A 236461-nucleotide genomic window follows, 5' to 3' on the forward strand; every position below is an offset into this window, starting at 1 on the left:
TTTAATGCCTCAGGTTCATATCTGTTTGTCGGAATTCAGTGTTTCACCAGTGCCTGAGGGAATGTTTGAATTTAATAAATAAAGCAGGGTTTTCTAAATTGGTGACCAAGAGAAGCACATAACCAGTAAAATATTGGGTCATGCTTGCAGCATGAGTGAAAAGCATGAACAAATTCTTCAGAGGATAAAGGTTCAATCTCTGTCAAAGTTACCAAACTAAAGCTGAGAGAGCAGGATGATGAACTCTTACAAGCTCCAAAGGCTGTTGTTGTAGCAGAGTTTGGCCTCTGACCTCTGTGTGCGGCTTGAGCAAGTGAAAATACAGTTCCCTCTCAAAGATCAATAAGTCATTACATCATTGTTCCAGCAGCGTTCAATCAGGATAGGTAGGGTGTCATTGACCAGTGTGAATGACACCGGCAATAAATTATTGATTCAATGTCATTCATTATCCATTTAGTGCATTAAATAAGTATCAGATAGAAGTGGCTGTTATTTGGTTATCTAGGTCATATTATCCTCTTATCCTATTAAGGTTGCTATTATTGCATGCTTTACCTACATTCTGTTCAGCCAGTAAGTAACCTATATTAGGGAATGAATCATAATGAATGTCAAGCAGAAATGGGTGAAGTTAACAAAAAAAGCTGTTTGCATTATGACGTTCTAATTGTTGTTGTATAAATTCTGTCACTTTGTACACAATACAACAGCTTGACATGTATTCACAGGCAGGAAGGAGCAAAACAATATCAAAACAAAAGCAATTAGGAGACGAGAATAGAGATAGGTTGGAAACCAGGGGGAACAAATAAAAGCAGTGGATGAGAACCTGAGTCAGGCTCTATTAAAGACAATAAAATCACATGTGTAAGCAGACGCTATTTGGAACGGGACTATTTATTCTAAAAATAAAACCTGTACACTGGAGCAGTATTTAGGTACATCTGTTCTCCAAGTGTCTACAAGCGCAGTGTCCCTCCGTGAGTGTGATGTGTATCAGTCGATGGATGACTTTCTTACTTTATGTCTCACCTCTGCCCTCTGGGACTCCTGTCAGGAGATTAACAGAAGGTTGTTGTTTTTTCTTTAATTTCCTTTTAAGTTGCAGAAATATCCTGTACGTCAAGATCACTTCAAACAGGCTCATTTTACATTCAGTTCTCTTTTGTTCTCACTGACTCCTTTTCTTGTTTTTTTTTTTTTATGTTGACTTTTCTTTCAGGTCGTATTTGACTTTGTCTCACTTTGCCTCTCAGTCTCCTCTATCACTGCGCCAACATCTCCCTTTTTGTCTAAATTTATCTCTCTGTTTCCCCCTTCATCCCCAAGCATGGGCACTTTTTGCATCACGCTCTTACTCCCTCTGGCTCGTCTGAGAAAAGGCTCTAACAGTGCAACTTTCCCCGTAGTGAAGCTCGGCGGAGCTATAAAGCAGCCCCGAGGTCTAGTTGGCAGCCAGATGGTTGCAGCCGAGCTTTCATTCTGCTAATGGGTAGGGGGCAGAGCAGTTAATGAAAATCAGACCCTTGAAATGAAATGACCAATGTCCCAAGGTAATGAGGCACACATCAGCAGCAAGCTTTTACAAGCATTAAGGTAATCTTAGATGGCAGGATTATGTAAAAACATCTTATGATGACTGTTCATTAGATATTTAAGGACAAAGTGATTATTACATGGCATGTTCAGCTAACAAACACACTCCTACTGTCTACTGTACTGTGGAATTTAGATTGACTGGCTCGGCTAAGTGCTTCATCCCAGCAAGAGTGTGTGCCAAATGCTATCAATGAGTCTCTACCCACACAGCATTACAGCCTACAAATTATAGCCCATATTACAGTCACAGACAGTAACAATATCACAGTCACAGGACTCACAAATGCATTCAGGGCTAATCATCCTGCATAACATTCACAGCACAGAACCGTGACCCCTTTCAGCCAGGAATCGCAATTAGAGTACTGTCCCGAAATCTGTTCACTGTTCACTTTTATTTACTGCTATTTGACTTGCATTATGCTATGCAAATCTGAATTCAGCTGTTAGACGGGAGAAAACTGTGAAATTTGCCGTTCAAAACAGACGGGTAATGTTAGGGTTTGTTCTATAAAAAGGAAAGATAAATAAGATAGCGGCTGCATCATTCTGTTGCTCATTTCACGGTAAAAACAGTTTGATAAAGCTGTGGAATGGCTCTGGTTGACCATTTCTTTTTGCTGAAAAGACTGCTACAGAGTTTTTGAAAGTTTCTTTGTCATTACCACTCACATGCCAGCAATAATTATTCAGCAAACCATTCACAGACGCTTGATAATAAAGAGGAGAAAAGCAGGTGGTATTGTGTGTTTTGTAAGGGGCATACAACTATAACAGTATTGACTTTCTCCAGGAGAAACACGATTTTCTCCCTTGATTACTCTCCCATGAATGTTGCATTTTTCAAAACAGCTTTCAATACCAAAACGCCAGAAAAATGGAATCTATGACAATAGTAGAAATGATAATTTCTACAAACATATGCTTAAAATAACCTTTTTTTTTTCTCGATGCTGATTTTCTTTAGGCTCAACAGAGAATATACTGAAGTCCATATCAGTGCTGTCACTAGATTAGTCTTTTCATGTAACCTGGCTCTATTCTGCAGAAAAATGCAGGGATTTTGTTGTCAGAGGAATATAAAAGACAAAGCCTCCAACCTGTCCTCTTTACTGTTTTTAATATTTTTCATCTATGAAATATTAATATTGTGTGAGCCTTTTGTTTATTTTAGTTTTAGCTTGATAGTTTTAATTGGTTTTTGTTATTAGTTTGATTAACATGTTATCTGCAAATAATATTTGGTTCTTTTTTTTTTTAATATTCCAATTTATTTAAACTCACCCTCACTGTGTGTAAACAGACAGAGGAGGATAAACAGGCTGGGATTCTGATGCGTATAATCCACATCCCTCATGAGGAGAGGAGAGGCTAATATAAGACCAAAACATGCTTGACTCATTTTGTTCAGTCTTATGCTTCCTACCTCCATGGGAGCTAACATTTCAAGGTTGAAAAATTTTTCTTTATGGCGTTTGCATATTTAATAAGCAACACTGGCAAAATGATGGAATGATGATGATGCCCAGTGATGTTTTAAAGCATGTTCCTCAGATTTGTGGGCATACAATGCTGTGTCAGAGAAACTAAAGTGGGAATGATTCTGTTTGACATGAAAGAAGAAATGCACTGAGATTCTCTTTTAATCGCTTTTAATTTCATTGTATGTATAATGACAATAAAGGCATTCTATTCTATTCTTTTCTATTCTAGATTCAACAACACTCTGAATGACATCTGCATTATCAAAATAACCAATCAGATAATTCAATCTAAATAAATATTCAATGCATGACATAAAAATATGATCAAATTTTGCAGTGAGTTTTGCCATAATGTAACTGATGCACACTATGGTTTCATTCTCATTTTTACCTTGTGTAGTAACTGATGGTGATGATAATGGAACATGCTACGTAAATAGCATGTTCCACAAGCACAGTAAATAACACTGCAATTTAAACCTTTCAAGGTTGAAAAATTTTTCTTTATGGCATTTGCATATTTAATAAGCAACACTGGCAAAATGATGGTACGATAATAATGCCCAGTGATGTTTTAAAGCGTGTTCCTCAGATTTGTAGCCATACAATGCTGTGTCAGAAAAGCTAAAGTGGGAATGATTCTGTTTGACATGAAAGAAGAAATGCACTGAGATTCTCTTTTAATCGCTTTTAATTTCATTGTACATACTGTATGTATAATGATAAATCAAGTTTAAGTATTTATCTGCTGCAACTTAAGGTGTGGACATGGACTAAGGATGTAAATAGGAGAAGCAGAAATAAGCCTCCGGCTTCAGCTTCTTCCTTTTTCAGTTACAAAATGTGTTAATTTTATGTTTGTTTGTTTTTTTTTAATATGTAGGTGTTTTGTTTTGTTGTGTTTTTTTTAATATGTATGTGTTTTGTATTTTGTATTTAACTGAAATAAACATTCATTCATTCATTCATTCATTCATTCACAATAAAGGCATTCTATTCTATTCTTTTCTATTCTAGATTCAACAATAATGCTGAATGACATCTGCATTATCAAAATAACCAATCAGATAATTCAATCTAAATAAATATTCAATGCATGACATAAAAATATGATCAAATTTTGCAGTGAGTTTTGCCATAATGTAACTGATGCACACTATGGCTTCATTCTTATCTTTACCTTGTGTAGTAACTGATGGTGATGATAATGGAACATGCTACGTAAATAGCATGTTCCACAAGCGCAGTAAATAACACTGCAATTTAAAGAGTCATGAATATGCTGCATATGCTTGTCCTTATTGCTATGTGACCCAATTTCCTAATAAATATCAAGTTTCTTCTTGACTTGCCAATTCCTGTGTAGAATAAATAGTGCAGTGTGTAGCATTGTATATTCTCCTTCCCCCACCCCCTTTGTTGTGTACTTCCTCCTGGTGGAACCCAGCTAATTGCACATTCCTCATTACCATGTATTGGAAAAGAGCTCCCTCTGAGCAAGTCAGCTATGCAGCAGACAGTCTTTCAAAGCCTCCCCTACACATCCATTTTAAGCAGAAGTAAGGGAAGGGAGATCTATCATGCTCCACCTGACCTTTGACCTCAAATTATGAATTGCGCAGGGATCGGTACAAGTACTCGGTACAACAGTTTGGAGGGGGGAAAAAAATTTGTCTCTTCTGCTCGTTTTCTTCTTCCCACTGTAAACTGTGTGTGAGCCGAGTCCCAACAGTGGGAATAGAGTGGATGTGACCCCAAAGACTGAGCAGCATCTGTTAACCCCCTGATCATTGCTTCTATCTGACGCCTAGGCTGGTGTGGCGTCTGCCCAGTCATGCGGGGCCCTGCCAATAGATTCAGCAGACTATGGTAATGAGCCCGAAAGGATTCCCAAGCTTTCTGCTGTCACTTTGATGACTCCAAAATTAACGCTGCACTAGAAATCCTCAACACCTGCTGTAATAACATTCAAGATAGAAGGAATATGTCTTCGGTAATACCGGTACAAGAAAATTAATGTAACACCTCTTGTCAAATGTAATTAGAACCATAGTGGCACAGATATGGTGCAGTGAATGTTTTGAAAGGGTGAAGCAGGAAATAATTTCTACAGTGAGACACTCAATTTTGCCTGCATAACAACATTTTGCAGAGGCATATGCTTAGATGTAGTTTTGTATCCACTGGTAAAACGAAGTGCTGCAGTAGAGGGATTTGTATCCAACCAACAGTGTTTGGAAAGTTAGTTTGGAAATGTAATATGCTGCAGGCTTTTACTGTTAAACTGAATGAAAATGATGGATGGCTTCATCAAAGTAATATAACTGACATTTTGATTACTTTTCTAACAGTTGTGCAATAAACCTGGAAACTAAAACCTTTAATTTATACTAGGCAGTGTTAACCTGATAACAGTGCTCAATACCGACATAAACATTTATCACAAGTGCAGTAACGTTAGAATCCTTTTCTGTTTTCAGAGGGAAAATGATCCAGCAGTGATAGCTTTTCTTGTCCAACAACATGGTCACCACCAATATTTTCACCACTAACATTTTCTTCCTGCATATGTGTGCTTCTATGAAACTGGGTTTATTTTGGTTCTTGGCTCTTTGCCAGCTTTTTAGACCCAATAATAAAAGAGAAATTTAGACATATATCCCCCCAGGATGTACCTAATGATGACCTCAGATAAATGCAAAAAAAAGTTATACTCTTCCTCTAAGCCATCCCAAAATTAATGAATTTTTATTAAAATATTGGGGCAAAAAATAGGACTAAATTTGGGAAAGGAAAAACTACCTAGGTGTCAGTGCGGCTTGAAATTGTCTTATATACTGCTATAAATAAAGACACTGTGTTAAACTGGATGATCCTTGTGGTTTTTCAAATCAAGACATGCAGGTTTTTCATGAATCAGCAGTCCCATTCCAGGTTTCATGTGTCACCCATTGTGTCCACTCACATTACATACAGAACCTGCCCATTTAAACATGAATAAATCGTGAGTGATTTTGCAACAGTGGTCATTTTTGCGAAACACTCTCTCTTGCATAATTAGTTCGATTCCCAAAATGTACCTGTGAGAGAATAAAAAGATATTCGAAAAAATAGTAGGGCATTATTTTTGCATCCTTTTTAAGGTGTTACATGCGGATTTTTGTATAAAAACAATATAACATGTATTTTCTTTAATTCTTTATTTCTTTTTTTATTCTAATTTTTATTATTATTATTATTTATTTATTTTATTTTCTATTTTTTTTTATTTACCGTTTTTGTGCTATTTTTATTTCTATCATCAAGTATGTTACGTAGGACCAGGGGTGGGAGGGTAAGGGGGTGGTAGGAATGGGACATGCTTAATGCCTATGAAATTGAATATTCAAATTTTCAATGTAACTTAAATCTGCACCAAAAATGATAAATAAATATGTAAAAAAAAAAAAAAAAAAAAAAAGTTTTTGTCGGAAAAATAGTTTTTCTTTTATCTCAGTATATATATATATATTTTTTTTTTAAAATAGACCCAAACTATTTCCAAACTTGCTTCATAACATTAGTCTACATCTGGTTTTAATTTTTAGCCCCCATGGGTTTGCCTCACTTCACAAAAATCTTACTGTACTGTATCTGAAGGGGTCAGTGTGTATGAAACAGTGGAAAAATGTGGGGAAAAAATGATTACTATCAGAGATTAAATACTGTGTTAAAAAGCTATGATGATTAGTAAGATGAGTACATATTAACAGAGAATCCTGTCAGTAGTGACTAACAATATTGAATAAATTGCTGCTTATTGAACCTTCAGAGCCGGTGTTTCATTTATAATACATGAAAAACTGACACCTTACAGGAGGTTAAGTTACTCTATAAGCTTTTGACTGAAAAGACTGAAGTCAGATGCAGCTAACCTCTTTTCAGTCATCAGTAACTGAAATAAAATTATTAAATATAATAGAAAAATAAATCACACATGCAAGATTTAGTTGGCTCACCATTAGTTTTGATTACAAAGCAGCATTTATGCCACACAGTGCTTATGTAATATCAGAATAAATATCACAACATCTATTTTCATCCAAAGCTGTATTCAGTTTTGGCTAAAATCTTGCAATGATGATGCATCCAGTACCTTCCAAATGTTCTCAATAAGGTTCAGATCTGGACTCATTCGTGACTAATCCATGTGTGAAAATGATGACTAATGCTCCTGAACCACTTTTTAACAACTTAAGCCTGATTAATCCTGGCGTTGTCATTGGCATCGACACATAATGTTACTGAACCTAGACCTGACCAACTGAGTCAACCCCAGATCATAACACTGACCCCACAGGCTTGTACTGTAGGTACTAGGCATGATGGGTAATTACTTAATCTGCCTCTACTCTCACCCTGATGTATTTATCACTCTAGAACAGGGTCAACTTGGACTCATCAGACCACATGACCTTTGTCCATTGAAACACAGTCCAATCTTTATGCTCTCTATCAAACTGATGGATGTTGAAGAAATGAGAAGCTACTCACTGCATCAGTTAAAGGGTTGAAGAAGGTGGAGACTTTTTTCTTTTTGTAATAATAATAATAATAATAATAATAATAATAATAATAATAATAATAATAATAATAATAATAATAATAAATGTTATTTGTAAAGTGCTTTTCATAGAACTCAAAGACACTTTACATACAGCAGATAAAACAGAAACCAAACACATTAAAAACAGATGTTACTCTGTGATGTACAGTAAAAAAAAAATCAGACCATCAAAAGTCTCTTTTCATGCTCTTTCAGGCTCTTTTCATGGGTCGTTCCACGTTGGTGGAACGCTCTACCAAGTGCTACAAGAACAGAAGAATCTTCAAGAAGCTCCTGAAGACCCAGCTCTTCTGAGAGCACCTCCTATCCTAGCACTTTCAAACATTCCATTTTAAATATTCTAATAAGGTTTTTCCCAGGATTATCTCTGGACCCGCTGCGGTGGTCCTGCCACTTACATGCCCTCATCATCACCACTCACTTATCCTCAACTGCCTCCATGTGTCTCCCCCTACTCCCCCAGTCTCTTTCTCTATCGCTCTCTCTTTTTCTCTTTCTTTACTCTCTCTCTTTAACCCCAACTGGTCAAGGCAGACGGCTATCCTCCAGGAGTCTGGGTCTGCTCGAGGTTTCTGCTGTTAAAGGGAAGTTTTCCTCGCCACTGTCACCAGTCACAAGTGTTTGCTCCTGGAGGATTCTGTTGGGTTTCTGTAAATTGGCTTAAAGTCTGGTTTTGACCAACTCTATATATAAAGTGTCATGAGATAACTTTTTTGTGATCTGGCGCTATATAAATAAAATTTGATTGATTGAGTGATTTGATTGGTTTTCCCCTGTAAGTCGCTTTGGAAAAAAGCGTCTGCCAAATGCATAAACATAAACATAAAAGTCATCAAAAACAGTGGTTATGCAATAAGTACTAACTCCTGTGTGCATCATTTGACTAAAACAGACAGAAAAGAAAACATAGAATGCCTAAAAGCACTGTTTTTGTCAGTACAATGCCATAGCTACTGATGTAAGAACTGAAGTGATTTTGGTTATTATCAAGAAAACATGGAAAATGGATAGATAACAGTTCTTAAAATAAACTCTTATGAGCCATTTTTGTTGTTGTTATCATTATATTTGTCCAAACAAATGTACCTTTAGTTGTACCAGGCATTAAAATGGGCATGAAATTGAGGAAAACCAAAGATTGTCTAATTTTTTTTTTTTCTGTGACTGTAAGTATATGACTGCAGTGTTCTTATTTTAAACATGTTTTTTAGGCATGCTAGCTAACTATTGTAATCATACTGTATGCTCATGAAATCCTAAAGGTGACCATTTGACTATAATATATTTGCCAGGGCATTGTGCATTATAATATATTGATCATTAAACTTATTACATGACAAACTATTTAAACTTTTAATCCCAATACTAACATTTAACAAAACTGTATAAATAGTAGCCCAGATTTTTTTTTTTTTTTTTTTAGCTTAAAAAAAAAAAAAAATGTTGCATAAATACCTCTCAGCATATTGTAATTTATATCTTTTGAGAGGATAGTCAACTTCTGGATAGATATCAGTTCTTAAATTAAACTCTTATGAGCTCATTTTGTCATTGCTATCATTATATTTGTCCAAACAAATGTACCTTTAGTTGTACCAGGCATTAAAATGAACAAGAAATTGAAGAAAACAAGGGGTGGTCCAATCATTTTTTTCTCCTCCTTTGTATTTCTCCTCAGTAATTGTGACTAATTCCAGTCTCGGTACACCATTATATCTAGTGACTTACCAACACTGGCTACTAAACAACCAACATTACATTCATTCTGCAAACCACTCATTAAAATGTAACAAACAAGCAAATTCACTGCCAGCATACAAGATGTTATAACAGGAACACACATGATCACTCTTACACAGGATGTGGATTAGCATTTTTCTCACACTGACACACACACATAAAGCTTTCATGGTGTCTGTGACATGTTGTCCCTTATTTTTACATCCACATCTCTGTTCGCCTGTTCTCCTCTACCCCCCACCCCCACCCCTTATTGTGCACCCCTCCTTCCCCTTGACCTTCTCTTTTCATTAGTCAGAGTGTGTCTCATGCCTCTGAGCATGCTGATAGTGCACTGCTCCAAGGCTGCATTTATCAAGATGATAAAGCACTCTCAGACAACAGCCAAGTATCTCAAGGCTAGTGGCCGCGGTACCTGACAAGTGACAACAGTCACACAAACAGTTCCACCTCCATCCTACTGATCTCCCCTTCCTGCTAGCGTCGGCCATATACCGTGTGTGCTCGGTCACAGGTTGTTGCCTTGAGTCACATGAGCCCCTAATCAGAAGTTAAGTGCAGATGATGGTGAGCGATAGATACTTTTTTTTTTTTTTTTTTTTTTCCCCCCTTCCGCATGTACACTGCTGAGAGCACACAGATGTCCACAGTCTGGCTGCAGCGACATCCTGTTAAACCATGCAGGCTCTGACTCACAAAATGTAACTCTTACCACTTTGGCTTCAGCTTTCATCTTTGCCTACTGCTCTCCTCGCTTTCCTCAATTCAATGGCTGTTTTCCACTCACAGCTATAAAGGTGCTGTCTGCCCTTAGAGAACACAGACTTCTGCAGGCAATCACTGTTCAGCTCTCACACTCAAACTGACAGCTGAGATGAAGAGGAAGTCATGTTATTTTCTTCAAAAGATATTAGTAATCACTCAAATGGGAAGCAGTCGGCAAGTACAATAATTGTTTAGGCTTCCTTTTGCGCCCTGCATTTAAATTGTATTTGAATGTCATTGTTGCATTCAAGAATGTACAACCCGAATTAAAAGGCGTATTGTTTAAGGGAAGTCATTAAAAAGCCTCACAAGGCAATTTCACTTTTTGAGTTTGATTTCTTTTGTTCCTTCCAGCAAAATTGTGCCGTTCCACTAGACTTTTTCTCTCCCTTGTTCTGTCTTTCTCGCTCTTATACACATCATTGAAATGACAGAGAGGCATTCTGACTGAACCCTGCCAATGTATAAAGTCAATTCATATATGCGTTTCTGCTTATCAGCATTTCTGTTCTATGGATTCCTTTTTTTTTTTTTTTTGCATCTTGTCCTAATATCAACACAATCATCTGTGACACAAGAACCCAGCTGTGACATTGTATCTGTAGCATAATATTTAATCATCTGTAAATTTCTTTGAGGGACGATATGTACACATTCCTGACTCTTAGCCAGGAATACTTGTAACTGTGTATTTTATTGTGCAGTAAGTGGATGTAGCAATTACATTTCCTTATGTAACAACATTAACCCATAAAGACCCAAACATCCACCGTTGACCTAAACCACCCACTGATCTAACGTGATTAATACCTGCTGATCCACTAATCATAACAACACATGTGACGAATTCATGCATACATACATTTAGAGGCTCTGTAGTTACCATGGAAACACTGTCATCTTCTACAACACTGATTCATCAGTAAAACCCATGAAGTTCAAATAATGACAGTGAATGGAAATGCTTGTTTTATGTTCAGTTAATGATAGATTTTACTGAAAAAGTCACATTTTCTTCAGTTTTCTCTGTTTCTGATAAAAATAACCCTCAATTTTAATTTGCTTTTATGAACATCTACATGATCAGTGAATTAAATATAGGAAGATATCTGATTTTGACTGAAAAAATGCAAAATACAGCATATAATATTGCAAACTAGAAGCACTCAGAGAGCGCAGACCTCCGCCAAGGCAGATCAGTGCCCCGGATTTGGATGAAAATTTCAGGAAATGTTGATACTGGCACAAGGAACAAATGATTAAATTTTGGTGGTGATCGGGGGTGGGGGGGCCACTGATCTGCCTTGGCGGAGGTCTGCGCTCTACGAGTGCTTTTCTAGAGAAGACAGCGCAGACCTCCGCCAAGGCAGATCAGTGGCCCCCCACCCCCACCCCCCACCAAAATTTAATCATTTGTTCCTTGTGCCAATATCGACATTTCCTGAAATTTTCATCCAAAACCGTCCATAATTTTTTGAGTTATCTTCCACACAGACAGACAAACAGACAAACCAACGCCGACAAAAACATAACCTCCTTGGCGGCGGTAAAAATGGTGATAAATCACTTAAGAAAGTTTAAATACAGAGAAAAATTGATATGGGAACTGACTCAAAAGTAACACTGGGTCCTTATGTGTTAAGTGAAGCATGGATTAACAAATGATTGGAAAAATAAAGTTAAAGTGAGTTGCCTTAATAATTCTGCATTAGTAAGAGTGAGGATCTCTGCCTTCTGTATATCATGTTGTTGTAAAAACACAATGGTGCATGCTGTTGAGGGGTGATGATGGCCACAGAGGTGACAGAGGACCTCTGAAATACCAAACGTCAAAAAGATGGATGATCACTCTATTACAGGTTTTCACCTCGTGCTGTTGCCTGGTTAACAAATATCTAAAACTCTCTGTGAAGGAGCTGGAAGCATAATTTGGAACATTGTTTGTGATTAATTTTCAATAAATGAAATTTTATTTTAAAACACACATTCACAGGTTAAATTAGCACCTTGCTTAATGAATGTCTGTTCAGTTAATTAAGCATACTGAATATCTTGTTCTTTAAAGTGTTTTTTTTTATATTTTATCACACCTACCTACAAACTCTATGTGTCATCTTCTAAACTATGCTGTTCAAGTTTTCTTCATTTTTATTTTCTCCTCTCATTTCCATGTCTTTTTGCTTGCATCATTAACCCATAAAGACCTAGTGCAACTTTTGTGTCAGTTCCCAAATGATTTTTTTCTCTCTATTAAATTATTCTTAAGTGATTTATCACCATTTATTATAAAATTATCCTATGTATTTGGCATTTTTTCAGTCAAAATCAGGTATTTTCCATCATATAATTGACTAATCATGTAGATGTTCATAAAAGCTCAGATTAAAATTGAGGGTTATTACATCAAAAACAGAGAAAACTGAAGAAAAAGGGCCTTTTTCAGTAAAATATATCATTAACTAAACATAAACCAAGTGCGTCCATCCAGTGTCATTGATCCAACACCACAGGTTTTACTAGTGAATGAATGTTGTAGAAGATTGTAGAAGATGTTTCTATGTTCACTACGGAGCCTCTGAACGTCCAAATGGGTCATATCTGATGACCATGAAAAGATGAAAAACTGTATTTTACACCAATTATTAACATGTATTGATAAGATTAGTTGATCAACAGGTATTAAACAGTTTAGATACATAGATAGTTTTAGTCAAAGGTGGATGTTTGGGTCTTTATGGGTTAAAAGGGCTTTATTTCTACTTTTAAAATATAAAAAAATACCTAATCTGACCTTAAATTATCATTAGTGTTTGGAATAAAAAGCTCTGAAGTTCTGCCTAAGATGCAAATGTATTGGATGGTAGAGATATGACAAATCTATATAAATCTATAAATCTATATCTACCAATGCTCTGGGAGACTTGTGACCACTCTACAGGTTTCCCACATGACCTTTGACCAAAATGTCAGAAAGTGACAAAATGGAATGAGAGCTGCTAAAAGAAAGACTTCTAGAGTCAAAGGAAGTAGCAAAGTGATAAAAGCTAGAGGCACTGTTGTTATTTTCACCCCTGGACACAGCTCCAAATGAAAAGAATGAAAAAGAAAGAGTTTGATGCTGAAATCACAGTGTTTCGTCTGCAGGGATGAGTTTGTTTATGAGGCTTATGAAGATAAAAAGTTATTATGAGACATTATTCTTTTGCTGTTTGTTAACCCATGGTTCAAACTAAACTGTGACAGTTCTCACAATCGATTGGACAATGGATCTTCAGTCCATCTATTGACAAGATAAACTGTACAGAAAAAAAGAGGTAAGCTGTGGTTTTACTGTTTGTTTTCTGTCTAAAACCAGAGCTATAAGCAAACAGAGCTATAATGAAAACTACCAGCTGATTCAACACGTGAAGACTATAAAGACATGGTGTTATTTTGACCGACTGTTAAAATAACCGGCTAGTTTTTGTTTGAAGAAGAAAACCTGATCATACCTTAATACATATGTGTGCAAACAATGACCTTTATACTTTATTCAGTACACTAGAAAAGCACTGGGAGAGCGCAGAACTCCACCAAGGCAGATCAGTCGTCGACCCCCCCCCATCACCACCAAAATATAATCATTTGTTCCTTTTGCCAGTATCAACATTTCCTGAAAATTTCATCAAAATCCTTCCATAACTTTTTGAGTTATCTTGTTAACAGTCAGACAAACACACAAACAAACAAACAAACCCCGATGAAGACATAACCTCCTTGGCGGAAGTAATAACACAGTCTGTGGATACGTATTGTTGACTTGTTGGTGGTTTTTGTAGTCCTGAGTGTGTTCTGGTGCATAATTCCTCCTTCTGTTGAGTCTGGAATATTAAAACTACATAAAACCCCTTTAATAATGAACACAGTTCTTGGTTTATCAATATCTGTGAATATATGTCTCTCTACATGTAATGCGTAAACAAATCCTAGCGCGTTGACCAGTGAGGATCCATGGGTTCTAGATGTGGTAGTTTGTATACTGTCATGTATTTGTGCATGCTGTACCACATTTGTCCAGCAGTCGCCGCCAAAGCGTTCTGGGCATAGCAACATGATTGTAAAGCTATTGTATTCCAAAATTATTAATATCTCCCAAAATATTGGTCTGATCAACTTGCCGTTGTCGCTACAGTCTTCCATGACCAAAAATGCATAAGTATGCAAAACTGCAGCAATAAGCACTTTGCAGATTTTGTGTGATTCCTGAGACACACACTCACACACACACACACACACACACAAACATAAGCCACTTGGCTTTTATAATATACATATGAAGGTACAATTGCATTTTTTCCTACTTTCTTTTCTGCCAGTTGAGCAAAAGTATTTCTTTTCAATGTTTTTATGTGTCTAGAAACCTGACAATAGTATTTTATCTATTTTTTTCTTCTAATTTCTTTACCATATAATTTTTCCTACTTACATACTTCTTTCATATACACACAGTTACTCTGATCCAGTCAGGCTCTGTCATGGCCTTTTTATACAGGGTTACAAAATGCTTAAAATCCTATGTATTATTGTCATTATTTTCAGTATATTCAAGTTTATCTTTAAGCTTATGACTTTAGCATCATTTGTCTCATGTTGACATTTCAGCTGAAAGATGCTCCATGTTGCTCATTGTGTTTGTGCACTTGTCTCTGTCAGCTGTATTCATTAGTTTCATGCTTCACTATTTCCTTTAATGCTCTTCACAGTGAGAGCATGTGAGTTTTTAATGGCTTCTATGTATTAGGCTCAATATACAGTAACAATCAACCAAAGAATGATCTGGTTTCCTTTTTTATGTGTTTGTTCTCTTCTTGTCTTCTTTTTAATCAAAACAGTTAATCCTGCTTAGTTGGACTCATTGAGTTTCTTCATTCTTTCTGCTGTACATATAATCATGATCTGATGGTGGTAAAATGCAACAACACAACAGAACAAGAGAAAGAAACTCTTCTTTTTCAATGCTTGAAAATAAGAGCCTCCTACACAGTACAACAACCCATTTGTGTGGTGTGTATTATTATAAAGTCAAAGGAAGGGAATATATTATCTTGGCAGGAATGTTGATAAAATTATTTGAATGTGTCACAGGTTTATACTTTCCATCCACATAACACATTTTATTTGATGTTTGGTCTGGGAGATACAACATCACCATGATTTTTCAGTCCCCTTGTCAATTTTGTTGACATTTGCATAAATTACAACAGATTGTGTAAACCGTTTTAAGAATAATCTTGGATATTAAATACAGTACAGGAGACCTTTGAAACCTAGGGTATGACATTTCCAAGGATTGATTTAATTTAAGTTCTGGCTCATTGATTTCCTCTGAGGTCGGTGTCTCATCTGTGGGGATGACATTACACCAATCATTTCAAAATGATTATTGTCCTCAAACAATGACAGCCATGTGTCATATTCATATGAGGCACACACAGGTCTTGATTTGAGCTGACAATCCTCCTTTAACAGCTGCTATCTGTGTGCCCCTGAGCAAGCTGCTTTCACACCAGCTCCACAGGCAAAGTAGTAGAAAGCGTGATTGTTGTAAGAAGCTCCCAGGTGTGAATGTGTATGAATCTCTGTATCTTTTTTTTTTTTTTTTTAAGAAAACAGCAGAGCTCAGTAAATCATCGCTGGAAAAATAACCTTTTAAAAAAGAAAAGAAACTATTGTGTTGTGAGTCGTGCCTGTTTCTGACTGATGGTGCCTGGCTGAGGCTGTGACCTGGTGCACGTTGGCTTTGACCTCACTGAATGGTCTCAGCTGTGGACTGATGATTAACACTGTTGAGCACTGGCCATGAAGAGACACTTATAAGCTGCTCCTCTCCTGCTAGACTTCACTCCTGCTTCTGCAAGTTTTGGACATTATTTAGCTGCGATTCTGCTGATGTTTGGTGAGATGTTTTCATAAAAATTTCAATATGTGCCCTACCTGCAGTAAGAGAGTTATATTTCATTTCTAAAAGTTATATATATACATAATAAGTTTTTAGCTTTTCATAGTTTTAAAATGACTTGCTGATACTGTCAGCCTCTGGATGCCATATTTCCAAAATCTTTCAATTCAGACTGTGCACAAATACAATGAAATAAAGAACTAGAAAGCCCTCCTGAGGGTGTAAACCTCCGCCGAGGCAGCTCAGTTCCCCATATCATACAGAATGATTATGCAAATGTGTTCAAATTTATGTAAATTCGCCCAAGAGTTTATATTGCATTCTGCAAGACAGTGGTCCAAACATGCATAAGTTCAAATATGATTTAAAAAAAAAAAAAGTGCAGATGCTGTGAAAACAAACATACCACAGACATAACATCATGATTACATAACTTCTTATTTGACAAGACTTCATTCACAGACTTAACTACACACTTTTAAAGCTGTGATACCATTCATTGTCTCCAGGTCCATTCCCATTCATTACCATGTATTCAATCTGCCAGTCCATAAAACACATCCACTTGTCATTCTACCATTTCCAATATTATAATATAGGGCAGTAAAAGTAGATGAAGTTTAGAAGTAAATTCACAAGTCTTAAATTAAATTTGGTGTTGGCTAATTTTAGGCAAATGTCAGCTCCCACTCTACTAAACTGGATCTTTATGGATTCCCCTCATACAGAATATAGTCTCTGTTAGGTGTTTCAGGTCTGTTTTGTTTACCAGCACTTTATCTGTCCAGTGTAGGAAAAGGTAAATAAAGTAATGATGTATGTCAGCACACAGCTGAGAATGAACAGAAGCTATGCACTGGTATACACAGACCTGGAGCTTAAACAATATGTCAGACACTTGTGATCTACTACAAGTAAAACACAATCCAGGGAAAACTGCATTTATTGCTGAATTTGAGTTAAATAAATCCAATGAACTGTTGCCTCACTAAAGTTATAGCAAATGAGTATAGTGACACCTCTGCTGTTGACTTTTTGGATCTGGAATTGAGTTTATACATCAGACATCAGACTTAATAAGTAACTGACTATTGGGTAAAGTATTCTACTCTAATGTCACAGTATACTAGATAAAGCTGAGCAAAGTTTGAGACATTTTATAACAGTAGCCAATCATTAACATTTATGAGCTTTGTAATAAAACTTCCCTAAAAGTCTAATCATACTGTATATAAATTATGTATACTGTAGTTTGTGAAATCTTTTGTATTTGGTCATCTAAATAAGACACATTATTAGATAAAAAATTATGTGCTCCTAATATGTTGGCTCAGCATATGCTATATGTAGTACTTCTACTTTGAAGAATTAAAAAAAAAAAAAAACTAATATTAGACTGTTTACAACTTTTAGAGTCAAGGAAAGTGATAAAGTGAAAACAGTTGAAAGCGCTGTTGTTTTTACCAATGGACACAGCTATAAATGAAAAGAATGGAGTTTGAAACTGAAATTGCAGAGGTTTTTTTCTACACTGATGAGTTTGATTGATAATTTTTGCAAAGTGCAAAATTTGTGTTTCTATTTTCACACATATTTTGGTTATATAATGTAAATACTGTCGAATGAGCATATTCTAATTTGGTACAGGCCTATTTTGTTCATTGTTCTGGCTGTAAGTCTAAGGACAGGAGTGAATAATTATTATGTTAAGTTTTTTGATGATGAGAATGGGGGTGGGATCAAATAAGTTTTTCTTCTTCCTACTCCTTTTTCGAGTGTAAATGAATGATTTTGGAATTTTGAGCTTGCATGTAGTGTGTAAATGCTCGGAATAAACAAATAAATTAATGAATAAATCGACGAATGAAAGTAGGCTGTTTGTTCAGACCAAACTGTGACAGTTCTGACCTTGTTTAGGTGATTCCAAACAGATCTGTAGTGCAGCTATTCACACAAACTGTTTGGAAAACAGATGTAATTTGTAGTTTTACTGTCACTGTTTTCTGTCTAAAGAGCTAAACTAACAGAGATATAATATACACTATCAGCTGATACAGCACATGGAGATTATAAGACACAGTGTTACTTTATCACTGTGAAAAAAAACAGGTATGAGATTTTGTTTGAAGTGGTCATATTTTGCTAAACCCACTTTTATTAGTCTTTGGTTCATTTATTTGTGTATTTAGACCCTAATAGTTCATAAAGCTTGAATTTGAACCCTCCAGGTGCTGCAAAGCTATCTTTATATTCATTTTGGCAAAAATCGAGTGGATTTCTACAACCTGTTTTAATTCCTGTTTAATTTGTTACGTCTATAACTAGTTACTTTATGACATTTGCACATATAAGGTCAAGACTTCTGACGAACAATTCTCCAAGTATGACATAATTGTTTATCAGCAGCAGCGGTTGTAGTAAAAACTGAAAATATGTCCAAACTTTGAGCCGATTACCTAAAATGTTCAGTTGTTGGTTGAACAGGACAGAGCAGCAGAGCCAACAACATGGAGGGGGCGGGGCATGAAGTGGCTCATGTGCATTTAAAGGGCCAGCACTTAAAACAACCTTTCTGGTGTCATTACTCAGAAATAGGGTTGAACATGGACCTGTGGAGTTGAATTAATGAAGAATTCAGACCCAAGCATAGCATTTACAGTTTATGTAGACCGCAGATACATGTTTTAAAATGCACAGTTCCATTTTTTAAAAAATAGCAAAATACCACTCCTTGAAGAAGAAAACTTGATGATACCATGATACAGATGTGTGTAAACAACAAGGTTTATGCTTTATTTAGTGAAGGATACAGTCTGTGGATACATAGCACTGATTTGTTGGTGTTAGTAGTCCTAAGTGTGGTCTGATACATGACTTCCCTCTGATGTTGAGAGTTTGGAATATCAGTATTACATATAACCCCTTTAATTTCAGGGGTATTTATTGCATGCGAGTTTTGTTTAGATTTTCACCTAATCATTGAGAAAAGTCTGAAAAATTACAAACACAGATGAAGCCTCATGCAATTCGCCTCAAACCAAATGGCTTTTTTTTTTTTCTTACAGTCAGTGGGACAGAGACATTTGCAGCTCAAGGCTTAACTCTGGGTGGTTATGCATGGGTACAGCCAGGAGCTGAGAGGTGAGTGGGATGCAGCAAAAGGCAGGAGGAAAGAAGTGACCTGGAGGCGAGAGCAGAGGGGATGATAATAAGGAATCCATGTGACTGACTCAGAGTGATGGACTTACCTCGCTATGAATATTTCAGACAGCAGTGAGGTGTGTTATTACAGCTCAGTGGGAGCACTCACAATGTGGTGCAACACACATGTGCTATCACATGATAGGAGCCCAGTATAAGCGCACACATATAAACAATAGAATTTAGCCCAGTGCTGAGGAGGAACACTTTCCAAAATTGTTCACTCATGTTGAATAGCTAAATATTTTCTTAAACAAACAGACAATAGCATCCTCCACCGACACGTTCCCTTCAATCAATATACCAACTAATCAATAAGCAAGATCAGGTTTACACACTAAGAGAAACCTGGCTCTAGGAGTAAGTAGAATGCCAGAAATCCATGTGCAGCATTTTACTTGAGATGGACCAGTCCCACATGTCAAGAAGACGATTAAATAAATATTCTGTTTACATGGACTGGCTGCCCAGGGGTTTGCAAACTAGTACAGCAAAGTAGCTTCACTCAGCTAGCTAACAATCCACAGCCTCTGGCCATTCTGATATATTCCCTCCATTATTTCACCAGTGTTGCTTCTCAAGCTACCATCCCTTTTTACAAAATAGTGCCTTGAGATGAGACTGCCATAGCCTACTGTGATAGAGGAGTGTTTGCTTAGTACCTCTAAAACAGTCAAGAAATCCACTTAAAATATGGTACATCCAGGATAGTGGGAGTGAGGTCTTATAACATAGATTTTTTTTCACATTACCACATAAATTCTGCCCAGCACATAGACATGAAGGGCAGTTATGGGCACTGTCAGTAACACATTTATAATAAAAAAATAAATAAAAAAAAATAAAATAAAATAAAAAAGCACTGACTTTTAGAATAGAATAGAATCTTTATTGTCATTATGCGAGGCACAACGAAATTTCGTCCAGCAGCTCTTGGCATTAAGGCACACATATTTACACATATAATATAAAAGGCACATCTAAGATATATATATATATATATATATATATATATATATATATATATATATATATATATATATATATATAAAAATAGAATAAAATAAAATGACACAAGTTTTTTACAAACCTTGATAACCTCAACAACAGAAGGGATAATGTTACAATTCATATCAGTTTATTCAAAGAAAATAAAGATGAAATGGCTGTAAGCAGTCAGTTAAAACCACCGCAATACACTCCCTAACTTAATTAAGGTTCTACTGAAAACACCTTTGCTTTCACACTAAGCAGGAAAAAAAATATATCCTCCCTGATGGTGACTTTCACTCCTTCGAACATGGACACCTGAGACAACAGCTAAGCCTTGAGCACGGAACAGCCAGTCTCATGAATTATACATTAGTCTTTAGTTAATCATCTGAAAGGACACATATTAACCTGTGCACAACCTATAGAGCCCCATTAATATTCAGCAGACAGCATTTTTGAATACGACCAAAAATAAAACACTGTGAGTTGCACATGGGTGTTAATGGTAATTAATGTATGTGGTCCTGCACACACACATTTATCTGTCTATTAGGACTAATAGTTAAGGTTATAGTTATGTTTTAAATGTGTAATATTATCAAACTTTAGTAATCAGTAATCATTCATTTATTTATTTTCTGAAACGATTAGTCCTGTGGAGGGTTGCACGGATGCTGAAGCCCACCCCAGCTGTGAACTATTTAAGGCAGTCACACCCTGGATGTGGCTGAAATATACAGGAAAAAAAGAAGAGAACATGCCCTGATCAGTCATCATTTTCATTTAACAACAAAATTATGTTTTAAGCATTGACAGGGAATTATTAGTTATGCAGTAGGCATTAATGCCTGACGTTTTTCAGCACAAACTGTCAACATTTTTTCTAAAGACTGAATAAAAGCCTGTAATTTTTTAATTAAGAATGTCATTACTGCCACTAATATTTACAAAAATAAAAGGCATAATAGATGATGATGTGTGTGTGTTTTCACCACCCATTCAGTTTATTCACAACTCAAGTCAGAAGTCAATCAGTGTTTAAAATATAAAGAAGAATTGTGAAATGGCATGCCGTAGAAAGCAAAAAAAAAAAAAAAATGTTTTTGTTTTTTTCAAATGATGTTTGATTATGTATCAGACAAGACGTTCAAGTCACTATTAGTTATATTGTCTGTCAATTATTATTTTGTTATTTACTGTCATTGCTGTTTAAAAATTCAGAGGTAGTTGGTGTGTGTGTGTTGTGGTTTTGAGGGTTTATGCTCAGGGGAGACCCACACAATGTTACCAATTCATGTCAGAAAAGATGTATAATGTGTTAAAAAAAAAAATTCATTAGATATGTATTCAAAAAATGCATTACAGTCAAATAAAACAAATAATTTACACATATGATATATGTGAGTTAAGATACATTTTCAAGCCAAGGAAATCACAATTTGTTGTAAAAATGTTGAAATATCTGACTTTGAGAATATAAAAAGAGAATTAAATTGAATAGAATTACAGATTTTTCTGGATTTGAGCATAGTTGGAAATCGACAAAAAGACAAACCAACCAAATTTATGACACAGGCCTTGTTTGTGGGATACGTGAGTGTGGAAATGTTAAGTATTTGAACTTTTAGGCATTTTCTTTGGACAAACATATTCTGTTGGACTTGATACAGCAGAAGGTTCAATGCTATTTGTTGAGGGATGAATGATGCAGAGGGTGAGCCAAGGATTGAAATTACATACCTGTTATTGTTGGTATAGTTCCTCTACTAAAACATCTGGACTGTTTCCCCATTGTATCATGTAAATCATCCTGATGGTCACCACAAATCAGTTAAAATGTTTTGAATATATGTATATTTATATATTTACCAAGTATCATTAATCACTGCATTTCAGGAAAAGAAAAGTCACAAATCATGCAGCACAAGTCAAAAAGTTGGTGAATCTCATCTGTTCGGTAGTCGTACAGTTCTGTGGCTGATTCAGTCCATGTGTGAAATTAACATGATGAGCTTTCTCTCACGCTGGCAGGAGGCGAACTCTTTGGTTTGAAACAGGGGAGCGAACCTCAGAGGAAGCTGGCGTTTTTGTTAGTATGAATAGCACCTGTAAAATAGCCAAGCAGGTGTACAATCAACCTGTGTGGAGTGTTCTCGCAGAGCAAATTTTTACACCTGCCAGAATGTAATTTTGGAGGAGCAGCAGGATTCCTTCCACTTTATACACAAATCACACAGCTTTGTGTGGGAAGGTGTAGGTACATAGTGTGAGTGTGTGCACCTGAATACATGTTTGTGTGTTTGATATAAACAAAACAAACATGAATATGATTTATATGAGCAATAACATGAAAATCCAATTTTTGAAGCGTAGTAATAGACAGATCTAGATGATGTTATTCATAAAACAAGCATCACGTTAAAGCTGCAAGAGTCTAAATCAAGAGGATTTTTCCACTTAGTCCAAATCAAAACATAACATCCATACTAATGTTATTTAAAAAACCGATATCTGTCTACATTTTAAAATATTTCAGTCACAAAATTGCATTTTATCCACAGCTGCAAGTGCAATTATTTAAAATTCAATCTGCTTTTATTATCATTCTGTATTATAATGTCTTTAAATATTGTTATTTATTCATAAATGTTTGCTTGATATTTATTGTTGTTTTTTTTTGTTTTTTTTTGTTTTTTTACCTTGCAGAGCTGCACTCCCGAATTTCATTGTATATTCATGTGCAATGACAATAAAAGGCTATTATAACACAAAAACAGATTTTTAAAACCCTTTTCCAAAGGGACAGGAAAAATGGAGCGATTGGAAGATGATGGCATCACAACGTGTTTTGTTCATGCTGTTGCTTTGCATAATGAACATGCACCGGAAATAACAAATATGGGTACATAAATCATCGTATGACCTGCTCCAGAATGAGGTTGGCACAGATTGTCATTATAACCAAATCTAAAGTAAATAACAGGCTTCGACAACCCAAACCAACATATAAAGTAAATTAAGCTTATAATGTAACATGAAGATGCTGCTCAGTTTCATGATAGATTAAATCCTCTGGATCTGCAACGTCTAGTATTATCCATGGTGTTTGCAGTTTAAAGTTCAACAGAAATAATGGTTTGTCATTTTTGAGATATATTGTAAGACAATGCATGTAGACAGAGGAAAAAGGAAAAAAATGGAGGAATAAAATATAGAAAAATATCCATGTTTGTGTGGATAGGACATAAATATGTTGTTTCATGCTGTTACGGAAGAGTAAAGCCATTTTTCCAAGCTTCCATTATGCTAGGTTGCTTCTGAGGGAATCTAAAGTAACATAAAGTTCACTTTTATTACCTCCATAGGAAAATTCAACCTCTGCATTTCATCTACCCTAGTATACACAAGGGGTAGTGGGCTGACACTGAAGGCACCGACTCCAGATCTATGCCTGTGCCTCGGTCAAGGGCACTGACAGCCGAATTAACCTAGAATACACATTTGTGATCGCAAGGAAACCAGAGGACCCAAAGGAAAGCTGCACAGTATGAGGAGAATATACAAAAATCCAAACAGAAAGACCTTGGTTCACCTGGGAGACGAGCTGGGAATCTGATCAGCGATTGGTATCTACAGCTGTCAATCAACACCCCATTTAGTACCCAGTATGTATCTGAAAACACCTGTGATTAACAAAAAGTGGACCACAACAGTCTAGATATTCTTCAGCCAGATAACACAGGCAAAGAAAAATGCACAGTTCACCTCTCGAACCACTTTAATTATAATTTACTGAAAGATAATTGTGTATTTTTGCTCAGTAATGTTAAAAAACTATTAAACACTACAGTTAATTTAGTAATGACTTGATGTTTCATACACATCTGCCTCACAATGGTCAAATTAACCCATAATAACTAAACATCCACTGTCAACCAAAACCATCTACTGATCTAAACTGTTTAATACATGTTAATCCACTAATCCTATCAATACATGTAAATAATTGGTGTAAAATGTGATTTGTCATCTTTTCATGGTCATCAGATATGACCCATTTGGATGTTCAGAGGCTCTGTAGTTACCGTGGAAACACCATCATCTTCTACAACATTGATTCACCATTAAAACCCCTGGAGTTGGATCAATGACAGTGGATGGAGACGCTTGTTTTATATTCAGTTATTTATATATTTGGCGAAAAAATCCCCTTTTCTTCAGTTTTTGATACAACTCTCAACTTTAATCTGAGCTTTGATGAAAATCTGCATGATCAGTGAATTAAATATAGGAAAATACCTGATTTTGACTGAAAAAACGCCAAGTAAAGAGGATTATATTATAATAAATGGTAATAAATCACTTAAGAAAGGTTAAATATAGAGAAAAAATCATTTGGAAACTGCCACTAAAGTAGCGCTGGGTCTTAATGGGTTAATAAACAGAGATGAATGCACATACAATATATGTCTTTTAATACTAAATGGAATGATGCTCTGTCATTGCTGATGTTGTCCAGATTGCACCACCTCAGCTTTAAAAGGAGCATGTGCATGTCCTTCTGTTTTTGCCAAGGGAGCTGCAGTGGACATACATGAATAACCTGGAAGAGCTGAGAGCAGGACGTTATCCTCCAGCAGTCCCACCAGCTCTGGGCAAAGTTAGAAGAAAGACTAACGCCACCCAAATGTACTTGAGCACTGGAGCAAAAGCAGTTCCTCTATCATTAGATCCACAGCTCCAAATTTAACTCTTTCATTTTCAGTTCACTTTTCTTTTTTTTTTGCCTCTTCATTGCTCCTCCACAGTCATATAATAAATAACAGTTGGTGCCAGGCATAACAATGCATGCATTGTTGCTTATTTTGGCATGGATCCAGCTGATGTCATCATGTCGATGTGCGTGGTGATGTCAGCGTATCAATTGCCTCTATATATGTGGCAAGTTTGAAGTAAATTGAAAAAAAAAAAGATGTTTTTATAGACATTTGAAAAAATGGGAGAAGAAAAAAGATTTTAGAAATTCATGAAAAGAATGTAACTTTAACCACTTTTCCCAAAATGTAAGAAATCGATTTTGGGTCACTGGCAATTATAAAATCAATTTGGTATGAATTCAACTCATAGTTTTGCTGCTGCAGACATGTGAAATTTTGCCCATTCTAAGCAAATGGATTTTTTTTTTTTTTTAACTTTACAAAAATTTAAACTTCGACCTACTTTTCCCAAATTGTAATGACATCTATTCTGGGTCACTGGTAATTTATAAACCCAATTTGGTATGAATTCAACTTGTAGTTTTGCTGCTACAGACATTTGAAATTTTACCCATTAAAAGTCAATGGGAAAAAAAACAAAAGATTTTAAAAATTAATTTTAAAAAATGTGAACTTTGACCTACTTTTCCCAAAATGTAATCAGATCTATTCTAAGTCACTGGCAATCTATAAACCAAATTTGGTATGAATTGATCTCATAGTTTTGCTGCTAGAGTGTTACCAAACAAAGAAAAAAACAAACAAACTGACCCATAAACAATAGCCCCTACCTCTGATTTGGGGGGCAGGATAAAAATTCTATATTCTGGACTAATTCACCCATTCTATTTAATGCAGTGACGATTAGGTACGGTTTAAAATTCAATATGAAAACAGAATGACACTATGACTAATAAATGTGGGAGGTGCTTTTTTTGCATTTTTCAATCTGTTATTTCAAGAGATATGAAGAGGTTAAAGGAAATGGTCAGTGCTGGAAACACTTGGAGCATTTGAGGTGAATAGTTTATTTTGGAAAAAAAAAAAAAAAAAAAAAAGGGGGAAAAAAAACATTGCAGTCACAAAGTTGCAGATCCCCAGGGGGAGTTGAATGACCTGCCAAATCTAATTTCTCAGTTTGTGTATTTACCAGAGTTGCTATAGCGGGGAAAATATATTGTGTCAGCGCCTGGCAGTTCTCTCTGTTATGGAAGTTCACTGACCCATTATTTAGTGGTATGGTGTGGTGAACACTGTTGTTCATGACAGCAAAAGTAAGAATCATAACATGACTTGATGCCACACAGAGAAATCACCCCCCCCCCCCAGATCATAGGCCAACTGATCAAAGATGCAATCAGCGAGTACTTTATACAAAACAGTATAAAACATGAGTGAATGTTTTTGATGTTTAATATCATTTAAAAAAAACATGCCCTGAGCCAGATACATATTTTAATATTTGAACTTAATTTTCATTGTATTAATTTAAGTAGAAGATCATTCAGAAAGTGCTGACCTCTGCTAACACCAACATGGTTCCCCTTCTTTTTCTTCCACAACATTATTAAAGCACAAACCAAAAAATATGAATTTTTATCAAAATTACCATGGTAACAAAGCTGACCTTTGTTGACTTTTGTTCCTATGGTAACAAAGGTCTGTTACCGTGGTAACAAAGGTCTTGCATCACTTGGTGCCAGTTGATGTTTATGTCAATTATGTATTTATTTATGTATATTGCCCCTGCTATGTGTAAGCAGACACATTAATATCCAGCATGTTTTTTTTTCTTTATTGTACCTTCTTATTCTTGATCTTCTGTATAATTTTCAGCCTGTAACTGCTTGAACAGGTTTGAGAACACACATATAAATCACACATCAGAATGTATGAAAAATTCAGAAAAGGTGTGGTGCAACTTTTTTTTAGCATTTTGAGTGTCCTTGGTAAAAAAAAAACAAACAAAAGAAATGTGGACGATTTCCCATTCATTTCCAGTGGGAATACATTACAAAACTGATCAAACCCCTCCTTTGTAAGGCCACAGTGTTGCTTTAATGTAGAAAGATGTATGAAATTTTAAACAGGTCGTGAGTATTATTGTTTTTTCTTAGCACATATTTCAATATCAATTTAAATATTCATGAAATTGTAGTTTATAGAAGAAGGTGGGTGGCTTAGTGAAATTACCGTTAGTGGTTGGATAAAAGCACCATTTTTGGCACAATGTTTCGACAGATAGATAGATTTATAGATAGATCCGAATTAATTTTTCTGTATTTTAAAGCTTTTCTTAAGAGATTTATCACAATTTATTATGACATTATCCTCTAAATTTTGTGTTCGTCCACTGAACCTCAGGGTATTTTCCTATATTTAATTTTGTAATCACATACATGTTCATAAAAGCTCGGATTAAAATTGAGGGTTATTGTATTAAAAACAGAGAAAACTGAAGAATGACTTTCAGGAAAATATATCATTAACTGAACAGAAACCAAGTGTGTTTATCAAACTCCATGGGTTTTACTGGTGAATTAATGTTTTAGAAGATGACAGTGTTTCCACATTCACTACGGAGTGTCTGAACGTGCAAATGAGTCATATCTGATCACCATAAAAGGATGACAAACTGCATTTTACACCAATTATTTACATGTATCGATAGGATCAGAAATTATTAAATCATTTTAGATCAGTAGATGGTTTTGGTCACCGATGGATGGGTGGGTAGGTAGGTAGATAGATAGATAGATAGATAGATAGATAGATAGATAGATAGATAGATAGATAGATAGATAGATAGATAGATAGATAGATAGATAGATAGATAGATAGATAGATAGATAGATAGATAGATAGATAGATAGATAGATAGATAGATAGATAGATAGATAGATAGATAGATAGATAGATCAGGCATGATATGTATATCACAGTTAACATTTGATATATTTATTACCAACTGCACAACATAAAATCAGATTCAGCTCATTTGATAGCTTAAAAAATTACATATTGTCATTAGCGTTACTCTTGAGACTCCTGAAAAGCACTATGTGTTCTTAGATGCTGACCACATGAAGCTGTCTTTTGTGAGAATTTTTGAAATCTCTCGTGGGTTCCTAGGCTAAAATCTTTTGTTACAGTCTGAAGAAGGCTCATGCACAATATGATGCTTTTATCCACCTGGTAATTTGAATAATAGCGTTAAGCCACCTGACTGTGGGAGCCCACTCACTCTGACAGTTCTTTACACATTAAGTGCATGTACAGTGGTCTTGTTGGTGCATGTATGTGTGTTTGGGTGTGTACAAAATAACAACAGAGTGACAAAATGGAATTTCCCCAATGAGGGAATAATAAAGGCATTTCTTCTTCTTTCATAACAGTCAGACTATTTCTGTGATGATCTTTAACATCTTATCTCTGGAGTGACACGTTAGGATGAAGTTGTGCACTGGATCATTTGGTGCAAAAGATAGACTGAGATGTAAAAGTCTGACAAATCACGCATGTACATTCAGGTCTCTTTTCTTTCAATCAAAACTTGCGTTAAAAATATCTTAACTCACCTAACATGTCACTTATCTCCAAGTTCAAATCTGAGAAATCAGCGCTGCTGCAAAACAAGACAAAGACTGGCAACATTAGGGGAATGAACTGGAATTGGAACAAATCAGCAGTAAACAGCTAACACTTTCAACATTTCTGCTGATATTTTCTAGTTTAGCTATTACTATTCTAAATCATAAGTTCGAGCAAAACAATTCTTTCTGGCTCCGACACTTTTTTGTGGATCTGCTTCCAAATATAAAGGGTTTACTCTCAGTTAATCCCCTACCTGTTCACTCTGTTTCATGAAAATTGGTGCGATGTTAGGTGCATAATCTTGCTGAGTGGGGGTAATAATCTCCAGAGTGCATGAAAACTGCCTAAAACAAAGCAAATGTAAATAAGTGTATCCTGTGTATCCTCTGCTGTGCCCTAGTGCAAGGCTGGAGCCAGAGCCAAAAGCGAATCTGATTTCCGTCCCTGTGACAATGAAGCCCATCACTCACCATCTGCCATGTAGTAGCATGGATCATATTTACACCCAGACAGCAGATCCGGGCTCCAGGGACATGTGAGGACGCACAGGAAGGGGAGGTCACTTGACCAAACACAAGCCATACAGGACTGTGGGAATAAAAGCGGCCATACATCATGCCAGAGGCCATCCATCACCCAGACCGCTCGATTTGAGGCAGCCGCTGTGATTTGCTGCAGCTACTGGCCCTTGAGGGACAAGCTGACAGACCATCCTACATATACAGGGCTGTGCTGTGTAACTCTCACAGACTTCACAATTTATCCACAGGTCAAAAGCATCAGAAGGTAAAGTGTCAGCACACTAATTAATTTGAACAATGAGTTTAATCAGAAAGTCAGGAATTGGTGCTTAAATATTCTTGGCTATAAACACTACCTAACCTTGAAATTTTTTCATTAAGTAAATGTCACAGACTAACACAAAAGTCTCTTTTTCTTTTCTTTTTTCCTCTAGATGGAGAGGTATCCTGGCAATGAATGGTATGTAGCTGAAAGAAAATGTCTCAATAGCGACTGTAGCGACAGTCTGTTGGTGATTTATGCCGCCTTAGTCCTGCATATCAAGCCATCGCTTTTTATGGTGCAATCAAGAATCTGCCAGTGGTTACAGAAGTGTAGCCTAGTTCTTTTACAACTGGAGTATTTTTGGATGAATGGAACTGAAACCGTGAGTGAAAGTGAATGTGATAGGAGATTTCACAAGTCAAAATAGCTTTTTTTTCTGAAACGACGACATTAATGTTGCTAGTGTATTTTAAGCACCAATAAATTGCAGTTAGATTTATAATAATATCTGCTCTTTGTATTCACAGCCACAGTCATTTTATTAGTGGAACTTTTTATGTGGATTTTTTGTTAAGCCAGAAACTCTGAAAGCTTTTTCTCTGTTTGCTCTCCTTCAACCATCTATACCATGTTGTAAAGCAGGCTGCAGACTTTGTACAAAACCTAACTAGACGGCAAACAAGAAAAATGCTGCCAACTGTGTCTGAGAATGTCTCATTCCTCAATGCATTCAATACATTCATGTGACACAATTAACTGGGTAATTTCTTGAGGATGCATCCAACACAGAATTTTGAAAGTTTATCTATGTAAGAAACAGATCTGCATGATTATTTTGGTTTTAGTTAGTTGTTAGTTAATAGACCAGGGTTTATTTTTTGTTGATAAAAAGTCAGCATACATGCTAACAACAAACAAATGATGGACGAAAGAAAATGATCAATTATATTTTTGCTTTTGTGCTCTTTTTTAATAAACAACGCAACTTAACTCTAAAAGATCTAAAAGCCATCAATGACCACAAGCTAATCTATAATGTTTAATAATTTTTCAACCATTTATGCTGTCAACACAAATAAATAATTCAGGGAAAAGGCAGTTTTTCAGCTTTTTATCATCAGATATGACCCATTTGGACATTCAGAGGCTCCTTAGTGAACATGGAAACATCATAATCAATTAATGATATATTTTGAAAAAAAAAAAGTCACTTTTTTATATAATAATAGCCTTTGAATTTACTCTAAACTTTTATTAACATCTACATGTTCAGTAAATTAAACCTTAGAAAATACTTGCTTTTCATAATATTATAATAAGCCATGATATATCCCATCAGAAAGGCTAAATATAGAGAAAATGATTTTGGAAGTTGCCGTAAAGATAGTTTTAGATGTTTAAGGGTTTAAAAAATGAATTGTATCCTTTTTATCTAGATTTTTTTTTTTTTATTTCTTTCTAAGAGAGAAATGTGGTCACTGTAAAGTTAAATGTGGTGCAAATAAATTGTAAATGTGTTAAATGATGAATATTGCTTGTCATCACCATGTAGAGCTGAAAGCTGATTTTCACAGACCGGCACTTCAAACAACTGATTAGCTGTATTGATGGGATGGAATAAAGTTGCCAAATCACATTCATACACTGCACTATGACCTTCTCCACTTATTCATCTGTACATGAGGTACTTTTCTGATTATGGAACACAAAGAAACATTAACTGCTGACTTTGTGGAGCTTCAGATGAAATGTACTGTACATTGTATTTCTTACATTTCTCATATTACCTGGAAACGTTCCATATACCTTCACTTTAACTCTGAGTTACAGAAATAGCAGTAAAAATGATGGTATATGTGTTAATTCTTCAGCATCTAATTCTAAAGTAGAACTGTCTGAAAAGTCAGCACAGACTCACAGACTGGACTATGACCCATTGTATACACAGTGCCTGCAAATTATCTGTAACTTTTGGAAATGTATTAGTCATATCCTTCATATTGTTGGGAAACCAGACCTATTCATCTTTATATGGTACAAAATTATTACGCAGAGAAAGGGAGAGAGTAGTATAGAAGATAATATACCTCTCACTGTAATCCTGTATTGCTTTGGTGGAAAAACAGCAGATAGTAGGAGACAGCATCTCTAAACTATATGTCTCTGTGTATTTGGCCCTGCAGGTAGGAGTGAAATAAATGCATGTGCCCTTGTACTGTATGAGGTCTGTTGCAGGTGGACAGGTGGTGTAGATTAATTTGTGCCACTGAAATGGGAAGCTTCCATACACATACAGAAGAGTACGGCTTGAGCAGCGTTCTGGAAAAGAAAAGCTCACAGAGAAAACATAAAGGTGCATCTAACTGCATATGCCCTTTAGTGAGCACTGCAAAGGGTGAAGGTTATCCAGTATTACGCAGTAATGGAGGCAGCTGAACTTCTGAACTCATCTGGTTTTTGTATTTGCAAATGTCTTGGCAAGAAAATAGGCCAGTGTTTTTCAACCTCTGGGTCGAGACACTACGTGGGGTCGCCTGGAATTCAAATGGGGTCGCCTGAAATTTCTAGTAATTGATAAAAATACAAAATAAAAAACTTACTGATAAAAAATATATGGTGAGTTGAGAGAGACAATCCCAATCCATAAATGTCATGACAAACTATGAAGCTGAAACTGAAGCACTGTGGTACTGTTTATCGTTCAAATGTTCATATACATGATATAGAGTAAATGTCATCTAAAATCAATGTTTATTTGCAACATAGAATAGCAAACTATTACATGATCAAAAACAATAATTAGAGGAAAAAAATGTCTCCATTTTGAATGTCCAGGTCAGTGGTTTTCAACCTTGGGGTCGAGACACTACGTGGGGTCGCCTGGAATTCAAATGGGGTCACCTGAAATTTCTAGTAATTGATAAAAAAAAAAAAATACAAAAATGCAAAAAATTGTACTAATAAAAAAATATGCTGAGTTGACAGAGACAATCACAATCCATAAAAGTCATGACAAACTGAAGCTGAAACTGAAGCACTGTGGTACTGTTTATCTTTCAAATGTTCATTGTGGTCGGTTTCAGATGCTGCAGCTCTTTCATAATTCATAGTTTGAGTTATTGTTTGTTCAGTATTAATTGTCAGCCTTGTAAATCCAAGCTGGACTGACTGTACATATCCTGACCAAGGAAAATAAAATTCTCACTTTGTGCAGTAATCTACACCTGGCTTTTCTGCCTCCGTCCATAATAATATACATTATATAGACTAAATGTCATCTAAAATTAATGCTTCTTTGCAACATAGTATAGCAAACTATTACATGATCAAAAATAAATTAATTTTAGCAAAAAAAAAGTCTCTGTTTTGAAAGTCTGGGGTCGCCAGAAATGTGTGATTATAAAATGGGGTTACGAGCCAAAAAAGGTTGGGAACCACTGAAATAGGCTTTCTGTTTTTATAGCGTCATCTGCTGAAGTCCTTTGTCTATTAGTCTACTTTTTGCTTGGACATAAAGTTTCTTGACAACACTGTAGACTTTGTGATCAGGTAAAAAAGATACTCACACATTATCCCCTGCATTCTCACCTTCATTTTGTATTAACCCATAAAGACCTAGTGCTACCTTTGCGTCAATTCCCAAATGAATTTTTCTTTCTATTTATTCTTTCTTAACCCATAAAGACCCAAACATCCACTATCTACCAAAATCATCTACTGATATAAACTATATAATCCCTGTTGATCCACTAATACTTATAAATAATTGGAGTAAAATACAGTTTGTCATCTTTTCATGGTCATCAGATATGACCCATTTGGACATTCAGAGGCTCTGTAGTGAACATGGAAACACCGTCATCTTCTACAACATTGATTCGCCAGTAAAACCCATGGAGTTGGATCAATGACAGTGGACGGACACACTGGGTTTATGTTCCGTTAATATGTTTTGTTGAAAAAGTCGCTTTTTATTCAGTTTTCTCAGTTTTTTTTTTATTGATATTTTGATAGACAGTACAACATATGCCATCATCACAAAATAGAAGACATAAACATCATCCACTGTCTGGTTTTCATATATGCACTTAAGATAAACACTAACAAACACCAGCAAACAAACTAAAATAAATTTTAAAAAAAATAAATAAATAACATAATAAATAACCTTCGCATTAACTCTGAGCTTTAATTAACACCTAAATTACATATAGGAAATGAAATATAGGAAAATATATGATTTACAGTAAAAAAAATTAAAAAAAAAATAAAAAAAAGCAAAGTAAAGAGGATAATATTATAATAAATGGTGATAAATCATTTAAGAAATGTTAAATATAGAGAAAAAAACATTTGGGAACTGCCACTAAAGTAGCACTGGGTCTTAATGGGTTAATAAATGCTGATGAATGCATATACAATATATAAGTCTTTTAATACTAAATGGGCTGATGCTTTAATGAACATCTACATGATTAGCAAATTAAATGTTGGAAACAACCTGATTTTCACCGAAAAAACCCCCCACAAAATACAGAAGATTATATTACAATAAATGGTGATAAACCTAGGGAAGTGTAATCACTTAAGGACAGTTAAATATACAGAAAAAATTGTTTGGGAACTGCCACAAATGTCACACTGGGTCCTTATGGGTTAAGGGATTTATCACCAGTTACTATAATATTATCCTCTGTATTTTGCATTTTTTTACTGTAAATCATGTATTTTCCTATGTTTAATTTCCTATATATAATGTAGATGTTCATTAAAACTCAGAGTTAATCCAAAGGTTATTACATCAAAAACAGAGAAAACTGAATAAAAAGTGACTTTTTCAACAAAACATATCATTAACTGAACATAAAACAAGTGTGTCCATCCACTGTCATTGATCCAACTTCATGGGTTTTACTGGTGAACCAATGTTGTAGAAGATGACAGTGTTTCCACGGTAACTACAGAGCATCTGAACGTCCAAACAGGTCATATCTGATGACCATGAAAAAATGACAAACTGTATTTTGCACCAATTATTTACATGGACTGATAGGATTAGTGGATCGACAGGTAATAAACATTTTAGTTCAGTAGATTCTCTTGGTCGCTAGTGGAGGTTTGGGTCTTTATGGGGTAAAAGCATTAAAGTTTATACAATAAAACTTTTGTCAGTATAGGCTTATTATACCCTGTTAGCTTAGATTCCCTGCGACAGAGTAGTTAAGTTTATTCTACAGTATTCCTGATCACCAAAACATACTTGATGACAGAATCACCTCAATAGTGATCAAAGCTAATGAGACTAATGTGTTGTATTTTAGCCACATACCAAACAAAGAAATTTTCTGAAACTAAATGAGGTATCATTCATAAACTTTAGTCTTGTGGCTCTTCTGTTATAAGCTTTGAAACTTGGTGTATGGTAAATAGGTGAAAATTAAAACAAATTAGAAGGGAAGGAACAGGTTAAACATTCTCACAGAGTACATAATTTATCCTGTAGTGTCAGTAATTTTTTTTTTTTTTTTCCTTGTCGAATGTGTGTATACAAAGAGATTCCTGTAAAGTCAATGCCCAGAACAAAAGAATTATTAATAACCTTCAAAGACCCAAATAACCACCATGGACCAAAAGCATCAAGTGATCTAAAATGTTATATAACGTTTCACCAATTAATCCTATCAAACACATTAAAATAATTAAAGTAAAATGCAGTTTCTCAACTTTTCAGCAGCATCAGATATGAGCCATTTGTTTAGAGGCTCCATAATGTGGAAACATGTCATCTGTAAAACAAGTGAAACCTGTATATTTTAGCAGTTGGACTTTTTACATTTAGTGTTGTTGAAAAAATTCCCTTTTGCTTCATTATTTCCTGTTTTGATATAATAAACTTTGCCTGTCTTACTGATTTACTGTCAACTTTTATGAATCAGAATCAGCTTTATTAGCCAAGTATGTGAACACATACAAGGAATTTGGCTTCGTTTTTTCTTTGCATACGTTTCAACATGAACCCAATCACACTTGAACATAGACCTAATATAGACAAACATTCGACTAGAGACGGGGACAACAATGGGATAAGATTTACAGTGGATGAATATCTGCATGGTCAGTAAATTAAATACAGGAAAACCTGATTTTTACGTAAAAATCCAGATGTTAATATGACAGCAAATGGTCATAAATCACTTGTCAGATGTAGAAGAAAAAAACATTTGGAAGTCAAAAATATCTAACTACAACTTTACGACACAAATGTTTCAAGGCCTTTAAGGGTTAAACTGAAAGTAGACAGGACCGATACAATTACAAATCAACTTTATTTATCCCCAAGAGGAAATTCAACAACATGCAAATGGAGAACACCATCAATTTAAAATAATTGGTTGTGGTAATGTGATACGTATACACAAATTACAACCAGCACCATTCACTGCTCTCATATTTTGATACAGGCATGCTCGCCCACACTTTGAGGCTGAGAGATTGTAAATGTCAGTGGGTTGTCACTCAGACTCAGTCCCAGATGAGCAGTGAGATGGAGCTGGCTAAAAGGGAGGACTGAATGACAGGACACACATTAGTATCCTGTCTGACTGAGTCAGTGTCTAACCATCAATCTCTGAATATGGTTGAGGCGCTACATTTAAAACGAGGAATTTTAAGAGATCTTTTCATAGCTTAATTATCAATTCATTTCATTCCTCAGCTATTCAATTCAGCACTGCTGGATGTTGATTGGTTCTCCTCCTTGAATTGCTTTATTGCTTTTGCTTCAGCTTAAAATTGCTTCCCTTAATTTTAGTGGGGTTAAGTTGGAAAAGAAATGATTTAGGAACCAAATGTGAATGAAAAGGCCTTTCTTTCCAATCGTTGCAGAAATAAAAACTTATACCATTTGCAAAATGTCATTACACATGTTTTGAAATAGGATTCATATGAAAACAAGCATGCAAAAATAATCAGTGGTTGATGTTAAAAGCATATTCTCACCTAATGCACTCGATTATTTCTGTGACTTTCTTAGCATTTCTGTGGATGTTTATTTCTTTTGAATGTGACAGTTCCACCAATATTACAACCTTTTGCATGACTGAATTAGTTGTTCACTGAATTAAAACATACATTTTTTTTTTAGCAATCTTCAACACTCTCACATTTCTGTAAAGTGTATATGGTAAAAGACAGGAGTCCAGTCCTGTAAAGCTGTGCACAGTTGTTTTCTCTCTGTAGATGCCAAAACTCAATGACACAGTATCAGGCCGGAGCCAAATTACCACAAGGCTTTTGTATTAGTTAAAATAAATCCTGCTTTGTAGAAGAATGCATTCCTCTGGACATTGATGTAATGCAATATCCTGGGGTTTGAATTAAGTGACTCCAAACACACCAATGACTTCCATCTGCTCAGTTAGTTATGCTAATAAATTCTGCAATTAGATGCATAGTTAATTTCTGCCATCTATCACTTTATAGCTGTGGCACTGGTGAGTTTAGCGGTAAAGGCCACCAAGCTGTCAGATACTGGCACCAAGTCCAGAACATTTCATCTCTCAGCACAATGACATGACCAGTGGCAGAGCTGGAATTTTTATTAAGTGTGTGGTTAAGTCAACGTGATGTATGTTTTCACACTTCAGCAGTCAAAAAGATGATTTAGTTTGAGTTCTCAATAGAAAAATCCGCTACTGTACGCATGACATCGCCAAAAAAATGTCTAACACAATTTGGTGCATGTAGCTTGAGGTACATTTTGGACAGATTCCTGTTCAGAATTTGGGTGACCGTGAAGTGGAACTGGGCGGCTTCCAGGAGACAACATGACGTCCTGGATCTGGAGATTCAAGGATCATTAGAAATGCATATCCAAAAGATGCATCTAGCTTCAAAGAATAGAGAAGACAGAATTATTTATGATTCCCTAGGTCATTACATAAAGCCCCTTGCAGAAACAAACCCTTATGAGCTTGTTTCTTTGCTTTGTGCTTTGACATTCTTCCCCCTATATGTTCCTATACACATATAGGCATGTGGTGTTTCTAGTCTGAGGGCAGGAGTGTCCCCTTTCATTTAACAGCTTTGTGAGAATTGTGTTGATCAGTGTAAGAAGGAAGTGCAGCTATAGCAGCTGCCTCCTCCACCAGTCTCTGTCACTAATCCCCACCCATGTCAACCTTCCCATCTGTCTGAGCTCAGAAGCCATTAATTGACACGGACAGTATACTCGCTCTTTTAGAATATATGCATACTTTTGACAGCAAAGAACAAGTACCGCATAGAAAAAGTTATATGTCACAATGCAAAACACTGTTATTTCTCTCTCTGACAACTCTTCTCCATCGCCAAAGAGATAAAAATATAGTAGGAGAGTGGGAGTTTAATTTTTTTTTTTTTTTTAATCTACGCAGGTTTATAAATCTATTACTTAGAGCTGGATTTAAAATGAAACTTTTTTCTAGATAAGTTTTGTGTTTTGTTTGTGTTCGTGATTTTATTGCATTCTCATCTGCACTCCTCATTGAGATCAGATGTCCGTAAGTAGAAGCCAATTATAATATACAGTTGCAACATTATCTTTCCCATTTTAATGTCAGTGTTCGCAAAAGTACTTTTTTTTTTCTCTTAAGTTGACTTTGTGTTTTAGTCAGTGCCTGATTTTACTTTGTCTACTTCTGGTTTGCGTTATTCTTGATTGTATGCTTTTGTTATTATTATTATCTTAAGCTTTATAATGAGACACCTTAGATGTTGTACTTCCTGCTGAAATGTACTCTCACATTGGTGTGAATCATCTTAATGAATACGCAGGAGACAATCTTTTAGTGAAACCCAAGAATGACTCAGATCAGCTGAGTCCGACTATACAGGGTGTCCCATAAGTCTCCATATAGAGGAGACATAATACATTCCATACATATATGGTTCTAACATGTATTTCTTTATATTTCAGATAACCCAAAGAATGCTTCAGCAGTGGAGGACACGCATTGAAATGTGTTCCCGACAAAATGGCAGTCATATAGAGCATATTATACAAAAAAAAAATGGTTTATGTCAAGGAATGTTTATTTTTCCTATGTATGGAGACTTATGGGACACCCTGTATTTAAATTCTAAAGGGCATCATCCATACACAACTTGCAACTATTAAAACCTAATAACAACACATACTCATGTAGAGTGACTCGTAACTTGTGACAAGTGACACTTACAACATAGATCGAATCGGTGAGTGATTCAGAATGATCCGTGTCCTTAAAATGATCCGAATTTCCCATCACTAAAATGTACCTATGTCAATGGGAACAGTCCAGTTTTACTTCAACCACACTGCCACCATACAAAGCTATTAAGCATTTCATTTATTTATGGCTCCAGGGATGTGGACCTTCCATTTTCTTTCTGCTAATGTTCATCAGAGTGACTAATCTGTGATACGAGTGACTGCCCAGTGTTATTTGTAGGTCAGAGATCAGAGGATAATGATGATGTAGAACCAAAGGTTATAGATGTAAGTCAATATATCTCACACTGCTATGTGTTATTTTCAGACACAGATTGTTGTACAGATGCAAGCACATTGTGCATTGCGTGTTTGCCTAAAAGTGCCAGACTACCTCCAGATGTAGTCAGGCAGACTCCAAAATCCAATCACAGCACATTTACATCTTGCATTAGCCTGCATTTTTCCTGATGTGGAAAAAGGTCATTTTAATACTAGGTGTAAATAGGCTGCGAGAGATAAAATAAATCTAAATATTTGGCATAATAATGGGTACTGCCACATAAAAATAGCACATTCATGTACTTCTCACTTATAACTGCGCCCATTTCACCATAATTATTAGATGCTGATCATTTGTCTACTTTTGAGATGGCAACAAAATGTTATTCCTAAACATAATTGAGACAGCTTTGATCAAAAGCAATATGTAATTTCAATCGCTCTAAGTTACATTCAGCAGTTTGGTTTTGTCCATGTGCATTAATGGAAGCCTGAGGCAGGGAGAGCACTAGATCAACACTCCCCCAAAGTGAACAGAGTAGAATGGGTTGTCAGAGACGACAACAATTAGTGACATCAGAGACATAAAGTCAAACGCAGCATGAAATAGTAGACTTGGGATGGACATTGGTGGAAAAGCAGAAAATGGGACATCAGCCAGGGCGGTGGGCTACTATTAGCCAAGCTAGGCAGTATAAACATGGCATTATTATAACCTTTATGGCTAATTTACGCACTGGAACCATTAGGTGAAGAGAAAGGTGTAAAAAATTATTTTACAACAGAGAAAGCGACAAAAGATGTAATAAAAAGTGATTGAATTTGGAGTTTGGTTGCACAGTGACAGTTTGAGTGAGACTGGCAAATGAACTGGACACATTGTTGGCTCTTTCCACCATTTCTTCCATGTAGTGGACTGCTGTAAAGAACATCCTGAGACTTAATTTTCCCCTCACCCACGCAAATAGACATACAGTGAGAGCGTCAGGGGCATCAACTCTCCTTTGGCAGGGATACTAAGCACTGAACAGAACTGAACACAGCAGGAGGTTTTAGCCACCTGCATACTGTGGAGTGGAGATAGAGAGACAAATCCAGCACTGAAACTATTGATAGACGCTAAAACATTTCCTTTTTCCCACTCCAGGGATTTCAGCAATTTGTTTTTAAGGTTTACGCCATGCTTACTGTAGCTAGGAGGACTGACATGAAACAAAATAAATCAAAGATTTCCTATTGCTATGGCTGCTAAAACTTATTCACTTTAGAAAGAGAAAAATGCTTTTATTGTTCCCAAGGCCCTGCACAGACCTATGCAAAATGTAAACAATGTTTGAGCTTACCTTTGAGCCTTGTTACAAGGGCCCACTACTGTGCAGTGTTCATTAGAGTGGAAATGATATGTGCAAACAAAGAGAGGCACCCAAGCAGCACACTGTGTTGTGTCTTTTCATCTCAGAATTGCAAATGAACGCAGCCTCCTCACCTGGTCCCTGCAGGCAGTGTCCCAGTGCCTCCAATCAGTGCTTTATTGACAGCAGACATCTAGCAGAAAACTGGGGAAGCTAATAGTTGAGGATGATGCCTGATAAACACATACTTCCCTCTAACTGCATCACCACATGTTTCACTGCCTAGCAGGCTGGCCTCCAACCAAGGTCAAAACGTAGAGATGCCTGGCAAATAGAGCTGCTTATGCTGGGACTGGCACATGGTTATATTTAGGAATCAGTGCAAACTCATTTTGGCTGTTTTCCATCTCCTTAGTCATTTTAAAAAGTGCATCGTTGTCCATACTGCCACTGAGGTCTGACAGGATGAGATAGTAGTTGAATATGTCAAGAATATACACAACTTTAGACAACTTACTAAAAATATGTAAATAATATGAGAAGAAAACAGACAAATCAACTGACTTTTGACTCAAAGGGGTCATATTTTGCAAAACCCATTTTTGCTAGTCTTTGGTTCATTTATTTGTGTATTTGGGGACTGTAATCGTTCAAAAAGTTTGAATTTGAAGCTTCCAGGTGCTGCAAAGCTATCTTTATATTCATTTTGGTAAAAAATGAGTTTCTACAACCTGTTTTAATTCCTTCTTAATTTGTTACATCTATAACTAGTTACACATATAAGGTCAAGACTGCCGACGAACATTTCTCAGAGTACGACATAATTGTTTGTCAACAGCCGCGGTTGTAGTCCATACTGAAAATATGTCCAAACTTCAAGTCGATTACCTAAAATGTTCAGTTGTTGGTTGTATTAACAAAAACAAATGGCTGAATGGGATAGAGCAGCACAGCCAACAACCTGGAGGGGGTGGAGTGTGAAGTAGCTCATTTGCATTTAAAGGGCCAGCGCTCATAATGACCTTTCTGGTGTCACTACTCAGAAATAGGGTTGAAGATGGACCTGTGGAGTTGAATTAATGAAGAATTCAGACCCAAGCATAGCATTTACAGTTTATGTAGACCACAGGGAAATGTTTTAACATACATAATTCCATTTTAAAAAGCAAAATATCACTCCTTTAAGGAATTAACAAACTGTAATGGCACTAGTGACTGGCTAACTAGAGGGATACAATTAGTGTGGATGGCAGAAAAGCAACAGAAACTTCCAATGCAGCAAATGTCTGCGGCCAAACCATTTTGTTTAAATAACAGGGAGGGTGGCACCGTAAACACAGACTTGCTTGGCTTTGTCAAGCTAATGACTTCCTGCTCCAGTGGTTTGTGAAACAGTGTTAGAGCCAAAATAAGTAAAATTGGGAGCAGAATTTAATCTGTCAGTCAATGGAAAGCCTTTAAGCAGAAACATGCAGCCACCCAGAGGATGCTCGCAAGTGAAGTGAAATTACAGAAAAAGCTCCCTGGCACCGAGTGAGGCACAAGAGCAGGTTGTGTATAGGAATGAGGATTACAGATTGGATGGATAAATAGGGGATTCTTTAAAGCAAAACACACTGAATGTCAACCAAGGTGGTAATATAAAACTATCAATGCCTTTGAATCTAGGTAAGCTTCACCTATGTAGAATGGAGATTGATGTGGCAGGAAGATCGTGCTTTCTCTCATTTTTTGATCTCCCTGAATTTGCCCCGAGCTTGGTTTGAACTGTGTAGACGTGCTGCAGTCATACTAACAACCCAAGTGTGGCAAGGTAGTGAGAAACATTCAGGCTGCTTTTCCAACTGCTCAGAATTAATCATTTCTATGAACTGTTTGTTTCCCCTGCAGTCTCGTAGGAAAACCGGATGGGTATGAGAAGCTCCGGGATAAATGAGCTGAAATTAATCAAACACATCAATGACTTGTTTTGCTCAAACTGTCCTGCCTCTTTTCTAACCTGATTTTCTCCAACTGTTTTGTGATAGCAATTCAAAACAAAACCGTTTCCAAATTATACATCAGCAAGGTATATGTAATTACAGCATAGAAAAAACACTGATCTGTAAACAAACAGCTGAATTTATTTTCTATTTTCTGAAAACAAAACAAAAAATCTCAACAAATGGTGATCTGATCAATAATGAAAATAGACAAACTTTTCCAAAAAAAAAGAAGAAAAAAAAGAAAATGAATGAATTGTACAAAGTTTTGATGCATAATGTGTAAAGCCAGCACCTCCAACTTACAAAAAATGACATCAAACTTAAAACATTTTACCCACTTAACAAGTCTCTATTCTGAAGCTCTGACATCAAAGTTTCCTGTGTTCTACATTAATATGCTCAAGCTAAAAAAAAGAAAAGAAAAGCAGGGAAAATAAGATATGAAATGCAGATTAGCCTCTTCTGAGAAGATATGCAAATAGCAAGCCAGACATTTTAAGCTTTTCTTTGCACATGAGCAAACTCACTAGCTCACACATATCCTTTCTTATTAACATCTACCTAGACATTATTTAAATAGAGTTTAAAATTCATAAGGTCACAATCATCTAAAGATATTATTATCATTCTGTAAGGCCAAATACTGCAACTTTCATATCTCTAGACCACAGCACAACAAAATGTAGTCTTTCCCAGTCTGAAACAACACGAAGGAAATTAATAACAGCAGAATGGCTTAAATGTAAGGGTATTTTTGGTTAAATTCTGCAAGATTTATATATCTTGCAATATATATAGAGAGCACAGTACAGTCAGAGGTGGTAATTCTGTTGAACTGAGGTAAGATATAAATCTTGTAGAACTCTCTCAGATACTAAAATATGCACACAAGCTTGTAATACAGTATTTGAGTGCCTGCTCATAGTACAACTGTAGCCTTTTATTTTTACCAAATTTACCCACATACAAAATAAAATAGTCTTCAACTTTTACTATTTGGCACCTTGAACTGTAAAGACTACAAAAATGACTTCAAAGGTTATCGTTCAAATCACTATCGCCAAAAAAACCCTTATTTAAAGACAATCTGCGTAACTCACTCATAACAAACCCCTAAAGGTTAGAATAACTAATTACGTTATGTCCTTGCATCTCTTAAGAAGGGGCACATATGCCAACTGAACAAGCAGTGAATACATTCTCCTTTAGTTCAAGTGGATAAAAGTATGGCCTTACCACTAAATAGTCACAGCAAAAGAATTCCCAGCATGCAGTTCACCTACAGTTACAAAGAGTGTCACATAAAGCTTTTATCTCCATACAGTGCTTTTCATTGCAGTATCTTATAATATCTTACTTTGCTAGCTTAATGGCTTGGATGTCAGATATATGTGTACTATATATACATGTTTTGATTTGTTTTGGGGTTGTTTTTTTTCAGATCTTGCCTTAATCCTTCTCACAGCTCGTCTTTATTATCTACCATCTTGGTTCTTATGACAGAAATCAATTTTCAAAAATAATTTTTCTCTTATTATCAGCAATTAACACAATCTGCCAATTTGTCTGAAAAAATGTTGACTATCTCTCCATATATACAGTCTAGAATCTCAACCAGGAACACATGTATATGTACATTTAAAGCAAGGTAATTAATTGAAGATGGGTTAATTCCTCCCACTGCTTTAGTCCACATTAACAGGACAGAGATAAGAGCAGTCTTAATAGTTGGTCAGACCTTCTTGGAGAAGTACAGCCAAAGCAGGCTTATCTAAATCCTCTTGGCAGAGCTATCTGAATAGTCAGACTACAGTTCAGAAGAGAGCTTAAAGTTGCCTGAAAAGCAGCTTTTTAAATAAAGTAGCGACAGAAAGTTCTTCTGATAGTGCTTAACTTGGATGTCTTGAATTCATTTACTTTTGTATACACTTAGTTTCAATATTTAGTGTTTAAAAAAAGCAAGAAAAGAATGCATATCAGCCATGAGAGTCACATCACAGCAGTAAAAAGTAAAGCGAACACAAAAATGTCCAAACTAAATCTCCAGTGTTGACTTTGCTTCCTCCCTGTCCTTGCCTCTGGATGCAGCCGGCTTCTCTCTATTGCTGAGAAACAGTGTTAAAGTTTGGAGAAGAGAATTATGTCGCTCCTTTGTGTTTTGTGTCCACAGAGCATGAGGTGACTGGAGTCTGGGTTACGACATGTTCTCCATCGCTCTGCCTCAGGGACTGCTTACTGGAGTCTTTTTCCACCTCATCCTCTTCATCAGATCTGCCAAGACTCCGGTTCATCTGACACACCGGAGGACTATGGGGATTAGCAAAAAGACACACCATTAGATCATTACTTGGCTGTTTACAGTAGAAGCAAAACTCAAAAGTTTAGACAGAAAAACAGGTGCTATTAAAACAAGAGAAACCACAAGTGATTTAGACTGTATACACTGTTCTCCGACAGTAAACATCACAGTTCAGAGTTGTCTTATACCAAGTGCAAACACCATGCAGGGACAAATATTTACTTTCCATGCATGTACAAATACAGTCACAGAAAAAATTATTAGACCATCTAGAGTCATCAAAAACAATGGTTATCCAGTCAAGCACTAAGTCCTGTGTGTATCATGTGACTAAAACAGACAGAAAAAAAACAAGGAATAAAAGCACTGTTTTTGGCAGTACATTGCCATAGCTACTGATGTAAAAACTTAACTGATTTTGGTTATTATTAAGAAAATATGGAAAATGGCTGGATATCAGCTCTGAAATTAAACTCTTATGAGCTATTTTTGTTGCTATCATTATATTTGTCCAAAAAAATGTACCTTTAGTTGTACCAGGCATTAAAATGAACACGAAAATGAAGAAAACAAGGGTGATCTAATAATTTTTTCCATGACTATATAGCTCATTTTTACATATAATACCTGCAATAATACATGTGTAAATAAATAGTGTGATTCTGCATTACTGAGCTCACTAATTCATCAGAAAATTAGTCACTTTTCTCTATATGTGTAACACTTATTAAAAGTCATCTAAAACCACAGCTTTACAGAGGCTGACCATGAGGATAATTTAATTTAAAACTTGAATAACAACTTAATTCATTGTAGAGATGCCGTTAAATTGCCAAGAGCACTGCTTGTTAATACACAGAGGACAGGAAGCAAGAATTAATGAATACATGTCCAACCTACACAGTACCACATAGTACATGCTGTCCACTGATAGGAGCTGCTCTGCCACGATTTGCATAACTTACGTATTCTGAGGTGTTAGACGCCTTGTGACATCTTGTTGGGGGACTGTGATAGCTCTAATTTGGTGTCAAAACTTGTGTGAGTGTTAAACATAGCACACAATTCAAGCTGATGTTTGGTAGTATGAACTGATGATGTACGATCAGATGCATTTAGTGCAAGTTAAATAAGTTCTGTCCTCTTTCTGCTCAGTTAGTATGCAGTTATAAAAAATGAAACAATAATTTGATCCTTGGTGTTTCAGCAGAATATCTTGTAAAGGTTCTGATCTGATGCATGGTGAAAATAGCAGCCAGCATAACATAACACACCGCAAGCAGCAAAACATATGAGAAAAGCATATAAAAAATATGCCTTTCAGTGTAGGAATTGTAATTGTGTACTAGAAAGTAGTGCTCCTAGAAAATGTTATAACGTGGTAGTATTATTGAACTCTTTTATGAAACAACCTTAGCATAAAAGTCCATGAACTAGAATTATCCCACTTGACACTTTTCAGTTATTTATGTGAGAGTTAATAAAAAAAAAAAAAAAATGGAGAAAACATGTTCAAGGACATGTACTTTCTCCCAAAAAAGGCTCACACTGTATTGCATTTTTTAAAGTAGCAAAGAAAGCAGAGATGACAGCGAAATTGCTTTTTAAAAAAATAGGCTTTTGAAACCCAGAGTTAAATTTAGTCTGTAATTATGATGCACACTCTACACTACAAATACTATCAAAATAGAAGTTGCATAACAATTTGATTTAATTTTCAGCATCTGTTTGTGCTAAAGAATGACGGCAGATCGACATTTTCTCAAACAAACAGCTTGCACTCACAGAGATGCAATTCATCTTTATGAAATCAAAACTCACAAAGTGATCCTACTTTTAAACAGTATATTTGAAGGGGAGTATTACCAGCACTGAATGTTTTTAGGGTTAGAAGTGCAATAAATACATGTAAAAGCTGACAGAACAAGGCTAATGTGATTGTTGTGCTTGCAGCGACACATGATCACATGACATGACACATTAGTGTAGCAAAACATCAACTGTTATAAATATACTTAACACAATTAAAAACACACGGTCCAAACATGTGGTGTAATTTCCAGAAAATAATTTGCTCAGATGCCTATTTAGTCTATGTTGTTCACGAGATGAGTAACACAGTTAACAGCTGTATTTTTTTTCATTTCCAACGAGCACGACTTCGGCATTTGGACTAATCCCTTAATATCGGACCTTGAGTCGGATCTCTTGTACAGAGTCACGCTTGACTGGTAACTTTAGGTGTGGTCAATGGCCTATATAAAGGCAGCAAAGAAAATGCAGAAATGTTTTTGCTACCTCAAAATGCCACGACTTACGATACAACAAAGAGAACGTGCCATTGGCATGTTACGAGCAGGTCTGAGCCGTGGTGAAGTCGCTCGCCGTCTGTGCTGTCATCGCAGTACAATCAGTCATCTGAGTGTCAGAGAACATGAGACAGGCACTGTTGCCGACCAACCGCACCCAGGCCAGCCAATAGTAACGATGGAAGCACACGTTTTTGGAAGCCAGAGATGGACACATCCGATATTGAATGATGACACTATCAATTTCTGAGTACCTGTATTCAGTGACTGAAAAAACATGTTAAGTTGATCACAATTTGTCCACAATTCATTCTCTAATGACCAATGCTTCCCTCTTTAATATGAAGGTAACCCCAGACCAATTAATTTAATATATCTCCAAATATACATATTCTGACCCGTACGTTTTTAATGGCGCTAAGTATACATCAAAAGTGATCTTAAATCTAAATACAAAACAGACGAACATTGGTTACATCAAAGATTATGGCACACAGTTTTGATTTATCTAATATTACTTTTGAAAATAAAACTTCTAATAACTAGAAAACCACTCGGACAGCGCAGACCTCCGCCAAGGCAGATCAGTGCCCCCCCCCCATCCCACCCCCCCCATCACCACCAAAATTTAATCATTTGGAACAAATGATTAAATTTGGAACAAATGATTAAATTTCAGGAAATGTTGATACTGGCACAAGGAACTTGTGCCAGTATCAACAATTCCTGACATTTTCATCCAAATCCGTCCATAACTTTTTGAGTTATCTTGCACACAGACAGACAAACAGACAAACCAACGGCGGCAAAAACATAACCTCCTTGGTGGAGGTAATAATACCAGCCAATATTAGAGTATCAGAGGATTAGACCCATCCATTGATGCACTACAAACTGAGTTAGTATACTGAAGGATTCACTCATGCCAGATTTCTGCGTTATTATCACACCAAGCATCACCTCGTTCTGTTGGTATCAATCACTGTCAGCCCTGTAGAGGTACTTCATCACCAAGTTATCCATCTTCTTCTGCTTCTTTTTGGTATCCTTCTTGCTTGATGGCGGCCTGTCCTCATCACATGCTTGTGCCGGGGCCCTTTTAACACTGCTGGAGCTGCGGTATGAAATGGTCGAGTCAGAAGAAGATGACTCAGAAGAAGATGAAGATGAAGAGGAGTCCTCTGATTCACTCTGCTTCTTCTTTGATTTTTTCTTGGACTTCTTGGCCTTCTTCCCTTTGGAGCTCTTTCTGCTGTGACGATCATCTGAAGAGGATTCATCCGATAGAGACACTTTACTTTTTTTATCCTTACGACTGCGGGAGCTGCTGGTACTCAAGGTGCTGGAGGGTCGATTCCTGTAATCCAATGCAGAACTTGAACCAGAACGAAGCAAACTGGATGTGCTGCAGCCGAGGCCTTCATCTTCCCCCTTTTTTCTACTGTCCTCTGCTCCAAGGCCTTTCTTCTCATCCTCTTCTTCATCGCTGGACTCATCAAGTTTGCTGCGCTTGAACTTAATGGGTTTGAAGCTTAGCACCTCGTTGATAGCAGCCTCTAAGTCAGGGTCCAGGTAGTTGCGATGTGCCACGGTCTTAATATCTGATGAATCTGGCAGAGCGCTGTCAGTGGAGGATGGCTGAGCTGGATTGGAAAAACTGCGACTGAACGAGCGAGGACTGAATGATGAAGTTCCTGCTTCACTAAAAGCCATACTGCGGCCGTCATCGTCATCGTCGTCATCATCGTGCAGGCCAAATTCACTGAGGCCACAGCTCCGAGCAAGGGACAAACGTGAGCTACTTCGTTTGTCATCTTTCCAAGAACTGCTGCGATGGAGTGATCGAGGACTGGAGCGGCTTACGCTGCTGATAGTCGACTTATTGTCATCGTCCATGTCCAACATGCTCCTTCGGGTGGAAATCCTGCTGGGGGCCACTGAGGATACCATGGAGTCCTTATCAAATTCGGGGCTGCTTCGGGAAGTCCAGCGGGATTCAAAGCCCTTCCTGGCTCTGCTGGTTGCCTCAGAGTAAGCCATGGAGATGACAGAGCCTTTGTCATCCATGTCATCTTGTGTCTGACTCCTCTTCCAGTCCTCCTGCAGTTCTCCAGATTTAGACTTGGCCTTGCGAATGGAGGCGTGGTCCGGTGTGTCAACCTGCTCTTTGAGAGTGCTAAAAAGGGAGCTCTCATCGCCCGTGCCCCCTATGGAGTCTTTCAGGTTAGAACGTTTCCTGTAGCTCAGGGAACTCATGACAGACACTGATCTGTTCTGCTCTACCTCTTTCCCCTCTTTGCTTCCTTCATTCATCTTCTCTTTACCTTCTTTCACCTCCTTGGTATCTGCATTTGCTGCATATCTAAGGAGTTGAATAAGTGACACTCGAGATGACCAAAAGGAAAAAAATTTACAAAATGAAAATGAAACAAAAGTATTATTTCATGTGGTCTGACCTTTCACACTCTTCATTTTAAATAAACATCACCATGGTTTGGTATCATAGGAAGTTAAGGCTAGCATCAGTAATAAACAAACAAAAATAAAGATATAAAAAGTTAACAACAACCCAACCAGTCAGTGCCAAGTGTAGAGAGGCTAAGCACACATAGATGATGACAGAAGGATGTAGATATGAGGTTATAAAGTCTGCTCCCAAATCGGTAGTGTGAAAGTAAAATTAACTGGACCATATTAATCTTGGTTCAGATTTTCATGTGATAAAACCTCCTAAATGTCTGGAAAAATGATATATAATATATAGTATTTCAATCCAGAGAGACTGTGACTTTGGTAACTTCACATTTATCCCTGATGTTGGACAGTGAATTTGTCATATTCATTTTGCCCTTGGGACCAGAGAATATATATAAATTAACTCTGGGGACTGCAGTTATGTACAGTATACAGAAAGTGAGGTAATCAGCCAAGAAGAAGATCTATGTTACTGAGGCAGAGTCACCATTTAGCAGGCATGCCAACTAGCCACGGGCCACTTCAATAAATTTGACAGCAGCCGCTTCCTATTCTGCCTCCTGTCATTAGACAGATTACTGCTAGAGAGAGATGACACCTCATCACATGAAATACCCATCCTCCTGTTGCAAAGTGCCCCAGGTAATCCTGCGCCTTTTTAGACCTGGAAATGTGGGTAGTTTTATCACTGCGATACCAAAGGGAGATATAGTGGTTATCCGTCATGATGCAAAGGGATGACAGAACTAACCTGGTGCTCTTCAGACTTCCCTCCTCTGACAGGGCCTTGGTGGAGCCTTTGTTCTTCGACAGCCAAGACTTAACACCATCCACCCGGTCCTCCACCTCAGAATCTGTTTCTGTCTCATCCCCACTGTGAAGAAAAGACTTTATAAGAGGCAGTTCACACCATAGTCAAAATATTCACCTTAACCAGTCAGTTTTCTGTCAGTGCAAAAAGGTGGAGGATAAGAAGTTTTTTGACACTGTTCAAATATATTAGAAGACTCAATCTTTGTGAAAACATTGATAATTCAGTGTCAAGTTATGAGGATTTGACGAACTCACAGGATTAAAACTGACTTGTAATGTGAAAACTTTGACTGGCAGGTTCTGACATTTGAGAAGTTTTGTGTTAGTTTATACATTCAAAATACATTCATCACAACTGAAAAAAGGGTGAGTTTATGCAATCCAGGCAGATTATGGGTATTTAGTTTTGATAATCAGAGATATAAAGAAATTCAACAGAATGTTAAATAGATGTAGATGACTGAAGCAAAAGGAAATCGAGGCAGAATATAGATGAGGCTCTAGGAGGCATAATTAACTTGTTTGGCTGGTTTTGGGCTGCTAGCATCTGTGTGGCATGTCACCTGCTCATGGTGATTGTTATTGGAGTGGAGCCATGAGACAGCCTTGTGGCCTTACGCTTGACATGACAATCAATATACAGGGACCTGTGGATCCAAGTGAAAAGCACAGTAGATCCCACCTGGATAAGGTCAATCCTCTTTCATTTGTCTCAAATCCATGGTGAACGTTTCTGAATTATGCATCCCATTGTGTGGGGAGGTTAATGTGACAGGAAATGGCGAGGAGGTGGAATGTACAATGAAATAACCTTAACATCAATTCTGCCTTAATAGTCAGAATGTGTGAAATGCATTATGTAAAAGTCCCATCTTTTTTTTGAGCACACACTGCTTCCAGGGCTGATGTTAACTACACTATATCCCTTTGTGTACTTAATGTGTGAAAATAAATGTTCACATGACAGTTTCAAAACTGCACAAGGATGCATATGTTAGGATGACCTAAAATACATCTGACATGTGTGTGCCTTCAGAGAAAATGACATCACCCATGATATATTTTTGGTTTTACAATGACACATCATAACTTATATTAAAAACACTATAGAAGGGTGAACGGTATAAAGGAGAAAACATTCTACTTGATTAATAGCAACTACGTAAGTATGTGTGAGTTGTCTTGTATCAATTACGATTATTTATGGTCGTACCTACCCTAGCTTTCAAACTGTCATGTTTCATCAATCTCATATACATACTCTGTTTATTATTTCATTCAAGATTTACCTCCATCCTGTGTATTAGACAGCTGACTGCCATTAAAAAATGAGCAACAGTGAAGGATGTAACAGATAGTCGCTCGTAGGACAAGCTTATCTATCTGATTCTTGAAACATGTTACAAAATGCTTACGAGGAACAAATACAATATTCAAAGTGGTCTGAGATGACAGACAGACTGCTGTGCTCCATCATTTGTCCACATACTAGACATCTATCTATGTAGGTCTCCTAGAGAACAACATGCCATTTACTTTGTCACCAGGCACCGTGTAATGCTTTTGAGAACATAGTGTCCTATCTTTTCCTCCTCTTTTTTTGGTGGTTTGTTTAAAAGGTTTTTTGTGATTCTGTGTGAATTCATGACTATGTGTGCAGTGTTATAGCACAAAGCATGACAAGCTGATGATTCTGGGACTGAGTGTTATTGAGGCTTTCAGGCTTACTAAGAGTACTAGTATGCTTAATTTTACTATTATCAACCTTTATATGGAAGGTGCCCATGATCCCAAAGAGACTTAAAAGCTTGGCAACAGTGTCTACCAAAAAAAATGCTCATTTCAGAGTTTTGAGAGGTGCTTCATGAGGCAGCAAACTATCATTCTGAGCCCAAGTCCAGCTATTATATTCCACCCCTTTATTTTCTGTCACCTCTCCTACACCTCATGCTAAATACAGTGGAAAAAGTCCCTCCCAAAAACAGATAATAGCTTGATTAATACTAGCAAGTCGATTACTCAGGCTGCTCATTTGTCAGCTCTGTAATGCAGTAACTTTTTAACATGATCTATTACACAACAAAATACTAAAACCAGCCCACAGCTAAATTATCTCTCGCCATCCCCACTTGCTAACACACATGAACAAAATAAAAGGTGGCTTGCAATTGAGTGCTTTGCAAATGGTGTCACAAACGATTTGTCCTTGGCCCCACACTACTAGCTAACCAGTCCTGAGGCTCGTAGATACAAACAAGCCCCAAGAATTTAGAACTGAACATTAATCGCTTCTGACAACTGGCCTGCACTGGTTGTAAATCTCTGTCACAAATACTTAAGCTCAGCATCAAATCTCGTATGGCTTGGTTCTATCAGTTTAGCACTTAGGTTCCAACACTGTATTTTTATGAAATTTTCTACACAAGGGTTAATTACATATCAACAAATGAGTGCAAAGGGCATTATTTTCATGCACACTTAACTGTGTTTGAGGAGAAATTCACTTCACACTGAAGGATAATTGTCACTTAGTGTCAAGCACGCAAGACCCAATGATGGAAGCTTTTCAACAGTATACATCGAATAGGCAAAGACCTACATAACACCTCACCTCTACACTTAACTGTAACCTTTTGCAGTCTGCTAGAAGCTTGAAAATCCATAACATATCTACCACTACAATCGTGGTATTGTTATTGAAGCTACTACACTTATTTTGAATGATACTGTAAATCATGTAGAAAAACCACTTCATAATAACAAGAAAAAACACCTCTTCCAGTATTGTTCAACCATGCTACTGATCCAGTGATGTTTAAGGATGGGAAATGTGATTAAATATACATGGTAAATTGTTCCACTCAAGAAAAATAGGAACTAAGACAAAGTGAGGCATCGATATACATGAGTTGTCTGATGAAAAATGGATAATAAAAACAAAAGTCATGAAGAATGTGATGCCATGTCACTTTGAAGAAGCAATCAGAGGTTAGGGCAGGAAATTGCAGAGGCTTCAAACTGAGGAAACCATTTCTTTAATGCGCTCTGATGAAGGTTTAAATTAAACAAGCCCCGAAATTGTTTTCTCTCAATAAAACTGAGAGGAAATAGGGTTTTGTCTGCAAGTTGCAAGCTGCCTTTTGTTAGAACATTACAACCAGTGATGAAACATTTTTCCAAGCAAGGCAAGGTGAACACTGGTTTGATAAAAGTCATGTATTTCACAGCAACATGAAATGGGATTAGTAGAGAATGCATGTGTAAGTCAAACCAGTATTGTTTTGTTTGTTGATTCAACAGTCAGTAATCACAAGAATCACTCATAAAATTATACACAAGGTTTTCCAGAGCATAGGTAAGTTTGACCACACTACGAACAGATCAGCAACAACACCTCAGCTGTATAAACTGCAAGGAAGGCTCTTTGCAATTTGCTGAATTTTTTACTTCACTGAGGAGTGGGTTTGTTCCATATGCTTTGGAAAGACATGAGTGGAATAGAATTCAGGCGAAAAGAAAAGCAAGTTCAGTGCACAGCTCCAAAACATGCAAGATGAGGGGAGTCTGAAGAGGGTGCAAATGATGTGGTTGATAATGCTCATGGAGACAATGATGCAGGTTTACAGGAAGTCTGTTACAACATTGCTGTTTTTTCAGTATTTTCCATAGCAGTAGCATCAGTTTAAAGGGGAGTGTCATTTATATTTCTTGTCTATTTACTGTTCGAGTTTATGTCTCGCCTAACATCCTACAAAGGATGCAATATGCAATCAGACTTTTTAGATGACTTCTTGTTACTCGAAAGGTAGAAAAACAAGTCTGAAATCTCCAACAAGGCCAACTGTGAACAGACACGTCAGACTCTTGGCACAAAATATGAGAAAATAAAACATCAGGTGCATTCTTAAAGCATAACTTATCACAGATGCATGGCACAGGCATAGTTTTTCCATTCTGTTTAAAATTACTTCTCCACACAGTTCTATTGTGAACAAGACAAACTGAAAGGATAAGGAATCCTGCATCACTCTCTCATGCAGTTGAAATGGGTGAGAAAACAGGTTGAAAATAACCGTAAATGACAAAAACAAAGGAAGCATTTTCCGTTCTCACGTTTTGTTCTTTCTTTTCTGATATTTTGTCACCATGTCTTGCAAACTGCCAGAGGAGTGGAAGACACCCAAAAGGGCACAAGGAAGAAACAGAAACAGAAAAGGGTAAGATACGCAAACAACAATACATAGGAGGACAAAATCAATAACAGTAAATAGTGTTATAGTTGGGTAAGAGTGACTCTGTAAAGTAACTTATTGGCCTCTTTCTCAAACAGAGGCAGAATGTCTAATGTTTTTTTAGAGGTCTGTATTAGTGCAGTGTTTACTTGAGTGGGCTCATGACTAGCATAACCCTCAACCTCTCTGCAAAGAGGGGAGGAATAACCAAACAGGGAACCCAGCAGAGACAAAAGACAGCAAAGAAAACCAAATTAAACAATGTCAGAAATACATGGAGAACTTGGGTGTGTAAAGGATGTTAGAGAGGCATTGATGTAGGAATATGTGGGAGAAAAAGTACCAAAAAAAAAAGGACAAGTTCTGATTGACAGCCTTTGAAAAATCTGCAGTTTTCTTTTTTTTTTTTAGTAAGTTGTTTCTGCTGCTTTACTCCAGGATTCTAGCTACAGCACAGTATTTTCTCACATAACAAATATATAAGATCCAAACAGAGCCTCCATAAAGCCCATTGTGTTGGCTGGAAATTACTACAAAAGGGGTCATGATTTTATTGCTGTCTGTCTGTCAGCACTGTAGCATCCATAGCTTTGGTTAAATTCTTCAGATTTGTCTGTTTTTTTTGTGTATGTGAAATGCTGGTGACAGTGACTACAAATGACCAAGCTTTTTTATTATTCTAGGTAAAAGATCATGAGAAGGGGGGAAAAAAAAATCCACAAAATGCATATTATTTACAATAGAGTGCTGATGTCATACAAAAATTGGACTTTGCAAGTTGAAGGTCAAGGTAATTTCAGGCCTATATTGTGGTGAATTTACAGGAGCTGCATCAATGGAGGTTGGTGGTCTCTGAGTACTTTCAAGTGTTGGAGGTGCACTCTACCTGTTTACTAGGTCATCATTGTCATCACTCTCCATCTCGTCCTCGATGGCAGCCTGTAGATCACCTATCCTCTTGAAGGCCAACTTGAGGTCCACTTGCAGGCTCTGATTTGCAGCCTCTAAGCTCTCTATGTCCATTTCCTGTGAATGCATTACAGCATAGAAAGTTTGACAGTAAGTGAATCCTGTCTGCTTCAAAGTATTACCAGACACAGATCATTTCCTGTCCTACCAGCTCGTGTTTCTTGCGGCTCGCCTCAGCCTCCTTCTTGGACAGCTCTGCCATCTCTTCTTTCATATCTCTAATCTGCCTCTGTATCCGTTTGTTCTGCTCTTTCTCTCTGTTCTCTGCACCAATACGCTGGTTCCTCTCCTCTGTCATCTTTTCAAGGTTCTCCTTCAGACGACCCACCAGACTCTGAGGAGGAATTAAGGTGAAAAAACATAACATTTATACAATCAGAATGGTTCTATTGGGATTTAAGATTCATGACATGTTTAGTTAAGGAACAAAATGATGTTTTTTCTTGGTGAAATATACAGTGTGTTATACTGTGTTTGTGTGTTATAGTGTGTTACACTGCCTTTAACAAGTGGACAGAGGCCACTGTAACTTATTACCCCACCCCCCGAACGGAAGGCAAGGGGTATTGTTTTTGTTTTGATTTATTTATTTGTTTGTTAATAATCTTGCAGCAAAACTATTGATTGAATTCATACCAGATTAATTATATTTATTATATTACTCATAGATTGCAAGTGACCAAGAATAGGTCTGTAGGATCTTATTTTTCCCCATTTACTCATAATGGGCGAAATTTCACATGCTTGTAGCAACAAAACTACTGGTTGAATTCATACCAAATTAGGTTTATACATTGACAGTGACCAAGAATAGATCTGATTACATTTTGGGAAAAGTAGGTCAAAGTTTAAATTTTATATGAATTTTTAAAATCTTTTTTTTTTGCCATTTACTTACAATGGGTGAAATTTCACATGTCTGTAGCAGCAAAACTCTTGGTTCAATTCATACCAAATTGGGTGTATAGATTGCCAGTGACCGAGTATAGATTTCATTACATTTTGGAAAAAGTAGGTCAAAGTTTCAATTTTATATGAATTTTTTAAATCTTTTTTTTTTTTCCCCATTTACTTATAATGGGTGAATTCCACATGTCTATAACAGCAAAACTATTGATTGAATTCATACTAGAATAATTATATTTATTATGTTAATTATAGATTGCCAGTGACCAAGAATAGGTCTGATTAAATTTTGGGATAAGTAGGTCAAAGTTTGCATTCTTTATGAATTTTTAAATCTTATTTTTCCCCATTTACGCATAATGGGCGAAATTTCACATGCTTGTAGCAACAAAACTACTAGTTGAATTCATACCAAATTAGGTTTATACATTGACAGTGACCGAGAATAGATCTGATTACATTTTGGGAAAAGTAGGTCAAAGTTTAAATTTTATATGAATTTTTAAAATCTTTTTTTTTTGCCATTTACTTACAATGGGTGAAATTTCACATGTCTGTAGCAGCAAAACTCTTGGTTCAATTCATACCAAATTGGGTGTATAGATTGCCAGTGACCGAGTATAGATTTCATTACATTTTGGAAAAAGTAGGTCAAAGTTTCAATTTTATATGAATTTTTTAAATCTTTTTTTTTTTTCCCCATTTACTTATAATGGGTGAATTCCACATGTCTATAACAGCAAAGCTATTGATTGAATTCATACTAGAATAATTATATTTATTATGTTAATTATAGATTGCCAGTGACCAAGAATAGGTCTGATTAAATTTTGGGATAAGTAGGTCAAAGTTTGCATTCTTTATGAATTTTTAAATCTTATTTTTCCCCATTTACGCATAATGGGCGAAATTTCACATGCTTGTAGCAACAAAACTACTAGTTGAATTCATACCAAATTAGGTTTATACATTGACAGTGACCGAGAATAGATCTGATTACATTTTGGGAAAAGTAGGTCAAAGTTTAAATTTTATATGAATTTTTAAAATCTTTTTTTTTTTTTTTGCCATTTACTTACAATGGGTGAAATTTCACAAGTCTGTAGCAGCAAAACCCTTGGTTCAATTCATACCAAATTGGGTGTATAGATTGCCAGTGACCGAGTATAGATTTCATTACATTTTGGAAAAAGTAGGTCAAAGTTTCAATCTTATATGAATTTTTTTTAATCTTTTTTTTTTCCCATTTACTTATAATGGGTGAATTTCAAATGTCTGTAGCAGTAAAACTATTGATTGAATTCATACCAAATTGGATTTATAGAATGCCAGTGACCCAGTATAGATCTCATTACATTTTGGGAAACGTAGGTCAAAGTTCAAAGTTTTTATGAATTTTTAAGATCTTTTTTCTACTCCCATTTACTTACAGTAACATCAATTTTGTTTCAATTTACTTCAGACTTGGCACATATATAGAGGAAATTGATATGATGACATCAGCACACACATAGACATGATGACATCAGCTGCACTGATACCAAAATAAGCTACAATACGTGCGAGAGGCGGGGTTTGTTGTGCCTGACACCATTTGTTTTTTTTAATTGAGCTGTTGATCTGGATAAAAATAGGTTTGATTAGAAAACAGAATATCTTTTAAACCCTTCCATTAGCTCCAAAATCATATTAATGAAAGAAGAATTTTAAGATTGACCAGAAGAACATTTAACATTACCACCCTTCAACCCCTGATAGGTCTGTGGTGAGCGTTTTGAATGTATGATTTATTTCAGATATTCCTAAAAATTCAACAGTTTGGTCAATAAGAAAACATTCAAAAGGTGCTGATAGAATGGCGGTTTCCATAGACATCTGAGCATGCTCAGTGCAGTGAGTGAGACCGACTCACAATAAATATAGGCGTTTAGGCTTTTTTTTTTTTTTTAACACCATTTCCTTTATCGTTTTTTTTGTTTTTACTGTTCTTTGCACTGTTGTGGTGTGTTTTTACCGAGTTTTGTCTGTGTAACTGTTTTTTTGGAGTTCAGCCAGGTGTCAGAAAGCAGCTGAACTGATTTATAAAAGAAAAGTGCCACAAAACGAAAACTACTGGGCCAAAATTCAAATACTTGTTCAGTGTGTTCCAGTTCATAGTTCATGTTCAACATCCTAAATGTCTTATGTAGTAAAAACCCGTAAAACTTCAATTCCTCTGTTTGTCTTTATCTGTTATTCCACCCTGTTTTGTCCCTAAAACACACAGTAAAGCAAAACCACTGAAGAAAAGGAACACAAACACATACTTACAGCAGTTTTTATGACACTGAAACAGATGCAAATTCACAGCAGCACATTTATCTGGATTAATGTCTCAGGGGTTAAAGGGTTAATACATCTTCTGCAGTAGCTGGACTCTTTAGTTCTGATTCAGGATGTTAATAAAAGATGTAACAAAAACTGATGTGAATATTAACGATTATGGGAGCTGTTGTTTTCACCACCTCCTTTGATAAAAATGTGATATGACTCAAGCTGAAATCCTACTTATAAATGTAATACAAATAACATATTCAAACTTTATTTGTATTACACTGTGGGACATAGGCTCTTATTATGTCATTTCACTTAAGAATTTGACTTAACAGTAAACAGAATACGACTCTATTGACAGGCAACAAATTATGGATTTCCCTGAATTAGAACATCAAAAATATATGACACAGGCCCGGTCGTTTTTTTTACACCATCAAAATGCTGAAATGTTACATATTGTAGCTTTAATGGCTTTCTTAACTATTCCCTTGAAGACACTTTGTAAGGGAATCTCACACCTTTGCTTCATATCTCCTTCATAGATAGAAAATTGAATGTCAAATTTTACATTTATAGGTTCACAAAGCATGTCTTTTACTTTTAACAAGACACGGGAGATTATCTCACCTCCAGGCGTTTGATCTGTGTCTTCTCATACTCCAGCTTGGTCTCCAGTTCACGGATCTTGGCCTCCTGACGGCTCACAAGAGACTTTTCCACCATGGATTGCTCCTGAAACTCTAGCTGACTCTGCAGTGAATGAATCTATAGGAAAGAAGCACAAACACATACATATAAACAAGGTACATTTTGGTAAAAAAAAAAAAACAAAACAAAACAAAACAGAGGGGGATGTTTTTTTGTTCTGTTTTTAATCATGAAAAAACAAGCAATCAACTGGCCTAATTCTTTTTTAAGATAATGGTAGGCCCTATTACATGTCGAACAGCTGAACATTCATCTTTAATGCAAACTAAAAAATATATGAAACATTTAATTTTCTGCCACGATCACACCTGCGATGTGGGAGATGGCCTAATAAAGTTTCAGGACCATGGATAAGGGCCGATCACACAAACACGGTATAGGATTTATGGCAAATGGGGAACTCAGTCAGACTGTAAAACATAAAACCTAATCGATTAAGATTTCAAATCATGCCAAAATAATTCAGCTAATTAATAATAATAATAGATTAGATTTATATAGCGGTTTTCTATGAACCCATACTCAAAGCACGTACAGTGGATCCATTATTCATTCACTCTCACATTCACACTCTGGTGGTGATAAACTACATATGTATCCACCGCTGCCCTGGGGCAGACTGATGGAAGCGTGGCTGCCAATTCGTGCCTTCGGCCCCTCCGACCACCACCGAACATTTAAACGCATTCATACACCAGTTTGTGAGTAGCAGCACTGGAGGCAAGGAGAGTGAAGTGTCTTGACTAGGACAGAGCAGGATTTGAACCGTCAACCCTTCAGACCGTCAACTGTCAACCTGAATTCCAAGGAGTGACCGTCAACCGTCAACCCTTGGACTTCAAAACGTTGACCTTTGGATGACCTGCTCTACCTCCTGAGCCACCTTGGCCGCCCCCAATAAGACTACGTAAACAGTTTGCTCTGATGTCAGACTTCATGTGTTGAATATGTACATCGGCGCCTGCAGACGTCTGTCCGTACAGCCTGCTGTGCTAAGTTAGTGACAGCAATGTAGGCGATACATGTAAGAAAACTCAGTCACAACCTGCCTGTTATTACCTAATAATACTAATAATCATGGATTAGATTTTTATATAGCGCTTTTCTATGAACGTATACTCAAAGCGCGTACAGAGGGTCCATTATTCATTCGCTCTCACATTCTCCCTCCCGTGGTGGTAAACTACATTTGTATCCACCGCTGCCCTGGGGCAGACTGACGGAAGCATGGCTGCCAATCCGCACCTACGGCCCCTCCGACTACCACCAAACATTCACACACATTCATACACCCATGTGAGTAGCAACACTGGAGGCATGGAGGATGAAGTGTTTTACCCAAGGACACAACAGTGTAACGGCAGAGGTAATATTTTCATCAGGGTTTGTCTGTTTGTCTGTCTGTCTGTCTGTTAGCAAGATAACTCAGAAAGTTATGGATGGATTTTCATGACATTTTCTGGAAATGTTGATACTGGCACAAGAAACCAATGATTAAATTTTGGTGGTGATCAGGGACAAGGACGGGGGAATTTTTTGTTTGTTCGTCTCTCTGTTTGCAACATAACTCAAAAAGTTATGGATGGATTTGGATGAAATTTTCAGGAAATTTCAGGAAATGTTGATACTGGTACAAGGAACAAATGATTACATTTTGGTGGTGATGGGGGGGGGGGGCTGATCTGCCTTGGCGGAGGTCTGTGCTCTCCAAGTGCTTTTCTACCTTTTTAATCATTGACAGTGTTGTGTCCTGTCGCCCCCCCGCCCCCCACGGATGAAATTCATTCAGCTGAAGTTGGGATGTAAAAACCAGAGTGGGGGGGTGGGGGATCCCCCCCATCCCCCCCAACAAATTGCACCCTGCATATAAATACAACATTACTCCCCGAGGAGCAGCTTTTGCTCAAAACTCCTTTTTTGACCACTGCTTTTCTATTTCCTGTTCAGCAACGACTATGAAAATACTTTGTGCTGATAGTATTTATATCTACCAAAACCAAATAAGGTTGGACTTTTTCATCCTATTTTGCTAACATTTAATCCCACTTGCCACATGTAAATATTGTGCTTGCAGTCTAAATAATGAGCTCTAGATAAGCTCCCAATCTTTCACAAATGGTCAAAAGAAGAGCTTATGGATCAGGCTAACAGAGTCACAGTCATTTCACAGGCTTTGGGAAAGAGCCCAGTTTCATGCCAGACACGTTTGTTCCATCGGAATCATTTTTTCATGACTGATAAAAGGAAGGACGATAAGTTGCAATAAAACTGGCCCAAAAGGCAGCATGGCGTCTAATGAAGGACTTTGCATTTGTGACAAGGAGGATTTGGAGTTCTTCTTTGATATTACTAGGGAAACAAGACTTTCCTCCTCCTGGGGATGAGATAACTACTTCAAGGTCAGATGCTTTAGATGTCTATCACCGATTTCTCTGGCAGGTTTTAACAAATGTATTACTACCTCTATGTCTCTAGAGTAGCCAGGATATTTTAAAGGGTAGGCGTTGCAGAAGCTGAGTGCATCAAAGCGGTTTATCTTGATGTCGTAAACAAAAAAAAATTGCAGTTAAGGACTGAAAAGAGCTGGGTTCTTTAGTGAAATTACATTTGGAATACATTCAGTTACAAGTGGTTTTATTTATTATGTCTATTATACATTCGGCCTGAGAGGGAGACTAGATTTGATTTAAAAAGCACAGATGACATTCATTAATGAACAAATGCATCAATCAAAAGCAAAGCATGAACACATCCACACATGACATGTTAGAGGTTATCCTCTAGACAAAACATAAAAGCAATATTGCAAGCACCGACTAAATCAGGTGCATTAACCTTTAACCGCATGAATCCACATCGATGCCGAGTTTCACCCTTTTATCTAATAAAGCACAGTAACAGCAGCTAAACCTAATAGAAACCCACAACAGAAATGTAAAAGGACACATTAGTTTTTCATGAGACAAACTGAGAGCCAAGGAATTACACTGTGATAAACATCAATATTTATGTGATATATAAGATGAGATGAGCTGCGGATATATTTTTATGCCATATATTTATAGAAAAAGCCATGCACCACACTGAACTGATAACACTCATTTCGTTCACATTTTCTTCTGGTGAAACAATATCTATCACTTCCAGGTGCAGCTTTTCAGTGTTTTTTTTTTTCTTTTTGTGTGTTTTTATAAAGGAAAAATTAGAAATACAGGGTGGGGAAGCAAAATTTACAATATTTTGAGGCAGGGATTGAAAGACAGTGTATGACCAATTGGTTTATTGAAAGTCATGAGAATTTAAATCTTCAAATCATATTTTACTGCATTTCTAACGGTCTTGTTGTCTACCTCAAGTTCAATTGCCATTTTTCTCATGGATTTGGTTGGATCCTTTAGGATTTTGGATTTGAGAGCTTTAGTAAAAGCTTTGGTACGTTTTTTGTTGCTTCCTCCACTTCCAGACTTTCTCGTAATAGTTTTGCTCATAGTCATTCTCTTCTTTACATTATAAACAGTCTTTATGGACACTCCAACTATTTTTGAAATCTCCTTTGGTGTGACGAGTGCATTCAGCAAATCACACACTCTTTGACATTTGCTTTCCTGATTACTCATATGGCCAAAAGTTTCTGAAAAGGTATGGATAATAGTGTTAGGTATGATTATGACATGAATATATGTTTGGTTTCAAAACAATTGACGTAGTGCCTGCTGAGAAAAAACAACTAAATGTTCATTGTAAATTTTGCTTCCCCACCCTGTATACGAACTAAACACATAAAAATTCAAGCACATAAATGGCCCCTTTCCTTCTGGATTTTGCAGGAGGGTCCAATCAAGTAACACATGGACAAATTTTGTGTTCAACAGTCTCTGTCATGTAAGCAGAGTAACTTATATGCATAGTAGGTATTTTGTAAGCACTTTAACATTATGTGTAACAAAATTTGGGGTGATAGCATTTGTAGGTGAAAAATGTTAAATTACTGCTCGGTAATACGAGGTCTTGAAATGGACATCAATTTTTTAAGCTTTACGCAAACATTCAAAACATATTGACAGAAATTGATATCGAGTAAGACAAAACCTTTTAAATATTATGTTTAACTATGCTGAAAATACATTTTGGAGTAAAATATTGAAAAGTGTCTGTTTTATTGACATGAGAATGTGGTAACAGGGGGACAGGTTACCATAGTAACACGAGGACGATTCTTTACCATTGCATGCATCACCCAAAATGTTGACTTACTTTTTAAAACAATGAGCCAGATATAATCACAATGTTTTATTAAATGTAATTAATACTAACACAGTGTTATTTACAACTTGTGCTGCTCCATACTGATACAGGTAAAGTGCAAATAAAGAGTAATTTCTTGGTAGCAGCTTAATAGTCTTTTTAAATATGACCAGTGTATGAATTTACAAACTTCATCATTCAGAATTTTTATTTCTCAAAGTAATAGACAGTCTTTTCATGCGTTTTTGTTTTTTATTTAATGGAGCCTAGCAGAAGGTTTGGAACTTCTCCTGTACTGTGTAAGTTGTATTTTAAAAAGGATAACAGTTCCATAAAATAGAGATCTTTAGCTAAAAAATGAGTCCACTTGATATATGATGCATGCAAATTTACTTTTTCATGTTAATGTTCACTTTCACTTGATCAGATCCAGAAATAGATACAGAAATCCTGCTAAAAACTGACAATGTAACATTTGTCTATATGCTTTTATAATCTATGTTGAGCCATTGAAGCCCAACCAGTCTGTGTTGTACTCATATCCAACTGTCAACTGCTCATTTACCAGACAAAGTTTTGATATCTTGGACAAAAAAATGAATAAAGAAAGTCTTAAGCCTTGCACTGACAAAGAAAATCACAAATCAGAAACAGTAAAGCTTCTCATTTTGACAAAAAGCATGACACAACCAGCATGAGTGGTTTAATTTTATTAAACTAGCTAAACAAAGGAAAGTAACGCTGGGTGAATTTGCGACGCTTTCTTTAAATATAGTTAAAGAGAAAGAAAAGTGGAAAAAATCACTTGTACACTAAATTTCTACTGATTCTTACTATTTAAATGCAAATTGCAGGCACTTTTGAGAAAAAGAAATGAAGCACTTTTTTCATCGCAATAATCAGAGAAGCCCTGTGAAAAGCTGAGCTCTAATCAGAAGGACGTGTGGAGGCAGCAGCCCTGCTCCTGGCAGGCGGCTATAGTGCTGTTGAATGCTTCCTTGTACCTTTTCTTGGATCTCCTGCTTCTCCTTTGTGGCCTCTTCCAGCTGGGCCTGCAGGTCACTGATCTGGCTCAAGTCTCTGGCAGACTAGCACACAGAAACCAGGAAAGTCAATACTCAAAGTGTTGGGGTTAGCATATGCATGTGAGAGACCCTAAGTGTTTTTATTATCTCTAAAAACAGATTACTATAGACGGTTAATTAAAAATTACATGGCCATGTCAAATCTTATGTCATGTGATTGCCATTTTGGAGCAGGCTATACTACAGAGTATATGAGATGAATACCACAACGACAAGGCTACCCTACCTGCACATGCAGAAAAGAACATATCAACACATGTTTATAACCACGTCCAAATACACACAAGGAATTTTACTATTTCTTTGGACGATGCAACTGCTCATTTTTATTCACCATTCCTCCTTTATGACTACTGGCAAAAGTAAAGCGTCAACAGCAGCAAGTCTGAGGACTGATGAGAACCACTCATTCTAACACATCGATTTAAAGGCTTTCAAACTGCTCGCTGTTTGTGTTGGGCACATTGTGTTACCTGGGCGACTGCAGCCTTGTGCTTCTTCATCAGCTCATTCATGTCCTCCTGATCCTCCTCCATACGAGACTGCAGGTCATTCTTTTCTCTCTGCAAGCGACTAACCTGCTCCTCCAACTGCAGGACGAAGTGAAAAGGAAACAGATTTTAGTGCAGAATGACAGGATTTATTCATGAGCTATTGAATATGATAAATGGTCATTAGCTGGCCAGGCCCTGGCAGTCCTGGAATCTCATCTAATGGCAATGAAACATAATCTGGACGGGGCTTCTGGCTCGAGGATGAGACCAATTGGAGATAATCAATTGGCTCATTTAGGCATGGAAAAAGTGCAGCCAGTGCAGCATACTGGTGATGTCCTATTTAGAGTTCATCCTGTGTGTTCAGGAGGAAGACTCAGGCCCTCAATATGCATTCTCTAATCTGAGACATTTGAAGACCTTCCCTTGCCATAAATGCAGCAATTAACAAGCCGAGCACAGGCACACAGCACTCTGTGTGTCATCCCCAGAGACACAAACATCCTCAGTCTACGAGTCTGAAATACAGGCGGTACTCTCATGAGACAACCATTAATGAGCAGATGGAAGCAAAAAAACATTCTACAAAGCTTATTTATCCATTAGAGCAAAATGTTGAAATCAGACATATGCCAAAGGGCATTGATTATTTTAATATCCCACCATGGCTTGATGTTGGATGCATATTAATTTTAAAGCTCTGCTGCATTAGGGAGACTGAAAATTTGATAGACACAAGCCATTAATTAAACATTGTTTGTTCTTTGTCGTTTGGATTAATGTGACCATTAAAAGAAGGGCATAGAAACATTCAGTGCAAACAATTTCTCTTTTATCAAAAAATATGTTTGTGCATTGTGTGTTGAAAAGGGTAGTCATATTACAGGTTTAGAGATGTGCACTTATGTGAATATATGCACAATTAAGGCACATACGAAGCACAATAAAGCAGAAATGGACACTTAATGAATTATAGTTGCATTAAAAACACAGCTAACAGACTACAAGCTCACCGATATCTTGGTTTTTGCTATGTCTTCCATTTGGATGTGCAAGTCTTCAATTTCAATCTCCATGCTCTTTCGAACCTTTACTGCTGCTGCACAAGTGAACTCTGACTCCTCCAACTGTAAGAAGCAGGCAACAGGAATAAGTCCAAGAAAGAGTGAGTGTAGTATATGTCCAAATAATGGAAGGCAAACAACAACAATCTATACAAGTGAAGATTTATCAACTTCTGTAACCTCTCGTCTTGACCAGCATGCCACATATTCAATAGAGTAACGTACTTGATTTTTGAGCTGGGCGATCTCTCTCTTGCTGGGAGCATTACTCTTTAAGTGGTCTAGCATTATCTGTGCATCAGCCAGCAGGACTTTAGTTCTCTTCAGGTCCTTCTTCAGCCTCTTCTCAGTCTCCACATCCCTCTGGCAAACCTAAATGACAAAACACTCCTATCTAGACTGTATTGTTACACATTCTCTATATTTCTATGCTCCTTGAAAAACCATAGCACCTCTCGGGACTCCATAGCAGTTTCTTTCCAATCAAAAGAAGAGGCACACTCAATCACACACACTTAACTGCACTGACAGAGACCAGAGGCAAACAGATAGAAGTACCTGGTCTTGGGCGGTGAGCAGTTTGGACTCCAGCTCTCGTCTCTCACGCAACACTTTCTGCTTGTCTTCATACTCCTCCTCCAGCTGCACTTCCATCTGTTTCAGCTGCAGGTACATGACAGGATGCCCAGGCGAATGATTACACATCAACAAAGTCACATAACAAAAAAAAAAAAAAAAAAAAAAAGAAAAAAATCGATCCTTTTTGACATGGCAGCTATCACAGGTCACATACAAATCCACTACAGCAGGTTGAGCTACTATTTAAAAACTTTAACATAGACATGAATGCAAATGCTTTATTCAGCGTCACTTTAAAAGAAGGTTATTGTCAGTGTTGCCTTGCTGATAAATTGTTAGTTCAACATAAAGAGTCAGCACACACTGCCCAGGGTCAGAGACAGAGTGAGCAGGGCCTACTTTCTTGCCGCAGGAACGTCTGATCTCATCTACTTCTTCATCCTTGCTCTCAATTTCTTTCGAGTGGGTCTGCCGCTGCCTCTCCATCTCCATCTCAAGACGCAGCTTTGCCTTGGTACAAAAAAGACACACGTACAGTGAGGCAAAACACATGTGCTAAACACAAGCTCTGAACAATACAAGCAAAGAAAACAAGCAAGAGCAAGCATTACTGGCTCTGCTTTAAATGGTAGTTTTGAAAGCTAATAAACTAAGATCTCTTACTGACTTTATTAGGACAGAATTTCAATTTTCAGTCCCCTTCCATCCAAAAACAAATCTCTTTCAGTGATTACTCACTGTAATCTTGGACTTTCACTGTGCAGACTTTGACGCTGAGGGTTTTTCACACTCATTTGAATCTGACTTTAACCTACTAACAGCAGTTGTGAAATATTTTCAAATCAACTCTGCTTTAGTGTGATGGGGAGTAGAAGATGTCAGTTGAACACGTTTTAACTATTTAACTATGCAGAGCTGGTCTTTAAAGATGACCATATGTAAAAATAAATAAATAAACAAACAAAACTTTCATTGAAATTTTGTAATTGTCTAAATCTCCACAACCAAAGCTCTTCTTGTACCTGCTCCAGCATCTGAATGCTTCCAGCCTGTTCATCCAGCTCCTCCTCCTGGTCTTTCACCTTGGCTTCCAATTCACGGAGTTGTTTCTTGACCTTGGCCAGTGAGGCTTCATCCTTGGACTCCTGGGAGGAGATATCTTGTAGCTCTGCCTCCAGCTGCTGCACCTTCGCATTTGCTGCACACAACTCCATGTCCTTGTCCTGCAGATACAAGAGACAAAGTAAAGCACACATCTGGACCAGCCTAGTTATGTCATACAGAAGGCAGAAACACCAGACACTCTGTCCCCAGAGAGGACATCAAAGTACATCTGGGGTTTGTACTGTAAAGTAGCTTACCTGCAGCTGCTGGCGGAGGTTAAACATCTCACCAGTCATTATATCTTTTTCTCGGGCCAATTTCTCTCTCAGGCCCCTCTCTCTTTGCACTTCAGCCTGAGTCTGGTTCTGCTCCACGTCAAATCTGAAATAAAGACCCAAACATGTATACAGATTAGGTACTTACTCATACTAAATAATTCTACATTTACAGAGGCTAACCAGTTAACAGCAAATTACAAATCTTTCCTTTTCGACCTCCATTAGGTTTATTGTTTTATAATCGTACATACATCTGGTTATGAACATGACGTGCTGCACCCTTTTAATCCCCCTCGGCAAATATAGTGTAAGATTCTGTTGAAAGTTACTGCCCTATAATTTAGATTAGATTGTCTTTGTGTAAAACTTATTACATACATATTTATATTTGAAAGTACTCAGATATTATAACTGCACAAGGCCATTTGACTTTGAAAAAGTAGGTCAAGGTCACCTATTTTCAATAGGCTTCTGCTCTATGCCAAGATGCATCCACAGTATAAATTTGGTGCAGATATGTTAATAAGTTCTTCAGATAATGCGATTATGTCATTGAATGGACAGACAGACGGACGGAGGGGCAGACGGACAGGCAGGCAGATGGGCAGATGGACAGACAACAAAACAATTACAATACCCCTCAGCCAAGGGGTAAAAAATTGTCTCAGCATCCAAATACAACCATATGTTCAAAAAAATGTGCAAACAACAATAAAACCAAAGATTTGAGGAAAAATGGAAATATCACAGAAACTGTATGGGATCATCTGGACTGAGAAAAAGCATAAGAGACAGCTCAAGTGTAAAGCTGAACTTATGAGGCTGTGAAATAATTCACTAGACACATTACTTATTTGACATTCTACCCAAGATGTAATAAGTGTAAGAACAGCATGTGATGCTGTCTTTTTACCTATAGAAGCTATGCTCCAATTTTGTGTATTTTTAACACTGTGCATATATTTCCTGCTATTTCTTGTTGTTTCTTGTGAGAAATAAATATGAATATTATCAGTTCTGCAAAAACAACAAAGCAATAGGTGGCATTTGCACAGTAATATATTTACACAAATATTTTACAATATGTGTCTGTTTAATGTTAAATACAAAGACATTTGAATTCAGAGGATCAAGCAGAAAAAGCAATATCTAACATTAAGTAGTTTGGCATCAACTGGCTTTTTCATGTCACAGGATAGTATAGAATATTGTGCTGTATGTGCTATTTCTATAACTAATCCACAGCCCCATTACGTGGTCAATTTTGAGTTTAGGAGAAGCTACAAGGCTATCCTCACCACACAGTCTGATTGTTAGCCTCAGCTCTTATCCCCTTTCATTAGCCATCAATTTACAATTGGGTTGTAATAATGTGCAAAATGTTTTCTTCAGTTGTCTAGGGCAGAAACACTTATGGTTGGTGAACTTAACAGCTAAGTGTTTCATGCTGTCAGCTCGTTGTAATTCCCTGTTTTTCTCTCTGGAGCGCAGCTGAAAATAATTTCACCCACAGAGCATCTTCAATTAGCCACAGGGGAGAGATCACATTCTGCCACAGCGATAGCTTCTCAAGTGCTTAAAGTCTGAGTCATTTTCTCAGCTAATGCAATTCCACAGATTACAGAACATCTCAGTCACTATTCAAATTAAAGAAAACTTTAGTGTTCTGCTGGGTGGGTCGGAGTGTCTGCACTTAGCCGTCCAAGGAGAATGGAGCAATATGTTCTGTTTAATGTGTGTGTGTGTAGACATTAGTTTCTATATCTATGAGGTCCCAACAACAGGAGTGAGTCATTGTGTGGGGTCTTACTACTGTGTGCTGAGCAAAATGCTGAACCCCATAAAACAGTCATTACATTTTAGGATGAAGACTTGGGTTAAGGTTAGTTTAAGTCTCAAGGAAGCAAATCTAAGTGTGTGCTGTGGGTTTTTATTGCATTATGGATACATACATCAGTTTCCACAGTCATTTGCACACACAGACAGAATTCCCTAATAGTGACTAAATGCAGGTTCCTATAGCGTCAATTATTACATTTGAGTGTTGAGGTACCCACATAGTGTGTCTTTCTGAGAGGAAGCATGTTCAATTGTTCCCAATTAAGACAAAAAAAAAAGCTTTTTCAGAACGCAGCTGTTCTAGTTGAGAATTTCTGAACTTTTCGGAAATCTGATGATTGTTGCAACTAGCAACAAATCAGATGGTAACACACAAACTCCTAGTAACAATGAAAATGGAGGGGATGTTTGTTCTGGACACTGTTTGTCTATCCGGAACTGAGAAATTTGTCCAAAAAAAAAAAAAACAGAAAAGCTCATTTGACAGAGTATATCAGCCAAACACAGAATGCTGCTGTATGATTGTTGTGCTTTTATCACCCAGTGTGTTGTAAACTACTCCATCATGCAGTGGTGATCAGAATGGTGATATGTTGTCATAGAAACAAAACCCTTGTGTATCCCAGAGCTTCCCAGAGGCTTGACAGGAAAGACAACCTACACGGACCTCAGTCTCAGTTGTTTCAAGGTTGGCATGGGTTTAAAGTTAGATGTAAGGATAGCAATATGTGATAGTACTGAAGGCATCAAGGACATGGAGGCAAACGAATGTCATGTCATAGAAGCTTAGCATCGAAGGACAGACAGACGGGTAGATAGACACATTATATGCCACATTTATGCAATATGTTCGGTCGACATAAGCCCTTACATTGCAATTTTATGCAATGCAGGGGCCTGTTTTATGCATACAAAGATAGACTGAAGTAGTAAGAAGTGAAAGAACTGACTTCCTCTGTTTCTTCTCCAGATCATGGTTGCGGCTATGGAGGCCCTCCAAGTGAAGTTTAGTGTCCTGAAGCTCTGCCGTCATTTTCTGGCACTTCTTCTTTATCTGCTGCATAGAGCGCTGCATATCCTCAGTGTCTGTCTGCATCTCTGTCAACTGAAAGATGTACAAACACATGTAAACAATTCATGTTTTTTTATCACAACTCAATGCATATTAACCCATAAAGACCCAGTGCTACCTGTACGACCATTCCCAAATGATTTTTTTCTCTCTAATTTACCTTTCTTAAATGATTTATCACCATTTATTATAATATTATCCTCTGCGTTTTGCATTTTTGTCCGTCAAAATCATGTATTTTCCCATATTTTATTCACTGATTGTGTAAATGTTCATAAAAACTCAGATCAAAGTTGAGGGTTATTATATCAGAAACAGAAAAAACTGAATAAAATGTGACTTTTTCAGGAAAGATATGAATAACTGAATATAAACCAAGTGTCTCCATCCACTGTCATTGATCTAACTCCATGGGTTTTACTGGTGAATCAATGCTGTAGAAGATGACAGTATTTCCACGTTCACTACGGAGCCTGAACATCCAAACAGGTCATATCTGATGACCATGAAAAGATAATAAACTGTATTTACACCAGTTATTTTCATGTATTGATAGGATTAGTGGATCAACAGATATTAAACAGTTTACATATGTAGATGATCTTGTTCAGTGGTGGATGTTTGGGTCTTTAAGGGTTAATATTATCACATTTATTTAAACAGAGCATAAATATCTGGTGACTGTACATTGACATGAATTTTTTTAATGATTTAATATCAACAAAAATGTGTCTTGCCCTTCTCTCAAGTTGTCTTTTGCTCTGCTGTTCTGTCTCCAGCTTGTCATCAAACTCCTGCTGGAGTTTCTTTTTGGTGAACTCCATTTCACGAATGGCTCGGTTGTATTTTATCCGCCACTCACCTCCTGGAGAGAAGACATACAGTTCAGAAAATGTCTGTGTGACATTTGGGTGTCTACTTCCTTTAATGCAGGTCTAGCCAGATATTCAGAAAAAGAGGCTCAAAAGCTCAGAAATGATGGATGCTGTGGATTATGTAGTGCACTGTACGAGCCGTGATGGTTATCACATTCAAAGACTGAAATCAAATAATCTTCCAGGAAATAAAACTTCTTTCATCAAATCCTGACCTTAGAAGGTCAAAGAAATTCGACAGCGAACTACAAAGCAGCCTTTGCTCTTCAACTATAATCTTGGATAAACCTGTAGTGCGAATTCAGAGCACACCACAATAGTAGTTAGAGAAGGACATGTCTAAGTGGCACTTTCCACAGTTCTTAGCCGACCCTAATTCTGGAGCTGTCAGAGGCTATCAGAACTATAACAGCGGCCAGGCAGACATTCAGGTTCAGGTTCATTTCCAAGCCTTATCATTTTAGAGGCTGTCCATTTCTCCTTCACATACCAACACCAGCTCCTCCATCAGTGCTGCTCATTAGCATATATATAGCATAATGACAACTTGCAGGGCCACCGGCTCTGATCCCAACGATTATTTTCTCATTCATCTAAGAATTCTGATATACTCTGTAATGGCTTGTCTGCTGAGGCCTCAGCAGGGGCTCTCTTTCTCAGCAGGTAGAGACCATTTGGCAAGAGGCATGGGTTGTATGCCTGGGAGTGAACATGTTAATCCCCTAGCAGTAAATCCCAAACTTGGAATATATACTTAACAGTATTATGCAAGATGTGACCAAGTCTTACTGTCATGTCTCCTGCTGAAACAGTCAAACAAAGCCTCTTATTCCTGCAGCTGCAATTAGTATAAAAGAGATTTTTCAAACTGTGCACATAATGCTGGCGTATGAGTAGTTCAGTAAATTATGCTTCTGACCTAAGCTGACATGCCCATTAGGCAGGCTTAGACAAGCTTGTGCCAGGGTCACAAGGTACAATTAATTGGGGAATGCCAAACAAATTTAATTAGTTTAAAACACTAATGGCTCAAGACTGTGGTTCTGAAGAAAGAGAAGTAAAGTTAAATTCTCTAAATATGCCACAGAATTCAACCACTTTTTTTTTTGTGAGTGCCTCTGGATAAACATTTCTACTTGAACTAACCAGCATCATCATCATCGATCTCCCCGTTGAGATCTGATGTTTTCATGAGTCGAGCTTCCATCACCTCCATCTCCTGTGATTCTAATTGTTTCTTCATGACCTCATACTTAGTCTGAAAATTCACAAGGCAGGTTAAAACACACACAACATTTCCATCAGCACTGGAAATTTTGGATGATGATGAGTCATTCTATCTTTATTTAGTGCGTTTATTTGCCTGTAGATCCTTCATGTCCTTTTCCAAGCGCAATCTCTCTGAAGTCTCCGTCTCCAGCATTTGGGACGCCGACTCACTGGTGCTTCTCTCATCAGCAAGTTCTGCCAAAAGGTCTGCAATCTACAAAGAAACACAAAAAGAAAGGGTTATTACAGTTAATGAAAAAAAAGACCATTTCAAAGGCGCAAAATATTAAATTAAAACAACAATGCACTATACAAGACAACTTAAAACCAAATATAATTGAGGGTAAAATCAGCTTTGCTTTAATTTAATCTTCTCCCAGTGTTAATGGTTCATGATGGGAGAAATGAAAAAATTAAAAATGAAATTAGCAAAATCAAAATGAAAATATTTCACTACAAGAAAAAAGTTCTTCTCCGTATATAATAATTACAATAATTGCCTCTAGGATGTAGCGGAGTAGAAGAATAAAACACTTTTTAAATCACTTTCAGTCAATTAATTTCTTGTTTCAATGCTTTGACGAGTTTGTGGACATTGTGGCAGTTCCATCCTTGGCTCTCATGCACTTTTTTTCCATCCTGTACTTTTCAGATTCTATAAATAAAGGCTTCACTCATAATGCTTAACAAACTAAAACTGACACTAACATTAAATCGCTAACACTAAATCAAATCAGTTCATCAAAATAAAAATAAAGCATCTTATGCAAATCAAATCATTAAAAAACTAGAAGCACTCGGAGAGCGCAGACCTCCGCCAAGGCTGATCAGTGGCCCCCCTGTGGGCCCCCCCACCCCCGATCACCACCAAAATTTAATCATTTCTTCCTTATCCCATTTCCAACAAACCCTGAGAATTTCATCCAAATCTGTCCATAACTTTTTGAGTTATGTTGCACACTAACGATCAGTGCCCCCCCCCCCCGTGGGGCCCCCCACCCCCGATCACCACCAAAATTTAATAATTTCTTCCTTATTCCATTTCCAACAAACCCTGAAAATTTCATCCAAATCTGTCCATAACTTTTTGAGTTATGTTGCACACTAACGGACAGACAAACAAACAAACAAACAAACAAACAGACAGACAGACAAACAAACAAACCCTGGCAAAAACATAACCTCCTTGGCGGAGGTAATAAACTGAAATCAAAAACCAAACTGAGACAGAGTGAAAATGTCTAATTATAATACCTCTGATACATACACAGACACAAATACATTTTAACAGAGAACTACAAAATATGTTGTGCTGTTCTCAAATGCTGTCTACCCAGCATGCACTGCCACAGGCAAAGGGACCCACCCTGCTCTCCAATCGATCCGTGTTCAGTCTCAGCTCATTTCGCTCCTTTTCCACCTTCTCAAGCTTCAGTTTCTGCTGCTGTATCTCCTCCTACAGCACAGAATTTAGTTATATAAGTTACATTCTACAACTGCAAAATGTTAAGTATTACTGGCAATTCTAAAACATGGAGTATAATACTGCACTGGCAGAAAGTGACAGGATGCTGTCAAGCTGAGAGGAACCTATTATTTGGGATGTAACAGACAGAAAGGTTTCCTCACATCTTTGGTTTTCATCTGCTCCTCAGTGAGCTGGACCTTAATGAGAGGCTGAACGGTGGTGAAAAGCTTCCACCATGGCCAGTCCTTCACTCCACGATTCTTTGTGATGTTTTTCTGAATGCAACGGATTGCCAGATCCTGTATCTGCAGACACACATATAAAGAGTAGCGCATAACATAAGCACAAGAGATACACAGATTGAGTTCATGGAAGTGTAAAATTAAAGAAATGTTGTGCTACTTTATCTGTCAACTGGTATGCTAACACAAACATCTGCTTCATCAAGATGTGAAACAACAGAGATAATATAGCTTTAGTGTAGAAAATGCTCAGTATACTGTGGTTTAGGCAATGAATGTAAACAGAAAATAAGACTAAATTCAGAAAGGAAGAAGTGGATTGCAATGAAAAAGCATCAGAGGCCTGCAGTGTCCAGCATCCTGAGGAACCATGCCAGCCATAATTACTAACTGGAATACATGTTGTAGAGTGCTCATGTAATGCTAACATATCATCCTCAATACTGGTGAACAATGTTTGGAAAGAACCACATCCCTCAGTTATGTGTTATACGGTAATGCCTGTCTCTGGGCTAGCAGCGAACCCAGGACTTGCCAGCCTCCTCTGGAGAGTTTCTGCAGAATGTGTTCCAAGGCTGGAAGCTAATTTTTGATTAATTAAATCAAACATGTTGGCAGCTAATTCCAAGTATTACATGATTTCCATGCTGCTTATGCATGAGGCTCTCTAGCAGCAGCAGATTATGGGCAAACCCAATTAGAGCAACACAATTCTCAGCATCAGGTACATTTCACCCTGAAGCTACTCTCTATGACCAATTAGGATTTGTCACACAGTGAAAGCTTTAACACGGAGAAAGATACAGCAAATCTCTGACAGACAATTTAAACAGGTCTTACTTGTCATATTTAATATTAAATGAATAGAAAACAAACAAAAGAATATACTACATGAGCACCGTGGATAAATGTTTTGGTATTCACATTAACAGGGTGTGACAACTGTAAAGCAGGCTAAAATGAAAAACAATTCTGAGCCAAGATGAAGACAAAAAAAATGCTCTAGATACAACATTCAATATACTACACAGGCTTTAGAGGTACAGATGTGTTTACAGAACACTTTCACGACACTTACGCATGCATGTGTTTACGCATTGAAGCCCTTTGAATACTGATGTACATAACTGTGTATAAAAATACCAGACAAAACTCACCACTCAGTGCCACTTCTAACACAAAGAGAAAAATAAAAGCCCAAAATGTCCATTAGAGATCAGTACAATTATGCTATTTAATGGCTTGACACATTTGCACTTTAAGGAAATCTGGTCCCTTTCAAAATACAAGTTTTGCTTTGACTTCAATGTCATCATTTGTTTCACACCAATTCCCTTGAAAGTATAAACGGAAAAATGTATCTTGTATCTGTAATGTGGTAAGAATGCATGTATTAAATGAATGAATAGTGCACCAAGTAAAGGAGGTATATCTTAACATTCAGTGAGCAATGTCACAACAGATTGGAAATGTTCAAATGAATAGGTATCACTAGGCCGAAGCAAAGCTCACGGTTGTAGCTTTATGCTGATTCCAATGCAAATAGATAAAGAAAAAAAACATTTGTAGGGTACCTGAAGGACAAAACTTCCAACACAGTAAGTGCCTGCTGAGGCAAAATAACAGACCTTAAAAAATGTCAGTGTGTCCCCTTGAGGAGATGGGGGGAAAGAAAGGAAAAAAACAAGAAAAATTGTGGTTTTGTCATTTAATGTCACATGGGCTTGGCACAGCTTCACAAGGTTAACATGCCAGGGAATATCAATCAACGGAACTTGCGACTTTCTGTCACATCCATATACATCAACCAGCAAGTGTCTGAGAGGCTTCAGCTGAAGCTATCCAGTGTACCAGAGGCAAATATCCAACTACCTGCTAAGACTGGATACTTCAAACAGAGCAAGAGGCTTTGGAGCTAATCAATTTTCACATCGAAATAACAGGATAACAGCAAGGGCACAAGTGCATGATATTATATGATGATTATTCTAAGACTGGAAAGCAACACTCTGTAAATCCTCTACAGAGAGAGCAGAGGAGATAAAACTCACTCAATAATCTACAGCAGCCTGCCCTGCTTCTGTTTCATTACTCTGGTGACGACTAATTTAATCAGAAATAATAAAAACAGAATGAGATTCAGAGGGGAAGATTGCTTTCAATGAATACCTGAAGGACAGAGATTCTATATCTTATAACAGCTGACTAATTATGAGGACCATAGTTGGCATTGCAGCAGAAAAATAAGAGCAAAGAAGACTGAAACAAATGTCAAGTAAGTGAAGGGCGAGTCAGTTTTGGCACCGCTCCTCAGTGATCATTTTTCTAAAGCGCACTTTGTGATATCTCAATCTCACACTTCACAGCAGACACTGACCTTTGACGCTTATATAAGTACATGTACCTATCTTTTTAATTTCAAAGTGCAGCAGGTTTTAAATAAAATCAAAAGGTATTGGTAAAGAATGGAGCTAGCCACTGCATGACTGAACCCTTTCAGAGCAGTGAAATGATAGATGTAGAGACGCAGCTCAGCGCAAATGGCATTTTCTTACTAATATCTTATCAAGAATCTATCTTGTTCTGTGATATTATCATGGGCTATTTGAAAAAAAAAATAGTGCTGACATATATGAATGCCTTATTTGTCTTTTCTTAGGATGGATTTCTTAGCCCAGACACCTCTATTAGCACATCAGGAAAGCTGTTCAAGCAAGGAGTTTATTAAACATTTCTGAGAGAAAGTATGACTTATCTTTATGTTTAAACAAGAAAAATAAGTGGAGTGATATTTAGAGCAATAAAATACAAGAAAAATAAAAATAAAGTTTTTTTTATTATAGAGACATCTGCAGGAGAAAGAGGGCAAAGGGGAAAAGCATCTTGGCTAATGGATTTTGTAATTGCACAGTTGCTTAGCAATTCTTGAATGGTTCCTCACTGCTGGATTTTGAGCATATTATGAAGCACCAGGGTCTTCGTCCGCTTCATCGAGTGAATAATAACCCTTAAACATAATAAAGAAAAGACTTTCCATCTCAAATTCACATTTCCTGCCTGTTAGTGGCATTATTTACAAGGGAACAAGATATCTGCTCATGGGCAATGCGTCATATTGGATGTTGACTCTGATTCTGCTGGTTCATCACAATCCAGCTGAAGCAGCACGTTCACTTAAATAGTAATCACAAGGAGGAGAAGGACTGCAGGGCTCCATACATCACAAGAGGACGTGTGTGAGGTCCAGAGCGATGGACCCATCACACGCTGAGAGAAAAATGGAAGATGGGCGTTGCAGATGGGTGTGAGTCAGCAGCACACTTGATAAGGCTACATTCAAGGGAGTCAGTCTGATAAAACACCATATAAAATGATATGTTCCTATCAAATATCACAGTGGAGACACTGATTTGATGATTGATCATGGTAGAGGTGGGAGGAATATGGGCTATAGCCTAGAATATAGAATATTTGTAATTAGTTTGAGATTTACCGCAGAGCTGATTAGATCTGCCCAACAGCCGAGCAAACAAGCACTAAAATTAGCTCAGAACAAAAAACTCTCAACTCCTGGTGGACTCCTAGGCAACAAAGCCACTGGAGCTCACATTCTTTACAAACTTTATTAAAAAATGGACCCTTAGACTTTATTTGTTCTCATTTTCTGACTATCCAATACATTTTTACATGAGAATTGTGTGTCTGTAAAACCAAACCTCAGTTTTTTATTCATATGATAATTGCATCCATAAACACATCTTTGTTGACATATGTTTTTTGCAGGTTATACTAACTGTGTGATGTCTGCCTACCTTTCTCTTTTTGAAGGCTTGGCGTGCCAGGTATCCTCTAGAGGCAGCTTGGAACAGGATTAAATTACGCTTGGTCTGCTCACCTCTCTGTTCCTCCAGCTTAGCCAAGGTGCCAGCTCTGAAGAACAACTACAACAAAACAGAAATAAAAAATAAAAAAAAACAATATGTGAGAGCTCTTCAACTTCAGCAAAGGAAACCATCTGTCACAGTTTATGTAATAGTTATTTTAACCAGGGAGTGACTGAGTTTAAAGATCTCATATCATGAAAATTATCTTTATTGTGTTTTGAGGTTGATATAAATTCAGTGGTGTAAAATAAAAGCTGTGAAAAAATAAACATTCACAGTATTCTACTAAAAACAAAAGCAGCCAATCGGGAAATCAGTATCTTGTAATCTAGTAAGGAAGAACCAATCATATTTAAGATTAAATTTGTCAGCCCCACCCCTTTTCAGTCACTAATATCAGGGCAGTGAATATGTTGGTAAAACTAGCTCTGAAATTAATCCTGCATCAATGCATCAAAAATAATGCACATATTTCCAAAGAAGAGCCTTAATTACAGACCAGATTTTACTGTTGAGACTGATTTTATTGGATTGGATGTGCACAGCTCATTCATAACTGCCCTGATAATTATGTTACAGTTAGTATAACTATGTAACAGTTAGCATGGTATGTGCACGTTTATGTCCTGTTAGCTTTGTCCAAGTTATAACGGAAGGATAGTTTTGTTAACAGTCATTTTGGAGAGTAAAGATGTAGTCATTTGGCCACTGTTGGTATTTTATTTACCACTCATGTTTAGCCATTAGCTGCGGTGTACTAACGCCAAATAGCTAGCTAGTACAGAGCTGGATGAGGAGTATAAACTGTGAATGTAGCTATACATGTATAAAGGTTAACTTGCTTTGTTATCCCTGTTTGGACATTTGGCCTTTGCATTGTACCCATCCAAATGCATACATACAGCACATAGCATTAGCACATAGCACACTCATTAGGAGCAGGGAGCTGCCATTGAAGGAGCTCAGGGACCAACTCCAGGGATGAATCCCAATTCACCCCTTGGCCCTCCCCCTCCCCCTCCCCCCTCCCCCTCCCCCTCCCCCTCCCCCTCCCCCTCCCCCTCTGTTTTGCGCGTACAGGTGAAGGGATAGTGTTGTCCCAATTCTCCATTTGATGGAGGGGAAGAGCTAAGGCGGAGGGCTGTATAGCCCTCGAAACAGAGATATTTCAGGACCACACTACAAACTGAGGGGTAGCAGAAATCTCCCATAATTCTGTTCGAATCCTCGGCAAAATGGAGGTAAAGACAGCCAAAAGGTGCAGCAGTGTGATGAAAGAAACATACGACTGTATGCATTTTCTTCGTAAACAACTTAATCGTTTTAATGCCTTGACCGTTTAATGCTGTTTTAATGTATTTTAGATCACATTTCTACGGTTTATAGTTGATAGCTGTGAAAAGATGCCCAAAGCCCATGGAACAGAGATGGTTACAGCTGCTGACGGCATGGTAAATACTTTCAGAAACAAAGTTGTCGCATCTGTTAATAGCGGCATCGATGACCGCTGATGACATAACAGGTCATGAAGGGTTGTCCCATTTCATAGAATATTTCAACCCTTACCCCTTGCAGCTCCGTTTCAAGGGGTAGTGCCAAGTGCAAGGGCCAAGGGGTAAGGGTAAGGGCTAAAGGACGAATTGGGATTGGGCCCAGATCTTCATCACAAGCACTGACAGGATAATTACTCTATCTTTAGCCTCATAGCATAGTTGCCTATTTTTTTTTTTTTTTTTTTTTTTTAGGTCATAGCCAATGATGAAAAATGAAGCAGCAGCGTTAGGAGAGCAATGTTATGCAGATATCACAATTTTGACAAAAATATGCCTTAGGCAATTATGCTATGAGGCTAATGCTTAACATGCATCTGTCTTTAATTATGACTATATTCCTGTTTTTAACGTATGTTATTGTATGTGTCTACATTAGCTTTATGTCAAAAACTGATCACAGCCGCCTTATAAGCTGATCTGTGTTTAGCCAATCCGAATATGGGCAGTGGCATTTGCCACACAATGTGATATGAGCTATTTGTGGCAGAGTTACAGATAGGACCTCAGAAAAGTGAGGAAAATTAAATCACACTCTTTTTGTTTACACCATTACAGAAGTCTAATCGTTTAGGTATAGGTGTTAAGATATGGGACCTTTAATGTTCCTGATTAGGCTGAAAAACAACAGCAAACGAAAAACAGAAAAGTACATAAGTGCACTGATGCAGTAAATCAATAAGAAACGGTGTAATCCATGAGTCTTATCTAAGTGAGAAAGCTCTGATTAAGTTATTATCTTAGACAATCAGCCATGTCTGTTCCTAATCTGGGCCAAAGGTAAAACAGGGGTAAACAGCCAATAGAAAGCAGATCACATCACAACCTGCCTATACCTCAGAGGGATTAGGTACTGTGATGCATTCAAGATATGAAGGCTACAGGCCATTAAAATGGATGGATGATGATGGAAAAACTGTCAAGGTCTTTTTATACAAGCCCCACTGCTTTAGAAGGTATTGAATCCATATGTTAAATGCAAATAGGGCTGGGTGACAACAATATACATTTTATATCATTAATTATCAAGGTAAGTCGGTATGTCAAGGTATGTCATATCATTATTAGTCCATTGTAATTATGGTTTTAAATTGTTCTTTATTATCAGAACATGACATATGGATGCCAGACAGTGGAACATTTCACAAATCTGAGGCAGTACGAGCCAGTCAGTCGGTGCCTTGTTTTACTTTTTCTTCTTTATTGCGGGTTAAGCAGACTGACACTATACTGGCATACTGCCACTCTCTACTGGCCAACAACATGTGCATTCAAGTTGCACATCAGGCTTCCAGGATGTATCTAATCACTGAAATTATATGGCACAGTTGTTATAGAACACCATAGCATTCTATCACTATCATTAAAGCTCACCCACTAAAGCAGGTTTAATAACAACTAGGCAGTGATGTATTTGACTAATCCATTACATAGTTTAGAATTTATTTACGGGGATGTGGGCAGAAGGTCTATGTTTTTCATCATCATCATCATCATCTTCAGGTGGACTGAGCTCACTCTCAAAAATCCACAGCCTCGCTTTTTTTTAGATATGCATCTTAAATGTACCTAATGGCTGATTTCACCCTGTTAAGAGCTTTGATTCCACTGCTTTAAGGTTATTTAAGGCTGCTATAATTGGCATGCAACTGAGACAGGTTGCTAAGACGCCACTGGAATGCTTTGTGAATGGCCAACCGTGCTTTTCTACTTTGAGCTGATTTCACACTCCAAAGTGTGTCACCGTATGAAACTGCCTTTTAAATCAGTCTGATTTTATGTGCTTGAAAAGGATCCTGGTCGCTGCTCATATCTGGATGTGAAAGGTACAGTGCTTTGTACATTATTGTTTTCCTTTGATTTGCTTTCTGGCTGATGGCCATTTTCCAACTGGGATAGAATTAGACCTTAGTGTGCCAAACAGGGTTTACTGTGATTACTTTACAACAGTTGTGGTGAAAAACAAAGAGGGCCATCACTTGCAAGAATTTGCTCTGATGACCTGAAAAGAAAAGGGGGAATTGCAGCCACATAGCAGAGTAGAGACATGGTTTCAGGTAGCCACAGGCTAAAAGACTGAAAGAATGGGCAGGGCTTGGCAAACCTCCAAAGAGGGAAGACAAACAAACCTCAAAGAAAGACAGGTGTTATCAAAGACATACTCCCTCAAACAGCAAGTGTCCTTCAAAAAAAACACACACACACACACACCTAAGCATGCATGTCCTGCAGCTTTTTAAGTCAACATTTGACAGCAGTGAAGCTGAAGGGTAACACAGCAGAAATTATTTTAAAGTATTTATTCAATTATTTTGAAGATGTTTATTCAAGGCGTTACTCACCCTACTCAGACCCATGTGGTAGCTGCTCTTCTCCAAATCCAAAGACTCCAGTAGCTCCTCCACAGCCTGGACAGAGACACACATGTAAACACACACACACTTAATTTTTCAACTGCAGGATCCGGTGGGAACTTCTACTGACACCGAAACAGTTCAGTAGACCACAGTTCCCCCAAGTTGCCATGCTGAACTAATAGTACAATACAGCTTTCCTTCTTCCCTTACATCAATTCCCATCTGTATTTTGTTGTGAAATTCAATAAGCTCGAAAAAGTATGGCTTGCCACAACTTCCCAACACCATAAACCAATTATTGTCCACCAGAATTGCCACCCACTCCTGCCTTATCCTCCCTGACCCCTTTAACACAGTCCTATGCTGAAGAATAACACAAGTCAGTGTGGAGACTTTCCCTGTGCATCTGACAGCCTGTGTGTATTATAGGTCTGCTCCTGTTTCTGCCTTCCTTCTCCACTGGAGCCTCCAGCCTGAAAGACCACATCTAGATTACACCAGGAGTGGTTTGCCACAAATACTGAGGGGCTTTTGTTTGCCAGTGTTTCCACAGAAACTCAGCCCCAATACATGGACACAAGGGAAAAGAGCTTTTCTCTCTCTTAACCCAATTCTTTCACTCTCTCTCATTCTTCTCTTTCTAAAAACAAAGTTTTGTGTTTTTTTTCTAGTGCACAATAACAAATAGCTGCTCTCTTAGTGGATAAATGCATCAAAGCACAATAAACTGTTACTGAAGGTGGAAGAAAAATCACACTTTCTTCAGTGTTTAAAATTCAGGTTTTCATTTTGTTACAACTTAAAAAACCCAAAGAGCTAAGTGTTTAATTTAAGGAAATCCTTGGAAAGTACTCTGAAGGAAAAAAAATGCTACAAAGATGATGAGCCTGTCTACTTTAATGGTGTTTTGTACTTTTGAGCACTCTCTAACCCAAAGGACTGATCTAGCTTTTCGACAGCCATGAAAGGTTAAGTTGATTAGGTCATTACAATAGCTCTGATGAATGAAGGTTTATTTCTGTCAGTCGGCTGCTGACAAATCAGGGGCAGATGTAATGAAGCTGCCTCTTCACAACATCAATCTTCACTGCGCCTGGATACTAGTGGAAGTTTACATTTTGCTCCCTCTCTCACTGATTGACTTACTCTCTTTTCATCCTTCACAATGTAATTCCTCCCCAGCTTTTTGGTGAGATGCGGCGCCAGCACATCAAAGCGCCGTCGAAACTCAGAAAATACCATGTGATCGGGGTAACCTGTAATCATCAATATGGAAAAAGGAACATGTGTATAGTGTGATGGACATTTGCAAGAGTTCCTGGTGAAATAATTACAGATATTTCAGCAGATTTTTTTTCACTCATAGACAAGGAGGTTTGGTATATCTACAACATGTCCGGTCTTTGATTATCTGATTTAAGAGGCTATCTCACCTTGCCTATAGATTCGGAGTGCATCCAGTAGCTTGGAGCCACGGAGCTGAGCACGGAGCAAGGCTACATCTAGCTGCATTAAGCTGGTATCACTATTCTCCCCCTGAGTCTCACATTCCCCTCCTTTGAACAAGGATCCACTTAGAGCCTTCAGGGCATCAGCCTTGGGCAATATGCAGTGAACAAAGTGAATCCTGGACCTCCGCACCATGTCGAGGAGAGCATCCTGGAATGGAAAGAGCTACATTAGGGAGTCTGAAGGTAGGCAACGGACATACCACCAATGACAAATCCTCAACTGACAGATCTATATGCAATTTATGCTTTATTATGTTGGCCCTTGTCAAAACTTCTTACTACACATGAGATTCTGAATACAATATTGGCTACTGGCCAGCGATCATGCTTATTTTAGATCATTAAATAAAAATAACCTTTTCCTGACTGTTCCTTCCCGACCTTATTCTCAACTCTATACAGTAGAGTATTCTTAGCTTTTATGAATAGTATTGATAACAGTATTTTATATTTTATGACTTTCGACTGCAGTTTTGCTATTTTATTCACCTTTTCTGGGTAGAAATGAAACAAATCTATAGTGTTATTCTCAGGACCCAAAAATGGAGGTCAATCTCATCTCCTGCTGCAACCCCATTAACCCTTTATCAGGCAAGTGATTATTTTTGGCAATTTCTGCATACATTACATGACAGTGACAGCAAAGTTACAGTGAGGGCAGTGAGTCAGCAATCTCAGGTCCAATGGGGTCTACAGGGTCTGTAAGATCCACCTCTGCATGAACCGTGAGTGTACCTGCTTTGTTAGGTACCATGAAGTAATGGTACTAATGTAAGGAATGATGTTCAAAGGGATAATGTGGATGTGGACAGGTGTCTGGATCTGCACTGATGTTGTTTTAATGTTCTAAAAGTGATGTTCTAATGTTTCTTTCACATACACGTGTGTTTCTTGTATTTTTTTTTATATATATACACTTCTTGGATTTTTTTTTTTTTTTTTTTTGCTACTTATGGGCAAGGAACAAAATATGGTAACTTCATTGACTTGATTTTCTACCTAAAATGAAATTTTTTTAACAAATTTCACAAAAGTAATAAAGTGCTGCTATGTCCTCCAATAACATACTAAGGTTAAAATTTAGAATTTCAGAGCATTTCTATCAGTGCCCTCTGGGTGAGGTCAAGGGCGCCACAGATGGACAGCCCACTACTTTTTGACTCATAACTTTTGAACCAGACAAGTTTAAGACAAATATTACACATAACTGGAAAGGTCTATATACCATCTTAAGCATACTCAAAGGACAAAATTTAGATTCAAATATTCTTAAATGAAAAATATCAAAAACTATTGTGTCATGGATGGACAAAAAATTTACATCTATTTTTTCGAGAATTACAAAGATCTCAAAAGTGAAGTTTCTATGACATTTTCATCCTAAAATGTATTCAGTGTATACCTTAAACCCTGTATTTTACAACCTAATAATTGGTTAGAGGAAAAAAATATTATATCATACCTAAATAGGAAGAGTTTTGAAAAATGGCTGTTATTAAACATTTGTATTCCAATTATCAATATCATATACATTTTTATAATATTTACAACATACAAATAATATTAACATTATATTCCAATGTATTTTGTATAGATATGCATTTATTAATTTTAAACATTGTGTGTTTAGAATATGACATAAATAATATAATAGTCAAATATCAATGTATATGGAATAAATTTAGTTTATTTATGAGAGTTTATAAAATGAAGCCAGAATGACAGCAGAAAACTTTGTCACTTTCCAGACATTCATACTCATAAAACTCCTATTTTTTTTTTTTTCCACAAATTTTTTCTCATTTCAAAATACATTTTCCTGAAAATATAATTATTACTTATCCAAAAATATAAGTTTGGTATAGATTATTGTATAATTAAATTTTTTTGACCAGATGTTAACCTTCCCTTGACTTCACCCCTATACAGGGTTAAAATGATCCTACCTTTTTTATGTAAAACAATTACATGTAAATGTAGAATAAGTCACCTAAAATAGGTGAATAACCTCTAACTTTCAAATACTGTTGCAGAAATTAGGTCAAAATTGTGTCAAGAAATGTGAGTGATGTCCCTCACCACTTGAAGTTTTATCTGGATGCAAAGTGATTTTTTCTTGATAGCAGCCACCCCTGTGGTGAAAGTCTTCCTCATGCTAGTGGCCCTTCTCAGAGACAGCTGGGACACACCCTCAAGGCCGGCGATGGACCCGGACAGAACTGTGGCTCCACCTGCACGGCTCATGAACAATGAGCTGATGACCTTCCTGCAAGAGATTCAACACCTCAGCCTGTTTTCAAACCATAAGTATTATTTCAAGTAATAGTTCAAGCAAAGATAGACTGACTTTTGTGAGTCCTGCAAGAGGCTGGCTGCATTGGTGGAGGCTGGATTCTGCTTGGCATAGTTCAGCCACCCGCGGGCATCATACTCCACCCAGTCAGTGCCATGACTGTGTCCCAGCAGGAAATGATTATCCTTTTCACTCTTCAGGAGGAAAGTGTGACCTGATGTAAATGTAGGTTTTGTGAGAATCTCTGTCTCCTTCAGAAGGTTACAAAGTCTATGTGAAGAGTTTATGAAAGGCATCTGATTCATCAACTTTAATCAGAGAGTAACATTTACAGACATAATCTGTTCCGAACTTGTCTTTCATGCAACCCTTTAGCCTGTTTGAATACATGGCAATGTACTATGATAAATAATGCACCCCTCTAACTGGAGCTTGGACCAGATCAAAGAGACATGAGTGAAATGCATGTGAGATAAGCTGAAATGTGACCCATATGTAAATTGAAGCTTTTGAAGGACTAAAATGAAATGTCTCTCCTTTTTTTATAGTGTTTTTAAAGTCTCTTGTGTTCAATTTGAGAGACTTTATAGACCGTAAATTGTGTAACCCTGCAAACCTTATGAAGCAGCTGCTACGTATATAGATGGGATTTCTATAACTCATCCATAGCGCTGGTCAATCTGTCAGATAGCGTTTAATGTATGATCTGCTCCACACAGGGCCCATTCTCTATGACACATCACTGCGCACTACTGTAAGATAATACATGACACAAAGAGTGATCAGGGGCTTCACTCGCCTTTACTCTCGCCCTCAGCAGGTCCATAGTAGCTAAAGAGACGTCCCAGTAGTGTTTCTACAGATCCCCCGGGCTGCACCGCCTCCTCCTCCATCAACCACAGCAGACCTCGAGCCTCATCAGTTCTCACGGGACGTACCTGTCAAATACAAATATATACACAAGCACACATAGGTCCTTAGTGCCGCCCTAACATGGTCACATCATCCTTTTTACCACCAGAACAACTGCACATGAGCAGAAATAAATATAGAACTGGGGATTTAGGCTCCATCTTGTCTTATGGATCTTACTTTCTAAGAATCTACCAACCTTGATCCCTGACGTACTAAATTTTAAAGGTATTTCATTAAAGTTATAGTAGGTAAAAATCAGAAGAGTAAACCTGAAAATACACATCCTCCTGCAGCTTCCTCCTCTTTATCTGAAGCATAGACTGTATATACCATTTCAAGTCATTGAGGGAATTTGAAGCCAAAATTCTGACATCCTTCCTAAGAAGACCTGTAATTGACCCTTTAGTATGGCCCCACCCCCACCCCAAAATCAGTGACTGACCAATCCTACATTTGCACCTGTAACGAGGCTTCAGGCCTGTCAAGCTTTCAGAATACATAAAAACCAAAGCATTGAGTGAATGGAGCTCGTATATAAAAACAGTTTTACGTTTAGTTACTTTATGTGTACCAATGATTAATGTCTGCAATTTATCAACTAGAAACATCACACCACCATTTTTATCACCAGTTAAAGTCATAATTTAATAGAATCTTGGCTATAAGTGATCATAAGGACACACTGATGTAATATACAGTGTTTATACTATCCATGATGGAACATATAAATCAGACATATTTTAGGTTTAGAGGGTGTCATCATTTTTCTTTTCTGAAGATAAAAGCCATTCACAGCAAAACGTGACCATACAGACTAACCATAATAAAAATCAGGAGGTTCATAACTGTCCATAAACACAAAAAACTTGACTAAAACTAATATGTAATGTGTAATTTATTTCAAGGATGTCTGGGAATTTGAGAAAGATTCTATAGTTCTACGGTTTTGTGGTGGCCAAAATTATTAGAACACTTGGCATATTTAAAAGGTTTAATTTTTTTATTGGCTATTAAAAAACACATAAAACTAATTAAATATCTATAAAGTCATCATTATGGTCTATAAACCATGGAACAGAGCCATCATAAGTAGATTTAGGTCATTGTCCTACAAAAAACAAGATAAAACAGAACCATGTTCCTTCACAGAAGAAGCCAAAGTCCTTGTGCGATCACTGTCAGGTGTGATCATGGTTAAATTAATAATGATGTAGGAGTCTTAGGACACAGCTGTGTGATTCTATTGAATGTGCAAGGCCTATCCTGCACATTAATGAAAAAATAAAGTTAAAAGTGGATAAAAACAGCAGAGACTGACTTCATCTGATGTTTGGTGTGCTTAGAGCAACCATCTGCATGTTTCATGAACATTATGAAATTAAATCCTGTTTTGGAGGCAAAAAAAGGTCAACATTTTCAGATCTGTCAGATCTGCTAATAAATTTGGCCACCACTGTAAATAAATAATCATTCAGATATACATCAGGTATTCTCAAGGAAATAATATTTTCTGAAATATCACAAATATGTAGACATAAAGGACTTAGACTATGTACTTCAGAACTACTTTCATAATCTGGCATCATTCATTCTTTCATTCATTTTCTGAACCCGCTTTATCCTCACTAGGGTCACGGGGGTCGCTTGGAGCCTATCCCAGCTACATAGGGGCGAAGGCGGGGTACACCCTGGACAAGTCGCCAGTTCATCGCAGGGCTGAACATATAGAGACAAACAATCACTCTCACATTCACACCTATGGGCAATTTAGATTAACCAATTAACCTATTAGTGCATGTCTTTGGATGGTGGGAGGAAGCCAGAGTACCCGGAGAGAACCCACGCAGACACGGGGAGAACATGCAAACTCCACACAGAAAGCTCCCACCCCCCGTCGACTGGTGTTGGAATCGAACCCAGGACCGTCTTGCTGTGAGGCACGAGTGCTAACCACTGCACCACCGTGTCGCCCAATCTGGCATCAATGAATAACAATAAAAATTCCTTCCGATGAGACACTAGCTAATGTTAGTTGTCTTAGCATACAGTTATATGATAAACATGTCTGAAATTAGCCGTACTAGTGTTTCCATCACATGGTGTACAGTAATTATTCAGCATCACATGATTCATAGCCAAAGCTTGATAAGCGCAGCAAGAGCAACTGAGGGGGCGGGACTTAACAAAGGGTCAATTGGCTAAAGTATCACATCACAGGCTGGGGTTGGTGCACAATCAAATGTCTTCCCAGTCCACATGAATTACAATAAACTAAAAGGTTATTATGAATTTCTTTTTGCCTGATCGCATCAAAAAACATCTTGCCTACTGGAGCTTTAAATGTTTTGTTTCTCTGTGTGTATTTATTTTGCCCTGCACTCTGAGTTCACATCAGCGGTTGCAGGATTAATAGCATCATATAATTTAGCATTTTCTTATAATTGAAATGGAAACAGAAATGAGTTCATGAATACAGAGAGTAGCTGGGGAGAAGGGATTAAAAAGTAATACAATTAGTAGAGCAATTAGTATAAACACAGAGAAGAAAGTAAAACCCTCTCGTGACATACACATAAAATAATATAATGTAGAAAAACACTGTGTATAGAATACACACAGGTATATATGTTGTTGTTATATTGTTCATTGTGTATCATGTATATGTTTTATATTGTTTGGTGAGATTCCTAATCTCAATGGGACTTCTGGTAAAGTAAAGGTAAAACAAAACAAAACAAAAAAAAAAATCTGATTTCTTTAGGTTGCACCATAGCTGCCACAGTGCATGTTGATTTTAGTGCAGAGTTTTAGCACAAAAAGACTCTCAAAGTGACACTCTTTGCATCTTTGGATTATACATTTGTACTATTGTTTTGCAAATCAAAGGAGGCTCCAGAGATCGGTTAATGTGTTTAGTGTTTATATCCACCCTAGGTGCAGAACCAAACCTACATAACCAAAAAGTGCTTCAGTATCTATCAGGACATGACACTGGAGACATCCTTATCAGCAGTACACACTACACTGACTGCAGCATATCAGTTTGGAGGAGACATATGACAACTACGAAGCCTGCAATGAATTGAGTATTAAGGTTGTTTGTGATAACGGACATCCAAGCTACAACTGGGAAAAATATCTGTTAGTAAAAAGAAATCTTTGATCAAAACGTCTTTTCATTCCTAGCAGCAGGGTTGACTTTAGAAATGACTTTGACGACTCTGTGTTTATTTTTCCGCTTTGGTTTTTAGTGTGATGCGCTACAGTTCACTGCTTTGGATGACATCCCCATTAAAGAGGGGACCCTTTAAAAAGTAAAGCACTCAAACCAAACACATTGGAATTATACCACAGTGATCTATGACTCTTTAAACTCTGCCATTTCTGTTTCCATGGTGCAGATCACAGGCTGCAAAGGCCAAACATTGATTTTCTTTCTTGAAGTCAATTCTCTAACCTTTCTTTTCCTGCCCAGACCCTCTCTTTCTCATCTCTGCCAAACAACACCTTTCAATATTTAAAAACTCACATAAAGAAAACTTTTGATGCTAAAAGACTGCATTCATTGTTGAATAAAGAGTACCCAGAGATTACCAAGTGGAAATAAATCATGAAAGAAATGCAAGTCCCCCTAGGTTTTCTGGGAGGCAAGTTATTATAGCAATGCATTTATGCATGAAAATATCAAAGAAAAATAAGTGACTGGCTGCAAACGTAGAGAGCAGTAAATATTAGTGAAGAAATTAAGACAACAGACACATTAAACTTGTTTTCCTTACCAGTGCTTGGCTTGAAGCTTGATCTACCACTGCTACAGACAAAGAGGTGCTGGGCTCTGTGTCGTCTAAAACAAGCTCAATGTTCTCCTGCAGGAAGACAGACAGGTGGATTGACAGACTCTGAAATGACTTCTAAAAGCACTGTTGTTTTTCTGACACTGAGAACAAAAGAAAAGGAAAAAACTTCAGATTATATTTTGGATCATCTGAAAGTCTATAAAGAGCACCAACACATCAGTAAAATGGATGTGAGGCACTCCCATAGTAGCAAATTAAAGACTGATTAATACAGTTTCAGGACTGACATCAATACCAATTATTATTTACTAAGGAAACCAGTATTTTAAAAACTATATAATGTATATTGGCAGTAAAATGTAAAATTATTTCACTCAAACCTCCCACATATAACATTTGGATTAAGAAAGTGAGGGAAATCTATTAGATGGAGCAAATTACTTATGTACTTAGAATTCAGGGAGAGCTATTCACAAAGAGACGGAGTCCCATGATTAACATTTTACTGTAATAAGTTTTTTTGTTTCTTTATAATGTCATTCATGTTTCATCAGTATCTATTGCAGATATCCATATTTTTTAGATGTCATATAGGGATGTTTGATTAGATATGTTTATGTATGTAAAATACTTTGTATATTTGTATAAGCAAAACTAAATAAAAAATCAAGTTTAAAAAAAAAAATTCTTGAAACACCTTTAAGCTAGGATGTAAGACAGTACAGTCAGTATTTCAACTTCAAACTGTATTATTGGCTTTTGTGTTAAACTAGAGAGACTATAAATTATATCTATTAATGACACCATGGATGTTTTTTCTCATCTCAGTGCAACTAGATTGTGTTGTAGGCACTATGTTATACTTTACCAACATATTGGAGCTAAGAAATAAATCAAGTGAATTCAATTAGAAGATTTTGCTTTCTGAAATTTTGGAGGCTTTTCTTGCTTAAGAAAAAAAAATCATAAAGCTACCATTTGCTTCTTGTAATATATTAGTAGTGATTGTGTTTCTCCAGTTGAATATGATGTATAGATTTGCCTTCAGTTCTTCAGTTCATGTAACCAGAAAACAATTGACTAAAATAAAAAATAAATAAAAACATGATAAAAAAATAAAATAAAATGTTTCTATCAACTCTACAGGACATCTGTTTATTAGCTGTCTAACATCCACTATTTTGTAAAAACCATCATGATTAGTTGATGTGTTTGTGAGTTCCTGATAATAATGAATACAGAGGGATTAAATTTTGGTTGCCCTAGAACAAAGTTCAATCCCAAAAGTCCCCCCAAAAAAGGTGAAATTATTTAAAAATGTTGAACATACATTGTAGGCAGTTTTGTTAAAAAAAAAAAAAAAAAAAAAAAAAAAACAAGAAGAAAAATCAATGTACCTCAAGATTATGTGCACACATTCAAGTGAATTATCTTGGCCCATCGTCTTCCAGAATGCAGAATAAAAGCAAAATTGCATTATTTATGTTGTCTCATTGAAACTAATGGTGTGGGAATTTAGCTGCCTATGCTGGAGATTTTCATTCTTTAGGTGCTTTCTAGTTAAATTAGTTTGTCTCATCTCATATTACACAAAAATGAACAATACTGTCAATCATAAAAACGATGAATATCAGATCTGATTATTGTTCAGGCCGATATTTGGTCGACTCCAAATTAATGGTCTGATAAAAATGGTAATGATAATAATGATGAATAAGAATTGAGTGATTCTAATGTGCAGCAGGATAATAACCTTTTAGGGGAAAAACTGTTTAATACATTCAACCAAAGGAGTATAGTTCCGATTTTGATGTACTTTTACAGTTTCCAGTATTAGCTGTAGGAGAACTAAAATGTACATTTCTTTTTCAACAGTAATAACACTTGACATTTGTTAAGACTGCTTTCCCTATTAGAAAGTGGACAAACTAGAAGATTTCATTACTGTGGCAGACAATAACATTTCTGGGATGAAGTGGAATTGAATATACTAAATTACCTTCACCAGAGCAAAACAGGCATACAGCAGCTCACAGTGACAAAGTGCAGACTGCAGTAGAAATGTGGAAAATGTTGGCAGTGCTAATAGTGTGGCCATGACAGATGCCAGTGTTCAAGTACAGTGTGTATGTGAAGTAGCCTAAATGATTTCTGTGTTCTGCTCAAGAGCGTGAACATCTAGAGAAAATACAAAACTATCCACACAGCTGCAGCTCTCAACAGCATTTAATTCAAAAATACGTCTGTTGTGCGTGTCATAGTTTAACCTGCATGCCGCTGCCATTATTGATATTGTGCGCACTTCTAAATTAGTCTGACCCAGTTTCCAATGACAGCTTCACAGTTTCTTATATTTCTGAGATGTTTTCACTGACAAGAGGAAAATTACACTCTGCAGATTTATGCAATTTTTTTCTATGCAATGATTCCCTCAGTGCCAGGCAGAGGCTGTGGGTGGAAATGTGGGCGGGAAATCCCAGGATCCTTGTTCGTAGCATTAAAAGTAATATGATCAAGATTTTTGGTTAACTTTAGTGTTTTATAAGCTGAGTTTTCAAAGGGAAGGATATTTAGATTAAGGATAATACATGGCAGGTAGTGGTAGTGATCAGTTCTGAAAAGAGCTGAAGAGATTTCTAATGTATCTTAATAAGGATGGAAGTAGATCTAATATTTTCCTTAAATAGCGCATCTTAAATTCTTCAAGACAGATATGTTGGGTTATTATCACTAAGCAGTGCTTGACAGGTTTCAAGGGAGGACAGAGGAAGAATGGTTCCTTCATAAGGGAGTAACATCAGTGCTATTCAGCTGGGTGTGTCTCCCAAAGGCAATTGTGAGCAACTTTACTTTGATCTCAGCAGAAGAGGTGAAGACTGGCATCACTAATGAGGTGGTCCAACACATGAACCACTTCAACTCGTCACAGGTTGTGACAGGTGGGAGGGATAGTGCACCTGATGTGTTAACACATACAATATTGAAGTTGATATATCTGACAGAAAGCAGGACGCAAAGGGAGTGAGAGAAAGAAATAGAAGGATGAAAGAAAACAATGAGGCAACGTGAAAAGAACTTTCAGTGCACGTTCAGCGTACCTCCTTGTATCGCTCTAACTCTTGCACAAAGGTACGCTGATAGAACAGGGTCTGCAGACGTTCTTGAGTGTAGTTGTGACATAGGTCCTCAAATGTGGCACCGCATTCACGCTTCGCCAGCCTGGGGTTTTGGAAGCCTGGTGTGTCCACAACGAGCAGAGAGCACAGGGAGTGTTGGCTGGATTTTAAGGCTCTGCAGCACACAGAACACACACACACACACAGAAATATTAGAAATGCTATACTGCAATATATTTATTGATTATATACAGTGCATAACTCATAGCTCCAACCTTAGTGCTCCATACTACATGCCAACCTTTGCCCTCTTTAAAACTATCTTTCCCTCTTTCTGGAACTGAATAGGTTAAAGGTTAAAGGAGTGATATTTTGCTTTTTTTTATACAGAATTATGCATTTTAAAACATTTCTCTGTGGTCTACATAAACTGTAAATGCTATTCTCGGGTCTCAACTCTTCATTAATTCAACTCCACAGGTCCATCTTCAACCCTATTTCTGAGTAATGACACCAGAAAGGTTGTTTTGAGCGCTGGCCCTTTAAATGCAAATGAGTCACTTCACGCCCCACCCCCTCCAGGTTGTTGGCCGTGTTGCTCTGTCCCGTACAGTCACTTGTGTTCGTTAATACAACCAACAACTGAACATTTTAGGTAATCAGCTCAAAGTTTGGACATATTTTCAGTATGGACTACAACCGCTGCTGCTGACAAACAATTATGTCATACTCGGAGAAATGTTCGTCAGATGTCTTGACCTTATATGTGCAAATGTTATGACGTAACAAGTTATAGACAAAACAAATTAAGAAGGAATTAAAAAAAGGTTGTAGAAATCAACTTGATTTTTGCCAAAATGAATATAAAGATAGCTTTGCAGCACCTGGAGGTTTCAAATTCAAACTTTTTGAACTATTAGGGTTCAAATACACAAATAAATGTACCAAAGACTAATAAAAACGGGTTTAGTAAAATATGACCCCTTTAAGTGCCAAATGTAAAGTCTCTTACACTGTCATGGCTAAAAAAATGAACATTTTGACTGCCTAAATATATATGGTTATGTTTTATTTAAATAAGCAGCATTAAATAATGTCATATTTTCTAATGGTTTAAACAAAAAGTATTGAATGTGAATAGAATGAATCTTTATTATTACTGATACAAGAACAATGAAAATGAGTTTAGCAGCTGTTCTGTTTAGCATCATGTGAGCAGTAAATAGATCTTAGTAATGTGATGGAGTGGATATACAAACCGGTTTATCATTGAAATGAGGATGGTGAAGAGTTCAGAGTAAAGTCCTGATGCCATGGCCTCTAAACACTCCATGGCTGTAACCTTTGAACCTGGAATGGGAACACACACACACACACACCAAATCAGAAATAGTTCACAGTAAAAATGTCCATCAGCAAATGGCATCAGTTGCATTACAAGAGGAAAATTCTTAATTTGAGAAGTACAAACAAGCCTGCAGTTATGGTAATTAGAGTCTACATTGCATCATGGCATCATATTTGAGCCAATTTTGCCTGAAGGCTTTAAAAAAAAAAACATCCAAAAAGAGCCTAAAATTGTCTCCATAAAACAGTGTCATTTAGGACTCAGGTGTTTCAGGTCAGATCAAACAGCACATACTCACGTCTATGCCTTACGGCCATAGCCACCTGTTAAGCCCTCCTAATTCATCACACGATCACACAAGGTAACAGCTTTATAGTCATGTGTGCATAATCATCTAAGACTGTACGTGTCACGCAGGAGGATAGATACAGGAAAGGTCAATCAGAGGTCAATGCTGTCCATCCCTGCTGCGATAAGACTTTTAACTGTCTCCTTTTCGTCCTTCAAACTGTGCGTTGCAGTCGGGATGAAAGTCAGAGTACACGCACATGTGAAAAATCAATGTGAGGCAATTATGATTACAAGGACAATGAATGAAGAGTGGATCCAAAATTGCTTGTCCTTACATAGCGTGTGTACTTATCTGTCAATAGCCATTGTAAAGCTGTGGTATTCATTACTAAGATAAGCTTTACTTTCTACAGAGCATGCAATTTCCCTCAGGTGATGAGCGGAGGGTTATGTATGTGCATGTGTGTGTGGAAACAGAGCGAGAGTGACAAAGAGAAAGAGTGGAAGGGGTGGGGGTGCCTGTGAGGCGTGAGGAGGGGAGAGTGTGCCGCTGTACCTGCATCTGCCGTGCCATTTTCGTCAGCAGTCTGGCGGATGGCGCTGGCTCTGGGCAGGGTGCCCTTGGCCTGGTGCTTGAAGATGGAAGAGGAGAGCTCCTCCAGGGTGCAGCCCAGCAGGTAGGCAGCCTTCTGGGCCCACTCATGACGTGCAAATTGTTTCCTGCCAGCTGAGACACGTGCATGAAAACCTCCATTAGCTCTTCTGCCAACTACCCTAGGCACATGGCTAGTCTGGTAGCTTTGTGACAACCCCATCTCTGACAGGGTAAGATTATGTCTCTGGTCAAGCCGACACTGACACAGCTGGAAACAACATGCACTAAGAGCATGCTAAAAATGTCTGAGGATTCAATCTGTACATACAGTAGATATATATATATATATATATAATGTACAAAATCAGAAAAGGGCATTTGCGATAGTTTGCACATCTAAAAGCTACCATGTCAAATAAAAAAAATTTAATATTTGAAGAGATAATTTCCCCTTTAATCAGCTGAATGATGAAAGAAATACTTATCATTCAGGGACACAATTAATGTACTTTCATTAAGGCCTCTGTTTATTATGTTTCTATTTGATGCTAGCAGCTGAAAAGCTGATAGAAACATGCAGATATGAGACCGCTAACTTCACTTTTAATCCACCATGGAGTGGTATCTTTTAAGACTGAACAGAGAGAAAGTGCAGCTTTTCACACAGAGTAGTGGGCTCTCACTGTTTCATCAGCTCTCCAAAAGCCTTTCATATTTGTATTTTGATAAGAAAGAATATTGTAACGACCACCAAATACTACAATTTGCTTTGATAGATATGCCACACTACAATTTCATTTAAATACCAGTAAAAGGCATCACAGAGGAAAATGGGTTGGCCAGTATTAATATTTTTTTTAATTAAACTGAAATACATGGCTATGAAAGATACATTTTAAAAACTGCATATGAATGTAATGCATTCTTTCTCTTAGCACATATGGAACATAAGTGCTAAGAGAAAGAAATAAGTTTATCATGAACTGTGGCTCCTTTCATTGGTTCTTGTATGACAGAGATCATTGCTGCCCTCTTGTGTTACACCACAAAGCTGCAGTGTTGTATCAAAGTGTAACCCAATATCAGTATTTTTAAAAATAAATTCAATATTCTCTCAGAAATGGAGATCAAATTTAATTACTACTACTGTGCAATCTCTTGGTCATAACTTTAATCCCATCATGCATTTTTAATTTATTTCACTAGCACCCGTTTGGTATTAACAGGAGGATTGCAGTCTATCAATACAAGACACAAGTCACCCAGCAATTTCAAGATCAGCACAAAGTTGTTTAGTGTCTTTATTCCCCACAGCAGATGCCATACGGATTTCAACTTAGTGCTGATTTTTTAAAACTTTTCTTATATAATGTTTCACAACCATAAAAAAAAGACTGGCAGGCAGGTGGAGAGGATGACAGAAAATAATTTGGCAGGCAATTCTGCATGACTGGCAAGAGTGTGTACAGGGTATGCAGAGTGAATACAAACACATAACACAGAGCACTGCTCCTGTCCGTACCTTGTGATTTGCAAATTACTCTGCCTTTGTGAACAAATTCCATAATAGAGAACACAGAAACGTCTTAGTAAACTGATTTGCATAGAAATGCTAAACAGATCAAATCAGATTCTGTCCTTCATTTGACTTTGCTAAATTTATACATCAGAAACTTGTTAAAACAACACAACACAAATAATTCAAAATGCAGCAAAGGTTTGATTCCCTCCATCTATTTGGAAATGGACAAATAAAAGCTTTTTTTTTTTTTTTTACGGCAGATTTTTTCGTACTTATAAATAAACTGTGAATAACACTGACCTCTACAAAGTGAATCTACATTTTGATCACTGGCTGTTACAGCTGGTACATGTCTAATTTTAAAATACTGCCAGACTTGTTACCTCAGAGGAAAGAAAACAATCAAACCATCTTATATTACAGTAGGTTTCATCATTAACATATCCTCAAAGACAGAACGTTTAAGACAACTATACTAGTCCTCTGGCAAGGAATGTCAACATACATTATTCACTGTTAATTGTTTTTTCTATATGATCTGCAAAATCATTTCCAATAATTAGTCTCAAAAGTTTCCAGTGTTTCAGAACCAGAACGATGTCTATTCAATATGTTTAATCATTATAACTGGTCCCACAGAGACAGTGATCTGGTACAAATACAAGGTATGACTTCACTTACTGTATTTTCAACTATAAATCAGTGCTATTGGGGAGTCTGACGACATGTGCGCTAACATCTTTAAAATGAGCAAATGCATAATTCAGTGATCTGGATTTCAACTGTCTTGCATCACACAGATGATCTTAAACTGATGAATGAAGCATGAAGCACTCTTTAAACAATTTTGGTACCTACTTTAAAATGACCTATCATAGGTCATACAAGGATTTTTTTTTTTTTTCATCATACGCTCTACTCTGAATATTGAATTGTTCTTAAAAGATTAGAAGTAAAGTGTCACCTTTACATTTCTGTTAGTGCTGTGTTAGTGTTACATTGTGAAAACTAACACATAATACATGATTTTTTGTTGTAGTGGTAAACAGTAAAAGTTTAATGAATTCACAAATCTTACCCTTGGTAGCTCCAGCAGCTCCAAGATGGTAGATGGCACTGAGGACGAGCCAGAAGGCCTTCTGTTCATCAGCAGTGATCCCCAGAACCTTCATAGCAGCTTGTAGTTTAGAAAACTGCTGAGAGGCTCGTTGCTTGTCCTCAGCCTAGCAGACATTCACATATATACATATTTAAACATATTTTTTTTAAGAAATGCTGAGAGCACAGTCTGAATAACACAATATGAATAAAGTAAATTTATACAGAAAGATTGAAACATGCAGCTCTTTATGTGATTAAACTGTCATGATAGACATATGACGTTATTTTCTATTTTGGATTGGAAAAGAAAACAAGTTAATATCTCTCTTCTTGCATTTACCTTGGTCTGAGGCATTATTCCAAATGCGCTGCTTTCAGCAAAGTGGTTGAGGTGCAGCTCAGTTCTGGTGAAAAAATACTGCATTAGACATTAAAATAATAACAGATTATTTTATTATAGGAAAGGCTGACTTGCATTAAAGGAATGATATTTTTGCTTTTTTTTTTAAATGGAATTATGCATTTTGAAAGATTTCCCTGTGGTCTACATAAACTGTAAATGCTATGCTTGAATCTGAATTCTTCATTAATTCAACTCCACAGGTCCATCTTTAACCCTATTTCTGAGTAATGACACCAGAAAGGTAATTTTGAGCCCTGTCCCTTTAAATGCAAATGAGCCATTTCACGCCCCGCCCCCTTCAGGTTGTTGGCTGTGCTGCTCTGTCCGGTTCAACCAACAACTGAACATTTTAGGTAATCAGCTCAAAGTTTGGACATATCTTCAGTTTTTACTACAGCTGCTGCTGCTGACAAACAATTATGTCATACTTGGAGAAATGTTCATCTGAAGTCTTGACCTTATATGTGCAAATGTTGTGACGTAACTAGTTACAGATATAACAAATTAAGGAGGAATTAAAACAGGTAGTAGAAATCCACTCAATTTTTACCAAAATGAATATAAAGATAGCTTTGCAGCACCTGAAGGGTTCAAATTCAAACTTTTTGAACTATTAGGGTCCAAATACACAACTAAATGAACCAAGACAAAAAAAAAGTGGGTTTAGCAAAATATGACCCCTTTAATACAAGTCAGCATTTCTCATGTCTGTTAATATCTATTATTTAATAACAAATTGCAATATGTCAGCATAACTCAGATTAAATGACTGTGCCTTCAGTCTCCTGTGTGGTGGATACTGTGTTCAACTGGAGAAATAATATTAATTCTGACCTAAGAGAACTTTCCACTCCAGCCATCATGTAGTAGAAGACATTAAAGGCTGATTCTCCCTCTGGTCGCCTCGAGACTCGTATCTTCTCCAAAAGCATGGTCTTAAAGAACAGAGCAAATAATAATTTTGTATCACATGAATAACTTTTATAACAGACACAGCAATAAACAATAAATTCAGAGGATTTGATAGACTGGTGCAGTATGATCCAGTGTCTATTTGTACCTGGATAGAGGCTGAGGTCACCATGCCAGCCTGGTCAAAATCCAAAGACACAATATGGGAGAAGCGACTTGCATTTCCATTCATACAGGTAGAAGCATTTCCAAACGCCTCCAAAACGCTGTAGACCGCCTGCCATTTCTCAGCTAGAGTCAACACAGAAATATAAAATGATGTTTAGAAAGAACCTAGAATCACAGACACAAATGTGGCTTGGCATTTCCCTTTTCAACCTACTTGAGAAGCTTTTGTTGGTGCAGCCAGCGATAGTGATCAGGTATTGGATGATGTGTTGACAGTTGGTAGTCTTGCCGCTGCCACTCTTTCCCAACAAGACAATGGACTGATCCTGGCGCGTCGTCAGGAGGTTCCTGTAGGCGGACTGGGCCATGTTGTAAATGTGAGGGGCAGTGTCCTCTCTCCTACAGCCCTTAAACATCTGCATCACCTGGTGCACAAACAAATACAAAGAAAGAAGAAGGGTCATTATTATTGAGAGGTGGTTAAAGGTCATACATCTGATTCCATTCTTGCAATTTAATTTGACTTTAATTACACTCTCCCAGTGTGCTTTAAAAGATGTGCTATTATCTTACAGAGGCAGCGGCCTACCTTCTCAGAGTACATTGAAGGGGCACTAATGGGGTTAATGACCACCATGCTGGGCCCTGCGTGGGTGTGCACCAGGTTACTACCATACCGCTGTCGCAGGGAATGCATCACACTTGACTCATTGAGATACTGCAAGGAGGCCAGGTCCTCCACTCGGTCAGACAATGGAGGGTTTGCCTAGAGTTCAAAGTCAGAGGAGGTCAAACACTCGCCTCATGTCATATGTAATTGATGAGGTTCATAGTTGATTTGATGATTAAATACCTTCTCGACATCATCTTCATCCACGTCCAATAAAGATCCATCACTCTCCAGGCGGATTTTCACCTTCCCGTCTGGCAGACTGCCTGCTTCTGTCTTCAGGAGAGTTGCTGTATTACCACAAAGAGTGGAGTTAATTTATCATGACATGTGATCTTGACCCGAGTGCAAAAGCTTCAATGCATTTTACATATCTGCTAATGTCTTGCAGTTTTATCTTTTTTAATAATGTCTGAGCTTCATTAAATCTGAACAAGCATCGACTGTTGAAAACATGGGTAGTCTAATTACATACAGCATCGAGTACAAAAAAAAAAAAAACCTTCCTCTAACAATTAAATGTCGGGAAAAAATTAAATACATTACCTCTGACAGTTGTGTATGATAAATTTGTTACTGTAAGATACACACATATGAAGTTTTTACTTGCCCAAAGAAAATCCATCCTTGTGGACAAGCCATACTTTTTCTGTGTTGTACCAGGCCTTCTCTGCTGTTATCTGCTCCTCAGTTTTCCCCTGTTAGAGCAGGTTCATAATGATAATAGGAAAAACTTGTATCAGTAATTATTTATCATTACAAATTGAAGGAGTAATAATAAATGATGGCAGGTGAAATATTAATTATTAAGCCAGATACATGCTAATAGACTTCCACCAGGATTCTACAGAATACAGATGACACTTTCACAAGCACATGAAATATATGAGGGGAACTAAAATGACTAAACTGAGAACTCATATTTCTGCTCCAGCATTTACTGTAAGTACATCCTTTCATTACATAGCGTGAGTTGCCCTTCAGAAGCTCACGGACCATTTAGTATCAGCGCTTTTAACATGTTTGTTAAAAATATAACACAGACAGAAGGTGAGACAGCAGTGTTTCACATCAAATGATGCAATATCATCACAAGGACATCACACAAACACAACGTTCTGGGGTGGTTGTTTGGTGGCAATATTTTCAGGTGCACACAGACAGCCAAACTATGCAGTAGTCCTTGGAGAGAGTCATTCATGGAAACATGCATTTATCAACAACACAAAACTAATACATGGAATTAAAGGTAATGTAATAAAGAAGCATCCATAAAAAAAAAAGAGAATCTGTTTGGTCTTTTTTTCTGGTTGAAATATGTTGATGACCTCGGGGTGGAGTGATGAATTTTACTGCACATCACATACACATCACTATGAAACACTAAAGGATGCAAACCACAACTATAGTCGCATGCAGTCATGGTCAAACCTTAGATGCAGAGTGCGATGCCTGAAGGATGGCCACAGGATCTTCTACTACCTTGGACTGGAATAAGAACAAGGGAAAAACTAGGATGTCAATATCTGTAGACTGCTGTAAACAGCTTTAGAAGTGTAAAATTAATTAATTAAAAAGAGTGCATTAAACACCAGATCAGTTATCATTATTGTGCAAAAAGAAAACATAAACCATTGCAGCAAGATTGGCAAGAGTCCAATAACGCAACGGTAAACCAGGCACAATGAACCAGGCATTAGAAGAGTAAGTGAGCCGTTCAAGTAATTCACCATAACAAAATGAGAGTATTAATGTATTAATGAGAAGGGATTATAAGGTGAATTGAAGTACAGTGTGTGCGTCTACAGAGATTTGGGCACAAAATTCCAATAGTGCTGTAATAACGGTCACAGTTAATAAGATCAGTAGGTATAAATGAAGGCAAGATGCAGCCAGCTGTAAAACAATCTAACAGTTGCTGCTAGAGGAGACAAAATATAACACAAAACTATAGAAACTGTAAAACACAACAAGACATACCGGGTTGGGGGCTTTTGATATTACATACATCCCTATTAGAAAGCCCTCTAATTCATATGTCAACATATAACCACATTATTTGTACGGACAGCATAAGCAGCCAGCCTAAAATCTGCACTATTTCTAAATGAGTTTTCCTTATAAACCGAATGCAGCTCTGGAAAATTGATCATTTTTAAAGGAGGTCTAAATATTGGTCACAAACCCCTGACCCAAATTTGATATAACTACTGATTTACGTCACATTATTACATTCGAGGCTCCCGGGTGACCCCTGAGCGAAATACAACGAGCAGCTTAGGGCGAAAAAAAAAGTGAGCATGCACAGACAAAATAGGTCAGAGAGGGGTCAGTAGAGGAAAAACAACAAGCACTCTGAGGTTGAGGGAGGCGAGTCCATGGTCAGGCAGGCTGTACCTGAGAGAATTTGCAGCCTCTGGCACGCTAGCCATGCAAACAGCAAAGAGAAGAGCGGCAAGTCAGGATCCAGTGACCCACAGAGAAGCAAAAGTAGACACATGGGACATCATTTAAGGCAACAGCAGCATAGAGAACAAACAACAGGAAGTGAAAAGAGAACAAAGAACCAGACGTTGCAGTATAATCAAGCACCGCCAAAGCAGTGCCAGCGTCATGGCAGGTGCTCTCCTAGTCCGGATAACAAAGTAATTAATGCTATCGCACTGAAATAAAAGACGGCAATGAGCAAGAAAGACACTCCTAAATAAAGTGGGTTCTAAGAATAAAGGAGCTTGTGTTTTTTTTGTTTTTTTATGTAACAAAAAAAGTAAAAATTTAAGACATCAGGAAGCATTGATTTACATGCAACATCATTTATAGCCTATATTCCTTACAAAAGCCTTTAACTGTTACATGCATGTCAAAGATTTATATTTCACACTGACTGGCCAACAACTAAGGACTCTCCTGCAGTTGGAGACCTTGTGGCAATGGGCTTGTTGTAATTTCTAGATACATGTCCTTCTAAATGACGAAGTAAACTGTTGACTCAGGTTGGCCAGAAAGTAAGCACTGGTAACACATGGCAGCTACAAACCAAACCAACTGAGTGAGAGAGAAGTTACATTGCTGACATCAGTGTTGAAGATCCTCCTTACACGCCTGTAATCTTCCTCAGTGGGAACCAGTTCTGGAACCTATAGTCAGATAGCATGGTGCAAATGCAAATGCAGATGCAAATGCGTTGCCAGAAAATAAATATCTCAGAATGTAAAATGTACACATTAGGCAAACTGAAAAGTGAATGAGCAAATCAAAAGTAATCCATGAGGAGACAGACACACTGTTACATGTACCTTGGATGTTTGTTCATTCTGAGCCTGGGACAACGCAACTGAGGAGGGTTTATCATTGGGCTCATCCTTTACCTTCGCATCAAACATGTAAATATTCACAAACAAACACACACATACAAAGAGAAGCAGTTAACATGGAGTAATGATAATGGTGATGACATTTTTTTTCTGTTAAGTTTTGTGTGTTAGTCAATTTTAAACACATCCTGAACTGTACAAGCATGAAGGGGATGTTGTATTTCTCTAATTTGTCATGTAATTCAATCAGAAAAATAAAGCAAAATGACTACCTGAGGAAATTAGATAATTAAGCACTTTGGCATAATGGGTTGTTTTCATGTTTGTTTATTTGGCTTCTATGCAACAATGTGTGGCAATTTAAAAAAAAATCTTAAATAATTTACACTTTGGCTCAATTCTCATGCAACTCCTCTAACATCAGATGGATCTGACAATAATTATTGAAAATTCTACATCAGTCAGATGTAGAAGACATTTATTTTTGTAATTATATGCAGCTGTTGTGCCTGGATCAATGAGTATTTTTATTCTACATTACAAAGTGAAAATTTTGTGCCAAACACTTCTTAATACTTAAAAAAAAAAAAAACAATCATTATTCATTAATGCATCTGTGGCTTGGATAACTGTAATTTCAGATGACAGACAGCAACTACTATAATATTACTGCCAGAAAACAAAGTTGAATTCCACAAAGTTACATCCAAGTAGAAAAACAGAATCTGGATCTATTTGCTCTGCTGTGTATTATTTACATTATCATCTCAATCAACTAAGAACTTTTTTCATGATCAACAATCCATAAGTTTTCAGGGTCAGAAATGTAGCCCCTTAAAATCCACACATTGAACTACTGAACTATGAAAATATGTACTAATTTCCAACTGAAAGGACTGCCATAGGATAATAATATTCCTTTCTCTAAAGCAGACAGTGCGTAACTGCTCCACTCCGCCTGCAGAAAATGACAGTAATGAGTCACATCTCAGTGCTCACAGACCACCTCCAATGGACCAGCCTGGCAGACAGCAGGTCATGATCATTTCCTTATACCCACTGATGAAGTCTGATCATGAGCCGGTACATGTACCCTGTCTCCCTCACATACTCAGGGTGAGGTCATAATATCAAAGGGTCTCATTTTTGTCTGCAATCGTAAGCATCATGTAACGTATTTTAAAGAATACACTACTTTCATTTGGTTAAAACACATACGAGATTAAGCCTCTGCATAATAACACATGTTAAAATAAAGACATCTACAATGATCAATACAGGTGAGATGATGAGACACATGTATGCTCTATGAAATGGAATGTCTGTTATTCTCATGCAGAAAGCGCCACCCAGAGGTTAAAGAGTAAACATGCAGTTGGAGTCTGTACCTCTGGTCTCTTGGCAGCAAGGGGACGGGGCCGTGGAATGAACCCTGTAGGGGGAGCCAGGGGATCTGTCTTAACAACAGGGATGAATCCTGGGGGCCTTGCCAGGGGGTTCTGTTTTTGTGGGATGGGACTGGATTTTCTTGGGGGGACAGAACCAGGTGGGGAAGTCAGCTGGTTTTGTTTGGAGTGGGGATGAACCCAGCTGGGGGGGCCAATGGGTCAGGTTTGGGAGTGGGGATGAACCCAGTTGGGGGGGCTAACGGGTCAGGTCTAGGAGTGGGTATAAAGCCAGCTGGGGGGGCTAACAGGTCAGATTTGGGAGCGGGGATGAACCCAGCTGGGGGGGCTAACGGGTCAGGTCTAGGAGTGGGTATAAACCCAGCTGGAGGGCCTAACGGGTCAGGTTTGGAAGCGGGGATAAACCCAGCTGGGGGGGTCAGGGGGCTGGGCTTCAGTGGTACAGATTTTGGTACTATAAAGGTGGGTACAGCTGTGGATGCTGCCTCTTCTGTTTTCCCTTCCTCCTCCTGCTGCTGCTTCACCTCCTCTTTCATATCCTCTTTGCGGTCTTGGGTGCGGGTGCGAGGCCGATGCTCCTTGGTTCTACTTCTACCCATCAAACTGGTCAGGCCCATGGAGATATCATCCTTGTCGCCCGCAGAACCCTGGGATGTTTTGACCACAGAGTCTGCAGCTCTGGCGGCCTCAGAAACAGTAGTCTGCTTCTGCTCTTCCATCCCAGCAGGAACCACACGTCTAACAACTCTCCTCACAACCCTCACCACCTTTTTACCCCCAGCACTCTGCTCCTCCTCTGGACCGCCCATGGCAATGTTAGAGTTGGACTCCTCGACTGTTGATACTGTTGACTGTGGACCACTTCCTGTGTCTAGCCCAGGTTTAGAGACTGCCTGAGGCTGGCTATTATCCACATCAGACTAGATACAAACAGAGCAAGGAAAACACCAGTATGGATTACTTCTACAGACACAAAACTGTGTGCTCAAAAATTACACTTGTATTAAAAGTGCAATATGCAACATGTGTGAAGAATTGAATATGTATTAATCACTTAAAAAATGCACTTTTAATTAGAAATGCAAAAATTTTTTAGCATTGCTTATAATACAATGGCAAATTTTAAGCTTTGTGACTTAATTCCTGAAAGTTATTTTGTTTGAGAATAAATGTGAATTACCTGCATCTCTAAAATAATATTGATGTCCATACAGTTCAGCTAAGGGTTCATTCAGACATGATGATAAAAGTTAGGAGGTCAAAGATAAGGGCAACTGCTATAGATTATTAACCTAAATACTTTCAGATAATTTTGTACAGTAGAGCACACAGCACAGTTCGCAAACTGTCCAAAATCATGCAGGAGAAATAAGACTTACATCTGACTTGTTGTCAACTGTAACCTACACAAAGAGAAGCAATACAACAAAATCAAACCACAGATTCCAGCTACAACGTTTCTATATCGACATAACTGAACAGTGTCAAGAAATGACATGCACTAAAGAACAGTGAGGCCAAAAACACAAAAAATTACAAGACTTCCCTTACGCTCCCAAAAGGAAAAGCGCGATTTGTACGCCATGATGATTGGCCAAAATTCATGGAACAAGTTGTGTCGCGTGGAGGATGAAGGTAAGGAATGTTGACAGGGAAATGCGATGGAGAGATGGTCGCGGGGAATAAGGTGTACTTTTATATGGAGTGATGAAGAATGGGAAATTATCGGTGAACGATGAGGTACTGTGTTGGCCTTTTCTGCACACAGGTCAAACACCCAGTGGCCAGTTGTACCATGCAGCACTGAGGACAGAAGACATGAACAACATGATGAAATGGACAGCTTGCTTTCTTCATACTGTAAGACATGATGACCATGGAAGTCATGGAAACCTAACAACACAACAAACACGATCTCATAATTAGTGGTGTTATTCACTTTGTAAGTTAGTCATTATATTATATTATATTATATTTTACAGGGTGGGGAAGCAAAATTTAGAATGAACATTTAGTTGTTTTTTCTCAGCAGGCACTACGTCAATTGTTTTGAAACCAAACATATATTGATGTCATAATCATACCCAACACTATTATCCATACCTTTTCAGAAACTTTTGCCCATTTGAGTAATCAGGAAAGCAAACGTCAAAGAGTGTGTGATTTGCTGAATGCACTCGTCACATCAAAGGAGATTTCAAAAACAGTTGGAGTGTCCATAAAGACTGTTTATAATGTAAAGAAGAGAATGGCTATGAGCAAAACTATTACGAGAAAGTCTGGAAGATACTATTAAAGAAGAATGGGAGAAGTTGTCACCCGAATATTTGAGGAACACTTGCACAAGTTTCAGGAAGCGTGTGAAGGCAGTTATTGAGAAAGGAGGACACATAGAATAAAAACATTTTCTATTATGGAAATTTTCTTGTGGCAAATAAATTCTCATGACTTTCAATAAACTAATTACACTGTCTTTCAATCCCTGGTTCAAAATATTGTAAATTTTGCTTCCCCACCCTGTATTATATTATACTATATTATATTATATTATATTATATTATATTATATTATATTATATTATATTATATTATATTATATTATATTATTATAGCCCTCTATGAACACACTAAAGTTATGATGCAGTTATGTGCTCACTTATTTCATTTACAGTGGTGACAAATACAGAAAACATATGGTCATTCCACACAACAAGTGCTAGACATGACAAACATTAAAACCAATAATAACAAATAGTCAGCTGTTTAAGAAGGAAACACATGTTATGATGTACCACATGTACATATTTTGACTGAGCTCCATGCTGCCTGCTCACATTAGTAGTATGACTGTTAAAGCAGTGTGATTATTACCCATATTTACCACCAAAAAAATGCAAGTGAGGAGATGAAACAAAACAAAACGACAGTGAAATGCACAGCAACATGTTTCACCATCTCTGGCCCAGCTTTCATCAGTCTAATCCTATAAATAGTTTCGGCAGCAAAGGAAGCCATTCTGAGTCGCCTTCGGAGCTCAAATGGAAGTACCAGGCAGAGTATGTACACTCTGAGCAGCTCACACCGCTCACCTCACATGCACACAGTCCACAAGAGGCCTGAGCCCATTACCTTCTCTCTGGGCCTGGTTAACCTTTCCAATCTTCAGTCTGGCCCTGGGCAAAGCAGTCTGGGCTGAGGCAGGGTAAGACTAAGGTCTGCACAATGTTCACAGTCGCTAGCCCTGAGTGAGTGGGAGGGCAGCCTCGAGGGCGGGGTCATAGTTAGCACGGTAAAGCCATGGTCCGCGGAGTGGTGGTGGTGGGTGAGGGGGTGAGGGAGGAGGTGGGGGGGGTAATGTGAGCAGAGCTGGGCAGGGAGATAGAAGAGGGACAGCTGCTGAAATACAGAAGGCCTATAAATAGAATTAGCAGAACCACACAATTATCACTGCAACCCCCCCCCCCCCCCCCCCGCCAGTCTTTTCTCTGGGTGACAGGCATTAGGTGTTCTCCCTCATCAGGTTCAATCATTTTACAATGACCTCGCAGCGATTTAAGGAAACACAAAGGCTACAATAATGAACTGAAGGACTAAGGGACGAAATAACTATACATCTGAAAGTGAATGAAAGAATACTCAGTCCTTCATTCCTTCTACTGTAACAGAGAAACAAAATACTGTTGTTTCAGTGTAAAAGCAATACAATATTATCTGCGATTCAAAAATCAAGTCTGTTTAATATGTTTTCAGAGCCATTTTGTAGCTCATACACATTTAACCCATAAAAACCCAGCACTACTTTCATGTCAGTTCACAAATGAAATTTTCTCTAGATCCAACTTTTCTTAAAAGGAGTAATATTTTGCTTTTTTTAAATGGAATTATGTATTTTAAAACATTTCCCTGTGGTCTACATAAACTGTAAATGTTATGCTTGGGTCTGAATTCTTCATTAATTCAACTCCACAGGTCCATCTTCAACCCTATTTCTGAGTAATGACACCAGAAAGGTTGTTTTGAGCGCTGTCCCTTTAAATGCAAATGACACCATCCCCTCCAGGTTGTTGGCTGTGCTGCTCTGTCCCATCCAACTAACAACTGAACATTTTAGGTAATCAGCTTGAAGTTTGGACATATTATTAGTATGGACTACAACCGCTGCTGCTGACAAACCATTGTGGCGTATTCTGAGAAATGTTCGTCGGATGTCTTGACCTTATATGTGCAAATGTTGTGACATAAGTAGTTATAGACGTAACAAATTAAGCAGGAATTGAAACAAGTTGTAGAAATCCACTTCATTTTTGCCAAAATGAATATAAAGATAGCTCTGCAGCACTTGGAGGGTTCAAATTTAAACTGTGAACTGTTAGGGTCCCCAAACACACCAATAAACGTACCAAAGACTAATAAAAGTGGGTTTAGCAAAATATGACCCCTTTAATAGATTTATCACCATTTATTTATAATAGTATTCTTTGTAATTTGTATTTTATCACAATAAATCAGATATTTTCCTGTATTTAATTTACAAATCATGTAGATGTTCAGAAAAGCTCAAATTAAAGTTAGGGTTATTAAATCAAAAACGGAGGAAACTACCCCCCAAAAAAGTGACTTTTTCAAAAAAATATATCATTAATTGAACGTAAAGCAAGTGTTTCCATCCACTGACATTGATCAAACTCCATGGGTTTTACTGGTGAATCAATGTTGTAGAAGATGACAGTGTTTTTACCTGATGACCATGAAAACATGACAAACTATTTTACACCAATTATTTACATGGATTGATAGGAGTAGTGGATCAACAGGTATTAAACATTTTAGATCAATCGATGCTTTTGGTCAGTGATGGATGTTTGGGTCTTTATGGGTTAAAATCGGTAGTACATATAAACACATATGGAAAGCATATCAATTTAATATCAGACCTATTTAACTGAGGCTGTTGATTTTTTTTTTTTTTAAACACATGTTCAGATACCATTTTCGCCACAAGAGGGTGCCATAAACTAATGCATTGGTTTTCTGTTCTTCACACAAGATTCTGCTCACACATACTACTGACCTAAATTGAAGATGAAATTTTTTTTAGACCTAACCTAATCCGGTATACCGCTAATGTACCTAAATAGTATTACTAGCATGTTATTTGCATAAATGGGTAAAGTGAAACCCTCTAAAAACCCCAGCGCTGTAAAACCAGGAGCTCACAGCTGTTTCTACACAGTGAAAGCAGTTATCCATCAACAGGCTTGGCTGAACTTGATGAGCTAATCCAATCGCTTCATAAACTCAATGACATTCACTTTGCAAACGGTATCACATGTCCCAAATATAAAGTGGTGGCTCCTCTGAATCTCTGAAAGCAAAAGAATGGCAGGAAGAATGGCTGTTAATGTACCTGAGGCATGTACAGTCGCAGAAAAAATTATTAGACCATTAAAAGTCATCAAAAACAATGGTTACACAATCAAGTACTAACTCCTGTGTGTATCATATGACTAAAACAGACAGAAAAGAAAACATGGAATGCCTAAAAGCACTGTTTTTGGCAGTACAATGCCATAGATATTGATGTCAGAACTGAAGTGATTTTGGTTATTATCATGAAAACGTGGAAAATGGATAGATATCAGCTCTGAAATTAAACTCTTATGAGCTATTTTTGTTGTTATTATATTGTCCAAACAAGTTGTACCAGGCATTAAAATGAACAAGAAACTGAAGAAATTAAGGGGTGGTTTAATAATTTTTTCCACGACTGTATGTACAAAAAAAAAAAAAACAGTCACTCTTGCATCTCTATTTGCCCGTAGACTTATCCTCTTCAACTGGAAATCAGATAAAGCCCCATCTTTCCTAGAATGGGTGAAGGAGGTACTGTCCCTGCTACCACTGGAAAAGTTTAGATACAGAACAGATAAAAAAGCGTAGGGATTTCACTTTAACTTGGAACCCTTTTGTAAACTTTGTTCAAGGCATCCCCTTCCAGTAGCCTTCTTCATTCCTTCTCTTTTTTACCCCCACCAGGAGGTATTGTGATCGCTTTGCTTTGTGTGTTTGCATGCGTGCGTGTGTGTTTGTTTGTTTGTTTGTTTGTTTGTTAGCAAGATAACTCAAAAAGTTATGGATGGATTTTCATGAAATTTTCAGGAAATGTTGATACTGGCACAAGGAAGAAATGATTAAATGTTGGTGGTGATCAGGGGCGCGCGCGCAGGGGGGGCAGATCTGTCTCGGTGGAGGTCTGCGCTCTCCGAGTGCTTTTCTGTCCTCATCTTTGGAGTGACCCTTGGTATCATCAAACTGTTTACAAAAAACAGACTATTAACGCAACCATTATGCATCAGACTGTAATCTTTATTACCTCCACCAAGTGTAATGGCGGAGGTTATGTTTTCATCAGGGTTTGTTGGTCTGTCTGTCTTTTTGTTTGTTTGTCTGTTACCAAGATATCTCAAAAAGTTCTGGACGGATTTGGATGAAATTTTCAGTAAAAGTTGATACTGGCACAAGGAACAAATGATTGCATTTTGGGGGGGTTGGAGGGGGGGTTGATCTGCCTTGGCAGAGGTCTGCATTCTCTGAGTGCTTTTCTAGTTTAAATTTCTTTCTTTTTACATAATAAAAGTCAGTCGAACTGTGTGCCCCCTTTTCTTTTTATTTAGTTCATTTATTTTTCCTTTTCTCTGAGCCTTTGGGTGGGTGGGTGGGGTTTGATGTTTGTGTGTGTTGTTCTGCCTTGGACTAGTTCATTTGTCCTATGTTGATGGAGATGCCTATTTGAAAACTGAAAAATAAAGTCTTAAAAAAAAAAAAAAAAAAAAAAAAAAAAAAAACAGTCACTGCAGAAAATTAAACACAAGCCAAAAGGTATTATTTTCTCATTGTACCCAGAATGCTTCACATATTAGCACTCAGCAGGACTAAGCCAAACACACACCCTGGCTGGTCTATGTAGCACAGTTTGCTAATCCCCGGAGTCAGTTACTGGGACACAGCATTGCGTTGGCTGTTTGTCTACAGTCCGAAGATTAAGAACTCTATATGGCATAAACACTACTGCACGGTTCTGACCCACTTAAACCCTCATTATGACAAAAGTTGACACCAGTCATGTTGTAAAATATTCTGTAACTTAAATAGCAACTAAAGCTAGAAGAACCTGACAGAAATCCTAAAGATATTTTGGCCTGTGTCCATGCTGTAGTTACTCAGAGCCGAAATGAATCATGGGACTTCGTATGCTTCAGTCCTCTGAGCTCCTTATAAAATTCCAGGATGTGAAAATGACCCAGATCTTACTCAGTAAATAGGCCTGAAAATCAGAACTTCTATTTGAAAGTAGGACACATAAACACGAGTCAGGAGCTGTAAATTTGAAGCGAGGTGCGATCTCACCTTGGGGTCACATGGTCAGTGACTGGAGAGAGCAGATATAAAATTAATGGCAAATGACAAATTCAGTGTGCAACATTCAGTCAGGGAGAACAAAAAGAGTAAATGATTTTGATTGTGTTGAGATGGCCAGATGACATGCTCAAAAAGAGGAAAAATTGCATTATATCTGCACAAAACAAGTTCTCAAAAAACTACCTCTTGCATATGATTGATGAGAAAAAGGTGCATCTGGTTTCAGACACATACACACAAGACTTAACATATTTCAGATGATAAAATCAAAATCTATTACCATCTGAAAGTTACGCTTAAAACACTGCATACGTGTGAATAATGAAGCGATCTATACGTTGACATCTTAAGTATAGGCACTATCAGAAGCCAAACAGCTTTATCCTTGAAAGCCCCACCTCTTCCTAATCCAGTCTGTGCTAATACTCTCAGTGAGTACCTCCCTACTGGAAATGGGGATGATGTCATTTTAATGGGCAGCTTGGGGAAGAGATTACACCATTTGCTAATTTCCTAATGATAAAACTGTGTCTGGTGTGCAGAAATAAAAAGGAAATCTAACGGGGGTGAGGGGCTGTGGGGCTGACATCCAGATACACAGTGTCAAACAAGGAAACAGGTATAATCAGCAACTTGGAGGTATGACCCAGTGTGTTATTGCTTTTTGTTTGCTGACATGGTGCCCTACACTGCAAATGATTTGGTTCTTTCCAAGATAATAAAAAAAAAAAAAAACTTAGATCTAGAAGTGTTAGATGATTTAGACATTGGATGAAGGAAAACCAAGCCTGTGACCATCAGTAGATTGCCCTCACTGTGTTGTTTTGTGTGTTTTTATGATTTATATCATATTTACAGCTGCAATTGTTGTAGATGTTCATTAATATGTATTGTCCCAAATACATAAATAAATAAACAAAATAAATTTGTCTTGTTTTAAGATTTCATTTCTTATTTTAAGTGTTCATACATCTGTAGACATGCTTATTTCTAGATCTTAATTTAAGAAATCTTGCTGAATGGACAGATACTTCACTTGTTTTGAATACCTTTTTCCTCAGATTTAGTGTTTTTATCTTATTTTTTAGACACTCCTTTTTTTTGCAGTGTATTAAGACAAGGCTTTTTAAAGTTATCTGTTCGCTTGAGTAGTCAGAAAACAGACAAAATAGCAACCTTCAGCTTGAGAGCAAACAAATGAAATAACTATGAAACACATATACATCGTCCATAGTTACCTTTTATACTTGAACATCCAAATACTAAATGTACATGTGCACTGTCAGGCTCTTTTTTTTTTTTTTTCTCTCTCTTTGTACTATGACTATAAATACTACTTTGTGAGTAGACATATATATCTATTTATGAATAATTTTCTTTGTCTCATTTCCTAAAAGTGTGATTAGCTGTGTGTACAAACTTGTCAATATGATTATTATTATCCATGATTTTACTTATTTACTTTACTTATTTACTTTATTTATTCTACTTTTTTTCCACTTTCCTGTTCTTCCTTTCAGTGAGCATTATTGATACCCTTTTGTTCTTTACAAAAAAAAGAGAACGATGTACTTTGTACTATTGATGTCCTGTATAATGTCTTATAAGACTGTTTTGAAGAAAAATTTGAATTAAAAAAAAAACAAAACATAGATACATCAACATTGTAGATACTTGTTAGTTGAGTTATCACATCTCTACACAATAGAATCAAATGCAGTACAGTAAACAGTGTCCACTAGGTTATACCAGGCTACTGTGAGTCTAATGACTTGTAGAAAGTTCCCAGCAAAAATTCCTTCTCAGCTTGGTTTCATCATGCCTCTGACCGAGTAATTTACCTCAACCAGCTGGAAAATCAGCCCTGAGCTGTGTTTCTCCTTTGTGAGTGTCTATAAGAAAATGCAGGATTAGAGCACCACTTACATACTGTACACCTGCTCATATACCGCAAAACCGAACAGGTGTGAAGCACAAATATTAACTTTGCGCTTTTGTGTTGTGAAATCATCACATAAGATTGGATGACCTTGTTTTAGTTTTCTAATAGAATGGTTTTTGGTTGTTTTGGGTTGTCTTTACATGTTAAATGACCCAACAAGCAGAGAAATTATATATATACACTATAAAAAAAAAGTTAAGGATATTTTAAATTTTAGGGCTATTTTTTTTCAGTTGGGATTCTTGCACAGCACTTTTGACTTTTTTGTATGTGAATTGAATTGAAACACATTTTTTAATGACCAGACATAGTTTTATTTACAAATGGCAAAAATGACAAAAAAAAAAGACCCAAAAAAATGAAATATCCTTAACTTTTTATTTGTAGTGTAGATTATTTTCAAACAATGAGAGTAATGTGCTGTATGTAGTTATGGGCAACTAATGAAGGATACTTTAAAAGTGGATGAACATATGTAACTTCATGACCTATACAAGAAAATCAGTTGTTTCAATAATGCACTCAGCAAAAAAGTATAAACTACAGAGAGTATATTTTTCTGTGAGTCAGGTAATGTTAATAAAAGTGAGCCCACAAAAAGATGCTCATTTCTCACATATGGTGTCTTTCTGTGTTTCAAAGCTCTGGATCTAGAATTCAGATCTTTTTATAACTGTCTATAAATAGTTTGTTGGTTCTGGGTCACTCTCACATGCACAGTCTGCTTTTTTTTTTTTTTTAAATGGCCTGTCAAATGATGATCATTATGATCGGTGGAATGTAGGACAAAGGAAGAAAAGCAGACATGCCTCTCCTCTAGGGAAGCAAATGGATTGTGTGTCTGTGATTGTGTGCCGTCACTCCTACAGTTCTATGTAATTAAAAAAATATGTTGAAGTGGATGTACATGGGAGAGTAGAAAGGTAATGTGCACATTAACTTAAGCTTTTGCTATATTTCACCCCACTTGGGATTGACCTTTTTTAGGTAGCCTACATAAAGCAGGTCAGAATAAATGTTTCTGGGGCTTTATTTTGAGTGTTTAAAACTAAAAAAAAATGATTCCAAGTATGGTCTGAACCAAACTTGATTAAACTGTACAAGAACGACATAACAGTGGCTCAACAATAACCACCAATTCACAAATCCATTCATTTATAATTACATACGTTGACCATTCATGCTAAATCAAACAACTAAAGTTCAAATTCAGTGTTTTTCTGTGCAAGCTAATAAAGAGGTTATTCTGATGCTTCTCTACTTGTTGCACATGATTATCCCAGCCAAAAGAAATGAATGGGCTGCCAGCCAAGTCTTACAAGACCATATGGCCATTGGCTGTGGTGGTGTTTGGGCCGTTGTCTCCTTCAGCGTCCCATTGTTTGGTGTCAAAGGATTGGAGGGAGGGAGGGGGGGGATTATATATACACCGCAACACATTCTCTCTTTCTCATTCTTTCAAAACACACACACACTCCCCCATACAGACCAACACAAAAGCACGTTACCAGTGTCAGAGTTCTACCAATGACATCGGTTGCTCGTAACGCAAAACCACACAGTTAGAAGAAAGAAGTAAGGGAATTTAAAAAAATAGAGCTGCATCTTGAATTAAATTTGGGGTACATTTTATCCCAGATACAGAGTTCAGTCTCAGATAGAACAGGTTGGGGATCAGCGCAACAGTGTATACAATAAATCCCAGTACATTACAAAAGTAAAGATTATTATCAAATGTTTCGTATGACTACAACAACCAAAACATGTAGAACTTTTAAAGGAGTGATATTTTGTTTTTTTAAATGGAATTATGCATTTTAAAACATTTCCCTGTGGTCTATATAAACTGTAAATGCTATGCTTGGGACTGAATTCTTCATTAACTCAACTCCACAGGTCCATCTTCAACCCTATTTCTGAGTAATGACACCAGAAAGGTCGTTTTGAGCGCTGGCCCTTTAAATGCAAATGAGCCACTTCACACCCCAACCCCTCCAGGTTGTTGACCGTGTGCTCTGTCACGTTCAGCCACTTGTGTTCGTTAATACAACCAACAACTGAACATTTTAGGTAATCAGCTCGAAGTTTGGACATATTTTCAGTATGGACTACAACTGCTGCTGCTGATAAACAATTATGGCATACTCGGAGAAATGTTCGTCGGAAGTTTTGACCTTAAATGTGCAAATGCCAGGACGTAACTAGTTATAAAACATAACAAATTAAGCAGGAATTAAAATGGGTTGTAGAAATCCACTCGATTTTTGCCAAAATAAATATAAAGATAGCTTTGCAGCACCTGGAGGGTTCAAATTCAAACTTTTTGAACTATTAGGGTCCACAAATACACAAATAAATGTACCACAGACTAATAAAAGTGGGTTTAGCAAAATATGACCCCTTTAAAAGAGGGTATGTCAGACGTACAGAACTGTGCAAAAGTCCTTGGCCAGCATTAGGTTTGCTGTTTTAGTAAAATTATAATGACCACATATATTCATTTCTGTATTAAGATTCAATCTGGATATATGGGAAGTATGTACAGCAGTAAAAACAAAAGTGGTAGAAAAAAAACAGCTTCAATAAAAAAGTGGTAGTATTTATGTGACCTCCCTTTGCACATGTTTTTTCAGACAGTATGAGATTTATTACATTAATTTTTTGATGTTTTATACCAGGTTTTATTCAACACATGTCCGATGTTTCTATTTGTGCTGCTCATTTAGTTCCATTTTTGAGTGTTTTCTTTAGTGAGGAAGAAAAGACAACGGGAAATAAATATGTATGTTCATTTCAACACTACAAAAACCACAAACCTAAAGGTGGCCTAAGACTGTTGCACATTACTGTACAACATATATGATGCTAAGTTGAAATAAAAGGCTGAAATAAAGTTGCATTTTGACATTTGAGCACTTCTAATCCAGTTTTGAAATCATATAAAACCATTTAAAAAACACAATTAGTAAATGTGGAGTTTATGTGTCACAGCAGGGGTGTCCAAATCCGGTCTTCGAGGGCTGGTATCCTGCATGTTTTAGATCAGGGGTGTCAAACTCATTTTGGTTCAGGGGCCATATTTATCCCAATTTGATCTTAAGCAGGCCAGACCAGTAAAATAATGACTTAATTACCTATAAACAATGACAAATCCAAGTTTTTCTTTTTGTTTTAGTACCAAAAAAAAACAAAACAATTAAATTATGAAAATATTTACATTTTACAAAAAAGATGTAAATAACTTGAAAAAACAGAAATTTCATTTGAAAAAATTGTGTAATTTTAACAATATTATTTATACATGTACATTACACACAATGTTCCATAAACATTTGGTAACAGGCAGAATATTGTTAAAATTTTGGAGTTTGGAACTAAAATTTAACAATTTCTACAATATTACATCTCTTACTAACACAACTACAGATCACAGTGGATCCATAAATGCACAAAACATTTAGTAACAGGGAGAATAGTGTTCAAATTGCACATTTTGGGTTGTTCATCTTTGTTTTTATTTATTTGCATTTTATTGTGAAAGAATAGTTTTGTAAATGTAAATATTTTCACAGTGTAATGTTTTTTTTTTCACTTAAATTTTTTCCACATAATTTTTCACAAAGAAAATTTGTCGTTGTCATTATTTATGGGTTATTGTGTTGTTATTTTTACTGGAGATCACATTGGTCTGTATGTGGAACCTGAACTAATATGATTTTGACAACCTTGACAGTTCAGGTTAATTTTTGGACTTTCATCCTGCTGGCCAGAATGGAACCTTTGGTGGGCCAGATTTGGCCCCCGGGCTGCATGTTTGACACCTGTGTTTTAGATGTTTCCCTCTTCCAGCACAACTGAAAGTCATCCCATCGTTATCAGGCTTCTGCAGAGCATGATGATGAGCTGATCATTAATTGAACCAGGTGTGCTGGAAGAGGGAAACATCTAAAATATGCAAGATACCGGCCCTCGAGGACCAGATTTGGACACCCCAGTGTTACAGATTACTCTTACATATAAGGAATCGAATTCAACTTTACTTACATCACAGACGTCTTTGTGCAGACCTTGAGTGGACCTCAACCACGTCCTGTTCAGCTCACTCAGCTCCAAGATCGGCTGCACCTTTAGCCGGACAGTGTCTCCAGACTGACGGATCATCTCCACAATCTCATCCCTGGTCTTGTTCTCCACATTGATCCCATTGATTTCCACCAACCTATCACCAGGCACCAAACCAAGAGCCCGGTCCTTGGCCCCAGCACCCGGTTCTGCAAAGTGCACCACACGCCGACACACCCCTCCATCGGGCTGCCTGTCCAGCATAGTGGTCCTCCGTAAAGAGAAGCCGAAATCTCCAGTGTTTCGCCGCTGCAGCTCCAGTTCCCTTGAGTCTGGTACTGGTGGTGGAACAAGATCAGGTAGCTGTAGGTCTACACCAGGGAAACTCTTTTCCACCATCTCAGGAATGTCGCCCAAGAACATGTCTAGATTGCTCGAACCTTGTGAGAGCATCAAGTTGTGCCCAGAAGGATTTGTCATCTCCACTGAATTGTGGCTTCTCTGGGAAAAGGAGACATGCTTTGGGCCTCCAGAAGCCAATTCCCCAAATCTGGCTGCTCTCTCTTTAACAGAACGGCGATGATGTTCCTGATCATTTACCTTCACATCATCACCAGACCAACTTGTACATATTTGTCCTGTATCCTGCCCCAGGTTTCCATAGGTTCCAAATCGCTCCACGTCTGTCAGGCTGAATTCCACAGTACTGGCTACTTTTATAGGGATAGGACTAGATATCTCCAACTTCCTAGAGTCCCTCTTGGAACTTCCTCGGTTGAGGTTGAAGAAGCCTCGACGTATGCTCATCTCTTCCAGGCTCTTTAACTCTGCCTGGGACATACGCTCTTTCTTGTCTTTTTTGTCCTTCTTCTCCTTCTTTCCCACATCCTTTTCCTTTTCCTTCTCCTTGTCTTTCTTCATTAAATTAAACATGTTTGACTTTTAGTGCAGACTCACTTTCAGTTGGACTGCCTATAGCAAGATGAGGACACCTCCATGCAGTACATTAGGGGGCCTCGTAAAAATAGGTGGAAGCATGTGGGTATGAAGACCTTGAAAAGTCATCTGTAGGGAACATGAGCAAAATTACAGCATTGATGGTTGTGAAAGTTAATGGTTGGTTAATGGCAGGCTAATATCATTTAAACAGTCCCATCTGTGTTGATATAATCACTATGATAGCAAATGTGCAAAAAACAGCAGAAGTTACATTAAATTATACACAGTAAGCATTTTAATGCCCATTACTACTATGCAATTTATTCTAAATGTTATTTATCAACCTTTATTTAACCAGGAAAAAAGTGACTCATTGAGATTAAAAATCTCTTTTGCAGGAGTGTCCTGGTCAAGAGAGCAGCAGAACTTACAGAAAGTAAAAATTTCAGCCATCTAAAAATGTACATAAAACACATAGTAAGTAAAACTCAGTGCTAAAACTGTACATAAAATACCAAACTAAAAACATACTTATAGAACATCACAATTAAAAACGTACTAAAAGCATGCATTAATTAATGTAATTTATATAGGTTTGTTGGCCACATTACATGATATTGTAATAATTACATTTCATTGATAAGGAGTCAAACAATTAACATCACATGATAACTGCTGATCATCACACCCAATATTTCACATTTTTGTGATCATCAGTATTGTTGTGTTGTTTATTTAATATCCAACTAATTAAATGTATCAAAAATGTTGTATTTATTAAAATCACTCCAGTTTAGTGTGAAAACTGCTGAGTAATACACAGTACTGTGCAAAAGTCTCACCTTTAACTTGCAGGGTTAAATGAGCATTTACATTTATTTCTCATCCTCTTTCCTTCATATAAAAAAGAAAATACAGGGAATATGTGCACAGCATTAAAAGACACAGAATAAAACTATTTAGTGTGACCTACGACCCCATGGCAAGAAGCATCTGACATGTGTTGAATGGAATCTGGCATAAAGCATAAGAAAATTAATGCCATAAATCTCATATTGTCTGAACAAAAGGGTTAAAGACATGTTAAGTACAAAGTGCAGTCACACTAAATATGACCACTTTGGCTTAAAGAAGCTGTTTTTCCCTGAAACGTTTGTTTTTCCTGCTGTTTCCTGCTGTATATCCAGAATAGATCTTCATACAGAGACTGATAAATGTATGTGTGGTCATTATAACTTCAACAATCCTAATGTTGGCCTGGGACTTTTGCACAGTACTGTATATATTTAGGCAATTGTGAATTGAATTGTACTTTTTTTTAACTTGACAGTTATCTTAAGGGCATTTCAAATAAGTTTCATATTGGAATTTTTGTTAGACTATTTTAGTTTAGTTTAATTTATTAGTTTATTATGTCGTGGACAATCCCAATTAATTAACTTTATTAATAACAGTAAAAACGGCAGCTTTAGCCAACATGGTCCCAGACCTGATGACAATAGGCACCCTAAAAAAAAAAAAAACAATATATTCCAGCACATTAATCAAAAAGAGAGAGGCAAGAAGCTAAAAAAAACCCAAGATAAATCAATAAAGATAAAGAAGAGAACAGTGAAACATCAGTACAATCATACAGAGACATCACATATACTCCAAACATACAAAAGCAGCAGCACATACATATATTCACACACAATGCACCAGCACATAATCGCATTCAGGGATGCAGACAGACTTCACGTATGGACAGACTGCATCCATGATCATGACGCAAATAACACCCAGCCATATGTTAGTGTGTGCAGGTGTAGTTGTCGGCAAACCATGGTTTTAACTTGGCTGTAAAAGAGAAGTTTAAGAATTTGACACCAAGGATTTAATCTTTACTTAAATTTTATGTCAGTTGTCTGCATCCTTTACTATAAATCATCAGAAAAAAATATAAATATATATCCGTCGACTGACAAACTTGATAATTTCCTAATGTTGGTCATTTTACACAAGGCAACAGATGGGTATCAGTAATTTTACACAAATAAGAAACAAATTGAGTTCATCTAACACCTTATGTTCAATGAAACCATACTATGAACCTTATAATCACTTTGCAGTTTTATTATCCCATAAATGAGACTTGTTTCCAATCTAAAATGACCATCACCAGGGAAAAAAAAACCGTTTCAAGGCTGAATGTGAAGGTGCAGACATGACCCACTGGTGCACTACAGTCACAATAAAGCCAGCTGTCTAAAATAGTAATCCAGCCCAGATTTTAGGTTACCATACCACTATCCATGTACATTGAGGCTGCCCTATATACTAACAGTGTCTGGAGAAGCAAACCTCTCCCTCTCGCTCTATCACACACACAAACACACACACACACACACGTGTCTAATATTAGCATCATCATTAAAGTGATGCTCAACATCTGAAACATGACAGGTTTTCTCATAGGTACCTGAAATATGCATTTTCAACTCTGCTTTGTTTATTTGTCACGAATCTATAAACTGTTTACTTAATCCATACTTAATCACATCTATTGAGGCAAAGAGGCGATAGAAAATAGACTTTGAAATTATATACACATTATAGGAAACAGTGATCTAAATAATTTCTCTGTGATTTTCTGCAACCTATAGACAAACATTCTTTTTTCTTTTGTTTTTTGTTTGGTTTTTTTAGCTTTGATAAACTTACTGTACACATGATATGTCAGGCTTTTCGTTGAGACTATTCAGAGCTTGGCTGTAATGCTCTCCCTTTAATCTGCTTTGCCCTCATTCTCTGCTCATGAACCGCTTTCAGACTAAAACACACTATTATTGTAAAAACAAAATGTAGAGGATGATACCATCAAATAAGATCAAGGCCTACCTGCAGTTGCTTGCGGATGACAGGGCGATGTTTTAAGTTTTCAACATTTTCGTCCATGGAATTGTCACAGAAGGTGTGAGGAAATGCACTTGTGATGCGTTCAAATGCTCCCGGTAAGGTCGTACTTCAGAGAATTGTAAGCCAAACAAACACGAATCATATTCCCAATGATGAATTTCTTAATTTTATCCTGAAATAGAACTTAAAAATTGGCTAAATTTGAGAAAATCTCACTTTAATATATGTGCACTCAATATAACACAAGCCTTACACACTGTAACAGGTATCTGAAAATGTGTCACTTCAGTGTCAACATTATTTGAATGATACAAAATGTTGCCATCACACTCTCTAAATATTGCATATTGATAAAATTACTAAATCTAGACGACTATTGTGTAATTTTGGGTGGACCATATATTGAACAGCTCTAGATTTTAATAATTCGTACAACATGTGAATGCAGCATCAGTGTAAACCGGACAGCAGTGACCCCTCCTGGTTTCTTTACTTACAAGGAAAAGTCAGGTGCAAATATAGTGTAGATCAGTGGTTTTCAATCTTTTTTTGTCTGGGCCCCCTTTGGAGGACGAAAAAGCTCCACCCCCCCCACCCCCCCCAAACCCCCAGTGGTGCATCTATAACTTGTATTGAAAGAAATATCAATATTGTAACAAAACTTTTTGCTTTTCCTTGAATACTTTGTTGTGTATACCAAAAACGACTTAGATTTTTACTTGAACAATAGAAATAAACTCAACAAGACTCCTCCATGAGACGATATTTTTCCAAACAAAAATTGGAAATATGCAATTATCTTATAAATTTGACAACAACGTTACTTTTTTTTAGAATAACAAACACATTTTGGTAACAAATATGAACATTTTAACAATATCAGTGGCTGCAATGAGTCTGTTTACATTACACATATCAGAAAATTAAAGTGCAAACTGTACAAAAACAGAAACATTGCACATTTTTCTTTTCCAGTCAAATCCTTGTCCTCTCTCCAAACCTAAACTCTTTGTCTAGGCTAGTGACAGATCACCATGACAGTAGATTTGTTTCTCGTATGTCCCTAAAATGAGTCCAGGGTGCTCCGATGCTAAAGCATTAGTTCCACCTGTTACATGTTCTAACCTGAAGAAGAAAAAAAAAAAACACCCAGGAGAGTTGCCCCCCCCGGCAAGCCTTCACCCCCCCGCCCAGAGGGCCGGCCCCAGAGTTTGAGAAACACTGGTGTAGATACAGAGAATATTTACAGAGCTGTTTATTAATGCAAAGAACAGCTGAAAGTTTCATACATGTACACTATAAAAGTCCATGAAAGTGTATAAATGATCATAATTGTTGTCATAAATCACATGTTAACCCATAAAGGCCCACAAAGCCTCTGGTGACCAAAACCATCTACTCATCTTTAATGTTTAATACCTGTTGATCCACTAATATTACCAATATATGTAAATAATTGTTGTAAAATGCAGTTTGTCATTTTTTCATGGTCATCAAATATGACCCATATGGATGTTCAGAGGCTCCATAGTTACCATGGAAACACTATCATCTTCTACAACATTGATTCACCAGTAAAACCCATGGATTTGGATCAATAATAGTGGTTTTTGAGGCTTATTTTTATGTTCAGTTAATGATATATTTTGCTTAAAAAAAAAATAATAATCTGTTCTGAGTTTTCATGAACATCTACATGATCAGTTAGTTAAATATAGGGGAAAATATATTATTTACAGTGAATAATGCAAAATACATAGGATAATAATAAATGGTGATAAATCACTTAAGAAAGGTTAAAAAGAGAGAAAAATCCATTTAGGAGCTGCCTTAAAAGTTGTACTGGGACTTTATGGGTTATTTAATTCAGTCCAGTTTGTAAATCCTACTATATAATGCACGATCTGTGTCCGTCCGGTGTCTGTCCGATCAATGTTGCAGCACAGGAGGGCATTTGTATGGATTTTCCTCAGCCTTCACAGGCCCAATCGCCACCAAACTCAACAAATGAATAGAAACATTACCTGACTATCTACTAGGCACAATTTTATGTCCGTATTCAAATGTTGTGAGGTATGCTGGGCGATTGTAGCCTCTCATGCTATCGTACAATGGCACCACGGGTACAATGCTGCTAGTATGTATATTTCATATTAAAATATACAAGGAGGACAGTCTACAGCCATGATTTTTTGCCTCTGCCTATTTTGGTCACATTGTACAATCTAGCCTTGTTGTGCTCTTTTTCATCTGGGTTTCTTTTTGAAGAGCACTGTACTGTTGAGTCTGTCAGTATAACTGGGGCCTCACTCGTAGCAGCCTGTAGGATGACCCTTCCACGTAAAGAATGTTTGAGTTCAAGCAGGAGTGGGTTGTTGTCTGAATATAATTGCACTCTCTGTACAGCGTCCCTATCTGAGCCACAGCACGTGAAGCACGCAGAAAACAGCACTCTGAAGATATAAATCCAGCCGAGGTAATGCAGCTCCACAATGTTCAAGACGAAGCACCCCAGGCTGACGCTGAACATGAAGTTGAGGAAGATGGTCTTTTCAGTGGCCCGAGATACAAAGCAGTCGGTTCGGTTGGGGCAAGGGTAGGTTTCACAACGGAAAAGATGGGGGACCTCGAAACCAAACAAGTAATACTGGCCAATAAGGAAGATTATCTCCATGACAGATCGCAGCATAACATGTATGATGTAGATGAGCAGTACTTGGTTGGAGAGATGCGTTGGGTCTTTCTCCACTTCTTCCATTTCCTCCTCTATGTGGTTCTTCTCATCAAACTCACCCTCCTGCAAGCTCCAGTCTTCAATATTATCAGGCCTGCAGTCAGCCTCCAGTGTTCCCTCCTTATCCCCACCAATATATTTATCTTTCTCAAGTGCAAGAGATGGCCTGCGCACCACTTCATCTTTCTTAATGTCTAGATTTTCATTCTTGGTGATTTTCTGTAAGACATAGATGATGTAGAAAATAGATGGCGTGGACACTAGAACTATCTGAAACACCCAAAAACGCAGGTGTGAGACAGGAGCGAAAGTGTCGTAGCAGACGTTACTGCATCCAGGCTGCAGGGTGTTGCAGGTGAACTTGGACTGCTCGTCGCTGTAGACAGCATCTCCCACTAGAGCCACGAGCAAGATGCGAAAGATAAGCAGCATCGTCAGCCATATTTTGCCAATGACTGTGGAATGGTTTTGAACCTCCGTTAGGAAGCGGCCGAGGATGGACCAATCTCCCATTTCTGTGAAAACAATGGTGAAAATCACATTAAAGTTTAATGTTGTCACCAGTAGCTAAATCCTAGCATAGATCAGCACTTGATTGATCGATTGATTGATGTATTTATTTCGAATATGAATGTCAAAACAGAAGAAAATAAATAAACAAAACTCTTAAACATAAGACATATAATACATTTTCGAAAAGGAGTGAGAAGAAGTACAACTCATAAACTCCCACCTCTTCTCCTTATATAATTAATAACAATAATAACCTTCCTAGTCTAAGCATATCTATATTATATACTACTCAAAATGATTGAAAGATAATTTATACATGGATTTAGGTATCTTATTATATACACTGTTGCTCATAAAGTTGGAACAAAGTATTTTTCCTCTTCTCATGAAATAATAGTGACAATGCTAATTATTCTTGATAGATGAAGTGGAACTGGGGCTCAGTATGTAATCGTTGGACCTGGTCAAAGGTGATTAATGATGTGTATAAATAGGAAAAAAAGAGGAATATGTCTGAAAACAAAATTATCCCAACTTTGAAGGCAATCGCAAACATACTGTATGTACTAAAAGTTTTGTTTGTTTGTTTTTTATCATCTTGTGCATTTCTCTGTAAGAACTGATATTATATGAAGATGTGTAATATTATTCATTCGTACTGATACAGACATTTCTTTGTAACAACATAAGGTGGTACATGAAACGTACTCACATTTAATCTCAAACAACAACAAATACCAAACTCATCATGTTATAATTTAATCCTATTGAAGAGTTACTTATGTCGCTGTGTCCTAAAAAAAGGGGAAAAAAAGGTCAAAAACATAATTAAACATCCACTCATTCAGTTGTTCATCCTGGAAAAGTTTACCTGTGGAGAATCTGAGTCTTTCTTATCCAAAAGTGGAAAAATATCAGAGGAAGAAATCTGTATAACGGTATTTTCCAGTGAAACCCATTGCTGGATGATATTGTGTGTTTTGAGCTGGATGAGCGGAGAATGGTCTGACCACACATATTCCCTAACTCAAACTGAAACATTCATCACACTGTATGTGTATAAAGGCTTTCAATGTACAGTGAGACAAAGATTTGCATGTACAATGGGGCCACCTTTACTGAACAGCATTCACAGATGAGCGCTGAGTTCAAAGAACGTACTGGAAACATTGCACACAATACTAATTCATGCATGAATCTGTGTTCACCTTGAGTATGAGTTTAGCTATGTGTGTGTTATTTCATATCCTGATTTTACATTTTTTAGTAGTTTCTTAGATGTATCCACTCAACTACGTAGTTATTTATTTTGACACAGTTACAGTTAAGAAAGTGTTACTATCTATTATTGGTGCTCAGATATTATAAAAGCTAATGCTACTGTAAATACAAGTGTATGAAAAATGTTTTTTAATCAGTATGCATTATTCCTTGGTGCTGGATGTCTGTAAAAAAAAGTATTGTAAGAACTGCTGCCAAATTTCCATGTATTGTTAGAAGCACAAGCTGTCTCAATTAAACATTGGCTGATTAATAAAGGAAACATAAAATATGTTTTCTGATGTTTTTATTAAAGAATATATGAAATATTTACTGTAACATGACAGTAAATAATTTTTACTCTCATTCTCTCTTATTTTTATTCTTTTACTTCAGTTCTAATACAAAGGACAGATTTAAAGAGTGGTTTCAGTCGAAATTTGTGCTGCTTACTACAGCAAAAGTCCTCATTAAATTATGTCTGACAAATAGTATTATTTTGATGCCAGAAAATACAATTCTCTAACTGTTTTCAGTGCATGTTATTTTACATTTGAAAATATAGGAAGTACTCTCATCAGACGAATGGTAAAACATAAAGATTTTCATACAGTCTAATATTTAAAGCTCTTTAAAGTAAAATGAGTGATATTTACAGTGTGAGTGACTACTTACACAGATCTACAATATTTTAGAAATGACTGCTTCAGAGATTTAAAAAAATAAAAAAATAAAAAATAAAAAATACAATAGGTCGATGCATATTTGTAGAGACTAACTCTATAACTTGCACTTGTTTTTCATATTTTGACTTGTCCTGTAAATTTTTGTATGCTGTAACTGTGTGTTGTATTTCATGCTGTCTCTTGGCCAGGACTCCCTTGAAAAAGAAGTTCTTAATCTCAATGGGATCTGTTTTTCCTGGTTAAATAAATGTTGGTTTTTTTGCCCAAAAATGCATATTTGTGTAGTATAAAATATTTTTAAATCTTATCTCAAAAGTGAATGTATTCTAATGTGCTGACAGTGTTTCGAACAGGTATCTCACAGACAAATATTTCTTTCACTTCAGTTAATACAATTTCCATTTTTCAGCCAATAATGTCTTTTGAGAACTATATCCAACTAACATTTATTATTTGTTCTTTGTCAGTTAACCAAATTTTTTAAAGTTCAACTTCCTTCATTCTATTTTTTGTTAACTATTGTGATGAATTAATAATGTCCTAGTCCTCATATAGGCTATATCTACAAGTGTGAGTTTTAACCATTAGAGTCAGTCTGATAACAGATTTACTGCTCGTATAATTTATTATCTCTCAAGGCCAAGGGTGTCATACATACAGCCCATGGGCCAAAACCAGCCCACCTAAGGGTCCTATCCGGTAAATACAGGATGAATTTGTAAAGTGCAAAACTTACACTGAAGACATTAACAGTCAAGGGTGTCACTATGTCTTCACAAATTGTTTTGATTATAAAGTTATATAATGTATTTTTTAGTTTTTGTGCCTTTGTAGATCCACTGCAACCTATAAGTTGTAATGCACATGTAAATGATAAGCTGAAGCACAATATAGTTAAAACTGTACTTTATTCCTTTTTTAAAAAAGATTTTTCAGGTTGTTCATGCTTATTCAGGTGATCCACATTTTTTTGCGAAAGGATAGTTTATAAGCCCTGAATGTAAACACTTTCATAATATAATTTTACTTTTTTGTACACTAAAACAAAGAGAGACATTTGGAGTTGTCCTTATTTTTAAGTTATGAAGCTATTGTTTACCGGATCTGGCCCACTTGACATGAAATCAGGCTGTATGTTGCCCTTGAACTAAAATGAATGTGTCATCCCTGGTCTAGGGGGTTTAAGGACCAAATTGACTAATTTTATTACAGAAATCTTGTATTTGTAAATGGAACAGGCAGCATAAAGTTAGAAACACAACTATTTAACTATCTGCCCAGCATAGTAGCCTGTGCTTAATAAGTCCTTGTTTTCTGTTTAAATGTACTTAAAAACTACAAAACTTATCTGGAAATGGATAAAATACAAGTGATGTAAAGTCTAGAAGCTCTAATGGAAGATTGACGTAAAATCTGTGGGCAAGTGATTATAAAATTTCGGTGTAAATAAAGTAACCCTATCATCTTTAACTACTACCACTACTAAAACGATGCGGTTTGGGTGGAAGGCATGGTTTCATTTATACCCACTGGGCCATTCCTGTAATTTATCGACTCCGACGCTTTTCATTCATCCCTGTCCCGTGAATGAAAAATAGACTTGGAACGAATGCAACTTATTTCTCACCCTGCGAAACATAAACGTGTCTATGTATAGGAACGAAGAAATGTATTTTTAATGCAGAAAATAAATGATCGGTTGCGTGTAATTCAAATAAAAATTAACTGAGGATCACTGAAATACAATCACTTCCCAGCCACATGCGACAACAGTCGACTCTAACAAATGCCCCTTACAGAATCAGCAAAAACATCTATAGGGGAGTTTGTACATCCATGTATAAATTATTAATCATTTATTATAGTATTTATTTTAGATAAATACGTTTACCAGAGTAAATAGTAGTTTCTTACAGGCGTTGTGCGTTTATAATACTCGAAACACTTTTATATATATTTTGTAATACAAACTCTATTACTGTGACCCCTAAAATGCTGATAAAATGGTTCAGCCCTTGAGGTTACCGGAAGTTGTTTCAGCTGCCATGTTTGGTTGCTTTGTTGTAGGCTTCTACTAGGTTTCCTACAGAATTAGTAAGTGTGGAAATGGAGCCGAGCTGGAGTACGTTTCTTTTTCAAGTAAGTTGGCTGCTTCAAGTGGGAACTAGATTAGTCTGTAAAACAACCTTAAAACGACACTAGTAGATATCTTAGCGGCAAAATCTGTTTTTTTCACGAGAAACGCTAAGATCGAGTAATCAAACAAAACAATGGTATATGAATCCAGGCTTCCAGCTGTGAGGCTTGGGAATGACGCTAGAACAAAAATCAATTCTCCTCAACGAGTGTTTGAAAAATGTGCCTTTTTGTTTTGTTACACCGATGTTTGACGATTCTTGTGCGGTAACTCGACAGCGTTTGCGATTTAGTAAGTTTGTTTGCTAAGTCGAAGCCAGCAAAACATGCGGGATCATTTGAAGTCAGGCTGGAGACGCCACTGCACCGTTACAATCGAGACAGACCTGTTTTTTTTCCCTTTGACTGAAGGCTTTGATCGTTTGTTGAAGGATGGTGATATGTAACACTGAGGTATATCAGAATTTCACAGCGATAGTTCCCCCCGTTCATTCTAATTCCATACTATTTATCCGGGGAAGAAATTCGGAGTATTTACTTGGAAATCTCAGCTGCTGATAACCTAACGGCGATTCGCAAGTCCGCGGTGAACTTTCCGCTTGCCTCAGCCGGTTCGGCAGTAACTAGCCAAGTTAGCTAACGGGGTTTAGGCTGCCCTTATCAAACTCGGTGGCTAATTTGACTCCATTTGATCCAGACTGACGGATTTGGTTAGCTAAAATAAACGTTTCCATAACCAGAGTTGTAGTTGTATGTGTGTTAACTAGCTGTTTATTCTAGTGACCGCCGTTGAAAGGAATTCAAACTATGCCTACAACATCAGCTAACACTAGCAACGAACGAGCAGATTTGAAATTAGCAACGGCATTACGCAATTCATTTTAGGACATAAAGTGAGGGCTGCAGTTCAGAGGGAAATATGCCACAGTTTTAGTGGTTGTGCTACTGAGGTGGACGGATATTGTTCATGAAATTCTGCCAAGTGTTTGCTCTCTCGGCCTTACTTATCCTAAAGGAATTAAAGCCTTACGTGAACACGCAAAATGTGCGACTTCAGGCTCCAGACCAAGAGGCTAACCTAAAGTATCAGCAAAATGTGGCTTTACAGGAGAGCATGTTTCACATCATGAAAGATTTGCATTAGAATAACTTTGATTTTAATACACTTGCATTTTATCGCAGTAATTTGAATGTGCTCTTTCATGTCTGTTTTAATGTAAGATATGCTTCTTTGTAATGACAAACAATTCCTCACTGTAATAACTTCCTCAGTATCATTCTTAAAAAAATACTTCCACCTTATGCTTAACATTGTTGCTTTCACCATAGATTAAAGTACAACTAAGTTTGGATCAAGAGTGGTATCTCATTGGAGTTATGTGACCCATGCCAGGCCGTAATGAGGGAATATTGACCCTTTGATCAACAGGAAAACATTTCTAGTGAAACGTTTATGTTGTAACACAGTAACCATCTGCAGGATACATCCATCCAAGTCCAATTACATGAAGATAATACCTGACATTATTACAGGTTTCCAGTGTTAAAATCACAGAAGGGGTCAAGAGGAGGTAGTGTTGAAACAAGTGCCGCAGGGAAGCTTGAACTAACTTAACTATATTAGAGAGCTTTAATGCTCCTCAGTTTGCATACTGCTGAAAAGAAGTGTTCATACAGGTCTAAAGTTAACTTTATGGTTCCAGTTGGTCTTGGCAAGAATATAAGTAGTGCACTGTATAGAGCCGTTAATCAGCTATTTTGTAGTAGTCAGACATGTACGGCATCCGCTGGAAGAGACTGATCATTTGTTGTTTTAGTATGTTGTGGTTTAGTTATATTTACATTTACTGTAACACTGTTTTTTTTGCCAAGCTTGCTAACACCATCATGCAGTGTTTGTTTCCAATGAAAAAGGCAGATGGACGTTGAGGTTTGTTGTGCAGCACCTGGCACTGAGCCAGAAGCTCTGCATGTATTGTGTTTTTCACACGGTTGCTTAGTTAATCTGATGTAAAACTGTGCACTTACATCCTTAAGATGGTTCGTGTATGGCAAGAATATTTCAAATTTTACCTCTACTGCAACTAATACTTTTTTTTATCGGCTGTCTTTTGACATAGTCATGTAATTTGCATACGTTTTTAGTTTCATGGGCTTCTCAGAATAGAATATCCCATATCAACAATGTCTAACTTTACTGTTTATATATTCATGTTCTATAACATCTTTTGAATTGTCTACATTTTGCTTTGTTATAGGCTTACGTATTACAATAGGGCTGTCAATTATTCATGTTATTTTCTAACAGTTTACCAGAAAGAAAATTTATGCTAGAAATAAACATAGGATTTCATTTTGTTATGACTATTTCACACTTTGACGCTGACTGTAATGTTCTGAATGTTGCAAAAAAAAGAACTGCTCTCTGTTGGAATAAATTAAATATGCAGCTGAAGAGCAAAAACATACATTTGAATTTACATAACAACAGGCAGCATGAGCACAGTCTGTGAATAGATTATTGCCCTCTGTTCTTAAATCACGTTTATCCTGAACTCTGAGGTTTGGGAAAAAGTGTTTTTTTTTTGTTTTTTTTTTTATTTTTTTCTTTCTTTCTTTCTGAGCATTTGATGCTTTTTAAATTACTTACCAGTCTGCCATATTTGTTTTGTTAAATTGTTTGTGTAGTTTTCAACCATCCCATAAGTTTCTTGTAAAGGAAGGACCAATAAGGAGCATTTGGGGTTATTGTTAAACAGTTTTATCAGTAGACTCTTAAATAAATCATTTATTATGAGGCACTTAAGTGTGTTATTGAGTCATGTATCACCAGTTTACTGATGACATTAAGACTGTGAAGCAATTGTACACTGTATAATGATAAAAATGTAGGCATCCACATATTGTAACAGTTCCACATAATCTGGGATGTTATTAGGAATTTATAAAAACGTTTGTAGTCCGATGATGAACTAATCAGTTACCTTTTCAAAACAGCATTTATTAGTCTTTGCCCACTAGGAGGCAGAAAGCAACATATGGAGTTAACGTTCAGTCAGCAGAATATGTGAACATTTTCTGCCCAATGTGCTGGCATTTAGTAAACAGTTAGGTTCAGCAGACAGCAAGTGTCTTTACGTATGAGTGTAATTTTGTTGAGAGCTAGGTTCTCTTTTATTTTGGGCTTCTCAGCAGGTGGGTTTTTATACTAGCATATTTTACAGGTGCAACATGTTAAACCGTCTATTTTAAACTATGCAGCAACGAGGAAGTATTGTTGTGAAGTGAGGTGGATGCATCTTTACTCACAGCATCAAAGGCAGTGTTGTTTTTTGGCTCAATAATACAGTAGTCTAAGCATGCAGTCAAATGTATGTAAAACAGAGTGAGCAAATGTTAGTCCACCCTCTGTTGTATCAAGAGTTAATGGGGCCAGTGACTAATAGAAACTCCTTTTTCAAGAGAAGGAAGACGTGGGGAGTAATAGATATGGCATAATCCTCTTATACGACGCAGTTGAAGCCCTGGTGAAATAATAATGAAAATGAAAAAATTCTTCAGAAAATGTAGCGCGTTGCTTTGAGAGCTAAAATATACTTGCACCCTACGACATCAGTAACGTTATTCATCGTATCTCTGCTGACAAATGCCAAGACAGGAAGGTCCCTACAGATACAGACAAAAGTAGTATTTTGGTAAGAACTTCTTATCAAACTGAGAATTACAGAACTTGAAACAATTGTGGAGATATCTAAAACATCCATAAATCTGGGCAAAAGACAAAAAGTATATTATACAAAACAAATTGTGGTTTCCTATCTTTCAGTCTGGATTATAAGTACAAGTTTTTTTGTTTTTTTTTCAGGGCATGTTCTTTGCTTTTTATTTTAGTTAGTTGCAAAACTTGAAATTTCTGCAAACACCTTTTGAGCAATATATATTAAAAAAAAAAAAAGAAATTCAGGGCATAACATGACTCAGACTGTGAGCTCAGTTCAGATTTACAGTGGCCCGTGGAGCCATCAGGACACTCCCTCCATTTTGATGTTATTTATGAGGGAGCAGCCCCAGTTGTCAGAGCGCATTTGTGTCAAAATGGTCAGAGCTGCATGAAGGCACAGCAGCTTACAGGCCCTGCACCTCTGTATAGGGGCCAGGCTGTCTGCAGCGGCTACGTCTGCTGTTCACAAGCTTCACAAAGAGGGTTCCCGGCTGGTATCCCCCCACCCAAACATAAAGCTCCCCCACCCCTGGTGTGCCAGCGGACAGTCTAGCATTGGCATGATGATGACTAATCCTGGAAGGTGGCAAGTGCGAGCAGGTGCGTAGACAAATGGATGGATGGGCTTGGTGGCATTTTCAGTGAGTTCCCAGGTCCCATTGCATATGAGGGAATGACAGCTAGTTTAGCTGTGTGGTGTGTGGATAAACAATGTCCCTGTCTAATGAATAGATGAGCCAAATCAATGAAGATGAGCATACAAAGGTCCCCTGCTGAGGCCCGAGTGCATCACTGCTCAGATTTGTGTCCTTCACAATAGGCTAGATGACATAAGGAGGACATTGTGTGGTTCATTTTTCTTTTCTGTCCCTTGCCTCCTCTTTTGCAACTCCCTTCTTGGCTGGCCTTCTTCGATGGATGATTGAACCTCAAAGGGAAAGGTCAAGCATTTCACCTTGGCCTTTCTTGGTGGTGGTTGACGGCATAGTCGTCTTGACTGTGTCCATTTGCCGGAAAGGCTGGAGGAAGTGTGAAAATTGAGAATTTGTTGTAGACTTTTTTTCCAAGTAATGTTGACATTTTGTGGACTGGTCATTTGCAGACTAATTGAAGCAATTGCCAACTGCAGTGCATTCAGTGTTTTTCAAGACCCTTTTCTCAGTTTTGTTCTACAGAATCTGAGAAGAATTAAATAAACAGACTAACTGTAAGCATTATCAGTGCAAACCATGCTCAAACAAAATGTGCTGAATCATTTTTACCTGGAACTTCTCAATTATTTGCATAAGATGCCCAGGAATTATTGCTGTTCATTGGTTCCTCTCTGCAGCTAGAAATGTAAATATTGATAGCCTTATTGTTTAAGCTTTGTGAAATGAGCCTAACCAAACTCAGGGAGTAGTTGTCTCTTCTTTAAGTTGCACCCCACTACTCTGCTTTAACTGAATACTTGTGTGGCACCCGTAAAACATCAGCACCACAAAAGTGGGAGGTCATGTATTTTAAAGGAGTAGTCGAAGTCTGACCCACATTGTTTGTCTTGTTACATGATCTGTGTTTTTTACTCCTGTGCCCTCCTATACTGACGTACACTTCAGCCTCACCACGTCACCGTACTAAATGCTGTAGCTTACTTAATGGCCCGCTCTTCAGTATGTTCTCAGCTGCTGAACTGCGCTCTACTGTGCCTCTTATTTGGTATGCTTGCTTTGCAGTCACATGATGAAGCAGCGCCGTCATGATGGGATCATTTTTCATCTAGTATATTTGGATTCTTCTGCGTTGGAAGCATGCGTGGAAGCATGTGTGTCTACCTCATTAATGAAAGATCTGATTCCTGTTTGGTATTTTGTTACATCCAGCTCATAGTTGAATTCAGGGAGCTGTCAGTCAGAGTACAAACATAACTGTGCAGTGGCACAGTCATCATTAACACAAACATGATTTATTGTTGATGTATTCATTTAGTTTTGCTGAAGGTAACTCATAATGATGCAGATAGGCATGTTTTGTGACAACAGACCCAGGAAAGGCATGTATTTTTATTGTTGTATACAATATATGGTAATATAATAACGAGCCTTTTGTGTGATTAACAGCTGTGTTTAAATATTTGGATGTCTCTTGGACTCAGTGATAAATGCAGCTCTTTATAAGTGTGTGTTTGTGGTGTTTTCTTTCATCAGCAGGCCAATGAAGCCCTCCACCACCAGCACCAGGTGGCCCAGAACAGCCTGCTGCCTCTTCTCAATGCAGGAACTGAACAAGTTGACCAGAAGCCTGTCCTTCCGATCCAAATAGACCAGAAGCCTCCTTCCAGTGCTGCTGATCTCCTTAAAGACAATGTGACCGGCGGTGGAGGTCCAAGGCCACCTGTGCCTGTGATAAAGAAGGAACACAAAGGTAAAACACCTTTCGTCTGTGGTTACTGTAACAAGGCCTTCCGAGACAGCTACCACCTGCGACGCCATGAGTCCAGTCACACCGGCATCAAAATGGTGTCACGGCCGAAGAAGACCACCCAGACGGCCCCCACCATGGTACCCATGATTTCCACCATGCCACGAGAGAACAACGGCAATCCTTCCTACATCTCGACAGTAGCGGGCATCCTGTCCACGGCGACCACTTCTGTTTCATCAGGCACGAGCGTCATGACCCCGTCTGCCATGGGCAACGTGCCGCAGCAAAACATTGTAAAGAAACCAGCCAAACCGGTCAAGAAAAACCACGGGTGCGAGATGTGCGGCAAGGCCTTTCGCGACGTCTACCACCTGAACCGCCACAAGCTGTCCCATTCAGACGAGAAGCCGTTCGAGTGCCCCATCTGCCAACAACGCTTTAAAAGGAAGGACCGAATGACCTACCACGTCCGCTCTCATGATGGAGGGGTCCACAAGCCTTACGTTTGCTCTGTGTGCGGAAAAGGCTTTTCCAGGTGAGATGAGCAAAAGTAATTAGCAATGTGATATACAACGGTTCAGTTATACCTTTCATAATACTGTGACTCATACTAATAGGCACTAGAATTTCACACTTTGTTTTTGCTTAATCATGTTCAACCACTAAAGCTGTAAATATGCACATGAGCAATATATCAAATTAATTTTTATTAATCAGGATTAGCCTTTCTGAAAATAATGGAAAATCCCTTAATCGCAAAATCAACATTATTCCTCTGGAGACCATTCTACCAAAAATTGCGTCCTGTAATGTAGTAATTGTGAAGCTATTTCTCCAGTCATATCCTCCTGAGACACATTAAATAACGGTTGGATATGGCACGATACAACAGTTTTCGATACATTTTTAAAAAAATTTTCTATGGAATGTCCTTTGCAGTGGACAGCAGGGGTTTTTTTTTTTTTAGTAAAACTGTGAAACTCCTGTCCCCTACAGTAGACCAAAATGCATTGCTGGGTCTCATGGCGTATAGTTTTATTAAAGAAAGAATGCTTTTCAATCATGATTTTTAAAAAAAAAAAAGAAAGAATGCAATTGATTAAAAACAAACAAAAAAAAAAATTGGAGAAAGAAATTTAGATTTGCCTAGCTCTATATAGAGTAATAGCATGTTGTTTTTTAAGTTTTATATTTGAAGTTAAATATTAGTTAGTGAATCTCCATTGCTCCTGTTTCCCCTCTTTCATTCCTTCACTCACTGATCTAACCTTTGTCATGTTCAAAATATAAACTCTTAGTGCCAAGTTAGTGGTTAAAAATGCAGAATTACACTATTGCCAATAAACACTTTATTTCATCATGCTCCCCAAAATTCTTGTCCTTGGAAAACAAACTGTAAAATCATGAGCGACTTCTGGCTGTCATGTCCTGGCAGCAGATTTTTAAGGGCGTGGAGGGTAACGTTACCCTTTTCAGATCTCTTTGACATTCCGTTTATAGCTGTTGGGTTGGTGAAATCAGATTGTTTCTAGGTAGATCAGTAACATGGTAAGGCTCTGTAATTATCAAGTTAACTCTGTCAGTTCAGGTCCCGGTGCAGCCTGGGACGTCCATACATGTTTAGGGTTTTAAAGCCAGCTGGGTATCATGTCCTCTTTGCAATAGAAGCCACAGGTTAGTTTTGGATACGTTTTTAGTAAAGGGCCTTAGCAATGCAAACCCCTCTGCTTTATCATGCAGCTTGACCGACTTCCAGACAGCAGTAACCACACATACTCAAACGTTTGAGGGGAAAAACACCAGCGCAAAGCAGCATTATGTTATTTCTACAGCGGCATTAGTTTTTCATATCCTTTCAATAAACAAGTAACAACAACTGAGAAAACTGTTGCAAACAGGATGTAGGGTTCCGAGATCTAATTTATTCTTATAGTAGACTGGCGACGGAAAGTAATTTCACCCTCTGATAGTTGCATTCCAGGGTCAGTGAGATAAGTCTCCACTTGTCTACGTCAAATATGAAAACAAAAATAAAACATGATGGTGCACAAATTCTGTGTTGCCAACATAATTTTTTTTTTTCATTATTTATTTTACAGTCCAGAAGTGAGCTTTGACTGTGTCTCAGTGTGCAAAAAACTGTAATGTAACGTCATATATAAGTGTTAAATTACCTTCACTGATACAAACACGTATTCATTTAAATAATGAGAGAGGGCTTGAAAACTTTCCCTGCTCTATTTAAATAGCATTTAGCCACAGTCTCCTGCTGGCAAAGAAGATGTCCTCAATGTGAATGAGTCATCAGGTTAATGTGTTTGCATTACTCAGTGACACCGCAAATTCACAAGAAAGGATGGACTATTGTTTATTTATCCTTCCAGTGTCTCTGCTTTCACATGTAAAGTTTTACAATCCTTCTTAAATTAACCCCCGAAACCATTTCAACCACATGTTTTAAGTCGCACATGAGAGACTACCAGCGATGGCCTAGCAAGGGAGGGGGAGGCGTCACTTGTCACTTCGCGGTTCCCGCCAGCGTGTCACAGCGTCTCTTTCCCCAGGGAATTTAGTGAACCGTACGCTAATGTTCAGGTCACATTTACTACGTAAAGAATAAATATTTAGCACATCACAGTCTTAGGATTGTTTGGGGGGAAAAATATTGTAATCTTTTAACTTTTTATATGCCAAACATTGTTGAATGTTCTTAGCAGAGAATATTGATGAAGCCACCAAGAGCGTCGTACTGCAACGTACCTTCAACAACAACACAAAAAAAAAACATCAGCAGTGTACCCTAGGCAAGCTGTAACACTAGCACTGTGCTGTGTAGGGCAGTTTCAGGCATGCTTCCAACACGGTGACGTGGGGTAGGGATTCATCAGCATACTGGAAAGTGAGAATAGGGACTGAATAACAGGGCACTGAGTCACGGCCACTCAGCCAGATCTGTAGGCAGGCACTGTCTGGAGTCTGCTCTGCTCGTCAGTGGACAGAAAAGAGAAAAAAAAAACCTGATTCCGGTTCATGGCACCACTGAGAAGATTCCACTTGATTCTACTCATTTGTATTTTTAAAAAAAATCACCAGCATGAAACTTTCCGGTTCGAGAGCAGCTGCCAGTGCTGTAGTCCTTACTCACTCCATTATGGCACTTCCAACATGATTCAGCTCACAGCTTCGCTAGAACTAACAAGCTGACAGGGGAGGATCAGTGCCAAGTAGAATTTGTGAATGCTGGATTTTCCCTGTAAAGGTCAAGAGGCGAATCGCTGTTTTCTTGCAGCTACTGATATGCACTGAAGCAAATTATACAGTAGATAAACACGGAGGAATGTGTTGTAATACACGCCCGCTTTTTATTTGAGGTCTGTTTTAATAGCACTTGTATTAGATAAGGATTAAGATCAAATTGCAGCTTTCTGACATTTCAGAGCGTTATGTTGTCACATTCCTTTTTTTAACCACATTTACTCACTTCCCACTTTTTCATAACACTGTAATGATTTTCACACTTGCCGTTGTAGTCATTAGCTGTTGTTTTTCAGTTTCCTCCATGGCATTAATTAAGGTGAATTAACTGTGTAACCTACATAGTCCCTCCCTAATCCCAGCATTTTACAAGTAAACAAGTAAGATGCCCAAGTTCCTAAAACGTTCTCCCTGGCATTAATGTAAACAATACCAAGGGTGTGTTAAGTGAAAATAAAGTCGAGCACTGCGGTTGTAATGCTTAACTGCCGATTAAACTGAGTGAAAACAAGTAGGAAATGTAGTGTGCCTTCCGAGTCGGTTGCATTTTTTTTTTTTTTTAAACTAGGTCAAACTGATTCACGCACGATTGATCACGGAGAATTAACCACCACTGACTGAAATTTTAAGGATGTTTTCGTGTCCTGCCCCTCATTACAAAAGCAAACAGAGCACATCAGTTTGTGAGTTCAGACTGCACCTGCAAATGCTACAAAAGAGTTTATTTCAACCTGATTTTTATATTAGAAGCTAGTGCACATACAGGTAGTTTTTTTAATAACACTACCAATAGTACAATGCGTATTATTTAAGACTTCTGTTGAAAATGGCACAATGTTGGTGGAATTAAGTGACTATACTTTATTGATACATGTCTGCATTACTACATTTAATGTTTGTTTTTTTTTCCCACTCCTTAAAACTACAAGTAAAATAATGACTTTAAAAAGAGTACATAATTAATTCTTTTAAGTTTTTTTTCTTAATTAATAAGTGAAAATTCTCATGTAAATCGGTGCCACTATGGAACTTAATGTTTTACATGACTAGCAAATATTCAGGAATTCTTTGTAATTCAATGTCTCTGTAAAAAAAAAAAGGAAAAAAACGGAAAAAATAATGTACAACGTTATATAAATAAAATAATATAGAAATGATATGATGTACTAAATATGTCCTCCCCTATTATACATTGCAATATGTGTATATACATGTATATAAAATACATGGCAAAATCAAATTATAATAAAAGTTAGCAGCATTAAAAAGTGCAGTTTCATACATATGAATCTCACTGCACCACTGTCAGAAGAGTAAGACGTTTTTCCATTTGCTTGTCTTCATTTGTAGGCCAGACCACTTGAGCTGCCATGTGAAGCATGTGCATTCCTCAGAAAGACCGTTTAAATGTCAAGTTACGGTAAGAGTCAATCCTTTATTATTCAACTTTTCTTTTGTTTCTGTGCATGTACTTTATCGCTGACGTCTCTGGCTTTACATCTGCAGGCCTGTACCTCTGCTTTCGCCACCAAAGACAGACTCCGTTCCCACATGATCAGACACGAAGGCAAGGTCACTTGTAGCATCTGTGGAAAGATGCTGAGTGCCGCCTATATCACCAGCCATTTGAAGACCCACGGACAGACCAACTTTAACTCCTGTAATAAAGGTACCAGAACTCGTATTCCTAACATTCCCCCCAATACCATCAACATTCAGCTCTTAGAGTCTTGGTTAGCAGTGAAGAATGGTGTCTTTTTATTTTTGGTGAATATACAAGCATTGGTGATCACCCAAAGAAAAGGGTAAAAGTTGCACAACACAGGGTTTGTACAGGTGCTTGAAATCCTTGAAAATGCGTGAATTTCAATGTTATGTTTTCAAGGTCTTAGAAGTGCTTAAATTTGAGTGTAAGTGCTCGTAATTCTAACTCTGTGATGTGAGTTATTTATGTTTAATATTAACTTGGCTAGATTAAATGGCAAGCCTATGCTACAGGGAGGTGATACATTTTGAAAAATAAAACTTAATGTCAAAAAAGAAAATTAGCAGATTCTCTCAGGTCGACTCCAGCTACATTTTTTATCTAAACCTTTGGTTCGGTGCGAGTGAGACTGAAGAACGCCAAGTGGCTTCCTAGTTTTTGGATAAAACTTTGTGTTGTCCTTTAATTTCTAAACTTTTTGCTATTCTGAAACATCATTTTAGATGTTTATAGCGCAATGCAATGTACATCGGCTAAAATTTGCTTAGAGGTCTTATTTATGTCTTTGTGCATAAGAAATAAAGATAAGTGAATCCCCAAAGGAACTTTGTGTTGGTAAATGCAAGTTATGCAAATTTACAGGATTTCAGTTTTGTTGCAACATGTTGATGGTCATATGAACTATGTTTTCAGGTCAAAAATGTCCAATTTCATCACAGTTAATGCTATATTTTCATGTCACAAATGGCCAAGTTATATTTTAACTGAATTTACCTGAAAAACAAACATTCTATTCTTTTAGATTCCCCAATTTTTCTTACAAGTTTATATACTACATATCACATGTTTTATTTTTACAGGTTGCAATATGGAGAATGGTGCTGATCCATCCTGCTTATGTTACGCTAATACATACATTAAGAATGTCACACGTCACTTTTTAAATCAACAGTTTTCTAATAATAAGCATTTTTATAAAGAAATAACAATTCTATATTGTTATTTACTCTTTAGTATGATGATAAACTATACAATAAATAATTATGATACTAGTTTTTGCACAGGGATCATTAGTGTAAACAGTGACATGGCTGCTGAGCATCAGTATGATGGGATCCTTAACAACCATGTCACATCCGTCCACTGACACATTTTGTGTTTTTGTGTCAGCTGTTATTGTTTTAGATCCACAATACTAACATTTATGAATAAGAGGATAATTAGCAATAGTAAGTATATAAGTTTATTACTAATAAAGTACTGGTACTGACCAGATCATCATGGGTAATGTCACTTTCGTCCACCAGCAAAAGTTTTCACATACACGTGCTTTTCAAAATCCAATATTTCTGAAAATATAGCTTCCACTGTCAAGTAATATCAGTAGTCTGTGCACAAATGTATTAACATTATTTCAACATAATTCTATGCATTTCTTACAACTTTTTTTTTTTTTTTTTTTTTGACCCCCTAAGTTAATTTTAGCCGACATCGTTGTGCTAAAAAGTGAAAAAATAATTATGAGTATATGTATTCCTGTAGATATGTATTTTACCCCAGTGATAAAGTTCAGTGCTGGAAAAATTTTAAAATGACCCTTAAAAGTGCTTGAATTTGACCTTGAAAAATGTGTTTAAACCCTGACAATAGAAAATCAGTGTCAGGTTATAATTTCTGTTATGAAGGGACTGTTGTAGATGTGATGTTTTGACTTGTGGTGAGATTTAGCTGTTGCTTGAGCCAAAATATAACGTTTGCTTTGGTTTTTCCCCAGAAGGTAACGACGTTTGCAACTCTGCCTCATCTACCCCTGTGACTGTGTCTGCCCCCATCACCACGGCGATGAACCGGGGCAACTCCAACAACAACCCCGTCACCATAGCCGCACAAATGAACATTAGCACCAACACAGTCAACATCACGTCTCCCGTCAGCCTCCAGCACCCGGTCACCATCACCGGGCCGGTCAACATCGCCTCCGTCAACATCCCGGCCTCGGCGCCTATGAATATCGCCCACCCGGTCGCAATAACCACCCCCATGCCCATGAATATAGCCGGGCCGCTCAACATCGCCATGAGGCCAGTGGATAGCATGCCTTTTCTGTCCCAAGTCTTGCCTTCTTCCCCGCCCTGGTAAAGAGGCAAACACAGAAAAAGAAGAGAGAAGCGAACTGGCCACAAAGAAAGGGAAAATGAAGTGAAACAAGAGACTAGTGTCGTCAATATTTGCACCTCGAGCCCAGCTCTTTCTCTCCCCGAACCGTGTTTACTTCATCCAACCATGAAGTGAACGTCTACAGCTGTATGGCCGGTGGGAGCTCCATAAGTCGCCGCCGCCACCACCGCACCCTAACTAATGTTAAGAGACTGACACGAGACGCAGAACACTTGAGTAGAAATCGAGTAGGATTTACCTTGAAATCAGGAGAACCGTAAGGCTTAGTGTAGTCCATTTAGAATGATTAAACTGTGATTTGTATCATGATGAATGAGAGGACATGAATTCTCAAGCATTCTTGAGGACTCACTACACCTGTGCTTTTGTAAATGAGAGAAGAGACATGGACTGAAGCAATAAATAGAAATTGCTGTTTTTGATGTTTTACACATTCTCTCTCTCTCACTATAAAAAGCCTCTGGGTGTTACTTTTTGTATGTCGTTTTTTTAACTATAGCCTGCTAATCACTATTTAATGTTAGAGAAAATGAGTCTAGGAAAAGGGACAGCAGCTTCCACTTGCATGGAAGAATATTTTTTCACAGTGCTTTAGCTTTTCTTTCTCAGATAGTAGATATGCTCTTGAGGTACAGTGACTAACTTGTACAGTTGACATATTAATGTATTTTAATGTCAGCGTTTTGCTTTTTGCTTTAGTCATTCAAGTGGATATCTCGACACTGTCCTCTTGACTATGAAATATTTGTACTTTTTTTTTTCTATGGATCCACAAAGGTTTGTTTTTATTTGCCTATTTGTAGTGTTGATTTTTTTTTTTTTTTTTTTTTTTTCATGAAGTCAGAATGGAGTCTTGCACTGAAAGCATATCCTACATACAGGTGAGCAGCAGTATTATCAAAGATCAAATTGGAGTCTTAAGTGTTTTGGTGAGCCAGCCTACACTTGAGGGCCATCTAGTGGCTGCACATGCAAAGGCCTGGCCCCGTACTGAAGCTTTTTCAGGCTGTTGCTGTCACAGTGACTGGTCAGTTTTGTTTGACTCTTCTGTACGCTGGTCTTTTCTAATATTTATCTAATCTGTGATAGGCCCAAGACAATACTAAGGACCCTTCACTCAGGAAACTTTCAGAAATGCCCACTAATCATTTAGGAACTTGGATCTTTTTAAATTAAGTCTATCTATATTCTACTTTAACTCTGGACTTCTGCGTTTTTTAGTTTCCCCTTAATCATTTTACATTCTGGTATTGACAGAATTTGCAGTCCAGCAGGGAGTAGAAGTCCAAGAATACTGGCACAGCCGTCCATTTAAATTATGATCTCCTGTTTAATGGCATACATGCTGTACATTTTTACATTTCTTTCTTGTCCAATACAGACTCAGATAGAGTGACTGAGATCTGGATGAATTTTGACAAAATGCAAGTTTGTGTCCATTAAAGTAATGGGATGAGGTTGAGGTTGCATGACCCCAAACACTGTAGCTGTTGAACCAACTGTTTTTGATGAATGCAATGTTATCTTGACAGTGTTGCAGCTCTTTGAGTTGATTAATTTTATACTGAAAAAAAAAAAAAAAAAAAAAAGTACAATATGCATGTTTGTCATTTTCCCAAGATTTGTTTTAAACAAATGTTAGTGTAGCCTTTTTTTTATGTTCTTATGCATTTACGTAGATACACTATGATAACCTGTTTGCCAAAATTGATACAAGAATTATGTGATAAACTGAACACTTCTTGTGGAACCGAACATCTCTTTATTTTTAAGGACAAAAGATAATTGGAATTCCCAGGACACTTGTGAAAGCAGTTGAATGTATATCTTTGTACAAAACTATTTTAGTTCCAAGGATACAGTAGTTACAATAGATGTGAAAGATAAAAATAACCTTTTTTTTTTTTTTTTTATAAATCTTTTGTATTAGAACATTAACAATGGTAATTTTGTATATATAAGAGGCTAGGCTTTCTGATTAGCAGAAAGGTCAAACATTCCTACATTTTTTTAAATGTACGTTTGTCAAATTATTACATAAACATGCGCAATGTTATGTGCCTTTTATTTGGGTTGTCTAAATAAAAGAAAACTATCAAATGTGTTTATATGTATTATGTAATGTTTGATACTAAAAACGCCTGACGCTTAAGTTACATTTGAGTAAGAGGGTTTCCAAACTAGGAGGGTCAAAACACAGTAATGTCTCATCAGGTCAGAGAGCGAACTTTAACTGATTGCCATTCTAACATTTATTTAAATATAAAGTAGCTCCTTGTTTTGGAAAATCCCTTAGGGTCCAACTAAAGCAAAAATGAATTTAAAAGTAAAAATGTGGGTCATTTAGCAACACTCATCTGTCAAATTGTCTCCAAAATGTCCCGTCAGAGAGATTTTGAATACTGTGTTTTTACCCAGGAGCATTTTTAGATTATTTCTGATAGAGAATTCAGAAATACGGTTAATTTACCATCAACAGGAAGGCAACTAGAAACCCATAAATACAAGCAAATAGTAACAGTTCATGGTGTCAAAGTGCAACTCGGGCCACACCAAACACACAGCTGTCACTGTATATTTGCTTGAATGAGTCTGCCTGGTTCCTCTCTGATCTCATTCACAGACTATTTGTTTATACCCCTAGTTCTTGCTTCTGACATTCCAGTGATTTTTGTCAATTCTAAACAAACTGGAAATTCCCTTGAGGGCAGCTTCATCTGAGATGGTTTTAACCACTGTCTGGTGGAATCCAAAAATGTGGTCTTTCTTGCAGGGGCCTAACTTATTGACATAAAACTTATCTAAATACATTTGCAAGAGATGAGATACTGGAGCTGTTTCTCATTATCATTAACAGTTTTCTTTTATCAAATATATGTTTTTACACTTGTTTTCATGAAAGTGGCACTTCAGAAAATTCACTAACCTGTACTCCTTCCAAATACAGTGGGTACAGAAAGTATTCAGACCCCCTTAGATTTTTCACTCAGTTATATTGCAGTCACTTAAGTTTTTTTTTCTTCATTAATGCACACACAACACCCCATTTTGACAGAAAAAACAGAATTGTAGACATTTTTGCAGTTTTATTAAAAAGAAAAACTGAAATATCACATGACGTTTCCAGACTCTTTGCTCAGTATTGAATAGAAACACCCTTTTGAGCTAATACAGCCATGAGTCTTCTTGGAATGATGCAACAAGTTTTTCACACCTGGATTTGGGGATCCTCTCCAGTTCTGTCAGGTTGGATGGTGAACGTTGGTGGACAGCCAGTTTCAGGTCTCTCCAGAGATGCTCAATTGGGTTTAAGTCAGAGTTGTTCCAAAGCCCCTCCTTGGTTATTTTAGCTGTGTGCTTCAGGTCATCGTCTTGTTGGAAGGTGAACATTTGGCCCAGTCTGATATCTCTGTACTTGGCTGCATTCATCTTTCCTTCAATTGGCATCAGTGTTCCTGTCCCTGCAGCTGAAAAACACCCCCACAGCACGATGCTTCACTGTTGGGACTGGATTGGGCAGGTGATGAGTAGTACCTGGTTTCTCCACACATACCAGACTACAGAATCTTATTTCTCATAGTCTGGGAGTCCTTCATGTGGTTTTGTCCAATTCCAGGCAGGCGTTCATGTGTCTTGCACTGAGGAGAGGCTTCTGTTGGGCCACTCTACCATAAAGCCCTGATTGGTGGTGGTGGTGGTGTTGCGGGGGGGGGGGGGGGGGGGGGGGGGGGGGGGGGGGGCTGCAGTGATGGTTTACTTTCTACACTCACAGTCAGTGAAAACTTTGAGACCATATTTTTTGATATAATTTTTATTTTGAAACCCTAAACTGGAATTTTTTCATATGAATCATTTGTTTAGGATATTGGCATACAGAAACAAAAATCTAAAGTTTCAAGAATAAATTCAAAACAAAAAAACTTAAAAGAAAATGGTACCTGCCAAACACAGTCACAACAGTAGCAGACCTGGTTGGGAGTTGTCACTCTCTCTCTCCCTGGACACGGTCTATGGTTAACAGAGCCTGTGGTGTTGTGACGTTCAACCAGGTTTCTGATTGTGGGTTGGGAACAGCCCATACACCTGACTATGTCACTGGAGCTCAAACTGGCCTCCACCATACCCAGTGCTCAGAGACGTTCATGTGATAGACGTGGCATGATGCCGTTCACTGGACTAACAATGGTGGCCTTTTTTGGGCCTTTATATAGGCCTTCCAAACCAATCCTCAGACAGTGCAGATACCCACTGAGTATTGCTCAGTGTGTATTTGGTCCACTTTTGCAAAGAGACCAACCCATGTGCAATGAACCGAGACAACATGACAACTCATCATTATCTCAACTACCCGAGCACTAAGTCATCAATAAATCCACAATGAATAATTACAACCCCCCCTACAAGTAGAAATATGTATACATTTCTACCTCAAAGTTTCTATTGACTGTCGGTATACAACCGTCTCCCATTGTCCCACTGCATCTGGAGCTCAGCCATAGTCATCTTTGGGTTCTTCTTAACCCAGGGGTGTTCAATCCTCGTCCTTGAGGGCCGGTATCCTGCATATTTTAGATGTATCCCTCTTCCAACACACCTGATTCAAATGATAACCCTATCATCAAGCTCTGCAGAAGCCTGATAATGACCATCAGGTGCGATGGAAGAGAGAAACATCTAAAACATGCAGGATACCAGCCCTCGAGGACCAGGATTGGACACCCCTGTCTTAACCCCTTTCACCAAAGCTTTTCTCCACTGATTGCTCACTGTGGCCGGACGGTCAGCTCTAGGAAGAGTTTTGCTCATCCCAAACATCTTCCATTTAAGGATTCTGGAGGCCACTGTGCTCTTAGGATCCTTAAGTGCACCAGAAATTCTTTTGTAACCTTGGCCAGATTTGTATTTTGCTACAATTCTGCCTGAACTCTTCGGCAGTTCGTTCAACCTCATGATTCTCATTTGCTCTGACATTAACTGTGAGCTGTAAGGGCTTCTATAGACAGGTGTGTGCCTTTCCTAATCAAGTTCAGTCAATTTCATTAAACACAGCTGGACTCCAATGAAGGTGCAGGACCATATCAAGGATGATCAAAAGAAATGGACATCACCTGAGTTAAAACTGTCACGGTAAAGCAGGGGTGTCAAACTCATTTTAGTTCAGGAGCCACATTCAGCCCAATTTGATCTCCAGTAAAATAATAACAGTGAAAAAAAGTCAAATTCTATTATGATCAGGTTTATATCTATAAAGTTTCCTTAAAAATCTAAATAACATGAACAGCTTGAATTGTAATAAGAAAAACAAGTGTAATTTTAACATTTTAACAATATTCGGCCTCGTTTTTATCAGTTTATCATTTACACATGTGCGTTACAATCGCACAAAACATTTACTAACAGGCAGAATATTGGTAAAATAACATTTACTTTTCTTAAGACATTTCCGTTTGTTTGTATTTATTCAGGGTTATTCACATTTTTGGTAAAAGTATAGTTTGGTAATGTAAACATTTTCATGTAATTTTACTTTTTTACACCAAAAAAACAAAGAAAATTTGGGGTTGTCATTATTTATAGGTTATGATGATAATATTTTACTGGTCTGACCCACTTGAAATCTAATCGGTCTGTATGTGGAACCTGAATTAAAATGATTTTAACACCATTGATTGTTAATATCTTCAGTGGAATTTTTGCATTTCACAAATTCATCCCGCAGGCTGGATTGGACCCTTTGGCAGGCCGGATTTGGCCCCCGGGCCGCATGTTTGACACCTGTGCAGTAAAGGGGTTGAATACTTATGGCCATGTGATATTTCAGTTTTTATTTTTTAATAAATCTGAAAAAAATGTCTACAATTCTATTTTTTCCTGTCAAAATGGGGTGATGTGTGTATATTAATGAGGAAAAAAATTACTTAAATGATTTTAGCAAATGGCTGCAATATAACTAAAGAGTCTAAATATGAGACTAACAGGGATGTTTGTACAATACAGAATCTGTCCAGCAGATGGAGCTGTCTACATTTCATATACATATAACACATATGCACATTTAACAGTGTTGACAGATTTACAAAGCTGATGTTTTTGAAATGACATATTTTACATTCTAGAAATATGTCACAACATTTTATATTCAAGTTTATTTGTGATGGCAGTGATCTACAATGTGCTAAATCTTACATACTTTAATTAGATGAACAGGGAAAATAAATGACAGAAGTGCTGGTTAGCTGATTCTATATGATAAGGTTTTATATTGGTTTTATATTGGTTTATACAATAGATTTAAAAATATTCTACTAGAAAGAACCTATAAAGTGAATGTGTTGTGATGTACAGACAGTGTTCTGAAGTAGATCTGATTACTCTGAGACAAACATTCCCATGAGCCCATTCTCTCATTATTTTCTCATAATTTCACATTTTGACCCAAGTCTCTGTCATGGAAAATACAGCCAACCAGCATTTTTTTTTTTTTTTTCAATTTTTTGTTATTAGTGACTCAAACTCGGTTAAGCTTCACCATTTTTATTCTAGAGGCTTTTTACTCATAGACCAGTGTAACAGGTACTCTCAATCTACAATATACAAGTACTACCCATGTCAGTGCTAACAATGGTGTGTATCATTTCAAGGGAATTTTTTTTTTTTTTCTATAAAATATAAGTTTTTGTTCTCAACGTTAAGGCAGACTGAGGCCAATGCAGTACTTTTTACTTGTGTGCCTCTACAGTATTCTGCCTCCATCAGTTTTCCATCTATTTTTGTATCAAGTTAAAACGTTAACCCTTTCATGCGCAGTGGTCACTCCAGTGGACAGTTATTCTACAGCTGTTCTCTTGTATATTCATGGATTTTTGTTGTTCTTTTCGTTGTTGTTGGTTTTTTTGTTTGTTTGTTTGTTTTTTTAGACATATCTTTACTAAAGTTTTAAGACACTCCATATCTTTTCTGACATGAATTGGTAACATCATGTAGATCTCTCCTGAGCATAAACCCCCAGAATCACAAATCCTCCCCATAGTTTTCACACAGTTTATCAGTAAATACATGTTTCTGTACATTAAAAATTAAATGTGTGGTGTCCAGCTGAGTGCACATTTTTGCCACTTTATGAAAAATAGGTTCATAAGAAATTGTTTTCACTATTATTATTTTTTTAGTATCTTTTTTACATTTTTAAAATTATTTTTTATTTTATTTATTTATCTTTTTTTTCTTTTTTTTTTTTTCCAGAAGAAAATTTTCAATCGCATTGTTTTTTTCATGCCTAAAGAGGAATAAAAACACTCAGGAAAAAAATTTTGATTAAGGTTCTCATAATTGGTGCATGAAAGGGTTAAGGCAGACTGAGGCCAATGCAGTACTTTTTACTTGTGTGCCTCTACAGTATTCTGCCTCCATCAGTTTTCCATCTATTTTTGTATCAAGTTAAAACATTAAAAGTGTCCCTACATGATAAAATGAGGAAAAAACTACTTGTCATTCAGTAAGATGGAAAGTTCAACTGGAGTTCAATAAGAGCCTGATCTGAGACTTCCTGTTTTCATGCAACTATATCACATTAAAAAAAAAAAAAAAAAAAAAAAAAAGGCAGTGGGTGGTTTCTATACTTAATGTTTTAGGGGCCTTACAGAGTATTAAACTACATATGCTCAATGATTTACAAAAAAGGGAGCCAGAACAATCAGACACTAATATCTAACATTGCTGTAGATGCATTAATGTGGTTAAATCACTGTTTATATTGAGTAATACATATTGATACTTAATATAAATTCTTCTCTTATTAATGTTCAGATCTCAAACCAGAAACGTGTCCATCAGGGTTTTACTTCACCAGACCTGAAGGGCTAGTTCAAGGAAAATCCCTGTCACCAAAGAAGACACAATCAGATTGTCCACAATCTAATTTAATCTGGAGGCCGTGAGCTCCATGCCATGTGTGGCATCTTGGCTGTCCAATAGTACAACAGTTTTAAGAGCTTAAGAGACCGTCTGACAGCAAAAGGATCATGCTCTCCTCAGCTCACTGAACTGTGTGTACAAACAGAGAAGTGCCTAATTGAGCCGTGGTCTTACATATTCTTCACATGCTTCAAGTATTTTTTGTATGCCAGATATTATTGAACTCTTAATAATCGAGATGAAAATGACATTTTAAAGGAATATGAGCTCATGACGACAGAGCTGCAGCAAAAGGAGAGACGAGGAATGGCAGCAGAAGCAAAAGGTGAGGCCCAGAAGTATGCTTCATTCTACATAACAGAGGTCATGGAAAAATATATGACATAACGTTAGGATGTGCTGATGTGTGTATCGCTGAATGTGTCTGTGATAATGATAGTTGTGGTGTGTACAGAATAACATGTGTTTATTTTGTCTTAGATAATGAGAGATAGCTGGTCTACGCAGAAATTCAGGCTTAACCCTTTCATACATAAATTATGAGAACCTTAGTCAAGATTTTTTTATTGAGTGTTTTTATTCCTCCTCAGGCACGAAAAAAAAATTGCGATCGAATTTTTTTTACTCATGGAATTACGAAAATGTCCATGCATTTAATTTTTGAAGTAAAGAAACGTGTTTAAAACCCAGTATCAGAAAGTGTGATGAAAACAATGAAATAAAAACATTTTAAGGTTGCTAATCTGATGTCTTCTGACATTTTAACATATTCCAATGCTAGTTATAACTCATGTCATAGAGATAATATGCAAAAAAAAAAAAAAAAACTTTTTGTCTAACAAATAGCAATTGATTTACACTAAAACATATTACTCCAGATCAGGTTTATCAAGAACAGCAGAGTTACAGTAATGGTGTGAATTGCAGTGTATGGGTTGATGCATAAGTGTCCACTGTGTTGGCTGTTATGGAACTAAAACTACAAAATCCATGAATATACAAGAGAACAGCTGGAGACTAACTGTCCACTGGAGTGACCAGTAAGCATGAAAGGGTAAATAATGTGCCAAGTATTGCATATAGTGTAAATAATATGTGCATGGTTGAAATATCTGGCTATTGTACAGAATTTGATAGTTGTTTGTACTTTTAGGAGATTTTTTTTGTTCCATTCTTTGTTTATTTGGAAAAGCATGTCATACAAAACTTCCTTTTCAGGTACAATTCAGTACAATATCCACACATCAAATTTGAACAAAGATGCTAATCCAAGATTTTTAGTCAAATATAGAATACATTTTTTAAAAAAAAGAAAGAAAGAAAAGTGGGCGGGAGGAGCAATGCGATACCATGACTTTGCGTCAATATACACACCACTTTTGATGGTAAACTGGCGTGTTATCTGTACGACATTATAAGCTTTCCGCGTGTATATTGACGCTGTTATCAGCCTCCCACAGGCACTGAACCAACACGAGATCAGTCTGGGAGGAGAGGGCTTACTCCGCTACTTCATCAACAAGATAAAACACACTAAAGCAGTGTTTTTCAACCTTGGGGTCGGGACCCCACGTGGGGTCACCTGGAATTCAAATGGGGTCACCTGAAATTTCTAATTGATAAAAAAAAAAAAAAAACTTACTAATAAAAATATATATGGTGAGACAAACACTGAAGCTGAAACTGAAGCACTGTGATTCTGTTTATTTTTCAAATGTTCATCGCGGTCGGTTTCAGATGCTGCAGCTCTTTCATCATTCACAGTTTGAGTTATTGTTTTTTCAGTATTAATTGTCAGCCTTGTAAATCCAAGCTGGACTGACTGTACATATCCTGACCAAGGAAAATAAAATTTAAAAGCCTAAATGTCATCTAAAATGAGCGTTTATTTGCAACATAGTGTAGCAAACTATTACATGATCAAAACAAATTAATTTTAGCAAAAAAAAAAAAAAAAAAGTCTCCGTTTTGAATGTCTAGGGTCGCCAGAAATTTGTGATGTTAAAATGGGGTCACAAGCCAAAAAAGGTTGGAAACCACTGCACTAAGGAGTGTATGTTTACATTAACCTAAACAAAAATATAGATCATATAAATGTTTTCACATAACCAATACATTCATTTCACATCAATTACAGATTTTACATAGTTTGTCCATTTTGACCAAGTTGTGAAAAAAGATTCCCTTTGACCCTAAAAACAAAATGTCAATTTCTCCAGAATGTAGATGTCCTGATGAAAGGAGATTTTACCTGTACATTTTCCATAATCTATCTGTGTATCTTTACTCATACATTAGTTTCATTCTTCCTTTTACACAGCTGACACACAAAAAAATAAAATCCCACTGATCCACCAGTCATGTTATTTACTATAATACTGATATATACATTTTAGAAGTATGATCATCAGCAAATTAGATTGCTGGGTACGTGCTGTAAAAAGTGAACATGTAGGCCACTTTCTGAAATTAAATATTTCTGTAAAAGCTTCTTCTACGCTGGTTCCAACATTGCCAGTACGCTCACAGACAGTAACTTGATTTTGGAGGCAAAGAAGAGCTGAAATTGGCATGGTGTTCTGCTGGCATGTCACCCTCAAATCTGTGCTGTTAATATAGCAGGAGCGATTTTACACTAAGTACTGGACCAACAAAAAGACTCTGTGTCTATTTCATTGTATAGTTTGTGTAAGTGTAAGTTTAGTTTACAATATTGTATAAATCACAGTAGAATTTTAGTATGAATGTATACATCACCATTTCCAAAAGACTGGAGTTGGAGTCAGCGGTAAACCAAAAATACTTATGAGGTTTTTAATTCCCTTATGTGGGTTTTCACTTCTGCTTGATCTAATACCTATATGTTACAATGCAAAGCTCCTATTTCTACTGGCGTACGTCCAAACGCCGGATGATGACGGTAGATTCTGCTGTGTATATTCTGCTCTGTAACTGAAAGAGGAGGAGAGACTGAGAACAGATGGAGGGGAGGAACACAAGGCTTCATGAAAAGTGACTCACGTTCCATTGTATAATCAGGGTATATTAAAGGAAGGAACATCGCACCCTCATTGCACCAGAGAGCCACGTCTACTGTTGCTTAATGGTAGTGGAAACATGCATCCACCTTCACCCCCTTAAAAATAATAAGAAACTGGGACAAACAAACTTCTAGAAGTTGCAGTGTCACTGTGTTGTGCTGCTATTTCTTCATTTTCATCCATGCTCTCTTATTGCCTTGAGTACGGAGATGGAAATGAGGCAATGAAAGTGTTGCACTGTGAAAAATTAACTAACAAGTTTATGCAGTGCTCAAAAGTACAGCTTTCATTCTGATCCAAACTTTGCAACATGGTGAAAAAGCAGAGTCTGAGTGGAGACAACATGTAGGACAACATAACTAGAATTAACCCATGAAGACCCACAAAGCATCGACTCATCACTAATATTTAACACCTGTTGATCCAATCCATGTAAATTGGTGTAAAATGCAGTTTGTCATCTTTTCATGGTCATCAGATTTGACCCATTTGGATGTTCAGAGGCTCCGTAGTTACCATGGAAACACCATCATCTTCTACAACATTGATTCAACAGTAAAGCCCATGGAGTTGGAGCAATAACAATGTTTTTTGAGGCTTGTTTTATGTTCAGTTAATGATAGGTTTTGATGAAAAACTCACTTTTTCTTCAGTTTTCTCTGTTTTTATATAATAACCTTAGAATCTACTCTGAGTTTTTATGAACATCTACATCAGGGGTGTCAAACTCATTTTAGTTCAAGGGCCACATTCAGCTAAATTTGATCTGTAGTGGGCTGAACCAGTAAAATAATAACATAATAATATATAAATAATGTCAACTCCAAACTTTTCTCTATATTTTACAGTGAAAAAAGTAAAATTACATGTTTATGTTTATGTTTATGTTTACGCATTTGGCAGACGCTTTTTTCCAAAGCGACTTACAGGGGAAAACCAATTAAATCACTCAATCAATCAAATTTTATTTATATAGCGCCAGATCACAAGAAAGTTATCTCTTGACATTTTATATATAGAGTTGGTCAAAACCAGACTCTAAGTCAATTCTACAGAAACCCAACAGAATCCTCCAGGAGCAAACACTTGTGACTGGTGACAGTGGCGAGGAAAAACTTCCCTTTAACAGGCAGAAACCTCGAGCAGACCCAGACTCCTGGAGGATAGCCGTCTGCCTTGACCAGTTGGGGTTAAAGAGAGAGAGTAGAGAAGGGGAAAAAGAGAGAGCGATAGAGATAGGGACTGGGGGAGAGGGGGAGAAGGGGGGAGTAGGGGGAGACACATGGAGGCGGTTGAGGATAAGTGAGTGGTGATGATGAGGGCAGGGAAGAGGCCGGACCACCGCAGCAGGTCCAGAGATAATCGTGAAAGAATCTGTGGTTGTCCAGGGAAAAACCTTATTAGAATATTTAAAATGGAATGTTTGAAAGTGCTAGGACAGGAGGTGCTCTCGGAAGAGCTGGGTCTTCAGGAGCTTCTTGAAGATAGGCAGGGATGACTCTGTTCTTGTAGCACTTGGTAGAGCGTTCCACCAACGTGGAACGACCCATGAAAAGAGCCTGGATTGTCTTGTACAAGGTCTGGGGACCACCAGACTACGTTCCCCAGACGAGCGGAGTGGTCGTGGGGCGACATAAGCTTTTATTAGTGCACCTAAGTAGACAGGAGCAGACCCACGGAGAATTTTGTAGGCTAGGATTAAAGATTTGAATTTGATGCGGGCAGCTATGGGTAGCCAGTGTAACTCAATGAGTAAGGGGGTGACATGTGCCCTTTTAGGCTGATTGAAGACCAGACGCGCTGCTGCATTCTGGACCATCTGTAGTGGTTTGACAACACAAGCTGGGAGGCCCGTTAGAAGAGCATTGCAGTAGTCAAGACGGGAGATAACCATAGTCTGCACCAGGAGCTGGGTGGCCTGTTCGGTTAGGTATGGCCTGATCTTTCTTAGGTTGAACAGAGTGAAACGGCATGATCGGGTGACAGAGGCAACGTGATCCGTGAAGGTCAACTGATTATCAATCATGACTCCCAAGTTACGTACTACACTGGTAGGAGCCAGAGGTATGGAGTCAATAGTGATGGAGATGTCCAGCTGTATGGTTGGCTTAGCTGGGAAGACCAGCAGTTCAGTTTTGGACAGGTTCAGCTGAAGGTGATGGGCTTTCATCCATGCAGATATGTCAGAGAGACAATCTGAGATCCGCACTGAGACTGTGGAGTCATCAGGTGGGAATGACAGATAGAGCTGGGTATCATCAGCATAGCAATGATATGAGAAGCCGTGTGAGTGGATGATCTGACCGAGTGAGGTGGTGTATATGGCAAAAAGGAGGGGGCCCAACACAGAGCCTTGGGGGACCCCCGTGGTGAGGCGGTGAACTGCTGATGTGTGCCCTAGCCAGGACACACTGAAGGACCGACCAGTAAGGTAAGATTGAAACCAGGAGTGTGCGTGGCCTGTGATGCCCATGTTCCAGAGTATGGATAACAGGATATCATGATTGACAGTGTCAAATGCTGCTGATAAGTCCAGTAGAATGAGTACTGAAGACTTGGCTGCTGCTCTAGCCTCTTTCAAGGCTTCTGTCACAGACAACAGAGCTGTTTCAGTGGAGTGGCCGATTTTGAAGCCAGATTGGTTGATGTCCAGGAGGTTATTTTGGGAGAGGAATTCTGTGACCTGTTTGAAAACAGCCCTTTCGATGATCTTAGAAAGGTATGGGAGGAGTGAGACTGGTCGATAATTCTCCACTTGAGTGGGGGTGAGGGAAGGTTTTTTGAGTAGTGGTGTTACCTGCGCTTGTTTAAATACTGTAGGAAATGTTCCTGAAGTCAGTGAAGCATTAATCACATGTGTGATTGGTGCTGTGATAGTAGGGGCAACAGACTGTAAGAGGTTGGATGGAATAGGGTCCAACAGGCATGTTGTAGGACGGCTAGAGGAAAGGAGTTTAGACACCTCGTTCTCTGTGAGGGGAGTAAATGAGGGGAATGACGCAGTTGGGCTTTTATCAGTTGAGTTAGTAGTAGCCATAGTCAGGGGAGAGGAAGCAGTGTGTGATGATGATGATGTTGAAGAAGGAGGCGTGCAGTCTATGGGTGGATCAGTGAACTGACTGCTGATAGTAGACACTTTATTTGTGAAAAATGAAGCAAAATTGTCTGCTGTCAGATTAGTAGTGGGCGGTGGAGGTGGAAGGTTGAGTAGTGTTTTAAAGGTTGAGAATAGTTTCTTGGTGTCGGTGGCAGAATGAATTTTGTTATTATAGTAAGCCTTCTTCGCAGCAGTGACACTGGATGAGAAGGATACCAATAGTGACTGGAATGTGATCAGGTCAGAAGAGCTTTTTGTTTTGTGCCATTTTCTCTCTGCGGCTCTGAGGTTGGTACGCAGCGACCGGAGGTTATCATTGAGCCATGGGTGGGACTGGGAGGATCGAGCGGGTCTAGTAGATAGAGGGCACAGATTATCCAGACAGGAGCTAAGCATAAAGCACAGAGACTCAGTGGCATCGTTAACCTCTAAGGAGGAAAAAGTGCTGGGGGGAGGGAGAGCGGAGGCTACGACAGTGGAGAAGTGGGTGGGGGACAAATTGCGGAGGTTGCGGCGGAAAGAGACCATGGGGGAGGGAGCAGAGTGTTTTTCAGGGAGAGACACACTGAACTGAATGAATTAGTGGTCAGACAGGTGTAAAGGTGTGACTGTGAGGGCATCTGTGATGCAGTTTCGGGTGAAAATGAGATCGAGCTCTTTACCAGCTTTGTGGGTTGGAGGACTGCAAACCCGCTGTAGCTCAAAAGAGAGTATTAGTGACATGAAATCTGAGAAGCTGGGATTGTCTAAGTGGATGTTCATGTCACCGAGGACTAGCATGGGGCAGTCATGCTCTGGGATGGAGGAAAGCAGAGTGTCAAGCTCATCAGGAAAATCACCCAGTTGCCCTGGTGGACGATAAATGACAATTATGTAAAGTTTGACTGGTGCTGTCACTAGGATGGCATGGTATTCAAAGGAGTTGTATTTGACTGAAGGTAGGAGTTGATTGTGTTTCCATTTGTTGGAAATTAACAGACCCACACCACCTCCTCGTCCAGATGGACGAGAGGTATGAGAGAATGTGTGGCTGATAGAAAGTGCGGCTGGGGTTGCATTGTTTTCAGGCGTAATCCAGGTTTCAGTGAGAGCCAGGATGTCCAGTGTGTGATGGTTGGCATAGGCAGCAATAAAATCTGCTTTGTTCACTGCAGATTGGCAATTCCATAACCCTATAGAGAAGGACGCACCAATGACTGCGGTGTATATTAATGGGCGGAGATTGGTGATATTACGATGCCTTTTAGCAGTGTGAAACCCCATACGTGAACCAAAAATAACAGGAATAGGATGGTGACCAGTAGAGAGATTGTTCCTCAAAGGTGAGCTGGTGTGAGTGAGGGGTGTAACTGTCATTAGTGAGGGGCTGGGAGAGGAGGAGAGATCAGCTAATCAAATTACATGATGAAGATGTTTGCATCCACAAACTATCCTCTCAAATAATGTGAATAATATGAACAAATGGAAAATATGTGTAATTTTAACACTATTATGCTTCAGTTTATTATTGCCACATGTACATTATAACTTACAGATCACAGTGGATCTACAAATACACAAAACATTTAGTAACAGGTGGAATATTATTAAAATTGCACGTAGTTCTCTCAAGACATTTCAAGTTGTTCATATTTGTTCAAGTTATTCAGATATTTTTTGCAATATTATACTTTGTTTTTGTGTAAAATACATGAAAACATTTACATTTACAAAGAGAAAAATTTGGAGTTATGAGTATTTATACGTTATTATGACCTACCTGAGATTGAATTGTTCTGAATGTGGAACCTGAACTAAAATGATTGTTAATATCTTCAGTGTAATTTTTGCATTTCATAAATTCACCCCAAGGGCCGAACTGGACCCTTCGGCTGGCTGGATTTGGCCCCCGGGCTGCATGTTTGACACCTTTGATCCACATGATCAGTTAACCCATCAAACCCAAACATCCACTGTCAACCAAAACCATCTACTGACATAAACTGTTTAATAACTGTTGATCCCTTAATCTTATCAAGTAAATAATTGGTGTAAAATGCAGTTTGTCATCTTTTCATGTTCATTAGATATGACCCATTTGGGCGTTCAGAGGCTGAGTAGTTACTGTGGAAAAGCCGTCATCTTCTACAACATTAATTCACCAGTAAAACCCATGGAGTTGGATCAATGACAGTGATTAGAGACACTTATTTTACATTCAGTTAATGATAGATTTACTGAAAAAAAGTCTCTTTTACTTCAGTTTTCTCTGTTTTGATATAATGACCTTTGAATTTGCTGAGTTTACATGAACATCTAAATTAAATAAAGGAAATTAAACAGAGGAAATACGTGATTTACAGTGAAATATAAAAAATACTGGGGGTAATTTATGGTGATACATGGTGATAAATTGCTGAAGAAAGGTTAAATAGAGAGAAAAATTCATTTGAGAACTGACACAAAGGTAGCCACTGGGTCTTTATGGGTTAATTGAATATAGGGGAAAATATATTATTACCCCATCCCCCAAGGGGGAGGCAAGGGATATTGTTTTTGGTTTGGTTGGTTTGTTTGTTTGGTTTGTTTGTTACAAATTGTGTGTGGAGATAAAACAAATATCTAACATAATTCAGTTTAAAAAAAGATATAAAAAAATTATTCTTGAGCGGTACAGTATTAAATAATGACAATAAGGACTGTTTGTTTATGGATGACGTTGTACTGATAAATATGCTGTAATTATTGAAGAAAATTGGTTGAATTGTTGAGTCTGCTTGTTTGACTGGACTGCCATGATCATATTGTTGGGTGTAATTCAGTTACTGCATTATCTATTTGTCGTGGTTTGATGTTAAAATTAGGAAAATATTATTGTTTGACTCTTGTATCAAGTTAGCAATAAAGGTGTAAAAGCACTGAGGGGTAGGATTAAATAAGTTCATACTTCTTCCTTCTCCTTTTCGACCATGCAAAATTCAGACTTGTATGTGCTTGGAGATAGATTCTGTTCATTTAAATGTTTTATTTTTATTTTGTTTTGGGTTTTTTTGTTTTTTGTTTTTTGGGTTTTTTTTTTTGCATGTTCGAAATAAATAAATCAAATCAAATCAAATCTTTGTTTGTTAACATTCTGGCAGTAAAACTGTTGGTTGAATTCATACCAAATTAGCTTTACAGATTGCCAGTGACCTGGAATAGAAGTATTTACATTTTGGTAAAAGTAGGTGAAAGTTAAAATTTTTTATGAATTTTTTAAAACCTTTTTTTCTTCCCATTTACTTATAATGGGCAAAATTTCAAATGTCTATAAAAACTTTTTTTTTTTTTTTTTTTTCAATTTACTTCATATATAGAGGCAGTTGATATGCTGACATCAGAACATGCATAGACATGATGACATCAGCTGGATCTATGCCAAAATAAGCTACAATACGTGCGGGGGGGGGGGGGGGGGGGGGTTGGCACCACTCGTTTATCCTGAAAAATGCAAAATACATAGGATAATATCATAATAAATGGTGATAAAACACTTAAAGGTTAAAAAGAGAGAAAAATTCATGTAGGAGCTGCCTTAATAGTTGTACTGGGTCTTTATGGGTTAAGAAGAATGTCAAATATGTTCACTGTGACTGGTGGAATGGAAAGAGGCTGCACAGAAATGACAGGGCCTTTATTGGAGGACAGAATAGTTGCAGTGGTAGTACATGCATGTTGTATGCTATCACTAATCCTGCAGACTCTTTGCTCCATACAGAGTGGGAACCGTCAGTGTGTGTCATTACAACGGAGGTGAAAGGTGGTTATTAAACTAGCAGCAAAAAAGCTGCTCTTGCATTCCCATGGCCTACATCTGTGCACTACTGTACAATTGTTCTGAGCCAGAGCAGAGCAGAAGAAAGAGATGCCTGAATTAGAAATGTCACAGGCAAGTTCTCCTGTTAAACACATAGAGATAAAATTGTATTAAGAGGCATTATATGTTACTTATCTTTCTCTCTGATCAAAGCTGGAATATGCTCACTATTATTCTACTTATTTGATGATGGTGCAGGTGTTTTTCTATTTTTCTGCAGGCATGTGGACATATAACCATAAGTCATAGTAGTTTTATGCATATGGGTCTGTTTTGCAGTAAGTGCACATATGCATCTAATAATATAAATTATGGCTCAGGCCTATTAAGCTTTACCGGCATGTGTAATGTAGTAGGCCCCTGACCACTTTAATACAACACAGCCATGTTTCATTTAACCAGTTCCACTTGTGTTTTTAGAAACTGCTGGTAATTTTCCTGTGATAATTTAAATTAACTGCTTCTGTTTAATATCATAACATGCAAAACCTCTTTTTATCACAGTGTGTGGGGTGATCACTTCCAGTCCATAGTGTAAATCATTAACTTTAGGGATGCAGGTTTAGGCTTGTAGGCAGGGGTGAAAAGTGATGATGTTTCCAAAGGCCCATGACTAACAGGGCCCAAGAAAATAGTATGAAAATGATTAACCTATCACCATGAAAGTGTTTCACAAGGCACTAATAAAGATATATGTTCTTTGCATTAGTTTTGTTTTGTTTTTGGCAAAAAAGAATAAAAAGTAGGGTTTTTTTGTTCTTTTTTTTATATATATATAACCTCAAATATTATTATGAAATATTTGCAGTAAAATCTTTTTTGTGTTTCAAAAGGTGCGGCTGCCTCAGACAGACACAAACAAAACCAAATGAATGTTTTATTCATTGTTAACATGAAAAAAATAATAAAACTAAATTCTTGACAGTTTCAACATGTCATACTCTGGATGTTTCATTATCTTGTTGAAACATCCAGTTTTGATCTCCACAGAACAGTGTATGTGCAGAAGGGAACATGTGGGTTTGGAGAATAGAACAATACTTGGCAGAGTCCAATAACTTAAGAGTGATTCTTAACCCATAAAGACCCAAACATCCACTGGCGACCAAAATCATTTACTGATATAAAATGTTAAATAACTGGTGATCCACTAGTCTTTTAAATACATGTAAATAATTGGTGTAAAATACAGGTTGTCATCTTTTCATGGTCATCAGATATGACCCATTTGGACGTTCAGAGGCTCCGTAGTGAACGTGGAAATATTGTCATCTATTGGAATGTTGATTCACCAGAAAAAAAAACCATGGAGTTTGAGAAATCACAGTGGATGGAAACACTTGTTTTACGTTTGGTTATTTATGGAGACACTTAATTTAAGTTCAGTTATTGATATAATTTGCACAAAAAGTCACTTTTGCTTCAGTTTTTTTTGTTTTTGATATAATAACGCCTAACTTTAATCTGAGCTTTAATGAACATCTACGTGATCAACTGAATTAAATATAGGAAAATACATGTTTTTCACTTAGAACTGCAAAATACAGAGAATAATATTACATTAAATGGTAATAAATCGCTTCAGAGAAAAATTCATTTGGAACTGCCATGAAAGTAGCACTGGGTCTTTATGGGATAATCACAAATGCATCAGGTATCCAGAAACCTTTTTCCACCACTGTATGGTTTGGCCTAGGTACCAGATCCCCTGGCTGGTTCTAATAAATACACTTCCATCCAAAAAGTATTATATATATACTGTATAAAACTATATTTTTTGTGTGTTTGTATATCAATGTAAAAAATAAAATAGTGCTATTACAAAATATTATTAAAATGTAAAAGATGACTTGAACTTTTCTAATCAATCTCGAAATCATAAAATCTATTGTAAGCACAATATTGATCCATGCCTGTACAGTGTCATATTTTTAGGGTTTGCATGGTTTGTGGTGTTTAAGTGGTATCTTTTCTTTCACAGGGCCCAAAGATTTTTTTTTACACCACTGCATGGTTTGGTTCAAGTGCCAGAGCTCCTATCGCTGATTCTAATAAATATACTTCCACCCAATAAATAATACTATATTTTGTTTATGTATTATTTGTATATCAATGTTAAAAAAAAATCCAATACTGTTATCATTAAAAACTAAAATAAAAATATAAAAACTTGCACTTTTCTCATCAATGTCAAAATCATAAAATCTACTGTAAGCACAATATTGATCCATACCTGCATTGTGTTATTTTTAGGGTTTGCATGGTTTGAGGTATTAAATTGATAGGGCCTGATGTTATATTTTTTTCACAGGGCCCCAAAATATTTTACATGAGGTCCTTTTTTTTTTTTTCCACCACTGTCTGGTTTGGTCCAGATGCCAGAGCTCCAATATACTTCCATCCAAAAAATAACACAATTATTTATTTACATTTATCAATGTAAAGAAAAAAATCTAATATTGCTATCATTAAAAATATATATTATTAAAACAGACAATGACTTGCTCCTTTCTCATCAATCTTGAAATCATAAAATCTATTAAAAGCACAATATTGATCCATACCTGCATAGTGTTATATTTTTAGAGTTTGCATGGTTTGTGGTATTAAAGTGATGGGGCCTGAAGGGATTTTTTTTCACAGAGCCCCAAATTTTTTTTACATGGGGTCTGATTTTTTCCCCACCTCTATATGGTTTGGTCCAGATGCCAGAACTCCTAGTTGATTCTAGTAAATATACTTCCATCTCAAAAACAATACAATTAAGTTATTTGTGTATAAATGGAAAAGAAAAAAATCTAACACTGTTGTCATTAAAATATATATTATTAAAATAGACGATGACTTGCACCTTTCTCATCAATCTTGAAATCATAAAATCTATTAAAAGCACAATATTGATCCATACCTGCATAGTGTCATATTTTTAGAGTTTGCATGGTTTGTGGTGTTAAAGTAAAAGGGCCTGAAGTGATTTTTTACATGGGATTCCAATTTTTTTTTTTTTTTTTTCCACCACTGTATGGTTTGGTCCAGATGCCAGCACTCCTAGGTGATTCTAGTAAATATACTTTTAATCCCAAAAATAATACAATTATTTATTTGTGTATCAATGTAAAACAAAAAAAATCTAATACCGTTATCATTAAAAATATATGTTATTAAAACAGACGATGACTTGCACCTTTCTCATCAATCTTGAAATCATAAAATCTATTATAAGCACAATCCATAACTGCATAGTGACATATTTTTAGAGTTTGCATGGTTTGTGGTATTAAAGTGAAAGGGCCTGAAGTGATTCTTTACATGGGGTCCAAATTTTTTATTTTTTTTCCCTCCACTGTATGGTTTGGTCCAGATGCCAGAGCTCCTATATACTTCTTTGCAAAAAAAAAAATATTACCATTATTTATTTGTGTAGCAATGTAAAAGAAAACAAATCTAAAACTGATATCATTAAAAATATATATTATTAAAATAGGCATGACTTGCACCTTTTTCATCAATCTTGAAATCATAAAATCTATTAAAAGCACAATATTAATCCATAAATGAAGTTGCAGGACCCAATGATAATTTTTCATTTTAAGGTTAGGGTGTGTATCCATGAAAATAATGTAAATATACTGTATATAACAGTGGTTCCCAACCTTTTTTGTCTCGTGACCCCATTTTCACATCACAAATTTCTGCCAACCCCAGACACTCAGAACGGAGACATTATTTTTTTCTAAAATTGATTTGTTTTTGATCATGTAATAGTTTACTATACTATGTTGCAAATAAATGTTAATTTTAGATGACATTTAGTCTATATAATGTATATTATCATGGACGGAGGCAGAAAAGCCAGGTGTAAATTACTGCACAAAGTGACAATTTTATTTTCCTTGGTCAGGATATGCACAGTCAGTCCAGTTTGGATTTACAAGGCTGACAATTAATACTGAACAAACAAGAACTCAAACTATGAATTATGAAAGAGCTGCAGCATCTGAAACTGACCACAATGAACATTTGAAAGATAAACAGAACCACAGTGCTTCAGTTTCAGCTTCACAGTTTGTCATGTCTTTTATGGATTGTGATTGTCTCTCTCAACTCACCATATATTTATTATTATTATTATTATTATTATTATTATTATTATTATTATTATTATTATCTTTAGCAATTACTAGACATTTCAGGCGACCCCATTTGATTTCCAGGCAACCCCTCATGGGGTCTCGACCCCAAGGTTGAAAAACACTGATATAATCGGCTTCCTGATTTTTTTTGTTTTGTTTTGTTTTGTTTTTTGTTTGTTTGTTTGTTTTTTCGTTTTGTTTTGTTTTTTGTTTTTTTTAATCAATTACAAGAAATTTCAGGCGACCCTAAGGTTGAAAAACACTGATATCGTCGGCTTCCTGACTTTTTATTTATTTATTTATTGTTTGTTTGTTTGTTTGTTTTGTTTTTTATCAATTACTAAAAATTTCAGGCGATCCCAAGGTTGAAAAACACTGATATCGTCGGCTTCCTGATAAAATCTGCTATGTGACTTTTGGCAAATTTTACAGAAGAAAGAAAAGACTGTTTATATAACAGGAAACTGTGAAATATGACAAAAAAAATACCAGTTCCTTTAATGTTGGTACTTATAATGGAATGTAAACAACTTTCACAGGAGACTGAAATTTGAATTTATAATAGGGGAGATAACAGGTTTTTATTCCCAACCAAAAATGTCACTTAGCAGGTTTCATTATAAAGCCGACGATATATAATACAGAAATAAGGATGTGCGTGCATGCGTGGAGTGGGAGTGTTGAAAGGATATGTCGTGGAAGAGCGCAGGCTTTTGCAAGCAGTATGACTCCATTTCCCAGAATGCAGCGCGCCCCATGATGTTCCCAACAGCTGACAGACGGTGAAAGCCTCTGCCAGAGCTGGTGGAACACAGCAGCCTCTCGTCGGTAGCCCCCGGACCGAAATATATGTCGAGTATTGGTGGACTTTGGACCGCTTTACGACCCCGGGCTGCCTTCGAGTACCTTGTTTTGATAAAATAGACTTACTTTGCATCCAGACTTTTTCTTTTTTTTTTTTTTTGTCTGGTCTTTTTTTTCTGACATCGGGAGCTGGGGACGTTTTGCTGTCAGCTAACTTCCACACTAGGTCGCTGCGACGCCGGACCGCTGCATATGTTTTATTTTAGCTTAACAGCTTGACTCCAGCCCCTTCCATCCGTGCCCAATGCTGAGGAATGGATAGTGTGTCTGCTAAAGGTGGGAAGATGGTCGAGAGTGATGAGCAGCCGGAGAGGGAGAGCGGCGGTGGCGCAGCGATGGCCGCACTACATCAATGCGAACTCATCCAGAATATGATTGATATCTCCATCTCCAGTTTACAGGGGCTACGGACCAAATGCGCCGCGTCCAACGACCTCACACAGCAGGAAATACGCACTTTAGAGGTAATGAGGATTTTAGATCATACCACTGCTTGGTCCTGTCATGAAAAGCAGCCTAGGCAAATTGCGGAGTCATGAAGCCCTAACGCTATGTCCGCCTCAAATAAGGCTGAATATTGGCTGTGAAGCGCCCGATTACTGGGTGTCAGTGAACTAAGCACATTTTACATCGAGGGAATGACTCTAAATAACATCTGATTCTTCCTTTTTTATATTATCAGAGTAGAGGATTCATAAATGAGTGATGCTTTGATCCTGTTATTTGTGTGACCTCTTTCTCTAGGTGGAAATATTTGTCAGGAACCCCCCCCCCCTCCTCCTCTCTCTCTCTTTCTCTCTCTCTCTTTCAACCCCCCCACTGGATAGTTCACAGCACTGTGCCGTGTAGCTGAATCCAGCCTGGCCTAATGGCACACATTCAATAATCTGATACTGCTTTTATTTGTATTATCTCTCCTCTGCATGGGATTTTGTGTTTGGAGAATACAAAACCAACCGTACGTCGTGTTCCATGTGATCAGTTTCCAGCCCCAAAGCATGAGGCATGGATCTCCTCTCCAAAAGCGCTCTTTACCCTGCATCTGGATGCAGATTCAGCTCAGTCGTGTTGGGATGACTTGACTGTGTTTTTGTTTTTTTTGTTTTTTTTTTTGCGCATGGCTTTAATAGGGCCTCAGCATATCTTACTAGAGTACTAGGATGTATGATACACAAGTCATGGGTGCCTCATAACATGCAAGCATCAGCCAGTGATGCACACAGCAACTTGACAAAATAAAAATAGGACACAGACAGCACAATCACATGAACACTGTCCACATAAGGGTGTTTTATTAATCACTCTTGCAACCAAATTTTCATTTTCATTTTTATTTTAACAAATGAAGTCCAACCAGAGGTATTTTAGGGGATACAATATTACAATATCACCAACAGTGGGTTCAAGACATAAGAACGTGTCACAGGATACCATAGAACACAGTGATAGTATGATGATTAAAAAAAGAAAAGAGAAAATAAAAATGCATATATAATCTACAAAAATACACACAAAACATACAGAGACATACAAACATATATAGTATTTTATTAATCACTTACTATTACTCTAAATGTATTAATTTAATCTACTTGAATAGGTCTATATTTGAACCTATTTTACCTTTTAATATTATAAAATACAGGATGTTTATCATGATTGTAACATTGTTAGCTGACTGAATGAATCATGTCATGGAAAGTCCAGCTTCATGCTCTAACAATGCCATGAGGCCACGACTGTCTTTACAGGAAAACAAAAGGAAAGAGGAGGTTAGTGTGGATATAAAAGATTGAAACAACTGCTTTAAGAAAAAAAAAAAAAAAGTGAGTCGAGTCTGTGTATTTGAATAATATAGCTTTGGCATTTAAGACATAATAGATGCTTTAGCTCATGGTTTATTTAGGCTTAATACCTCACATAAAAAGAATATTCATTCCTGATTGGCTAGAGGCTATCAATTATCCATGTCCGCTTTATGTCTGTCAAACTGAACACCCCAGGAACAATTGCTCTGTTGCCCCTGAAAACTAATGTTCCAGAAAGCTCTGCACATTTAATCTGAGTGGCATGCAAATACAATAGGCTGAACTGGTTTTAAGTGACCTTCAATCTGGTCAAGAACCAGTCAAACAAGGCCCATGAGGACATTCATTATTGAGTTACTAATTTGCAATCTTTTATGTTGTTCCTATGTTTTTTTCCCCCTTCTAGCTGACAGTTTCCGTGTTGTTTTCTTGAATAAGTGTTATTAATATCATTAATGTTATTTAGACTTTCAAATTGACAGTATGAGGGGGAAAAAATCCAGTAGAATTACTAACTTAGATGCCAGTTACAATCTAGGTCAAAGTAGTTTTTCATATAATTGCCAAAAAGTGGTTGTTTTTTACTAGATATAAGGATATATGTACCTTTAATCACTCTATTGCATCATAGTCTAGTTAGAATTTGGAGGTAAAGTTCATGTTCTGTCCACAAGCGCCTCCTTTAAGAGTTCTTCATCCTCTGAAATGCCTACCTCATCACTACGTTGAGCAGGAAGTGATCTGGCAGAGTACTTCCTGCTTTGTGCTGTCTTATAGATTCCTTCTGCGTTGGTATTGTTCTTCATGACAATACGCAGGCACTACTAGTCTCACATTTTGCTTGAAGACTGCTCCAAGGTCTCTTTCCTGTTCCATGGCCTAAATGCAGTGAGGTCACATCCTTGAAATTCACCGATTCAACTAGTGGGTGGAAATAGTTGAAGGTTGTCTTTGTTGGATTCACTATGTCTTTTTCTATTTAAGGTTCTAAACAATTCGGACCTTCTTCATTGGATGCACTGCGTGGCTTTGGCTGATGAGCCTGTTTTATTCAGTTGTGTGGAGATATGTTTATGACAGCCTTTAATTCAACTCATATGTGCATTTCGAGTGTCCCAAGGTGTAGTTACAGATAAAACATGAGCATTTTAACTTGTCTGGGAACATTTAATCGATAAAGTCATCATGACAAAGGTAACATTTGAGCTCAGAGCTAAAGTTTCTTGCACTGGTAACTCATTCATTCATTTATTCATAACCTTTATTTAAACTCAGAGATATATAGAGGATGCAACCTCATTTACAATATAGCAGAGACAAAACAAAACATTTGAAACATACAGTGGACGTATCAGAAACACCATAAAATAAAAGTAACACAGACAAAGTAAAAACAGAGATGTCTGCTTAAAAACAGGAGCAGCTGGAGGTGAAATAAGATGGAATTATGTATTTAAAACACAAAATATTTGAAACATACAGTGCACATATCAGAAGTAATATGCAAAGTGACAAAGATGAACTAAAAACAAGGACATCTAGTTAAAAACAGGAGCAGCTGGAGGTAAAATAAGAAGTGATTAAGGATTTAAATGGTCCTAATGATAAAAGTGCGGTAATTTTCAGATGGTTTTGGAGAGTGTTCCAGGTTTCCAACTGCTATTGAATTTCTTTGTGCATCACCAGTGTTGAATCATTTCGTCTAACATGGTTTTCCAGTATTCCAGAGAGAGTTTTATCAATTTCAATAGCGTTTTTGTGATGAGTTGATAATCAATTACTGCCTTCCTTGGGGCATATCCACTCAGTATGGTCTGCCTAAATGGATCTGGTGACTGAAAATTCTATTTTTACAACAGAAGTAAGTGTTTGGTGAATTTATTTTCTGAATTCTCTCATTTTGGAGGAGCAGCAGTGTGTATTTACACTGAGACAACAGTCACCCACTTAAACCACACCTCAGGACAAAACAGTATGTGTTAACCCTGATTATAATGATGCGTCGTCCCTCCCAAACCAAAATGTCATATGTCCCATATTTGCAAGACTGCAAAGTGCTCTGGATGTCGTGCAAATGATTTCACTTGCAAAAAATCCTCATCCCATAGTGGGGTTTGCAGGGCAGCGGGTGCTGTCTTTATCAGCAGTCTGACTTCCTTTGTCTTTACTGGCACTTCATGTTGAAATCCTGTGTTGGCATCACCGTGCACTTTCACTTCTTGCTTGAGGCCTCGAGATTTCACTGTAAATATTTGAAGTCAGCAGATTTAGGGGTTGATCGCGGTGGTAGAACGATTTTGTTGTTAATATCACAGTCGAGATGTTTGGTCTTTTAAAAGCACCCAGAGCTCTCAGCGTAAATATAAACAGTTTTAACTTCGCATGATAAATGATATTATTGCTAAAGTGTTACTCCGATGAAATTTATGTGACGAATTTGAGCAAACAGTACGAGGTCACAGTAGCTGTCACAGTTATGGTGCAAAGGGGTATTGCTCCCATATTACACTGGAGTGCAATCAAGAGAGGCTTGAACTCACTTTATACTCTCATTGCGAGTGCTTTATTATTCCACTTGAACTGTGTGTTTTTTCTGCCTTGCCAGTGAGAGGATAATGATACTAGCCTCTCAAATGGAGTGCTAACTGGTACTTCACTTTTCACATGTTAATCCCACTTAGCCTTGTGTCTCTTTTCTGCCTCTCATGCTGCCTCTGTGTTACTTTTACTGTAGCTCTTGATATATCCCTGACTCCTGTAGCCTGTCTCTTTTCAAAGTAAAAAAAAGTCTACAGATACACACAGATAATGCGAAGGATGAAAACCTCATATAGATGGTGTGAGGCTCGTGTTCTAGTTTTACATAACCTCTGCTGTGATAAATGTGTCTAGATGTTTAATCATTGCTGTAAACCTTTTACATGCCAGGAACTGATCATCTTTTATTTTAATCAGTGTTCCACGTAATGATCAGTAAAGAGCAAAGCGTCACTCTGTTTTGTCTTCTCATGGTGTTGGAGAGAGTTTGCTCTGCGCTTGTGGTGTGAGCTGTTGTGGCTGCATCTATATTTAGACATCTTTCTTCCTACGCATTTTCAGGGTTGGTTGTTAAATAAGAAAATCAAATGACGCGCAAAGAGCCTGTGCAAGAGGGGAGAGCAGGGAGGAAAGGGGAGGGGAGAATCAAAGCCAATCCGATGGGCTGCTTCTTATGACATGACAACCGCTCTGTGTGTGTGTGTGTGTGTGTGTGTGTGTGTGTGTGTGTGTGTGTGTGTGTGTCGGAGGCCTAGAAGAAGACAATGGGGAATGTGGCTCACATGAGGGTATAGAGGAAACACAACTCTAGTGATTGTAGCAACACTGACCCTGTCTGCATTTCCTTTTTTTTTTTTTTTTTTCTCCCAAGTATGGTGCAGCCAATAAGAATGGACTGCATCATGTAAAAAATCAGGATGGTTTAACAGTGTAGGCAGGCCTTGATCTATTCTTAAACTGACTCAGGATGAGTTGCATTACATCCTGTAATTTTGAGGTCTGCTGTACTTCTGTTGAGAAAAGGGGGGGGGGGGGGGTTGGAGCTATAAAGTCTTAAGGGTGTTATCTTGGTGTAAATGTGTGAGATGACCAGAACATAAAGATTTTTATCTAAGTGGTTTATATGAAATGTCCACATGAAATGGTCTATTTTCTAAGACATTTTGAATTATATATTTGACAATAGCTTAAATGTTACAGTTTTATTGTGTTTCACTGTATATTTTGTTACAAACCTAATTGAACATTTGTGCAAAGACTCTAAGTAAAAGCAGAAAATAAATTGTCAGTAGCTTTAATTTATTGCCTCAGTCGAAATTTGAATGCACTGTTGTCCATGAAGTAAGAATCGTTTTGTTTTCAGATACATTTCTGTTTTTATTTGTACTCATACACATCTGTAAGCTGCAGTGATTACATACTCAGTCCCAGTTACATTTTATCCATCAAGAATAAATCTCATTGTCACTATCATTTCATGAAAAGAGGTAAAGATATTTTACTCCAACTTTATGAGCAACAGTGAAGAATATTCTGTTATAATCTGTCTGTGATATAATATTTACAGTCTGGTTTTCTGGTCTGTGTTACAGTTTTTATACCCAAACTATATCGTTGTCAGAATTAGCTTCTCCTTTAGGTACAAGCTTTTCTGTTTTGTCTTGGCTGGTCATTGTTTGAAATGATTCATTTCCATGTTCACCGTCCTCCATGTTTATTTGTGTTGCTCTCATATGGTGCTTGTATCCATACTGTTTTGAAGAATGCACAATGTTGTCCAAATGATGAAAAATATTGTCCTAAAAAGTATGATTTGAAACATAATGAAATATATGAGACGTGTTCCTACTAGTACATGATATATGACCCAGCCCTAAGCATATGTGTACATTTTAGTTCTACTTATCATTATTTTACTAACATTCATTACATGTAAAAATATCAGTTTATCACCCACGTCCGAAAATGAATATATGTTGGGCTTCTGTTTACTGCTCAGGAAGGAGAGATATGACAGCATAAGCCTGAACGCCCAGGGTCTGCCTGCGCATGAGGTTGCACTAATCTTGCACAACCTTACTTTGAAGCCAGTCTATCCCCTCCCCCTCCCCTCCCCGGCCCAGTGGAGGGGGTCAACCTACGCTGGTGGTGACAGTAATGAAGGAGGGGTCAGCGGGCCATTGTATGGAATTGTCAACCATGTATAATAGAGGTGTAACAGATAGAGTTCTGCATCATGAAGCTCAAGATTTGTGGCAGGCAGTGCTTCAATTTGTGTTCCAGTATAGTAGTGTTATACTATGAGTTTCCCTTGCTACTAGATTGAAACTTAATTGTAACCACTCTATCATGGTATGTTTCTGATGTTAATGATAAAGCACAACCATTGTTTTTAATAGATTTACATTAAAAAATATCATACTGCCTCCCAGTTGAGTTTGCATCTGTTAGATTAAGACTCCAAAAATATTTGCTTTACGTTTAGGATTAAAGTGTAGCTTATGTGATTCAAGGAGTAGAAAAACGGTTTTGTGTTGTTATTCAGGGAGTCTGTTCTGACAACTACAGAGAAAATGAATTGACCTTCCTGTGCAAATATCATTTTCTGGGCTCAGTTCTCTGATAGGCAATGCTATCCCTGGCAGGTGCACCAAAGTGGCTGTGTCAGCAAGAGTCATAAGAAAACAATTGGAGCAGTGGGATGTGCTCTGTAGAAGTCTGCTGTGTCAGTCAGGACACTGCTGGGACTCCTTTCTCCTGTCTGGTGGTTGCCTGACACACTGGCTGTCACTCATCTCTTCACAGCATTAGGCCGTTGCCATGGTGTTGTTTAGCTCTGCTGACAGGTGGGCTCTGACGCCACTTCTCCTCCCCCTCCTCCCACCTCCAGGCCACACGTCAAATGTTGCTTTCTCCGCTCTGCACCAAAAATAATATGCAACGGGCCTGTCATTATCATCTCCTTGCTGATGTGCGTGTGCTCTCAACACAAACACACACATCACTGGTATCTATGAGTGATTTGGAGACTTATATGTTTGTGTAACCACTTCATCTGTCGAGATAAAGTGAATGCTTTGTATTTGTGTCTGGAGTTTAAAACGTTAGCTGTGTGAGAGAGTTTTTACACTCATTTTCCTGCTGTGACTTTTGTATGTTGAGATGTATTGTGTCAGAGAGCTGTGTTTCACATGTATGGGAAAATCCCACTGAAATGTTGCTGACGACTCAGAAGAGGGGTTGCTAGGTAACCTGACGTCACAGGACTGCACTAGTGTATATGGAGGTAAATCAGGAGGCTAGCTCATTAGCCACAGTTTGTGCAGGCCTCTCACTATCAGCCATGCTAGTCCAGATCTGCACAGATACCAGGTTCAAACACATCAGAGCATGGTTAATAACATGAAGAGCTGTGGAAATAACTTGGGGGAATTAATGGAGTGGTAAATATTTGCGTATACATTCAGGAAAAAAAAAAAAGATTTCCAGTCCAAATGTGTACAAGGAAAAGAGAATGTCACAGAGGGGAAGGAATCTTCCATCCATAGAAGATGTACCTACGGGGCAGGCCTCAAAGGTCAAATGTGTACCACTAAAGGAATATTTGATGTTTCTTTGACTTTTTGCTGGTGTAGGCACCACACTGACACTATATATACATTTGCTGTTTTGTTAATTACCACCAGAAGAAGTAGTCACTTTTATAGCAGTTGTTCTGTTCACTGAATTGCTCTTAAGTTCTAAAAATGTCACCTTTTACCAGTTTACCTTCAATAATGATGTTGTTATATTTCTCTAAAAAGCTCTCGAGAGCTGAATAGCAGCTTTCAGAATCCACTCGGAAAGCATTTACCTCCTCTCCATCCTCTTTCTCTCTCCTGTTTTATCTCTCCGGCCTACAGTGGAGATGCCTTTGTTAGCTGCCATTACATCTCAAGGCCACACTTTTCTCAGAGTTTTTTTCCTTTTCTGGGTTGGAGTGTAGATGTGTTATAGAGAAAGTTGAATGAGCTGAGAAAGACACACGCACCTCATTGTTGCTCAGGTACTCGAAAGGTGTCTGGTGGGTTGAGAGCTTGCTGGTGTTGCACAGCTCATCTGAAGGTGCTGTTGCCTGCTCAGTGCTGCCGGCTGTAATGGACTCTTTCAGATAGCCTGTGAGATAAGGAGACACACTATACGGCAGCACTGAGCTCCACAATGCAGGTTGCTGCAAACCAATACCATGGTGTTCATTGTAATACTTACTCACAGGACCACTGCACTTGACATTGGCTTCGAAAGCATTGGGATAAAGTCTCAGAGCTCCACATATCATCTGTCGAGTCTTTTTTTTTTTTTTTTTACTAAAGAATTAGATGTGTAATATTCAGCAAGAAAACCAAATGATGGAAAAGCTTTCATCTCTTTTTACACTCTTTTCTGTATCATGAGCAGGGCCACCAGAATGTAAAGTACAATAAATATACAACCATATTTAGATAGCACGTTTGTAAATGATTACAAAAGTCGACCAGTCTTTACTGTTAAAGAGGCAAAAATAATTTGTGCCACAAAGGTTCCATACAAATTTGTTTTCTTTGCCAGTGCTGCAGATTCACTCATTAGTTGACCAGAGTATTGTTCCTATGTGCTGTATAATAATAGCTGGGTCTATTTAATTAACTGTTCTGTCCACTGGGGGCAACGGAAAATCGAATTAAACAGACCCTGGGATTGTGACTGCAGGTGCAAGAACGGAAAATGATTGTGGTTATGCAGCAGTTCGGTCTTTATCGTACTGAGGAGGCGTTTGTTGTTGGAAAAAAGCATGTACTTGTGTTGGTTGAGGTGTTCTGTGGCAAGGCTCTGTTTAAAGGGGTCACATTTTGCTAAACCCACTTTTATTAGTCTTTAGTTCATTTATTATTGTATTTGGACCCTAATAGTTCAAAAAGTTTGAATTTGAACCCTCCAGGTGCAGCTATCTTTATATTCATTTTGACAAAAATCGAGTTGATTTCTACAACCTGTTTTAATTCCTGCTTAATTTGTTTTGTCTATAACTAGTTATGTCACAACATTTACACATATAAGGTCAAGACTTCCAACAAACATTTCTCCGAGTACGACATAATTGTTTGTCAGCAGCAGTGGTTGTAGTCCATACTAAAAATATGTCCAAACTTCGAGCCAATTGCCTAAAATGTTCAGTTGTTGGTTGAACAGGACAGAGCAGCACAGCCAACAACCTGGAGGGGGTGGGGCATGAAGAGGCTCATTTGCATTTAAAGGGCCAGTGCTCAAAACGACCTTTGGTGTCATTACTCAGAAATTGGGTTGAAGATGGACCTGTGGAGTTGAATTAATGAAGAATTCAGACCCAAGCATAAGCATTTACAGTTTATGTAGACCACAGGGACATGTTTTAAAATGCATAATTCCATTTAAAAAAAAAGATAAAAGCAAAATATAACTCCTTTAAAGGCTTATATGAAGATGGCTTTTTAGAGTAGCAACTATTTACTTCTCTAAATCAGTGGTTCTCAACGTTTTTTCAGTGATGTACCCCCTGTGAAATATTTTTTCAGCCAAGTACCCCCTAACCACCGCAAAGCATTTTTGGTAAAAAAAAATGACTTAAAACAGAGTGCTGTGCCATCAGTGTGTGATTTATTAAACTTTGGAACTCCATTTGTAGTGGTTTCTCTTGAACTATTTGGAAATAAAAAGATATAACTTAAAAAAAGAAAGAAATAATTAACTTAATTATAAAGAAAGATTTGTGCACATAAAAATAATTATCAACATAAAGTGTCCTCCTTTGGGATCATAGTAAAGATCTGTTCTCAAACAGAATTACGCTTCAACCACAAGTCCATTGTTTGAGTTTTCAAGTGATTGACAGGTGATGCTAGGTGGCATATGACAGGTTGGGTCGAACCATTCTGGTATGGGGGAGACGCTGGGTTTTTAGGAGGATGAAATTGAATAGCCTACTGAATATAAAATTCATTTTATGAATTTATATAATTTCCTGAAATATTTAATTAATTTAATAATTATTTTTAAAGGATTTTTGCATGGATGCTACTTTTTAAATATATTTTAAAATCTCACGTACCCCCTGGAGTGCCTTCACGTACCCCCAGGGGTACGCGTACTCCCAATTGAGAACCACTGCTCTAAATGGCTTTATGTATTTTGTATGTTAATGAGGGGCAGTATATAAAATTCACTCTAATAAACAAGGTTTAACATTATGGAAATCATGAAAAGTGGTTGTCTGATAGGAATATTTCTTGTTCAATAAAAATACAAAATGCAACACGAGGGTTTGCAGATTTATTGTGAAGACACTGCTGTATTTTGTTTGAAATGATTATAATTTTCCAGCAAGTAATCCACTCTAGCAACATTTTACATCCTGTTATAATGTTATTTATTTGTTTCCAATATTTCATTACGATGTATTATAGTGTATAGTTTTATTAACCTTCAAAGACCTAGAAGTATTTTGTGGTGACTTATATATGGATTTTCCCTATATTTATCATCATTTGTTAGACTATAATTCTCTGTATTTTGTATTTTTCAGTGAAAATCCAGTATTTTACCATATCTAATTTACAGACCATGTGGATGCTCATAAAAGCTCAGAGTAAATTCAAAGGTTATTAATTCAGAAAAGAGTGAACTCGAGAAAAAGTGACTTTTAGCAAAATACATCATTAAGTGAATATAAAAACAAGTGTATATATTCGCCATCATTTCTCAAACTTTTTATCGGTCCGTCATTGTTGCACAAAATGACGGCGTTTCCATGTTCACTACGGAGCCTCTGAATGTCCAAATGGCTCATATCTGACGTGATTGAAAAGATGAGAATCTGCGTTGTACCAGACTATTGGTCTTTTGTCGGTGTTTACGTCTTTGAGGGTTAAAGAAAGGGTTCATGAAGACAGGCAAAAATGATTCAAATAATGAACTGTCAAGGCCTGCAATGAATTGGACCCCGCCTTCACCTATAGATAGTTGGGAAAGGCTCCAGCCCCCCCCCAAGACCCTAGTGAGGATAAAGCAGGTTTCAGAAGATGAAGGAATGAATGAATGAAGGAATGATTTGCCAATAACACGAAAACTGTAGATTGTGCCACACTGACTTAATAACATATTGTTAGCCTCGTAGCATAATTTGGCCAAATAGTGATATCTACATAAAATGAAGCCGCAGTGTTGGAAGAGTGAATGAAGTTCAGGGTTCCCACACGTCCTGGAAAACCTGGAAAATGATTGAAAACATATGGAAAATGAGAAAAAAAATCTCAAATGTCCTGGAAACAGTTATGTTATCCTGGAGAATTATATATCCTCCCTCTGCCTTGTGACCTTGTGTGTGTAAACTGAGCTGAAACAAAGGAAATTGTAGTGATTTATTGAAAATATACAAATATTTTTAGAGGAAGTGCAGGAGAGAAAGTAAGAGACAAGAGAAAGTTGAGTTGGGAGTTGTCCAATGGAACATTGTAACTCCAGTTTGTCAGGTTTATGAAGTGCTACGCTGTAACCTGTGGGTGTGTTTGCATTATTCTGTGATACATTTGTCATAATTATTTTTTTAAATTACAGCCATAGACTGCACATCAAATGTCTGAGTAAAAGAACACGTCCAAAGAATGAGGGGGAATGGATTAGTGTGTGACGTGATAACTTGTCTCTGCAGCAGCTGAAAATGTCCTGGAAGAAAAATTTAGGGAAAGAGTTAGAACCCTGAAGTTATGATAGCAGGGATGCTATGAGGCTAACGATATGTGTATTTAATTTTACATCTCACTATGATGGTTCCACTGCCAACACAGGTGTGACAGATGTGTTTTACACCAGAGTCTTGTTCTTTACCTCTAATCTGCCCCTCCCATCTGCTCTGCGTCCTCTGTTGCTCCCTGCAGGTGAAGCTGATGAAATACATTTGTAAACAACTGCAGTGCAAGCAGAAAGTGCCAGAGACGGAGAGGCCAGAGGCCCTGGACAGCTACCCACACTTACGAGACTGGCTGCGCACCATCAACCTACGACCAGAGCTCATTGAGGTAGGCCATGTTTGGCATCTCTCATCTCTGTGTTTTGGGCCTCATCGATCTGTACGTAGTAAGAGTTGGATAAGCAACTGGGAAAATTGAGGGCTGAGATACCAGAAACTCCAAATAGCTGAACTGCACCGACGTTAGCACCTGAGAAATGGAGAAGGCTAAGTTACAGTAACAGGTTGAAGAGTAGTTTATGACATGGGACGCTCCTTTTTTGAATTTTTCATTTTTATAATATCACATCAATGGACAGTGATCAATAACAGTTTAACTGGACTTTAACCTATGACTAGTGCATGATATCAGTTGTCGTTATGATTTTAGTCTTTATTTCTATTCTTTTTTTAGTCCTATTTATATGAGATAATTTATTTATTGCGTATTATTTAGCCTTTAACCATATTTGTTTCCTTAACGTAGATTATTTGTTTGGCATTTTGATGTAAATTGACTTCTATCACTCTTAATATTATTTTCTTTAGGAATAATAATGTACTCGATTAAGTGGTATGATTACACTGGTTTATGAGTGAAATGCCTCCAGAATAAAAGTAGTGAAACTTTCCAAATTTAAGTCACTAATACAGTGTTTTTCAACCATGGGGTCGGGACTTGATGTGGGGTCGCCTGGAATTCAAATGGGGTCACCTGAAATTTCTAGTGATTGATAAAAATAAAAATAAAAAACTTACTAATGGTGAGTTGACAGAGACAATCCCAATCCATAAAAGACATGACAAACTGAAGCTGAAACTGAAGCACTGTGGTACTGTTTATCTTTCAAATGTTCATTGTGGTCGGTTTCAGATGCTGCAGCTCTTTCATAATACATAGTTTGAGTTATTGTTTGTTCAGTATTAATTGTCAGCCTTGTAAATCCAAGCTGGACTGACTGTACATATCCTGACCAAGGAAAAGAAAATTCTCACTTTGTGCAGTAATCTACACCTGGTTTTTCTGCCTCCATCCATAATAATATACATTAAATAGACTAAATGTCATCTAAAATTAATGTTTATTTGCAACATAGTAGAACAAACTATTACATGATCAAAAACAAATTAATTTTAGCAAAAAAAAATGTCTTAGGTTTGAATGTCTGGGGTCACCAGAAATTTGTGATGTTAAAAGGGGGTCACGGGCCAAAAAAGCTTGGAAACCACTGGACTTATAAATAAAACAATTATGTCTAAAATGCTGGTTGACCATAGTTCCCAAGATACAGTCTTGGGTCAAAAATGATGTTAAATTTTTAGAATTAAGGAGAGAATGAGTTTTACTGAAAAGGAATGTTTGTCTCAGAGCTACAACATCTACTTAAAAACACTGAACATAACAATATAATTACTTACAGGTTTTTACTACTAGAAGATTTATAGATCGATTGTATAAATGTACTTAAACCAATATATATGTGAAATAATACTTTATTATATGAACTGAAAACATTAGCACCGGCACATCTATCATTTTGTTTTCCAGTTCATGTTATTGAAATATGTAAGATTTAGCACCTTTAATCTCTGAGGCAGGTACTTTAAAAAAAAAAGTAGACACAGAAATAAGTTTATCCAAATGCATTTCAAGTAAATAATTTTGACTAATATCCCTCTGCTGAACAATATAGAAAACTACAAAAGCCATATATGATCTTTTCAACCTTTTCTTAGTTTTCTCATTTCTCCCACCTTTTTCTTCTTATAAACTGAAACTATTTATTTAAAATTGTATTTCACACTCCTACTTACATTTATGTTCATGCATAGAGACAGTGGAAACACGTATGTGAATAGTGATTAGTTATTTAAGTTTCTATTGATTAGCTTGGTTGATGGTGGTTGTGTAGTTTATTTTGGGGTCACCTTAATGTTTGCCCTCAAAGCAGCCTCCTCTAGACCAGTTGTGTCAAAACTGGCCCACAAAAGGTTCTGATCCGGCCCGCAGGATGAATTTGGGAAGTGCAAACATTACACTGAAGATATTAACAGTCAAGGGTGTGGAACTCATTTTGGTTGAGGTTCCACAAACCGACCAATATGATCTAAAGTAAAATAATAACCAAATAACCTATAAATAATGACAGCTACAAATTTTCTTCTTGGTTTAATGTTTTAAAAAATAACATTAAATTATGAAAGTATTTACATTTACAAACTATCCTTTCACAATAAAATCTGAATAACCTGAACAAATATGAACAACCTGAAATGTCTATAGAAAACTAAGTGCATTTTTAACAGTGTTCTGTCTATTACTAAATGTTTTGTGTATTTGTAGATCCACCGTGATCTGCAAGTTGTGTTAATAAGCAGAGATGTAATATTGTAGAAATCGTTCTTATTTTATCTGAAAATTTTTAACAGTATTCTGCTTGTTTGTCTAACATTGTGTGTAATGCACATGTGTAAATGATAAGTTGAGACATGCAGTCACAGAAAAAATTAGTAGACCATCAAAAATCATCAAAAACAATGGTTATGCAATCAAGTACTAACTCCTGTGTGTATCATGTGACTAAAATAGACAGAAAAGAAAACATGGAATGCCTAATAGCACTGTTTTTGCCAGTACAATGCCATATCTATTGATGTAAGAACTGAAGTGATTTTGGTTATTATCAAGAAAACATTGAAAATGGCTAGATATCAGCTCTGAAATTAAACTGTTATGAGCTATTTTTGTTGTTATCATTATATTTGTCCAAACACATGTACCTTTAGTTCTACCAGGCATTAAAATGAACAAGAAATTGAAGAAAACAAGGGTGGTCTAATAATTTTTTCCGTGACTGTAATATTGTTAAAATTGCACTTATTTTTCTTATGAAATTTCAGTTTTGTCAGGTTATTCATGTTTTTTTGAAAAAAGGATTGTTTCGAAATATAAATATTTTCATAATGTTTTTTATCGCACTAAAACAAAGACAAATGTGTGTAGTTGTCATTATTTATAGGTTATTAGCTTATTATTTTACTGGTCCGGCCCTCTTGAGGTCAAATTGGGCTAAAAATGACCCCTGGAAGAAAATGAGTTTGACACCCCAGTTTTGGACATTATTTATGAAACTGCTGAATAGGTTACATATTTTTCTCTGTTTCGCTGCTTCTGGGTCTGTTCTTTTCCAACTTCAGCGTTACAGGTTCTGTCATAACCCCATAAATTTGTCTCTGTTATCCTCTGCTGTTCTGCGGCTGTGCTTCTGCTATGTTCAGTGTCCACAAAAGCTATGGGAAAACATAGCTTTTATGGACGTTAATGGACTATATGATCAATAATGGAGCATAATTAGTGAAAAGCTGTTACTGAAATGAAGTTAAACTGGAAACATCAGTACTTGTGGTAACTTGCTTGCATATGAATATGAATATGAATGTGGAATACTTGACCAATGACAAGAAGAATGTCACTCTGGCAGAGAAAAGGCTCTCTTGTTTGTTTGTTTTTTATAACACACTTGTTTCAACAGTCAATCAAAATCTCAGTTTATCAATTAGCCTTTTCTGTATAAATGTGTGTGTTTTTTCAGACACTTCATAATTCTTACTTGTGTGATTTATACCTTTGTAAAACGTAGAGAAATTGTGTCATTAATTATACATTACCTGAACCTTGAACCTTAAGGTCAAAGCACCTCCTTTTTGCATTCATCAATCTGATTATATAGTTCTACATCAGGGGTGTCAAACTCATTTTAGTTCAGAGGCCACATACACCCTAAAATGATCTCAAGTGGACTGGACCAGTACAATAATAACACTGACAATAGTAAAATTACAATATGAAAATGTTTACATCTGCAAAGCATGCTTTAAAAAATGTGAGTAACATGAACAAATATGAACAACCTGAAATTTCTTAAGGGAATTAAGTTCAATTTTAACAATATTATGCCTCACCTTATCATTTACACATGTGCATTACAACTTACTGATCACAGTGGATCTACAAAGACATAAAACATTTAATAACAGGCAGAATATGGTGAAAATCGCACTTACTTATTTTAAAACATTACAAATTGTTCATATTTGTTCAGGTTATTAAAGTTTTTTGTACAAGAATGATTTATAAATGTAAACATTTTTATATAATTTTACTCTTTTACACTAAATCAAGACCCACTTCAGATTGACTTAGGCTGCATTTGGCCCCTGAATTAAAATGATTTTGACACCCTTTATTGCTAATATCTTCAGTGTCATTTTTACATTTAACAAATTCATCCCATGGGCCAGACTGGACCCTTTCATGGGCTGGTTTTGGCCCACAGGCTGTATGTTCGACTCCCCTGTTGTACATGTTATTTTGTCATGATGTGAATTTGTGGTGTGTTACTGTCCACACCCTACAGATTTAAGGTGAAGAAAAGGAAACTGTACAGATATCAGACACAAACGTGTGATAAGTGCAATGTAGTGATGATTCAAAGGTTTTATCAGATGAGATGGAGAGGAACCAGTGCTGCATCCTCCTCTATTTAGTCTCTTAGAAAATGATATGGTGAATGACATTGCGAACTGTGCTACAGTGTCTCAAGTGGCCGTCGCATCAAGACTCTGACTTCATTAATGTGTTTAAAGTGTGTTGAACATCCGGCTGCGGAGTCCCCGAGCAGGACGCTGACTTCTTACCCAGTAATCTGTGTGTGACCCTGAACAGTGTGGTCCTTTAGTTTATGAGCACTTTCATATCCAGCATTTACCAGCATGAGCGAACCACCACTGAAATGTGCAGTAACCGCAGTTTTTATCTTGTTTTGACTTACGAGCGACAGCCGGATTGTGATCCACCAGTTTAACTATTATTGCATTCCACTTCCTATGAAGATACTGCATTAGAAATGTGTTTCTGCGAGCAGACCACAGTGATAGAAGGCTGCTGTTTAATCAGCGTGCTCTCTGTTTTTGTTCTTTTTTGTCACCTTATCTCAGTTGTTCTTTCCTACCATGATTTGTTTGTTACAGTTTCTCTCCTTTCACTGCCAGTTCTTTCTGTGCATCTATAGACCATTCTTCCTTCCCAGTATTTTGTTTTGCCTTCATCTGTGTGTTGGAGTTTGTTTTGTAACAGTATTCGGTGTGTTTTACACATTTATAATATTCTAATTCATGTGCATGTGCTACTACTTTAACCATCAAAGACCTAAAGAGCCACCAGTGGCCAAAAGCATGAACTGATCTGAAATGTTTAACCCATAAAGACCCAGCGTTACTTTGATATCAGTTCACAAATGAAATTTTCGCCGAATCTAACCTTTCTTAACTGATTTGGTATCATTTATTTATAATATTATCCTCTATATTTTGTATTTTATCTGTATAAATCATGTATATTCCTATATTTAAGTCACTGACCATGTAGATGTTCATAAAAGCTCAGCTTAAAGTTTGGGTTAATATATCAGAAACAGAGAAAACTGAAGAAGAAGTGACTTTTTCAGTCAAATCTATCATTAACTGAACATAAACCAAGCATTTCCATCCACTGTCATTAACCCATAAAGACCCAAACGTCCACCATTTACCAAAATCATCTTAAACTGTTTAATCCCTGTTGATCCACTAATTCATGTAACTAATTGTAAAATACAGTTTGTCATCTTTTCATGGTCATCAGATATGACCCATTTGGATGTTCAAAGGCGCTGTAGTTACCGTGGAAACACCATCATCTTTTACAACATTGATTCACCAGTAAAACCCATGGAGTTGGATCAATGACAGTGGATGGACACAGTTTTTATTCAGTTAATGATAGATTTTGCTAAAAAAAAAAAAAAAAAAGTCACTTTTTCTTGTTTTGTCTAATATTGATATTATAATCCTCAGCTTTACTCTGAGCTTTTATGAATATCTACATTAGTGGTTTCCAACCTTTTTTGGCCCCTGACCCCATTTTAACATCACAAATTTCTGACAACACCAGACATTCAAAACGGAGACTTTTTTTTTGCTAAAATTAATTTGTTTTTGATCATGGAATAGTTTGCTATACTATGTTGCAAATAAACATTAATTTTAGATGACATTTAGTCTATATAATGTATATTATTATGGACGGAGGCAGAAAAGCCAGGTGTAAATTACTGCACAAAGTGAGAATTTTATTTTCCTTGGTCAGGATATGTACAGTCAGTCCAGCTTGGATTTACAAGACTGACAATTAATACTGAACAAACAATAACTCAAACTATGAATTATGAAAGAGCTGCAGCATCTGAAACTGACCACAATGAACATTTGAAAAATAAACAGTACCACAGTGTTTCAGTTTCAGCTTCAGTTTGTCATGTCTTTTATGTATTGTGATTGTCTCTGTCAACTCACCATATATTTTTTATTACTAAGTTTTTTTTATTATTATTACGATTAGTATTATCATCTTTAGCAATTACTAGAAATTTCAGGCGACCCCATTTGAATTCCAGGCGACCCCACGTAGGGTCCCGACCCCAAGGTTGAAAGACACTGATCTACATGATTAGTAAATTAAATGTTGGAAAATACCTGATTTTCACTGAAAAAAAAACACAAAATACAGAAGATAATATTACAATAAATGGCGATAAACCACTTAAGGATGGTTAAATATAAAGACAAAATTATTTTGGAACTGCCATGAAGGTCATACTGGGTCCTTATGGGTTAATCCAACTCCACGGGTTTTACTGGTGAATCAATGTTGTAGAAGATGACGGTGTTTCCATGTTCATTGCGTAGCATCTGAACGTCCAAATGGGTCATATGTGATAACCATGAAAAGATGACAAACTGCGTTTTACACCAATTATTTACATTGATTGATAGGATTAGTGGATCAACAGGTATTAAACAGTTTAGATCAGTAGATGGTTTTGGTTGGTGATGGATGTTTGGATCTTTATGGGTTAATACATTTTGAGCCAATAATCCTATCCAGGCACTGAAATAATGCAGTTTTTCAGCCTTTCAGCGACATACGTCAAATATGTGACGCATGTAACGAGTTGGAACGTTCAGAGGATCTGAGACTGATGTATGTAGTTTGATAAATGACAGTGGTTATAGACACTTGTTTTTAAATTCAGTTTATAACATATTTCTATTGACTCTGAGCTTTTATGAACTTCTGCATAGTCAGTGAAGTAAATATAGCACAATACCCAATTTTCACTGACAAATGCAAAGGACAAAAGTAATAAATGAAGATAAATCATTTAGGAAATGTTAGATTTAGAAGGAAGATCATTAGGAAGTTACTACCACAGTAGCTCTAGATCTTCAAGGGTTAATAGATTTTTCTTCTGCCACGTTTAACCCTATTCATGACTATTTATTTTGCAGCAAAGTCTGCGTTGCCTGCCTTTTGTATGCTGTCGTCATGGCATGGTTGTGACTTGTGTAGTATTTTATTTACCTAGTAACCAGCCTTTCTAGTTATAATTTACAAGTCACGTATTGTACAATGTTATGCAACCATAAGGATGTCTGCAAGCCTTTAAAACCGCTAGCTGTCATATTTGTTTTGTTTTTTTAAACAAAGGAAGTTCATCATGTGTACATTTTTGCCTGAGAAATACATTGAACACATCGGGAGCCATTATGTGATATTAAATATTTATCCAACAGCAACAGAGACAGGTTTTACTTGTGTGTTATGAGTAAATTTCCCTGTTTGTATAAGGATAAATCCACATAAATTGGTAAAATAGTGCACATTTAGTATGATTTTTAATGTCTGCGTTCACATGTATAGACCTGCTGACCAATAATATGAAAGACATCCCAGTGCTGCACACATGAATGCAAGCTCTGCTGTTCACTGTGCTAAAATTGAAATGATATTGTGAGTGAGGAGGTGGAGAAGAGATGGCCCACAGCCACTTTGGATATCACATCGCTCACCCTTGCCTGTGTGTGTGTGTGTGTGTGTTTGTGTGTCTGCTTGTGTTTGCAAGCCTCTTTCTGCTTACACTGTACATAGGAGTAGGAGGCTGCCCTAGTTTTCTGATCAGTGTTTGCCCTGTCAGAGCAAGGGTTTAACCTGACTGATAAGCGATTGCATACTTCCCACGACAAAAAAAAAAGAAAACATCCTAAACGTTTCCCAGCCTTCAACTATCTCCTGTTTCCCTTCTGCGGTCCGTAAAATCGTCATCCCATTAACCGATCATGAAATTAATAATCAATATCTTAGGCTTGTATGCCTCATACGAGTGTAGCCTTAGTTTGTGTCCACACTATTGTCTTTCTCCTCTTGGGTTTTGTTGTACTACCGTTATTAAAGGCTGAAAACAGTGCACATAAGTAGATAGAAAGGAGAGAAAAGAGACAAAGCCTTTACTCAGTGTGTTTTTTATGTCTATGGTATAGAAACAAATGCATCCTCCCTCATTAGTGGTCTTCCTTCAGTAAATGTCATGGCATTTTAAACAAACAGTGTACACTTTTGACCTCTGTTTTTCTGTACTTCTGAGTTATAGTGGAAAGCAACATGCGAACCATGTCATAATCACAAACGGCCACAGTTAGCAAAGCGTTGCAGGCTCTTTCGCACTCTTAAAACAACTTAAACGTATATCTATGCCCTATTTGTAACTAATAAAGACCAAAACTGGTTGATTTTTCTCTTGTCTAGTTTGACTTGCATTTTTTATTTCTTTATTCTAAACATATCAAATCATCACACATCAAATACTAAAATTAGAGCATTGGTACATTACCCACCCCTAACCAGAAGGGGTTTTCATATCAATATAGTGGATTTTTATCCCACACACATCAACTTTGAGTATCCATGTATGAGGGATGTAACAATTACCGGTATAACGATAAACCGCGGTAAAATTCCCGACGGTTAGTATCACCGTTTAAATTCTACAGGGTGGGGAAGCAAAATTTACAATATTTTGAGGCAGGGATTGAAAGACAGTGTATGACCAATTAGTTTATTGAAAGTCATGAGAATTTATTTGCCACAAGAAAATTTATATAATAGAAAATGTTTTTATTCTATGTGTCCTCCTTCTTTCTCAATAACTGCCTTCACACGCTTCCTGAAACTTGTGCAAGTGTTCCTCAAATATTCGGGTGACAACTTCTCCCATTCTTCTTTAATAGTATCTTCCAGACTTTCTCGTAATAGTTTTGCTCATAGTCATTCTCTTCTTTACATTATAAACAGTCTTTATGGACACTCCAAGTATTTTTGAAATCTCCTTTGGTGTGACGAGTGCATTCAGCAAATCACACACTCTTTGACGTTTGCTTTCCTGATTACTCATATGGGCAAAAGTTTCTGAAAAGGTATGGATAATAGTGTTAGGTATGATTATGACATCAATATACGTTTGGTTTCAAAACAATTGACATAGTGCCTGCTGAGAAAAAACAACTAAATGTTCATTGTAAATTTTGCTTCCCCACCCTGTAATTATCATGATAACCATGTTTGATTACCACACTTTGAAAGACAAAGAGAGAGAGAGAGAGAGAGAGAGACCTGGACCAAGCGCACAGAAAGAGAGAAAATATCTATCTATCTATCTATGAAAAAGAAACTAAAACAACTCAAACTTGGTATGGAAAATGGTCAAACGATGGCCATAAGGTGCCATCTTTAATGCACATTTGTATGTTTGATGTTTACATGTTAATATTTAAATGTTTCTGCCAACAGAAAGTACATTCTGCCTATTTTATTTGTTTGTTTGTTTTTTCAAAATACAATGTGGTTAAATTATTTCAGTGTGTATAAGTGAACATTTTGAGCACATTTCAGTAAAACCGCGATAATAATGATAACCATGATAATTTTAGTCACAATAACCGTGATATGAAATTTTCATATCGTTACATCCCTACCATGTATATAATATATACTTATACACAAATATCTCCACAGAGGTGTCTAATCATAATAGACACACATACATACGTAAGGTATGTGATCATTGTCTTTTCAGTGTGAACCCTCTTAGCCTTTAGTCTTTGAAATCTAAAGATTACAGGTATTTGCTTCATTTCAAAAGATATTTTTCTGTCTTGTCCTGCATACTATATGACATTTTGTTTTTTATTTGTTTATTTATTTCAAATATTACAATAAAATCAAACAATTAAAAAATTGTATAAAAAGAAAGTAAACCATTCAAGAAGGAGCAGGATGAAGTTTAATTTATAATCTCTTGCCCCCTTACTCCATCCTTCACCTATCCTAAATTCCAATGTCAGATTCCCTAAGTAACAGAAAAATCCTCACATATCAGACTAAATTCTGACTATGCCTAAATCACAAAATCACTGTATATATCAAGGATAGCCTGTACATTTTGCAGCAGCATTTCACATTAAAATAAACTCTGTCCTTTCCATAACAGTAATGGTGCACAAATCAAAACAAAAATAAACTCTGTCCATTTCATAACAAAAATAGACATGTAAAAAAACAAAATAACCTCTGTCCTTTTCATGACAGTAATGCACATATCGGAAACAAAAGTACACTATCTGTTTCATAACAACAATGCACAAAAATAAATTTCTCATTTCTTAGCAGTAATAGTTTATTTTTTATAAGTATATGTCCAATTCTTAACCATACCCATTTAAAAAAATAAAAAAATACTCTGTCCATTTCATGTCAATAATACCCATATAAAAAACAAAAATAAACTCTGTCCGTCCATTCCATAACACAAATATCCATATAAAAAATTAAAAAATAAACTCTGTCCTTTCCATAACAGTAATTGTGCACATATCAAAACAAAAATAAACTCTGTCCATTTCATAACAAAAATACACGTTAAAAAAAGATAAACTCTGTCCTTTTCATGACAATAATACACATATCAGAAACAAAAGTACACTATCTGTTTCATAACAATAATGCACAAAAATAAACTGTCATTTCTCAGCAGTAATATACTTATCAAAAATAAATTATGTCCAATTCCTAACCATACCCGTTTAAAAAAACAGAAAATATACTCTGTCCATTTCATGTCAATAATACCTGTATAAAAAACAAACAAAAAAACTGTCCATTCCATAACACAAATATCCATATAAAAAATAAAAAATAAACTCTGTCCATTGCATAACAATAATACTCATATAAAAAAAATCACAAATAACCTCTGTCCATTTCATAACAATAATACCTACATGAAAATAACAGAAGACAATCATAACAATCATTCTTTCATATGCTGCTACTCTTCCCACTTCCATCATCCGCTCCTGGAACGGACGCTCTCCATATTTCTTCCAGTTCCTCATGATAAATTGTCGTCCAGTCATTAGAACAGTCTGTATCCAGTCTTCTAGTGGTTTGGGAAATGCAGACAGCGCTTGAGGATCTCCTAATATAAATAACTTGGGGCATAGTTGGACACTCTTTAATTCAATAATGGTTACTATTGGTAACTGTGTGTTCCTGGTAGTAGATCAACTGAAGAATTTGATAACTTTCTCTTTAATAAAATGGATTGATTGGTTTCTAGCCTCTTACTTGTGGGCATTTTCTTCTGTTTTGTCTTCAAAATACTGCTAATATTTTAATCTAGGCTCATAGTGGATTGCTGAATGTTTGGTGGATTAAGTCCAAGCTTCATTTTGACTTGTACTTGAGCCAGTTGAACTTAGACATGACATAAAAAAGGACTAGTCTCAGCCAAAGGTCAACCCGACCATACATGAGAAATATAAGCCCGGTTTCCCTGATACCCACTGGAAAAGGCATAAAGGCTGTGATTGTAGTGTAATCTGCACAGTGAGATTAGTGGAAGAAGTGGTATTTGATGAAATAAACAAACAGGATTACCACTGATTTGCAGGAACAGTAAAGTCAGAGGTTGTTTGACCTATTTTATGCCACAATATGCTGACCCTTCATTGTCATGTTTAAACAACAAAAGGCCAACGGGTGAAAACTCTTCTGTTCTGTGACAAAACTAGATTCACTTTTTTTTTTTTTTTTTCTCCAGTCAGTCAGTCTCTGCTTTTATCGGTCATTTAATCTGTGGTCACATATCCACACAAATGAAATAATGTTTAACCCTCCAGGGTGTGTGACTACACCGGGCTGATCAGATCACATGACGTTTTCAAAACACTGTAACAAAAAACCTGGAACGCTGCTGTCAGCTTCACTCAAAACTGCAGATTAGAAACTCTGTCCCAGTTTTTGTTCGACATTAATAGACCATGTTAAGTCTGAGATTTAATTTAATTTAATCTAATTTAACAGTATAAAAATATTCAGGTCTACCTTTGTATGTTCATGTTTGATACCAATGGTTTTACTTTTTCAGGTTCCAAAGCATTTCATCGAACATGTGTTTGGTTTTATTGTAATAAATAGTATTTGCAATTTGGATTTTTGGATTTTGGGGCCCAAAGTGTTAACAAATTAAGTTAAAGTGGGAAAAAAAATACTTATCAGGTCATATAGGTGAAGACATGTTTTGTGTCGTATATAAAGACAATACCAGAAGTATTCATGAGTGGCAAAAGTAGGCTCAGACCCCTAATGTTTCATTTCATTTATTTCATTCATAAATGTGCATTTCATCAGCAGACATTCAATAATCATACCAACATATACACATCCATGCTCGAAAAGGAGCAGGATGAAGAAAATCTTATATTTCCTGCCCCCTTCTACATAATAATAACCTTAATGGTTAGCTATACACAACAAGCTATAAAGGCATACGGTAGAAAGTCAGACAAACCAAACAAAATACATCCAAAGATAGTACAAAATGAATACAAAACCAAGTGCAAAACTACATATTCAGGAAGTACAAAACAAACAAAACAGAGGTAAATATATACCTGATGAAATGATGCAAAACAATTACAATACCAGACTAAAATATGTAAATAAATGTCACAAGATGCAAAACAAATACGAAGCAAAATGTAAAAACTTATATCTGTTCCTATAATCTCATGGTTCTGTCTGTATACACTTTTTTCAGTTGGAATATGTTTTTACAGTCCGTCAACTCATTATAAAGACAGTTCCAGAGTTTAACACCAACCACTGATATACACATCTGCTTCAAAGTTGTCCGTACACACTGGTGTTTGAAATGACCTTTACTTCTATGCTCTTCATTCTCTGAAGTGAAGACAAACATTTTTGGTAGTGCTTTACTTTTGGCCTTAAACATAACAAGTACTATCTGTAGCTTAACTGCACTACAAACAAAAAGTTAAGGATATTTTTAATTTTTTGAGCTATTTTTTTCAGTTGGGATTCTTGCACAGCATTTTTTACTTTTTTGTGTGTGAATTGAAATACTTTTCTTTAATGACCAGGCATAGTTTTATTTACAAATGGCAAAAATGACAAAAACAAGACAAAAAAAGGAAATATCCTTAACTTTTTGTTTGTAGTGTAGCTCCTGCCATTTCAATAATCCAGAATTAATAAATAATATATTAGTGTGTGACCAATTCATCTTATTCTTAATTAATAGCTATTTTTTATAATATTCTTCCATGCCTCATATTGTGCTTTAACCTTTTTTTTCTGCAAAGTTGTGTTTTTGTTGCTGTTCAACTTGACACAGATAAGGGCTGTGTTGTATGTTGTGCTTATTTTGACTCAGTCATGTGGTGTTAACCCTGCTCACCCTTATTTTTCCTCTTTCACCTCTTCACAGGCTGTAGAGGCAAAGTTGTCCCTGGATGCCTTACTGCAGATGACAGGTGCTCAGGTGAGGGATACCATGCGAAGACTAGGGTCCGGTTCAGAAGACTGTGCCAGACTCAGTGCTGCCCTCTCCTGTCTGAAGAGTGCCACTGAATCAGGTTTGTGTTTTCCTTTGTGACTTCCTCTATGACAGAGGTGTCCAATCCTGGTCCTCGAGGGCCGGTGTCCTGCATGTTTTAGATATTTCCCTTTTCCAGCACACCTGACGGTCGTTCTCAGGCTTCTGCAGAGCTTGATGATAGGGTTATCTGTTGAATCAGGTGTGTTGGAAGAGGGAAACATCTTAAACAGGGGTGTCAAACTCATTTTAGTTCAGGGGCCACATTCAGCCCAGTTTGATCTCCAGCGGGCCAGACCAGTAAAATAATAACAGTGAAAAAAGTAAAATTATATTATGATCAGGTTTACATCTACAAAGTTTCCTTAAAAATCTAAACAACATGAACAACTTGAATTGTCATAAGAAAAACAAGTGCAATTTTAACATTTTACCAATTTTCTGCCTCGTTTTTATCAGTTTATCATTAACACGTGCGTTACAATCGCACAAAACATTTAGTAACAGGCAGAATATTGGTAAAATTGCATTTACTTTTCTTAAGACATTTTCGTTTGTTCATATTTGTTCAAGTTATTCACATTTTTTGTAAAAGTATAGTTTGGTAATGTAAATATTTTCATGTAATTTCACTTTTTTACACCAAAAAAACAAAGAAAATTTGGGGTTGTCATTATTTATAGGTTATTATGATAATATTTTACTGGTCTGACCCACTTGAAATCTAATTGGACTGTATGTGTCTGTACGTGGAACCTGAATTAAAATGATTTTGACACCATTGATTGTTAAAATCGTCAATGTAATTTTTGCATTTCACAAATTCTTCCCGCGGGCCGGATTAGACCCTTTGGCGGGCCGGATTTGGCCCCTAGGCTGCATGTTTGACACCCATGATCTAAAACATGCAGGATACTGGCCCTCGAGGACCAGGATTGGACACCCCTGCTCTACGATCTTATTCCTCACTTTGTTTTCACCCTTAAATGTATCTCCGTGTTTCCGCACCAGGTGGTGAACTGAGGGAAGATGGTGGTCCTTGGCTGTCCGAGCCCACCAGGAGGGACAGCGGCTCCCTGCTGACCGCAGACCAGCTAGCTAACATGGGGACTCCCCTCCGACCCCACAGCCCCTCCCCTCTAGCCCGCCCCTCCACCATCCAGTCCACCCCATCCACCCCCAGCGCTACCTTCCCACATCCACGTTCCAGCTCGGTGTCGGCAGCACCCACGCCTGACGCGCAGACGCCACACCTCCACAGCGAAAGTCCTCTGACAGACCCATTCCCCATGTCTTTAACTCGCGCCGCTAGACTCCACGGTCGCACTTCTACTCCTCCCATAACCCCACCATCTAAAAGGCGGCACCGACTGAAGCCCCCATGCACACCTCCACCTCCGTCCCGTAAAGTGCTGCATCTGCTTCCCAACATCACCCTAACGCGCAGCAAAAGCCACGAGTCACAGCTGGGCAACCGCATTGAAGATCCACCCACCAACAAGTAGGTGTTCGGCTCAAGCTGTTTGAACTAACACTGTGTTACTGAAGTCACCTTTTGGGCAGAGAAACACTAAACAGCAATCTCAGGACCACACTGTGAAAAAAAATACCCTAGTGGGAAATGTTAGAGATGTTTCAAGTGTCAGAGAAGGTTCTTTAAGAGTCTTTACTACCATCATCAAAATGAGTACTACAACTCATGTATAAAACACCTAGTGCTTATTTTTCTATCTGCATTTCTTAAGATTAAGTTTTTGTTATACTTACACTGAACAATAGATACAGTTGTTATCATGATACAGGACTTATGACTGAATATATTTGGCATTTTGTGACACCGTTAGCGATAGACTTTAAGAAAATGATTAGTATAAAGAACACATTTTCATGTAATCTTTTAAAAATTAATCCAGCGTTTATGCGACTCAATATAACATCATGAGTAGGGTTACAGTGGTGATGACTATCATACTGACTAGAGCTGCACAATATATCGTTTGAGCATCAACATCGCGAGATATGTGTGTGCAATAGTCACATCGAAGGTCCTGCAATGTAGATGTATGAACTCAATGTGTTTTCATCTAATTTCGAGGGTACCTGACACACTCTGCACACAGTTATCCACCAATCACAATTGTTCTTAATCGGTTTGGAGTGAGTTGCTGGTAACAATATTGAAAAATGAGTAACGAACAAGAGAAAATCACCATAAATGAACACTTGGTTCCAAAAAGAAAAGCAATGTCGTGCAGCCCTAATACCATCACCTTCCTGAAATAATTGTCAGAGTCATCCAATATTCAATTTCTGGTTTGGTTTTCTGTGTTTCGAGAAAAATCTGAAAAAATGACTTTGCCAATTATTTTAGGAAGTTGACGATAACATGTACAGTTGCATATTTATGGAACAAAATTGAAAAACTGGGCAGAGACACCCACCAGTGCATCTTTCCATCGTCTTTTCCCCTCATCTGCCACCCTAACCACCTGATATCTTTTGTTCAAAAAGGAGGTGCACTTTATTATTATTATTATTATTATTATTATTATTATTATTATTATTATTATTATTATTTGAGGGGAATCAAATTCACTTTTACTATTCTATTCCCAATATTTTGCGCCTCATACCATAACATTGGTTTACAGTTTTTTTTGGATAGAGATAAAATGTGCTACATCTTACATACTTCAATGAGATCAACTGGAAAAATGACAAAAGAGCTGCTAGGCTAGTGTTTCCAAGGTATAAAATAATAACTGAAAAGTCAAGAGACAAAAATGCTTTTTGAGTTGTACCTTTCCGCTCATTAGTTCATATCATTTCACATTTAGATCCAATATTATATCTCAAAAACTACAGCCAGCTGACACTTTTAACACAGTATAGTGACTCATATTTGGAAAACTTTCACTACTTATATTGTGGAATCATTTTACTAGTGCATTTATTCAACATATATTCACGTTTATGGGTGATTTAGATTGACCAGTTAACCTATTAACCAACCGTTTTGCATCCATTCACTCTGAACAGCGTAGTCCTCAATAGGGTCATGGGGGTATCAGAAGCTATCTTCAGGCAAAGGGTGGAGGTGGTGGTGGTGGTGGTACACCCTGGACATGCTTCCAGTTCATCACACGGCTGACGTATACAGTCACGGAAAAAAAATTATTAGACCATCCCTTGTTTTCTTCAATTTCTTGTTCATTTTAATGCCTGGTACAACGAAAGGTACATTTGTTTGGACAAATATAATGATAAAAAAATAGCTCATAAGAGTTGAATTTCAGAGCTGATATCTAGCCATTTTCCATGGTTTTCTTGATAATAACCAAAATCACTTCAGTTCTTACATCCATAGCTATGGCATTGTACTTCCAAAAACAGTGTTTTTAGGCATTCCATGTTTTCTATTCTGTCTGCTTTAGTCATATGATACACACAGGAGTTAGTACTTGATTGCATAACCATTGTTTTTGATGATTTTCAATGGTCTAATGATTTTTTTCCACGACTGTAGACAGGGTTCCCACAGGGTCTTAAAAGTCTTGAATGTATAAATCTGCATTTAATACCTTAAAAAAGTCTTTAAAAGGTATTACATTTGATATGGTAGGTTTTATGTTATGTTGCCATAAACTTGTTTGCTGTGTTGTGTTTAAATGGGTCTGTTAAATGTCCAAGCTGCAAAGTAACATTAGTCGACTCATTTCCACCTGTTCCAACCTGACAATTTATATTGAGATTAAGAACCAATTATCACTAACTTAGCAGCCCCCGGAGAGGAATGATTCCAAAGAAGATTCAGTTCTGTGTACAGTATGTACGTAATAATCAGTCTCTGCTAATGTAAATAAATACATTAAATATACCAGTACACTAAATTGTAGGAGTCACAAATTTTTGCCAGTATGGCTGTGAAATGGACATTAAATTTAGTTCTAAGGAAAAATAAATAAATGAATAAATAAATTTGGTTCTTAGTAGTCTTAAAAAGTCTTAAATTTAACTTTTAGAATCTTGTAGGAAACCTGATGGATCATCAACCATTCACACTCATATTCACACCCACAGGCCATTTAGGTTGACCAATTAACCTGTTAATTAACCTATGAACCAACCATTGCGCTTGTAGACCTGCATAATTCATTAAATTACCTTTGATTTTTCTTGATAATAGGTAAGGCAGCTACATAGCATAGTATGAACTGAAACAAAAAGCAGCAGTAGAGGGCGCTGTAGCCTCTTTTAACATAGGGTTGTGATGGTGTTGCAGTAAATGGGTCAGTTTTGCAGATTCATGTTTCCCCTCACCTACAGAATTATCGTAACAGTTGGTATAGTTTCAGTCCAACGTTCTTCCAGTCGGTCTGGTCAGGAGTAGAGCTTTGCTAATACTCGTAGTGTCCGTCTGTCTGTCTCTCTCTCTCTCTCCCTCCTCGCTCGCCCTCTCTCACATGCTTTCACATCCTGCCTGTTGCTCCTTTGCTCCCAATGTATGATTGGAGCTAATCCCCACACAGATTCCCAGAGATTATGAGTCATGTCAAAACAGGAAGTATTTCCTACGACTAATGCTCAGAGGTGGCAAGAAGCATGCAATCTCTCTCTCTCTCTCTCTCTCTCTCTCTCTCTCTCTCTCTCTCTCTCTCTCTCTCTCTCTGTCTATTGTGATTGGATGCACATTCGCACACACAGCACATACACACACTCAACCACATGTTTATCCATAATATCCTGTCTGTTTATGGAAAGCTTTACTGAAAATACAACTACTGGGAAACATGACTGACACAGATCCAATGCATTTTCCTATGCAAACCATAAGCTATAATATAATAGCAGTTTAGTTGTAGGGATGGGGAATATATATCAAATAAATTCAAGTATTTGAGTTTTGCTTTAAGAAAATTGTGAAAAATATCACAAAATTTAGATTAGCACTTCATCAAGTTTCTTTTTATAATGTGTTTTTCCTGTGATTTCTACCAGTGATGGTTTATTTTATCTCTTTTTTTTTATCCAATAATGCTCAATGACAGCTTTGCAAGTGCTTTTTTTGTTTGTTCAGAGTCAGAATCTCTTTATTGTCATTGTACAAGAACAACGAAATAGCGATAGAGCTCCCCAGTTTGCTGGAAGAAATTACAAGGCACAACAAATGACAATATGAGGGCACACTTATTTACATTAGAAAAAATAAAAAATAGAAGTATTGCAACTAGGAATGTTTGTAATATATATATATATATATATATATATATATATATATATATGTGTGTGTGTGTGTGTGTGTGTGTGTGTGTATTTATATATATATATAAAATTAGGTGGTGCAAATAGCATGAGAGTAGTGCAAATGACATTGGAAATAGTGCAAATGACAGAAAATAAATATTGTAGGATCAATAGTGTGAAAAGATACAATAAAATATAAAATATGCTTGTTGATATTGCACACATACAAACACCTTATTACCTCATATTTTATTACTTCAGCAGCAGAAGGTACCTTGTCTTTATTTGATGGAGACTTATATTAGAAGCAGGTGTGTACTTCTAAATTCTATGGTTTAATTAGTAGAAATAGTTTAGTGCATGTTTAGTTTGGTGTTTAGTTGAAAACCTTGTATTAATCTGCCTTTTGTGATGTTAAAAGTAGTGCAATACATTTTTCTACGAACATGCTTCATTAACCTTTACAAAATAAAACAATTCATTTAGAAACTATTCAGCAATTGTCTTCCTGTTTCTACAAATGGCAGTTTTATAGAAAAAGTTAGACAGAGATCTGACAATAGCTCTGCAGATGAATCCTCTAGAACACACTGATGAAAACAGTCAGATTAAATTGTTGAATGCATGGTATTAAACCTGTAGAAGTGAATCTTGTGCTGTGAAGGGCACCAGAGGGTTATCCATATAATTTTTTTTACCTGACCTGTATTTCAGAATTTACCTTGACACTGGCTCATATTGAGTCCCAGTTTTTCTTTGAGAGAATACGGTAGTTTTAGTAAAGAAAACTGTTTTTGGATCATGTTTAGTTGGGTTTGTGTTGACAGAAAAAGACGTAGTCAAGTTGTGAATTGTCAACTACAGTAAAAAAAAAAAAAAAAAAAAAAAAAAAAAAAAAAAATCAAAATACTGTTTTTTGACTATATTGCCAAGTCGTGTCTGGTTTTTCATTCTATATTCGAATAACAGGACTATACCATTTACTGCCTAAATTCATTTACAATTATATTTAAAAATGCATTCTTTGTGTTATTAATATCAAGCAGATTCTAATGTAATTGGAGATTATCATTTGAATGTAGCACCTATAGCGGCTACAATGAAAATTAATGACATAAAGCATAATTTGGATGATAGTAATTAAACCCATTTTTCAGTCTCAGGTATATGGGTATTATTTTATTGATATCGATGTTTCTATTGATATTTTCCTTCAGTCAACAATCCAAACAAAATAAAAATGATCCAAAAATCTGTAGAATGTCATGAAATTAATGACACCATTACTGAAACTTTGAAGTTGATCCATGAATGTCAGAGAGTAACCAGGTAAAGCATGAACATTCAGGAAGAGTGTTGAGGCAAATTCATGACAGTAGTTTACAAAGGGTTAAAATAGAATTATTCAAATGAAAACCTTCAGAAGTCACATGTGTCTGTGCATGTGTTGGCAGTGCCTCCTACTCACAGGTCTAGACAACTTCAGTCTGAGTGTTAAGAGTGTCACCCTGACTATCCTCTGCCAATGCTATTTAGACGCTCTGCCTCTCTTAAACTCTTACATAACCTGCTTCACACTGTGAGGAAGGCAACGATGCTGTCGTACTCTAGTGCTGTTCTGTGAGCCTTTTACACTCTTCTGTTTTACTTTTCTTCTCTCCAGGTGTGTAAAAAAGAACAAGTTGTTCCTGAATATGCAAGTCAATGGGAATGGATGTGAAGACTCGCCTTCTCGCTATCCCATCATGCCTGCACGAACCCCCGGAGCGGCGCCAGCGGCCCCCACGGCACCTTACACGCTTCCTGGTACACCCACCCTCATGGAAGAACACAGCACCATTAAGAGTAAGTCAAACACATGTAGACAACTTTACTAGATAGATAGATAGATAGATAGATAGATAGATAGATAGATAGATAGATAGATAGATAGATAGATAGATAGATAGATAGACAAAGGGATGAGAGCTAATAAGCAATGCTTCTTCTCACTCCTTTTCGAATATGACTTTTTTTTTGTTTTTTGTGTGTTTTATTTTTGCTTCCTTGAATTTTCATTTCTATATTATGTTGTGCAAAGAAGTCAATTAGTAGCAATTAGGAAGCTTGTATCATTTCCATATTCAAAATAAATCAATTAAAAGATAGATAGACAGACAGACAGACAGACAGACAGATAGATAGAAACAACTAAGGTTAAAATGGTGCAGTGAAATATCAGACCATGCTTCTGACCGTACAAATAAATATACAAACACATACATACACATATATGCATGCATGTGCCTGTGCATATACATATACACACATGCACACACATACACATGTGTACATACATGAATACGAATATCTTAAAGTATTTGGGGAATGAGATTTCTGCACAAAAAATACTATTGTAATGTTTTGTTGAAAGTGGTCTTCTCCATTTTCCTTATATTTACATAAACCTGCATCTTCCCTTTTTGTGTCTGTGCTGCTGTAGAGTTTGCATGATCATTTGTGTGGGCGAGTTACATCCCAAATGTGGTTTACTTTGTTGTGATGACAAAATGTAAATTGTCAAATGTTTAGTTGTACATTTGTGTACAAGCGCTGGGATCCTTTAATTGGATATCAGTCTTCCTTCACCTAACTTAACCCTGCCATTAATCCTTCTCTTCTTCTTTCATTGCTTCGATCTTTTTCTCCAGATAACGTAGCAGTGCATCGCAGCTCCCCACAAGCAGTGAGGAGGGACATAGGCTTAGCAGTCACTCACAGGTACATTCAACTACTTCACAAACAAACAAGCTCCATTTGTTATTCATAATGTATTCGATAAACATATAATACCTATGCAGTAATAGTGCGTATTAAAGTATTTTTGTGCTGTGTAGGTTTTCAACCAAGTCCTGGCTATCGCAGACATGTCAGGTGTGCCAGAAGAATATGATGTTTGGGGTTAAGTGTAAACATTGTCGGTGAGTACTTGTACTTAACTTGAGATGTTTTACTATTGTCTTGAGCAGTGCACGGTACTTGTACTCAGTCCTTGGCTGAGGGAGTGCATATTATTCATGCTGGGGAACCATATTTCTTAATCTGGGCTTTAGAGATGATCCAAGTGCCATATGCTGATTGTTACTGTTTGGTTTGTTTTTTTCTAAAGCCATTATAACATTTATTGAGTGACACTGATTTAAAAATAAATAAATAAATAAATAAATGTTTAGAAAAGATTAGAATTACAAAATATGACATTCAATAATAATAAGTGCAAAGGCAGAATATAACAACAATATATAATATAACAAATATAACAATGGTAACTTGTAACCAACGCCATTGTTACTGTATTTATTTGCAGTTTAAAGTGCCACAACAAATGCACTAAGGAAGCTCCATCCTGCAGAATCTCCTTTCTACCAAGTACGTTTTGTTTTATCATCAGGCTTCATCTGACAAACGTGTTTTTTTGTGCATATATAGCAAAAAATGACATCAGCAATTTCTCTTTTAGTCGCCAAAATTCGGAGGACTGAGTCTGTTCCATCGGATATAAACAACCCCGTGGACCGGACAGCAGAAGCGCCGCAGTTTGGAACGCTACCAAAGGCCATTACCAAAAAGGTAAAAAGAAAAGTAGAGGACTGATGTAGCTGAGTAGTCACATCAGATGATGTAAAATGTGGAATTTAGATAGGGTTTCCATGAGCATTAAAAGTCATTAAATAGGTTTTGTGAAAATCAAGGCCTTAAATCACATTAAAAAGCATTACATTCAATGTCCAGACGCATTAAAAAAATTAAGTACACTTGATGGGAAAAAAAACGTTGTTATTTACGGTTTATTTTAACTATATAAACATTTAATAATTTTGATCAGAAGTATAGTGTGATGATTAACAGGCAGAACCCTTTAATTGGCTATTGTTTACAGCCGATACACAAAGTCACAACACCGAATGCTTGGAATGAAACGTGCTGTGATCATGCTCCTGCTGTGGTGAAAGAACGGAGGGAATATTAGCAAATGTTGGAAAAATGAAAGTTTCAGCAGAATTGATTGGAGGAGGAACTATTCAGAACCTGGTTAACTGATGGATGGATGGATGGATGGATGGATGGATGGATGGATGGATGGATGGATGGATGGATGGATAGATAGATAGATAGATAGATAGATAGATAGATAGATAGATAGATAGATAGATAGATAGATAGATAGATAGATAGATAGATAGATAGATAGATAGATAGATAGATAGATAGATAGATAGATAGATAGATAGATAGATAGATAAACTGTATCTGCTGTTGGACATGGGCATTAAATTTGTTTAAAGTGGCATTAAAAACATTAAATTAGATTTGCTGATACCTGCAGAAACCCTGTTATATGCATTAAACCAGATAAGTGCTGGTAAGTGAAATACTTTAGGTTAATACTTCTGTGTACAAGTCTTGTACATTACTGTCAAATTAATATGAATTCACTTTTAATTACAAAATTACTCAACACAATCTTCAATTTTCTTTTTGGCAAGCCAGCTAATTTCTGTTGATCTTCCACTTGATTCCTACAAACTAAAAAATCTTAAATGGTGTGTGTTATGGAAACATTACACTGGTCAACAACATATTTATTGTTTAAGTTTTTTGAGGTGATTTAGGATAATTTTGGTGTGCTGAATCCAAAAATCACATTAATTTTGCTCAATCAGGTCAACTTTCTGAACTATGCTACATATTGGCTTTTTAACATTTTTGCTTACATTTATGGGTATTTTCACATCATATGATACAAAATTCTTTCATATTTCTTGCAATAAACGAATTCTGAAGATTTTGCTTTTGCCAATTTATGATTAATGTTTTTTTTAATATTACAGGTGAATGAAATGGCTTTGACTAGAAGATCTTGCAAAAATAAGCCTGACGTATTCTGCTACATCTGTGGCGAATACACCATTGTAACTAACAGGAATCCTGTTAGAAAATGATTTTTTTTTCTCTTAAAAACTATTTTGGGTGAGAACTATATAAAAAATCAACTGATAAAGTCACAAAAATGTAATCAATTTTGTGAGAAGATCAAATTTTTCAAAATCAAATTAGCAAAAAAACCTGACCTGATTGAGAAAAACAGATGTCATTTTTGGATTTAGCGGTGCAAAATGGTCCTAATTCAGTTGAAAAAACCTAGACAACTTGCAAAAAACATTTTTTTGTAACCCAGTGTTATTAAACCCTCCCTCCATGTTACCACTGTTGTTTCCGTCCACCTCCGTCCCACCAGGACCATACTCCAGTGCTGAACCAGTTGGACTCCAGCAGTAATCCGTCCTCCACCACCTCGTCCACGCCTTCCTCCCCAGCGCCTTTCCAGCAGAGTAACCCCCCCAGTGCCACCCCACCACCCAACCCCTCACCCAAAGTCCATCGTGATAACCGCTTCCACTTCCCAGGTATGTCTCACAGTTACACAACATGTGGAAAAAGACGACTGGTACAAACTCCTGCAGGCACACATCATACTGAAAGCTTCATGACCGTAATAAAGTGTTGATTTCTCCTTATTATGCAGATGTTTTCCTTTAATCTCTTTCCATTTTAACAGTATTTGATGTTAGAGACAAGGGCTGTGCAATATATCCAACATCTCATATTCTAATAAAAGTACAGGAACCTTAAAGAAAGTTTTTCTCTCCGCTGTCACAATGTGTTGGTGGATTTCCTCCCTGTGTACTATTTATGATGGGCCTTGAGATAATTGTGTATTTAGATTAGCACTATATAAGGGTCCGATTAAGTGAAAGTCAACATCAATATGAAAAAGTACATTTGCACACATCATGTATCAAGTGGGCTCATTTTTTAGTGAAAGATTTCTATTTTATGGAACTGTTATTCTTTTTAAAATACCACTTGTAGAAAAAAAGTTACAACCGATTTTATCAATTGCACTTTTTACACCATAGCCATAGCTGGAATTTGATGCTAAAAATGAAATCTAAAAAATCTGAAAATGTATTAAATCTGTTGACTATATAGATGATTGTTAAGTTTCAAGTGTTAGATTTTCATTATTTTGTGAATATTATTGATATTTATGAGTTTGAACATTTGTGAGTTGCTTTAAAGGCCCTGTCCACGTATTAGTGTTAAATATATTAAATAAAACGTTGTGATTATATCTGGCTTGTTTTAAAAAATAAGTCAACATTTTGGGTGATGCATACAATGGTAAAGCATCATCCTCGTGTTACTATGGCAACCTGTCCATGTGTTACCACATTCTTATGTCAATAAAACAGAGACTTTTCAGTATTTTTTTCCAAAATGTATGTTTCAGCATAGTTGAACATAATATCGAAAAGGTTTTGTCCTTCTTAGTATCAATTTCTGTCGAAAACTGCATGTTTTGAATGTTTGTGTAAAGCTTATGTCCATTTCAAGACCTCGTATTACCGAGCCGTAATTTGGCATTTTTCACCTAAACGTTTTATCTCCCCAAATTTTGTTATACATAATGTGAAAGTGCTTATAAATATCTACTCAAATATGTATAATACATGCATATAAGTTACTCTGCTTACATGACAGAGACTGTTGAACACAAAATGGGTCCACATGTTACCACTTGGTCGGACCCATAAGTAAAAATGAAAAAAAGTAATTTCATATCCATATAACAGTACTTATTATGATACACTCATGAGACCCAGTAATGTATTTTTGTCCTCTGTATGGGACAAGATTTTCACAACTTTATTAAAACAAAACAAAAAAGTCCAATCAGTCCAATCAATTATTGAATGTAAAAAAGCCAAAACTTTTACTTTCCTGTGTCTCATGTTGTCTTTGACCACATGGAAAAGCCTATTTCTTATTACATTTAAATTTTTTTGCTAAACAAATCAGGGTTCTTACTCTTACTTTTGTCTTTTACTCTGAACCTTTGTGCAAATTTCAGGATGTAATAAGTTGTAAAATATAAATGTGTGAAATAGAATCATTAATAGAAATAGTTATGACTCTTAGGTAAGTCATAAAAGAGGTTAAGGCTGTTTGAGTATTGAGTGAGGACTAGTTTGTGGCATAATTGGTAAAGTACAGTTTTCTGGTCTGTGATGCTTTTCTTCATATCTTGTCCGTGTCAAACCATGTATGCGATTCTGTTAGATACACACCCAGCATGTTATCTTGGCTGGTTTAAGTCCTCCTGTTCCTCGTTCTGTCCTTTGTGTGTGTGTTTATATTGCATTGATGTTCATGTCTTTCCTGTATTGTTCGTCACTCAAATAATTAAAAACATCACCATAAACAATGTGATTTGGGCACAATAAGGCCACGTTCAGACAGCCGGTCTTAATGCACAATTCGGATTTTTGGGTGAAATCTGATTTTTTTTTTTTGTGTGTGTGCTTGTTCATATTACACATTAAATGCAACTTCTATCAGTTTTGAGTATGAACTGAATGCGACCCTGAAGTGACCCACATCCACAAAAGAGGTCCTGATGTAATACGTGACCACACAGGCACACAATGTGTTTATGGAAGTAAATATGTTTTTTTGCCGCTCCTCCTCCTGCAACGCAGAATTGTGAGGTTTGTCGCATTTCAATGATGTAAAGGTCGGATAAATGCAGCCTGGCAGTTCAGACTGAAGTCGCATTTCAAAATATCAGATACGTATTGGATTTAGGACTAAATATAAAAGTGGCCTGGGTCGGATTTGTGGTGTTCGAACTGTCTTTAACAGATCGGATACAGGTCACATATGGGCACAAAAAAAAGTCAGATTTGCACTACATTTGCCTGCAGTCTGAACGTAGCCTAATATACTAAGCAACTTTAAAAATGCACATTTAAAAATTTGCTAGAATTGTCATGAGATGTACTCAAATGCTCCAAACAGCTTCTCAGACATATGATATACTGTTATGTCTGACTGATTGAGCTTTTTCTCAACCACACACCAATTTATGAAAGTTGTACTCAAGTGTACAAACTGGGTAGGGGAGTGAAATACTGGGATGGGCTAAAAATGTGTAGGCTTTGTACACATGTGACCCTCCCTATAAAAACCCTGAAGTAAAAACGGGGGAAATGTCTGTAGCACAAATGCCACGCTTAAGTGCAGCATTGTAAGAATGAATGGTACTGTCAGATTTGTGCAGCCTGGTTGAATTAACCGTTTCCTTGATGCAAAATCTTGCGTGTATGTCTCCCAGAATGTGTGCAATAAATATAATAACTAGAACCTCCTGAGACCCAGTAAGTAAACCTTTTTTTCCATTTTATATTAAATAATTGCCTTAATTGGAAACAGCATGATGTAACAGTTTTTTCAGATACATTTTTTATTTTAATTATCTTTTTTTTAATATATATATATATAATGTCCCTTTCAGTTTTGTCCACTACAGAGGACAAAAATGCATTGCTGGATCTCAGGAGGATAATTGGAATTACAGGGTGGGGAAGCAAAATTTACAATGAACATTTAGTTGTTTTTCCTCAGCAGGCACTACGTCAATTGTTTTGAAACCAAACATATATTGATGTCATAATCATACCTAACACTATTATCCATACCTTTTCAGAAACTTTTGCCCATATGAGTAATCAGGAAAGCAAACGTCAAAGAGTGTGTGATTTGCTGAATGCACTCGTCACACCAAAGGAGATTTCAAAAATACTTGGAGTGTCCATAAAGACTGTTTATAATGTAAAGAAGAGAATGACTATGAGCAAAACTATTATGAGAAAGTCTGGAAGATACTATTAAAAAAGAATGGGAGAAGTTGTCATCTGAATATTTGAGGAACACTTGTGCAAGTTTCAGGAAGCATGTGAAGGCAGTTATTGAGAAAGAAGGAGGACACATAGAATAAAAACATTTTCTATTATGGAAATTTTCTTGTGGCAAATAAATTCTCATGACTTTCAATGAACTAATTGGTCATACACTGTCCTTCAATCCCTGCCTCAAAATATTGTAAATTTTGCTTCCCCACCCTGTACGTACATAAATGTTCTGATCTCATACCTCTATTTTTGAGAGTGTAGACTAAATGTCGTCTAAAATTAACGTTTATTTGCAACATAGTATAGCGAACTATTACATGATCAAAAACAAATTAATTTTAGCAAAAAGAAAAAGTCTCCGATTTTGAATGTCTGGGGTCGTCAGAAATTTGTGATGTTAAAATGGGGTCACGAGTGAAAAAAGGTTGAGAACCACTGGGTTAATGACTACATTCTAATTTCAAATATATAAACATGTAAAAAGCAGAATGTAAACCCATTTTAGTCTGTTTATTTAGGTGATACAGATCTAGCTATTTGTACGCAGATGGCAAATACCGTCTGAAAAATCTCCAGAGTAGTCCGAAAGTTTTAGTTTGGATGCATGTGGGATTTTGAGAAGTGTAGGAACCTTGTGAGCAGACATTGTGCATTTTTAAAGTTACGTAGTGTATAAATGACAGGCTGTTATTTGAAGAGTACGACGTCCCCATCCTGTAATGTCCTATCACATATCTTTCCTCCTTTCTCTATATGTGACACTAACACATAAGAACAACTGTGATATACTTTTTTTTACCCAATCTGTTAATTCAAAGCTCCTCTAACCAACTGTCTCTCTGTCTGCAATGCCTTTCGGTCTTTCCCTCTCTTTTCATAAAGCTGCCTGTTACTTTCAGCATAGACAGCAGTTTATCTTCCCTGGTGAGTTGATGGTCCCAAAGTGCCACGATGTACTGTTACCGATCCCATCATCCCACTGTCTACACTTGTAAATCCTAGAAGCCCTCTTCATCCTCTGCATGTTTGCTTGCAAGGCCATAGTAGTGTCGGTGTGTGTCGGTGAGAAGATTGCATGTTGTCACTGAAATAGTGACATTTTGTCTCCATCTGGTGGCGATAAGGAGAATTGCATGTACTGTCATGTTCTGTAAGTGGTGGACAGTAATGCTTTTGCACAATGTGGAAACACAAGATGGATTGAAATTCTGCTCAGCATATTTCTCCCTAAACCACTGCTTTTTCTCTGCAGATGTCTCAAGTCCTTCTACTTTGCACTCTGATGTCCTTCAAGACACTGTGTAAGACTTTTATGTGTCATTTATGTAAAACCTCACGTTTCATCAGTCTAAGTGATGACAAAATGGTTTTATTTTCTGTATTTCTTAGATATTTACCCATTTCATACCATTTCTCTCTGTAACAGCAATGAGATAGAGCAATCAGCTGACGACATACATGCTGAGTTGGTGGAGGATGAAGACGAGGAGGTAATTTTGCAGTGTGATTTTTCTGTATGGTTTTATCAGATGTAATGTCTTCATGTGTTGTTCAGTTTTAATGTCCTCTACAGGTAGACTAAAGCCTTAGAAAATGACCTCAGACAACTTTTTGAAGCACAAAGATGGTGATTTGTTAGCATTAGACAAAGCTGGAAATGATTGGACTCCGTTTGTCATGAGGAAAACACTGTTATGAACATGTTTATTGTTGCACCAAGATGAAAAACGGACTTTTCAGCAAATAAGCTTTGAAAATACACATTGAAGATTAAACATACAAGGGTTGTTCAATAAGTTCATGGCCTCACCCAGAACAGAACAACACAGACTGATAATTTATATTTTGTTTTTCAACATAATCTCCATTTACAGCAATGCACTTGGTCCATCGATGTTCAAGCATCACTATCCCATCACGAAAGAATGTAACATCCTGTATTATAACAACCAGTATTTCTGGGTGAGGCCATGAACTTATTGAACAGCCCTCGTATGGTGTCTGACAGAAAGCAGTGTGTTGAGCTCACGTTTCAAATATCTATGAGTTATGAACAGGTCCCTCCTAAAAGGGATTTTTCTGTCTAAGTTACTCATTTCAGTTAATGTTCAAATCCTCCCATATCACTTAAATTAACCCATAAAGACCCAGTGTGACTTTTGTGTCAGTTCCCAAAGGATTTTTCTCTCTATTTAACCTTTCTTAAGTGATTTATCACCATTTGTTGTTGTATTATCCTCTATATTTTGTGAGTTTTCGGTGAAAATCAAGTATTTTCCTATATTTAATTTGCTGATCATGTACATGTTCATGAAAGCTCAAAGTAAAATTGAGGTTTATTATATCAGAAACAGAGAGAACTGAAGAAAAAGGGACTTTTTCAGCAAACATATAAATAACTGAATGTAAACAAGTGTCTCCATCCACTGTCATTGATCCAACTCTGTGGGTTTTACTGGTGAATCAATATTGTAGAAGATAACAGTGTTTCCACGGTAACTACAGAGCCTCTGAACATCCAAATGGGTGATATCTGATGACCATGAAAAGATGACAAACCGCATTTTACACCAATTATTTACATGTATTGATAGGATTAATGGAGCAACAGTCAATAAACAGAACAGATTCTTTCTTACATTTATCTGGTGTCTGTGAATATAGAACGTCCACCTTCAATAGTAAAATGCTGTTCTAATACTGAACTTTCAGTTTTAACATGTACTGATGTCATATATCCTAATATATCAGTCAGAGGGACTATATCAGTATCAATAACTGGTGACCAAATGACCAAAATTGCAAATTGCAAAGCAGCAAAAATGAGGTTCCTGGGCTCCTATCCTTTCTTAAACAGAGAGGAGAATCCAGTAACCCAGGAGGAGCTCAGAACCAAACCACCAAGAGTCAGTTGAGGTTTGGATGCCTCCCTTGTGTGGTATCTCAGGCATGTTGAACCAGAAGGAGGCTCCGAGGCAGACCCAGGACACGCTAGAGGGCTTATATCTCCCTACTGGTCTAGGAATGCCTCAGTATCTGCCCCCAGAGAGGTGGAGGAGGTGGACAGGGAGTGGAAAAAAAGTGTATGTAGGGTGTAAGTTTGTATATGTACTTTTTTTTTTTTTTTTTTTTTAACCTTTATTTAACCAGGAAAAGGATCCCATTGAGATTAAGAACCTCTTTTTCAAGGGAGTCCTGGCCAAGAGACAGCATGAAACACAACACATACAGGGTGGGGAAGCAAACTTTACAATATTTTGAGGCAGGGATTGAAAGACAGTGTATGACCAATTAGTTTATTGAAAGTCATGAGAATTTATTTGCCACAAGAAAATTTACATAATAGAAAATGTTTTTATTCTATGTGTCCTCCTTCTTTCTCAATAACTGCCTTCACACGCTTCCTGAAACTTGCGCAAGTGTTCCTCAAATATTCAGATGACAACTTCTCCCATTCTTCTTTAATAGTATCTTCCAGACTTTCTCGTAATAGTTTTGCTCATAGTCATTCTCTTCTTTACATTATAAACAGTCTTTATGGACACTCCAAGTATTTTTGAAATCTCCTTTGGTGTGACGAGTGCATTCAGCAAATCACACACTCTTTGACGTTTGCTTTCCTGATTACTCATATGGGCAAAAGTTTCTGAAAAGGTATGGATAATAGTGTTAGGTATGATTATGACATCAATATATGTTTGGTTTTAAAACAATTGACGTAGTGCCTGCTGAGAAAAAACAACTAAATGTTCATTGTAAATTTTGCTTCCCCACCCTGTAGTTACAACATACAATTACCTCATACACTTACAACAAACAATAATTTACAGGACAATTCAACCTATGAAAAACACGTGCAAGTCATTGAGTTCTTCTCCAGCACTTTGACTTTGGATTTAAAAGCATTCAAGGAGATCAGTTCAGAGATTTTCCAGTCTTTTAGCAACATATTCCATGTGGACGGAGCAGAGTACACAAATGCCCTTTTTCCCAGTTCTGTACAGGCAAATGGCACAAAGAGGAACAAATGCTCGTTCGATCGCAGATAATAAGAATCAACACTTCTTCTCATAATTAAACTACAGATATAGGAAGGCAGTAACCCAAGTATGGCCTTATAAATGAAGGTATACCAGTGTCCCAGCCTCCTAGTGGACAGGGCAGGCCAGCCCACTCTGGAATACAAGTCACAATGATGTGTCATGGTTTTAGAATTTGTAATAAACCTCAAAGAAGCATGACAGACTGTGTCAATCATTTGAAGATACTTAGACGATGCGTTCATATAAAGTACATCTCCATAATCTAACACTGACAAAAAAACTGGCAGTGACAAGGTGCTTTTTTACATCAAAAGAAAAACACAACTTATTTCGAAAGTAAAAGCCCAGTTTAAGCTTTAACTTCTTTACCAGGTTTTCAATGTGGGGCCTGAAAGTGAGGGAGTCATCAATCAGAACACCCAGATACTTATACACATGAACCACCTCTATGACATTTCCCTCTATGTGTGTGTACTGTGTAGGCATGTATGTGTATTAGTTTAAGCACGTATGCATTTGTTATTGTAAGCATATGTGTTGGTGTATATTTATACATGTAAGTGTATTTATAGATATTTTATTTTTATTCATCATTGTGAACATGGGCAAGTGTATACTTTTATAGGTGGGTGTATATACGGGTGGGGAAATATGTATATGGTTATTATAGATGGGCAGGTTTTTGTGTTTTGTAATGCTTTGTAAAATCTCCTTCAATTAAATAAAAGTAAAAAAAAAAAAAAAAAGCCAGGGAATGGAAAGTATCCCTGTTTAGGCTGTAACCCAAACTCAGATCAACAGAACACAATACATCCAACCAGTACTTTCACTTCAATACTTGTATTTTTTTATTTATTTATTTTTTTATATCATGGTTTTAGTACTTATCACAGAGCACACACCTCCAGGTTTTGGACCCCAGAGTCATAAAATATGGATGAATGGGTAGATTAGTACTAGTTTTTACTTAAAATAAAGATCTGAATGCCTCCTCCACTACTGGCATTAACTAAAGACAAATACAAGCTGGCAGACAGTTTGACTGAGTTGATGCTGTTGTTGTAGTGTTATTAATTTGACTAGAGGCATCTTCGCAGATACCAAAATATCACCACTTTACAAATGTGACAGCAACACAAGGCACGAGCCAAAGCCAAAACAATTAATAAGTCAGTGGATGGGAATCAACAGAAATATGTGCAAGCTGTTCCACACTGCACAAAGTCTGCTCAGATGATGAAGCTTTTGGTCATTACTGAGCACATGCATATGCACAGATTCCATTCCCTTTGTCATCTTGTCACGGTTGTAACATATAGCAGATTTTGCACACATTTATCTTTTGTAACTATTAACATGTAAGTCATTTTTTGGCAGATGTCTTCTTGTGAAATAATAATAATAGCATTGTAACTTTTCTAGGAGGAAATTGAGGTTGAAGATGAAGATGCTGAAGAAGAGCAGGAAAATGATGAAGAGGAAGAGAATGTGGATGAAGGAGAAGACGACGAAGACGGAGAAGAGATGAGAATGAATATAGACTCGGACGGTGAATGTGATGGGGATGAGCTGGAAGATTTGCCAAGTTCTCAGGGAAACCAGTGGAAGGGTCCCATATCCCGTAAACCGAGCCAGACCAGCGTCTACCTGCAGGAGTGGGACATTCCATTTGAGCAGCTGGACCTCGGAGAACTCATAGGGAAGGTAAGAAGGAACACCTAGACCAGTGGTTCACAACCTTTTTTGGCTCGTGACCCCATTTTAACATCACAAATTTCTGGCGACCCCTGACATTCAAAATGGAGACTTTTTTTTTTGCTAAAACTAAAATAGTTTGCTATACTATGGTGCACATAAACGTTAATTTTAGATGACATTTAGTCTATATAATGTATATTATTATGGACAGAGGCAGAAAAGCCAGGTGTAGATTACTGCACAAAGTGAGAATTTTATTTTTTTCTTGGTCAGGATATGTACAGTCAGTCCAGTTTGGATTTACAAGGCTGATAATTAACCCTTTCATGCATAGTGGTCACTACAGTGGGCAGTTCTTCTACAGCTGTTCTCTTGTATATTCACAGGTTTTGTTGTTTTAGTTCCATATCAGCTAATACAGTGGACGCTTATGCACCATCCCATAATACACTGACATTCAGACCATTACTGTAACTTTCCTGTTCTTGATAAACCTGATCTGCAGTATCATATTTGGGTGTAAAGCAATTGCCAGTTGTTATTAGACTGTAATTAACAGGGTTTTTTTTTTTTTTAAACAAAAAGTTTTTTTTTCCATATTATTTGAGTGAATAATAATTAGCATAAAATGTGAGAAAACATCAGATCACCGGCATTAAAAATATTTTTTTTATTTCATAGTTTTCACACAGTATATCAGTAAATACATGTTTCTTTGCTTCAGAAGTTTAAAAAATTAAATGGTGTCCAGCTAAGTGGATATTTTTGTAACTCTATGTAAAATAGGTTCATACAAAAATTTCAATCATATTGTTTTTTTCATGCCTGAAGTTGACTAAAAACACTCAGGGAAAAAAATCTTGATTAAGGTTCTCATAATTCATACATGAAAGGGTTAATACTGAAAAAAAAAAAAAAAAAAACTCAAACTATGAATTATGAAAGAGCTGCAGCATCTGAAACCGACCACAATGAACATTTGAAAGATAAACAGAACCACAGTGCTTCAGTTTCAGCTTCGGTTTGTCACGTCTTTTATGGATTGTGATTGTCTCTTTGAACTCACCGTATGTTTTTTTATTAGTACATTTTTATTTTTATCTATTGCTAGAAATTTCAGGTGACCCCATTTGAATTCCAGGTGACCCCACGTGGGGTCTTGACCCCAAGGTTGAAAAACACTGACCTAGACGTTGAAAGAACACGTTTGATTTTATGCTTCATTGCTTTAAATGATGCTTGTGTGATCGTTCAGGGCCGCTGGGGGAAAGTGCATAAGGGTCGGTGGCACGGTGAGGTCGCCATCCGACTCCTGGAGATCGATGGGAACAACCAAGACCACCTGAAACTCTTTAAAAAGGAGGTGATGAACTACAGACAGACGAGGCATGAGAATGTGGTGCTGTTCATGGGGGCCTGCATGGCTCCACCTCACCTGGCCATAATCACAAGGTGAGAAGAGAAATATGGAATGTGTCATTCACAAGGCGTCTGCTGGTTTTTAAAGTCTTCAAATGCCTTGAATCCTGTTCAATAAAACTGAAGTCTGCACACAACTACACATATATGTCTTGAAGAAGATTTAGATCATTTGCTTAAAGCTCACTCTTAATTTTGGGCCAATATTATCTCCAAAAGGTGTTCAGAATCATTACATGTAAGTGTCTGATATTGTTTGTTTGTTTATTTATTTATTTATTTATTTTTGACCGGGACAATGTAGTTAAACATAGTTGCATGCATATAGAGTTTATAGCTAGTGTTAATTCTCAACTCCAGTCCCCGGTTGGGCTGTTCCACAACATTGCAGTATTTTTATTTATTTATTTATTTGCACAACATAAAACAGCAAGAGAAAATAAAAAAAAACAACAACATTCAAACAAGTAAAATCATTGTGCAGGAGAGGATAGAAGCCAAAAAAGGCTTATGTGAATACCTCCCCGGAAATAAACAATACACAGGAAAAAAAAAAAAAGAGAGAAAAAAAGAATTAAAAATACAATATAACTGAAATAATAAACTAAAGTGAAAACAATAAAAATGTAAATCAAATTACAAATCATCAAATACAAATCAAATGATACACAGCCTTACATTTTTTTTTTCATGAATTAGAGTCCTTTTCAGATGCTTTTTAAACAATGATAAAGAAGTTGTTGATTGAAGTTCAGATTATAGATTATTCCAAAGATGTGGTCCACGATATCAGTGCAATATAAAGTATATACATCATTTAAAACAATCATACAATACAATTCAGTAACCCAGTGTTGCATTTATATGATATGAGGCATTCATTCACTCACTCACTCTCCTACACAATATAAACAATATTTACAGATGAGAGCAGTTGTATCTGTATAAACCAGGGGTGTCAAACATACGGCGCACGGGCCAAAACGGGCCTGCCGAAAGGTCCAATCCAGCCTGTGGGATGAATTTGTGAAATGCAAAAATTACACTGAAGATATTGACAATCAAGTGTGTAAGATCATTTTAGTTCATGGGCCACATGGGGTCCAATTTGATCTCAAGTGGGTTGGACCAGTAAAATACTATTTGTTCAAGTTATTCACATTTTTTTTGTGGAAGAACAGTAACATTTCCATTACATTTCCATGTAATTTAATTTTTTTTTAGAATAAAAGAAAGAAAAAAAAACTTGGAGTTGTTATTATTTATAGGTTATTATAATATGAACAACATGAAATGAGTGCAACATTAACAATATTCTGCCTGTTACTGAATGTTTTATGCCTTTGTAGATCCATTGTGATCTGTTAGTTGTAAGGCGCATGTGTAAATGATAAACTGTGACATAATATTGTTAAAATTGCACTTATTTTAACTAAGAAATTTCAGTTTGTTCATGTTATTCAATTTTTTTTTTTTTTTTTTTAAAGAATGCTTCGTAGATGTAAACATTTTCATAACAAAATTTTTAGTTTTTTCACACACACACATTGTGAAACCTTTGTAGTTGTCATTATTTATAGGTGATTATGTTATTATTTTACTGGTCTGGCCCTCTTGAGACCATATTGGGCTATATGTGGCCCCCTGACCCAGAATAAGTTTGACACCTCTGGTATCAACCCTGTTTCCAATGAGGTTAAACTGAACACGTTTTCATCTGTTTTCCTTCTTTCTCCTCACAGTTTCTGTAAAGGGAGAACACTGTATTCAGTCGTGAGAGACACTAAAAACACTCTGGATATTAATAAAACCAGACAAATCGCTCAGGAGATTGTAAAGGTAAGTATTTCTTAAATTTTTTCAAGGCTTTAGATTCATTTTAGGTGTGTTATACTGATCCTCATTCACTCAAAGGCTATATTTTCACGTGCGCTGAATATAGTAAGACATCTTTATGTGTCGTGCATCGTATTAGGGAAAAACAGAGTAAATAAAAGCAGCTTAAAAACGCACATCCCACTCTGTCTAAGACCTTCCTGCGTGAACAGCCTAATCTACATGACAGTGTATCCTGCAGTGGTAATATTTGCTTTTTAATGCAGGGAATGGGCTATCTGCACGCTAAAGGCATTGTTCACAAAGACTTGAAGTCGAAGAACGTCTTTCACGACACCAATAAAGTAGTGATCACAGACTTCGGCCTCTTCGGGATCTCTGGAGTTGTTCAGGAGGGGAGGTAAGAAAAACCACTTGAGGTGCAGAAGGTTTTAAAACGGGTAATTATTGGGGCTCACAATGACTCCAGTCCAGCAGGAAACCAATTTTAGATCTTCCCATTTTCTAATTTTAATAACTTCACTCACATCTTGCTAATGTTTTTACTCCCTTTGTGTTTGGCTTCATAAATAGCTGTTTTGTGCTCTGTGATTTGAGATGGACTGCATTTAGTTAATGCATTTTCCACTCTAGTTAATGCATCTCAAATTTTCCACACCATTTGATTTGTTACTGAAAAATGTGTACTTTTTTTTTCCCCCAGGCGTGAGAACAAACTGAAACTTCCACACGGTTGGATTTGTTATCTCGCGCCAGAGATTGTACGCAGGATGAGCCCAGGTAACAACGAGGACCGCCTTCCTTTCTCCACCGCGGCCGACGTGTACGCCTTTGGGTGAGTTTGGAAACTTCAGACATTTTGGGTTCATTTAAATCAGGTTCCGCTCCAGAGACCTAATGTTCTGTCACATGTCACTGAAATGCATTTACAAGGAGGGTTTTTACTAGAGCTGCAATGATTGATTATTTTTGTAATCAATTAATGTATTGATCATTTTCTTTTATTCAATTTAATGATTGTTTGAACAGGGGGGAAAAAATGTCTGAAAATGACATGTCCATAATTCCAGAACAAGCTGAAACAACAACCCCCAAGTAATATGGATATAGAAAAAACAACAGAATAAAAGTTTATATTAAAAAATCTAAACAATAAAAGACATCTACAAACAATATGTGCAATGGAGTCTTCAGCAAATTTGTATTTAACTCACTATGAAATTCAAGATAAAACAAACAATTAAAAGAAAAAAAAGTCCAAAATTTTTAATGTCTGTGTGAAAGACTAAAAGTTTAAAGGAGTAAGTTACGGTGACAATATAGAAAAGTGAACATATAGACATTTTGTGCCTTTTTGTCCTTGTTTCTTCTGTTGTTTGTGTTGATCCTGGCGTCATGTGCATCACAATAAGCGTCCGTGTGAAACACAACAGCGGAACCAATGTTAGGCATTAGCGAAATTAAAAAACAAAGCTTAGATTCAGGAAAATTTTAATTTTTTTTTAATGCTGTCAAACTTTAATCACAGGGTTGCTGTGGATTAATTTCAATCACAATTAAGTATCATTCATTTTTAATCTATATTAATCGCATTAAACACCTTCAACAGTTTCAACAAAACAACTTGAAACAGCTGTTCCATTGAGTTTATTTTGTCCTCATATTTCCCTCCAGAGGCCTACATGCTGTTTTGCATCTTCCATCTTTCTGGGTTGGTTCTGCTGCCTGTCACTACCAGATCAACTGTCCATTTGTTCATGCGCGACACTAACTCTACTTGGACAAACTGCCCAAAATGCATTAGCAGAGACGTTCAGAGTCCTTCTACGCTGCAGATGGGTTAATTGCGTTAAAATTTTTAATCAGATTCATCATGACAATGGATTAATACACATTAAGGCTTTGGAACAATCTGCCTCTCCATATCAGACAGGCCTCCTCTCTGTCTGTTTTTAAATCCCTTCTTAAAACCCATCTTTTCTCCTTTGCTTTTGAAACTACGTGAGATGTTTGAATGTATTATTTTTGTTCAGTTGTTTTATTTGGTATTGGTTGTATTTAATTGTACAGCTTTTATGTTTTAATATATTCTTGTATTTTATTCTTTTATTTAGGTTTTATCTATTCTTCTGTATTTTTATTTATTTTTTAATTTTTTAATTTTTTTAAATTTTATTTTTACAGTTGCTCTATGTCTTTTAATCTATTTTTATATTTTACTCTGTTATTTTGGTTTTTATTTATTTTTCTATACAGCACTTTGGCCCACTGTGGTTGTTTTAAAGTGCTTTACAAATAAAGTAGGATTGGATTGGATAATGCGTTCATTTGGGCAACCCTATATTTTTTTTTTATCATTTCAGCTTTAGTTTATATTAATGCTTTCCTCTTTTTTTCAGCACTATTTGGTATGAGTTGCAAGCTAGAGACTGGCCTATCACCAACCAGCCTGTGGAAGCTACCATCTGGCAGGTGGGGAGCGGAGAGGGCATCAAGAAGGTCTTGGCAGAGATTAGCCTCGGGAAGGAAGTCACTGTGAGTGTTTTTTTTTTTTTTTTTTTGAAAAGTTTAGGTGAGAGAAGGTCGCACAGAAGTGTAACTCTGCAATTTGTATCAATGCAGGAGATCCTTTCTGCCTGCTGGGCGTACGATTTAAGAGAGAGGCCGACCTTCACCCAGCTCGCCGACATGCTGGAGAAGCTGCCGAAACTCAACCGCAGGCTGTCCCACCCAGGACACTTCTGGAAGTCTGCAGAGTAGGTATCACAGAAACCAAGGACGATGTGAAGACACTGGACGCGTAAAAGCACCAAAAAGGATCCCTTAGTGCTTGTTACGTCTCTGACTCCTTTATGGTACAAATGGTTTCCTCGTTTTAGCCGTGAAACTGAACTGACGCTGTGATGCTGAAGCAGAGTTTGTCAGGGTGACGCCACCAAAAATGCTTTATTTGAAAGCAGGGACAAAGAAGATTACAGTCTTATTTATAGACTCATGTTGGATATTTGATTTAATAAATGGGTTTTAAGTATCATTTCTGCTCAGCATGACCCATATGCGTTGTCACCAAGTTCTTTTCAATTACTGTCAAAAATTAAATGTGAACTCTGTGGATTTTAACTGTAAATGTGATCTGAGACGTTTAGTTTATTCGTCATCACATTGCACTCTTGACAGTTCTATTGTGATGTGTTAGACATGTAGGTTTTCATTTCTTTAAAATTTTTCCGCTTCAGTAATTTTCAAGTTCTTAACAAGGCCAGTAGTCAAAAATATCTCTTCATATTCATAGAAATTTGTATTGGACGAGCTGGCACTGAAGAAAATCATTCTTTTTTTCAGTTTTTTATCTCCCATGTTGTCGTGTCCATTGGTATGTGGTAATCCTATACATTTCTGCACCAGAATGGATTTTACCCTGTTTTTTATTTAGTTTTTTCATCCAGTTTTTCCTACACGTTCACTTCATATTTACTCACATTGCTTCATTGCAACTTCATTGTCACGCTACGCTTCCCTTTTTTTCTGCTTGCTTTATATTATTTGCTTTTCACAATCTCGTTTCTGTGTTTGTACAGCCAGTTAATTTTTGATCGTAGAATCAGTCGGGAGGGTCAAAGGGAGTTTGGTTTCACTTGGCAAAATTGCAAAAAGCATCCTAGCAAATGCGGGTTAATTTGAAAAGCTTGCTTGGCAAAAAAAAATAATCGTAACACAAATAGTTATTTTATCAATCAAACTAGCAAAGAGAACTAATCTGTGCGCATGTAATATTTGTGCTACCTTTCAAATTATGCTTTCTGTAAACCTGTTACACTTTCACTAATCGTCTAACATGTGTTTTCCTTTGCTCTTTCCTCTCTTGTTTTTTTTTTTCTCTTCTTATCTAGGTTGTAGCAGTCCCTCTGAAAAATAAGCAATGCAAAACAAAGCCTGGGTCTGCCTTGCATGCTCCTGAATCCTTAACTCTTACAGGATTGATCAAAGCATTGCCTCTGCCTGCAACAGACACTGCTTCCACTAATCCACAGTCTGATCTTCCATGTTTAACTGTTGGGTTTTCTTGTTGTGGGAGAAAGGATCGGTGGACTGAGGCGTGGAGTGGCGTCACAGTCGTCTCCATGCATTCCTTCTGTTCGTCTGAGACCTATTTGCCTTTTTTTTTTGTTCTTTTTTTTTTTTTTGTTCTGTAATGTTTTTGGATTCTGAGGCTTGTGAATAACTGGCTTGTGGTGTCTGTTCCAAGACTGACCAACCAACTTACCGACTGACTGACTGACTGGTGTGCTGTGGTTTGTGCCTGCTGATTGGCTGCCCCGTCCTGGCCTGCTCACCTTCTCTGTGCTGCTTTGATGTGGTTGTTCTCGCTGAGGCCCTGAACCACACGGCTCCTACACACACACACACACACACACATACACACACACATACATACACACAGTGCAGGACACAAAATGGACCTTAGTATTAAATGGACCACTGCATTTATCAATGTTTTCTCTGAGGGTTTTGACACACGTTTGACAGGCTGCTTGAGTGATGTACTCAACCCAGCTGCCTCTCAGCTCCACTCCCACAGTTGTTCATAGTTGTGTGATGGCATGTGCTGAGATGAGATGGCCACCAGCTCATGTCTACACAATATGCACTTTGTCAACAGGAGAAAAAAAAAAAGATCATGAACTATATTTTTTATGTTGTTGCTATTATTTAGTTTTGTTTTGAATTGTCACATTTGCAGTGTTCTATTTTTTTTTTTTTTTTTCCCTTCTACGAACTGTCTTCAGGAGGGTTTTCGCAGACCCCGACAGTGTGATTCGCTCTCTTGTACATTGTCATTTTGGAATATAATTTGATAAATTCACAGTCGATTGGATGCATTTTAAAAACAGTGCACAGATGAAGACTTCCGTATGCTAAACAACAGTCAAAGAGAAATGACGATCCAAGTGAAAAATTCCTTTCATCAGTTACAGTCCACTTGGGAATAGAAAAATGCTGGCTATTAATGAATTAAAGACTTTTTAATAATGTTCGTCCATTGAAGTGTGAAGTGCACCTTATGAGAATATGAGCTCCTTAGAAAGATTCGTCTCTCAAGAAGTTGAGTGATTTCATTATCTGCGCAAAAAAGATAAATCAGGAACCTAGCGCAAAAGTGTCCTATATCTTCCTAAAACATTACCTCTTGTGCGCGCTTGTGTTACTGTTTGTGATTGCTGGCTTCATTTGGCGTGCTTGTATTTATGTGTTGTGTGTGGGTGCACGTGTGACTGTGTGAGTTACTGTTTTGGAATATGTAGGGTTGGTTTTGTGTAAGACTGCAGTAAATGTTGTGTTGCAAATCCAATGGTATGTAATGTAAATACATTGTTTAATGTATAGCAAATTAACATGATTCTTCTAATATTTGTATAAACATTTTATATGTAAAATACATCATGACATTTTTGAATAGGTACTGCTATGGCTATTACAGATGTATATATATTTATATTTTTTTCATGTATAAAATACTGTATAAAAACTGTACATTTTTTTAGAATGGGCCAATACATGTTTTTTTATGTTATGTAAAAATTCATATTTTTGTATTGCATGTGATTACCATTCTGTACACAGTTTCTGTTTTCATCCATGGAGACAATAAAATGAGGCTTGTCATGTAAGAATACATCAGACTTTATTTTTTATTTTCATGACAATGTATGTAACTTACTGAATAATGTATATAGGCTACAGAGATATAACATCTAGATGTAAAATTTAAGACATTTATAGTACAATATGTAAAAACATATAACCTATGTACGACATAGAATTAAGGTTCAAATGTCTAAAATTACAAAGCCAAATAATAGTATTTAAAGCAAGTCAATCCAAATTTAAATGACATCAAACATGCATATTTAATTAATAAAATGAAGACATAAATGAGTTTACATAAGAAAATTAAAGCAAGAAAACTGTAAACTAACCCTGCAAGAACATTGATATCCTTATCCCTATTGTAGAATAAATCAAACCATAATAGAAACATGCTCTTACACTTTTTCATGGATAGTCAATTAATGTTTACAGTATCTCAGTATTTTCTGTGTTTAAAACAGCTGCATGTCTGTATTGAATTCATAATGTTCAATGTCCCTTTTTGCCTCTAGGTGGCACAAAAACCTAAAGGACAATAATAATTGTTATCATGATTCTATGAAGTCATACTGAGGTAGAGTTTAATTTAGACTTCTACTCTTGTGCATATTCTATTTTGATCCTATGTCAAAAGGCCAATATGTGTATTTCTGATGTATGTATTATTCAACATGCAAACAATCTTATAAACCATGAAACCTAAAGGCATTTAAACTGATACTGTTATCTGAATGCTGCTTCCATAAATCCTTAAGTGACCTAAACATATAAAACTGCATTACAATGGGCTGTGACGCTATTTCAAGATGTAGTATGAACGACTTAATCCATATTTATCATTTTCTGTTAGTAAAGAAAACTTCACACTGCTGAAATCTGCCACCGATGCAACTTTTCACTTATTTTATTATACAAGGCCTTGGGAGTTATCAGTAAAATGACAAATCCCCTGCATCGCCGTTTACATCACTCCTTCAAACTTATCTCTAAATTTACAGTGAATGATAGAGTGATTTATGTTTGTTGGTGGCAATCCAGCGATTTAGAGAAAGGAGCTTGTATCCTGGCTGGTGACGCCTGCAACCAAAAGCCCTTTGACTCCAACTGGTACTGGATCACATGACCGCTGTTTGGTCCGGGGAAATGGTTTCCTTCAGTGGGAGGGCACACACAGAATGGCCTTTCTTCCCTAAGTGGTAATAATGCAAATGAAAGTTAGTCATGTGTCCCTAATACTACTGGTTCAAGAAACATGATGTGAACAGAAAGTAAACTGTATGGACAAAAACACATAGAATGCAGGTGTTTCTTTGGTAACAGAGGGCTGCGCTCCAAAATGATAATGAAATGTTATAAATTTATATTGTTTTGTGTTTCTAATTTTAGGTCTTAGGGGTAATTTTGTTTACACTGTCAGCTACACAAAATGCTTCAGTTAGTTTTTACTTAATTTTACTCAGCATTGATTTTTCTAATCATTATAATTGTCTTAAATACCTCTCAATTTCTGAAGTTTTGTTTTTTTTTATCATAAATAATAATGTTAAAGCACAAGTAATCATGTGGTTTCTTCAGCTCTTTGGAAGGAAAATCCACCTTTAACGTTTTGGAATTTGACATAATATTATTGATAAATAAGTGATGTGACCATTTTTTAAACGATAATATTTCAAATTAACACACATTGCACAAACTGTGAAGGGTCTCAATATCTTTGTCCATAGTGTTGTGTCGGTTTGTGTCCTAGTGTCTTCAATGTTAACCACTCAGTTTAGTTCGAAGCATATTAGCTAATAATGTAAACAGTTATGTAAATAAAACCAAATTGTTAAAAAGATAAAAATGTTGAGGTCAAAACAATGTTAGTTTATCTTGGCAGTAATGCATGATTTATAAAGGGAATGAAAAAGCTGACATAAATGAATTTTTCAAAGTATGTGTGGTTTTGGTTGTTTAGCATGCTAGTTTAGCATTTGACACATATGCTACACTAGCACTAGCAGAATCAGCATGCTTTTGAAACTGTAATATGCTAATGCTAATGCTAATGCTAGTTGATTCCAATTAAACCAACAGGTGACCTCATGCCTGTAGGGAACGTGAACGCACACAATATCTTTTCACCAGTCTTAAAAATATTTAGTCCGGACAAAAGTGGTATTAATGTACGCAGAATCAAATTACTGCGGCTTATTAAGCCATGAATTTAAAACTGGACAGTAGGGTTAACTTTACATAATAAGATGGGGCAAATGGATTAGTTTCTTTAAGAACAATTAATGTGTGGTTTGTCTCGTAGTCCTGTGAAATGCTATATAAACTGCTGCTCAGAAAATTAATTGGGTAACTTGATTGCTATTTCATAACTGTAACCTAAATTATCATTACTATTAGACTGTGACTATTATATGTTGCTGATTGTTGTTTGTTCTGTTCTGTATGACAAATGATAAATAACTAATAAATAGTAAGTGTCAGAAAATTGCACAGTAATAATGTCTAAATGCTGCAATTTTACAAAGAATAAGTGCTTTTCTTGGGTCTTTGGCCTTTGCTGACCTCAAAGTGATGACTGTCTGCCATGAATTGAGCCTTGAGATTGACCTTAATGAGCCTCCCCACCATCTGATCCAACCAGTCATTTATTTATGGGACTGATGCTACAAAATGAGGAAAGGGGGAGGCAGGGTTTCTGCTTTTCCTCTGAAGCTCACTCACAGGTTGTCTTCAGTATTATATTGAGATTGTTAACCACAGATAGACCTGTTTTCCTTTACATGTGGAAAGGTGTGGGGGTTTTGAGATGCAGGCTTCTGCCCTTCTTCTGCTCTTACTTCCTTTTCAAATACAAATACATGCAAAAAGAAAGACTATACAAAAACCACTAAAAAAAATTATACTGATAAATACTGACAAAGCTACAAATACTGAAAATATACAAAAAGGCTAACTCTATACCACAGATAGCAGAAATATATGGATATACAAGGTAAAATTAAAAACAAGGTCATGAGTATTGCACTGAGGGAGGGTGAGTATAACATTGTAATATAAGGTGGAGCATTGAAAACTACATTTACAAACTACAACATGACATTTTGCTTCCATTTTTGTGCAAAACATACTAAGAAGCAGCTCTAATTTGCTTAACCGAGGCTGAATACCAAGGGAATTAACATAGCAGTCCACAAAAATAGTGCAAGTTTCCAAGTCAAGCATTTCATTCTAAGCCACCTGTTCATGTTACGGTTACATGCAGGTGCAAAGATATCACACTAATGTTGGAAACACAAAGTAACAGGGGAAACACAGCATACACTAACAAAGGGAAGTGGACTGTAGGGTAGAAATGTATGTATGTATGTATGTATGTATGTATGTATGTATGTATGTATGTATGTATGTATGTATGTATGTATGTATGTATCTATCTATCTATCTATCTATCTATCTATCTATCTATCTATCTATCTATCTATCTATCTATCTATCTATCTATCTGATCTGTGAGTTGATGCTGTAAATGGCTTCTCAACAGGCTTAAACGTGCGTGACCTGCTCCAACACCTCCCCACAGCATGCGGTTTTAACAGTGTCAAAAGACAGCAAGCTGCATATAACCGTCAACATGACTTTTTAAGCTTGAGCTAAAATTAAAATCGTCACTGAGCTTTTGATGACCAGCACTAAAATACAGACATGACATCAACAATGACAGGCTTAGGCAAGTTCACTGACGTTTACGCCAATAAGCGTGGGTCCAAACTGAATTGTGTAAGAGCTAAACTGATAATGGCTCAGCTTCTGTGATTCTAAAAGTAGACAAATATGAGGGTGAAGAAAGAAAGTGTGAAGACTAAGGTGAATCATTTGGGGTTTTTTGGGGTTTTTTTAGACTTTTTAACAGGAATTTTGACATTGAGTTTGATTAATAAAGTGAGAGTTGCATTATTGTAAATGAGCTACTTAGCGAGAATTTACCATGCCTGCAACTTTTTATAGCCTGACACTCAACAGATGTCTGCATGATCAGCTACAGCATCGAACAGATCACCAAAACCACTTCCTCTAGCTATTTTAATCCAAATGGAGAAGTAAGACCAAGACAGCCAGATGAGTGTACTATTTAGCTGGATTACCGTCACTGACTCTCAGCAACTTCACACATCATTTATCTCTGCTCCACAGGCAGCACATTAGATACAGATTATACAAAATCTTGGCCTTCCCACAACCGTATCAAGATCAGCAATGTAAGTAACATGTTATTTAATATGCAGTTTTCATTGTAAAATCTATAAACCCTGATGAAGTCTCTTAGAAGAAAAAAAAATACCATCTGTACTTAGTAATGACATTTAATGACATGACATTTAATGAATTGTTCCACCTTGAATCTGCTGATAAAATGTGACATTTTTGCCTGCGTCTGTTTAAACACAGTCTGTTTTTGTTTCGTCGGGTCTAAGCGGCATGCAATTCCAATCTGTCGGGCAAAAATGTAGAAATTGCTGCAATTAAATGATAACATTGCTAATATGTAAAGGGTGAATTACGGAGAAATATATCTTACAGAAATGTCTACCTTTGAATGAAGGGGAATCACATATTACATATATATTTGCAGAGAGAAAAGAAAAATTGACAAGTGGAAAAATGATAAATATTTGATTTATAATTTAGGTAAAATGTCAGACATTAGCAGTACAATGAGAAAGCCTATCACACTGAATACATATTGAGAGAGTGCATATCAATTTTTCTTTACAATAAACAAAAGCTGGCTTTTTTCTTTTTTTTTTTTTTTTTTTAATTTCACCGTCATTCTCCACTTCCTGTTACAGTCAGATTTACATCATTCTTTTCCTGCTATGGTCTGCATATTTTTTAAACATAGCTCATGAATCATTTTCTTGGTGTACAAAAGCTGAAGGATGCTGTTTTAATTCAGATTATCTAAATTGTGTATGATTTAACAGTTATTAGTAAATCCTTGATGACTTTACCTGAGTGATTTATCACCATTTAATATGATATTATCCTCTGCATTTTGCGTGTTTCAGTGAAATCTATAATTGCTTACATTTAATACATTGATTGTGCAAATGTTCATACAAGTTCAGAGTATATTCAAAGGTTATTATATTAAAACAAAGAAAACTGAAGAAAAAGGGACTTTTTGGCAAAATATATCATTAACTGAATGGAAATACAAGTGCCTACAAGCAAGTCAAAATTACCCAGGTTTTACTGGAGAATCAATGTTGCAGATCATGACTGTTTCCATGTTCACTATGACGTCTCTAAACGTCCAAATGGATCATATCTGATGCTGCTGAAAACCTGAGAAATTGTATTTTACCTGAATTATTTCAATGTATTGACAAGATTAATGGTTCAAAAGTGATTAGACATTTTAGATCAGTAGATGTTTTTGGTTGGTAGGGAATATTTAGATCTTTAAGGTTTAACCCAGTGTTTTTCAACCTTGGGGTCACCTGGAATTCAAATGGGGTCACCTGAAATTTCTAGTAATAGATACAAATAAAAATAAAGACTTACTAAAAAAAAAAGTATGTGTTGAGTTGAGAGAGACAGTCATAATCCAGAAAAGACATGACAAACTGTGAAGCTGAAACTGAAGCGCTGTGGTACTGTTTATCTTTCAAATGTTCATTGTGGTCAGTTTCAGATGCTGCAGCTCTTTCATAATTCATAGTTTGAGTTATTGTTTGTTCAATATTAATTGTCAGCCTTGTAAATCCAAGCTGGACTGACTGTACATATCCTGACCAAGGAAAATAAAATTCTCACTTTGTGCAGTAATCTACACCTGGCTTTTCTGCTTCCATCCATAATAATATATATTATATAGACTAAATGCCATCTAAAATTAACGTTTATGTGCAACATAGTATAGCAAACTATTACATGATCAAAAACAAATACATTTTTGCAAAAAAAAAAATTCTTAATTTTGAATGTCTGGGGTCACCAGAAATTTGTGATGTTAAAACGGGGTCACGAGCCAAAAAAAAGTTGGGAACAATTGGTTTAACCCAAAACCAAACATAACTAAACTAAAATGATATATGTATTTTTATTTTTTTTTTCAGATATCAACATGAAATACCCCAACATCATCTTCCTGTTGTTCTGCATTGAAATCATGGTGGGGCAGTTCCTCAACGCCCAAAGTTCGCCTCCTAACAATGAGACAACTACTGCACTGACACCAAGCCCAGCTGCACAAGACTATCTCAACACAAACTCTACATTCTTTGAACTAACATCCAACAAACAAACATCAGCCTCCCAAACCTCGGATAATCATGTCACTTCTCCCCCACCTTCACCTCCACCCCAGACCCCCAGCACCCCCTCACACAGTATCATCTTCAGGAAGGAATGTCTCTTACTGGTAATGGTGGCAGGAGGGCTGATCATAGCTTGTGCCATTCTGCTGATTTCTACGTTTTTGTTGGCCTGTAAGGTCTGCCAACTGAACAGACGCATCAAGATGCTGAGCAGCAATTCTGACCTGATCAGCAATACTGAATACTGGATGGGAACTGCCAAGAAAAATGAAAAGAAGTCAGAGACAGACGCCAAAGAGACCACTGTGTTAATGTCTGACTTAGGTCAAACATGTGATGGAGCAGGAGACAGCAGCAGCAAAGATGATAAAGGAAACAAGGATGGACACAAAGAAAAAGGCATATCTGAGAATGGGGGGGAGGTAGGAGACGCTGCCAAGACTGAAGAAACATCAGCAGGTGAAAATACAAAAGAGACGCCTGCAACCATTGCTGAAAATTCATCCACCTCAAAGCCTCAAAAAGAGGATGGGGATTCCCAGTCCACCAAAGCTGAGGAAAACTCATCCGCTGAAGGCAAAGAGGAAGTTAAGGATGCAGCTTAAAGTTTAGCGTCTTAGGCCCTAAAGAGTTTTCCGAGCAACAGCCTTGACTTCCTTGTAGCTTCAAGGCCCCTTCAAGGGCAGGAACTAAGAAATAGCCAATTCTTTACTTAGGTTTTCAGATATATTTACCTTACTTTTCTGGCAGCATCTATACTTTTACTCATGACCTTTCAACACAAATATTTCTACTTTCTTCTTCTTAAAATCTTCAGATCTTTACTTAAACCTTAAAGATCTAGAAATATTTTTGTGGCGTCATCCAGATCAATTTTTCTGTACATTTAACCTTTCCTGAGTAATTTATTACTCTTTATCATAGTACTCTGCGTCCTACATTTGGCTGATAGTCAAGTATTTTCATATATTTCATTTACTGAACATAGATTTTCAGAAAAGCTCAGAGTAAATTTATAGGTTATTGTATCAAAATGGAAAATTAAAGCTAAATATATCATTAATTGAACACAAAAACAAGTGTCTACAGCTACTATCATTTATCAAACTACATGTGCTTTATCAGTAAATTAATGTTGTAGAAGATGACAGTGTTTCCATGTTCACTGCTGTACCTCTGAATGTCCAAATGGGTCATACCTGATTATGATGAAAAGCTGAGAAATTGCATTTTACCTAAATTATTTCCATGTATTAATTGAATTAGTGGTTCAGAAGGTATTACACATATTCTAGATCAGTAGAAGATTCTGGTCACCGCTTTGGCTGGTCATGTTTTTGGCTGTCTATTTTCATTTATTTTTATTTTGCAACTTCCGAACTGTTAACCTAAATTGATGGGACTCACCCAAGACAAAAAAAAAATGACATAAACCAAAGAAAAAAGAATGATTCACTTGCAGACAAGTTCTGTTCTATCACTGACAAATAGTTTGTGCATTATAGCTAACATACTTTTTCAGCTTTTGCTTTAAATTGTGCGTATTGCTTAATATTTTTTAAAATTATTTGTCATTCATGTTTTTTTTTTGTTTTTTTGATAAAAATTAATTGTCCAAATTTTTCATTTCATAATGAAATGTATACAGTATGGCACACTGTATAGGCAACTTTGGAAGAATAAAACACAAACTCTGTGTATGAAGCTGTTGTGGCTGTTTGGTGTTTGTGTGTAAGAGAGAGAGAGAGAGAGAGAGAGAAAATAAAACAAAAACAAAAGAAAGATCTCCCTGATTAGCAAGCAGGGACTGTGCCTCTTCTGGGCAGTGCCACTCAACTCAGAAAGAATGTTCTCTTTCACCAGCCAGAACAGACAAAGACACACAAAACCCTTTTCAATAAACCAACATGTAGTTGTTTCCGCCGTCTTGTGCAGATATTTGTTGAGCTACTTACCTGTGACGTCATGATGGATGTGGACGTTTCACCGAGAATCTAAACACTTCTGGGTCTTTTACTACAGCCTCTGCAAAGTCAAATGTGAACCTTCAAATCTGAATGCAATGGCGAGAGGAGTGTGAAAGCCCCCTGAGCTCTCTAGGTGATGTGTGAGTTTACAGATGGGATGCAGTTAAAGCCATCTTCAGCGAGAGTAAATGTCAAACACTTCTCAGGAAGGGTGCACCCCTTTTCTGTATTCTGAATCAGGCGTTCAGTGAGAGTAAGGTAAAAGTGAATGTGGAGATTTGGATGATGCAGTAACAGCTCAGACTGAGAGCATGTTATATAGTGAACAACGGTGAAAGTAGATGTTTTTAAGGAAGGGCAATGACATGTAACAACAGTTTCAGTGTATGCAGCTGCTGAAAGAGGAGGAAGGTAGTAATGAAAGCAGATATGAGGGTAAATGGGGAAGTAACAAAATCGCTGCAAAAAAGCTGCTTTCATTAGATATTGTGACAAATATCTCACAAACAAACAGGAAATCTCTGCTGTTGTCACCTAAACCAGGTATCTACAGTTCTGCAACATTATTTTGTGGCATTTAAAAGCTTCATGAGTCACTAAATAACATATGTTTTAGTAAATACTCCCATTAAACCCTTGTTAATCATGAGAGGCAGAAGTGTAGCAATGCAGTGCTGCATGGAGAGTTGCTTGTATTACTGATGACAGGTAGGGAGCTGCAGTGGAGGAGAACCCCCTGCAATAAATTCTGAAGCTTTTGTGGAAGCCTCGACATTTACAAGGAAAGTAACAAACAATTACAGAGCAATCGGCTCAGTATCACACTGGAAAGAGATTTACAGTGACAATTGATGTTACTGATAAGTGATCGCAGACATGGCCTTAATTTGATCTGAATACCACAGCTATTAAAGTTGGTCGATTAGTCTAACCACTTTTGCATTTGTTACTTTAAATGCAGAGGTACATCATTGATAGCAGCCTTGTAGTGCAGGGACCTTTCTATTATGTGCTCCATTTCTCTTTACCCCCCTTCTGATACTTCCCCCCAACACCCCACCCCTCCCTTCTCACTTCCACTGCACAGAGTGAATCCAGATCCTGCAGTGCCTGATCAACACTAGCCCAAAAGATCCATATAAGAAGCAATATCAACTCTTAGCTGGCTAAAAGGCAGAAGGACTAAACTGAGCAGTGAGGGCTCAAAAACCTGCACTGGACGATTGAGTAAGGGTCAGATTCTATATATAGGAAAATTCACCTTCAGCAGAGCAGCAGCTGGTCCCGGGCTTGAAAGCAGGAGAGGAAAGGAGAGGGAAACGGTGCTGGACAGCAAAAAGGAGCAGAGAAAAGTGACTGGAATGATAAGATGAAAAGGTGAGTTTTTAATTTATATCAAAGAAAGATCATCCACTCATATTTAGCCCACCACACCCTGGCTCACATGCTGTATAGTGTACTGCAGTCTCAGCAGTGTACAGCTCCTGGCTGTGTCTTTGCCTGCCTTTAAAGCAGCTGATGCATTAGTTCTCTGTGGAGTCATTAATAAAACCCATCTATTGAGCTAGTTCGCCTCCTCTGAGGGCATGGGACTAACTGCACTGACAACCACTGACGATTGAACACGCAAACTGATGTCAGGAAAAATGACTACAGGGATTTCTCATTCTGTGTGATGAATGATAGTCTTGAACAGACCAGAGGAATTTTGTACATATCAAGCTAGAGCTATATCAGTTTTAGTGAACGCTCCTTTTGCACTGATGCTGCATATATAGAACATTTTATTGAACAGGTACTACAGCAAAAATGCTTCATGACTTTGAGAGACGACTGAATTTGTAATGTAAACATAAGGTATTGTATGCTGCCTGTCTGTGTTTGTACAGTATCATGTGATATATGTGTTTTTCAATAGAAGAGAGAAGCAGAGTGGCACAGAGGAGTCATGCAGAAAAAAAATATGCTTCCAGTTTAATTCAGCACAGCCTTCTGCTTTTCCTACAGCAAATGTTTTATCCATATACAGTTTCCAAGCACACTGCATTTGTCACATCTGTTTTCTCAGTTCACCTTCTGCAGGTGAAGGAGATGGCAGTGTAGTGACAAACCCTAATGCTCCTGTCTGTCTTTTAGCAGGTATGTGAAGCTGCTGAAGCTCTCCCCTAATGAGGCCCTTCTGGAATTACTGCTGCTGTTGTTGCTGGGGTTGCGTGTCCTAGCTGTGTGTCCCTCTATATGCACCTGCAGCCGCAGCCACAGGGAAGTCGACTGCTCTTGGAGGGGTCTGAGACTGCTTCCTGATGGGCTACAGTACAACCTGCACTCTCTCAATTTGTCCCACAACCGTTTTCAGAACATGGACGACCGCCTCACTCTGTACACGCATCTCCGCGTCCTTGATGTGTCTCACAACCGACTGACTCACCTACCCACAGGCTTACCCCGCTCGCTGTGGCAGCTTTACGCAGCCTCTAACCGCATTCAGTGCCTGGACAAGAATGACACAGTCTACCAGTGGAATTTGCAAATCCTTGACCTCTCCAAAAACAAACTGGAGCGAGCTGTCTTCATTAACAATACACTAATTAACCTGCACACACTTAACCTAAGCCATAATCACTTCTGGACCCTGCCCACCAACATGCCTATACATTTAGACACTATTGACATCTCCCACAATTTGCTTGTGAAAGTGCTGCCCGGATCATTGGACCGACTTCCCAGACTTACTCACTTCTATCTGCATGCTAATCGGTTTTCCTCACTGCCATTTGGAGCCTTGGATAAGATGACGTCCCTTAAAGTCATCACTCTAGGCAACAACCCATGGGCCTGCCACCTTCATGATGACGTTGCCTACATAGTATCCTGGTCTCAACATACGTTTGCCCGTGTCCTGGGCTGCCCTTGCCATACCCAGTCTATTTGTGGAGGCGTCCACCATGGCAGGACTGGAGGCTGGCACTTTGCCTCCTACAATCTACCACCTCTCGCAGCCAGTGCCCAGGACTTGAACTCCATAACCCCTGAAGCCGGTGTCACTAATTGGTGGTACTTGTCTGTTTCTTCGAAGAACGGCATCCCACACTCCACCGGGGAGAGTTTGAGCACAGAGCACCACCCTTTCACAGCCACACCCATTGGTATCTCCACCCTGCAACCTAGACCTACAAGCACACACCACACTATTAAGCACCTTTTTGTCACAACAGTAGCAGACCACATGTTCTATACCTATTTTAGTTTGGAAAAGACTTCACTTGACATGACTGAAACCTCCCCCATTTCTGATATTACAGAAACCCCCATCAGGCCTGACGTGACACTGGCCACAGACCAGTTCTTTACCACAGAGAGCCCTTCCGTCCACACAAAGAAGACAACGACACTCCGCACCAGAAGTGTTAGGAGGCACAATCAGTCTCTCCCCGGTGGTATCAGCAACACCAGCCCGGTGGCTCTTTCCTTCTCGCTTAGTTTCCTGCAGACCCTTGCACTTCTGTCTCTCATTCTGCAATAAGTCATCTGAAAAACACAAGATACACAGTGTAACGAATTTACAAAACAAAGAAAAAGAGCACAACACATGCACAAGACAAGTGACTGTTAAAAAAACTGTTATGGTTGTGTATTGTCAGCTCCTTTCAGCAGGCCTTTATGGTATGATGCAACTTTTGTAATTAGATGTAAAATTAGACCGCTTCAGCTTTTCTAACAACACTTTTTACAAGCATTCCTTCAAATGCACTGTTTCAAAAATAACAATGTAATGAACATAGATAAGCACATGATGGCACATTCAAGTACCGGTTAATAATCTGACTGAACGTTGCCTGGTGCTAATCTGCAGCTGCAGTTTGTCGTCTCAAAACTGTTCTGTTTTGCTGCCTGAGGTGCTGTCCTATATCGCAGTTTTACAACAGTTTGATATGGCCCACAATCTTGCTTCAGTATAATTTTGTTAATATTAAAAAAAAAAAAAAAAAAAAAATAGAAAAAAAAACTTGAGGTGCTGCTTTCTCCATTTTGATCATTTTTGCTTGCTTTAATAGATGTCCTTGATGCCTGTCTTGATGCTTGTTTCATATAACCTAGACATGCAATCTCTTCTCCGGACAGCATGATGTGAGAAACTGGTCATGACATGTGCACAGCAGAAAACAACAACAGACGAACTATGGAACAGAGAGAAAACAAATGGACAAAGTTGTATCACTCTATTTAACAAACTCCAAGTGCATAAAGCTGCTCATGCATTTTGATCACATCTCAGACTTAAGTGTCCTTCATGATTCAGTGACGCTAGAGAAAATTATCTGCATGGTGATTGAACGTTCCAGGAATGCTAACCTACTGTGTTATATTGGCACACAGCGTTAAAGCACAGATTTTGCTGCTTATTTATATGAAAGGTTAAGATATTCACATTTCGATGTCATTGAGCTTAAACAGCTGCAATGTGCCAGCCTAAAGATATTTTTTTAATAGATATCACTGCGTATGATACCAAATGGTGCCAAAATAGAAAGCAATGCATCACATCAATCTACATTTGATAAAATATAGATGTTGTATGACTGGATTCTAGGGTGATTCAAGAGTTGAATAAAATATGATGAATGATTTAAAACTTTTAATTCTCTTTGATTTGTGTCACATCTGAATTTTTTTTAGTTTATTGTTCAAAGACCTGATTTTTTTTTTTTTTATTACAATCACCTTTTAATATTACAGTAAACAACAGAAGTTCAGGGTTGTCTGTCTCACTACATAGTGCTTCATACATTTATATTAACTGTCCTTTCTTGATTTAATTTTTTTAAATAGTTTTTGTTGTTTTTTTTTTTAATTCAACAACTACATTTCCCATGATTCATTTGATATAGTTGCTGAAGGTGCTAAAAGGTAAGAAATGCAGATGGTTAAAAATGAATATAATTATGTTTAAAAAAAAAATTCCTTTATCAATGAGCCTTTCAGATTTTATTAAGATTTCAGCAACTACATTTCCCATGATTCATTTGATATAGTTCCTCAAGGTGCTAAAAATTGAGAAATGCAGATGGTTGAAAGTAAATATAATTATGTAAAAAAAAATTTAAAAATTTCCTTTATCGATGAGCCTTTCAGATTTTATTACTAAGCAAAGTAATAGACTTGTTTTTACATGTATTGAACAACAGAAGGTTCAGTATGAAATAAAACACTCGTTTCAGTCAGACCTTGCTTCACACAGTGATTCACGTTTGGCAGCTTCCCAGAACAAACACATCTAATCTGTCGGTCACCAAGCAGTAGCTGTGAAATATAATGTCATGGGTTTTCAATGGCCTCTTTAAATAAAGAATTAAAGGAAGAAACATGTTGCGGAAGAGAGAATAACCAAGAAGTGTGTGCTCTTTATACGACCTCCATCAATGTTATGAACAGAGATGCAAAGGAAATGTCACAGGAACATCTGTGACTTTGAAAGCAACACCCCGTCCTGGAACATTGCTGGGTGTGGCGCAGGAAGGTGAGAGTCTGAGGAACAGGTGACCATGTGGTTCAGTCTAGAAGTGTGATATAGAGGCTCTGCCATCATCGACGCTGTGAAATATAAACATCTGGTGTAACATCTGACACATACGGAAAACTGAACGAGTTGAAGCTGACCCACTGTCATCTCCCAGAACTATTATTACATTTTGCACAAACAAAATACAAGAAAAAAAGCACTAAGGATAGATTAGATATAGACCATGGGGTAACATGTTTTGTCATTGTAAAAGTTTATCTCCTCAAGAAGTAATAGTAATAGTAATAACAGAGTAAAATGGGCAAAAATAATCCCCTTAAGTACTCTCATGTTTTCATTCTGAGGAACAAAGAACTGGGGACGAAATGCATTGAGCATAGTGACAGGATGGAAACAGAGGCTAAACAGAAAGGAACTTGTGGTTGGGGGGGGCACTGTTATTTATAAGATTTGTGGCTAAATGATAGTTGGCACAGTTTCAAGTTTCCATTTTAAAATGACATTTCCATGCAGTTTCTCTACTGACTTCATTATTAAACATCTATGTAGAATTAAAAGTCACATGATTAATGACTAATTGAATGGTTGCACCACTTTTTTTCCCTTTAAATCTGTAATATCTATTGTAACATCAGAGACTCATTCTTGGTGTGGTTTGGATGAAACTTTTATCACGTACTTCCTAAAAAGAAAAAAGGTTCAGCTCCATAAATTACACATTATAGTTTTTCTTTGTATTTCTTCCCTTTAGCTAAAGAACTTTGAAAGATCTCCTCCAAGTATTGTGTAGGTGTTAGTGAGTGAGGTGGTCTGCCGGCCAATTATTTTCTTTGTGGACAACACAAAGTAATGTCAGATATCTGTTCTGGCTCCCTAATAACTGACAAGGTGGAGAAGGCTAGCATCATTTACTGCTGCGATGTCTCCCCTCTTTTCTGCACCCAGGCTTGTTT

General features: G+C 37.1%; 7 protein-coding genes across 21 annotated transcripts; 4 read left to right on the forward strand and 3 right to left on the reverse strand.

Moving 5' to 3' along the window:
- Positions 1 to 43693: 43693 nt before the first annotated feature.
- On the reverse strand, positions 43694 to 123462 carry LOC115432530 (unconventional myosin-XVIIIa-like). Of its 8 annotated transcripts, XM_030153409.1 has the most exons (43): positions 123350 to 123462; positions 119513 to 120595; positions 102820 to 102876; positions 101999 to 102086; positions 101572 to 101678; positions 101308 to 101484; positions 100933 to 101143; positions 100699 to 100841; positions 100473 to 100573; positions 99576 to 99639; positions 99213 to 99357; positions 96574 to 96744; positions 95638 to 95728; positions 94361 to 94553; positions 91245 to 91331; positions 87350 to 87488; positions 86605 to 86764; positions 86337 to 86523; positions 84180 to 84405; positions 83893 to 84002; positions 82732 to 82797; positions 78768 to 78896; positions 74875 to 75018; positions 74612 to 74701; positions 73340 to 73459; positions 73123 to 73234; positions 72473 to 72475; positions 71839 to 71966; positions 70980 to 71134; positions 68170 to 68293; positions 67831 to 68031; positions 67208 to 67318; positions 66788 to 66892; positions 66455 to 66601; positions 66179 to 66292; positions 65145 to 65261; positions 64591 to 64674; positions 59261 to 59398; positions 55560 to 55745; positions 55329 to 55468; positions 54324 to 54368; positions 50149 to 50271; positions 43694 to 44621 (listed from the first exon to the last, which is right to left on the reverse strand). In XM_030153409.1, exons 2-43 carry the CDS (start codon positions 120461 to 120463, stop codon positions 44453 to 44455), a joined length of 6159 nt encoding a protein of 2052 aa, XP_030009269.1. In that variant the 5' UTR covers positions 120464 to 120595; positions 123350 to 123462; the 3' UTR covers positions 43694 to 44452. The 8 variants fall into 8 exon arrangements, with proteins under 8 accessions (XP_030009269.1, XP_030009273.1, XP_030009270.1 ...); XM_030153413.1 differs by lacking the exon at positions 102820 to 102876; XM_030153410.1 differs by lacking the exon at positions 72473 to 72475.
- On the reverse strand, positions 106155 to 109640 carry LOC115432531 (actin cytoskeleton-regulatory complex protein pan-1-like). 2 transcript variants are annotated; one of them, XM_030153418.1, is made up of 3 exons: positions 109237 to 109640; positions 107488 to 107511; positions 106155 to 107028 (listed from the first exon to the last, which is right to left on the reverse strand). In XM_030153418.1, the coding sequence occupies exon 3, from the start codon at positions 106915 to 106917 to the stop codon at positions 106258 to 106260; it is 660 nt and encodes a 219-aa protein (XP_030009278.1). In that variant the 5' UTR covers positions 106918 to 107028; positions 107488 to 107511; positions 109237 to 109640; the 3' UTR covers positions 106155 to 106257. The 2 variants fall into 2 exon arrangements, with proteins under 2 accessions (XP_030009278.1, XP_030009277.1); XM_030153417.1 differs by having other exon boundaries at positions 107488 to 107911.
- Positions 123463 to 125543: 2081 nt separating the features above from the next.
- Positions 125544 to 126614, reverse strand: LOC115433346 (gap junction delta-2 protein-like). Its single transcript, XM_030154697.1, has one exon. It carries the CDS (start codon positions 126612 to 126614, stop codon positions 125544 to 125546), a length of 1071 nt encoding a protein of 356 aa, XP_030010557.1.
- A 3979-nt stretch (positions 126615 to 130593) lies between these two features.
- Positions 130594 to 146062, forward strand: LOC115432739 (vascular endothelial zinc finger 1-like). 2 transcript variants are annotated; one of them, XM_030153691.1, is made up of 5 exons: positions 130594 to 130699; positions 136604 to 137355; positions 141426 to 141495; positions 141582 to 141744; positions 143555 to 146062. In XM_030153691.1, exons 1-5 carry the CDS (start codon positions 130667 to 130669, stop codon positions 143917 to 143919), a joined length of 1383 nt encoding a protein of 460 aa, XP_030009551.1. In that variant the 5' UTR covers positions 130594 to 130666; the 3' UTR covers positions 143920 to 146062. The 2 variants fall into 2 exon arrangements, with proteins under 2 accessions (XP_030009551.1, XP_030009552.1); XM_030153692.1 differs by having other exon boundaries at positions 143558 to 146062.
- A 5752-nt stretch (positions 146063 to 151814) lies between these two features.
- Positions 151815 to 221728, forward strand: ksr1a (kinase suppressor of ras 1a). 6 transcript variants are annotated; one of them, XM_030153688.1, is made up of 22 exons: positions 151815 to 152197; positions 167237 to 167306; positions 179117 to 179257; positions 192912 to 193059; positions 194031 to 194520; positions 199927 to 200108; positions 200954 to 201023; positions 201140 to 201223; positions 201610 to 201671; positions 201748 to 201872; positions 203542 to 203710; positions 207941 to 207982; positions 208311 to 208359; positions 208485 to 208548; positions 212524 to 212805; positions 214055 to 214251; positions 215961 to 216057; positions 216321 to 216454; positions 216758 to 216889; positions 218454 to 218589; positions 218677 to 218810; positions 219945 to 221728. In XM_030153688.1, the coding sequence occupies exons 3-22, from the start codon at positions 179126 to 179128 to the stop codon at positions 219949 to 219951; spliced, it is 2736 nt and encodes a 911-aa protein (XP_030009548.1). In that variant the 5' UTR covers positions 151815 to 152197; positions 167237 to 167306; positions 179117 to 179125; the 3' UTR covers positions 219952 to 221728. The 6 variants fall into 6 exon arrangements, with proteins under 6 accessions (XP_030009548.1, XP_030009549.1, XP_030009550.1 ...); XM_030153690.1 differs by lacking the exon at positions 151815 to 152197 and adding an exon at positions 166757 to 167118; XM_030153689.1 differs by lacking the exon at positions 167237 to 167306.
- Positions 221729 to 225827: 4099 nt separating this feature from the next.
- On the forward strand, positions 225828 to 229094 carry LOC115432740 (uncharacterized). The gene is made up of 2 exons (XM_030153693.1): positions 225828 to 225956; positions 227820 to 229094. The coding sequence occupies exon 2, from the start codon at positions 227828 to 227830 to the stop codon at positions 228623 to 228625; it is 798 nt and encodes a 265-aa protein (XP_030009553.1). The 5' UTR covers positions 225828 to 225956; positions 227820 to 227827; the 3' UTR covers positions 228626 to 229094.
- A 2262-nt stretch (positions 229095 to 231356) lies between these two features.
- Positions 231357 to 233788, forward strand: LOC115432564 (oligodendrocyte-myelin glycoprotein-like). Its single transcript, XM_030153477.1, has 2 exons — positions 231357 to 231364; positions 232127 to 233788. Exons 1-2 carry the CDS (start codon positions 231357 to 231359, stop codon positions 233508 to 233510), a joined length of 1392 nt encoding a protein of 463 aa, XP_030009337.1. The 3' UTR covers positions 233511 to 233788.
- The last annotated feature ends 2673 nt before the right edge of the window (positions 233789 to 236461 follow it).

This window comes from Sphaeramia orbicularis, chromosome 14, assembly GCF_902148855.1.
Source record: "Sphaeramia orbicularis chromosome 14, fSphaOr1.1, whole genome shotgun sequence".
Taxonomy (NCBI): Eukaryota; Metazoa; Chordata; class Actinopteri; order Kurtiformes; family Apogonidae; genus Sphaeramia; species Sphaeramia orbicularis.

Bases quoted from the DNA above. Each gene is read 5' to 3' on its own strand.
- LOC115432531 (XM_030153418.1), bottom strand. From the start codon at position 106,917: ATGGGCGGTCCAGAGGAGGAGCAGAGTGCTGGGGGTAAAAAGGTGGTG.
- LOC115432530 (XM_030153409.1), bottom strand. From the start codon at position 120,463: ATGTTTAATTTAATGAAGAAAGACAAGGAGAAGGAAAAGGAAAAGGAT. The intron at 94,554-95,637 runs GTTTGTATATCC...TGTGTGCTGCAG, and splicing joins CTCATTTCAATGATAAACCG to AGCCTTAAAATCCAGCCAAC. The intron at 73,235-73,339 runs GCAAATAAACGC...GTGAATTTTCAG, and splicing joins AGGACATGAAGGATCTACAG to ACTAAGTATGAGGTCATGAA.
- LOC115432739 (XM_030153691.1), top strand. From the start codon at position 130,667: ATGGAGCCGAGCTGGAGTACGTTTCTTTTTCAA. The intron at 130,700-136,603 runs GTAAGTTGGCTG...TTCTTTCATCAG, and splicing joins GGAGTACGTTTCTTTTTCAA to CAGGCCAATGAAGCCCTCCA. The intron at 141,496-141,581 runs GTAAGAGTCAAT...TTACATCTGCAG, and splicing joins CGTTTAAATGTCAAGTTACG to GCCTGTACCTCTGCTTTCGC.
- LOC115432740 (XM_030153693.1), top strand. From the start codon at position 227,828: ATGAAATACCCCAACATCATCTTCCTGTTGTTCTGCATTGAAATCATG.
- ksr1a (XM_030153684.1), top strand. From the start codon at position 167,097: ATGGATAGTGTGTCTGCTAAAGGTGGGAAGATGGTCGAGAGTGATGAG. The intron at 167,307-179,116 runs GTAATGAGGATT...TGCTCCCTGCAG, and splicing joins AGGAAATACGCACTTTAGAG to GTGAAGCTGATGAAATACAT. The intron at 207,983-208,310 runs GTGAGTTGATGG...TTTTCTCTGCAG, and splicing joins ACAGCAGTTTATCTTCCCTG to ATGTCTCAAGTCCTTCTACT.
- LOC115433346 (XM_030154697.1), bottom strand. From the start codon at position 126,614: ATGGGAGATTGGTCCATCCTCGGCCGCTTCCTAACGGAGGTTCAAAAC.